This window comes from Apium graveolens, chromosome 7 (genome assembly GCF_009905375.1).
Source record: "Apium graveolens cultivar Ventura chromosome 7, ASM990537v1, whole genome shotgun sequence".
Taxonomy (NCBI): Eukaryota; Viridiplantae; Streptophyta; class Magnoliopsida; order Apiales; family Apiaceae; genus Apium; species Apium graveolens.
In genome coordinates this window covers 171,229,842-171,518,199 of record NC_133653.1, presented here as the reverse complement: position 1 = coordinate 171,518,199, position 288,358 = coordinate 171,229,842, and the positions used below count along the sequence as shown (strand labels likewise).

At 36.4% G+C, this 288,358-nt stretch overlaps 1 non-coding gene across 1 annotated transcript; it reads left to right on the top strand.

The window, feature by feature from the left end:
- Nucleotides 1-235,922: 235,922 nt before the first annotated feature.
- On the top strand, nt 235,923-236,029 carry LOC141676114 (small nucleolar RNA R71). The gene has a single exon (XR_012556721.1). It is a non-coding gene; the product is annotated as a small nucleolar RNA R71 (small nucleolar RNA).
- Nucleotides 236,030-288,358: the final 52,329 nt, after the last annotated feature.

Sequence of the window (288,358 nt, the reverse complement as noted above, 5' to 3'; positions counted from 1 at the left end):
GTTTTTGACATGTCGGTGAAGGATGTGATCCAGGATACGGATGTCGTGGCAGGTACGCTTAATGTGAACTCTTTATGTGCCAAAGTGTTAATAGATTCAGGCGCAACTCGATCGTTTGTTTCACAAGATTTTGTTAGTAAATTAAATTGTCCAGTTGAGTGCTTAAATGAAATAATGACTGTGGAGTTAGCAAATCAAGAACGTGTAGCTGTGAATCAAGTTTGTGAGAATTGTGAGGTTGAGATTTTTGGTAGTCTACAGAATCACATTGACTTGAGGTTCTATATTCTTATGAGAAAGAAAGTAGTAAAAGAAATCTGTATCTAGATGGTCCCTCTACATTTTTATCCATTCTCTATCCAATTTTAATATGATATTTAAGATTAAATAATGGTAAAACCTTTTGGTTACATTCATAATAACAGAACTGTCTCACTATCTTAATATCTTTGTTCCAACCCCTTGTTATAGCGTATAGGGTGGTATCAAACAATAAGCAAACTAATCTGTATTGTAGCGTAAATCCAGTTCTACGCTTCCGGCATAGATTAAGTTCTCAAACATAATCTCAACTACATACAGAATATTCAAAACTAGTAATTTTAATGCTAGTTATATGTCCTGTATCCCCACTTTTTTTCCGTCTTCCCCCTTTCCTCGCACTTTCAATTTACTGTCTCAATATTACAGTTTTTTACTAATAAAATAACATAATGTTTAAATTTTTTATAGTCACTTTTTCCCGATTGAACCGTGTCAGATAGTCACGTAGTGGTTCCTGTGACATTGTATAGGTCGCTTATGGTCGTCTCAAATACCTTACTGCTTACAAACTGCAGATTCAACGCATCTTTCAAATTAACAAAAGTCTTTATGCTCCTATTAGGCAAATTGACAAACCATTGTAGTGTTGGGCCTCACAGTGTCAACCAAACCCCTTTCACATGCCGACTTCTTTCAAGTCTCGTGTAATGGGCACTGTGAACATTCTTTATTTATACGGTGCTCTGTGTTCCAATGGATCATTGGTTCCGTCATATGGCTTCATTTAGGGCACAGTGAAGCATTTTGGTATTGTTAGGCACAAAATACGCGCTAATATTCACGCAAGTATACGCGTTCGCAAGTAATATATAATACTTTCTAGTTCATTCCCACAGAAACTCAGACTAATTATGTTCAATTAACACTTACTCACCAATGTATGATTACTTCTCAATGTCAAGACAATAACACTTAGATTGATTAACTAATTATTAACTATAATTAACTACGAGAATTAAACACTTAATTGACTCTTGAATTAACAATATTAAACACACATGAGATCATAACTTCATTACTACTTTCTTCAATAGTTATTGTTATTACCCTTAGCATGTAACGGTGATGATATTAATCGAACAACACGAAACTGATAAAAGCCAACTTTCGTTGTACTAATACCATTCTACCAAACATCCGCAATTAAGATAGAAGTTGAATAGGCATCAATTATGTTGAGACCCTATATGTCTACAGAATTTGACAACATAATGATTTAAGCACAAGTTATTCCTTTTGATTACAGGGCAAGTAAAACGGTTAGAGTTACCCACTAATCATGCATACACATACATGAACCTATGCTAGCAGGGCAAGTTCTAAACCTCAAGATCCACTGTCGCTTCACAAGAGATTAACAACCTATCTTATATGTCCGCGACGCACATAAGACTAATAAGCGCAACCTATGCTAGATATCATACAATCATCACACACTAAGGTATTAAACAACTAACTAAAGAATTCCATAGTAAATCCGTTACGACCCCATATTCACGATTAGCCCATGATAGAACTCATCGTCACCATGGGTTCATATAAAAACATGATAATAACACACAAGAATAACTAATAAAAATACTTATTAAAACCAGAGTACGTCACAAGAGTAATAAGGTTCAAAGTAAAGAAAACTAGAATCCACTGATACAACGAATAAAAGAATCACAAGAAAACTATGCTTCCTCTTCTTCGTTGCGATGTGCTAAAACGGTTTTCTTCCTTCTCTCCTTACTCCTTGATTGATACCACGATTCATCTGTGAAACGTCTTTGAAAACTACTTATATAGGACCCCCACAAGACCCGGCCATCTCAGAAGTCAGAAGTCCAACAGAAATAGAACTCTAAAAATTAGTGTTAGTCCCTTAACAATATAGCAAGAATTACAGAAGGGGGGTTGAATGGAATTCTTTATCTTTTTCTTGAAATAAAAATGTTCAACTCGATTATAGATATATCTGTTTTGATTAGCACAATGCGGAATATAAACTTTAATGAATCAAAACAAGAGTAATTAAAAACAAGAGTCTTTAAAAACTTTCTGGTGAATTTTGAACAATTCCACCAGAGATATATATTAATATATCGAGAGAACTCTGTGTGCAGAAATGCTCACAACTGCTTTTACAAGATAGAACAACTAAGAACACAGGAAATGCTAAAGATAGTGCTTACAAAGATTTCTCTGTGTTTGTTTCTAAGCTCACTTAGTTTTATTAGTTATTTTATATCTGCTACTCTCTTGGTTTATATATATTACCAAGATTACAAAGTCAAAAGAACTGAATAAATATAAAATCTAACAGTCTTGATCTTTGCTGCTTTTCATCCTCTATGACCCAGTTAATAGGCTTCCACAGTGTTTGTATCCAATCTCGACGGCTGTGTGTCAGCTTTCACTGTTCAACTGATGTTTGAATCTTGATATTATCATCCGTCGACTTTTAGATCATCCGTCGATGACTTAATTGATCATCCGTCGACTGCTATTTTAAACATCCGTTGAAAGTCATTTGATCATCCGTCGAAGCTTTGTTAAGCATCCGTTGATAGCTATTTTGGCACTTGACTTCATTTCACTTATACAGAATTACAAGACATTGCTTATGTACAGTTAATCAACCTATTCTGCATATCTAGTTAAAGTCAACATGACTTATATGCTACTACAGATTCTATACAAAGGTGCATACAACACTGTGCTACAAACTTATCATCATATAAGCTACTCACTCGATGGATAATAAATTACTCATCCGTCGGTACTCAAACTGAGTTATCCGTCGGGACTATAATACTTATCCGTCGAGTGCTACATTATTTCACTAAGTAAAATCTACTTAGATGTTTTGTTTAGCTAATCATCAAGTGCACAACATATTCACAACAATCTCCCCCAATTTATGTCTACTGGAATTGTAGCCATAAATTAAGAGACACTTGATGATAACAAAACATCCTAAACATATATCTTTAAGAATAAGTAGATAAAACTGAAAGTGCTTCAATTTAAACAAGGTATACAAGGTTTGGCTCACAGTCAATTCAAGATGCTCCTCTAGCCTGAGCAGATTTTTCTAGTTTCTTGAAGGTCTGGATCTTCTTCCAAGCTTTCTGTTATTTTCTTCAATTTGATTCTGGAGCTGTCTGTGGAATTCTAATTCATCAGATTCTGAGAGATCTAATATTTCTTGCATTTCCAAAAGAGTCTCATTGCTAGAGATACTCAATTGGTCTTCTAGTCTGAAGAATCTTCTCACACCCTTGTCATCCATGAATTCCATCAGCCAGTAGGGCCTTAGATGCACTCTTCTCCCTGTGTATGGGATGATAAGAGTTTTGGGTAGTGCATCTTTGGCTCTAACACTCCTTAGCTCTTCAATCTTCTTCAATACTAATCTTCTTGCAGTTACATTAAACCCAAAGTTTTTCTTGAAGGATGAATAGACTTTGATCAACACAGCTTGGCTTTCTTGAAGTATCCTGTGAAGAGGCCACTGAATCTCCCTTCCTCCTTTGTACTTGAATACCAACCTTTCAGGTAGGTTTCTGCATGCATCAATTGCCCTTACCTCATCCAACTCCTCCAGATAAAGGTTTAGGTCTGAAAATTCCTTGATGTCACACAAGTACAAGTAGTCTCCCTTGTTGATCTTGGGTTGAGCTTTGACTACTGCCTTGGATTTGAGAGGTGACAGCTTCACTTTCCTGACTGCCCTTGATTTTGTCCTTCTTGGCTTGGTGAGAATTGGCAAGTTGAAGTCAGGAATTGGTAATTTATCCCACTCTATTGGCTCATCCTTTGGCACAATAGGCTCTCCATGTATGTTCCTGTAGGGGTCTACCACCCTTATGTCTTCAAATACCACAGAGGGCTTTGATGCTTGAGTTTCAGCTTTAGTGGATTCCATTGGAAATTGATCTTCCAATTCCTTGTTAACAATATCCAACTTTCTTTTTGTTCTTTTAGCCAATTCTTTCTTTCTTGGAGATTTTTTCTGTTCTTCAATCTTCTTCTTTGATCCAGTAGCTTGAGTTGGTTGAGAGGGAATTTGTTGAGAAGAGTTCACAGCCTGTAGCTTGGTCAAGATAGCAAACTGTTCTTTCTTTTGTTTAGACTTCTTTGCATCTATAGCAGCTTGCCTCTTTTCCTACTTCAATCTGGCTTTTTCTTCTTCCTTTGCTTGAGCAAATTATGGATGTCCAGCTACCACACAAATTTCCTTCCCATTTCTGAATATCTTTGCAATTCTCTCTTTTGAGGCTGAATCAGCTGGATCTTTGTAGAGAAAAATAGATCTTGACAGAAGCTTCTTTTCATCAGGCTTGGGTGTCTCATACACAGTATCCATAGGGTTCTTCAAAGATGACTTTGTATAGTTTGCCCTTGGTTTAAGAATTATCTCAGCCTTTGTAGTCTTGATGCAGGAAGATTGTCCTTTCTCCAAATAGTTCATGCTCATCTCATTCACATTGATTGGCTTGACATGAGAGTGATGGATTGCTGACTGATCTGGTTCCTTGACTAATTGAAACTTTCTCTGTATTTCCTCATCAATCTTTTTCCAGTTGATCAGAGTCAACTCTTCTTTATCAGCATCTTTCAAACTTGCTGCTGCTGCATTTATAAGATCTATACCATCTGCAATTGGTGGCTTGGAGATAGTAATTGAATGTACAATTACTTTGCTGATTTGAACTACAATGTTCTCCCCCTTTGTTGGTCCTTTCTCCCCCTTACTTGATTCTCTCTCCCCCTTTTTGTTATCATCAAGTGAAGGAGTTAGGCCTTGTGCTTTAGCCAGTTGCATGAGAAGATTTGTCTGAGTCTGTTGATTTTGAAGAAGTAGGGCCACTGAATTCTCAATAACTTGAACTCTGGTCTCCAGCTTGGCTATCTTCTTTTCAGAATCTGATTCTCTTCTCAACCTTTGTAATAAATCATGCATGGTACCATATAGCATTAGTGAATCCAGTTTCTCAGAGTTGTATGTCTTTAAGTCAGCTATCTCCTTTTTTAATTCATCCACACTGATATTCTGTCTGGAGTATTGGATCTTCATTAAGTGCAAGGAGTCTAGATGAGCTTTAAGAATAGCCTTGGTACCAGCATCTGAAACTTCCTGAAGGGCTTGCTGAATAGCTGTTACTTGTCTTACCAAAGACACCTCAAATTGTCCTGGTGTGAAGTCCTTTGCCCATGCCCATTCAGGTAAACTTAAAGCAGAACTTTGGCCTTCAGCTCCCCCTAAGTTCATGCTTCCATTCAAAGAACTAGAGTCATCATCATCAGAATTTACTCTAAATTCTTCAGATGGCTCTCCAGCTTGAGGAGGCATCCTGTTGACAACAGCTTTATCTCTTTGAAGAGATTCTGTGGTGTGCACTAAGTGTAAAGTCTGCTCTGCCTCCACATTGCCCTGAGCAGCCAACAATTGATAGGCTGAAACAGGGTGAGTAAAAGTGTCAGCATCCAAGGAAATGTTATCAATTACAGCTTTGTAATGTTGCTGAATTGTCTTTCCTTTTCAGCATCATCCACAATCATTGACTCACTAGCAATGGCTGGCTCCATCCTTATTGCTCTAGTACCTGCTTTTCTCTCATGTTCTCTCTTTTGTTGCATCAGGGTCTCACCCTGGCTCCCAACCCTCACACCCTCACCTTCACCTACTAAGGTGGGACTCCTCTCACTCACTTTTGCCAATCCTGAATGAATGGATTGCTGAGATTCACTCTTTTCCTCTCCTTTTGCCTGGGAGCAACCCAGCCTCTCACTCAATACACTCTCCTCTCTCAGTCCTAAGAGTGATTGTATTACCACCAAATTTTCTGCACTTGAAATTATTGAAGTTTGAAGTTGTGCAAAGACACTCGACGGATAAATGATATCCATCGGGTGAGTGGTAAAGCTATCCGACGGATGACTGCTGTTAAGCTTATCCGTCGGGATATAATCACTACTCGACGGATGAGAAATATCCATCGAGGGAGTAGAAATGAATGAGGTGGGAAGAGAAACTATTGTTGACTCTGTGTTAATTGAAGTTATTTGAGGCACAGATGTCACAATAGAATCAGAAAGAATTGGCAAGTGAGCCAACAAATCATCTAAAAGATGATGCTCACTTGCACTAGATTTTGGCTTCCCCAACAGAGTTAAAGAAGGGGAATCAGGAATTGAAGTGTTTATCATGTCCACTTCCAGTGAGTTGGTTGGTGAGTATTGTATTTCAGTGGCTTCTATCAAGAGAGATTTTGGCTGTGACTCCACATTTATTGGAGCCACATCAATCTGAATTTGAGAAGGTGCAGGGACTGTGTCTTTAGCACCAGTTTGCACTAAGTGTGTGTCCTGTGCATCCCCAGTTGTTTTGGATTTCTTCTTTCTAGTGTAAGTTTGGTGTAGGCTTGTGTCCCTAACCCTCTTGGCCTGTGCTCTTGGATGAGAGCCTTGTTCAATAGCCACATCCTTTTGGGAGGATGTAGCTAGAAGTGAGCTTCTATCCTTTTTAAGCACTGCAGTTTGTTGGGAAACTGCAGTGTGGCTAGGCTGGGATTCACTTATCTCTCCAACCTTATCCTTGGGGTTTCTTTGATGTTCACCCCTTCCCTCACCTATCTTACCCTCCTTCACACTCCCCTCTTTGTGTTTGGTAGAATTTTCAACTGGTACTTTTTGAGAGATACCAGAGGGGGTTTTCTTTGATTTGGATTTAAGAATTGCAATTGTTTTGGCAGCTTTGGTAGGCAACTGTTTGGTCATTGTCACAGTTGCCATAGCTATGCCTGAAGTCAAAGAAATAGAAGGGATTGGAATAGTTGAGAGTGTAGATGAACTTACCTCACTTACCTGAGGTGCTAGCATTACAGGAAAATAGAACATTGGCACATCCTTGTGATGGTTGGCTCTGTTCAAATCTGCAATGATTCTTCTCTCTTGAACCCAACATGCTAATTTGTTGGTTGGGTTTTCAAGTACAATCTCTTCACAAAGATGGTTAGCCAAAAGCATAAAAAATCTAGCATAGTAAATATTCTTTCCTCTTTTGGCTAAGTTACCTAGTTTGTAACCTAACTCATACACAACCAGATCACTTAAGTTGTAATATTTGTCTGTAACTAGCATGTATAGCATGTTAAGCATGGAAATGTTCACAGAATCAAAATTACTGATTTTTCCAGAAAAGACCTTAGTTACTACATCACACAAGTAACTCCATTCCTTCCTAAGACCTAGTCTTCTAATTTCACTTAGTTTTGCAGTAGGAAGTGCATAATGAATGGAATTTAGCATATTGACAATATCAGTGTCAGTGTGTGGTGCAGTAACATTGTCATCAGGAATCTTGAGACATGCTTTTATGACATCACTATTGATACAGAAAACATTACCTTTGATGGTCAGAGTGATGGTTTTGTCAGTAGAGTTGTAGATTGCTGTTGTCCACATCTCCTCAACAACTTCACAATGAATTATGGGTGATTCCAGCATAGCAAAACTTAACTTGCAGTTCTTCACGAAGTCCATCATCTTATGATAATCTTCAGATTGCTGAATCCCCTTATTGACCAAGGCAGTGAAGTTGTTCTTCTCATAGATGAACCCAGTCTGTGACATGATCTTTACTACGGGTGCCATTGTTAGGGAAGAAAAGCTTTGAAGAGAAAGAGGATTTTTGCTTGAGAGAGAATGAAATAAGACTGTTGAATTTGAGAATGATAAAAGAAAATGATTAGAATGAAATAGGCTTTTATACTTTGCTCAAACTCAACGGATAAAAATAATAAAGAGAAATAAATTACCCAATAGAAAACTGCCTAAAATTACCGTTTTTAAAATAAACTTTAAAAATTCCACCCATTATCCGTCGTGTAATGCTTATAAACTGTAAGTATACTCGATGGATAATGTTCAGGGAATTAACGATTAAGATTTAGACACTTCGACGGATGAGGATAAAATGTTATCCGTCGAGCTTTAAAATATTCCAGAAAAGTAATTGATTTTTATTTACAATTTGTATATCGACGGATGACTCAACCCGATGGATAATGGTCATCCGTCGAGAGACAAATTTTGACTTAGCCAAAATTTCATCCAAGACTAAAAATCAACTAAATTTCTGGCTTCTTTTCAACTTCCAAGAATAATTCAGATAAATTCAAGAGTAATTAAGCATACCTAACTCACTTACCAACTTAGAAAAGGTGGATTCATCCAGTGGCTTGGTAAAAATATCTACAAGTTGCTTCTCACTTGGAACAAAATGTAACTCTACAGTACCATTCATTACATGTTCCCTTATGAAATGGTACTTGATGTCTATATGCTTTGTCCTTGAATGTTGCACTGGATTTTCAGTGATGGCAATTGCACTTGTGTTGTCACAGAAAATAGGAATCCTTTCAACTTGCAAACCATAGTCTAGCAATTGATTTTTCATCCATAAAATCTGTGCACAGCAACTGCCAGCAGCAATATATTCAGCTTTAGCTGTAGAAGTGGAAACTGAATTTTGCTTATTACTGAACCAGGACACAAGCTTGTTTCCTAAAAATTGACAGGTTCCTGTTGTGCTTTTTCTATCAATTCTGTAACCTGCATAATCTGCATCTGAATAACCAGTTAGATCAAAACCAGAATCTCTAGGGTACCAAATGCCAAGGTTTGGTGTTCCTTTGAGATATCTGAAAATTCTTTTAATAGCTATCAAATGAGACTCTCTAGGATCAGCCTGAAATCTAGCACACAAACATGTAGCAAACATTATATCTGGCCTACTGGCTGTTAAGTACAGAAGTGAGCCAACCATGCCTCTATAACTTGAAATATCCACAGACTTTTCAGTAGTGTTTAGTTCAAGCTTAGTTGCAGTGGCCATGAGAGTTTTTGCAGATGTGCAATCCATCAGATCAAACTTCTTTAAAAGATCAAAAATATATTTAGTTTGACTAATGAATATTCCATCACTAACTTGCTTAACTTGTAAACCAAGAAAGTAAGTTAGTTCTCCCATCATACTCATTTCATACTTGCTTTGCATCAGTTTGGCAAACTTTTTACAAAGTTTTTATCTGTAGAGCCAAAAATAATATCATCTACATAAATTTGAACAAGTATGCTAGAGCCATTCACATTTCTGAAAAATAAAGTTTTATCTACAATACCTCTTGTGAAGTGATTTTCCAAAAGGAACTTTGATAAAGTGTCATACCAGGCTCTAGGTGCTTGCTTCAGTCCATAAAGTGCTTTCAATAGATAGTAGACATACTCTGGGAAATTTGGATCTACAAAGCCAGGAGGTTGACTTACATACACTTCTTCCTCCAAATTTCCATTCAGAAAGGCACTTTTGACATCTATTTGATAGACCTTGAAATTGGCATGGACTGCATAGGCTAAGAAGATTCTGATGGCTTCAAGTCTTGCAATAGGAGCAAATGTTTCATCAAAATCTATCCCTTCTTGCTGATAATAGCCTTTAGCAACCAATCTTGCTTTGTTCCTTACTACTATGCCATTTTCATCCATCTTGTTTCTGAATACCCATTTGGTGTCTATTGGATTCTTTCCTTTAGGCTTGGGTACCAGCTTCCATACTTTATTCCTTTCAAATTGGTTTAGCTCCTCCTGCATAGCTAAAATCCAATCAGGATCTAATAAGGCTTCTTCTACCTTCTTTGGTTCTTCCTTAGACAGGAAGCTGCTGTATAGACATTTTTCTTGAGTTGCTCTCTTGGTTTGAACTCTGGAAGAAACATTACCAATAATCAGTTCAAAGGGGTGATCTTTTGTCCATTTTCTTGGTTGAGGTAGATTAGCCCTAGATGAAGAGACCTCAATGTTGTCTTGATGTGTGATTGAGTTTTGATTGCTAGAAACTCCCCCTGAGTTTGTGGATCTTTGATTTGAAATTGGGGTGCTTTCTATGGGTGATCTTCCTTGACTTTCTGCTCCTTTTGATAACCCGATGGATGGTGAATTTTGAGTACCGACGGATGAGGCAGGTTGTCTTCCGACGGATAATACAGATTGCCTTCCGACGGATGAAGCATTATGTAACTCGACGGATGTTGAGTTTTGTGCTTCATTTATAGTAAATTTGTCTGCATTATCCTTAGACACTGTTTCTTGATCACTTTCATCATCACTTTCTTCACTGACCATCTCAACATTGTCGAATTTGAGGCTCTCATGGTAATCTCCATCTTTTAGTCCTTCAATCTTTTTATCATCAAACACAACATGTATAGATTCAACAATAATGTTGGTTCTTAGATTGTAGACTCTATATGCTTTACCAACAGCATATCCAACAAAAATTCCTTCATCTGCTTTAGTATCAAACTTCCCATTTTGATCAGTTTGATTTCTCAGAATATAGCATTTACAGCCAAAGACATGAAGAAAGTTCAGAGTTGGCTTCTTGTTCTTGAACAATTGATAAGGTGTCTTGCATTTTGCTTGATTAATCAGAGAGATGTTCTGAGTGTAGCATGCAGTGTTGACAGCTTCAGCCCATAAATATGTTGGTAATTTTGATTCTTCAAGTATTGTCCTTGCAGCTTCAATAAGAGATCTATTCTTTCTTTCCACTACTCCATTCTGTTATGGAGTCCTTGCTGCTGAAAACTCATGCAGGATCCCATTTTCCTCACAGAATGCTCTCAAGACATAGTTCTTGAACTCAGTTCCATTGTCACTCCTGATTCTTCTAACTTTGAAATCAGGATGATTGTTAACTTGCCTTATGTGATTGATGATGATTTCACTAGCTTCATCTTTGGACTTTAGGAAATAGGTCCAAGAGAACTTTGAGAAATCATCGACAATTACTAGGCAAAATCTTTTCTTTGAGATTGACAATACATTGACTGGTCCAAACAAATCCATGTGAAGCAGTTGCAGAGGTTCTTCAATTGCTGAATCAAGTTTCTTCCTGAATGATGCTTTAATTTGCTTCCCTTTTTGGCAGGCATCACACAGTCCATCCTTTGTAAACTCCACCAGAGGAATGCCTCTAACTAGCTCTTTCTTTACCAGCTCATTCATGGTCTTGAAGTTCAAATGGGATAGCTTCTTGTGCCATAGCCAACTTTCATCTTGACTTGCTTTACTGAGAAGACAAGTTACAGATTCTGCTTTATTTGAGTTGAAGTCGGCTAGATACACATTTCCTCTTCTCACACCAGTGAGAACCACTTTGTTGTTTTGATTATTAATCACAACACAGGTTTCTTTGTTGAAGGTTACTGAGTTGCCTTTATCACAAAGCTGGCTGATACTCAACAGATTGTGTTTGAGACCATCCACTAAGGCAACCTCTTCAATGATGACATTGTCCTTTGAAATCAAGCCATATCCCACAGTATAACCTTTGCTGTCATCTCCAAAAGTGATACTTGGGCCAGCTCTCTCTTCAAACTCTATGAGCAGGGTAGAATCACCAGTCATGTGTCTTGAACAACCACTATCCAAGTACCAAAGATTCCTTCTGTTTCCCTGCACACATCAAAATCAAATCAAGTTGATTTTGGTACCCAAGTTTCCTTGGGTCCTGCCTTGTTAGCTTTCTTCTTCTGTTTCTTAGGTTTTAACTCATTTGACTTAGGAATTTCAGATTCTTCCTTAGTCATTTGGGTTGAGCCTTTGAAACCACTAGATGCTACAGAATTATTATGCATGTTATGGCTAACAGGAAATGGCATGCTTGGTGCAAACATGTTATTTCAGTAAGGCATGCTAAATGGCATTTGAGGCATATTGTATGCAGCATAATATGGATTAGGTGCAAATGGCATATTAGTAAACTGTGCATTCATGTTCTGTGTAGGCATAGCATTAACAGGCATGGGAGGCATGGCATTCATGTTAGAGAATTGAGGCTGAACAGACATGGGAGTAGGCATGGCAGATTTGCAATTAACAGACAAATGATTTACACTACCACATTTGACACAGATTTTTCTAGGAGCATATTTGTCAGGTGTGTAGTTGTTATGTTTGTTAATCCCTACTTTACCATTTCTATTGTTTTTCCTTTTAATTTCTGTTTTTACCTCTATCTTCTCAAGTCTGTCACTCAACTGTTTGACAGTCATGTGACCAACATTAGCCTTCTTCCCTTTCTTGGCTTGACTTGACTCCCCTAAAACAAAGTTCTTGGAAACAGACCCATACTTTTCATTTAGCTTGGTTAATTTAGCTTTACTAATGGGTTTGTTCACAGCCGACGGATGAGGATTTTTATCATTCGACGGATAACACATTTTGTTATCCGACGGATAGTCCTCATCATCCGTCGAGTCTACATCTGTCAGCAATCCATCTACCAAAATAGGTTCTAGTTTCTCCTTATTCTTTTTCCAGGCTTCATCACAAAAGGACTCAATTCCTTGAACCTTGGTGATTTGAGCATGAACATCTCTGGATGTTTTCCATGCTTTAATCACCTCCTGTTCACGATCGAGCTGCTTCTTTAAAATTTCTTCCTTTTTCAAGGACTCAGTTAATTCCTCCTTAGCAATTCTACACTCAATTTTTAGTTTCTCAAACTCAACAAACTGAGACTCAAGCACATTATTCCTCTCACTCAAAAATAAGTTGTTTTCTTTGATTTTAGCATTTTCTTTAGTGAGGGACTTAAGTGTAACACGCAAATGATACAATTCTGTAGACATGTCATTTATTGCATCATTACACCCAGCTTTAGATAAATGTGCAAGGTTTGTAGTAATTACCTTATTGCTTGAGGAACTTGTCTCTGTTTCATCAGACTTAGCCATAAGGGCTAGATTGATATAGCTGATCTCCTCATCTTCATCCAAACCATCAACTGCCCAGTCATTCTCTTATGTAATAAAAGCCCTTTCCTTCTGTTTGAGTAGATCAAAGTATTTTTGCTTATAATCCACAGACTCAAATCTCTTCTTACTAGAATCTGACTTTCTACACTCATTTGCAAAATGCCCTGCCAAGCCACATTTGAAACACTTGAATTTTGACTTATCCACCATGTTTCTATTTGGCTTGGCAGCTCCAAAGTTCTTCTTGAACTTGAGCTTGGCAAATCTTCTTGAAAGGAATGCTAGGTGCTCATCAATGTCCTCCATGTCATCTTGACTCAAAGAATCTTCACTTTCTGCAGCTAGCCCTTTACCCTTGCTTTCACAGGCCTTTGAAGTTGATTCCACAGCTTCCATCTTCACTTCCTTCTCCTTTTCCAGTTCAGCAACTAGTGCAATGGATCCTCCTTTCTTCTTTCCTCTCTCCATTCTTTCATCCTGCTCTATTTCAAGCTCATAGGTCTTCAGAATGCCATACAGTCTCTCCAAAGTAAACTCCTTATAATCTTGTGAGTTCCTCAATGAGACTGTCATTGGTTTCCATTCCTTTGGAAGAGATCTGAGAAATTTCAGATTGGAGTCTTTAGTCTCATAGACTCTTCCATGCAATTTAAGAGCATTTAGTAGCTTTTGGAATCTACTAAAAATGTCAGTGAGTGACTCACTTTCTTCATTGTTAAAATGCTCATATTGCTGAATCTGGAGCTACATTTTATTTTCTCTTACTTGCTCAGTACCATCACAGATTTCTAGTATTGTGTCCCAAACTTCCTTGGCAGTCTTGCAGTTGATGATGTTATCAAACATATCTGCATCAACACCATTGAACAGAATGTTTATGGCCTTTTTATCTTTCCTGACTTGTTCAAGATCAGGATCAGACCATTCATGCCTTGGCTTTGGAACTGATGGTTCATTTCCTGTTGCAGCTCTCATTGGAACATGAGGGCCTCTTTCTATGCAGTCCACATAGGCCTCATCTTGAGAAAGCATATGAAGATGCATCTTTACCTTCCAATGATGGTAATTATCTTTATCCAGAAAATGAATCTTGACTCCAACATCTTTCTTGTTCATCTTGCTGAATTGTTTTGATCTTTAAACTCTTTGTAGATTAAGAGCTTGCTCTGATACCAATTGTTAGTCCCTTAACAATATAACAAGAATTACACAAGGGGGGTTGAATGGAATTCTTTATCTTTTTCTTGAAATAAAAATGTTCAACTCGATTATAGATATATCTGTTTTGATTAGCACAATACAGAATATAAACTTTAATGAATCAAAACAAGAGTAATTAAAAACAAGAGTCTTTAAAAACTTTCTGGTGGATTTTAAACAATTCCACCAGAGATATATATTAATATATCGAGAGAACTCTGTGTGCAGAAATGCTCACAGCTGCTTTTACAAGATAGAACAACTAAGAACACAGGAAATGCTAAAGATAATGCTTACAAAGATTTCTCTGTGTTTGTTTCTAAGCTCACTTAGTTTTCTTAGTTATTTTATATCTGCTACTCTCTTGGTTTATATATATTACCAAGATTACAAAGTCAAAAGAACTGAATAAATATAAAATCTAACAGTCTTGATCTTTGCTGCTTTTCGTCCTCTATGACCCAGTTAATAGGCTTCCACAGTGTTTGTATCCAATCTCGACGGCTGTGTGTCAGCTTTCACTGTTCAACTGATGTTTGAATCTTGATATTATCATCCGTCGACTTTCAGATCATCCGTCGATGACTTAATTGATCATCCGTCGACTGCTATTTTGAACATCCGTTGAAAGTCATTTGATCATCCGTCGAAGCTTTGTTAAGCATCCGTTGATAGCTATTTTGGCACTTGACTTCATTTCACTTATACAGAATTACAAGACATTGCTTATGTACAGTTAATCAACCTATTCTGCATATCTAGTTAAAGTCAAAATGACTTATATGCTACTACAGATTCTATACAAAGGTGCATACAACACTGTGCTACAAACTTATCATCATATAAGCTACTCACTCGATGGATAATAAATTACTCATCCGTCGGTACTCAAACTGAGTTATCCGTCGGGACTATAATACTTATCCGTCGAGTGCTACATTATTTCACCAAGTAAAATCTACTTAGATGTTTTGTTTAGGTAATCATCAAGTGCACAACATATTCACAACAATTAGTATTTAATTTTACGCCCCTGAGCGGCCGCCCAGCAATCCTGAGCTGGCGCCCAGTTTCCCGAGCGGGCGCCCAGCAAGGCTGAGCGGGCGCCCAGCACCTTACTGGAAAAATGCTTATTTTGCTCCCGCTTTCTGCTGTGTTCTGCTCCTAACTTCCCGCTTGCAATGCCAAGCACTCCCTTAGGCTTATTCCTGATAAAATCTCCCCTCAAACACAAGTAATACCCTGAAATGCACAAACACTAGAAAAATGTATCAAATACACAAAATACTTGATTTCAAGACATCAATTCAAGCCACTATAAGACGTTCTAAGTGGTATAAAATGCCACTTATCAGGTATTTCCACCACAAAAATGTTGTTGTCAAAAGGTGAGTCTGCATAACTTGTTGGGGTTGCTTTCTCCAGAGGTTTGGGGGCACCAGGGATCTTTTCGATCAATTCCCTTACCTCTTTTAATTCCCTTTTAAATTCCTTTGGGACGTGATTACAAGACCTTAAACTCCTATGTCGCGATCTCCTCCTGTCACATTCCGCATCTCGTTCCTCATAGTCATCATAATATTGTTCATCATGTCGTCACTCTGTATCATCATTATTATTGGTTGAATTCTCAGTCTCCTATATTACGATCACATCATTAGTATCTTTACTTGGCTCTTCATGCTGATCCCATTCTTTTACGTCATCCATGTTTAAACGTCTGACCACACTTGGAATTATCTTCTCCGTGGCAGTTTTTGTCTTAAATTTGGTCGTAGTGATCTCTTTCTTTAGTGCTTCATTTTCCAGAACGCATTTTCTCCATATCCTCTTATAGTTCTTCAATAATGCAACTATTTCCTGGTTGATCTCTATCTCAGCTCCCTGGTTTGTGGTTTCTCCCTCTGGTTTGTTGCTTGTCATTATAGTAAATCAATCTAATCCTTATGAAGTTTTCCACAAATGGCGTCAATTGTTGTTAGGTCACACAACACTATAGAAGGGGGTTGAATATAGTATTTATACAATCAAATCGATTTAACACAAGTATGTAACAAATATCAAGTATATTCAATAAACTCTGTTACAATATGAACTGTTGTTCTCTCTCAGTGATGAACAAATATCACTAAGAGCTGCTAGGTTACAATGTATAATCTTCTCGATAATGATAACACATATAGTGTAAACTCTAAGTCTGTGTTTATATAGTATACAGTTACAAGATATATTCTAATTGATATGGAATACAATTCTGTCTCCTAAAATATATCAATCAGATATCTTCTACAAGTCTTCTAGTCCTCTAACTCTTTCCATGCCTATCTTCTATTATTTTAGTCTCGATCTTCTCTTGTAAATCAGCTTCATTCCTTAACAGAAAGTCTTCCCGCACATAAGTTCTGATATACATCTTCTGACAACTTAAGTTCTGATATTAAGCTCTGACTTCAGTAAGTCCTAATTTCAGTAAGTCCTGATTTGTCCTGTTGTTAAGTTTTGAAAACTAAACACAAATCATATTAGACATGACATCTTAAATATATCTAACAATCTCCCCCAACTTATAAATTATGCAAAATATACAAGTTAATAGATTTGATGATGTCAAAAACTTTTAAGTACAAATGCAATAAGAGTTTAACTAGATAACTAACTACAACTTACAGTCCTTGTAGCTTTTACCAATCGCACTGAGTCAATCTGAATCCAAAGTGATTCTTGACAAAGTTTGATATCAGCTTTTCTTCTTTATTCCTCAGGACTTGAGCTATTGTAGTCTTGACTTGCTTCATCTCTTCATTCTGACTTCCAATCTGGTAGATTGTAGTCCTTAAAGCTGAGATATGGTTTCTTTCTAAACCATCATTCAGTCTTATTACCCTTGGATGAGAAGAATCTTCATTGTAGCATAGACATTTATCTTTCAGTATCACTTCAAGTTTAGCAGAATCCTTCTTCATTGGAATTTCACTTCCATCATCTTCAACTATGTTTGGAATGAATTCTGTAACCCTTGAACCAGAAATTCTAGCTTTATCTCTTATAGTCTTCAATATGAAATTTGACCATCTCCTGGTAATATCAGACTTTACCTCTAAAAGGTAATGAAAGAATTGAAGTTCTTTCAGTGATTTGTTTAGCACATCTGGTTCTGACATCTGATATGTCCTTCCATCTTCAAGAAATAGAATCAGATTTTCCTTGACATTGTTCTTGTCATGAGCATCCAGTACCACTTGAACAGAGATAACCTTATCAAGGTGTTTCTGTGTAACATCTTCAAGAGGTTTGTTAGTTAACAAAAATGGATCTCTTGTAAGCACTCCAACTCCTATTTTGATCTTAGCTTTATCAGAACCTAGCCCTGATCTGTCTCTCGCTTCTCTGGCTTTCAATCAAACAGTCATGAAATCAGATAATAATTGGCTTTTCTTTGGATCTGATGGTTTGACATTCTTCCATAGGAGTTTCTTTTTTTCAGCTACTTTCATCTTGTCTAAATTAACTTGAGCTATGTCAGAGGTTGATGTCTTGATGACTTTGTCAGAACTTGCTGTTTCTGTTGTAGCTTGCAGTTCTTCACTTTGAACAACTTGAGCTTTGTCAGAGGTTGCCTTGGATTCTTCAGTAATCTTCCTTCTTTTCAGAGTTTGAACATCTTCATCTTCAACAAGAGTATCATCAGTAACTTGAACCATTTTACACACTGGTTTCATCAGGATTTGAGGAATTTTCATCTCCAGTGGCTTGGTTGGTTCATCAACTTTTTCCTTCCATTTGTCTTTGGGATCAATCTCAATCTGTGATCTTGTTTTGGGCTTTGATGCCTCAGTATTTGACTTCTCCTTGATCACAATGCCTTTTTCCTTAGGCCTTGGAGGTTTCTTTGTAACAGAAGCTTTTGACATTAGATTTGTCTTTTTAGCTTTAAATCTAGCTTCTTCCTCCTTGAGATTTTTTAAATCCTTTTTAGGATTATGCTTCAGAAATAATCTTCTAGCAATTTCTTCATCAAGTGTATGAATCTTGGGATCCTTGTAGTAGACTGTAGTCTGCTTCCCCTTTAGCTTCAGAGTTTGCAAATACTTCTGAGAGTCTTGACTTCCACATTGTATCAGAACATCAGACTTTGTCATCAGACTTTTTTTATCATAACTTGATATCAGATTTTGAGTTTGAGCAGCTTCAGAACTTGTCTTCTTTTGAATAGAAGATTTGCTTGCATCAGTATTTAGTTTCCTAGAAGAAACCTTGCTGCTCTGCCCTTTACCTTGACCTTTACTCTTATCAGAGTTTCCCTGGACATCACCTTTGTCATCCTTCTTCTTCAGTATCTGAGTATTAGAGCATTTGGACTTAACTACCTTCTCCCCTTTTGGCATCATCAGGTAGTAGGAGGGAGAGAAGAAGTTTAACTGAACATTGGATTTCATCCAATTGAGCATTTTGAGAGGCTTGATTTTGCAGAACCTCAGCAATTTGGGTGTGTTGCTTCTCTTGTATCTTCTCAATGGCTTCAACTTTTTCTGAAATAGGTCTGATAAACCTCTTTTTATCAAGCTTGGTCTCTATATCTAGCTTTTCAGCTCTTTCAAGAAGTTTGTCAACCTTTTCATGAGTAGCAGAGTGTAGACCTTGAAGATTTTTGGTAGACAGAGCTGTGACTTTGAGTTGTGTCTTGAAATCAGAATTTGTGAGCAACTCATCAGGTTTTCCAATATGTTCTGTCAGTACTTTGGAGCTTGGAATGAAATTAGTTTCATTCCACTTCTTGGTCCACTCCACACCTCTGTGAGTATCTTCCCAAGGAATAGGAGCAGCTTGCTCAACAAATTTCTCAATAAGTGCTTCCTTTCCCAGAATGGGAGCTGGAGTATCAACAGAAACAGTGTCTTCAGAACTTGAAGAAGACTCATTATCTTCTGATAGTACTAGTGTGTGTTGCTGTTGGTGATTCTGGAACAACTTCATCTAAATTTTGATCATCAGAATTTATCTCCAGAATGGGAGTTGTTGGTATCTCAGCCTGTATAATAGGAGAATTGACTATAGATGGCTGAGCTGCTGTAGGAGCTTCAAGATAGAGAACAGTTGGTATATTCAGATTATGAATATCTATTTCAGAACTTGCAGCTTGTTCTTCAACATTATCTGTAGCTTTGTCATGAATAGGAGAGACAGGAGGTGTGAGCACAGTATCTTGAGCAGTGTCTTGAGCTTGAGTTGGAGATGGCAAAGCTTCAAGTACAATTGGCTGTGAGATCAGAGATTCCTGATCCCCTTCCTCAGCTTCTTCAGTATTCTCTGATGGAGGCTTAGCCATGTTCCTTCTTGCTCTCATTTTCTTTAATCTCCTTGATAGTGAAGGAGTTGCTTTATCATCAGAATTTACAGTTCTTTTCCTCTTCAAAATATCAGAAATTTGAGCTGCAGTTTCTTTTTGAGAATTAACATTTTCAGCTTTAACAGTCACAGGTTTTAATGCATGAACCTCTGTTTCTTCATCATCTAACTCATCTTAGAATCATCTTCCTTCTCTTTGGTGGAGGTTGAGAAACAGACTTTGCCCTCTTAGGTCTGGAAGATGAAGGTCTAATGGTAGGTGCTAATGGCTGTTGTTGTGAGGATTGAGATGGTTGGAGGTATGTTCTGATGGTAGGTTTAGCTGGTTGAGGTTGAGAGGTGGTTGGTTGTGTAGTGGTTGGAGGTGCTGATGGAGGTTGAGTTGGTTGGATATCAGGATATTGAGCAGTGTATGTGGCTGGGTCAGAGTTTACTAAAAATTGTTTCACTGATTGTGGAATTTGGAGGGGTCTTAGAACAGTTTTCTTATTATCAGTAGATAATAAGTCAGTAAATGCTCTCTTAGAAAGTTTAAATGGTGAGATCAACTCACTTGCTAGTTGGGGTGCATCAGAGATACAAAAGCTGTAAATAAGTTGACGGAATCTAGCAAAATATACAGTATTTCTATCTTCTGTCATCCTATCCCCTATGAATCCTAGTATAACAGTAGCATAATCAAAATGAGATTGAGTAATCAGAGCATACCCAATTTGCTGACTAAGGATAGGAATTGCATCAAAGTTTGAACACTTGTTTGCAAAGGTTCTTATGATGCAGTCAAAGAAGAAACTCCACTCCCTCCTGATGTGGGGTCTCTTTAGTTGTCCAAGCTTTGCCAACATTTTCTCATAGCCCAGATTGGCCATTAGCTGTTGAAGAGATGGCTCCTCAATTGTTGAATAAGTGCGGTTTTCTGGCAATTGGAGTGTTTGTCGAACTGTGGCCAAAGTTACCACATGTGCATCCTCCCTAGTTGTAAATATGATGCTAGGGGACCCATTAACACCACCATCATCATAAACTCCTGACCTTCAGAACTCCAGCACCTGAGTCCCTGAGATTGTGTCTGGTTGGGTCAAAACATAGCCTATTTCACTTCGAGACAAAAAGTCTTGGATGAAGTGAAGTTCTGATGGAGCTTCATCCTTGCTAAGAATAACTGAGTAATCGTTAGGAACAAACTTAGCTCCATTGAAAATGATGTCTTTGGGTGCCATTTCTGTAAGAAATAAGTGAGAAAATAGAGTGTACACAAGGTGTTTGATAAAAGGCCTGTAAGAAAATAGCTTCAGAGAATATTAGTGGGAGAGAGAATAAGAGAGATTAGAGAAAGAAAAGTAGGTAAAAGGTTATAAAATCTTTTAACTCCCATATATATACTCTCTTTTTGGCAACTGTTATGATTGAAGCAGAACAGACTTTAGACACCTGGAAAGGTATCATTAGTCAAAACATTATTAGTGGGCACGGGTATTAAGCAGTAATAAATGTGCATATGTAGTGTTTCAAGGAAAACACGCTTCCAACTTACTAAATGATTATGAATATTTTTATCTCACCTAATTATATTCTGATAAAATATGACTGTTACAGTATTTACCACAAATAAGTCAAGTAAATAAATAATGCCACGTAAGCATCAGAGTTTCCATCAGAATTTAATATCAGAACTTGACTATTATCAGATTTTAACAGTCATCAGAACATATCTTATGTACTCAAAAAGTGAATGTTTGTATATGTGATTCTTCTTAAAAACACTGACTTGTTTCTTTAGAGTTTAATCATCAGAACTTCCATCAGAACTTGTCCTCAGAATTTATGCAAATGACACTTAACTGTTTATCTAAAATAACTTAATCACCACAGTAATTTTCATTATTCATATGGAGTGAGAGTGTGTGCATTTAGCAAAATATCAGATAGAGATTAAAGTCTGATAAACTTCAGTACATCTTAGAAATAAGGCAAAATTAAGAAAAGTGCTTAAATTATGTCATTAATAATGAAGTCTACTATAGAATAAATTTATGCAATAATCCATCTCAACTGTTTGTGCTCATTTTATGCATCTTTTTTAATTCCTTTTTACAGTGGCTTCTCAGTGTAAGTGAGTCACAACTGCTATCGGAATTTATACTATTATAAGAGTATTTCTCCAGTAATCAGAGAATGTGAAAAGTCACCATGAAAAATTTATTTGCTTTTCTAATGCATATAACTTAATACCAGCAATGCACTTGGGTCTTCCCTTCCATATATTTACTCTAGATCTCAAAGGAGTACCTGACTTCAATTTTCTTTTCTTTTCTTTTCTTCAGAGAAGTGAGGCTTATCAAGCAAGTGGTTCATCCTTAAGATTTACTGACATCAAAATTTGACAGATAAGAAGCAAGAATCTAGTTCGTGACTTAATAATAAGATACACAAAGTAAATTTGACTAAGCTCAACATCAGAATTTGCTTGTGTTAATGAATTTCCACATAACAACTAATTCAAACATGGGATTTCTAGTGTGTTAAAGACTACTAGGTCAGCATCTAGCACAGTAATCCTCATTGGATTAAATAGTCACAGAACATTCAAAACACTATCAGAGTATATAGAATCACATAAGATAACAATCAGTATTTAATATATTACAATTTAAGCACATATTACATAAAGATAAGACAATCTGTAAACACTGATCATAAAGTCTGATGCATGAGAACAAAAACTAAGCAGATTTTGAGAAAGAACCCGAAACCATTCCAAGTTCATTTACCAGTCTTGTAAAAGTAGCTTCACATAGTGGTTTAGTGAAGATATCTGCTAGTTGTTGATCTGTTAGAACAAAATGCAATTCCACTGTACCTTCCATCACATGTTCCCTTATGAAATGCTACCTAATGCTGATGCGCTTTGTCATTGAGTGTTGAATTGGATTATCTGTCATAGCAATAGCACTTTGATTATCACAGTAAATAGGTATTTTAGAAAAATCTAACCCATAGTCCAGTAACTGATTCTTCATCCAAAGAATTTGTGCACAACAACTTCCTGCAGCAATATATTCTGCTTCTGCAGTTGATGTGGAAATTGATTTCTGTTTCTTGCTAAACCAAGAAACCAATCTGCCTCCAAGAAATTGGCAGCTTCCACTAGTGCTTTTCCTGTCTATTTTGCATCCTGCAAAATCTGCATCTAAGTAACCTATTAGCTTAAAATCTGATTCTCTAGGATACTATAATCCTAGATCAGCTGTACCCTTGAGGTACTTGAAAATTCTTTTCACAGCTATTAGATGAGGTTCTCTTGGATCAACCTGAAATCTTGCACAAAGACAGGTAGCATACATGATATCAAGTCTAATTGCAGTTAAATAGATTAAAGAACCAATCATACCTCTGTAGTTAGTAATATCTACTGATGAACCAGTATCTTTATCTAACTTGGTTGCAATGGCCATGGGAGTGGATGTAGTTGAACAATCTTGTATTCCAAATTTCTGCAATAAATTTCTGGTGTACTTGGATTGATTTATAAAATTACCTTCTTCATTTTTCTTAACTTGAAGTCCCAGAAAATAGGTAAGTTCTCCCATCATACTCATTTGATATCTTGACTGCATTAGTTTTGCAAACATTTCACAGAGTTTGGCATTTGTAGAACCAAATATGATATCATCAACATATATCTGTACCAAAAGTAAGTCCTTTCCATGGTTGAGATAGAACAGTGTTTTATCAATTGTGCCTCTGTTAAATCCACTTTCCAGAAGTAATTGAGCTAAAGTCTCATACCATGCTCTTGGAGCTTGCTTAAGGCCATAAAGTGCTTTATCAAGCCTGTAGACATGATTTGGAAATTTTGAATCTACAAAGCCTGAAAATTGTTCAACATATACCTCTTCTTCCAATTCTCCATTGAGAAAAGCACTTTTCACATCCATTTGAAAGACTTTAAACTTCTTGTGAGCAACATAAGCCAAAAAGATTCTTATGGCTTCCAATCTAGCAACTGGTGCAAATGTTTCATCATAATCAATACCCTCATGTTGAGAGTAGCCTTTAGCAACCAACCTTGCTTTGTTTATTGTAATTATGCCATCACTGTCAGTTTTTTTTCTGAACACCCATTTTGTGCCAACAATTGATCTGTTCTTTGGTCTTGGCACTAGGGTCCAGACTTTATTTCTTTCAAATTCATTTAACTCTTCCTGTATTACTTGCACCCAATCAGCATCTTGAAGAGCTTCTTCCACTTTCTTTGGTTCAGTCTGAGATAGAAAGAAATAAGAGAGATATTTATTTGATGTTGCAGTTCTAGTTCTGACACCTGCTTCAGGATCTCCAATTATTACGTCAGGTGTATGTGATTTGGTCCACTTCCTTGCAGATGGAAGTTGTTTTCTAGAACTGGATCCTCTACCATGATCCATGCTTTTTCCATCAGCATTTTCTGATGCCCCCCCTGTAGTTATGCTCTCTGAGACTTCAGAATTTAAGTTAGATCCTTCAGGATTTGAAGAATCAGAGTTTTCAGAATTATCAGAATTTGGCTCATCAGAACTTGATGAATCAGAACTTGAAGAGCCAGTGACAGGTTCTGATGCTTCTTGAGAGTCTTGAGTTGTGGTAGGATCTTCAGCTTGCTCCCCCTGGACATATGCATTTTCCCTTGGAGTAGTTACCACAGTTTCAATGACATCAGAACTTAACCCGTCAGAACTTACATGATCAGGATTTAAGTCATCAGAATTTATAGATCAGAATTTAATTCTTCATTTTCAAATCTCAGCTGATCATGATCATTGAAATCTTCAAGTCCAGTAATCTTCTTATCATCAAAAGATACATTGATAGATTCCATGACAACCATTGTTCTTAAATTGTAGACTCTGAAGGCTTTTGTGGAAAGTGGATATCCAACAAAAATTCCTTTATCAGCTTTTAGATCAAATTTTGACAGCTGTTCAGGATGAGTCTTAAGAACAAAATACTTACATCCAAATACATGAAAGTATTTCAAATTTGGCTTCTTTTTCTTCACCATCTCATATGGTGTTTTTCCATGCTTGTTTATAAGTGTAACATTCTGTGTAAAACAAGCAGTCTGCACAGCTTCAGCCCAAAAGTAGGTTGGCAGCTTTGCTTCATCAAGCATAGTCCGGGCAGCTTCAATGAGAGTCCTGTTCTTTTTTTCTACAACTCCATTTTGCTGTGGAGTTCCAGGTGCAGAAATTCCTGCTTTATTCCATGCTCTTTACAGAACTCTTCCATGATTGAATTCTTGAACTCAGTGCCATTATCACTTCTTATAATTTTGACAGAATCTTTGACCAATTTATCCAGCTGTCTGACATGATCAGTTAGAGTAGATGTATTTTGATTCTTCTTGTGCAAGAAATACACCCAAGTGTATTTTGTGAACTCATCCACTATAACCATAGCATATTTCTTCTTTGCAATAGACATGACATTGACTGGACCAAATAGATCAACATGTAGTAGGTGATAAGGCTCAAGAATTGAAGATTCAGTTTTGCTCTTGAATGAAGATTTTCTTTGTTTTGCCTTTTGACATGAATCACAAAGGCCATCAGGAGCAAATACTGATTTTGGCAGTCCTCTCACAAGATCTTTCTTTACTAGCTCATTTATGTTGTTGAAGTTTAAATGAGAGAGTCTCTTGTGCCAATTCCAGCTTTCTTCAATTGATGCTCTACTCAACAGACAGATTGTAGAACCATCAGAACTTGTTGAAAGTCTGGCTTCAATTGATGCTATGTTAAGCTAGAAGGAGCAGTTGAATAGCTTAATTACCAATTTAAAATTTATTATGGCATTTTAAAATAATTTTATCCCTTTTTAAAACTTTTCCGAGTGGTTATGCAGTTTATACATGCGGAAAATAAAGTGCAAGGAAAGAAAATACCACACGGTGATTTTATCCTGGTTCTTGATGGCGCAACCTCTAATAGATCCGCTCACCCCTACTCCAGTCCCCGAGCTCCTCTCCCGGACTCGGGATTTTCCCTTAATATAAACTCGCTCCTTTAGTAGGCGGAGAAGCCTTTACACCCTTACAAATACTTATCTTGGTGCGTAACACAAGGGTCACCACCTCAAAATAAATGTAATTCCTACATAACTTATCTTAGACAATAACTCCCCGCTATCTCTTCAAAGTTGATGTAGATCCCTTGTGTGGACTTGGCTTCCTTAGCTTTCACTGGTCTCGGATCTTAGTATCCGGTCTTGGGTCTTTCCTCTTCTTCACGGTGTAAATACGACTAACTCCCCGCTAGTGCGTATGAGACTTGGGTCTTAGAACGAAGATCACCTCACGTCACCTCACCTCACTGCGAAACTAATAAGACAATCCACAAAACACAAAGTATATAGAAGATATGTGTTGAACTAGTATGTTACGGTACTAGCCCAAAAGATAGTAAAATATTCAAATAAGAATATTAATACTCTATATGTATACTTGACTTGAGATATAAAATGTTATATCAAGTATACTTTTGATTACTTCGTCTCTATAGATTATATGTTAATCGAAGTAATATAAGAAGTCCTTTATATGTATAATCAATATGGATTATGACTTCTTTGATCTTTAAGCTCAATACATATACTTAACTCGGAATATATATTTATATGTCAAGTACCTCATGATTACTCCGTCTTTGTAAAATATATGTTTATCGGAGTAATAAGAAGTCTTGTATATATATGTATAAGCACTATGGCTTATGACTTCTTTTGTATTCTTCTTCTTTCGATTATATATTTATGGATCGAAGAATACTTTGGTTATAATCTCGGAATTGTACCTATCCTTTTAAGCTCTTAGGCTTATGGATTTAGTATACTTATGATTTGACGATTATGTGGTCAAAGTATACTTTTAACTTCAAGCAACTTTATAGGTTCTATGATTCTTAGCCAAGGTCCAAATAATAGAAGTGCAATTAATTGGCTTTGAATTTGTGCTTTTGAAGTTTAGGTGGATGATTACGAAGTTTACTATTGATCGACTTATAATCCCTCGGAACACTGAAGATGCTAGAAGGGGTTATAAGTGATACATTTTGTAATGATACTATATACATGAACTATGCGTTGACCAAGATCGAGATAAATGAAATGCAAAGTAATTGGTTAACTCGTGTGATTAAATCCACCTTTGAAGCTTAGACGGATGATTACGAAGTTTATATATATCGAATAAAAACCCCACGGAACACTAAGGTGCTAGAAGGGGATTATACGATATCTTTCGTAATTGGACTATATACACGAACTATGCGTTGGCCAAGATCCAAATAATAGAATTGCGAGTAATTGGCCAACTCGTGTGATTTAATCCATCTCTTATATTTGACGACATTACGAAGATCACTATTGATCAATTTATAATCTCTCAGAACACTAGATATGTTAGCGAGATTATAAAACGATACCTTTCGTAATTATACTATATTCACGAAATATGTTGGTCAAGGTCGAGATAAATAAATTAAAAGTAATTGACCAACTCGCGATGTCAAATATGAAATCTCACTCGTGAGGAGTTATTTAGAGATTTATGAAATCTCACTCGTGAGAAGTTATTTAGAGATTTAAGTACTTGTATATTATGGATCTTCTTCGTTTAGAGCTTCGGTTTGAAGATCAAGTACTTATTCGAATTCCGAGTTCGAATCTTCGTTCTCTTTTCTTAAAGAACCTTCTTTATAGGAGATCTTGTATTAGAGCTTGAGCTGAAGTAGAGAAATTAAGTACAAAGCTCAAAATAAAGAAAACCAAAGAAAAAGCTAAAAACTCACCACTTTTGGAAAACAGTCGGAAAAGTTCGCCGGAAAAATTTGTTGGAGGTTCGGCCGGATTTTGGCGCTATGAACGAACTTGGGAAGCCCTTCGGGAGGCCGGAAAGTGGTGGTGAATGAGCTCACTTGGTGGGAACAAGCTTGGTTGGGTGAAGCTAAGCTTGGATATCAAAAACCTTAAGTATATGTGTATATATTTAAGAGAGAGAAGGTTTTTGAGAAGAAGTGTGTGTATAGAATTTGAAAGAGATGAAGAGAGGCACTTCTTGAAAAATTCCCAGCAAGTATTTGGCTCTTTAGCTTCGTTAAAATGGGTTGGGGTGGGGGTTTATTTATAGAGGAAGTTGGGTGGATTGAATTGTTGAGATTTGAGAAGGAATGAATGGTGGATTGAGTGTATCACATGGATTGATGACATGGCAAGTAGGTTGTATTTCTTTGCAAGTGGGAAGGAATCACAAGCTAGTATTCATTCAAATCTCAGCTGATATATATATATATATATATATATTAAATATATATTTTCCTTTTCTTTTAATCCTTCTTTAATTACTTTAATTAAGGATTAAGCACCATTAATTATGACACCCCAAAAACTCTTAAATAAATATCATAAAAAATATGATAATTACCTAAATATTATAAAATGATGTCCTACAAAGTTTGGTCAATAATGGTCAATGGTAGCTAGGTCAAACGTGGTCAACTGTGGGACCAACTGCCTCAAAATTCGTGCCCGGACAAAAATTCTCGAAACACTACAATTTTTTTTACCATGCATATAAAATACCATTTAAGTGATCCATACCAAATTTCAAGTCATTATAGTATGTGGAAGTATTTATTTAGATTTAAAGCGGTTTTGTTAGCCTTTACTTCCGAGTAAAAATACTATTGGTCTTGGAATGAAAGAGATGGATATTTTGACCAAGTTTTGACTTGTATAGATACTTAAAATATATTTCCTATTATATAAAATGTATTTGAGTGATGGGAAATATTTTTGAGTATTTTTGAATAATTTTCTTCGAGAAATACTAATTTTATGAAACGGGAAAAAATTACTTTACAAACACACAGATGGGTGTAAAAATTGATATTAATACTTCAATCATGAATATTAATAACTTTGAATAAAAAATATTTTGAAGGATGTAAAATATATTTAGGAGCGAAGAGTAAAACATTTTTGATTTAGCACGAGATCTCTAAAGAATATTTCTGATCTATTCCTTACTCGAGCTTGTTGCCTTATTGATGTTGCAACTGTGATCTAAAAAATATCATAACTTGATATTTCTTATTTGATCAACTTTCCTTAGAGATATATTCCATAAAATATAATTTTGATGTTTTTAGAATAATGGAATATCTCTTTTATAAATAGTCTTGAAAATAATTTAGCTGGTTTGACTATTTGACTTTGATCTGGATCAATTAAAATCATGTCCTAATGGAGAGGATCTACGTGTACTTAAATTTTATGTTTAATCGTACAAATACCAAAATAAATAATATATCGAAGATATCCTTTCAATCTTCCCCTTTTTGATATTTGCCAAACAAACATAAAATTTAAAATTTTCAAGTGTGTGCTTCCCTTTGGTGTATGCATGAGTTTTAAAATATTTTTGCACATACAGTTTATGGGACTCAGTTTGATTCCTCTCTTAGGATAAATCCTGGAAAACCTTGTTAGATATTTCAAAAATATTGAAGCATAGTGATTATATAGCAAATTAGTCATTTGAAAAATTGAGGGGTTTAAATTCTCTTCCCCTTTTGTTTAGAAGATAAAAAAAGTAGGTGAATCCCAATTTAGAAACTGTATGATCATGTTAAGACATGGAATATGTGAAGAAGTGCAAGTAGTTTCTTATTGGCTTTCAGTTTCATTCATGTAGTCTAATTTCTGATTAAGCATGGGAATTTTTTGGTTAAGTATACATAGCTTGAAGCAAACAATGATAGTTTTATAGTCCTTATAGTAAGAAAAACATGTTAAGTGTAATTCATTTATGCACGTTTTATTTGGCCTTGTTGCATGCACAATTTCGAATTTTAAGACTTTGCTAAAACATGTTAATTGCAGTTTAAAGATATAATTTCTTTTTATAAGAAAACATTTACTTACTTATACCTTTTAAACTAGTCTTGTGATTCAAGTTTTTTTTCATGCATAACTTTTCAATTTAAAGAATTATCAAGTATATATATCGAACTTTGTAGGCCTTAACTAAGTTCAATTGCATGTAATTTTGTGATTTTAGACCTTGATTAAATCATATTATGAAATTTAAAAAAAAACATAGTTTCATTTTAAGCAATCATAAAAAGAGTTTTACTGAAAATACAAACTTATTTTACGTAAGTCTTTTAAACTTGAACTAACATATATAACTGTTTATCCTTGATTTTAGTTCAGTTGCATGCATGATGTTTTAGTAGAAGTACGTATGACCCTGTCAAGTTGTACATATTTAATAATACAAAGTACAGTCTTACAATAGATATTGTTACACATGTGAGAGCCTAATACATTCTATGTCTTGTATTGTTACATTTCCAGAAGACTAATACATGCTACTTCAGTGCTTTTTATCTAAACTCATAACCGTTCTTGCAATTTATATGGGATAAACACTACTACATTTTAAGGAACCAACTGTTTACATTCAAATTGTTCTAAACTAATTCTAACTTATCATGTTATAAGTTAAATAAACAATTATTACAATATAGTTTGAATAAGTCCAACAGTGTGTACCTTTCATACCTGAGTGGTGTGTGTGAGTGTGTAAATATCAAATACACTTCTTTTGCATTTTATTTGTGCACTGTGTGAGTTTTTGAGAAATGAACTTTTTAATCTGCAAAATGATTATTATACACAATTTCTAATCCATATATATATTCTTTGAACTAGTGGACTGAATATAACCGGTTAGTAGACTAGTCAGATTTAAACAAAGCTGTTGTAGTTCTAGGATATCAAACTGTTTAACTATCTCAATTATCAGCAAACTGAAATCATTTCCTTAGTTTATCAGTACAACCGTTTAGTATATTGACAATAGTACCTGTAGATGCATATTAGTGATTCATAAAGGCATAAATACAGTAATGCAAGGGAATGTAACAGAATGCAAATTTTATATTCATAAGAAGCCAAAAATGTTCCTTTTCAATCAGTGTGGTTCACCGATTGAAGAAAACAAACATTTGCACATGTCTTAACATTACAAAGCAAAAGGAGTGCATACACTCCAGAGAATTACAAGTTCAACATCTAGTTGCTGTTGGATTTTTAACGCAGCGGGGGCATGGCAAAATACTTTTACACATACAAAATCCAAATAAAAGCATATAAATCGTGAATAAAAATTCGAGGGATCGAATCTAACCTTTTAAAATAATTCGGAGACAACGATCAGAGATCCTTAGCAGTTGCTCCTCAAGTGTGAAGCACTCCACCGGTATCCACCAAGAAAACGATGTTAAGGAGGAGGAAGGAGGTGGAGAGAATTGGGTTTTCCAAACCTTTTGGGTTTTGGGGTTCGATGTGGGTTAGAATAAAATAGGGTCTATAATAGTGTATTTATAGGCAAAATTTTCAGCTGAAATTTTCCCATAAATATTATTATTATTATCCCATTTATTATTCTTATTAATAATTAAAACACCTTTTAATTATTAATCCTTTTTCTAAACACTTTAGAAATAATTCTCTCTCTTGATTTAATTTCCAAAAATTAAATCCTTTAATTAATAATATTAAGAACTTTTCTTAATTAATTTATAATCAATTAAATCTCATTTAATCAATTATTAAATTTGCCAATTAATTATTTATTTCATAAATAAATAATTATCAGCCATTATTAATTAATTCCTCCACCATTAAATCATTCTCCTTTTATGGTGTGACCCTGTAGGTTCAATATTAAGCCGGTAGTAGAAATAAATAATAATAAAAGTATTTTATCATTATTTATATAAATTCTCTAATTTATTAAATATGATTAATTAATTAATCACATTTATTCTACATCGTGAGGGATACTTTTCAGCATATCGCGACTATCCGGATAATATGAATTCACTGCTTAGAATACCAAGAACCTATTCAGTGAATAGTTACCGTACAATAAACTCCTTCTACCTTACAATGTCCCGATTAAATACAAGGCATGGATCTCATGTCAAGCCTATCTAATTTAATCACTTGCTTACCATTTACTATGCGTAGTTCTATGCAAATTAGAAACTCCTTTCTAATTTCATTCACTCTGGCCAGAGATTCCTGAACTAGCATAAGTGGATCAGCCTTGAACATTCGCTTCCTTCACTGGAAGGGGTAGATCCTTTATTGATCATACACTATCTTCGTGTACATTTTCCTATACCCAGAAGAGCCCTAATAATTGTCCCTGGAGACTAAGAACTAAACCAAAGCATAGTTCAGTGTACACAAGATGACAATGATGACCTCAAGTCTAAGGATACTTGTACAACTATCACTATGTGAACAACTGCTGACACTTGAGTGAACTCCATCAGTTGTTCAGCTGGGCGAGTCATGTTCAGTGAACTTATTCTATAATAAGCACCTACATACTAGCTATAGTGTCACCACACAAATGTCTATGAGAACAGACATCCTTCATAATGAAGCAAGCATAGTATGTACCGATCTTTGCGGATTATTAATTACCAGTTAGTAATCCTATGACCAGGAACTATTTAAGTTTAGAGTTATCATCTTTTTAGGTCTCACTATTATGATCTCATCATAATCCATAAAAAGCTTTACTCTAAACTATGGTATATCTTATTTAAACTCTTAAATAGATAAAGCCCGTAATAAAAACAAAACAAGTCTTTTATTAATATCAATGAAATCAAAACAGATTACATAAAAGTTATTCCTAAATCCTCATACATGATTGGACTTAGGACATATTCCTTTCAATCTCCGACTTGTACTAAAGCCAATCACTCTGGTATCTAATACCCATCTTGTCTTTATGACGATCAAAGTGACTTTCATAAAGTAGCTTTGTGAGTGGGTCTGCTATATTGTTATGTGTGTCAACTCTAATTCAATACAATACAAGAAATGTTACCGCGCTCCCACTAACCCTTTTGTAGACGCATGGTTCATCTTCGTTTTTGATAAAATTAAACTCTTTGATTGTCTCATCAAAACGTATGTTCCATCTACGAGAAGCTTGCTTTAAACCACTTATGGTTCGTAGTAGCATACACACTAGGTTTTCATTTCTCTTGGAAAGAAAACCATCTGGCTAATTGCCAGATCTCATAGTCGTAGTAAGCAGCAATCGCAAGCAAAATCCGAACTGATTTTAACAGGGCTACAGGTAAAAGGTTTCATCAAAGTCAATTCATTGCCTTTGTTTGAATCCTTTTGCCACAAGCATGGGCTTATAGGTCTCCACCTGGCCATCTGCTATAATCTATCTTTTGTATCCCGTATACATAGATTTCATTCCGGATTTCATGGAACTATGCCATTTCTCTGAGTCAACACTACTCATAGCCTCATTATAGGTCACAGGGTCATCATCATCAATGATCGACAACTCATTGTCATTCTCAATGACAAGGCCATAATACCTCTCAGGTTGGCGAGACACTCTCCCTGATCTATGAATGGGCTGTTCCACAAAAGGTTGTTCAGTCAGAACAGGTGTTTCCACTTGATTCGTAGTAGTTTGTGCTTCTTGAACTTCATCAAGTTCAATTTTGCTCCCACTGTTTCCTTCAAGGATAAACTCCTTTTCCAAGAAGGTAGCATGTCTGGATACAAACACCTGATGATCGGTGCAAAAGTAATACCCTAAAGTCTCTTTAGGATATCCCACAAAACTACATTTTACGGATCGATATTCCAGCTTATCTGGGTCAACTTTCTTGACATAAGCTGGACATCCCCAAATCTTAACGTGTTTAAGACTCGGTTTCCTTTCTTTCCATATCTCATACGAAGTTTGAGGAACAGATTTTGGAAGGCACCTTATTCAGTAAATATGCTGAGGTTTCCAATGCATAACCCCATAGGAATACTGGAAGATTTGCATAACTCATCATGGACTGAACTATGTCTAACAAAGTTCGATTTCTCCTTTCAGATACCAATCTGGAGGCGTCCACTAGGAGACTATACCATTTACTTTGAGATAATCTAGAAACACTCCATTAAAATATTCACCACCACGATCTGATCGAAGAGTTATAATACTATGTTTGGTTGTTTCTCCACTTCATACTTATATTCTTTGAACTTTTCAAAGGCCTCAGACTTGTGTTTCATCAAACACATATCCGAATCCATATCTATCATCTATGAAAGTAATGAAGTATGAAAATCCACCCATGGCTTGCGTAGACATTGGTCCACATACATCTGTGTGTACCATTCCTAGCAAATCTGTAGCCCTCTCTCCATGTCCACTAAATGGAGACTACAGTGCCACTATGAAGTGAGATTTTCATCATCCCTTTTCTTTTATTAGTTTGTTCAATCTGAAGTAAATTATGTCACATTTATACAGACCATTATTTAAAGTACCACATCCATAAAGAATATTATCTCTAAGAATAGAACATTCATTATTCTCAATAATAAATGAAAATCCAGCCAAGTCTAACATTGGAATAATATTCCTCACAATCGAGGGAACAAAATAACAATTATTTCAAACAATAGTCTTGCCCGTAGGCCTATGTAAATGAAATGATTCTACATCTTCAGTAGCAACTCTTGCTCCAATTCCCATCAGTAGAATTACCTCCTCTTCCTCAAGAGTCCTACTTCTCCTTGGTCCCTGCAACAAATTGCAGATTTGAGAACCACAGGCGGTATCTAATACCCAAGTAGAAATTTGATTTAATGACATATTCACTTCTATCATGAACATACCTGAATCAGAAGCGGTAGTCTCACTACCCTTCTTCTTCTTCAATTCTGCAAGGTAAACCTTGCAGTTCCTCTTCCAGTGCCCCACCTTGTTACAGTGAAAGCAAACAACTTTGCTCTTGGGGTCTTCAGCTTTTGGTGGAACCGGATTTTCTTCACCTACTTTCTTCTTCTTGGAAGAGTTCCTCTTCCTTTTCTTAGGATTGGAACCTTCACCAATTAGAAGAACAGAACTCTTCTTAGGGGAAAATTCGATTCCGCAGTCTTCAACATGTTGTGGAGTTCAGGCAGGCTGACATCCAACTTATTCATGTGAAAGTTCACAACAAACTGCGAGAATGAACTCGGAAGCGATTGCAAGACCAAGTCTTGGCTCAGCTCCCCATCCATGGCAAAACCAAGTTGTCCAAGACGTTCAATCAAATTGATCATCTTAAGTACATGGTCATTCACAGATGATCCCTCAGACATCCTACAACCGAACAGCTCCTTCGATATCTCATATCGAGCTGTCCTCCCTGCCACATCATACAACTCTTGTAGATGCATTAGGATAGTGTGAGCATCCATATGCTCATGTTGCTTCTGTAGCTCAATGTTCATGGAAGCTAGCATGATTCATTGAGCAACATTAGCATCATCTATCCACCTACGATACACAACATGTTCATCATTATGTGCATCACTAGCAGGTTCAGTAGGCTTAGGTGAGTCAATCACGTATTCCAGCTTCCCAATCCTGAGAACAATTCTCAAGTTTCGAAGCCAATCAGCATAATTAGGACCAGTCAACTTGTGAGCATCTAGTATGCTCCTGAGTGATAGTGCAGAAGACATAACGTACAAAGTAAATCTGTAAATGATAAACACATAACAACACTTAGCAAATATTCGATTTCATTTCATAACACTATATGAGTCGGGTCTTTATTCATAAGTGGCTCCCACTAGTTTTCCTAATTTATTCAACCCCCTACGTGAAAAATTAAGCATTCATAATGCTAGTGGGAATAGGGATCATACATTCCATTACACAACCCCGGCTGTGGCACGAAACGCCATGTAATGTTCAATAGGCAGACAACTCTTGTCAATTACATCTAATGTTATTCCCTAATCAAACTTTAGCCTCTTGAATAATTGAGTCACGGCTGTGGCACGACAAACTCAATATTCTAAGTCAAGTCTAACCCAACATTCCGTACAATTGAATCAGTCCCCAAAGGCCCACGGCTGTGGCACGTAACGACCTTTAGATTCTTATTCAATGTACACATCTCTATGTAATAGACAAGTATTTCTTATTTCGAAATCAAAGCCCTCGGCTGTGGCACGAAACGACAATGATTCAAAAATAAGAACTACTTTCTACCATGTTGGAAGGCTATGACCGACACAAGCTCGTTGTGTCATTGGCCAATTACTACTTAATATTATTTAATTTTAGAGGGATTATATTACGTTACAATCATAATCATATTATAAAGAGATTATTCCTTTTAAATTAAATATTTCAAATCAATAATCTATAATCAGATGATTCCCAGATCGGGTGGACCATTGTCAAGAGGCGTCACTTAATAACCCTTTCTTACAGATAGAAATCTGTTGTTGACAGAATCATCCTTTCTCTCATATCGAAAATTCATATTCAATTACGTTTTTCATAAACACAAGAATCTCATGATTGTATTCATAATATTGTTATTAAGGTTATGAAACAATTTCACTATACTAGGTTGTCTAACAAACGCCTTATGTTTATTTAAGTTCACCTAAATCTATCATCGCATGATAAACTAAGCATATATCACATATATTAACATGAATAAACATCAAGGTAGGCATGTTACATCATCTAGCACATTAGTCTAAGCATTATACATCACTTTGTATCACATGAAGCATTTAAAATCAATTAAAACAGTCAAAAACAACTTTAAAACACTTCATGGAAATATAAATAGTTCAAAACTTTTATATAAACTAAAATTGATCACTCCATTAGATCCGTCTCGAAAAAATGAATCCAACGGTATATTGCACGCTTAAAACGGAGTTACGAAACTCCCAGAAAAACAATTTTAAAATCAACAGAAGGGCTGTAACCAATTACAGGAACGCGTTACAGGACCTGTAACGCATTCCGGTGATGCGTTACACCCATTTTCAGCCATTAAAGGGTGTAACGCATTCCGTGAATGCGCCACAGGTGTGTAACGCATTCCCAGAATGCGTTACACCCCTATTTTTTTTTTCTTTTCAGCAGCCGCCGCCGCCTGACAGTCTTTTTCGATTTGCGCGCCTGACATCACCTGTCTGCTTACTGTTCTTCTCCGTAAAGCAGATGCACAGATAACAGTACAGATATATACAAACATATATATATATATACTTTATATACATATATTTATACTAATTTAATTACGAATTTAATTGTAAGAACTTCAAAAATTCATAATAAAAAATCTATACAACATAAAATTATGAAAAAAATACCCACACGATCTACAATACTTGTAGAACCCAGATCAACATTCAAAATTATTCTGAGAAATGATTTTTTATCAGACAAAATTAATCCATGATATAACTTGTAAAAATCATAATTAATTCATACAAGCACATAAAATTCTGAAATTTTTACCACAGATCTATATGCATACAACCTATGCTCTGATATCATTGTTGGATTTTTAACGCAGCAGGGGCATGGCAAAACACTTTTACACATACAAAATCCAAATAAAAGCATATAAATCGTGAATAAAAATTCGAGGGATCGAATCTAACCTTTTAAAATAATTCGGAGACAACGATCAGAGATCCTTAGCAGTTGCTCCTCAAGTGTGAAGCACTCCACCGGTATCCACCAAGAAAACGATGTTAAGGAGGAGGAAGGAGGTGGAGAGAATTGGGTTTTCCAAACCTTTTGGGTTTTGGGGTTCGATGTGGGTTAGAATAAAATAGGGTCTATAATAGTGTATTTATAGGCAAAATTTTCAGCTGAAATTTTCCCATAAATATTATTATTATTATCCCATTTATTATTCTTATTAATAATTAAAACACCTTTTAATTATTAATCCTTTTTCTAAACACTTTAGAAATAATTCTCTCTCTTGATTTAATTTCCAAAAATTAAATCCTTTAATTAATAATATTAAGAACTTTTCTTAATTAATTTATAATCAATTAAATCTCATTTAATCAATTATAAAATTTGCCAATTAATTATTTATTTCATAAATAAATAATTATCAGCCATTATTAATTAATTCCTCCACCATTAAATCATTCTCCTTTTATGGTGTGACCCTATAGGTTCAATATTAAGCCGGTAGTAGAAATAAATAATAATAAAACTATTTTATCATTATTTATATAAATTCTCTAATTTATTAAATATGATTAATTAATTAATCACATTTATTCTACATCGTGAGGGATACTTCTCAGCATATCGCGACTATCCGGATAATATGAATTCACTGCTTAGAATACCAAGAACCTATTCAGTGAATAGTTACCGTACAATAAACTCATTCTACCCTACAATGTCCCGATTAAATACAAGGCATGGATCTCGTGTCAAGCCTATCTAATTTAATCACTTGCTTACCATTTACTATGCGTAGTTCTATGCAAATCAGAAACTCCTTTCTAATTTCATTCACTCTGGCCAGAGATTCCTGAACTAGCATAAGTGGATCAGCCTTGAACATTCGCTTCCTTCACTGGAAGGGGTAGATCCTTTATTGATCATACACTATCTTCGTGTACAAATTCCTATACCCAGAAGAGCCCTAATAATTGTCCCTGGAGACTAACAACTAAACCAAAGCATAGTTCAGTGTACACAAGATGACTATGATGACCTCAAGTCTAAGGATACTTGTACAACTATCACTATGTGAACAACTGCTAACACGTGTTAGTGAACTCCATCAGTTGTTCAGCTGGGCGAGTCATGTTCAGTGAACTTATTCTATAATAAACACCTACATACTAGCTATAGTGTCACCACACAAATGTCTATGAGAACAGACATCCTTCATAATGAAGCAAGCATAGTATGTACCGATCTTTGCGGATTATTAATTACCAGTTAGTAATCCTATGACCATGAACTATTTAAGTTTAGAGTTATCATCTTTTTAGGTCTCACTATTATGATCTCATCATAATCCATAAAAAGCTTTACTCTAAACTATGGTATATCTTATTTAAACACTTAAATAGATAAAGCCCGTAATAAAAACAAAACAAGTCTTTTATTAATATCAATGAAATCAAAACATATTACATAAAAGTTATTCCTAAATCCTCATACATGATTGGACTTAGGACATATTCCTTTCAGTTGCATCATTACAAATAAATTTAAAGATACAAAAGTTAATCATCAGATCAGCAGATTTAAGTAGCACAGAATCAAACACCACTTCAAGTTCAGCAAACACAGATCATCCAACCATATTTCCATCCATATCAAAAACATGAATCATATCAGGTAATAGTTCAATGGGGGGTCCTCTAGCATCCAATCCTATATCCTCTAATTCCTGAACCATATCTAAGTCATTAGATACTGGAACTTGGAATGAGTTCACAATCTCTAGGTCAGTCAAACTAGGTTCCCCTAGGTTTGATCCAACTAGGTTCTCTAAATAGGAAATCCTATTCTTACAGGATATAGTTACACTTTCTAGGTAAGCCACCTTGTCCTTAATCTCTTTATTTTCTATTTTAACCTTTTTAAGTTCAGTTTTAAGCTCACTAATCATGACTCTCACAGACTCATAATTTGAGAGGAAGATGTCTTCTTCTCTAAGTACTGGAGGAAGTACAGTAGGTTCAACCTCTTGAGGTTCACAGGTTGTAAGGGAGATCTGAGGTCTTATATGGTCTTTGGTGATATGAGAATCACCCAAGTTAGCAAATTTTTCAGAAAGGTGAACATTATACATCAGAAAGAAACATGTAATAAGAAGACCATAGGGCATGTATCCTACCAGATTAGCATTTATCATGTTTAACAAGATTACATAGGATATACTGAAGTTTATCTTGTTATTATAAATGAGGTAAATGAGTTTTACATCATAAAAGTTAAAATACTTGCTTTGATTAGGCTTAAGTAACACATTGGCCCTAATTATTAAAGTTAAGTGTTGAAATACCCCTTTAAAAATGCTTAAAATGGATACCACAGTTAACATCACACAACCCCAAAGGCACATCAGACTCACAGAGGACACCCAACATTAACTCATAATCAGCTTTGTTAAACACAAACAAGGAATAAATATCATGACAAGGAAGTTCACACAAGTGTAAAGGTAAATGCAAAGCTCTATATAGACTCTTGTTATCAATGCAAATAACCTTCTTGTTCACAGTGGTAGTAAAATGCAGCACACCGTCTACTCCCTTTATGATATTCATGTTGTAATAGAATTCACCCATCAAATGTATGAAGTACTGTCTGCACAAATGAAAGACTAACCCATCCCATTTAGCAGTTCTGATTACCTTCTCAACTTCACCAGTCAGATTCACACAAATGCCAGGCTGGACATTTTTTATAAGGTCTAGGTATTTCTTTGAGTTGGAAGGGTTTTCAAGGTCTGGAGGAGGGGGTTTGGAATTGTTTGTGTTTGTGTTTGTGTTTGATTCATTTCTGAGGTTTGATTTCCTAGTGTATACCCTAGCTTGAAAAGTCTTAGAGGGTCTAGGGTTTTGAGCATTTGGGATTTGGAATTTTCTGCTTTGATAGAATGGAATGGTGTGATTTCTAAATCCTTTTCTAAGGTTTTTGTACAAGGCTCTTTGGTTAGGGTTTCTGGACTCGGAAGTGTTTACAGTTTTGAAGGCAGAATTTTTGTGGTGGATAAACTGTTTCTTTTCCATATCTTAAAGTAGATATGGATTGGTTATGGCTGGTCTTGGTCTAGGGTAATATGGCATTGCATTTGGATTCATGACTTGTAAAGTAGAGAAGATAAGCTTTTTCTAATTATGTGTGAATGCAGCAAGTAACAAGTATATATGCATGCACATTGCACAAAATCCAAGATCAGTTTAGAAAATAATTTCATTTTAAAGTCACTTTTACTGTTCATTATTAGTGTTTATCATTAAGTGCAGTTTTCCGTAGCATGTTGTGTCACATAAGTCCAAATCCTAGGTATTTACTTAGTTATTCTGGGGCATGATATATTTATAGCAGTTATAGGTAAATAGTGACATGAAGTGCCTAATTATAATATTTTAAAACTGTTTTAAGTATATAGTACACATATTTTGGGAAACTGTGTGACATAAAGGTGAAGTGCAGCATACCCTAACACATAGACTCTAATAAGATGAAAAATTGTGCATTTAAGAATATTTAGTTTGCTGTCTTGAATATGCAGAAAGAGTAACACCTTTTCAAAGATATTAATAGAATAACCTTTTTGTTTTTAACACAGAATAATGCATTTATATCTATAGGTAGCTTATGTTAAATGATAAGGAATGAATGAGAATAATATCACATTTAACACAACTGATGCATTTATATAACATGTGCAATTCCATTTAATTCAGATAGCAATTAATATCACACAATCACATAGAATAAACAATAAGTCAGATTTAAACACAATTTCTTCATGGCATTTTAGAGTTTTTCTCCTAAGATCTCTAAGTGGCCATTAATCACAACAGTGATCCAGATACAGAGGTGCTCATGGCTCCCCTGCCAGGTCTTTCTGTGAGGGCAGTGTGTGCTTGTGTTTCAATTACTTGCTTTAAGCCTTTGAATTCATATATTAACTCTATATTAAATCATCACTGTATAATCAATCATAGTGTACAAGAGTACATATATCACAGGTAAAGATAAAGATTGAAGTACACGGAAGTTCAATGAATCAAGAAGTATATCACATTTTAAATTCAAATAAATCTGACAAAGCAAACAAGTGCACATATTTCAAAAGATCACAAGCACATGATACATTGTAGATTGATTCAAGTAGATACTGATAAGATACAATGAGTCCAGATACATGATACACTGTTAAGCACATAATTCTCATAAACATTAACACAGCCATGGATCAGTATGCATTTCTAAATAACTTACACACTTTTGTACTTATTTGAAGATACACAGGTGATTAAAGCAGTGTTTAGTGATTAAGTTACTCTAATCAATTTCAGTTTGTAGTTACATTCAAGAGATTCTACACATATAATTGATTTAACCATGGATTATAATTTATATCTTGCTAAGTAGTTATGGCTGAGAGCAAATTATAGTTAATTACAAGTTGATCAGTTAACATAACTTTATCAAATTATTGAGTATAACCAAGCCTGAGTTATATTTGATTAAGTGAACTAAGGAGCAGTTTTAATAAAAGCACATAGATTCTTTAGATCATACAATATTAAGTATTATCTATGCATCTTACACACTGAGTTAGATTATGTCAAGAAAAGTTCACACTTAATCAGTTTATACCAAATTAGTTCATATCTAAAGGCGGTTCATATTTTGAATTGAATCAATTATATATATGTCTACCTAATCACAGAGCACTTGGTTATATCAAATTAACATGATTATCTTAATTAAGATATAATTGCATTTAAAACAATGTTTACAGATTACAAGTATTCAGATTAACCACAGATTATCATTATCCATTTGTTTTCAATTTATTCAGATAAATCAATCATACCATTGAGTTCAAATTCTGGATTTCATTCAAGTGATAGTGCTCAACTACTAAATATAGTCACTCAGCATACATGCCAAACATATAAACCACAGAAATTGACTTAATCTTAGTTTATTTTGATTTATTCAAGACTGTTATACCCAGAATAGCAGTTAACTCAAGTCAAGATACATTTTGCACAAGAATTGACTAACAATTCACACATATATATATATCAATTTTGATCACAACTAGCGCATAATCAACTATAGTCTTGATTTTACCTAATAAATTACACCTGGAGTTTTATTTTAATCAAATCAGTGACACATACCAAGAATATAATTACACACATCACATGTCTATATCAAGTTATGATCACATATGTTTAAACACTTACACTCAACTTGATTTTCCCAGATAACACAAAAAAAAACAGAGTCAATTTTTGGATCAAAATAAAGTTGTATCTCAATCAAAAGTTCACATACAAGTTACATATATCAATTTTGATCAATCAGTCATGTTTGACTTAATTTTATCAAAAATTATCACACATAAAGTTTTGTTCATATCACTCCAGAGACATATTTCAAGAAATTCCTCAACTAACATATATATATATATATATATCTCAATTTATGATCTCGTATAAGCAATTAATTATATTTGAATTCGATTTTTTCAACTATTTCATAAACCAAGTCTATTTTGAAAAGAAATAAACATATCTTTCAAGTAGTCTCCACAAATAGCACATATAATTCAATAATTTTCAATCTCAGATGCTTCAAATCTTCAGTTTCACAAAAACTAAATCAGTAACACACATTTAGGGTTAGATCTGTTCATACCTGAGCCAGTAGCCTGGCCTAGCTTACAGGTCTTACCTGGTTGACTCAGTTGCGGACTGAGTCAACTTCCAAAACTCTGCATGCATCCATTTTTCTTTATCTCTGATTGATTTTAGCCTTTATTCCGTTCTTCTCCTGTATATTATCTCAATAAAATGGTTAGGGTTTTATCAAATCAGTTATAATCGAATCAAATCGAAAGTATATATGTATATAAACATGATTCGAATGTTCGATTTGATGATTCTCGATGGATTCATATAAGAATCATTGATTTTTATCATCGAAATCATTCGTTTTTCCAACCCAAACATGATTAACCTTCAATCGTATGTTACAAACGATGAGATATGAGTAATATGCATAGTATTTGTGTATATTCATCGAGTTTTTGAAAGAAAACGATGAAATTGATCTAGGGTTTATAGAGAGAAGGAAGAGGCGGAAAAAATGAGAGAAGAGGTTAGGGTTAGGAATGAAAATGAGTGCACTGTGCAAACAGTGTATTCAGTTTTATATTAACCGAAATGGATGGCTTAGATTGATCTAAACAAATGATCAATGGCCTAGATTAAAACGTTTAATTTTCTGGTTTTTTAAAAAATGGGCTGATATAGAATGATTTTGGGCTGGGTTATATATATATATGTATATATATTGATATGTTTTTGGGTCTTATATTGACTTTTGGCCTTGACTATTATTTGGGCGGGATTTAAAAAGAATAATATTTAATCCAAAAATTATTTATTTGTATATACTTCGAAAATAGATTTTTGATAAACCCAAATAATCATATATATATATATATATATATAATTACTAATAATAAGATATAATTTTTATCTTAAAAATAGTATATATATATATATATATGTATTTAGCCTTTATAAATCTCAATTGTAATTTAAATAATTACTTGAACAGTTTATTTTCCCGTTTAATCAAAGCTATATAAGATCTCACTAAATCCGATCAATAAATTTCTTTATTGACAAATCTGAATTTACGAGACTTAATAACTCGATCGAGAAAATATCCTTTTCATGAGATAGGCTTAAATATCCCAAAAGATATATAAGAATTCCATTGTCTATCTATTTTATTAATTCCAACATTCCTAAATCCAAGCGGAGTTTAGTGAATCTTTCGGAATTCAATGGTTTTGTGAATATGTTAGGGAGATTGAACTCAGTATCTATATGAGTCATTTTAATGTCGCCTTTATTGACATGATCACGTAAGAAGTGATGTCTCACATCTATATGTTTGGATCTTGAGTGTAATACAGGATTTTTGCTAAGATCAATAGCACTCGTATTATCATATAATATTGAGATCACTTCAAATTTTATATTATAGTCAGCAAGTGTTTGCTTCATCCATAATATTTGAGCACAACACTTTGCAGCTGCTATATATTGAGCTTCTGTAGTCGAGATGGATACGGAGTTTTATTTCTTTGAAAACCAAGAAACTAGGCATCCACCGAGAAACTACACGTACCACTAGTACTTTTTATGTCAACTAAATGCCCGACATAGTCCGAATCAGAAAAACATACTAAGTCAAATGGTATACCCTTAGGATACCAAAGACCAACATCAGTGGTTCCTTTAAGATATCTCAATATCCTTTTTACCACTGATAAATGAGATTCTTTTGGTGCGACTTGAAATCTAGCACACTTACAAACACTATATTGAATATCGGGACGACTTGCAGTGATATAGAGCAAGCTACCTATCATTCCTCGATATTTCTTTGTATCTACAGGAATTCCTTTTGGATCTTCCGTTAATTTATCGGATGTAGACATAAGAGTAGAGATGGGTTTGGCATTTTCCATTTTAAACTTTTTCAACATCTCTTTATAATATTTTGATTGAGAGATATGGATGCCTTCATCTGATTGCCTTATTTGCAATCCTAAAAAGAAGTTTAATTCTCCCATCATACTCATTTAAAATTCTTTACTCATATTTTTTGAGAATTCTTTACATAGTGCATCATTTGTTGAACCAAAGATGATGTCATCTATGTATATTTGTATGAGCAATATATCATCATTTTCTTGCCTCGTATATAAGGTTCTATCAGCCGTTCCCATTCTAAATTTATTTTCTAAGAGGAACTTGCTCAACCTTTCATACCAAGCTCTTGGAGCTTGTTTTAACCCATATAGGGCCTTATATAATTTATAGACGTAATTTGGATGGTTTGCATCTTCAAAACCGGGAGGTTGTTTGATATATACTTCTTCTTTTAATATCCCGTTTAAGAATGAAAATTTCACATCCATTTAGTATACTTTAATATTTTTATGACATGCATAGGCTAGTAGCATTCTTATTGCTTCTATTCTTGCTACCGGCGCATATGTTTCATCAAAGTCTATACCTTCCATTTGGGTATATCCTTGTGCGACTAATCTCGCTTTATTTCGAACTACCATTCCATTTTCATCTAATTTATTTCGAAATACCCATTTGGTGCCAATTATAGAGGTATCACGAGGCTTTGGGACAAGTTCCCAAACTTTACTTTGAGTAAATTGGAGTAGTTCCTCTTGCTTGCAGAGATCCAATCCTCGTCTAATAAAGCCTCTTTAGCGGTCTTAGGTTCTATTTGAGATAAAAAGCTAAGATGATTTACAACGTTTTGAACTTGTGACCGCGTTTGAACTCCCTTCCTTAGGTCTCCAAGAACATTTTCAAGTGGATGACTTATTATAGTAATGGCTTTGGGTAGTTCATCCTCTTTTTCGTCTATTTCTAATGGATTCTTATTGACGGGACTCCCGAGATCCATATTTTCAAATTGTCGAATGATAATTTCAATATCATCTTTATCAACATTTTCTTGATCAACAAGATCTTTATATTTCGCATGTGGTTTACTTTCATCAAATGCTACATTCATTGATTCTTCCACCACAAGCGACTTTTGATTAAACACTCGGTAAGATTTACTATTATTCGAGTATCCAAGAAATATACCTTCGTCCGACTTAGGATCAAATTTTGTAAGGTATTCTTTTGAATTTAATATGAAGCATTTGCTTTCGAATACTCGAAAGTAGCTTAACTTTAGAGTTTTGCCAAAGTAGAGCTCGTAAGGAGTCTTTTGTTTTATAGGTCGTAGTAAAATTCGATTAAGAATATGGCAAGCCGTCGACATGGCCTCGGCCCAAAAATATTTTGGTCGACGATATTCATTTAGCATTGTGCTAGCCATTTCTTGGAGTGTTCTATTTTTCCTTTCAACGACTCCATTTGATTGTGGGGTATATGGAGCGGAAAAAATATGTGTGATGCCACGTTCATCACAAAAGTTGGTAAAACTGGAATTCTCAAATTATTTACCATGATCGGTTCTTATATAGACTATGGTCGTATTTTGTTAATTTTGAATCCTTTTGCATAGAGAGGAAAAGGATTTAAAAGCATCACTTTTGGCTTTGAGAAATTCCGTCCACATAAATCGTGAATAATCATCTACGATTACTAACGTATATGTACAACCTCCGAGACTTTGTATAGGAACTGGACCAATAAGATCCATATGTAATAACTCGAGAGGTCGTGAGGTAGATACCATAAATTTTGCTTTGTGAGAGGCTCGAATTTGTTTCCCTATTTCGCAAGCTTCACAAGTATGATCTTTTTGATAGTTTAACTTTGGTATACCTCGTACATGGTCTTTAATTGATAAATTTTTCATCAACTTCATGTTGGCATGTCCTAATCTTCGATGCCATAGCCATGGATCATCATTTATAGTGATTAGGCATACGATCACTTGCTTGCTCATATCGCATATATAAACATTTTTATTTCTGGGGAAAGTGAGGACCAACTTTCCGGATTTATCTAAAATTGAACATTGAACAATGAGTAGTGTAGAAGATTACCTTGTATTCATTGTCTCATAGTTGACTAATGGAGAGAAGATTGTACCTTAATCCGGTGACTAGTTGTACGTCAGAAATTCTAACCTTTCCATTTTCGATATCCCCGATGCCGACAATGTTTCCTTTGCCATTATCTCCAAATGTTACGCTCCCCGCGGTAACCTTTTTAATGTTGTTCAAGAGTGACTTGTTGCCGGTCATGTATCTTGAACACCCACTATCAAGGTACCATATGTCTTATTTCATGGAAAGACAAACCTACAAAACAAATTAATTAAATTTATAGGTACCCCTTTGTCTTGAGGATCCTGGGGTTAGTACATCATAAAGAGCATTTGAATGTTTATAAGCATATCTAGGCATGTTATTATCTTCCTTAAGAACATGAACCTTTCTAAGTACATAATTCCTAGTTGGGTAATTTCTAGATGTACCATAGAATCTAGATTGAGCATGATAAACATTATGTCTATTATTATCATGATGATATGCATATCTAAGAAATTGTTGTCTTTTAAGTGCATAATCATTATGTTTGACATGATGTTGGTTGCTTCTATTTGGAAATGTAGTAGGTTGATGAGACCTTTGTTGCCTTTGATCTTTATATTCCATATTTTTGTAAGGCACACACTTATCATCTTTTTTGTATGATTCCTTGCGAATCCATACATGTTTCCCCTTAATTTCACCATTCTTGAATTTACAATATTGAACAGTGTGTCCAATCTTGTTACAATAAGAACATTTATACGATGGTGATTCGGGTGAAGTCTTAGTTGGTGATACAAATCTCCGAATATTATTTTTAGGAGGAGAATTCTTATTATATCCTAAACCTTCATGATTGTATGAGGTTTTTGTATGCACCATTTGATCCAACATCTTATTGCCTTTTGTAAATCTTTGAAGAACATTTTCAAGACTTTCATTATCTTTTTGTAAGGCATCAATCTTGTTGTTAAGGATTATTTCTTGATCCTTAACTTGAGCTATGAGCTTATGATTTTCTTCTTTCAACTTTTGAGCTTCAATTGTAAGCTCGTTGATCTTTATTAGCTCATTTTCTTTATCAAGATTGTCTTTAGAAGATGTTTCTTTATTTTGAACACTTGATTCCATTTGAATCTTTAGGTTCAATAGATCAACGTGAAGTTCACATATATTTTCATTCAATTGAACCTTTTCACGTACCATCTCTTCCTCTTTGAGGATTAGTGATATATTCTCTGTTTCAAGGTTGATTATATCTTCTTGAAGTTTATTTACTTCAACCTTTATGAGATGGTTTTGATCTTTTAGAGATGTCTTTTTCATCTTGGACTCTTGAGTCCATCATCCAAGTATACTCTTTATTTCGAGTATGATGTATTTCTTCTATTTTCATTTTCTCGGACCATACTAAGTGAAGCCTTTGATCAATATCTTTGTATTTAATTTTATATTCTACCACAAGTCCAATTAAATCATGCTTATTCATGTCCATAAGTGATAAATTAGATTCATCCAATAATGACTTAATTGAGACGTAGTTAAATGTTACCTCTTCATTTGTAGAGGAGACTTCCCTAGATGTAGTTTCTTCTCCGAGAGCCATCAAGCATAGATTTTTCACTAGCTTCCGGAGCTTCTTCATCTTCACTCAAATTCCAACCATTTTCAGCCACGAGACTTCGTCCCTTTGAAAGTTTAGGACATTCTCTTTTATAGTGACCGGGTTGTTTACACTCTACACACACATCTTGTGTTTCCTCCGGAGATGCATCTTTTGGTTTTGGAGGAGTGTAAACGGGATGAGTAGTAGAGACATTAGCATTACTATAGGTATTCATATTTTGATTGCCTTTTCCTTTGTTGTAGCTCGTTGATGGAAAATTATTCTTATAGTTAGAAGAATAATTTTGGGAGTAATTAGGCCTTCCGTTAGAGTTAAAAACTCTTTGTTGATTATTTGATTTTAAGAAACCTTTTCTGTATCTTTGAGCTTTGCTTTGAAGCACACGACGAAGTTATTTTATGAGAAGAGCAATTTCACTCTCATTGAGATTTTGAAGTTCCTCGTTAAACTCCTCGTCGCTTTCATCTTCATCTGTTAATATGGCCTTTAGTGCCATATTTTTCTTTTTGTCCTCCACTTTTGGAGCAACCTTTTCCGGAATATTATCTTCTTCGTAAGCACGAAGATTTCCGAAGAGGTTATCAATCTTATACTCTTTTAGATTGTGCATCTCTTTTATAGTAGTAACTTTGACTTTCCAACTTGGAGGTAGAGATTTAAGCACTCTTCTATTCTTTTCATTTTGAGTATAATTCTTTCCAAGTTGAGATAATTCATCGATTATACGAGTAAATCTTGTTTCCATATCGATGATATTTTCTCCTTCTTGGAGTTTAAAGTTCTCATAATCTTGGATCAATGTTTCCATCCGAGAATCTTTTATATCAGTGGTTCCTTCATAGGTTACCACTAATTTGTTCCACATCTCTTGTACCGACTTGCAATTATTTACTCTTTTGTATTCTTTTTCCGCAAGTGCACTTGTGAGAACCATTTCTGCCTTGGCGGCTATATTCATTGTGGCTACTTCCTCGAGATTGTATTCACTAACCTTCTTTTTGATGAGGATGTCATCAATAATTTTGGTACATATACGAACACCGTCTTCGATCTTCGATAGCCATCCAAACTTTGACTCCTTGAGATCTTGCATAAATGCGAAATCTAGTTTTCCATGTTTCAAAGTTGGTGACATCGAACAGAGGAGGTCGTGAGCTTGACAATCCTTCACCACAACCAACGGGATTAATATACGCCATTTGGAACACTTTTTGTTGTGCCTGTAAATCTGCAAATCACTTAACAAACACGTTAAAAAGCACTGCTCTGATACCAATTGTTAGGTCCCGTATGAGGGCTATGTTAAGCTAGAAGGGGGGGGGGGTTGAATAGCTTAATTACCAATTTAAAATTTATTATGGCACTTTAAAATAATTTTATCCCTTTTTAAAACTTTACCGAGTGGTTATGCAGTTTATATGTGCGGAAAATAAAGTGCAAGGAAAGAAAATACCATACGGTGATTTTATCCTGGTTCGCGATGGCGCAACCTCTAATAGATCCGCTCACCCCTACTCCAGTCCCCGAGCTCCTCTCCCGGACTCGGGATTTTCCCTTAATATAAACTCGCTCCTTTAGTAGGCGGAGAAGCCTTTACACCATTACAAATATTTATCTTGGTGCGTAACACAATGGTCACCACCTCAAAATAAATGTAATTCCTACATAACTTATCTTAGACAATAACTCCCCGCTATCTCTTCAAAGTTAATGTAGATCCCTTATTTGGACTTGGCTTCCTTAGCTTTCACCGGTCTCGGATCTTAGTATCCGGTCTTGGGTCTTTCCTCTTCTTCACGGTGCAAATACGACTAACTCCCCGCTAGTGCGTATGAGACTTGGGTCTTAGAACGAAGATCACCTCACGTCACCTAACCTCACTGCGAAACTAATAAGACAATCCATAAAACATAAAGTATAGAGAAGATATGTGTTGAACTAGTATGTTACGGTACTAACCCAAAAGATAGCATAATATTCAAATAAGAATATTAATACTCTATATGTATACTTGACTTGAGATATAAAATGTTATATCAAGTATACTTTTGATTACTCCGTCTCTATGGATTATATGTTAATCGGAGTAATATAAGAAGTCCTTTATATGTATAATAAATATGGATTATGACTCCCTTGATCTTCAAGCTCAATACGTATACTTAACTCGGAATATATATTTATATGTCAAGTATACTCATGATTACTCCGTCTTTGTAAAATATATGTTTATCGGAGTAATAAGAAGTCTTGTATATATGTATAAGCACTATGGCTTATGACTTCTTTTGTATTCTTCTTCTTTCGATTATATATTTATGGATCGAAGAATACTTTGGTTATAATCTCGGAATTGTACCTATCCTTTTAAGCTCTTAGGCTTATGGATTTAGTATACTTATGATTTGACGATTATGTGGTCAAAGTATACTTTTAACTTCAAGCAACTTTATAGGTTCTATGATTCTTAGCCAAGGTCCAAATAATAGAAGTGCAATTAATTGGCTTTGAATTTGTGCTTTTGAAGTTTAGGTGGATGATTACGAAGTTTACTATTGATCGACTTAAAATCCCCCGGAACACTGAAGATGCTAGAAGGGGTTATAAGTGATACCTTTCGTAATGATACTATATACACGAACTATGCGTTGACCAAGATCGAGATAAATGAAATGCAAAGTAATTGGTCAACTCGTGTGATTAAATACACCTTTGAAGCTTAGACGGATGATTACGAAGTTTATATATATCGAATAAGAACCCCACGGAACACTAAGGTGCTAGAAGGGGATTATACAATATCTTTCGTAATTGGACTATATACACGAACTATGCGTTGGCCAAGATCCAAATAATAGAAGTGCGAGTAATTGGCCAACTCGTGTGAATTAATCTGTCTCTTATATTTGATGAAATGATGAAGATCACTATTGATCGATTTATAATCTCTCGGAACACTAGAGATGTTAGCGAGATTATAAAATGATACCTTTCGTAGTTATACTATTTCACGAAATATGTTGGTCAAGGTCGAGATAAATAAAATGCAAGTAATTGACCAACTCGTGATGTCAAATATGAAATCTCGCTCGTGAGGAGTTATTTAGAGATTTATGAAATCTCACTTGTGAGGAGTTATTTAGAGATTTAAGTACTTGTATATTATGGATCTTCTTCGTTTAGAGCTTCGGTTTGAAGATCAAGTACTTATTCGAATTCTGAGTTCGAATCTTTGTTCTCTTTTCTTAGAGAACCTTATTTATAGGAGATCTTGTATTAGAGCTTGAGATTAAGTAGATAATTTAAGTACAAAGCTCAAAATAAAGAAAACCAAAGAAGAAGCTAAAAACTCACCACTTTTGGAAAAAAGTCGGAAAAGTTCGCCGGAAAAATGCGCCGGAGGTTCGGCCGGATTTTGGCACTATGAAAGAACTTGGGCAGCCCTTGAGGAGGCCGGAAAGTGGTGGTGGATGAACTCACTTGGTGGGAACAAGCTTGGTTGGGTGAAGCTAAGCTTGGATATCAAAAACCTTAAGTATATGTGTATATATTTAAGAGAGAGAAGGTTTTTGAGAAGAAGTGTGTGTATAGAATTTGAAAGAGATGAAGAGAGGCAGTTCTTGAAAAATTTCCAGCAATTATTTGGCTCTTTAGCTTCGTTAAAATGGGTTGGGGTGGGGGTTTATTTATAGAGGAAGTTGGGTGGATTGAATGGTTGAGATTTGAGAAGGAATGAATGGTGGATGGAGTGTATCACATGGATTGATGATATGGCAAGTAGGTTGTGTTTCTTTGAAAGTGGGAAGGAAGAACAATCTTGTATTCATTAAAATCTCAGCTGATATATATATATATATTAAATATATATTTTCTTTTTCTTTTAATAATTCTTTAATTACTTTAATTAAGGATTAAGCACCATTAATTATGACCACCCCAAAAACTCTTAAATAAATATCATAAAAATATGATAATTACCTAAATATTATAAAATGATGTCCTGCAAAGTTTGGTCAATAATGGTCAGTGGTAGCTAGGTCAAACGTGGTCAACTGTGGGACCAACTGCCTCGAAATTTGTGCCCGGACAAAAATTCTCGAAATGCTACGAAATTTTTATATGCATATAAAATACCATTTAAGTGATCAATACCAAATTTCAAGTCATTCTAGTATGTGGAAGTATTTATTTAGATTTAAAGCGAGTCTGTCAGCCTTTACTTCCGAGTAAAAATACTATTGGTCTTGGAATGAATGAGATGGATATTTTGACCAAAGTTTTGACTTGTATAGATACTTAAAATATATTTCCTAATATATAAAATGTATTTGAGTAATGGAAAATATTTTTGAGTATTTTTAAATAATTTTCTCCGAGAAATACTGATTTTATGAAACGGGAGAAAATTACTTTACAAACACACAGATGGGTGTGAAAATGGATATTAATGCTTCAATCATGAATATTAATAAAATTTGAATAAAATCTCTTCTGAAGGATGTAAAATATATTTAGGAGTGAAGAGTAAAACATTTTTGATTTAGCACGAGATCTCTAAAGAATATTTCTGATATATTCCTTATTCGAGCTTGTTGCCTTATTGATGTTGCAACTGTGATCTAAAAAATATCATAACTTGATATTTCTTATCTGATCAACTTGCCTTAGAGATATATTCCATAAAATATAATTTTGATATTTTTAGAATAATGGAATATCTCTTTTATAAATAGTCTTGAAAATAATTTAGCTAGTTTGACTATTTGACTTTATTCTGGATCAATTAAAATCATGTCCTAATGGAGAGGATCTAAGTGTACTTAAATTTTATGTTTAATCGTACAAATACCAAAATAAGTAATATATCAAAGATATCTTTTCAAATTGCTCACAACTTCACAGTGTTCTTCAAAGAAATCCACATGATAACCTCTGTCACAGATTTGAGTATAAGTCCAGAGACAAGAGCTACTGATTCAATGATGACATTCCCAAGATTGATATTGCCATATCCCAGAGTTTTTCCCATGTTGCCATCTCCATAAGAAACTTCTGGGTCAGCTTTCTCCACAAAGTCTGATAGCAGGGCTTTATTTCCAGTCATATGTCCTGAACATCCACTGTCCAAAAGTAGGATGTTTTTCATGTTGCCCTGCAATCACAAAGAGCACTATTGGTTAGTTTTAAGGACCCAGACTTGCTTAGATCCTTTGGCCTTTTTAAGTTTGTTAGCATTTGCAGCGGATTTAATTTCAGAGTTTATGCTAACATGCTGTTTATTAGAATTTATATCAGACTTTGCTTTAGACTTTACACTAGAAGGAATAATAATAACTTTCTTCAAAGAAGGTTTTATTTGATAATAATCATAGTACAAACTATGATATTCCTTACAAGTATAAATGGAATGCCATAAACTACCACAATGAAAACAAAGATTTTATGGTTTAAACCTAACAGACTGACTCTTAACTCCTGATTTAGGAGGTAAAGAGTTTATATCTTTATTTTTCCTGCAAAAAGAAGCAAGATGGTTAGAGTTTCCACATTTATAACATTTCTTTCTAGGAGCATTAGGAACATGCATATAATTATTGTTTTTATTCACACCTTCCTTTCCATTCCTATTTTTCCTAGGTTCCTTTACCTTGTTCACATTTCTAATCTCTTTCAGCTTATGCTTAAGCTGCTTCTTCATTAAGCCAATGTTAACTTCAACTGGTTTATCCTGTTTTGATTTGTCAGAAGTTGACTTTTCTTTCACTTCTGTCCTAGACTTTCTCATCTTTTCAGAATCAGACTTTACAGTTTTTGCTACAAACTTAACAGGATTTACCTTTGGCTTAGCAGTCTGTTTAACAACAATTGGCTCAATTTGCTCATTTCCTTTCTCACTTTTATCATCTCCATAACCTAAGCCCTCTTTCCAGTTTCCACTACTTAGTAAATTCCGAGTTGTTCTGCCAGAGTTAGTCCAAGTTCTGATAATCTCTCATTCCTTTTCTAAGTCAGCTTTTAGAGATTCATTCAATTTTAACACTTCATCTCTAACATACAAAACATCATCTTTTTCTTTCTTAGTTTGATGAAGAAAAACTAACTCCTTTTCTAAATAGTCATTTCTCTTTTTAAAAGCAAGATTTTCAGATGTTAATCTTTCACATGTTAAAGTCTGATCTCTATAACTAATGAATATGGTTTTAAGATATAATCTCAACTCAGTAATATCATCAGTATGAAAAGCATAAGTTGTTTGAGGTACCTTTAATTCAGCAGTTTCAGTCCTGCTATCAGCATTTGCCATCAAGGCATAGTTCACCTCATGTTCAGAATCTGAAATGTTTGTCCAGCTTTTCTTCTTTGTGACAAGTGCCTTGCCTTTGTCACTTTTTCCTTTCTTGCAGTCAGGAGATATGTGGCCTGTTTCACCACAATTGTAGCATTTGACATTTGAGTTGTCTCCTCTGTCAGACTTTCCTCCTTTGCCTTCAGACTTTCTGAACCCTTTCTTATCAGAACTTCCACTTTTCCTGGAAAACTTCTTGCCTTTTCTGAATTTCCTATAGGCTATCTTTGTGATACCCTTCACCATAAGAGCACACAGTTGTATCATCTCTGCATCAACATCCATTTCAGGTAAACTTTCAGTTTCTGAATCATCCTCATCAGAATATGATGACTCTGAATCAGACTTTATGATGAGAGCCTTTCCTTTGCCCCCTTTTGAGGCAACCACTTTAGGAGATTCCTCCTCAGCTTTAAGAGCAAATGTCCTTGACTTTCTTCCATGCCTCTTGCTCCTTTGATCCATGTCAAGTTCATAAGTCTTGAGCATACCATAAATTTCATCAAGAGTAGTTTCAGTAAGGTCATAGTTGTCTCTTATGGTAGTAGACTTCAAATCCCAATTTTCAGGAAGAGCTAAAAGGAATTTTAGATTTGAATCTTCAAGATCATATTCCTTTTCCACCAGTGACAGATCATTCAAGAGTTTGACAAACCTGCCATATAAGTCAGTTAATGACTCATCAGCTTTTGAGTCAAAGTGCTCATACTCTTGAGTGAGTATAGTCCTCCTTTTTTTTATTACATCAGTTCCCTGGCATCTTGTCTCCAAAGCATCCCATATCTCCTTTGCAGTCTTGCAATTAATTACCCTGTTTGACATGACATTATCAATGGCACTATGCAGAAAATGCCTTACCCTTGCATCCTTGGCAATAGATGAGATGTCTTCAACTTTGTAATGACCTTTCTTCTTTGGTATGGACTTTGCTGGTTGATTACCAACTGCAACAGAGAGCTTGGTAGGCTTATATGGTCTATGACGATTGAGAATTTTGTGACGTAATTAAGTAAATAAAAGTATGATTTATGTGATGTGATTATAAATTATGAGATTAAGTGTTTAATGTCTTTATTATATATTAGTATCTGGGAGCGTAGATAGAAGCGTTCCAATTTAAAGAGTCAGCTTAGGAGTTAAGCTGTCTTGTCGGGCCGTCAAGTAGAACGAAACCCGTCCTAAAATGGGATTAAAGTATTTAAAATGTGAATTATGTGTTATTATGTGAAATGAATGTATAAGTAAAGTATTGCGTTCTAGTGACGTGTCGGTCGGTAATGATATTGTGAAGCGTAATTGAAACGCAGAGCGTCGGGCCGTAAGGCAGAACGTGACCCAATACGCGTAAAGAAGAATAATATTAAAAAGGAATTTTTTTTATGATCAGACATGAGTTGTGATGTGTGAGTATATGTGCTTGCTTGTCTGTATGCGTGATTACGTGATCTGTTAATATTTTTATGGATTTAAGGGGATTATTTGATTTAAATAAGGTTTATTTAACCTTTACACATTTTTATAAAATTATCTGAGTAAGGTAAAGGCATGAGATTTGTTTTGTTATCTTCGAAATAGTCCTAGAGACTTTCTAAAAATGATAGACGGATTTATTTCATGATCGTTGCATTTTAAAATGATTTTTATGTATTAAAATTCTATTTTTAGCATAAACTTATAAAAATCATATAAAATCAACCGTACGCTCAAAAGTTTATTATGAGTAATGGTTGGAAAGCTAATTTCGAGATCTACGTCTTAAAATTGTCATTCGTAATAATTTTTAAATTTCTGAGAGATATATATTTAATATTCAATTTCTATTTTATTAGAGTAAAAAGAGAAAGGAAATCAAATAAAGAAAAGGGATTAGTAAATTACTAAACTACCCTTGCCCCTATTAAAAATACTAGCTCATCTCCCCCTCTTCTTTCTCTCCTTTCCCGTGAACACTCTTCTCTCTCTCTCTCTCTCTCTCTCTCTCTCTCTCTCTCTCTCTCTCTCTCTCTCTCTCTCTCTCTCTCTCTCTCTCTCTCTCTCTCTTTCTCACTCTCTCTCGATCACTCTCTCTCGGCTCTCTCCCTATCTCTCTTCTCTCTCTTGCGTGCAACAACAAAAACTCATCCAAATTCAAAGATTTTACCATCCATAATTTCTATTTTCGATATACTACTCAAACAACATTTGCATGTAAGTGTTTATGTAGATTTCATAATTCAATCTCCATGATTGTGTTCAAGGAAATATGATTTCTTGATATATGATCATAAGAGAAGTTTAAAGTGATTTTGTGGTTTAAAACTCAAGAGGAGACCTGTTATGGGCACTCTTAAGTTCGACCACCACCGACCATGATCCAAGGAAAGCCGGTGGATTTTCAAAGTGTGATTTTCCAAGTGCTATAGTATGATTTTGCTAAGATACTAATTGCATGTTTGATATTTGATGATTTCTTGAAGTGTTGTTGGTAATGAAGTGTTATGCTTAGAAGATTGTATGTAAGGTTTATTAGTAAGTGATCTTGGTATTTAGATGATTAAAATGGTATGCATGTCATAAGAATCCATATGCATGTCCCTAAAAGTTATTGCATGTCAATGTTTTAGGCTTCTTTTGGTTTTGAACCTTTGCTAGGTTCAAAATTTTTTATAAAAATTAAGGGGGAAGGATTATTTTTATTGTGTGATAGTATGAATGGTAGCATTAAGTTGGTTGTAAGTGACTTGATTGGTTTTGTGCTAGAGTTGGTTCGAATTTTTGAGTAAAAAGGATAGGAGTAGTCATTTGCTTAAGGTGTTTAAGATTTAAGAATAAAAGAATCTTTGGTTTTGATTAAAAGAGTTTTTAGTTCGAATTTTTACTTTAGAAAATGGGTTTTTAATTTCGATTCAAGCTTATAAAGAGTTTTAGTTTGAGGGATTAATTTTGCTTTGATTTTCTTTGAAAAAGGTTTTAAAGGATGAATTTTGGTATACACTAAAGAGTATAAATGATCTCTATACTTGCATGTCAAATTGTGGTGTTGCATGTGATGACTTTTGAGAACTTCGAATGGTATAAGTTGGATATATAGAAATATAGATGGATTATATGCTTAAAGTATTGCTTGTGTGTTTCTATGATAAATTGGAGTTAGATATGAAAGAAATAATAATTTCATGTTAAGCTATAGGTTGTAATTGACAAGATTAGAGTTTAAAAGGATCATTGGATCTTTTGTTTGTGTTTTGTAATAAAGCCGAATGGTTTATGACTATAAAAATGATTGATTTGATGCTAAAGTGAATGCATGTGAGATTTCTAAGAATAATGTGGTTTATTTGCTTGTTTGGTTCGAATTAAGTGATGTAAAAAGAAGGTTTTTGAGTCGTTTTGATACGAGATTATGTATTGATATGATAACTCGAGTATAAAGTTTAATATACAAGGATTAAATGTTATATGTCATGTTTATATTACAATACGTGATATGACGTCTATTTAGTTTGGATATGCGAGTGATAGTATATGCGTATATGTGTTTATGGTGAGTGTATATATATATGCATACCCTTAGGGTATTGAGTTTAAGGGGAAAGTTAAGCGTTCCGGGAACGTGAGTTAAGAAACTAATTAAGGTTTTGGTTTTGGATTGTAGATTCGGAGCGTGAGGGCATTCAGGCTAGGAAAGGGAAAGGTATACTAGGTGGTAGTAGTTCAACCTTCAGGAAAGCGAATTCAGGCAAGTAACTCTAATTACTTGTGTAAATGGTTATAGAGAGGATATTGTTCATGCCATGTAGAGTATTGAACTGTTAAAGTAAAGTACCCCTGTCATTGATCTTGTGAACTTGTTATTGATAAGCTTATTGATCCAACCTTTGGTAACCTTCTTTTTCTTATTCACTTATTATACTATGAACTGTTATAAACCCTATAAGTACCTTTACAAACCCCTTGTAATGATGCTTCATTCCTTGTTTACCTTATCCTCTATTGATCCTTGAAACAATTTTGATTTCCCTAACTTGAGTACTATGTTATCATTGATCAAGATCTCTAGAAGTGAACTTTGCTTATCCCTGATTCATTCCCTTAACTTTGAATTCTTGAAATTGATCTTAAGAATGAGTTTCGACTTGAAAGAGTCCGAATGATTTCATATTCTTGGTAATGATAAAATGAATTTAGTAAACCTACCTTTTTCCAACTCAAGGTTTTCCAAATGAATTCCTGATGGATTAGATTGGGACGTAAGAGGCTAGTGGGACTAGTCCAGTCATAATAAGAGGCTAGCGGGGCTAGTCCAGTTTAAGGCAGAAATTATGCCATTGGTACCTTAAAGATCGGATGGAGGTCGGTACGGGCTGATCACCCGTATTATTATTGTTAGATATATTTGATAATGTCATGGCTAATATGTTTTATGTTTAGCTTTCAGATCTTGTGTGAACAGGATAGATCAGTACTTATACTGGAAGTCAGGACTTAAGGATATCAGTACTTATATTATCAGGAGATAATCATTAGAAGATAGATATCAGAACTTAAGTGCTGAAGGACAATTAGATAAGGACAGTAGCTGATTAAAGGAAAGAAGATAGAGATAAAACATAAGAAGAGTTATGCATGAAGAAGGAATTTCGTGAAAAATGGAATACTTGGAATAGAAGATATCTGATTGATATATTTTAGGAAGCAGAATTATATTCCATATCAATTAGCGATTATCTTGTAACTGTGTAGTATATAAACACAGGCATAGGGTTTACACTATAAGTGTTATCATTATCGAAGTTATTATTCTATATAACCCTAGCAGCTCTCATGATATTTGTTCATCACTGAGAGGTAACAGTTCTATATTGTAACAGAGTTTATTGTTTCAATAAAGTTTGTTTTCTGTTACTCAAGTTCTTTAAGTTCGATTTAAGTGTGTGTGACCTAAGAATTGGTATCAGAGCCTATCTGTTAACTTACATACAGTTAAAGATCCAAACACAATCATGTCGGACATAGAAACTCCAACTAAGCCTACCACAACTGAGGAACCACCAAAGACACAAATTCAGAGTCGGTATGAGACCATCAGAGTCCCCATACTGAGACCATCTGAATATCCCATATGGAAGGTAAGGATGACCATGTTCCTAGAAGCAACAGATCCAGAATACCTGGATAGAATCAAGGAAGGTCCTCACAAACCAACCAAACTCGTTGTTGCAGTTGCAGGTGAAGCAGCAACGACCGTACCAAAGGAGAAGAGTGATTATACTGCTGAGGACATAGCATCAATTGCTAAGGATGCTAAGGTACGACACTTACTGCATAGTGCCATTGATAATGTAATGTCAAACAGGGTAATCAACTGCAAGACTGCTAAGGAGATATGGGATGCTCTGGAAACAAGATGTCAGGGAACTGACACAATTAAGAAGAACAGGAAGACAATACTCACTCAAGAGTATGAACACTTTGACTCAAAGATTAATGAGTCATTGAATAATTTATATGATAGATTTGTCAAACTTTTGAATGATTTGTCATTGGTTGATAAAGAGTATGATCTTGAAGATTCAAACCTTAGAGTATGATCTAAAAACTGAGTTAGAAAAGGAAAGAGAGATAATCAGGACTTGGACTAACTCTGGCAGAACAACTCAAAATTTGCTAAGTAGTGAAAATTGGAAAGAGGGCTTAGGTTATGGAGAAAATAAGAATGATAAAGGAACTGAAGAAATTAAGCCTGTTGTTAAGCAAAAGCCAAAGTTAAAACCTGTTAAGTTTGTAACTGTAAAGTCTGATAATGAGAAATCAGAAGTTAAAGAGGAATTAACTTCTGACAAACTAAAACAGGAAAAGACAGCTGAAGTAAACATAGGCTTAATGACAAAGAAGCAGCTTAAGCATAAGCTGAAAGATGTCAAGAATGCAAACAAGGTAAAATCACCTAGGAAAAATAGGAATGGAAAGGAAGGTGTGAATAAAAGCAATGATTATAAACCTGTTCCTGATGCACCTAGGAAAACATGTCATAACTGTGGAAGTTCTAACCATCTGGCTTCTTTTTGCAGGAAAAATAAGAATATTAACTCCTTACCTTCGAAATCAGGAGTTAAGAGTCAGTTAGTTAGATACAAACCACAAAATCCTTGTTTTCATTGTGGTAGTTTATGGCATTCCATTTATACTTGTAAGGAATATCATAGTCTGTACTATGATTATTATCAAATAAAACCTTCTTTGAAGAAAGTTTCCATTGTTTCTTCTAGTATAAATTCTGATTCAAAGTCTGATAATGTAAATTCTGATAAGAAAAATGTTAACATAAACTCTGATGCTAAATCCGCTGCAAATGTTAACAAACTTAATAAGACTAAAGGATCCAAGAAAGTCTGGGTCCTTAAAACTAATAATTAGTGGTCTTTATGATTGCAGGGCAACAGGAAAAATATTTTAGTTCTGGACAGTGGATGTTCAGGTCATATGACTGGAAATAAGGCCCTGCTATCAGACTTTATGGAGAAAGCTGGCCCAAGTGTTTCTTATGGAGATGGCAACATTGGAAAAACATTGGGATATGGCAATATTAATCTTGGGAATGTCATCATTAAAGAAGTAGCTCTGGTCTCAGGACTTAAACACAACCTTCTGAGTATAAGTCAAATCTGTGACAGAGGTTATCATGTTGATTTCTTTGAAGAACACTGTGAAATTGTGAGTAAATCTAAAGGCAAAGTTGTTCTGAAAGGATATAGACGTGGTAACATTTATGAAGCCAAGCTTTCAACAAGTACTGATGGCTCTGCAATCTGTCTGTTAAGTAGAGCATCAATTGAAGAAAGCTGGAATTGGCATAAAAAATTCTCTCATTTAAATTTCAACAATATAAATGAACTGGTCAAGAAAGATCTTGTGAGAGGATTGCCAAACACAGTATTTGCTCCTGATGGTCTTTATGATTCATGTCAGAAAGCCAAACAAAGAAAATCTTCATTCAAGAGCAAGACTGGATCATCAATTCTTGAGCCTTATCATCTTATACATGTTGATCTATTTGGTCCAGTAAATGTCATGTCTATTGCAAAGAAGAAGTATGCGTTGGTCATAGTGGATGAGTTCACCAGATACACATGGGTGTATTTCTTGCACACAAAAAGTGAAACGGCATCTATCTTGATTAATCATGTCAAACAGCTGGATAAAATGGTCAAAGATTCTGTGAAAATTTTAAGGAGTGATAATGGCACTGAATTCAAGAATTTGATAATGGAAAAGTTCTGCAAAAGCCATGGAATAAAGCAGGAATTTTCTGCTCCTGGAACTCCACAGCAAAATGGAGTTGTTGAAAGGAAGAATAGAACTCTCATTGAAGCTGCACGTACAATGCTTGAAGAAGCAAAGCTTCCAACCTATTTCTGGGCTGAAGCTGTGCAGACTGCTTGTTTTACTCAAAATGCAACACTCATTAACAAGCATGGAAAAACACCATATGAGATGGTGAAGAAAAAGAAGCCAAATCTGAAATATTTTCATGTATTTGGATGCAAGTGTTTTGTTCTCAAGACTCATCCTGAACAACTATCAAAGTTTGATCTAAAAGCTGATGAAGGAATCTTTGTTGGATATCCACTTTCCACAAAAGCCTTCAGAGTCTATAATTTGAGAACAAAAGTGGTCATGGAATCTATCAATGTCTCTTTTGATGACAAGAAGATCACTGGTCTTAAAGATTTCATTGACCATGATCAGCTGAGATTTGAAAATGAAGACTCATATTCTGATACTGAAAAACCTGACAGTCTAAGTCCTGATACTACAAACTCTGACGGATTAAACTCTGATGTTATTGAAACTGTGGTGACTACGTTAAAGGAAGATGCACCTATGCAGGGGGAGCATACTCAAGATTCTACCACATCTCAAGAAACATCAGAACATGCATCTGGCTCTTTAAGTTCTGATTCGTCAAGTTCTGATAAGCCAAGTTCTGATAGTGCTGAAAATCTAAATACTGAAGAATCCAACTCAGAGAGCATAGTTTCAGGGGGAGCATCAGAAAATGAAAATGAAGATAGCATGGATCATGGGGGAGCATCCAGTTCTAGAGAAAACATTCCATCTGCAAGGAAGTGGACAAAATCACATACACCTGATTTGATAATTGGAAATCCTGATGCATGTGTCAGAACTAGAACAGGTACTTCAAATGAGTGTCTATACAATTCTTTTTTCTCTCAGACTGAGCCAAAGAAAGTAGAAGAAGCTCTTCAAGATGCTGATTGGGTGCAAGCAATGCAGGAAGAGTTGAATGAATTTGAAAGAAACAAAGTCTGGACCCTAGTGCCAAGACCAAATAATAGATCTGTTGTTGGTACAAAGTGGGTATTCAGAAACAAAACTGACAGTGATGGCATAATTACAAGGAATAAGGCAAGGCTGGTTGCAAAAGGATATTCTCAACAGGAGGGAATTGATTATGATGAAACATTTGCACCAGTTGCTAGGTTAGAAGCCATAAGGATATTTTTGGCTTATGCTGCTCACAAAAAGTTTACTGTCTTTCAAATGGATGTGAAAAGTGCTTTTCTCAATGGAGAATTGGAGGAAGAGGTATATGTTGAACAACCTCCAGGTTTTGTAGATACCAAACATTCAGATTATGTCTACAGGCTTGATAAAGCACTTTATAGACTTAAGCAAGCTCCTAGAGCATGGTATGAGACTTTAGCTCAGTTTCTTCTGGAAAGTGGATTCAACAGAGGGACAATAGACAAAACACTGTTCTACCTCAACCATGGAAAGGACTTACTTCTGGTCCAGATTTATGTTGATGATATCATTTTTGGATCTACAAATGACAAACTTTGCAAGAAGTTTGCCAAACTAATGCAGTCAAGATATCAGATGAGTATGATGGGGGAACTTAGCTATTTTCTGGGCCTTCAAGTCAAGCAGAATGAGGAAGGCACTTTTATTTGTCAAACCAAGTACACCAGAAACTTGCTAAAGAAATTTGGAATGCAAGATTGTTCAAGTGCATCTACTCCAATGGCCACTGCAACAAAACTGGATAAGGATACCGGTAAATCAGTAGATATTACTGACTACAGAGGTATGATTGGCTCTCTACTCTATCTAACTGCTAGTAGACCTGATATCATGTATGCTACCTGTCTTTGTGCAAGATTTCAAGCAGATCCAAGAGAACCTCACTTAACAGCTGTAAAAAGAATCTTTAAGTATCTTAAAGGAACAGCTGCTCTGGAATTATGGTATCCTAGAGAATCAGATTTTAAACTAATAGGTTACTCAGATGCAGATTTTGCAGGTTGCAAAATTGACAGGAAAAGCACAAGTGGAAGCTACCAATTTCTTGGAGGCAGATTGGTTTCTTGGTACAGCAAGAAACAAAAGTCAATTTCCACATCAACTGCAGAAGCAGAGTATATTGCTGCAGGAAGCTTTTGTGCACAGATTCTTTGGATGAAGAATCAGTTACTGGATTATGGGTTAACATATTTCAAAATCCCTATTTACTGTGATAATCAAAGTGCTATTGCTATGACAGGTAATCCAGTTCAACACTCAATGACAAAGCACATCAGCATCAGGTACCACTTCATCAGGGAACATGTGGATGAAGGTACAGTGGAATTGCATTTTGTTCCCACAGATCAACAGTTGGCAGATATCTTCACAAAACCATTATGTGAAGCTACTTTTACAAGATTGGTAAATGAACTTGGAATGGTTTCAGGTTCTTTCTCTAAATCTGCTTAGACTTGTTCTGTGTTATCAGACTTTATGCTCAGTATTAACAGAATTAATCTCATTGTGTATTCTGTGCTTAATTGATAAATATCTTTTAGTACTGACTGTTGTCTGATATATATTTCTAAACTCTGATAAGTGATATGTCTGTTTCAGTAATTATTCAATCCTATGAGGATAACTGTGCTAGATACTGACCTAGTAATCTTCAATAAACAAATAATTCCATGGAAGAAGTAATTATTTCAGTGGAAATCTTATGACACTAGCAAATTCTGATAATTGAGCTTAGTTAAGTTTACTTTGTATATCTTATTACTAAGTCACAAATTAGAATAATGCTACTCATCTGTTAAGTTCTGATACTAGTAAAACTGCTAAATGTACTAAGTGCTGATAGACCTCTCTTATCAAAAGCAAAAGCAAAAAGATTAAAGAATAAAATCAGGTACTCCTTTGAGATCTAGAGTAAAAATGTGCAAGGGACGACCCAAGTGCATTGCTGGTATTAAGTAAATATGCATTAGAAAAGCAAAATATTTTCTTGGTGACTTTTCACACTCTATGATTACTGGAGAAATACTCTGATAATAGCATAAATTCTAATAAACAGTCGTGACTCACTTACACTGAGAAGCCACTGTAAAATAGAATTTCAAAAGATGCATAAAATGAGCACAAAACAGTTGAGGTGGACTCAATGTAACACCCCCAGATCCGGGGTCGGGGATCCGGGTCGTCACGGTCTTTCTTTCCACAATATCACTTCACTTAATTAATAATAAATAACCTTATGCTGTGACCCCACACTAACACACACCACAACCCGTTATAGTCTTAGAGATGAAATTTAAATAAGTACAAGTCTTTGAATCCACAATTTAAAAGTTATTACAACCCAAAATGATTACTTGATAAATTTACAGTTAATTGCCATTATCTGCCACAAGTTATAATTATACATAATTGATTCTCAAAAGTAGATGGTCTGATCTACAATAGATCTACCTCTGCAGCTATAGCAGCTACAACATCAACGGGAAGACGCGGGACGCTTCCCACGCGCTTGCGCTGGGTCTGCTGGAGTCTGGCCATCTTTCCTAACTGTTGTTGTGTGATGAAAGAAGAAAGCAAGGGTGAGCAGCAAGCCCACCAAAATAATATGTATAATGATTTACAATATATGAGCCTACTCATAATACTCATGAAAGTCTTGGTCAAAAGAAATGAACCAAGTTGATATCTTAATGCGATGAAGTCGGAAAATATTCAGTATATATATCTATATACATATATACCTTTCAAAATATTGGAAGTCCTCTTCCATGCATAATATACACAAAGTCCCAGTGTATAACTGTATATAAAAAATATCGTTGCAAGGTGATCTCATATATCTAACCTTGTCTCAACGTTTTTCTGAAAATCTTAGTCATTCATAAGACAATTATTAATTAGATATAAGTTTAAAAGATGAAGTTACAAGATACCCCAATATACTTATATCTTTCCCAAATACTACTTGAACTACCACCGTTCAAGTTATAATTAGTTTCAAAAGTTCATCCCACTGATGAGACCACAAGATAAGACTTGAATAGATTCAATCTTTGAAATATTATTGAATGAAAAAGTTATGAGATACTTTATTTAGTCCCGATATATATATATCCACATATATATATCTCTAAAACATTTCCTGGAACCTCTATTATGTAAAGTATGAACAGAGTTTGAAACATCCAATGAATTTTGGAAAGGAAAAGAATTTTGGCATAAACCAGATATCTTGCTGATCAGGCAAAGATACCCATTAGTAACCTTTTCTACTAGTAGATGGACGAATTCCCCACTGGTCATCACCCTGGCCGCATTAGGACCTATGCTGGACTGCCACTCAGCCACTTATGCATTTGATGGACTCCCACTGAGCCACTTACACTATCATGGACGCCCACTGAGCCCATGTTGCTTATGCCGACTCAATAGATGGACTTACTTCCCGAACGTTGGGTAAGTAATCAATTCATTTACCAAAACTGCAACCTTGTTGCGAATATAAAATACACCACAGAGCCGGATCCCTCAGGTTTTAAGCGAGTATTTAAATCCCCTTAAAAAGGAAGATCTTAAATATAAAAATGAGTTTTGGGATCCGCTCTAACTTTTAAAAATCATTTTGAAGACTCGAAAATACTTTATAGAGTGTTTGGAGTAAAGCTGATTTAATGAAGTAAATCAGTCCCCAAAATATTTAGAAAATGACTGAATATTATTATTCAAATAATATTCCCATAAAGAATAATCTTTATAAAAATAATTGAAGTAGAAGTATTAAAATTTATACTTGAAACGAGTATTAAATAACCAAAGATATACTTATATGAAAGTATTATCTTCATTTGAATAATCGAAAATAAGTTTGATTATTGACACCTTATTCTTTAATAAAATAAAGAATATATCTCAGCAAATAATCGGAGTCATAGATCCTCACATGAATATTCAAATAATATTCATTAAATAATATAAACTGAGTCATAAGCCCTCGAATGAATATTCAAATAATATTCAATAAATAATATAAAAGAGTCATAAGCCCTCGAATGAATATTCAAATAATATTCAGATAAATAAATAAAAGAGTCATAAGCCCTCGAATGAATATTCAAATAATATTCAGATAAATAAATAAAAGGAGTCATAAGTCCCCGAATGAATATTCAAAATAATATTCATTAAATATAAAGGAGTCATACGCCTTCGAATAATATTCAAAATAATATTCAATAATAAAATAAAGTTAAAGTTATCGAATAAACCTTATTCGATTAATAGTTTTAAAAACTATATCCATATATATATAGAAATAAATATATATATATATAATATACTCGGGAACATCGACTCCCGGTTTAGAAATATGTTCACCTTTTATCCCCTATACTAAGGGTATACGCAACTACTTGCTTATTTCTAGCATAGGTATTATGCAACTATAAGCATTGAAATCAACAGATAGATAACCAGATTACGAAACAGACATGCATATATACCATATTAGCATGCTCCAATATATCGCAAAATTTGCTAATAACAATCATGCAATATCACAAGATAATGCATATACATATATTTACATCACAACAACAGTATAACGGATAGAAAACTTGCCTGAGCGACTGGGGTTACGAATGGCTCGGGACGAGTCTGGTAACCTATAAACAACAAGTAAGTTGGAATTAAACCAAAGTCACTTGTAAATCTATACTTTAACTAACTTAGACTCTAACGCTTGTTTTGCGCTCACTGATTCGCTTAAGTCACTCGGGTACCCTCGGCTCCACCATTTTTAATAATTTAACCTTTACGAGTTTTAAAGCGATTCCTTCGCGAGTGTCTTACCAACTGCCTAACACACTTACCATAAATGTTTCATACATTAATTAACCCTTTTCGGTCTTTAACCTATGTTTCAAAGTAAGGCGAGGGGAAAAGTTTCGTTCGCGAAACGCCGTTACTTGAAACGGTCGTTTCTCCTAAACCGTGCATCGGAATCGAACGAACTACATATCAAAACGAAGCTCGTAACATGAGCTATCTAAACATGGCAGTGGTCATATTCTAGCAGGGGGTTCTCGGGTCCTAATGCTATGCACAAAAACAGTCCAAAGAAAATCGGACGTTACGACGGCTATGTTTACGCGATTTCCCAATTTTATACCATTCAATTCCATCACCAAACAACCCCAATCCCTTCATACAATCAAAGTCCATCCATATCACATCCTAACAGCCCCAAAACTCAATATTATGAACTTTATACTACCCTCAAACATGAACTAAAGCTATACTTAAGTTCATTAACCAATAATCAAGATTTCCAACTTCAAACTCATTACAAATCCAACCACACTCTAAGTATACAAGGATCATGCTCCTCATGAATTATAACAATCAAAACCATTCCTAATACTCAAAAGTAAAGCTAGGGTTTGAAGTTTTATACCTTCTTGAAGCTTTTAATCAATGAAAGATCCTTGGAAAGCCCATGGAAGCCTTGATCTATGCTTAAGCTACCTTGTCCTTACAAATAAAATCAAGAATCAAAAATTTGTTCTTGAAAGTTACTATTCACCCTAAACTTTTAGGAATTGATTAACTAGGTAAACCTTGGATTCTTGGATCCAAACTTATAGCATAACTAAGTTATGAATTATGGAAGCTAAAGAAACAAACCTTATAATTTTTGAAGGTGTGTAGCTTGAGTTTTTGAAAAACTCCTCCTTGTTTTTCTTCAAAAGGCCGAGAGCAAGATGAAGAAGAAAGAGAGATTTTTGTGGTTTTGCTTTGATTTGATTTTGGTTGGTTGTTTTTGTTGTTTGCTTTAGTGAATTACCTAGTTGCCCTTGGTTTTGTGTGGTTAAAAAGTCACCACATCTCCTTCCTTCCCATGTCATGCTTGTGTCATCCTCATGATGTCATCCTCCCTTCCTTGTCCTCTTTCTATTGGTTGGATGACATCATTCCCACTAATCCCTTTAATTAACTTCCTAATCGTTTGCCTAATGACCGCTGATCTGTTATACGGTTCGCTTAACTTTCGTTCTCGTTTATCGTTTGAGGGATCATACCCGGGATCTTATTACTTAGGTTCCCTTAACCTTTCTCAATATATTATATTCCTTTTATGATCCTCTCCTATAATCCTTTAATTTCAATCCTTTTTATCCTGTTACCTTATACTCAATTCTCTCCGTATCTTGTGGATTTCCGGGAAAAATCAAAGTGTTCGGAATTGGATTCTGACGATCTTTACATACACTTATATCCCATATAAAGTACTAATAAAATCTCAGAATATCCATATCAGAACCCCTATATAGTGTGGCATGAAAAGTTTTCTCATTCAGCAAAAACACTATTTATAAGGGTTTCAAAATTTCCCAAAAATTGGGGTTATTACAGTCTCCCCTCCTTAAAAGGATTCCGTCCCGGAATCAGATAGAAAATGAATTGGGATACTTTCTTAGCATTACACTTTCTAACTCTCAAATAAATTTTCCCACATTGTGGTTCTTCCATCAAACTCTGAATAGTTTGATAACCCTTCTCCTAAGCACTTGTTCCCTTTTCACTCTACAACCCTTCCTGGTTGCTCCATATAGGTTACGTCGGGTTGCATATCTATGCGCTCATATGCCCCTATTTATCTGGCATCTGAATTACACTTCCTTAACACTGATACGTGAGACACGTTACGACCTGCTACATGTTCGGGGTTAGGGCTAGCTCCTATGCTATCTTCCCAAAACGTCTTAATATATCCAAGGGTCCAACAATTGGTGGACTTAGCTTTCCTTTCTTTCCGAATCTCATTAATTCTTTTCAAGGGAATACTTTTAACAATACAAGGTTGCCTCCTTCCTATTCTTTGTCCTTTCGTATCAAATCGACATACTTCTTATGTCCTTCCTGGCTACTACCAGTCGTCCTCTGATTAGATCTATTATATCCCTGGTCCTTTGGACTACTGCGGGTCCAAGCATCTTGCGCTCTACAACTTCATCCTAACATAAGGGAGATCGACATTGTCTTCCCTCAAGGATCTCATAAGGCGATACCTCAATACTGACATATGATCTATTGTCGTAAGATAACTTAATCCGCGTTAAGTGATCATTCCAAATTCTTTCAAGTCTATTACACAGACTCTCATCATAGCTTCTAATCATTATAGCTTTTGCTTCTCACTACCCATCCTTTTTCCCAGTTCGTAGTCGCTACTACCTTCCGTTCCAAATATTATACTAGTTATACTTTTGCTCGCTAGCGTTCTATAACTATTTAATAACCACGTCAACCTTAGTATCACGAATGTGTTTCCATTCCGCATACTACCACCACTTTATTACTCCTTTTTCAGTTATTTTTATTCTCCAAAGTTTGATTAATCATATAGAAGTAAAGGAATTTGTTGAGAGATCACTATGATCATGAACACTTGTTATATCGCATAGTTAGTACAGAAGGTGGCCAGCCTTTAGTACTTGACAAGCAATTAAACAACATGTGGTATCCTACTAGGCTTCTATCACAAAGATAGATAGTCATTCGGCAATACCTCCCCTTCTGGAAGGGTTGTTCTTCTCAGCTTACATGAAATGAAAAGAAGAGAAAAGAACGAACTGAAGAGAATTGTATATATGAAAAAAATATACTGCCACAAAATATCTGGCTTGGAACCTACCTCTGAACTATAGAGGTTTGTCATAGGAGAACAAAACATATACGTATTTATATCAACATCAAGTATTATAGCATCGCATTTCACGTGCCTAAATATTTTCGCTATCCCGTCCATCATTCTATGGACCCATGCTCTTCCTCGAGCTTATACACAATTACCTTTGAAACTCCCTCGACATCGAAAATCGAATCTGGGATCTCATTCTAGACATCATCGTTACTTGAATTCTATGCTTGCACCACAACCTTCCTCGTATAATAATACGACTCTCACGGTTATAATCAGCTCAATACTCGCAGAATCATTGCTGCCTTACTATGGTCCACCACTGACCTACTGTCGTCATTCATTTTCCATGAAGTCTTTATAGCTAACCATACGGAGTCCATACATGTCGTATCAAATCCTTCTAAGGAGTTAACATAACCACCAATCACAATTCATGAAGAACACTCCAAACTCTGACGTACTTTCATGACATGAAGTAGATAAAATTGCAGAAGAGTTTCAATCAAAGCAACGATAGCAGGTTAATACCATTCTTAATCATATGCCTTAAATAGAAGACTTAACTCAAAGGTTCGTCTAGTCCTTTTTGAACTATGGTCCTGGCTTATCTCAAGATAGTATCTTCTGAGATAGATAGCCCGCTCATGGCGATTACACGAATTAAACCTTTACTAACTACTATTACGGTTGGGTATTGCACAGTCATCAGAAGGAATGTCAATCTTCCAACCCATAATACAACCTTCACAGTTTTAACCATCATCACTGTATTCCTTTGGCACAAGTGCCTATAATTATCCTCTTACCTTTAAAGTGTCGGCCACCGCTTTGGCCTTTCCTGATAGTACAATTTCCTTACAGTCAATGTCATTTTAACCACCTCCAAATAATTTTCTACCTCATTTCAATCACAGCTTATGTGAAGATGTTTTCCTTAAAATCTGATGAGAAAAAAAATCACCATTTTTTCCATAAGTTATTGCCTCAGTCTTTAGAGGTTAATCACTGTCATGACTGACTCTCAATCATAATTAGAACATCTTTTATCTTAAGTCCTAATTGCCCTGAACAATTTCGACCATTACTGGTTCGATCCATACTTTCTCGTGGTTTAACACGTGCCCCACTTGGCAACATTATAATTACGTCATATTTCCTTTATCAACATTTCTATTCTTGAGAATTTTGAATATTACCTTTCTCCTTGTAAAACCTCTAAGGTTATCCTTCAATCGTTCCTCCTGTATTCCCTAGATACATGGCATATCACAATACCATTTACTAATACTAGAACCATTGTTTATATTCTTCTGAAAAATTTCTCCACTGATTCTTAAAGGTTGTTGTTACTTTAACCCTTTCCCAATCATACTGTCAAAACTCATACTGTCCCTATTAAGGGTGACATGCCAACCTTTATGCAGTCCCCTAGGATTCATTTTAAGTTACCAATGTTCTATCCTTAATTCCACCTTTGAAAAGGTACATGCATCCATCCATGGATAAACCAAGTCATATATCCTTGATAGATTATCTTCTTCATCATTCCCACCTCGATAGTCTATACCTAACTTCATAATAGCATCCTTATTCAAATTGAGGTCAATCCATATGGCCTCCAAAAGATAACAATGGTCATCCGCTTTTCTTTCCTGATTTGGTAATGATAGCATGGATGTTCTGGAAGATATTGGTCATGTTCAACGTGAACTTCGTCTTAATAATTCCTTATTTACTTTTGTTGTTTATCTCAACAGTCATCTCAATGTTGGGATACCTCTCATACCCGGCGTCTCCCTTTCTGAGTATTGAGCCACCGGTCTTACATTTCACATTATTGGAGGTCACTTCCTTCATCCAATTTTCCTACTTTATCCTTCGAATTACCTCAAGGTTTCCTCGAATCCTCCCAACTTAAAGGGGGTACAATATATGTATCTCTTATGCCTTCAACCATAAATTTTAACTCATGGTGGATCATCATCATCTTGACGATTACATACTTTCCTATTTCTATTTCTACGAGTCTTTAGGGTTTCCTCATACCCAACTCCCTTATCATTCCTCAAACTCTATTGCCGTTATATTCCTTTCCTCTTCAATTTTTTTTTTTTTTTGCTCTTATCATTATTTCATGAACCAACACCACATAAGCATTGATTTCAAACATCCCGTCATTCTGGATTCGTGTCCTCAGAACGAATCTTGATAACTTTTACAACTTAGATTCATAATTCATCATACTCGTCCGCCTTTGTTCTGGCTCTAAAGCTTTTACACTATCTCCATAACCTTGGGAATTACTTTCCCGAAAACAATTGACTAAACTTTAATCAGTTTATTATAATCTCTGGCTCCATGCCTTTCTTGGTCTTTCACCAGCGGGTGGTCTCTCCCTTAGGAGGGTAAGTGACAAAAACAGTCTTTTGTGATTCGTCAATCATTTAGAATCTCCAATAATTCCTATATTTCCTTTAGCCAGGCTCTTGCCTCGGCTGGGTCAGCTTGTTCCATGGAACTCTGAGAGCTTAGCGACTTAAAGGTCCTGAAAGAATTTCTCACCGCACTGTCTCCTCAGGGTGGTGGTTGGGGATAATAGTCTAAGTTCTTTTTAGACAGGTCCATGAATTTCCGTATAGGAGTACCGTCTCGGGTCTCCTTTCCTTACTCGACTTTCTGTTTCCTTAGTATGAAATGTTTCATCCTACTCCCCATAATTGGGGTCATCTTTTAATTTAAAATCCTTATTTTCCACTCCATTATGTCATGGGTTCCTTCTATCTTGATGGTGACCTCCCTGACTATCACATTCAGGGTTTACTCTAAATCTTATTCCTCAAACTATGGCTTTCATCTAAGTTCTCATCCTTACGCTCTTGAACTTTCGGAACCCAAATTCTATAGGAATACCTCATTATTCCCTTATCATCTTTCTCGATATTAATCTTTTATCTAATTGTTGGCTCCCTGCCTTCATTCATAACTTTTTCTGGCACAATATGATCTTTTCCAATAATTCGGGCTGTATTGCAATCTCAAACAGCTTTTCGGTACCGGCTCCGGTTACCTTCACTACTATTCCATTTTCTCAAAATCTCTTATAAACTCTCCAAAAGACATCATCGTCTTGAGTCTCTCCTTTTTACTAAGGGCATCAGCCACCATATTGGCTTTCCCCGAATGATAAAGAATCTCCCAATCATTATTCTTGATTAGCTCTAACTGCCTCCTCTGGCATATGTTGAGCTCTTTCTACGTGAAAATGTACTAGAGCACTTATGGCTTAGGTAATTCTCGCACTTCTCTCCATACAAGTAGTGCCTCCAATCTTTAGGGTAAAACTATTGCCACGAGCCTAAGCTCATGGGCGGGGATATTGAATTTCATATTACCTTAATTGTCTTGACGCAGACGCGATTATCTTGCTGTGCTAAGAAGCACCCTAATTCCTTATGCGAAGCGTCACTTACAAATCACAAAATCTCCTTTTTCCATCCGGCAATGCCAGCATAGGGGCCATCACCAACCTCTGCTTCAGTTCTTGAAAGCTGTTCTCGCATTTCTCTGTCCATTCGAACTTCTCAGTCTTACGAGTAAGCCGCGTTAAAGGGGCTACTATCTTTACAACTTGAACGAACCTCCGGTAGTGACCGGCCAATCCTACCTCTGGTAGTCGACCAAAGCATGGTCATCAATTCATCAGTGGTCCTTTATCCAATCCTGTCAGGATCCTCCATGGGATCCTCCTCAACAACTATCCCTTCTAGGACAACATCCTCAACCGCTAAATCCTCAATATCAACATCATCCGGTCCTGCATTAGGACACTCTATCGGATCCAAAATCCGATCTCCAATTAGTAATAAAATATCCTCGCGATGTTGCTCCTCAACCTCAGGGTTCGGAGTCCCGCTACCATATACGATAACGAACTACGCTCCTATCACGTTATTTATAAGGGTTCCCATAAGGGTTTTAACTGTCAGTGCTACGTTAGGTAGCCCGACTATGAACTTGGCAAGAGTTCTTATTATCTTAGTTAACTTATTATCTTAACGTCCCATCATCTCTGAGGTTTATAACGCTTAGCTCTGATACCATTTCTGTAACACCCCCAGATCCGGGGTCGGGGATCCGGGTCGTCACGGTCTTTCTTTCCACAATATCACTTCACTTAATTAATAATAAATAACCTTATGCTGTGACCCCACACTAACACACACCACAACCCGTTATAGTCTCAGAGATGAAATTTAAATAAGTACAAGTCTTTGAATCCACAATTTAAAAGTTATTACAACCCAAAATGATTACTTGATAAATTTACAGTTAATTGCCATTATCTGCCACAAGTTATAATTATACATAATTGATTCTCAAAAGTAGATGGTCTGATCTACAATAGATCTACCTCTGCAGCTATAGCAGCTACAACATCAACGGGAAGACGCGGGACGCTTCCCACGCGCTTGCGCTGGGTCTGCTGGAGTCTGGCCATCTTTCCTAACTGTTGTTGTGTGATGAAAGAAGAAAGCAAGGGTGAGCAGCAAGCCCACCAAAATAATATGTATAATGATTTACAATATATGAGCCTACTCATAATACTCATGAAAGTCTTGGTCAAAAGAAATGAACCAAGTTGATATCTTAATGCGATGAAGTCGGAAAATATTCAGTATATATATCTATATACATATATACCTTTCAAAATATTGGAAGTCCTCTTCCATGCATAATATACACAAAGTCCCAGTGTATAACTGTATATAAAAAAATATCGTTGCAAGGTGATCTCATATATCTAACCTTGTCTCAACATTTTTCTGAAAATCTTAGTCATTCATAAGACAATTATTAATTAGATATAAGTTTAAAAGATGAAGTTACAAGATACCCCAATATACTTATATCTTTCCCAAATACTACTTGAACTACCACCGTTCAAGTTATAATTAGTTTCAAAAGTTCATCCCACTGATGAGACCACAAGATAAGACTTGAATAGATTCAATCTTTGAAATATTATTGAATGAAAAAGTTATGAGATACTTTATTTAGTCCCGATATATATATATCCACATATATATATCTCTAAAACATTTCCTGGAACCTCTGTTATGTAAAGTATGAACAGAGTTTGAAACATCCAATGAATTTTGGAAAGGAAAAGAATTTTGGCATAAACCAGATATCTTGCTGATCAGGCAAAGATACCCATTAGTAACCTTTTCTACTAGTAGATGGACGAATTCCCCACTGGTCATCACCCTGGCCGCATTAGGACCTATGCTGGACTGCCACTCAGCCACTTATGCATTTGATGGACTCCCACTGAGCCACTTACACTATCATGGACGCCCACTGAGCCCATGTTGCTTATGCCGACTCAATAGATGGACTTACTTCCCGAACGTTGGGTAAGTAATCAATTCATTTACCAAAACTGCAACCTTGTTGCGAATATAAAATACACCACAGAGCCGGATCCCTCAGGTTTTAAGCGAGTATTTAAATCCTCTTAAAAAGGAAGATCTTAAATATAAAAATGAGTTTTGGGATCCGCTCTAACTTTTAAAAATCATTTTGAAGACTCGAAAACACTTTATAGAGTGTTTGGAGTAAAGCTGATTTAATGAAGTAAATCAGTCCCCAGAATATTTAGAAAATGACTGAATATTATTATTCAAATAATATTCCCATAAAGAATAATCTTTATAAAAATAATTGAAGTAGAAGTATTAAAATTTATACTTGAAACGAGTATTAAATAACCAAAGATATACTTATATGAAAGTATTATCTTCATTTGAATAATCGAAAATAAGTTTGATTATTGACACCTTATTCTTTAATAAAATAAAGAATATATCTCAGCAAATAATCGGAGTCATAGATCCTCACATGAATATTCAAATAATATTCATTAAATAATATAAACTGAGTCATAAGCCCTCGAATGAATATTCAAATAATATTCAATAAATAATATAAAAGAGTCATAAGCCCTCGAATGAATATTCAAATAATATTCAGATAAATAAATAAAAGAGTCATAAGCCCTCGAATGAATATTCAAATAATATTCAGATAAATAAATAAAAGGAGTCATAAGTCCCCGAATGAATATTCAAAATAATATTCATTAAATATAAAGGAGTCATACGCCTTCGAATAATATTCAAAATAATATTCAATAATAAAATAAAGTTAAAGTTATCGAATAAACCTTATTCGATTAATAGTTTTAAAAACTATATCCATATATATATATATATATAAATAAATATATATATATATAATATACTCGGGAACATCGACTCCCGGTTTGGAAATATGTTCACCTTTTATCCCCTATACTAAGGGTATACGCAACTACTTGCTTATTTCTAGCATAGGTATTATGCAACTATAAGCATTGAAATCAACAGATAGATAACCAGATTACGAAACAGACATGCATATATACCATATTAGCATGCTCCAATATATCGCAAAATTTGCTAATAACAATCATGCAATATCACAAGATAATGCATATACATATATTTACATCACAACAACAGTATAACGGATAGAAAACTTGCCTGAGCGACTGGGGTTACGAATGGCTCGGGACGAGTCTGGTAACCTATAAACAACAAGTAAGTTGGAATTAAACCAAAGTCACTTGTAAATCTATACTTTAACTAACTTAGACTCTAACGCTTGTTTTGCGCTCACTGATTCGCTTAAGTCACTCGGGTACCCTCGGCTCCACCATTTTTAATAATTTAACCTTTACGAGTTTTAAAGCGATTCCTTCGCGAGTGTCTTACCAACTGCCTAACACACTTACCATAAATGTTTCATACATTAATTAACCCTTTTCGGTCTTTAACCTATGTTTCAAAGTAAGGCGAGGGGAAAAGTTTCGTTCGCGAAACGCCGTTACTTGAAACGGTCGTTTCTCCTAAACCGTGCATCGGAATCGAACGAACTACATATCAAAACGAAGCTCGTAACATGAGCTATCTAAACATGGCAGTGGTCATATTCTAGCAGGGGGTTCTCGGGTCCTAATGCTATGCACAAAAACAGTCCAAAGAAAATCGGACGTTACGACGGCTATGTTTACGCGATTTCCCAATTTTATACCATTCAATTCCATCACCAAACAACCCCAATCCCTTCATACAATCAAAGTCCATCCATATCACATCCTAACAGCCCCAAAACTCAATATTATGAACTTTATACTACCCTCAAACATGAACTAAAAGCTATACTTAAGTTCATTAACCAATAATCAAGATTTCCAACTTCAAACTCATTACAAATCCAACCACACTCTAAGTATACAAGGATCATGCTCCTCATGAATTATAACAATCAAAACCATTCCTAATACTCAAAAGTAAAGCTAGGGTTTGAAGTTTTATACCTTCTTGAAGCTTTTAATCAATGAAAGATCCTTGGAAAGCCCATGGAAGCCTTGATCTATGCTTAAGCTACCTTGTCCTTACAAATAAAATCAAGAATCAAAAATTTGTTCTTGAAAGTTACTATTCACCCTAAACTTTTAGGAATTGATTAACTAGGTAAACCTTGGATTCTTGGATCCAAACTTATAGCATAACTAATTTATGAATTATGGAAGCTAAAGAAACAAACCTTATAATTTTTGAAGGTGTGTAGCTTGAGTTTTTGAAAAACTCCTCCTTGTTTTTCTTCAAAAGGCCGAGAGCAAGATGAAGAAGAAAGAGAGATTTTTGTGGTTTTGCTTTGATTTGATTTTTGGTTGGTTGTTTTTGTTGTTTGCTTTAGTGAATTACCTAGTTGCCCTTGGTTTTGTGGGGTTAAAAAGTCACCACATCTCCTTCCTTCCCATGTCATGCTTGTGTCATCCTCATGATGTCATCCTCCCTTCCTTGTCCTCTTTCTATTGGTTGGATGACATCATTCCCACTAATCCCTTTGATTAACTTCCTAATCGTTTGCCTAATGACCACTGATCTGTTATACGGTTCGCTTAACTTTCGTTCTCGTTTATCGTTTGAGGGATCATACCCGGGATCTTATTACTTAGGTTCCCTTAACCTTTCTCAATATATTATATTCCTTTTATGATCCTCTCCTATAATCCTTTAATTTCAATCCTTTTTATCCTGTTACCTTATACTCAATTCTCTCCGTATCTTGTGGATTTCCGGGAAAAATCAAAGTGTTCGGAATTGGATTCTGACGATCTTTACATACACTTATATCCCATATAAAGTACTAATAAAATCTCAGAATATCCATATCAGAACCCCTATATAGTGTGGCATGAAAAGTTTTCTCATTCAGCAAAAACACTATTCATAAGGGTTTCAAAATTTTCCAAAAATTGGGGTTATTACACTCAAGCATGAACTCATTCATCAGTAGGTTTCAGGACAATGACAGATCTTTAGCAAAATTTTAGTTTTGCCTTATTTCTAAGATATACTGAAGTGAATCAGACTTTACTCTTTGTCTGTTTTTAGCTTAATGCACACACTAATCACTCCATCTGAATGATGAAAATTTCTGTGGTGGTCTATGCTATTGTAGATAAACAGTCATTGTGTCATTTTTGCACAAATTCTGAGGACAAGTTCTAGTTACACGATTAAGTTCTGACGTTCATAACTAAGAACTTGTATGAGGATTTACTAAGATGAGCATTTGTTTTTCGAGTTAAGAAATTATGTTCTGATGACTGTTAAGTTCTGGTATAGGTCTAAGTTCTGATTTCTCAGTCTAATCCTTTACTTGGCTTATCTTTGAATGAAATTTAATAACAGTCTCAGTTTGTACTCAAATATGTTGAAGTGGAAGATTAATAGTCACTATGCTTAGGATTAATGGTTTTGTACTTGAACAGTCCACTGTTTCTTGTGTCTTGTGCTGTCTAGACCATGATTCCTCTTTCCAATGACTGTTATTCTTTTTCAAAGTCTAGGGAGACGAGGTAGAATTAATTCTATCTGTCAGCATTAAATATCTTTGCGTCTCTTGGCATTCTTTTGCCTATATAAACAACCACTTCACATCAGTCTTTCCATCACATTCTTCTCACACACTTATCCTCCTTCTTCTGTCAAAAATAAAATGGTTCGATACAACATGTTTTTGAACACACAAACCTTCACCATGGAGCTCAGTTGTGCCGAGTGGCAGCAGGAGTGGCATATAACAGCCATTCCTGAGGAGATCTGGGACTCTGTCCCACATGAGGTGCTGGCTCACCTTCTATTCTTCGAGATGGATTATCATCGCCATCTGGAGCGCCTGGAGGAGGAAAGGCGGGAAGCTATCCGTCAGCAAGAGCGAATCATACGACTCGCCATCTTGTTCGTCGAAGATAGGAAGAGGAAGATGACTTAATCTCGTCTTCTTCCTGTTCTTCTTCATCCTCAGCTTTGTCAGGCTTCTTAGCTAGGACTAAAGCTGTTGACGTTAGGATTAGAAGCTTAGGGCAAATCTTGTATTGATGTAATTTCTATTTCATATATGTATTGACTTGATATATTAATGAAAACTGTTTTTACTTCAAGATTTTGTCTCTGAGTTATTTTATCTTGTGTTGATTAAATCCTGCTTGATACTCTGATGACCATTTAAATTTTGTCTTCATTTAAGTTCTGATTCTCTGTCAGCACTTAATCATCGAAATTATCTCGGTCATTTTTAACATGATTCATTTTCAGAATATTAATGTTGCAGTGAAAAATAATTCAATCAGTGCTAACGGTTTAAATTTTGAATTAAAACTGTGTCTCTTAATAAATGGAACGGTTTTTCCTTGAAACAAGGCAACTGGGTAAGTAATCATTCCTGTTTTCTCGAGCCCAGTAACTATCCGTTATTACTGCATGTCTGACAGGTGTCCAATGGTAACATTTTTTTTTCAGAGTATAAGAACAACAGAGAGAAGATTTCTTTAATCTTTTCTTTTCTTTATACTTTATCTCTCTTCTTACTTTTACTCTCTTTCTCATTCTTTCTCACGTTGGTTTTTCATACAGATATTATCTCAAACATCTAACAGGCATACTTGAATCTCAATATTTTTTCACATGGCACCAAAGGATTTAATCATTGATGGAGCAAAGTTTGTTCCAAACAACTATTCTGCAATTCTTGATCATGCTGAAGCTCCATCTGAATTGCACTTTGTGCAAGATCTTCTTGCACATAGTGAGGTTGGGTACGCCTTAACTCAGCCTGGATTATTTTCAAGTCAACAAGTTCTGCGGTTCTGGAGGACTGGAGTTTTTGATGATGGTGGTAAACGAGGCACTCCCAGTATTATCTTTCAAGTGGGTGATTCATCCTATGTAGTCACTCCTGGTACAGTACGAAGAGCATTACATCTTCCAGAAGATTGTACCTTCTCTATCCCAGAGGAATCAGAACTTCGGGGGTTAATGACTGATTTGGGATATGAAAAGAGTCTGTCGAAACTTGGACAGTTGAAACGGGCTAATATCAGAAGAGAATGGAGTTTCTTCTTCGATTGCATCACCAAGGCTTTTGGCAACAAGTGTTCAAATTTTGATGCTATTCCCATTATGAGTCAGCACATCGGGTATGCAATTATCAATCAAACTCATTTTGATTTTGTAACTGCTTTAATTGGTTTTATTGGGGATAGGATGACAGAGGATCGAGATGTTGTTTATTTTGCTAGATTCTGTCAACTTATTTACACTTATTGTACTGATGAACCTCAGTTAGTCAGCACTCAAACCCCACCTTTTAAGGTTGCAAAAAGGTACTTTAACGACCTGATAAATGCTGACACAAAGAAATCAATGGTGAGACAATTACAGATTCCTCAGTCTGTGAAACAGATTCTGGTAAATGCTGATCCTGCTACTTACAAATCTGTTTACTCAAATGTTCAACCAACTCACCATAACCAAAATCCATCAACCTCAGTACCTACCTCTCATTCTACTCAACCTACCCTCAGAACTTATCTCAAATCCTATCTCTCCACTTCACAGACTGCTCAACCTTCTCCTTCAGCACCTACTGTGAAGCCTACATCCTCTAAGCCAAAGAGAACAAAGTTTGTTCCTCAAACACCTCAAAAGAGGAGGAGAATTACTTTGAGAGATGAATCAGATTCTGAGGATCAGATTCCTTCTTCAGAACCTGTGGTAGATGAAGCTGAGAAGGCAACTTCTCAGAAGGATTCTGCAATTGGGGGTTCTAGGCTTCTCAAGAGGCTTAGACGTATGACGGTTCCTGAAACTCCCAAGGAATCCAAATCAACAAGGAAGTACAAGAAACAGAGGGCACAAAGGCCAGTTTCAGATGATGAGGAGGAAGCAGCTAAGGAAGGGGATCAGGAATCTCTGATCTCACAAGACAAGGAATTTGCTCCAGTCACTTCTTCTCCATCAACTCCATCTCAGGAACCTATATCTGACAAGGGTAATTCACCTTCTGTGTCTCTTGTTGATCCAGGCACAAGTGCTGAAATTGATATTCAGAACCTGGTTGTGCCTGAAATACTTTTCTTAGAAGCTCCAACAGCAAATAATCCTTCCACAACACCTGTTACTGATGCTGTTCAAACTCCTGAGTTATCACTAACACCTTCTCTGCATCAAGATGCTGATGATCAGATTTTAGGTGAGCATCAGGATATGGCTGTTGATCAGAACTTAGTATCAGATCAGCAATTAGAGGATGCTGAAGCCTCCATTGCTACTCACACTGTTGTCTTATCAGAAGATACTGATTCTCTAAGTTCTGATGCTGCAAATATTGGAGATACTGGTGAGGCTGCTACAAATGTAGATGCTGATGAAGCAGGTCCTTCAGGACATACTCCTCCACTGACTCTTCCTAAGTCTGAACTGGTAAAGGAGTTTATTATCAGGGATGCACCAGTACCTTGGAGTGAAACTCCTGCAGGTCAGGAGTGGACTAAGGAATGGAACTCAGTTTCATGTGTTCCAAATGCTTTACATCTTGCTGAGCACTTGACTAAAGCTGATGAAATGTTACATTCTGATGATTTTAAAACTCAGCTTAGAGTCACTGCATTGAGTACTAAACATCTACAAGGTCTTCATTCCAATACTCATGCAGAGCTACACAAGATTCAGGAGAACTTTATCAAACAGGAACAAGTTTGGAAAATTGATAAGAAAAAGTTCTTCCAACCTACCATTGACAGGGTTGCTTATATTGAGAAAACTCAAGAGAAGCAACAAGCTCAGATTGATCAAATTCTGACAAATCAAGCTTCTCAGCAATCGCAACTTACTGAAATCCAGACCTCAGTGGAACTACTTATCTCTCTTTTATTACCTGCTGATGCCAAAAAGGGGGAGAAGGTAATTAAGTCCAAATGCAAAACCAACAAGACACTACAAGGAAAGGATGATGGAAAAGATGACCAAGGAAACTCTGGAATGGGTAGTGGTCATAGTCAAGGTAGAAGGTTTACATCAAGACAAGCTAGTCACAGAACAAGTTCTGATACTGGGAAAAGAATAAGTTCTGCTGCTGATAAAAGGATAAGTTCTGATGAACTTCTAGATCTTGATGAGGAAATGTCAAGACAGTTATTTCTTCAAGAAAATCCAGGGATGGACTTGGAAAGTTTAAAGGAAGAAGAAGCCAGACTTAAATCAGAGAAAGTCACATCTAAATCTGAAGCTTCTGGTAAAAAGTTACTTCCAAAACCTAAAGGCATTGTGATCAAAGAAAGGATACATACTGAAGAAACTTTGACTAGATCACAACCACAGATAGATCCAAGATCCAAGGGTAAAGAAAAGGTTGGTGAACCTATCAAGCCTTATGTACCTCCTGAGGAAGAAGAAATTACTGATGGAAAAGATGATCTTGCTCTGACTTCAAGAAAAGTTCTTAAAACAACCTCTGACATGGCTCAAGTTGTTCAGAGTCAAGAAATTGTAAGTTCTGATATTCAGAAGAAGCAAGTAACCTCTGACAGTGCTCAAGTTAACTTGATATCAGAAAATAGATCTAAAACACTCCTACCAGGATTCACTAAAGCAAAACAGACTCAATCTTTGAAGACTACTCCAAGTGGTTTTGAAGCAAGAGTAGTTACTGGAAAGGAAGCTAGAGATAAAACTGGATTGGGAAGTGCTGATGAAAGAAGAGTACACAACACTACCGATGATCCAACTTCCTTAAGTGAACCAGGTATTGGAGCAACTCCTGAGAGATTGAATCAACTAGAATCTGTATAGATGGTTTACCATACCTACTTGAAAGAATACATCATGTTGTATTTCATGACAGATGGTAGGGTTTATCATATAAGACAAAATGCCATTCCTTTGAAGTATTTTGAAGAATTGGAGCATGTACTTTTCTTACTTCAAGTGGATGACAGAATAACAGAGACTGCTGCAAACTACTTAAAAGAACAGATTCAGAGACAGAAAAGGCTTTATTCTGTTAAGTCTGACAGCAGATATGTTCCAAAGTACAGAGATCACAATGGGGATATTGTTGATATGAAGCCTAATACTGCACAGATCAGAACGTATCTTGGTATTAAGGGACTTGAATTCAATCTTGAATCTGACAAAGCTTATGTCATAAGACTAGACCAGGAGTTAAGGAAAGCAAAGATTAATGATCTCAGAGCTGTAATCTTTCAAACTGGTGAAGATACTGCAGAGCTTAAAGGTGTTAAAAGGAGAATGATTGATGAACTAAGATATGCTGAGAAATGTTTGTTGAAGAACTATCTCAGAACAACTCCTGACATCAGAGAGATCAGAAGTTAATGAAGCCAAGTCGAAGATCTACAACTGCTTAAATTCTGATATTTATACAGATTGAAGTTGTTATCAGAAGTTGAAAGTGGTAAAACTTTAAGGGCTGTAAGTTGTAGTTATCTAGTCTATTTCTCATGCATTTGTACTTAATGTTTTTGACTTCATCAAATATCTGTTTAACTTGTATATTTTGTTAATTTACAAGTTGGGGGAGATTGTTAGATATATTTGATAATGTCATGGCTAATATGTCTTATGTTTAGCTTTCAGATCTTGTGTGAACATGATAGATCAGTACTTATACTGGAAGTCAGGACTTAAGGATATCAATACTTATATTATCAGGAGATAATCATCAGAAGATAGATATCAGAACTTAAGTGCTGAAGGAAAATCAGATAAGGACAGTAGCTGATTAAAGGAAAGAAGATAGAGATAAAACATAAGAAGAGTTATGCATGAAGAAGGAATTCCGTGAAGAATGGAATACTTGGAATAGAAGATATCTGATTGATATATTTTAGGAAGCAGAATTATATTCCATATCAATTAGCGATTATCTTGTAACTGTGTAGTATATAAACACAGGCATAGGGTTTACACTATAAGTGTTATCATTATCGAAGTTATTATTCTATATAACCCTAGCAGCTCTCATGATATTTGTTCATCACTGAGAGGTAACAGTTCTATATTATAACAGAGTTTATTGTTTCAATAAAGTTTGTTTTCTGTTACTCAAGTTCTTTAAGTTCGATTTGAGTGTGTGTGACCTAACAATTATTATTATGAAATGAAGGATAAAGTGGTCCAATCAAGGGTTCCTGTAACGTCCGGGAAATATTATGTAATTATTTTTATCAATAAATAATTATTATATGATTTTTATGTGAATTTGGTGAATTATTTGATGATTGATATTAATATTTGGGTGTTTATTTCTGATAAAATTAGGATATTTTAATCTTTAATTATCCAGAATAAAATATAGATAGTTTTGGTATTTTCTGGTAATTTTTGGAGTGTTATGTGATTTTATAAGGATTTATAGAATCAATAATGATTATTTTACGTGATTATAAAATTACTTTTTAGAATCCAAAATCGTATTACTTCAACCGTTTTTGCATTTTTACAACCCGAAACTCTTCCGAAAACTCCTTCCTGACCTAATCTGATAATTCTGAACACTTTCCGTGTTTTGACTTTTCCGATCCGGGGTACGGTTTGACCTGTACGAGTCCCGGGGTATTTTCTGATAATTCTAAACAATTTCATAGCTCCGATTCTTGCATGTATACACCTATATCTATATGTGTGTATGTGTTTACAGTGTTCGTGTGTGTGCATTTTTGTGTGCGTGAGTCATGTGTGTGCGTGTGTGAATCCTGTGTGTGTATGCGTGTTTACGACTACTGTTGTTATAATTTTCCCAGCCACCAATGAATTTTCCGCCGACCCTGCCTGAGTCCTGTTTGGCTTCGATGATGTTACTTGATACAGTGTTGTTCAAATTGATTAAATTTTATAATTTTAATTCTGCAGGAATTAATTGATTAATGTTTTGTGATTTAAGTAAATTCCTGCGGGATTATAATAATTAATCAGTGGAATTCATATGAAAACCCGATTTTATCGGGCACCGACAAATTTTACTGCCGTTGGCGATGAGCCTCGGCGAGCCGACGGTGGATGATGATGATTTTTATCTGAAACCTACATTTATTAATTAAATAAAATTGGTTCGGTAAAAATTAATTGCGAAACAAAAAATACAAACAAAAATATAAAAGTACGGATAATAATAATAAATAATTGAAGTTGCACTGGTGTTTGGGATTGTAAGTTGGATTGGATGTTATTGTTGATTGTGATTGATTTGACGTCGGGATGTTCGACGGGTAGGCCGATAAACAAAGGAGACGCTGCCCGATTTTCAAAAAATTAATTTCGAAAAATACGGGGACGTACCCTGTAATTATCAGAGACATCGAACGAGGAAATATAATTACATTATACGAACCCGAATTATGTGTCGTGACAAAAATATTTTATGAATAATTGATCACCCTATTTTCCAAAACGACGAGTGTATGTACTTTCCGAAAACAAACACCGAACCAAGTTTCAAAGATGTGAACCATAATTGTTATGTGTATTTAAATAATACATATAAATATAAGTTGGATTTTGAAATTGTACGGGTAGAATATGATAGTGATGTGATGTTAAGCGAAGCGATTATCTGAATTAGGGTATTTTAACCCTGTAGGTCCTAGTCGGAAGATCCGGGATTTGACGTTCGACTAGGATTGATCTAGCGATTAGATGTTGAGATTAACGAAGTTCCAATCGAAGGGCCTGAGTGTTGGGATCGTATCCAGAATGGGATAATAGTTTGACGATAAGGCCGAACGTTCAAGTCGAACCAAAGTCAACTAGTAATAGCGATTAAAGCTTATTGAGGCAAGTATTCCTGAACTTTCTTTTAAAATCCTGCAATTATTTATTTATTCCCATTCTAAGTTCAGAATAGTTAACTGTTTTATATTTTGCCGTAATTACTCTGATTATGCATGATCCTTTTATTCATGTTCCTATAATTCGATTGTTCTCTTGAGCAAATACCCATTCTTTCGGGTTATTTGCGAACCCTATTTTGAATTCAAAACACTCTACGGGCTGGATGGTTATTGTGAGGACCAGTGATGAGCTGGATCCTATGGGCCGGGAATGGACCGGGCCCTTGGGCGAGGATGCCTAGGTACCTGAATGGATCTATACGGTTGGGTATATGTCTACACTGTATCCTGACTGATCAGCAGGGTATGAGTGTTAACTAGTGTCCAGTCTAATTTGTTGTTGATCTCCATTAACGGCATTCTCTCTCGAAAGATTTTATGATTCCAAAACCGGACAAAACCCTGATTTAGGAGATGAATCGGGGAATCGCTTGTCATTTTTGGATTTATAGTTAAAGGTTGGGGATAACCAACATTTATTCGCTCAACTCACTCAAATAAATAGAATTGTTTAAAATTGTTTTTAGATTTTGTCCGAAAGTTTTTCCTTTGGTATTAATGCATGAAACTCAAATTATATACTTGCTGGGCATTTTTGGCTCACTCTTGCTTTGTAAATTCTTATTTCTGCCAGAAACAGATAAGGATAAAAGTGAATAGCGTTGATAGACAACAGAAGTTAGAAAAATCTCCGTGGCGAGAGGTTGAAGATGTTAGAAGAATATGACAAGAGAATTAGTACAGAGGTATTTACGCTTGTATTTTAGTTGTTGTGAGTTGTAGAAGGTTAGTTTCTTGTTTTATACCATAACCTGTAAACGATCCGGATTCAAGGGGTTAATTGTTTATTATTTTATTTTATGTAAAGATTGTTTCGGGACACCAAATCTTGACCCCGAATTTCGGTTGTTACAAGTTGGTATCAGAGCTGCAGGTTATTGGTTAGTGAAATAAGAGTAAGTGCGAGTAAGATAGGGATGATAGGTCGTACAGGATATAAAAGACCCTAGACATGCTCATGTTAAGTTGAGTTGAGTGCGAATTAGGGTTAGCGGGTCCGATATGGAATTGGTAAACCAGGATTGTTGAGGGAAGTGTAAGGAAAATATCGCAACGTTATAAGTATATTGATCCTACAATAATGAGGAATCGACGGATCAACGGAGACTGGGTATGATACCCTACTTTTCATGTGGTTTTTAAGAAAATGCGATCGATTCTTGTGAGAATTTGTGTAGGAGAAGCTATGATTTAACTTAGAATTAGGTATTAGGACGAGTCACACGTCGGAGGCAACCAGTTGATGGAAGCTAATAAAGAACCAACGTTGCACGTTTCGAAGGCACCCCCATTGTGAGAAGATTCTTATTACTTATCAGGAGCCGCACGAAGAATGATGTCTACCTTACTAGGTGTAGATAAGACTTGCAAGAAGGTGCGACCTTACCTATAGAAGGAACGTCAATTGCATGGGTGGTTGCAGGTACAACGTCAAGGACGGCGACGAGAATATCAAAAATGGCACTAAATGTCATCGTTGCAGTAGAATTGCGAATAAAATAATATACGACGGTAAATGAAGTTTCGTCGACCAATAAATGCGAGCAGAATCCAAGGAAAAGTTGAAGAAGTACCAAAGTAGAGAGACCCTTATATGGGCATTCTTTTAATTAGACATTTCATTGGTAAATCATAAAAATAGCAAGTAACTTATATAGTAATGACGACCAAATATTTGATTTCCAAAACTTTAAAATGAGATTTTGGAAAAGATTTTCTTAATCAACTTTCAGAGGAGTTTTTGCATGAAATGAGTTTTACAATTTGGTTGTCGAATTACTATTTATGTTCTGTTATTATAAACAGAAAATGACCTGAAAAGAAGGATGGATATAGACTCAGTATTGTTAGTTCGAAGGACCAAGTAGACCCACCAACAGGAAGAATTTTTTTTCGTGAAAGATGAAAGTAAACTTTGTTTAATAATAATAATAATGATTGAATCAATATGTTAAAATATTATTTACCCAATTCATAGAAATTGTTAAAAATTTAACGAAATTCGTGATTCGAGCGGTTAGAGGGTAATTGAAAAAAGAGAGGAAAGAATCTTCCAGATGATTGGAGAAGAATCGTGTTTCTATCAACGAAATTGGGGCATTGTGTGATCGATGGTTTATTTACACGGCATGGATGAACTCGGAAGCTGTAATTATAAATTTCGTGAGAACGTGATTATAATCAAATCATTAAAACAATTATCATGGAGGTAATTTCAGACGATATTCCGAAGTCATAATGTGACCGAAGCTGTGAATCTTCCATTCGAATACTTATGGAGGGCATACGTAAATGAAGCATGGACGACAATCAACATTGACATTCTTTCCTCTAATACGATAGCATATGTTCTTCTTGATTCTTGAATACATATGAGCTTCTTTTCTTGATAATCATATGAGGCGAAAATGAAAGAAAATTTATTGTATTCCTTTTGAATTGTTTCTCTTCTCAAATTATTGATTCCTGATTGAGACCAACAGTGTTGTGGTATGACGCTTTGTCGAAATGACGAAGAGTCAGGTGGGACACCACCTAATCATGTGCTATATGCCATATAGTATGAAAGACTGGCCATCTTTAGTACGAATATGGTTGTCTCATTCTTCACTCATTTTTCTTCCTTTAATTTTCTGATTTACAAATTCTTCCAATCGTTTGTTGCATTGTTATTCCTTATTCCGTTTTTCGATCAAAATCATATTCACAAACTCTCCTCTTGCATCGAGTCTATTTTCTGATGATTACAAAAGAAATAGAATAGTCCCATGCGACAAGTAGAATTACGTGTCGAGAGAGGATATGATTGCAAGCCGATAAATGATGGACATTTGCGAGCAAGGAAGAATGGACACACCGACAACGCGGTCGTGGCAAAGACATAAAATCTGACAGTTGTTTGTGTTATGAGGATCTCATCAGTATGGTAGATTACGTTAACGCGATGCACTTCAAATCAGAAGATTTCGACAAGAAATAAATCGTTAGTGAATCGTAACGAATAAATTAGTTATAAAATAAGGAAGTCAGGTGGTATGCATCAGACAAAGCGAACGAGTGTCAGAACGATAATCAAAGATTAAGGGAATTCTGAACAATGATTTAGATAGGCGGTTAATACGTGAAGCATCCCTTCATCGCGGAAAGATATTTGTCGTGAAGATCCCAGATAGAAGAAATCTTAATTGCAACCAAATTTCGAACGTGTTCTTCAAGAAATTGTGAGGTTCTCTAATCTGAGTAAATAAGTTATGATAAATTTAGCACCATAGCCAAGCCAGTGACGAAAGTTTGATACGGAAATATAAGTGAAGATGAAACAATGGTGACTCGATTGTGAAATCTTTTAAGAAATAATGATATAACGATTAAGTTTCCATCAGATTACGATGATAATAATGAAAACCATGTGTGGTTATTAACAGATAAATATATTAGTTAATGAAAGTGAATGTGTATCATCCAAGATAGATGATTGTTGTGACTGGTTGAAGGATGCGGCATAATTCTTAAAAGTAACTGTACACTACTGGTAATGACAAGAAATAAGTTAAAAGAATCGCGAAATAAAATCCTTGAAAAACAACGGGATAAATTCATTAATGACATTTTGTAAATATTATGAAAGAACTGAGAAAAGTATATTAATCCTTGTTGGTTCAAGACCTTAGTTTAATTCAAAAGATAGATGCTATGCCAGTTAATAGTACATGTGTGCTGATTAAAATGTTAAAGTTTGAGCTACGGTGAATGGATGAATTTGGTTGATAAAAGTGGATGGTTATGCATGTGGATGCTTTGATTGATTGATGGTGTCGGCTTGAGTCCGACTGGTAGTCGATGATATAGGGGAAGCGCTGCCCAAATTTTCAGAAATTACCCTACATTTAAGGAGAAAGAAGTATATTATCGTTCTCGTCAATAATCCAAATGATTACGATATTGGTTCTTGGGAAAGCCAAAGATGCGATCAATGATGATTTAAGCAAGGTTAAGAAAATCGCAATCGATGAATTTTAATAATTTTGTTAGTAAAAATTTAAATATTATAAATAAAAGTCTTCATTCCAGTGTGAACTCCAGAAATGATCTATCCAATAATAAACATATTAATATTACTAAGAAAAAGAAATTAGTTATGTTTAAAAGAGATAATGAATAATGAGAATGAAGAAATAATGAAGAAAAGAAGTGGAATCAAAAGGATGATAAAGAAATTTTATAAAATAATTTAGGAAAGATGCAAGTTGGGAACGTTGGTTGTGCCAGAACTGTTAAGAGAATGAGGTGAAATGCCGATAATTAAAGATAGGAATTCATTCCAAAAATGCGTGTAAATATGAAAGATTAAACGAAGATATTAATGGCGAACTGTTAGAGAAGAACGTTACAATGAATCTCATGTCGGAATTCTTTAAAAATTAAAGTGAAGTCCCGGAGGTTCGAACAAATGATTTACTAAGGTTACCTCGGGGAATGAGTTAAGAATTTCTCGTCGGTTACTGCATAGAGTCAAGCTGGTGTCAAAAGCCCTGTATCGTATGACTCAATAGGGATGAAATAATGAGTGTAGGAAAACTTCAGAAATGTGGAATGAAAGAATAATGAAATTAAGAGTGTTTTGCGCTGTGCACAAAAGTGATCATAGGGAAAAGAAGAATGGAAGTATGAAGGTACACAGCGATTATCAGAAATTGTAAGTCTGAAGATTGAATGAATATAATGTACTAGGAGTATTTGGATAGTGTAATTGTATTTATTGATAACATCCTCACTAATTCAAGGACTAAGGAAGACCAAGTTGAACGTCTGATGATATGCCTGCAAAGAATTGAAAAATAGCAACTGCATTCTCAACTTCAAAGGTATGAATTTTGGTTATAATTGATTATGAGCTATGATTGCTTGGTTAACTACCAACCAAGAAAGGTCCATTTAGGGACAGATGTTTTAAATAGAAAGATAAGAGTGAATACCATTAAGATTGTTGGGAAATGGTTAAAAGAATTGGGAAAGTTAGAAATTGAAGAACAGGTATTGATCTGGCTTCTGGATTATACTGATACTTACTTTGTTGTTAGATATCAAATATGGTATTAATATAGATGATTGATGTTGACTTCAGTATAAAATGTGGTGAACATCAAAGTTCATATTAATTTCTAATTTGTTATGACAACAAAATGAGTACTAGTACTAAGAGTTCGGGTTTGAATGAAGTTCTGATTCATTCTGTTCCAAACTAATGTATTTTCCTTCAGATAGTAAAAGATTCTTTCTTGATGAATATACTTGATGGTGATGGAAAAGAAATTGAGATATACTACAAAGTGGTGAGTTAAACGTGATTGCCGAGATTTTCCTTTAAATTTTAGTTTTTGAATAGATTTAGAATATTTTGAGGCATCAGACGCCATAAGCTCAGTATACTGAGCGCATATGGATAGAAAATGCAAGAGACCGATTAAAGATTCTCGAATACGATTGAAAATGATCATGGGTCAGGCTAATCGAATAGAAAGAGGCCTGAAACGTAAAGTAGAATAGTCAGTGGAAATAGGAAATTCATGAACACAAATTATTAGAGTTAGAGAGAAAAGCAAATTAGTATTAATTAAGTTAGTCCCTTGAGACAATGAGATAGATAAAACGATTGCGAATGAGTTGGTCTTGTTGTCACAGGTATAACGAGTTCATAAGACATTCATTTGTATATGACTATGAAGAATAATTTAGCTCCAAATGTATGAAGTAAAGATTGAGTTAGGGGTTGCATGAGCAACTGATAAATTTGATGACGGTAGAGGACCGTTGAAATGTGATTAAGGTGATAAGTTCCGAGAAATTTTAAGTAAGATACTCGAAAAATAGCTCGGTCTGTTCCTTAGCATAATTCCGAGGACATAATCCTTTTAAGGGGGGAAGGATGTAACGTCTGGGAAATATTATGTAATTATTTTTATCAATAAATAATTATTATATGATTTTTATGTGAATTTTGGTGAATTATTTGATGATTGATATTAATATTTGGGTGTTTATTTATGATAAAATTAGGATATTTTAATCTTTAATTATCCAGAATAAAATATAGATAGTTTTGGTATTTTTCTGGTAATTTTTGGAGTGTTATGTGATTTTATAAGGATTTATAGAATCAATAATGATTATTTTACGTGATTATAAAATTACTTTTTGGAATTTGAAATCGTCCAACTTCAACCGTTTTTGCGTTTTTACAACCCGAAACTCTTCCGAAAACTCCTTCCTAACTTAATCTGATAATTCTGAACTCTTTTCGTGTTTTGACTTTTCCAATCCGGGGTACGGTTTGACTTGTACGAGTCCCGGCGTGAAATTTTCGATACACTAATAATTTTATATATCGATAAAAATTCATATTCTCAAAAGGCGAGACATTATTACCTTATTTTCTTATAAGTATTTTATAAGAAGCTCTGTTTTGATAATTATCCAAATTTGGTATTAAAATCGTATCGTCTTTTTAGTTACATAGCGGCTAAGTAACCTATTTTCAGATCCGATATATAAATATAATTATCGAATTATTAAATGAATAAAATATGTGATGGTTCCGTCAGCTATGTGTTGCTGTATTATTAATTGTTTGTGATTTATTGGATGCGGAGATTAATTTTGTAATTAATTATTGAGCTGTATGAACTTAATTCATTTTTAAAAGTGATTTTATTGAATATTTATTTTTGTAAATGCTAAAATTGTTTCTAAAATTATTTTGGTTGTCCTATAATTTTATCTATTATTTTTAGGAATTTATAAAATTTAGAAATCAATATTTTATTGAATAATTGTAATAACCCCCAAAATTTTCAACTTTTTGTAACCCTTGTGAATAGTGTTTTTGCTAAATGAGAAAACTTTTCATCGCACACTATGTAGGGGTTCTGTTATGGATATTCTGAGATTTTATTAGTACTCTATATGGTATATAAGTGTATGTAAAAATCGCCAGAATCCAATTCCGAACACTTTTATTTCTCCCGGAAATCCACTAGATACGGAAAGAATTGAGTATAAGGAAATAGGATAAAAATGATTTAAATTAAAGGATTATAAGAGAGGATCATAAAAGGAATATAATATATTGAGAAAGGTTAAGGGAACCTAAGTAATAAGATCCCGGGTATGATCCCTCAAACGATAAATGAAAACGAAAGTTAAGCGAACCGTATAACAGATCAGCGGTCATTAGGCAAACAATTAAGGAAGTTAATCAAAGGGATTAGAGAGGATGATGTCACCCAACCAATGAGAAGAGGACAAGGAGGGGAAGATGACATCATAGCATGACATAAGCATGACATAAGAAGGAAGGAAATGTGGTGGATTGTTAACCACACAAAACCAAGGTTAAATTGGTAATTAACCTAAAATAAAACAAATATAATTCAATCAACCAAGCCAAACAAATCATTTCTCATCAAAACAAACTTTTATTCTTCATCACCAAGGCTTGCTCTCGGCTTTTGCCATTTCCAAGAGAAACAAATTTTAAAACTCAAGATCAAGGCTTCCTAAATTGGTAAGATAATTCCCTAGTCATCCTTATGCATAGTTATGGCTATATTATGAGTTTAAGCCTTCAATTCTTTCTCAATCTTCTTCAAGAAATCAATGAAGAAGACAATGAATAGTGATTTCAAAGTTTTTAACTTGATTTTTTCTTGTTTTCCTTTAAGATCCAAGCATCCCTAAGACTTCTCAAGGCTTCTTAAGGCTTCTTAGCTACTCCCACCACTTCAAGGAAGGTATATCATCTCCAAACCCTAGATTCCTTTGTATAATAAGATGATTTTGATTATTATGGTGATATAGTAGCTTAATGCTTGTGGTTTAGAGTTTGGGTTGGAGTGGTAGTGAAATGGAAAGGTGAATCTTGTTGTTTTGGTTAAAAGAACTTAAGTATAGTTAAATTCAAGCTTAGGCATAAGTATAAATGTTAATATTGAATTGATTGGGGCTGTTATGATGTGATAAGGATGGACTTTGGTTATATGAATGGGTTGAGGTTGAATTGTGATGGTTTTTGAATGGTTTAAATTTGGGAAATCGCGTAAACATAGTCGTCGTAATGTCCGATTTACTTAGACTGCTTTTGTTCATAACATTTGGACCCGAAAACTCCCTGCTAGATTATGACCATTGCCATGTTTAGATAGCTCATGTTACGAGCTTCGTTTTGATATGTAGTTCGTTTAATTCCGATATACGGTTTAGGAGAAACGACCGTTTCAAGTAACGGCGTTTCGCGAACGAAACTTTTCCCCTCGCCTTACTTTGAAACATAGGTTAAAGACCAAAAAGGGTTAATTAATGTATGAAACAATTATGGTAAGTGTGTTAGGCAGTTGGTAAGACACCCGCGAAAGAATCTCCTTGAAACTCGTAATGGTTAAATTATTAAGAATGGTGGAGCCGAGGGTACTCGAGTGACTTAAGAGAATCAGTAAGCGCAAAACAAGCGTTAGAGTCTAAGTTAGTTAAAGTATAGATTTACAAGTGACTTTGGTTTAATTCCAACTTACTTGTTGTTTATAGGTTACCAGACTCGGTCCGAGCCTTTTATCACCCCCAGTCGCTCAGACAAGTTTTCTACCCGTTATAACTGTTGTTGTGATGTATATGTGTATATGCATGATCTTGCGATAAATGCATATTTGTTATTAACAAATTCTTGCGATATATTGTAGCATGTGATATGGTACATATGCATGCCTGTTTCGTATTCTTGCCATATATATCTGTTGGTTCAGTTGATAATACCTATACTAGAGAATAGCGGTAATTTGCATATACCCTTAGTATAGGGACCCAAAGGTGAAAACATTTTCTAAAACCGGGAGTCGAGGATCCCGAGTAGATTTTATATATATAGATATTTATATATATGGTTATAGTTTTCCAAACTATTAATCGAATAAGGTTTATTCGATAACTTTATTTTATTTAATGAATATTATTTGAATATTCATTCGAGGACTTATGACTCTGTTTATTATATTTAATGATTATTAATTGGATATTCATTGGAGGATGTATGACTCCGTTTATTTTATTTAATGAATATTATTTATAGTATTCATTCGAGGTATTATGACTCCGCTTATTATTTAATAATATTCTTTATTTTATTAAAGAATAATGTTTCGATAATCAAACTTATTTTCGATTATTCAAATAAAGATAGTACTTTCATATAAGTATATCTTTGGTTATTTAATATCCATTTCAAGTATAAGTTTTAAAACTTCTACTTCGATTATTTTTATAAGGATTATCTTTATGAGAATATTATTTAAATAATAATATTCAGATATTTTCTAATATATCGGGACTGATTTATTTTAATAAATCAGCAGTACTCCAAACATTCTTAAAAATGTTTTCGAGTCTTCAAAATGATTTTTAAAGTTAGAGTGGACCCCAAAACTCATTTTTTTTATATTTAAGATCTTCCTTTCAAAGGGGATTTAAATACTCGCTCAAAACCTGGGGGATCCAGCTCTGTGGTGCATTTTACATTCACAACGTGGTTGCTGTTTTGAGAAAACAAATGTATTGATTACTTACCCAACGTTCGGGAAGTAAGCCCATCTAATTGAGTCGGCATAAGCGACAGGCCGGGGTACGGTCTATCATAGTGTAAGTGGCTGGGTGGCTGTCCATCAACACGTAAGAGGCCGGGTGGCAGTCCAGCACAAGGTCCTTATGTGGCCAGGGTGATGACCGGTGGGGGATTCATCCATCTACTAGTAGAAAAGGTTACTTATTGGTATCTTTGCCTGATCAGCAAGATATCGAGTTTATGCCAAAATCTTTTCCTTTCCAAAATTCATTGGATGTTACCAACTCTGTTCATACTTTACATAACAGAGGTTCCAGGAAATTTTTAAGAGATATATATGTGGATATATATCGGGACTAAATAAAGTATCTCGTAACTTGATTTCATTCAATAATATTTCAAAGATTGAATCTATTCAAGTCTTAACTTGTGGTCTCATCTATGGGATGACTTTTTTTTTAAACCTATAATACTTTGAACAGGGGTAGTTCAAGTAGCCTTATAAATGATATAAGTATAGTGAAGTATTTGGTAACTTCACCTTCCTTTAAGCTTATATCCAGTAAGTAATTATCTTACTTTTGATAAAGGTTTTCAGTAAGTTATCTATTAGATACTTGCATTATTGATTACACTATATATTATCTTGCGAGCTGTAAGGCTCACTCTTGCTTTATTTCTTCATCACACAACAACAGTTAGGAAGGATGGCCAGACTCAAGCAGACCCAGCGCAAGCGCGTGGGAAGCGTCCCGCGTCTTCCCGTTGATGTTGTAGCTGCTATAGCTGCAGAGGTAGATCTATTGTAAATCAGACCATCTACTTTTGAGAATCAATTATGTATAATTATAACTTGTGGCAGATAATGGCAATTAATTGTAAACTTATTAAGTAATCATTTTGGGTTGTAATAACTTTTAAATTGTGGATTCAAAGACTTGTACTTATTTCAATTTCATTTCTGAGACTATAACGGGTTGTGGTGTGTGTTAGTGTGGGGTCACAGCATAAGGTTATTTATTAATTAAGTGAAGTGATATTGTGGAAAGAAAGACCGTGACGACCCGGATCCCCGACCCCGGATCTGGGGGTGTTACAGAAATGGTATCAGAGCTAAGCGTTATAAACCTCAGAGATGATGCGACGATATAATAACAAACTCACAAAGATAATAAGAACTCTTGCCAAGTTCATGGTCCGACTACTTAAAGTAGTGCTGACAGTTAAAACCCTTACGGGAACCCTTATAAGTATCATGATAGTAACTTAGCTCGTTTAATGTGTAGGCGCCTGAGATAGAGGACCCTGAGATGTTCGAGCGTGAGCATGATAAGGCACTGCTAGATGTTGAGGATCAGGAGGAGCCTGAGATGGAGGAGGATGAGGAGGACCCCTCAGAGGTGTCAGAGACGGAGGTCATTGCTATTTCAGATGAGGAGGACCCCTCAGAGGAGTCAGAGACAGAGGTCATTGCTATTCCAGAGGAGGAGGACCCGGATGAGGTCCCAGTAGCTGAGGAGCGTGTCGGACCTATGGTAGTGTTTGCTGGTACCCCTTTACCCACACTTCCGGTGGTCAGAGCTCCTACCCCTCCGCTACTATCTTGGATCCCTTATGATGACAGCTCAGAGACCCATACTTCCGAGCCTAGGCAGGCTGAGGAGGCACCCCCAGCGGCTCCGGATTCACCACCTCTTGACCCTGCCCACAGGCAGTCTTCGTTAGCCCACAGCTATGTTCAGGATGTACTAAGGACCCGATTGGCTGTTGCTGAGGCCCGACTGGATGAGGCCAGGAGGGAGTTGGATGCGGAGAGGGCGGGTAGGCGTACCCGACCTTATGAGACTAGGGCTGCTATACCCCGATCCTTGAGGAGGGAGCTGACGGGGATAGAGCTCACGTCCTGAGCGAGACTCAGATCTCTCCAGGGGGACAGGCATGGTAGGATATCCAGGCGGCAGGCCGACTATATCTTCCGTCGTGCGATGGAAAGGGTATGGGAGCTGACCCGCTCCGGTGTGTGATTCAGGACCGATGATGGGATAGTCTAGTTGTCTAGTTAGCCGAGGCCTTAGTAAGAGCCAATTTTCCGGGATAGTTGACTTGTATATAGCATCCCTTTTTCTGACTAGACAGATAGACTCTTGTGTATCACTTTTGGGACAGATGGCTGTAGCACTGTTGTACTTTTGACCAGATCAAACTATGTATTTCTCGCATTATGTATATATTTGTTTCCTTTCGGTTCAGTTCCTTAGTGACGAGGTCACTGTTTTTATCATTATTATTACTGCACTTCGTATTAGAACTGTCATAAAATAATAGAATTGCGATATACGTTCTCCCCATTATAGAGCTGTGCAAGGCACAATGTTGTATATGATTGTGACCTAATGTTGAATTTCCCAATAATTTTTTTTATTATCAGTATCATGCCGCCAAGAAAGATTGGAACTAAGGCGAACCCTGGATCTGAGGACCAGGGAAGCCATAATCAGGACAATAGAAACCAGGAAGACAGTGAAGAGGAAGACGAGGATTATGTGGAACAGGATGACTCCCTGTATGAAGAGGAAGAGGAAACATATGATGTTGAGGGATTTGAGATAGAGGCTGAAGAAGGAGGAACTGAGGTTGAACAACCAGTACCAAACCCAGGCATGGATCCCATGGGCCAGTTCATGCAACTCCTAAGGCAGAACTTGGAACGTCAACCCAACCCACCCCCTCAAGGAAATAACAATGCTGTGGCAAACTCTTTCAGGGCTTTTAAGTCCCTTAAGCCCCCTGAGTTCCACGGATCAGCCGACCCAGTTGAGGCAAGGGCATGGTTAAAGGAAATGGAGAAATCCTTTGAGATTCTGAGTACTGATGAGGCACAGAAGACTGTATTTGCTACCTACCTTCTGAAAGGAGAGGCTAACTACTGGTGGGAGGCTAAAAAAAACATGGAGACAGATGCTATTATAACCTGGGAGAGATTCAGTCAGTTGTTTCTAGGAAAGTATTTCCCGAGGTTTATGGAAAACCAGATGGAGCTCAAGTTCTTAGAGCTAAAGCAGAATAACTTGTCTGTAGCAGAGTACGAAGCGAAATTTACTGAGTTATCAAGGTTTGTGCCGGAGTTTGTGAGCACCGAGGAAAAGAAAGTTAGGAGGTTTCAGCAGGGACTGAAACCGTGGATTCAGAATAGGGTGACAATCCTTGAGCTTACGGATTATGCCACTCTGGTGCAAAAGGCAACGATTGTAGAAGCCGGAAGTGAACAGATGCAGAAGAAAAGGGAGAAGAAGGGAATAAAGAGGAAAAGTATGAGCATGGGTGGAGGTTCCGCAGGAAGGAGCTTCCCAACTAGATTTAATCGAGGAGCAGTGTCCCTACCGGGAAGGAACACTGGGTTTAAGCGGCCCATGAGCGTGAATGTGAGCCAGAGTGGCCAGAAGTCAAGAATGTCCTATTCCAACCAGTCTCGACCCCCATTGCTAGCCTGTAACACTTGTGGAAGGATGCATTCTGGGGAGTGTAAAGGAAAGCCGGTAATCTGCTTCAAGTGTGGTCGAGAGGGTCACTATTCGGACAAGTGCACTTCGCCAACCCCCATTACCCGCCCAACCACCACTTGTCATCAGTGTGGACGCCCGGGTCATTGGAAGAGGGAATGCCCAATGAACAAACCAGCAGCTTCGGGAGCAAGCAGGGCTGCTTCCAATAAGCCACCTACTGCAAGAACTTTCAACATGACAGTCCAGGATGCTATGAAAGATTCAGATGTGATAGCAGGTACCCTTTCTCTAAATTCAGTCAGTGCAAACGTTTTATTTGATTCAGGAGCAACTAAATCTTTTATATCAAGGGACTTTGCGCGTAAATTAAGACTTAAAGCTGAACCCTTGATAGAACCCTTACAAGTAGAAATAGCCAATCATGAAATTATTCCTGTTAACCAGATTCACCCCGCCTGTGAGATAGGCATAGGGGAGCAATCTTTTAGTGTTGATCTAATTCCTTTTAAATTAGGGGAGTTTGATGTAATTTTGGGAATGGACTGGCTATCTAGCAATGATGCTCAGATAGACTGTAAAGGGAAGAAAGTTAAGCTAAATATCCCAGGGAAGAAAGAAGTTATATTTAGAGGAAAGAGGCAGACGCAGAAATTTTTGACTATGGCCCATGCCAGAAGGATGCTACGAAAAGGAAATGAGGCCTACCTAGCCTATGTGGTGGACACGCAGAAGGAGGTGCCCAACTTATAAGATATTCCGGTAAACGAATTTGAAGACGTATTCCCACAAGACCTTCCGGGATTACCACCCGATAGAGTGATTGAATTTGCTATTGAGTTGGCCCCAGGGACGGCGCCAGTTTCAAAAGCACCTTACCGATTAGCCCCATTAGAAATGAAGGAATTAGCTATCCAATTGCAGGAACTCTTGGATAAGGGTATGATAAGACCCAGTGTGTCTCCGTGGGGAGCACCAGTTTTATTTGTTAAGAAGAAAGATGGGAGCATGAGGCTGTGCATAGACTATCGAGTGTTGAACAAGCTAACCATAAAGAACAGGTACCCATTACCTAGAATAGACGATCTGTTCGACCAGCTAAAGGATGCTGTTTATTTTTCCAAGATTGACATGAGAACTGGATATCACCAACTAAAGATTAAACCCGAAGATATTTCCAAGACAGCATTCCGTACCAGGTATGGGCATTATGAGTTTTTGGTAATGTCCTTTGGATTAACCAACACCCCAGCGGCTTTCATGGATTTAATGAATAGAGTATTTAAGAAGTACTTGGACAAGTGTGTGATAGTTTTTATCGATGATATTTTGATCTACTCAAGGACTGAGGCAAAACATGCAGAGCATTTGAGGATAGCTCTAGGAATACTCAGAGAGGAGCAGTTGTATGCCAAATTCTCGAAGTGTGAATTCTGGCGGAATGAAGTACAGTTTTTAGGACATGTGATCAATAAAGAAGGAGTATTGGTCGACCCCTCCAAGATAGAGGCGGTCTCAAATTGGGAAAGGCCAACCACACCCACAGAGGTAAGGAGTTTCATAGGATTGGCCGACTACTATCGTAGGTTTGTGCAGGACTTTGCAAAGATCGCAGCCCCTTTGACACGACTTACTCGTAAGACAGAGAAGTTTGAATGGACGGAGAAATGTGAGAACAGTTTTCAAGAATTAAAGAAAAGGTTGGTAACGGCCCCGGTGTTGGCATTGCCGGACGGAAAAGGAGATTTTGTGATATATAGTGACGTGTCGCACAAAGGATTAGGGTGTGTGCTTATGCAGCACGGTAAAGTGATTGCGTATGCATCGAGACAACTGAAGGAATACGAGATTAGATATCCTACTCATGACCTTGAGCTCGCGGCAATAGTATTTGCCTTAAAAATTTGGAGGCACTACTTGTATGGAGAGAAGTGCGAGATTTTCACAGACCATAAGAGCCTCAAGTACATATTTACGCAGAAAGAGCTCAACATGCGCCAGAGGAGATGGTTAGAACTAATCAAGGACTATGATTGTGAGATTCTCTATCATTCGGGGAAAGCCAATGTGGTGGCTGACGCCCTTAGTAGAAAGGAAAGACTCAGAATGATAACGACTTCAGAAGAATTGATAAGGGATTTTGAGAGAATGGAAATAGAAGTAAAGGTAACCGGAACCAGAATTGAAAAGCTTTTTGAGATCTCAATGCAGCCAGAGTTATTGGAAAAGATCAGATTGTGCCAAGATAAAATAATGAATGAAGGCAGAAAGTCAATGACTGGAGAGGAGATCCATACTGAGAAAGATGATAAAGGGATAATGAGGTACTCCTACCGGATTTGGGTTCCGAATGTTCAAGAACTTAAAGATGAGATTTTGGATGAAAGCCATAGTTCAAGGTATTCCATTCACCCGGGAAGTACCAAGATGTATAGGGATTTGAAGGAATATTACTGGTGGCCCAACATGAAGAGGGACGTAGCAAAATGGGTAAACAAATGTTTGACTTGCCAAAGAGTAAAGGCAGAGCACCAGAGACCCAGTGGACTTTTACGACCCCTGGAGATTCCCGAGTGGAAATGGGAACAGATAGCGATGGATTTTGTTGTAGGCTTGCCAAGGACGAAAGCCAATCATGACGCCATATGGGTAATTATAGACCGACTGACAAAGTCAGCCCATTTCATTCCTATCAATGAGAGATACACAGTCGATAGACTGGTGGACATTTACCTTAAGGAAATAGTGACGCGACATGGAGTCCCAGCGTCCATTGTCTCAGACCGAGACCCAAGGTTCAACTCCAGATTTTGGAAGAGCTTTCAGGAATGTGCGGGGACCAAGTTAAATATGAGTACCGCGTACCATCCCCAGACGGATGGGCAGAGTGAAAGGACCATCCAGACACTAGAGGATATGTTGAGAGTCTGTGCAATAGACCTTAAAGGAAGTTGGGATGATCACTTGCCGTTGATCGAGTTTTCTTATAACAATAGCTTTCATGCTAGCATCGGAATGCCGCCTTATGAGGCCCTGTACGGAAGAAGGTGTCGATCTCCCTTATACTGGGATGAAGTAGGAGAGCGGAAGATGCTCGGACCCGAAGTGGTCCAAAGGACCAAAGACATAGTGGATCTTATCAGAGGACGGCTTGTAGTAGCCCAAGACAGACAGAAGAAATATCCCGAAAGGACAAGGAATATGAAGTCGGGGACTTAGTACTGCTAAAGGAATCCCCTTGGAAGGGATTAATGAGGTTCGGAAAGAAAGGAAAACTAAGCCCAAGATACATTGGACCTTTTGAGATATTAAGACGGATTGGAAAGTTAGCTTACGAGCTAGCCTTACCCCCTAACTTGCAACAAGTTCATAATGTGTTCCATGTGTCAATGCTAAGGAAGTATCATCGGGATGCCAGACACATAGTGGAGTACGGGCAGGTGGATATGCAACCAGATCTGACTTACGTGGAGAAGCCAGTAAGGATTATCGATAAGAAGGAGCAGGTGCTTCAGAACAAAGTAATCAAGCTAGTCAGAGTGCTATGGCAGAATCATAATATGGAAGAATCAACTTGGGAACTAGAGAGTGCGATGCTAGAAAAGTACCTCCATTTGTTTTCTATTTGATTCCGGGACGGAATCCTTTTAAGGAGGGGAGACTGTAATAACCCCCAAAATTTTCAACTTTTTGTAACCCTTATGAATAGTGTTTTTGCTAAATGAGAAAACTTTTCATGCCACACTATGTAGGGTTCTGTTATGGATATTCTGAGATTTTATTAGTACTCTATATGGTATATAAGTGTATGTAAAGATCGCCAGAATCCAATTCCGAACACTTTGATTTTTCCCGGAAATCCACTAGATACGGAAAGAATTGAGTATAAGGTAATAGGATAAAAAGGATTTAAATTAAAGGATTATAAGAGAGGATCATAAAAGGAATATAATATATTGAGAAAGGTTAAGAGAACCTAAGTAATAAGATCCCGGGTATGATCCCTCAAACGATAAACGAAAACGAAAGTTAAGCGAACCGTATAACAGATCAGCGGTCATTAGGCAAACAATTAAGGAAGTTAATCAAAGGGATTAGAGAGGATGATGTCACCCAACCAATGAGAAGAGGACAAGGAGGGGAAGATGACATCATAGCATGACATAAGCATGACATAAGAAGGAAGGAAATGTGGTGGATTGTTAACCACACAAAACCAAGGTTAAATTGGTAATTAACCTAAAATAAAACAAATCTAATTCAATCAACCAAGACAAACAAATCATTTCTCATCAAAACAAACTTTTATTCTTCATCACCAAGGCTTGCTCTCGGCTTTTGCCATTTCCAAGAGAAACAAATTTCAAAACTCAAGATCAAGGCTTCCTAAATTGGTAAGATAATTCCCTAGTCATCCTTATGCATAGTTATGGCTATATTATGAGTTTAAGCCTTCAATTCTTTCTCAATCTTCTTCAAGAAATCAATGAAGAAGACAATGAATAGTGATTTCAAAGTTTTTAACTTGATTTTTTCTTGTTTTCCTTTAAGATCCAAGCATCCCTAAGACTTCTCAAGGCTTCTTAAGGCTTCCTAGCTACTCCCACCACTTCAACGAAGGTATATCATCTCCAAACCATAGATTCCTTTGTATAATAAGATGATTTTGATTATTATGGTGATATAGTAGCTTAATGCTTGTGGTTTAGAGTTTGGGTTGGAGTGGTAGTGAAATGGAAAGGTGAATCTTGTTGTTTTGGTTAAAAGAACTTAAGTATAGTTAAATTCAAGCTTAGGCATAAGTATAAATGTTAATATTGAATTTATTGGGGCTGTTATGATGTGATAAGGATGGACTTTGGTTATATGAATGGGTTGAGGTTGAATTGTGATGGTTTTTGAATGGTTTAAATTTGGGAAATCGCGTAAACATAGCCGTCGTAATGTCCGATTTACTTCGACTACTTTTGTTCATAACATTTGGACCCGAGAACTCCCTGCTAGATTATGACCATTGCCATGTTTAGATAGCTCATGTTACGATCTTCGTTTTGATATGTAGTTCGTTTAATTCCGATATACGGTTTAGGAGAAACGACCGTTTCAAGTAACGGCGTTTCGCGAACGAAACTTTTCCCCTCGCCTTACTTTGAAACATAGGTTAAAGACCAAAAAGGGTTAATTAATGTATGAAACAATTATGGAAAGTGTGTTAGGCAGTTGGTAAGACACCCGCGAAAGAATCGCCTTGAAACTCGTAATGGTTAAATTATTAAAAATGGTGGAGCCGAGGGTACTCGAGTGACTTAAGAGAATCAGTAAGCGCAAAACAAGCGTTAAAGTCTAAGTTAGTTAAAGTATAGATTTACAAGTGACTTTGGTTTAATTCCAACTTACTTGTTGTTTATAGGTTACCAGACTCGTCCCGAGCCTTTTATCACCCCCAGTCGCTCAGGCAAGTTTTCTACCCGTTATAACTGTTGACATGATGTATATGTGTATATGCATGATCTTGCGATAAATGCATATTTGTTATTAGCAAATTCTTGCGATATATTGTAGCATGTGATATGGTACATATGCATGCCTGTTTCGTATTCTTGCCATATATATCTATTGGTTCAGTTGATAATACCTATGCTAGAGAATAGCGGTAATTTGCAAATACCCTTAGTATAGGGACCCAAAGGTGAAAATATTTTCTAAAACCGGGAGTCGAGGATCCGAGTAGATTTTATATATATAGATATTTATATATATATGGTTATAGTTTTCCAAACTATTAATCGAATAAGGTTTATTCGATAACTTTATTTTATTTAATGAATATTATTTGAATATTCATTCGAGGACTTATGACTCTGTTTATTATATTTAATAATTATTAATTGGATATTCATTGGAGGATGTATGACTCCATTTATTTTATTTAATGAATATTATTTATAGTATTCATTCGAGGTATTATGACTCCGCTTATTATTTAATAATATTCTTTATTTTATTAAAGAATAATGTTTCGATAATCAAACTTATTTTCGATTATTCAAATAAAGATAGTACTTTCATATAAGTATATCTTTGGTTATTTAATATCCATTTCAAGTATAAGTTTTAAAACTTCTACTTCGATTATTTTTATAAGGATTATCTTTTTGAGAATATTATTTAAATAATAATATTCAGATATTTTCTAATATATCGGGACTGATTTATTTTAATAAATCAGCAGTACTCCAAACATTCTTAAAAATGTTTTCAAGTCTTCAAAATAATTTTTAAAGTTAGAGTGAACCCCAAAACTCATTTTTTTTATATTTAAGATCTTCCTTTCAAAGGGGATTTAAATACTCACTCAAAACCTGGGGGATCCAGCTCTGTAGTGCATTTTACATTCGCAACGTGGTTGCTGTTTTGAGAAAACAAATGAATTGATTACTTACCCAACGTTCGGGAAGTAAGCCCATCTAATTGAGTCGGCATAAGCGACAGGCCGGGGTACGGTCTATCAAAGTGTAAGTGGCTGGGTGGCAGTCCATCAACGCGTAAGAGGCCGGGTGGCGGTCCAGCACAAGGTCCTTATGTGGCCAGGGTGATGACCGGTGGGGGATTCATCCATCTACTAGTAGGAAAGGTTACTTATTGGTATCTTTGCCTGATCAGCAAGATATCGGGTTTATGCCAAAATTCTTTTCCTTTCCAAAATTCATTGGATGTTACCAACTCTGTTCATACTTTACATAACAGAGGTTCCAGGAAATGTTTAAGAGATATATATGTGGATATATATCGGGACTAAATAAAGTATCTCGTAACTTTATTTCATTCAATAATATTTCAAAGATTGAATCTATTCAAGTCTTAACTTGTGGTCTCATCTATGGGATGACTTTTTTTTTAAACCTATAATACTTTGAACAGGGGTAGTTCAAGTAGCCTTATAAATGATATAAGTATAGTGAAGTATTTGGTAACTTTATCTTCCTTAAAGCTTATATCCAGTAAGTAATTATCTTACTTTTGATAAAGGTTTTCAGTAAGTTATCTATCAGATACTTGCATTATTGATTACACTATATATTATCTTGCGAGCTGTAAGGCTCACTCTTGCTTTATTTCTTCATCACACAACAACAGTTAGGAAGGATGGCCAGACTCAAGCAGACCCAGTGCAAGCGCGTGGGAAGCGTCCCGCGTCTTCCCGTTGATGTTGTAGCTGCTATAGCTGCAGAGGTAGATCCATTGTAGATCAGACCATCTACTTTTGAGAATCAATTATGTATAATTATAACTTGTGGCAGATAATGGCAATTAATTGTAAACTTATTAAGTAATCATTTTGGGTTGTAATAACTTTTAAATTGTGGATTCAAAGACTTGTACTTATTTCAATTTCATCTCTGAGACTATAAAGGGTTGTGGTGTGTGTTAATGTGGGGTCACAGCATAAGGTTATTTATTAATTAAGTGAAGTGATATTGTGGAAAGAAAGACCGTGACGACCCGGATCCCCGACCCCAGATCTGGGGGTGTTACAATAATTATCGTTAAATGATTTTCTCATTTCATTTAATTGTAAAATCAATATTTAATTTCAGAATGCTTCAAAAATTATGAAAATTTTATTTTATTAAGTTTGAAATATTTCGAGAATTTTAAAATTATTTCGGAAATATTCTGGATTTTATTAAATCGCACGTGTAATTGTTAAACTGTAAAATACAGGTCTAATGTGCGATTTTTTCAAAATGTTATTTTATTAATTATAAATATTTGAATATTTTAAGATATATTTAGAATTATTTTAGAATTATTTTATATTTCCGATAAATCTCTGCACATGATATGTAATGATAAATTCGCGATTGGTGTTCGAAACGGGATATAACGAAAATAAAATAAGAAAACAAAGAAAGAAAGAAAAATATATAGAATAAAATCCCTAACCCCCGTTTTCCCCACCCCCATTTCAGTCGTCTCTCTTTCAATTCTCACGCTCTCTCTCTCATTCTCTCAAATCTCTCCGGACTCTCTCTCTATTTTCTCTCTGTCATCTCTCTCTCCTAACTCTCTTTTCTCTTTTCTTTCTTATTTCTTTTCTTCTCTTTCTCTGATGGTTCCTCTGCCCCGTTGCTTTGTTCCGCCGCGGTGGTTTATTCCGGCTGGTTTCAGGCCGCCGCCTTGCCTTTCAGGTGAGTTGCCGCCTCTTTGGGGCTGGTAGCTCCGATTCTTGCATGTATACACCTATATCTATATGTGTGTATGTGTTTACAGTGTTCGTGTGTGTGCGTTTTTGTGTGTGTGAGTCGTGTGTGTGCGTGTGTGAATCCCGTGTGTGTGTGCGTGTTTACGGCTGCTGTTGTTGCAATTTTCCCGGCCACCGGTGAATTTTCCGGTGACCCTGCCTGAGTCCTGTTTGGCTTCGATGATATTGCTTGATACAGTGTTGTTCGAATTGATTAAATTTTATAATTTTAATTCTGTAGGAATTAATTGATTAATGTTTCATGATTTAAGTAAATTCGTGCAGGATTATAATAATTAATCGGTGGAATTCGTATTGAAACCCGATTTTATCGGACACCGACAAATTTTACCGTCGTCGACGATGAGCCTCGGCGAGCCGACGGTGGGCGATGATGATTTTTATCTGAGACCTACATTTATTAATTAAATAAAATTAGTTCGGTAAAAATTAATTGTGAAACAAAAAATACAATAAAAAATATAAAAGTACGGATAATAATAAATAATTGAAGTTGCACTGGTGTTTGGGATTGTAAGTTGGATTGGATATTGTTGTTGATTGTGATTGATTTGACGTCGGGATGTTCGACGGGTAGGCCGATAAACAAAGGAGACGCTGCCCAATTTTTGGGAAATTAATTCCGAAAAATACGGGGACGTACCCTGTAATTATCGGAGACATCGAACGAGGTAATATAATTACATTATATGAACCCAAATTACGTGTCGTGATAAAAATATTTTATGAATAATTGATCACCCTATTTTCCAAAATGACGAGTGTATGTACTTTCCGAAATTAAACACCGAACCAAGTTTCAAAGATGTGAACCATAATTGATATGTGTATTTAAATAATACATATAAATATAAGTTGGATTATGAAATCGTACATGCAGAATATGATAGTGATGTGATGTTAAGCGAAGCGATTATCTGAATTAGGGTATTTTAACCCTGTAGGTCCTAGTCGGAAGACCCGGGATTTGACGTTGGACTAGGAGTGATCTAGCGATTAGATGTTGAGATTAAGGAAGTTCCAATCGAAGGGCCTGAGTGTTCGGATCGTATCCAGAATGGGATAATAGTTTGACGATAAGGCCGAACGTTCAAGTCGAACCAAAGTCAACTAGTAATAGCGATTAAAGCTTATTGAGGCAAGTATTCCTGAACTATCTTTTAAAATCCTGTAATTATTTATTCATTCCTATTCTAAGTTCAGAATAATTAACTGTTTTATATTTTGCCGTAATTACTCTGATTATGCATGATCCTTTTATTCATGTTCCTATAATTCGATTGCTCTCTTGAGCAAATACCCATCCTTTCGGGTTAGTTGCGAACCCTTAATTGGGATGTTTTGAATTCAAAATGATTTGACATCAAAACACTCTACGGGCTGGATGGTTATTGTGAGGAATAGTGATGAGCTGGATCCTATGGGCCGGGAATGGACCGGACCTTTGGGCGAGGATGCCTAGGTACCTGAATGGATCTATACGGTTGGGTATAGATCTACACTGTATTCTGACTGATCAGCAGGGTATGAGTATGAACTAGTGTCCAGTCTAATTTGTTGTTGATCGCAATTAACGGCATTCTCTCTCGAAAGATTTTATGATTCCAAAACCGGACAAAGCCCTGATTCAGGAGATGAATCGGGGAATTGCTTATCATTTTTGGATTTATAGTTAAAGGTTGGGGACAGCCAACATTTATTCGCTCAACTCACTCAAATAAATAGAATTATTTAAAATTGTTTTTAGATTTTCTCCGAAAGTTTTTCCTTTGGTATTAATGCGTGAAACTCAAATTATATACTTGCGGGGCATTTTTGGCTCACTCTTGCTTTGTAAATTCTTATTTCTGCCAGAAACAGATAAGGATAAAAGTGAATAGCGTTGATAGACAACAGAAGTTAGAGAAATCTCCGCTGCGAGAGGTTGAAGATGTTAGAAGAATATGACAAGAGAATTAGTACAAAGGTATTTACGCTTGTATTTTAGTTGTTGTGAGTTGTAGAAGGTTAGTTTCTTGTTTCATACCATAACCTGTAAACGATCCGAATTCAAGGGGTTTTTTGTTTATTATTTTATTTTATGTAAAGATTGTTTCAGGACACCACATCTTGACCCCGGATTTGGGTTGTTACAGTTCTATAATGATTTAAAAAGGAATTGAAATTTCCTATTCAGTAATTGATTCTTTGAAATTTTATAAAGGTTTATATTGCTTTGAAAAGAGTTGATTGTGATATTATGAAGCTTACAGCTTGTAACCTTGATTTTGATTCTGTTGATCATATAATTGATTCCTTATAATGAAAAGATTGTCACTTTCCATTCGAAAGATCATTTGTGATTCTGTTAATGATTTGTGATGAATGTCGGTTTTCACCCTGCCTTGAGCCTTGTTCCTTGAAAGCCCGAAATTTTTGTTCATAACCCCTTTCATAGCCTAAAAGATAGAAATCTGCCACCTAGAACTGATAAAGTAGAATGCCCTGAGATCAGTAAAGTATATTGTGGATTTTATATTGTGGAACTACTGTTTAGTTACTTGCTGAGTTTTATACTCATATGTTTTGTTTTAATTTAACCATGGCAGTTAAGCAAGAAGATGGCCAGGCTTAGGCGCACTGCTCGTAAGAGCGTACCTGGTGGTCCCTATCGTGTTGAGGGCTTCCGGTTGCCAGAGCAGGTAGTACAGTTTGTGAGTGAGTAAGTGCTTAGCCAGAGAATGTTGTAAGATATAATGGGTTATCTGTCGGTTCCAAGCCGGGATCGATAATGTGTATTTGGTTTTATTTTGGGTTGTAAGTTATATTTTATGTTTGGTAGTCATAATCTTGTCTCATACTTTATCCTGTTTGATCCTATTAATAGCTAATCAGGGTTTATGCTTATTTAATTAGTTGATTAAAGGTGTGTGGGTCCTCATTTCCTAACCCCGAGATTGACGACATCACAAGTTTGGTATCAGAGCTACAGGATCTAGTTCCTGAGACAAGTTGGGATTAAAAAATGGTATTTTGGGTAAATATTTATATCACGAGAGAGTTCGACTCATATAGAGTTGAGTTAGACTATTAGGTATATTCTAAGGAAAAGTGTGTATTAGCTAAAGTGGTGACTAGAGTTAGGGTGTGAGTTAGAAAGAAGCTTTATTTAACCCTAACGTTGTTTCTTGGTTGCTGTTTTGTGTTTTCTCTCAGGATCCCAATAGTGGTAGTGATTCTGATTCAGAGATTAGTTTGACTGGAACCTAGTGGACCCCATTCCACCCTCTTCAGAGGAGCCTGTGTATGTTAGTTCAGATCCAGAGGAGGATCCTTCTGAGAGTAGTGAGATCCCTATGCAGATTTAACCCCTGAGGCCAGATTGAGAGACCCCTGCCCCTAAGCCAGAATCTGAGATACCTAAGATTGTGCCTGTCAGTGTTGGTGGCAAGTTAGCCCAGGATCGAGACTTTGTTTACTCCCGTATTCCTGAGTTGGGAGCTTTGGTGGATAGGTTGATTCGAGACTCTAGGCATAGGACTTCAGTAGTGATGGAGGAGTGGAGAGCTAGGATTCAGTTGGTGGAGTAGGTTGCCCGGGGGAGATTGAATGAGGGACCATCCACTAGTAATGCTGACGCTGAGGCTCGAAGGCTGCATAAGATCATTCGCTGGATGTTGGTTATGTTGAGAGAGATTCTGGATGAATAGGTTTTAGGCGGGACTTTTGGTTGAGCCCGTAGTTGTTGTTTCTCAGCGCTGGTAGGCTTTGGGATACTTGGTCAGATGCCGAGATCCCTATTTTATTTGTTGTATTGTATTTCAGAACTTTGTAGTAGTTGTTAGAAGTTAGGGGTATATAGGGGATATTTTCCAGTTTTTCCTCTGTTAACCCTGTTATATTATTGTACCTTATTCCTGAACTTGTGATAACCAGACTTTTATTTATGTACCCTTGGTGTGATGAATCCATTATACATCTTGTTTCCTATTGTGCACCCTAAAAATCTATATAAGTTGTTCTAATACCATAATTTCATACAACCATGTTTAAAATCCCGTAATATCATACCCTGTGCCATGAGAAAGCAACACTGATATGAGAATTATGTAGTAATGGGATTGCATGTGCAAAATTGGGTAAAGCTTAAACCCCGCAAAAAAAAGAGATTTCGTAATAAATGTTGATATATATGCCATGCTATCGTATTGCTAAATAATTGCTCAATCAGGTTTGTAAGAAATGGCCAACTCACCAGAACACCAAGAAGAAGAAATTCGAACCCAAGACCTAGAAGTGAATCCAGAAACCACCATGATGAGCAGACCTGCTCAGCTTTTGCAACAACCCGTGGCCCCTAAAGTTGGAAACTTCAAACACTTTCAATCTGTTCATCCCCCAAAATTCTTAGGTTTACCAGATACGATTAAAGCACAGTCGTGGTTAAGAGAAATTGAAAAAGCATTTGAGTTAGCAGAAGTTAAGGATGAGAAGAAATCCCAGTATGCGAGTTATTACCTTAAAGATGAAGCGAGTTTCTGGTGGGAATCTTTAAAGGCGTTGCTGGAAGGAAAGGACTTAACATGGGAGAAGTTTACTGAAATGTTTCTGGAGAAATATTTGCCAAGTTATATGCAGGATCATTTGGTGATGAAATTTCTGGACCTTCGACAAGAAGATATGTCGGTAGCAGAGTATGAAGTGAAATTTTCGGAGCTGTCTAGATTTGTACATGAGTATGTAAATACGGAGGCAAAGAAGGCTAAGAGGTTCCAACAGGGACTTAAGCCATGGATTAGAAGTCAAGTGGCATTGTTGGAGATCAAGAATTATGCCGCCTTGGTGCAGAAGGAAATGATAGTAGAAGGAGAGCGTGAAGTTGTGAAGAGAGAAAATGAAGGAAGGAAAAGGAAGTTTGAAAGCTCGGAGCAAGAACAAGGAAGTTTAAAGTTTAGAGGGAAATTTGGTAAGAATGGTGGAGGTCAGAACCAAAAATTTCAGAAGTTTAAACCCGGTAACGGAGCCCAGAAGAACCGTTTCCAGAAAGCAGGACAACCGGGAAAGGATAACAGACCTCAGATTCAAGAATGCAAGGTTTGTGGAAAGAGACACCCGAGAAGGTGTAATAAGTTGGACATGACCTGTTTCAAGTGTAACCAGAAAGGGCATTACTCATCAGAGTGTCCAAATGGAGCAAAGAATCCTGACTTGGTCTATTTCAAATGTGGAAAGGTGGGCCATATGGCCAGAAACTTCAAGGAGCCTGTTCAGAAGGCCAATGTTCTTAGGATTGCTGGACCGCCGCCTCTCCCCGCACCGTCAGCTCAACCCAGAGCTAGGACCTTTAATATGATAATGAAAGATGTTGTGCAAGATGTGGACGTGGTGGCTGGTATGCTTGTTATTAACTCAGTAGAAGTAAAAGTATTGATGGATTCTGGAGCTACTAGATCTTTTATCTCTGAAAGTATTCTTGATAAGCTAAATTGTGTTGCATACCCTCTGGAACCTAATTTGATTATAGAGGTAGCAAATTAAGAGAAAGTTATTGTTAATAAGGTTTGTCCCGATTGTGTTATAGAAGGTTGGCACTTTTCTGCTAACTTAATTCCTTTTAAGTTAGGAGAATTCGAGGTTATATTAGGAATGGATTGGTTGTCAAACCACAAGGCACAAATAGAGTGTAAAAGTAAAAAGGTGAAGTTAAGAACCAAGGATGGTGATGAAGTGATATTCAAAGGGAAAAGACAAGAGAAGGAATTTCTAACGGCTATCCAGACAAGGAGATTATTACGATAAGGATGCGAAGTTTATTTGGCTCATGTTAAGGACGTGGAAAAAGAATCTGTGAGGATTGAAGATATTCCAATAGTAAGAGATTTTCCTGATGTGTTTCCTGATGAATTGCCTGGACTACCTTCAGATAGAGAGATCGAGTTTACGATTGATTTGGCTCCTGGAACGGAACCAGTATCGAAAGCTCCATATCGTATGGCGCCAGTCGAGATGAAGGAATTGGCAGCGCAGTTGCAAGAATTGTTGGATAAAAGAGTAATTCGTCCGAGTATATCCCCGTGGGGTGCACCGGTTTTGTTTGTAAAGAAAAAGGATGTAAGTATGAGGTTATGCATTGATTATCACGAATTAAATAAGTTGACGATTAAGAATAAGTACCCTCTACCGCGAATCGATTACTTGTTTGATCAGGTAAATGAGCTTTGTGTTTCTCCAAGATTGATTTAAGATCTGGGTATCATCAATTAAAGATTAAAGCGGAAGATATACCCAAGACAACGTTTCGAACGAGATATGGGCACTGCGAGTTTTTGGTAATGGCATTTGGTTTAACGAACGTGCCAGCCGCATTTATGGATCTTATGAAAAGAGTGTTCAAGCAATATTTGGATAAGTTCATTATTGTGTTTATTGACGACATATTGATATATTCCAAGACGGAAGAAGATCATAAGGAGCATTTGAGGATTTCTTTAGAAATTCTGAGAAAAGAAAGATTGTATGCCAAGTTTTCGAAGTGTGAATTTTGGCTAAAGGAAGTACAATTTCTTGGTCATGTAGTTAATAAAGAGGGAATCAAAGTAGACCCAGCCAAGATAGAAGCTGTAATGAATTGGGAAAGACCCAAGACTCCTATGAAAATCCGAATTTTTCTTGGATTAGCCGGATACTATAGGGGGTTTGTGTAAGATTTCTCTAAGATTGCTGTTCCATTAACGAAGTTGACAAGGAAGAACGAGAAGTTTGTGTGGCTGGAAAAGTGCGAGGAAAGCTTTCAAGAGTTAAAGAAGAGGTTGGTAACCGCCCTAGTGTTGGTGTTACCTGATAAAAAAGGAGAATTTGTGATATTCAGTGATGCTTCGTATAAAGGACTTGGATGTGTGTTAATGCAACACGGGAATGTAATAGCATATGCGTCAAGGCAACTCAAGCCGCACGAACAAAAGTATCCCACACATGATTTGGAATTGGCAGCAATTGTGTTTGCTCTTAAGATTTGGAGAGATTATTTATACGGGGAAAAGTGCGATATTTATACAGATCATAAGAGTTTAAAGTATATTTTCACTCAAAAGGAGTTGAATATGAGACAAAGAAGATGGTTAGAATTGATCAAAGATTATGATTGTGCGATAAACTATCATCCTGGAAAGGCAAATGTGGTAGTAGACACTCTAAGTCACAAGGAAAGATTGAATATGTTAACATCGTCAGAGGAATTGATCAGGATTTCGAAAGGATGGAAATAGAAGTGCAGACTCTATAATTTGGAGGTGTAGCAATGTATATGATTTCATTTCAACTTGAAATTTTGGAAAAGGTTCGATGTTGTCAAGAGCAAGTAATGAATCACGAAAAGGATAAGTTGTCAGGAGAATAAATCAAAGCTCAAAAGGATGAAATAGGAATATATCGTGTTAATTCACATATTTGGATACCTAATGTTGTGGAGCTAAAGCACGAGATTTTGCAAGTAGCGCATAACTCGAGATTTTCAATTCACCCTGGAAGTACGAAAATGTACAAGGATTTAAAAGAGAGTTATTGGTGGCCAAATATGAAAAAGGAAATTGCGGAATGGATAAGTAAGTGTTATACGTGTCAAAGGGTAAAAGATGAACATCAAAGACCAAGTGGATTGCTTCAACCACTAGATATACTAGAATGGAAATGGGAGCATATCGCGATGGATTTCATGGTAGGATTACCTAAAATCAAGTGTAATCATGATGCAATTTGGGTAGTAATCGATCGATTGATGAAATCAACACATTTCTTGCCGATAAATGAAAAGTTTTTGTTGGAAAAATTGGTCAAATTATATTTGGATGAGATTGTGATACGTCACGGAGTTCCTGTATCTATCGTGTCTGATAGAGATCCAAGGTTTAACTCAAGATTTTGGCGACAATTTCATGATCATTTGGGAACTAAGGTGAAAATAAGTACATCATATCATCCGCAGACTGATGGACAAAGTGAAAGGATAATACAGACAATTGAGGATATGTTATAAACTTGTGCAATAGATTTCAAAGGAAATTGGGACGATCATTTGCCGTTAATTGAGTTTTCCTACAACAACAGTTATCACGCGAGTATTGGCATGCCGCCTTATGAAGCGTTGTATGGAAGAAAATGTAGATCCCCTACGTATCGGGACGAAGTTGGTAAGTGCAAATTAATTGGCCCCGAACTAGTGTAACAAACGAAAGGAAAGGTTGAAATGATTCGAAAAAGATTAATTGCTGCTCAAGATCGACAAACGAAGTATGCAAATCGAGAACGAAAAGATGTGCAATTCGAACCTGGAGACAAAGTCTTGTTAAAGATATCTCCTTGGAAAGGTTTAACCAGATTCGGAAAAAAAGGGAAGTTGAGTCCTAGGTATATTGGACCATTCGAAGTATTGCGACGAGTTGGGAAGGCGGCATATGAATTAGCGCTACCTCCGCAAATGCAACATCTTCACAATGTATTTCATGTATCTCTTCTAAAGAAGTATAATGCTGATGCGAGCCATGTGATCGAATTGGAACCAGTGAAAATTCAACCAGATTTGTCTTATGTGGAACAACCAGTTTGAATCTTAGACCGAAAGGAGAGGACACTTAGAAATGAAGTTGTACCTCTAGTTAGAGTATTGTGGAGAAATCCAATAGTGGAAGAATCAACTTGGGAATTAGAAAGTGAAGTGCAAGAAAAGTATCCCTATCTATTTGCTTAGACTAGATTCTGGGGACATAATCCTTTTAAGGAGGGTAGATTGTGACGACTGAGAATTTTGTGACGTAATTAAGTAAATAAAAGTATGATTTATGTGATGTGATTATAAATTATGAGATTAAGTGTTGAATGTATTTATTGTATATTAGTATCTGGGAGCGTAGATAGAAGCGTTCCAATTTAAAGAGTCAGCTTATGAGTTAAGCTGTGTTGTCGGGCCGTCAAGTAGAACAGAACCCGTCTTAAAAAGGGATTAAAGTATTTAAAATGTGAATTATGTGTTATTATGTGAAATGAATGTTTAAGTAAAGTATTGCGTTCTAGTGACGTGTCGGTCGGTAATGATATTGTGAAGCATAATTGAAACGCAGAGCGTCGGGCCGTCAGGCAGAACGTGACCCGGTATGCGTAAAGAGGAATAATATTAAAAAGGAAAAAAAAATTATGATCAAACATGAGTTGTGATGTGTGAGTATATGTACTTGCTTGTCTGTATGCGTGATTACGTGATCTGTTAATATTTTTATGGATTTAAGGGGATTATTTGATATAAATAAGGTTTATTTATCCTTTGCACATTTTTATAAAATTATCTGAGTAAGGTAAAGGCATGAGATTTGTTTTGTTATCTTCGAAATAGTCCTAGAGACTTTCTAAAAATGATAGACGGGTTTATTTCATGATCGTTGGATTTTTATGTATTAAAATGCTATTTTTAGCATAAACTTGTAAAAATCAAATAAAATCAACCGTACGCTCAAAAGTTTATTATGAGTAATGGTTGGAAAGCTAATTTTGAGATCTACGTCTTAAAATTGTCATTCGCAATAATTTTCAACTTTCTGAGAGAGATATATTTAATATTCAATTTCTATTTTATTAGAGTAAAAAGAGAAAGGAAATCAAACAAAGAAAATGGATTAGTAAATTACTAAACTACCTTTGACCCCTATTACAAATACTAGCTCATCTCCCCCATTCTTTCTCTCCTTTCCCGTGAACACTCTTCTCTCTCTCTCTCTCTCTCTCTCTCTCTCTCTCTCTCTCTCTCTCTCTCGATCACTCTCTCTCGGCTCTCTCCCCATCTCTCTTCTCTCTCTTGTATGCAACAACAAAAACTCATCCAAATTCAAAGATTTTACCATCCATAGTTTCTATTTTTGATATACTACTCAAACACCATTTGCATGTAAGTGTTTATGTAGATTTCATAATTTAATCTCCAAGATTGTGTTCAAGGAAATATGATTTCTTGATATATGATCATAAGAGAAGTTTAAAGTGATTTTGTGGTTTAAAACTCAAGAGGAGACCCGTTATGGGCACTCTTAAGTTCGACCACCACCGACCATGATCCAAGGAGAGCCGGTGGATTTTCAAAGTGTGATTTTCCAATTGCTATAGTATGATTTTGCTAAGATACTAATTGCATGTCTGATATTTGATGATTTCTTGAAGTGTTGTTGGTAAATGAAGTGTTATGCTTAGAAGATTGTATGTAAGGTTTATTAGTAAGTGATCTTGGTGTTTAGATGATTAAAATGGTATGCATGTCATAAGAATCCATATGCATGTCCCTAAAAGTTATTGCATGTCAATGTTTTAGGCTTCTTTTGGTTTTGAACCTTTGCTAGCTTCAAATTTTTTTATAAAAATTAAGGGGAAGGATGATTTTTATTGTGTGATAGTATGAATGGTAGCATTAAGTTGGTTGCAAGTGACTTGATTGGTTTTGTGCTAGAGTTGGTTCGAATTTTTGAGTAAAAAGGAGAGGAGTAGTCATTTTCTTAAGGTGTTTAAGATTTAAGAATCAAAGAATCTTTGGTTTTGATTAAAAGAGTTTTTATTTCGAATTTTTACTTTTAGAAAATGGGTTTTTGATTTCGATTCAAGCTTATAAAGAGTTTTGGTTTGAGGGATTAATTTTGCTTCGATTTTCTTTGAAAAAGGTTTTAAAGGATGAATTTTGGTATAAACTAAAGAGTATAAATGATCTCTATACTTGCATGTCAAATTGTTGTGTTGCATGTGATGACTTTTGAGAAATTCGAATGGTATAAGTTGGATTTATAGAAATTTAGATGGATTATATGCTTAAAGTGTTGCTTGTGTGTTTCTATGATAAATTGGAGTTAGATATGAAAGAAATAATAATTTCATGTTAAGATATAGGTTGTAATTGACAAGATAAGAGTTTAAAAGGATCATTGGATCTTTTGTTTGTGTTTTGTAATAAAGCCGAATGGTTTATGGCTATAAAAATGATTGATTTGATGCTAAAGTGAATGCATGTGAGATTTCTAAGAATAATGTGGTTTATTTGCTTGTTTGGTTCGAATTAAGTGATGTAAAAAGAAGGTTTTTGAGTCATTTTTCTTAGATATATTTGATAATGTAATGTGTAATATGATTTGTGTTTAGTTTTCAGATCTTACCTAACAGGACAAATCAGTACTTAACTGGAAATCAACACTTATACTGAAGACAGAACTTAAGATATCAGAACTTAAGGTTCAGAAGATATTTATCAGGAGATAATATCAGGACTTAAGATGACTTTCAGATAAGGCATGCGGCTGATTAAAAGGAAAGAAGATCGAGACTAAGATAGAAAGAATTGTGCATGAAGAAGGAATTCTATGAAGAATAGAATACTTGGAAGAAAAGATAACTAGTTGATATATTTTAGGAAGCAGAATTATATTCCATATCAATTAGAAGATTATCTTGTAACTGTGTAGTATATAAATACAGGCATAGAGTTTACACTATAAGTGTTACGATTATCGAAGTTATTATTCTTTGTAACTCTAGCAGCTCTCGTGATAATTTGTTCATCACTGAGAGAGGACAGTTCCATATTGTAACAGAGTTTATTGCGTTGAATAAAATCTGTTTTCTGTTACTTGAGTTCTTATATTCGATTTGATTGTGCTAAATACTGTATTCAACCCCCTTCTAATGTGTGTGACCTAACAAATGGTATCAGAGCCTTCTGTTAACACACAAACAGTTGAAGATCCAAAATCAATCATGTCTGAAGGAGAAACTCCAACCAAGCCCACCAAAACTGAAGAACCTCCAAAAACCGTAACTCATAGTCGATATGAGACTATAAGAGTTCCCATGTTGAAACCTTCTGAGTATTCCATATGGAAAGTGAAGATGGCTATGTTTCTGGAGGCTACAGCTCCAGAATATCTCGACAGGATTTATGAAGGACCACATATGTCAACCAAACTCTCTATGGAAGTTGCAGGTCAGCCAGCAAAGTCTGTACCAAAGGAGAAAAGTGATTACACTGCTGAAGATATCTCATCGATTACAAAGGATGCAAAGGTAAGACACTTGCTACATAGTGTCATTGATAATGTCATGTCAAACAGGGTAATTAACTGCAAGACTGTAAAAGAGATATGGGATGCTTTGGAAACAAGGTGTCAGGGAACTGATTCAATCAATAAGAACATGAAGACGATACTCACTCAAGAGTATGAGCACTTTGACTCAAAGCCTGATGAGTCATTAACTGACTTATATGATAGATTTGTCAAACTCTTGAATGATTTGTCACTAGTTGACAAAGAGTATGATATTGAAGATTCAAATATTAAATTCCTGTTAGCTCTTCCTGAAAGATGGGATTTGAAGGGCACAATAATAAGAGACAACTATAATCTTGATGAAATAACTCTTAATGAAATTTATGGGATGCTCAAGACTCATGAACTTGAGATGGAACAAAAAAACAAGAGGAATGGAAGAAAGTCAAGGACAGTTGCCTTTGTGGCTGAGGAGGAAAGTCCCAAAGAAGCTGCCTCAAGGAAAGACAAGGAAAAGGCTCTCATCACAAAGTCTGATTCTGAGTCATCAAGTTCTGATAGTGATGATGACTCAGAAACTGAAAGTATACCTGAGATGCACCCTGATGAAGAGATGATGAAGCTATGTGCTCTTATGGTGAAAGGGATCACAAAGATTGCATATAGAAAATTCAGGAGAGGAAAGAAGTTTTCCAGGAAAGGTGCAAATTCTGATAAGAAAGGTTTCAGAAAATATGAAGGCAAAGGAGGAAAATCTGACAGAGGAGATTACTCAAATGTTAAATGCTACAACTGTGGTGAGAAAGGCCACATATCTCCAGATTGCAGAAAAGGGAAAAGTGACAAAGGCAAGGCTCTTGTCACAAAGAAGAAAAGCTGGTCAGATGCTTCAGATTCTGAGGATGAGGAAAACTATGCCTTGATGGCAAATGTTGATAGCAGTTCTGATACTGCTGACTTAAAGGTACCTCAAACTACTTATGCCTTTCATACTGATGATATTACTGAGTTGAGAAGATATCTTAAGACCATGTTCATTAGTTATAAAGATCAAACTTTAACATGTGAAAGATTAACTTCTGAAAATCTTGCTTATAAAAAGAGGAATGATTATTTAGAAAAAGAGTTAGTCATGTTCCATCAAACTCAGAAAGATAGAGATGAGCCTTTTATGTTAAGGATGAAGTGTTAAAAATGAATGAATCTCTAAAAACTAAGTTAGAAAACGAAAGAGAGATTATCAAGACTTGGACTAACTCTGGTAAAGCAACTCAGGATATTCTTAGTAGTGGAAACTAGAAAGAGGGCTTAGGTTATGGAGATGGTAAGAACAGTAAGGGAACTGTAGAAACTGAGCCTATAGTTGTTAAACAAAAACCAAAGGTAAATCCTATTAAGTTTGTAACTGCAAGGTCTGATATTGATAAATCAGAAGTTAAGGAGAAAGTAACTTCTGACAAACCTAAACAGGATAAGCCAACTGAAGTTAACATAGGCTTAATGACTAAGAAGCAGCTTAAGCATAAGCTGAAAGATGTTAAGAATGTAAACAAGGTAAAGCCACATAGGAAAAATAGGAATGGAAAGGAAGGTGTGAACAAAAGTAACAATTATAAGCCTGTTCCTAATGCTCCAAGAAAAACATGTCAGAACCGTGGAAATTCTAACCATCTGGCTTCTTTTTGCAGGAAGAATAAGAATATAAACTCCTTACCTTCAAAATCAGGAGTTAAGAGTTAGTCTATTAGATATAAGCCACAAAATCCTTATTTTCATTATGGTAGTTTATGGCATTCCATTTATACTTGTAAGGAATATCATAGTCTGTACTATGATTATTATCAAATAAAACTTTCTATAAAGAAAGTTAGCATTATTCCTTCTAGTATAAGTTCTGATGCAAAGTCTGATATTACAAATTCTGATAATAAAACTGTTAACATAAACTCTGATGCTAAATCCACTGTAAATGTTAACAAACTCAAAAAGGCTAAAGGATCCAAGCAAGTTTGGGTCCTTAAAACTAATCATTAGAGGTCTTTGTGATTGCAGGGCAACAAGAAAAACATCCTAGTTCTGGACAGTGGATGTTCACGACATATGACTGGAAATAAAGCCCTGCTACCAGACTTTGTGGAGAAGGCTGGCCCAGGTGTTTCTTATGGAGATGGCAACATTGGAAAAACTCTGGGATATGGCAATATCAATCTTGGGAATGTCATCATTGAAAAAGTAGCTCTGGTCTCAGGACTTAAACACAATCTGCTGAGTGTGAGTCAAATTTGTGACAGAGGTTATCATGTAGATTTCTTTGAAGAACACTGTGAAGTTGTAAGCAAATCTACATGCAAAGTTGTTCTGAAAGGATACAGGCATGGTAACATTTATGAAGCCAAGCTTTCAACAAGTACTGATGGTTCTGCAATCTGTCTGTTGAGCAGAGCATCAATTGAAGAAAGTTGGGATTGGCATAAGAAACTCTCTCATTTAAATTTTAACAATATAAATGAACTAGTCAAGATAGATCTTGTGAGAGGACTGCCAAAATCAGTATTTGCTCCTGATGGCTTTTGTGATTCATGTCAAAAGGCAAAACAAAGAAAATCTTCATTCAAGAGCAAGACTGAATCATCAATTCTTGAGCCTTATCACCTACTACATGTTGATCTATTTGGTCCAGTTAATGTCATGTCTATTGCAAAGAAGAATATGCTATGGTCATAGTGGATGAGTTCACCAGATATACATGGGTGTATTTCTTGCACACAAAAATTGAAACTACATCTATCTTGATTGATCATGTCAAGCAACTGGATAAATTGGTCAAAGATTATGTGTAGATCATAAGGAGGGATAATGACACTGAGTTCAAGAATTTGATTATGGAAGAGTTCTACAAAGACCATGGAATAAAGCAGGAATTTTATGCTCCTGGAACTCCACAACAAAATGGAGTTGTTGAAAGAAAGAATAGAACTCTTATTGAAGCTGCACGAACTATGCTTGATGAAGCAAAGTTTCCAACCTACTTTTGGGCTGAAGCTGTGCAGACTGCTTGTTTTACTCAGAATGCAACACTCATTAAGAAGCATGGAAAAATACCATATGTGGTGAAAAAAAGAAGCCAAATCTGAAGTATTTTCATGTATTTGGATGCAAGTGTTTTGTTCTTAAGACTCATCCCGAACAGCTATCCAAATTTGATCTAAAAGCTGATGAAGGAATTTTTGTTGGATATCCACTTTCTACAAAAGCCTTCACAGTCTACAATTTAAGAACAAGGGTTGTCATGGAATCTATCAATGTCTCTTTTGATGATAAGAAGATTACCGGACTTGAAGATTTCAATGATCATGATCAGCTGAGATTCGAAAATGAAGTTTTAAATTCTGATTCTGTAAATCTTGATATTGTAAACTCTGATGGATTAAACTCTGATGTTATTGAAACTTTGGTGACTACACCTAAGGAAAATGCACCTGTGCAGGGAGAGCATACTGAAGATCCAACCACATCTCAAAAAGCATCAAAACCTACAACAGGCTCTTCAAGTTCTGATGGGCCAAGTTCTGATAATTCTGGAAACTCATGTTCTGATATTTCTGGAAACTTAAATAATGATCCAACTCAAAGTGCATAAGTTCAGGGGGAGCATCAGAAAATGTTGATGGAGACAGCATGGATCATGGGGGAGCATCCAGTTCTAGAGAAAATCTTCCATCTGCAAGGAAGTGGACTAAAGCACATAGACCTGACTTAATTATTAGAAATCCTGATGTAAGTGTCAGAACTAGAATAGCTACATCAAATGAATGTCTTTATCATTCTTTTCTTTCTCAGACTGAACCAAAGAAAGTGGAAGAAGCTCATCAAGATGCTGATTGGGTGCAAGCAATGCAAAAAGAGTTAAATGAATTTGAAAGAAATAAAGTCTGGACCCTAGTGCCAAGACCAAGGAACAGATCAGTTGTTGGTACAAAATGGGTATTCAGAAACAAAACTGACGGTGACGATATAATTACAAAGAATAAAGAAAGGCTGGTTGCAAAAGAATACTCTCAACATGAGGGAATTGATTATGATGAAACATTTGCACGAGTTGCTAGATTGGAAGCCATAAGGATATTTTTGTCTTATGCTGCTCACAAGAAGTTTAAAGTCTTTCAAATGGATGTGAAAAGTGCTTTTCTTAATGGAGAATTGGGAGAGGAAGTATATGTTGAACAACCTCTAGGCTTTGTAGATCCCAAATTTCCAAATCATGTCTATAGGCTTGATAAAGCACTTTATGGCCTTAAGCAAGCTCCAAGAGCATGGTATGAGACTTTAGCTCAATTTCTTCTAGAAAGTGGATTTAACAGAGGAACTATTGACAAAACACTATTATACCTCAACCATGGAAATGACTTACTTTTGGTGCAAATATATGTTGATGATATCATTTTTGGTTCTACAAATGACAAACTTTGTAAAAAGTTTGCCAAACTGATACAATCAAGATATCAAATGAGTATGATGGGAGAACTTAACTATTTACTGGGCCTTCAAGTTAAGCAGAATGAAGAAGGAACTTTTATTTGTCAATCTAAGTACACCAGAAATTTGTTGAAGAAATTTGGAATGCAGGATTGTTCAAGTGCATCCACTCCTATGGCCACTGCAACTAAGTTGGATAAGGATACTGGTAAATCAGTAGATATTACTGATTACAGAGGTATGATTGGCTCACTACTCTATCTAACTGCAAGTAGACCTGATATCATGTATGTTACCAGTCCTTGTGCAAGATTTTAAGCAGATCCAAGAGAACCTCACTTAACAGCTGTGAAAAGAATTTTCAAGTACCTTAAGGGTACAACTGATCTGGGATTGTGGTATCCTAGAGAATCAGATTTTAAGCTAATAGGTTACTCAGATGCAGATTTTGCAGGATGCAAAATTGACAGGAAAAGCACAAGTGGAAGCTGCCAATTTCTTGGAGGCAGATTGGTTTCTTGGTTTAGCAAAAAACAGAAGTCAATTTCCACATCAACTGCAGAAGCAGAATACATTGCTGCAAGAAGCTGTTGTGCACATATTCTTTGGATGAAGAATCAGTTACTGGATTATGGGTTAGAATTTTCTAAAATTCTTATTTACTGTGATAATCAAAGTGCTATTGCTATGAAAGGTAATCCAGTTCAGCACTCAATGACAAAGCACATCAGCATTAGGTACCACTTCATAAGGGAACATGTGGATGAATATATAGTGGAATTGCATTTTGTTCCCACAGATCAACAACTATCAGATATCTTCACAAAACTACTGTGTGAAGCTACTTTTATAAGATTGGTAAATGAACTTGGAATGGTTTCAGGTTCTTTCTCTAAATATGCTTAGTTTATGTTCTGATACATCAGACTTTATGAACAGTATTTACAGATATTACTATCTTTGTGTATTCTATGCTTTAATTGAAAATTACTTAAGTGCTGATTGTTGTCTAATGTGAATTTCTAAACTCTGATAGTGATTGAATATTTCTGTAACTATTCAATCCAATGAGGATAACTGTGCTAGATGCTGACCTAGTAATCTTTAATATACTAAAGATCCCATGTTTGAAGTAATTATTTATGTGGAAATCTTTTAACACAAGCAAATTCTGATATTGAGCTTAGTTCAGTTTACTTTGTGTATCTTATTACTAAGTCAAAAGCTAGAATAGTGCTTCTTATCTGTTAAGTTCTGATGTTAGTAAATCTGGTGAATGTACTAAGTTTTGATAAGCCTCACTTATCAAAAGAAAAAGAAAAGAAATATCAGGTACTCCTTTGAGATCTAGAGTAAAAATGTGGAAGGGAAGACCCAAGTGTATTGCTGGTATTAAGTAATATGCATTAGAGAAGCAAAATTAAATTTTCTTGGTGACTTTTCACACTCTATGATTACTGGAGAAATACTCTGATAACAACATAAATTCTGATAAATAGTCGTGACTCACTTACACTGAGAAGCCACTGTAAAATAGAATTTCAAAAGATGCATAAAATGAGCACAAAACAGTTGAGGTGGACTCATGCATGAACTCATTCAATAGTAGGCTTCAGAATAATGACAGATTGTGAGCAAAGTTCTTAGTTATGCATTATTTCTAAGATGTACTGAAGTGAATCAGACTTTACTCTTTGTCTGCTATTTAGCTTAATGCACACATATACACTCCATATGAATGATGAAAATTACTGTGGTGATAAATGTTTTTTTAGATGAACAGTTTATGTGTCAGATTGCATAACTTCTGAGGACAAGTTTTGATGGAAGTTCTGATGATTAAGTTCTGATAAAACCATATCAGTATTTGTGTGATGAATTACATGAATACACATTCACTTTTCGAGTTAAGGAGCCATATTCTGATGACTTTTAAATCCTGATAATAATCAAGTTTTGATGCTGACGTGACATTATTTATTTACTTGGTTTATTTTTGGTCATTACTTGAACGATAATATTTTACAGAATATTGGTTAATGTGTGATAAAAGAGTCATAATCATTATGGGTTAGTGGTTAGCGTGTATGTCTTGAAAAAATGCATGCACACAGTAATTATTATTATATCCCGTGCCCATTAACTCTGGCTTTAGATCTTTTACTGAATGTTATTATTACACATCAGTCTAGGGAGTCGATGGGTCATTATTTTACTTGTAATTTTTAACCAGTCCTCGCGTCCCTTGGTTTTCTATTGGCTATTTAAACCAACCATTCATTCCAGCCAAAACATCTTTCATTTTCTCACAAACTCACTCTCTTTTTATTCATACCAACAAAAATGGTCCATTTCAACATGTTCCTGAACTATGAAACTTTTCACATCGAGTTGAGTTGTGATGAATGGCAATAGGAGTGGCATGTCACCGCCATTCCTAACAAGCTCTGGAACTCAGTTCCACAAGAGGTTCACACAGAACTCTTGTTCTTATCAATGGAGTGTCACCTCCATATTGATAGGTTGGAAGAGGAAAGGAGAGAAGCTCTCCGTCAGCAAGAACGGATTATCCGTCTTGCAGTGCTCTTCGTCAGCAGCAGAAGGAGTTAGTCGTTAGGTCTTCTTAGCTTAGGACTAAGGCTGTTGATGTTAGGAATCGTAGAATAGGACTATTTTGTAGTTTTTGCATGTAATTGATAAATTTCATCGAATGTAATCATCTGATATATTAATGAAATTTTCTTTAAATTGCAAGATTTGTTCTTTGTTTCTCAAATTATGTGACTGTGCATGTTTAATTGCAATTTATTAATCTTTACGTCATCGACTTTTAATTTTATGTTGTGATGAATATTTTGATTAAATTATGTTGATTTGAGAAAACAACTGAGGAATAGGTTCCAATTTCAGAACCTGTTATTGTAGAAGCTGAGAAGGTTTCTTCTCAGAAAGATACTGTAACTGGGAGTTCTAGGCCCCTTAAAAGGCTTAGAAAATTAAATTCTGATGATAAAGCTCCTACAGTGTCTCCACCTTTGAGGAAATTAAAGAAACAGAGAGCTTATAGGGACATAGTTGAGTCAGATTCAGATGTAGTGGAAGTAGCTAAGGAAGGGGATCAGGAATCTCTGATCTCAACAGAACCAGTTGTTATTGAATTACGTCCTTCTGCACAACATGAAACTGCTCAAGCTAAAATACCTACACCTCATATGTCACCTATAGTTGATCCAATACATACTGAAGAACCAGGTACAAGTGCTGAAATTGATATTCATAACTTGATTGTGCCTGAGGTGTTGTACTTGGAAGCTCCACCAATTCAACTCACTCCACCAACAACATCACTTTTGAATGTTGATCAGAACCTGGATGCAGATCAGAATTTAGAGGAAAATGTTGAAGCCTCTATAGCCTCACATACTGCTATTTTATCAGAGGATGCTGATACTGCAGGATCTACAAGTTCTGATGCTGCTAATGAAGAAACTACTGGTGAAGCTGCTGCTAATTTAGATGCTGATGCAGCTGGTCCATCATGACATGCACCTCAACAAACTGTTCATAAAGCTGATTTAGTCAAGAAGTTTGTTATAGGGGAAGCACCAGTACCTTGGAGTGAAACTCCTAGAGGAAAGGAGTGGACTAAAGAATGGAACTCAGTTAGTTTTGTTCCTTCTAAAAAGATTCTTGCTGAGCATCTTGCAAAAGCTGATGAAATGCTGATAAATGATGATTTCAAGGCACAGCTGAGAGTTACTGCATTGAGTACAAGGCACCTTCAAGGTCAACACTAAATAACTCATGACAAGGTGAATAAAATTCAAGAAAACTTGATCCAGCAAGATATGAATGTGAAACTTGAAAAGAACAGATTTTTCAAGCCAGCCTTTGACATAATTGCCTATATTGAGAAAACTCAGGAGAAGCAACAATCTCAAATTGAAGAAATTCTGAAGAATCAAGCTTCTCACCAAAATCAACTCAATGAGATCCAATCCTCAGTGGAATTTCTTGTCTCTCTTCTATTACCTGCTGATGCCAAAAAGGGGGAGAAAGTGATTAAGTCCAAATGCAAATCTATTCAGACACTGAAAGGAAATGATGATGGAAATGATGACCAGAGAAACTCTGATAAGGGTAGAGGTCAAGGTCAAGGCAAAGGACTTTCGTCAAGTAAAGCTAGAATTACAAGTCAAGGAACAAGTTCTGATACTGGGAGAAGAATAAGTTCTGATACTGGTAAAAGGATAAGTTCTGGTGAATATCTAGAACTTGATGAAGAAATTTCAAAGCAGTTATTTCTTGAAGAAAATCCAGGAATGGACTTGGAGAGTCTAAAGGAAGAAGAAGATAGACTCAAAGAAGAAGGTGTCAAGACAAAATCTGAAGCTTCTGTTGTTGAAAAGAAATTTCCAAAGCCTAAGGGTATTGTGATAAAGGGAAAAAAAAGTTTTGAGGCAACCAAGGCCAAATCACAAATGAAAATTGATCCAAGGTCCAAGAGCAAAGAAAAAGTTGATGAACATGTAAAGGTTTATATTCCATTCATGGATGAAGAAATAATTGATGATGAAGCAGATGCTAATCTTACTCTGATGCATAAGAAGATTTTTCAAACAACCTCTGACATGGCTCATGTTGTTCAGAGTCAAGATATAATAAGTTCTGATATGACAGAGAAGCAAGCAACCTCTGACATAGCTCAAGTTGGCTTGATATCAGAAGATAAGGAAAAGGAAACCTCTGACATTGCTCATGTTAAACCTTCAAAGATACTCCTACCAGGATTCACCAAAGCTAAACAGACTCAACCTTTGAAGACTGCAACAAGTGGTTTTGAAACAAGAGTTGTTACAGGAAAGGAAACAAGAGATAAATATGGGTTGGGTAGTTCTGATGAAAGAAGAGTACATAACACTACCAATGATCCAACTTCCTTAAGTGAACCAGGTGTTGGAGCAACTCCTGAAAGATTGAATCGACTTGAATCTGTACAAATGGTTTACCATACCTTCTTGAAAGAACATATCTTGTTATATTTTATGACAGATGGAAGGGTATACCAGATTAAGAAAAATACTATACCACTGAAGTATTTTGAAGAACTGGAACATGTTCTATTCCTACTTCAAGTGAAAGACAAATTAACAGAGAGTGTTGCAGGATATTTAAAGTCTCAAATTCAAAGAAAGAAGAAGCTTTATTCTGTAAAGTCTGACAGCACATACTGTCCCAAGTACAGAGATCACAAAGGTGATATTGTTGATATGAAGCCTAACTCTGCTAGGATTATAACTACTTTTCTGGGTTATAAGGCTGTGGAATTCAATCTAGAGTCTGACAAGGCATATCTGATTAGACTAGATCAGGAGATAAGAAAAGCTAAGATAAATGATCTCAAAGCAGCTATTTTTCAAACTGGAGGAGATACAGCTGAATTGATAAATGCTAAAAGGAGGATGGTCAATGAACTTGAATATGCAGAGAAATGTTTGTTGAAGAACTATCTCAGGACAACTCCTGATATCAAAGAGATCAGAAGAAATTGAAAGTTGAAGCGAAGTCAAAGATCTACAACTACTTAAATTCTGAATTTTATATAGACTGAAGCTGTTATTAAAAGTTAAAGATGGTAAAGCTGAAAGGACTGTAAGTTGTAGTTATCTAGTCAAATTCTCATGCATTTGTACTTAATATTTTTGACATCATCAAATATCTGTTGAACTTGTATATTATGCTAATTTACAAGTTGGGGGAGATTGTTAGATATATTTGATAATGTCATGTGTAATATGATTTGTGTTTAGTTTTCAGATCTTACCTAACAGGACAAATCAGTACTTAACTGGAAATCAACACTTATACTGAAGACAAAACTTAAGATATCAGAACTTAAGTTATCAAAACTTAAGGTTCAGATAATATTTATCAGGAGATAATATCAGGACTTAAGATGACTTCTAGATAAGGCAGGCGGCTGATTGAAAGGAAAGAAGATCGAGACTATGACAGAAAGAATTGTGCATGAAGAAGGAATTCTATGAAGAATAGAATACTTGGAAGAAAAGATAACTAGTTGATATATTTTAGGAAGCAGAATTAATATTCCATATCAATTAGAAGATTATCTTGTAACTGTGTAGTATATAAACACAGGCATAGAGTTTACACTATAAGTGTTACGATTATCGAAATTATTATTCTTTGTAACTCTAGCAGCTCTCGTGATAATTTGTTCATCACTGAGAGAGGACATTTCCATATTGTAACAGAGTTTATTGCGTTGAATAAAATCTGTTTACTGTTACTTGAGTTCTTATATTCGATTTGATTGTGCTAAATACTGTATTCAACCCCCTTCTACAGTGTGTGTGACCTAACAATTTTGATACGAGATTATGTATTGATATGATAACTCAAGTATAGAGTTTAATATACAAGGATTACATGTTATATGTCATGTTTGTATTGCAATACGTGATCCGACGTCTATTTAGTTTGGATATGCGAGTGATAGTATATGCGTATGTGTGTTTATGGTGAGTGTATATATATATATGCACACCCTTAGGGTATTGCGTTTAAGGGGAAAGTTAAGCATTCCGGGAACGTGAGTTAAAAAACTAATTAAGGTTTTAGTTTTGGATTGTAGATTCAGAGCGTGAGGGAATTCAGTCTAAGAAAGGGAAAGGTATACTAGGTGGCAGTAGTTCAACGTTCAGGAAAGCGAATTCAGGAAAATAACTCTAATTACTTGTGTAAATGGTTATAGAGAGGATATTGTTCATGCCATGTAGAGTATTGAACTGTTAAAGTAAAGTACCCCTGTCATTGATCTTGTGAACTTGTTATTGATAAGCTTATTGATCCAACCTTTGGTAACATTCTTTTTCTTATTCACTTGTTATACCATGAACTGTTATAAACCCTATAAGTACCTTTACGAACCCCTTGTAATGATGCTTCATTCCTTGTTTACCTTATCCTCTATTGATCCTTTAAACATTTTTGATTTCCCTAACTTGAGTACCCTGTTATCATTGATCAAGATCCCTAGAAGTGAACTTTTGTAATATCCCATATATTTTTAAATATTATTATTATCATTCGGAATTGTTTATGTGATTTTATGTAAATTTTGGTGAATTATCTAAAGTGGAATTGATGTTTGGATGTTTATATGTGACATTATTTGAATATTTGAGTTTTTATATGTCCAGAATAAAATATAGATAATTGTGGTATTTTTCTGGTAATTTTTGGAGTGTTATATGAATTTATAATGATTTATGAATTATTAATTATTTTCAGAATAATTATAAAATTATTTTATAAAACGGGAATCTTCCAACTTCAACCGTTTTTGCGTTTTTACAACCCGAAACTCTTCCAAAAACTCCTTCCTAACCTAATCTGGTAATTCCGGACATTTTCCGTGTTTTGACTTTTTCGATCCGGATTACGGTTTGACCCGTGTACGGCCTGACGCAATATTTTCAATACGATAATCATTTCGGTAATCAACAAAACCCGTATTCTTAAAAGACGGGATATTTTTATGTTATTTTCGTATATGGTGTTTTATAAAAAGCTCGGTTTTGATAATTATCCAATTCTTGTATTGAATTGTATCATTTTTACAGTTACTTAGCGGCTAAGCAACTAATTTAACGATCCAAAACTATCCAGAACGATCCAATATTTCATAAATATAAATAGCCTATTTATTATTTCGTTTATTCCGTTTATTCATTTGCAACCAGTTAAAATACCGTAAATACAGAGAAAAACCCTAGAAAATCGATACGTTCCCGAGAATCAAACATACGAACGAAAGCATTATCGAACTCCGATTCGGGCGTGCAGCATATCAAAACGAAGCACTCGAAATCTTCTTTCTGAATCAATCATCAGTTTCTGCCCAGAAATCACAAATTAAGTAGCAAGGAGTGTAGTCAAGTGTTAGACGGAGATAGTAGCCATCAGCTATAAGTAGAGTTATAGTAAAAGGTTATTGAGCATACCAGGCAAGTACCCCTAACTTCACTTATTGTTCAAGTGACGTTTATTTCGAATCATATTATGCAAGTACCTATATCTTTATTCATCATTCAATTGATATTGACTCTGAACTTTATTCTTTCAATTTCCATACTATTCTAAGTTCAGAATAGTTAAACGTTTTATATTTTGCTATAAATTACTCCATACAGTAGAACATTGAATTGAGATTAGCAAATAACTAATTGTTCTAGTTATTTTGCCATCGATTGTTGAGATAACTCTGGACCATGAGAAATGGGGAGTTATATGGTTAAGGATGTCCTTTGATTCGGCTCCTTTGATCAAAATGTTTTATGGATTGGATGAATGCGTAAGTGACCGGGACGGACGGTCCAACGGAGGGCTATTTCTATGTGTTGTATGAAATATTATGACACCATTTTTGCCACAGGCAGGTATATTGCCTTTTTATTTGAGTACTCATAATTTGGGGACATGTTTCTATGAATCATGACCTTGTGCTATCACACGGGCTGATCAGCATGTGATAGTACGTCCGTCGGAGTTAGATTCCAATCTAAAAATTATCATTTATTGTTGATAGCTTGTGAAGCTTTATTATTGATCAAATATTACTGCTTTCATCCCTTTTGTTCAGTTATTATCAGAATGTGGTTTATCATTTCAAGTACATTTTATATTGCTTGCTGAGCATTTCTTTCGCTCATACTTGTTTATCAATCTAATCTTTCAGCTAAGCCAGAGCAGGCTTGAGATCCAGGTTTGGTCAGAAGTCAAGTGCTTGTAAATAGTGGTGTGTATTCTAGGTAGACTGTTTTGGGACGCTTGGATAGTCTAGAGGTTTGTAATAAAATTTGAATAATTTGTAAAACTAATTAGACTTACGGTCTGTAATAACAGTTGGTTTGTATTAGTGCCTGTTCCATACTATAACCTGTGATCGATCCAGTGCAGGTAAAGGGGTCGTATTTATTATATTATTCCGCTGTGATTATTTTATTACAGTTTAGTGGCAAGTGACCCCCAAATCTAGACCCCGGGTTTGGAGGGCGTCACAGGTTGGTATCAGAGCTACAAGTTATGGTCACTGAAACAGGCTTAGGATTGTCATAAATGAGTCATAGGAAGATTACATAAGATAGGCGCGTGTAGTTTAGCTTTTATTGGATTAAATTTAGGTTATTGGGTTAGGTTATAGTCAAGTTATTTAAGTTCCCTGTTTTGCGTTTAGCTTTAGGCCTTGTGTCATTGCCCTGCTATTTTGTTGGTTTAGTTAAGATTTTAAGCAAGGATTTAAAAAGTTTGGATAATTCGGAGTAATTTTCTTTGTGTTATTATTCTTGAGATAATAAGCAGGATTATGTGATAATCATGTCGCTTGTGTTAATATGGTAGCAAGTTCATGATATTTTGGGAAGAGATACTGTTTGCAAATTTTGATATGCTAAGGAATTGCTACATATTTGACACAATGCTTGACAGATTATTATATATGTTGCTTGTTTCTTACCAGAGTAATGGCACCAAAGAGAATGAATAATTCAGGAGAGGATAGTACCGAGAGCCGTACAGATCCAGCGATTATCCAGATGTTGGGACTAATGCAGCAGCAGATGTTACATCTTACGCAGCAGCAACAACAGCATCAGCAACAGCAGCAGCAAGCCGCAGCACCACCTGCAGTGACTTTTAAGCAGTTTCAAGCTGTGAAGCCACCTGAGTTCAAGGGAAGTGCTGATCCTATGGAAGCCAATGCATGGCTCAAGGAGATGGAAAAGGCCTTTGAATTAGTCGGAGCAGGAGCTGAGCAGAAGACCAAGTTTGCAAGCTACTTTCTAAAAGGAGAGGCGAACTATTGGTGGGAATCTACGCGAGCATTGGAAGGAGGTGAGTTCATAACATGGGAGCGATTCACAGAGCTGTTTCTGGAAAAATATTTCCCGAGGTATATGAAGAACCAAATGGAGATCAAATTTTTGAATCTGACCCAGGGTGATCTTACTGTGGCTGAGTACGAGGCTAAGTTTACTGAATTGGCAAGGTTTGTGCCAGACCAGGTTGATACAGATGAAAAGAAAGCAAGAAGGTTTGAGCAAGGATTGAAATTTTGGATTCAGAACAGAGTGGCCATGTTTGAGTTGACTTCATATGTGGCAGTGGTTCAGAAAGCAATGGTGATCGAAAGTAAGAGTGACATGTCTCAGAAAGGAAAAGATGGGAAGAAAAGAAAGATAGAAACCTTAGAAGGAGGTCAGCAACTAAGTAATTTCCAGAGCCGTTTTAACAGAAGGCCAGAATTTCAGGGTAATAGGAATATGGGATTCAGAAGACCACAATCAGGAAATGGAGGACAAGGCAACCGTTTTCAGAATTCAAATCAGCAGAGGCCCAATCGTCCACCAATACCAGATTGTCAGTTTTGTGGTAGGAAGCACTTTGGGAATTATAATGCTAATGTGACGTGTTTCAAGTGCGGCAGGAAGGGACACTTTGCTAATGTGTGTCAGAATCAGACTCAAGGTCAGAATGTGGGAACTGGATGTTATAAGTGTGGAAAGCCAGGACATATCGCCAGGAATTGCCCAACACAAGGTACGACGAGTAACACCCCAAGGCTTACAGGTGCTCCATATCAGAATGTGCCAAGGATTGAAGGACCACTAGCAAAGAACCAGCCAAAGGCCAGAACATTCAACATGACTATGAAAGATGCTGTTCAGAGTTCAGACGTGGTTGCAGGTACGCTTCCAGTCAACTCCGTAGATGCTAAAGTTTTATTTGATTCTGGAGCTACAAGGTCATTTATTTCTCAAGATTTTATCGATAAACTGCATTGTGAAGTTAAATTGTTAGAACAAGCATTAATGATAGAGTTAGCTAATAAGGACCAAGTTTTTGTTGACCGAGTATGCCCGAGGTGTGATGTTGAGATAGGAGGACATCATTTCTATGCCAACTTGATACCTTTTAAGTTGGGAGAATTTGATGTTATTTTAGGAATGGATTGGTTGTCAGAAAATAACGCCCAGATTGATTGTAAGAATAGGAAAGTAAGACTTCAGACCTTGGGTAGTAAGAAGAAGGTGATATTTCAAGGAAATAGGCAAGAGAAGAAGTTCTTAACGATCGCTCAAGTGAAGAGGTTATTACGTCAGAATTGCGAAGCATATTTGGCCCATGTGGTAGACACCAGCAAAGAAGTTCCAGCACTAGAAGCGATTCCAGTTGTTAACGAATTTTCAGATGTCTTTCCAGACGATCTACCAGGATTACCTCCCGACAGAGAAATTGAATTTGCGATTGGCCTAGCACCTGGAACAGAACCAGTCTCTAAAGCTCCGTACCGGATGACACCAGTGGAGATGAAGGAATTGGCAACTCAGCTGCAAGATCTTTTGGAGAAAGGAGTTATAAGACCCAGTGTATCCCCATGGGGCGCACCAGTACTGTTTGTCAAGAAGAAGGATGGGAGTATGCAATTGTGTATCGACTATCGAGAACTAAATAAGCTGACCATTAAGAACAAATATCCGTTGCCAAGGATCGATGATTTGTTTGACCAATTGCGAGGCGCTGTATGGTTTTCTAAAATAGATTTAAGATCCGGATATCATCAACTGAAGATCAAGCCTGAAGACATTCCGAAGACCGCATTTAGAACCAGATATGGGCATTATGAGTTTCTAGTGATGGCATTTGGATTAACCAACGCACCAGCAGCTTTCATGGATCTGATGAATCGAGTATTTAAGAAATATTTGGATAAATTTGTGATTGTGTTCATAGACGATATTCTGATCTATTCCAAAACAGAAGAGGAGCATGCAGAGCATTTGAAGATAGTTTTGGAGATACTACGACAGGAGAAATTGTACGCAAAATTTTCTAAGTGTGAATTTTGGTTAAAAGAAGTATGATTTCTTGGGCACGTGATTAGCAATAAAGGAGTGGAAGTGGATCCAGCAATGATTGAAGCCATAATCAACTGGGAGAGGCCAAAAACACCAACGGAAGTAAGAAGTTTCATGGGATTGGCAGGTTACTACAGAAGATTTGTACAAGATTTTGCAAAGATAGCTACGCCATTGACAAAGCTTACCAGGAAGAACCAGAAATTTGAATGGGATGAGAAATGCGAAGAGAGTTTCCAGGAATTAAAGAATAGATTAGTATCTTCTCCAGTGTTAGTCTTGCAAGATGATCAAGGAAATTTTGTGATTTATAGTGACGCGTTGTACAAAGGATTGGGATGTGTTTTGATGCAGCATGACAAGGTGATAGCTTATGCTTCAAGACAGTTGAAACCACATGAAGAGAAGTATCCAACTCATGATCTTGAATTGGCAGCTATAGTATTTGCATTGAAGATTTGGAGGCATTATCTTTATGGGGAAAAGTGCGAGATCTACACGGACCACAAGAGTTTGAAATATATTTTTACCCAGAAGGAATTAAACATGAGACAACGAAGATGGTTAGAACTAATCAAGGATTACGACTGTACTATTAACTATCATCCAGGTAAAGCAAATGTGGTGGCCGATGCTCTGAGCAGAAAAGAAAGGTTAAATATGATAACTTCATAAGAGGAGTTGATCAAGGAATTTGAGAAGCTAGAAATAGAGGTTAGTATCCCAAGTTTGTCTATAGAGGTATTGTGTGCAATGTCTTTTCAACCAGAATTATTGGAGAAGATAAGAAGATGTCAGGAGGAAGTAATGAGCCATGAACGAGACAGTTTGACAGGAGAAGAGATAGGGAGTCAAAAGGATGATAAAGGGATATTAAGATTTTCTTCTAGAATATGGATACCCAACGTAGCCGAGCTGAAAGATGAAATTCTTCGAGACGCTCACAACTCCAAATATTCTATTCATCCCGGAAGTACGAAGATGTACCGAGATTTAAGAGAAAACTATTGGTGGCCAAGCATGAAGAAGGAAATTGCAGAATGGGTAAGTAAATGTTATACTTGCCAGCGAGTTAAAGCGAAACATCAAAGGCCCAGTGGACTGATACAACCGTTGGACATTCCAGAATGGAAGTGGGAACATATCGCGATGGATTTCGTAGTTGGATTACCGAGAACCAGGGCAAATCATGATGCTATTTGGGTTATTATCGACAGATTGACGAAGTCAGCGCATTTTCTTCCTATCAACGAAAGATTCTCAATGGATAAATTGGTTCGATTCTATCTTAAGGAAATTGTGACACGACATAGAGTTCCAGTATCCATAGTTTCAGATAGAGATCCTCGATTTAATTCAAGATTTTGGAGAAGTTTTCAAGATTGTCTCGGAACGAAGCTGAATATGAGTACCGCGTATCATCCACAGACGGATGGTCAAGGTGAAAGGACGATTCAGACTATTGAGGATATGCTAAGGGTATGTGCGCTAGATTTTGAAGGAAGTTGGGACGAACATTTGTCATTGGTTGAATTCTCCTACAACAACAGTTATCATGCCAGTATTGGAATGCCGCCTTATGAAGCTTCGTAGGGGAGAAGATGCAGATCTCCAATATGTTGGGAGGAAGTTGGTGAGAGAAAGATTTTGGGTCCAGAATTGATCCAGCAGACGAAGGAGAAGATAGAACTCATTCGGAAAAGATTAACAGCAGCTCAAGACCGTCAACGTAAATATGCTGATCCTACCGGAAAAGATATGGAATTTGAAATTGGAGAAGCAGTGTTATTGAAGGTTTCACCTTGGAAGGGTTTATCAAGATTTGGAAAGAAAGGAAAGCTGAGTCTGCGTTATGTTGGTCCTTTTGAGATTTTAAAGCGTGTGGGAAAAGTTGCTTACGAGTTGGCGTTACCACCTCACATGCATCATATTCACAATGTGTTTCATGTGTCGATGTTGAAGCGTTATTTGCCTGATTCGAACCATGTGATAGAATACGAGCCGATCGAGATCCAGCCAGATTTGTCTTTTATAGAGCAACCAGTGAAGATTTTAGATAAGAAAGAAAGAGTGCTTAGGAATAAGTCTGTATCCTTAGTGCGAGTCTTGTGGAGGAATCCCAAGGTTGAAGAGTCGACATGGGAGTTGGAAAGCGAAATGCGATCCAAGTATCCTCATTTATTTTCCTAGGCTGATTCTGAGGACAGAATCCTGTTAAGGGGGGTAGATTGTAATATCACATATATTTTTAAATATTATTATTATCATTCAGAATTGTTTATGTGATTTTATGTGAATTTTGGTGAATTATCTAAAGTGGAATTGATGTCTGGATATTTATATGTGACATTATTTGAATATTTGAATTTTTATATGTCCAGAATAAAATATAGATAATTGTGGTATTTTTCTGGTAATTTTTGGAGTGTTATATGAATTTATAATGATTTATGAATTATTAATTATTTTCAGAATAATTATAAAATTATTTTATAAAACCGGGAATCTTCCAACTTCAACCGTTTTTGCGTTTTTACAACCCGAAACTCTTCCGAAAACTCCTTCCTAACCTAATCTGGTAATTCCGGACATTTTCCGTGTTTTGACTTTTTCGATCCGGATTACGGTTTGACCCGTGTACGGCCCGGCGCAATATTTTCAATACGATAATCATTTCGGTAATCAACAAAACCCGTATTTTTAAAAGACGGGATATTTTTACGTTATTTTCGTATATGGTGTTTTATAAAAAGCTCGGTTTTGATAATTATCCAATTCTGGTATTGAATTGTATCATTTTTACAATTACTTAGCGGCTAAGCAACTAATTTAACGATCCAAAACGATCCAGAACGATCCAATATTTCATAAATATAAATAGCCTATTTATTATTTCGTTTATTCCGTTTATTCATTTGCAACCAGTTAAAATACCGTAAATACAGAGAAAAACCCTAGAAAACCGATACGTTCCCGAGAATCAAACATACGAACGAAAGCGTTATCGAACTCCGATTCGGGCGTGCAGCATATGAAAACGAAGCTCTCGAAATCTTCTTTCTGAATCAATCATCAGTTTCTGCCCAGAAATCACAAATCAAGTAGCAAGGAGTGCATTCAAGTGTTAGACGGAGATAGTAGCCAGCAACCATAAGCAGAGTTATAGTAAGAGGTTATTGAGCATACCAGGCAAGTACTCCTAACTTCACTTATTGTTCAAGTGACGTTTATTTCGAATCATATTATGCAAGTACCTATATCTTTATTCATCATTCAATTGATATTGACTCTGAACTTTATTCTTTCAATTTCCATACTATTCTAAGTTCAGAATAGTTAAACATTTTATATTTCACTATAAATTACTCCATACAGTAGAACATTGAATTGAGATTAGCAAATAACTAATTGTTCTAGTTATTTTGCCATCGATTGTTGAGATAACTCTGGACCATGAGAAATGGGGAGTTATATGGTTAAGGATGTCCTTTGATTCGGCTCCTTTGATCAAAATGTTTTATGGATTGGATGAATGCGTAAGTGACCGGGACGGACGGTCCAGCGGAGGGCTATTTCTATGTATTGTATGAAATATTATGACACCATTTTTGCCACAGGCAGGTATATTGCCTTTTTATTTGAGTACTCATATTTTTGGGACATGTTTCTATGAATCATGACCTTGTGCTATCACACGGGCTGATCAGCATGTGATAGTACGTCCGTCGGAGTTAGATTCCAATCTAAAAATTATCATTTATTGTTGATAGCTTGTGAAGCTTTATTATTGATCAAATATTACTGCTTTCATCCCTTTTGTTCAGTTATTATCAGAATGTGGTTTATCATTTCAAGTACATTTTATATTGCTTGCGGAGCATTTCTTTCGCTCATACTTGTTTATCAATCTAATCTTTCAGCTAAGCCAGAGCAGGCTTGAGATCCAGGTTTGGTCAGAAGTCGAGTGCTTGTAAATAGTGGTGTGTATTCCAGGTAGACTGTTTTGGGATGCTTGGATAGTCTAGAGGTTTGTAATAAAATTTGAATAATTTGTAAAACTAATTAGACTTACGGTCTGTAATAACAGTTGGTTTATATTAGTGCCTGTTCCATACTATAACCTGTGATCGATCCAGTGCAGGTAAAGGGGTCGTATTTATTATATTATTCCGCTGTGATTATTTTATTACAGTTTAGTGGCAAGTGACCCCCAAATCTAGACCCCGGGTTTGGAGGGCGTCACAACTTTGCTTATCCCTGATTCATTCCCTTAACTTTGAATTCTTGAAATTGAACTTAAGAATGAGTTTTGACTTGAAAGAGTCCGAATGATTTCATATTCTTGGTAATGATAAAATGAATTTAGTAAACCTACCTTTTTCCAACTCAAGGTTTTCCAAATGAATTCCTGATGGATTGGATTGGGACGTAAGAGGCTAGTGGGACTAGTCCAGTCATAGTAAGAGGCTAGCGGGGCTAGTCCAGTTTAAGGCTGAAATTATTCCATTGGTACCTTAAAGACCGGATGGAGCTGGGTACGGGCTAATCACCGGTATTATTATTATTAATAAATGAAAGTTAAAGTGGTCTAATAAAGAGTTCCATAATGATTTAAAAAGGAATTGAAATTTCCTATTCAGTAATTGATTCTTTGAAATTTTAAAAAGGTTTATATTGCTTTGAAAAGAGTTGATTGTGATATTGTGAATGTTACAGCTTGTGAACCCTGATTTTGATTCTGATGATCATATAATTGATTCCTTATAATGAAAAGATTGTCGCTTTCCATTTAAAAGATCATTTGTGATCCTGTTAATGCTTTGTGATGAATGTCGGTTTTCACCTTGCCTTGAGCCTTGTTCCTTGAAAGCCCGAAATTTTTCTTCAAAACCCCTTTCATAGCCTAAAAGATAGAAATCTGCCACCTAGAACTGACAAAGTAGAATGCCCCAAGATCAGTAAAGTATATTGTGGAATTGCTGTTTAGTTACTTGCTGAGTTTTATACTCATATGTTTTGTTTTAATCTAACCATGGCAGTTAAGCAAGAAGATGGCCAGGCTTAGGTGCACTGCTCATAAGAGCGTACCTGGTGGTCCCTATCGTGTTGAGGGCTTCCGGTTGCCAGAGCAGGTAGTACAGTTTATGAGTGAGTAAGCGCTTAGCCAGAGAGTGTTGTATGATACAATGGGTTATCTGTCGGTTCCAAGCCGGGATCGACTATGTGTATTTGGTTTTATTTTGGGTTGTAAGTTATATTTTATGATTGGTAGTTGTAATCTTGTCTCATACTTTATCCTGTTTGATCCTGTAGTAGCTAATCGGGGTTTATGCTTATTTAATTAGTTGATTAAAAGTAATAACCCCAATTTTTGGAATTTTTGAAACCCTTATGAATATTGTTTTGCTGATTATGCTGAATAAGAAAACTTTTCATGCCACACTATGTAGGGGTTCTTTTATTGATCTTCTGGGATATTATTAGTACTCTATGTGGTATATAAGTGTATGTAAAGATCATCAGAATCCAAATCCGAACACTTTGATTTTTCCCGGAAATCTACCAGATACAGAAAGAATTGAGTATAAGGTAACAGAATAAAAAGGATTTAAATTCAAGGATTATAAGAGAGGATCATAAAAGGAATATAATGTATTGAGAAAGGTTAAGGAAACCTAAGTAATAAGATCCCGGGCATGATCCCTCAAACGATAAGCGAAAACGAAAGTTAAGCTAACCGCACAACAGATTAGCGGTCATTAGGCAAGCAATTAAGAGTTAATCAAGGACGTTAGGGATGATGATGTCATCAAACCAATAAGAGGAGGACAAGTGGGGGAGGGTGACATAACAAGGTGACATAAGCATGACAAACAAAGGTGTGTTGTTGGTTGATTAAGAACCACACAAAAGTTACCATGGTAAAAGGTAATAAATCAAAACAAAACAAATCAACCAAGCCAACCAACAATTCATTTCACCAAAAACACAAAGTTATTTCCCTTTCTTCATCAAAAGCTCTCGGCTTTCTTCTTCTTCAAAGAAAGAAAAAGTCAAAATCCTAGATCCAAGCTTTGTTAATTAGCAAGGTAATTATCTAAGACTCCTTATGCATAGATATAGCTATCCTATAAGTTTGAGTTTCTAATTCATTCACAATCTCTTCCTAAAAATCATGGAAGAAGAGGGTGAATAGTGTTTTTCAAGAACTAAAATTTTTGTTCTTGAGTTTTTGTTTAGATTAAGCTTGGATAAGGACTTTTAAGGGTGATTCCAAGCTAATTACTTGATTCTCCACTCTCCAAGGAAGGTATAACCCCTCCAAACCCTAAATTTACTTTGAGTATTAGGTTTAGTTTTGTTGTTATAGTTCATGAGAGGCTTGATTGTTGTGTATGTAGAGGTTAGTTGGTTTTGTGATGTTTTTGGAGTTGTAATTCTTGGATTATTGATTAATGAACTTAAGTATAGTTTAAATTCATGTTTGAGAATAGTATAAATTGATAATATTGAGTTGTTGGGGCTGTTATGGTGAAGTATGGATGGAGTTTGGTTGGGATGTTGATTGTGGGATGATTGTGGGTTGATTTGGAGTGGTATAAATTTGGGTAATCGCGTAAACATAGCCGTCGTAATGCCCAATTTACTTTAGACTGTTTTTGTTCTTAACATTAGGACCCGTGAACTCACTGCTAGTGTAACACCCCCAAATCCGGGGTCGGGGATCCGAGTTGTCACGAGTTCCATTTCCCTTAATAACACCCAATCTTAATAATTAATCAACTACTCTGTACTGTGACCCCACAATAAACACACACACCACAAGTTATAGTCTCAGAGATGAACATCCAAAAATAATCACAGTAATTTTATTCCACAATTATCTGCAATACACCTTAAAAGGTTTTCTGAATAAATTTACATTTCTTTGCCATTATTACAATTCATAAATATACATAATCTGGTACATCAAAAGTTGAAAGCCTAGCCTATTGGTAGTTCCTACCTCAGCTACAACGACATCAACGCCTATAGGAAACTGCGGAACGTTTCCTATCCGCTCGTGAATTGGGAGCTTGGTCCTGTTCATCTTGTCTATCTGATGTTGTGTGATGAAAGAAGAAAGCAAGGGTGAGCAGCAAGCCCACCAAAATAATATTTATAATGATTAACAATATATGAGCCTTCTCATAGTACTCAGGAAAGTCTTGGTCAAAAGAAATGAACCAAGTTTGATATCTTTAATGCGATGAAGTCGCAAAATATTCATTATATATACATATATACTTTTCAAAATCTTGGAAGTCCTCTTCCATGTATAATATACACAAAGTTCCAGTTTATAATTGTATAAAAATATCGTTGCAAGGTGATCTCATATATCTAACCTTGTCTCAACGTTTTTCTAAAAATCTTTGTCATTCATAAGACAATTATTAACTAGATATAAGTTTAAAAGATGAAGTTACAAGATACTCCAATATACTTATATCTTTTCCAAATACTACTTGAACTACCACCGTTCAAGATATAATAGTTTCAAAAGTTCATCACATAGATGAGACTACAAGACAAGTTTTGAATAGATTCAATCTTTAAATATCTTTATAAATAATGAAGTTACGAGATACTTCATTAAGTCCCGATATATATATATTCATATATATCTCCCATACATTTCCTGAAAACCTCTGTCATGTAAAGTATGAACAGAGTTGCAATATCTAATGAATTTGGAAGGAAAAGAATTTTGGCATAAACCCGATATCTTGCTGATCAGGCAAAGATACCAATAAGTAACCTTTTCTACTAGTAGATGGACGAATTCCCCACTGGTCATCACCCTGGTCGCAATAGAACCTTATGCTGGACTGCCACTCAGCCACTTACGCATTTGATGGACTCCCACTGAGCCACTTACACTATCATGGACGCCCACTGAGCCCATGTTGCTTATGCCGACTCGATAGATGGACTTACTTCCCGAACGTTGGGTAAGTAATCAATTTATTTACCAAAACTGCAACCTTGTTGCGAATATAAAATACACCATAGAGCCGGATCCCTCAGGTTTTGAGCGAGTATTTAAATCCCCTTTTTAAAAGGAAGATCTTAAATATAAAAATGAGTTTTGGGATCCGCTCTAACTTTTAAAAATCATTTTGAAGACTCGAAAACATTTTTAAGAATGTTTGGAGTAATGCTGATTTAATAAAATAAATCAGTCCCAATATATTAGAAGATATCTGAATATTATTATTTAAATAATATTCCCATAAAGAATAATTGAGGTAGAAGTTGGAAAACTTACTTGAAATGAATAGTAAATAATCAAAGATATACTTATACGAAAGTAATATCTTTACTTGAATATCAAAAGTAAGTTTGATTATCGAACATTACTCTTTAATAAAATAAAGAATATTAATAAATAGTAAGCAGAGTCATAATACCTCGAAAGAATATTATAAACAATATTCATTAAATAAAATAAAGGAGTCATACATCCTCAAATGAATATCCAATTAATAATCATTAATAATATAAACTGAGTCATAAGCCCTCGAATGAATATTCGAAATAATATTCAATTAATACAATAAAAGGAGTAATAAGTCCTCGGATGAATATTCAAAATAATATTCAATAATAAAATAAAGGAGTCATAAGTCCTCGGATGAATATTCGAAATAATATTTAATAATAAAATAAAGGAGTCATAAGTCCTCAGATGAATATTCAAAATAATATTCAATAATAAAATAAAGTTAAAGTTATCGAATAAACCTTATTTGATTAATAGTTTTGAAAACTATAACCATATATATATATATATATATAAATATATATATTATACTCGGGAACATCGACTCCCGGTTTAGAAATATGTTCACTTTTTATCCCCTATACTAAGGGTAAACTCAAATACCGCTTATCTCTAGCATAGGTATTATGCAACTATAAGCATTTGAACCAACAGATATATAAACCAAGAATATAAATCAGGCATGCATATATACCATATCACATGCTACAATATATCGCAAGAATTTGCTAATAACAAATATGCATTTATCGCAAGATCATGCATATACACATATACATCACCACAACAGTATAACAGGTAGAAAACTTGCCTGAGCGACTGGGGGTTACAAATGGCTCGGGACGAGTCTGGTAACCTATAAACAACATGTGAGTTGGAATTAAACCAAAGTCACTTGTAAATCTATACTTTAACCAAATTAGACTCTAACGCTCGCTTTGCGCTTACTGATTCTCTTAAGTCACTCGAGTACCCTCGGCTCCACCATTTTTAATAATTTAACCATTACGAGTTTTAAGGCGATTCTTTCGCGAGTGTCTTATCAACTGCCTAACACACTCTACATAAATGTTTCATGCTCCAATTAGTCATTTAAGGGCCTTAACCAAGGTTTCAAAGTAAGGCGAGGGGTAAAGGTTCGTTCGCGAAACACCGTTACTTAAAACGGTCGTTTCTCCTAAACCGTACATCGGATTCAAGCAAACCACATATCAAAACGAAGCTTGAAACATAACCTATCTAAGCATGGGAGTGGTTAGTTTTAGAAGTGGGTGTTCGGGTCGAACAGTTAATCACAAAACAGTTTATAGAAAATCAGGTATTACGACGGCTATAACCTAACGATTTCCAAAGTTTAAACTACACCAAATCATCACCAATTCAACAACAATCCAACATCCACCAACATCAAACTAAACCCATTCATCTAAGCACTATTATCATCCAAACAAACCAAACTTAAAACTAAGGGTTCAAGAGTTTATACCTTCCTTGGAGAGTGGGTAGTCACTAACAAGCCTCTAGGAACCTTGATCTATGCTTAATCAACCTTAAGCTTTCATGAAAATCAAGAAAATCAAAGTAAGTTACTATTCACTACTATTCATCATCATCTTTGATGAGTGGATTAGCTATGCAAACCATGGAATCTTGATCTTAAACTCATGGTATAACTAAGTTATGAAATATAGGATCTAAGAAAACAAACCTTGTAATTTTCCATGGCCTAGAACTTGAGTTTTGAAAATCTATTTCTTCATTTCTTGAAAAGGCCGAATGGAAGAAGAAAGAAATGGGGGAGAGCTTTTGCTTGCTTGTCTTGCCTTGATATTTGTGCAAAGAATGCATGGTTGTGGTTAATTATTGGCTAAATATCTTGTTTTCACTTGCTTATGTCATTGCTTGCATCACTACTTTGCCACATGTCTCATTCTTGTGGTGTGATGATGTCACCTTGCTTCTAACCACATGTTTTAGCTTATATTAGAAGCTTCCTTCTCATGTTACTTGCATGTGCTTGCCCCTTGGACGTTTATTTGTTTTACGGTTCGCTTAACTCTCTTTCTCGTTGATCGTTTGGGGGATCATACCCGGGATCTTATTACTTGGGTTCCCTTAACCTTTCTCAATACATTATATTCCTTTTTATAATCCTCTCTTATAATCCTTAAATTTAAATCCCTTTAATCATGTTACCTTATACTCAATTCTTTCGGTATCTGGTGGATTTTCGAGAAAAATCAAAGTGTTCGGAATTGGATTCTGACGATCTTTACATACACTTATTTACTTTATGGAATACTAATACGATCTTAGAATTTCCATAACAGTACTCCTATATAGCGTGGTCTGATAATTTTTCTTAATCAGCATCATCAGCAAAAGTTACTATTCATCCGTGTTTCAAAAATTCCAAAAATTGGGGTTATTACAGTCTCCCCTCCTTAAAAGGATTCCATCCCGGAATCAGATAAAAATGAATAGGGATACTTTCTTAGCATTGCACTTTCTAACTCTCAAGTAAATTTTCCCACGTTGTGGTTCTACCATCAAACTCTGACTAGTTTGATAACCCTTCTCCTAAGCACTTGTTCCTTTTCAATCTATAACCCTTCCTGGTTGCTCCATATAGGTTACTTCTGGTTGCATGTCTATGCGCTCATAATGCCCCTATTTGTCAGACATCCAAATTACATTTCCTTAATATTGATACGTGGAACACGTTATGAACTTGCTACATGTACGGGGGTAGGGCTAGCTCATATGCTAACTTCCCAATATGTCTTAATATATCCAAGGGTCCAACAATTCGTGGACTTAGCTTTCATTTCTTTCCGAACCTCATCCTTCCTTTCCAAGGGAATACCTATAACAAAACTAGGTCCCCTACTTCCTATTCTTTGTCCTTTCGTGTCAATTCAACATACATCTTATGTCCATCTTGGGCTACTACCAGCCGTCCTCTGATTAGATCTATTATATCCTTGGTCCTTTGGACTACTGCGGGTCCGAGCATCTTACGCTCTACAACTTCATCCTAACATAAGGGAGATCGACATTATCTTCCCTCAAGGATCTCATAAGGCGATACCTCGATACTAACATACGATCGATTATCGTGAGATAACTTAATCTGCGTTAAGTGATCATTCCAGATTCTTTCAAGTCTATTGCACCGGCTCTCATCATAGCTTCTAGCATTATATCTTTTGCTTCTCACTACCCATCCTTTTCCAGTTCGTAGTCGTTACTCTCTTCCGTACATAATATTATACTGGTTACACTTTTGCTCGTTAGCGTTCTATAACCTTTTAATAACCACGTCAACCTTAGTATCACGAACGTGTTTCCATTCTGAATACCACCATAACTTTACTACTCCTTTTTCAGCTGCTTCTATCTTTGGAAGCTTGACCAGTCATATAGAAGTAAAGGAATTTGTTGAGAGATCACTATGATCATGAACACTTGTTATATCACATAGTTAGTACATAAGGTGGCCAACCTTTAGTACTTGACAAGCAATTAAACAATAGATGGTATCCTACTAGGCTTCTATCACACAGATAGATCGTCATTCGGCAATACCTCCCCTTCTGGAAGGGTTGTTCTTCTCAGCTTACATGAAATGAAAAGAAGAGAAAAGAACGAACTGAAGAGAATTGTATATTCATAAAAAATTTTCTTGCCATAAAATATTTGGCTTGGAATCTACCTTTGAACTATAGAGGTTTGTCATAGGAGAACAAAACATATACGTATTTATATCGACATCAAGTATTATAGCATCGTATTTCACATGCCTAAATATTTTTGATATTCCGTCCATCATTCTATGGACCCATGCTCTTCCTCGAGCTTATACACAATCACCTTTGAAACTCCCTCGATTTCGAAAATCGAACCTGGGATCTCATTCTAGACATCATCGTTACTAGAGTTCTATGCTTGCACCGCAACCTTCCTCATATAGTAATACGACTCTCTTTTCATAAGAGGGAATAAATATTCAATAGGTAGATACTCTACTTAATTTGTCTATCAATGATAACTTATACACTTCCACGACTCGATTAGTGGTACTCAATCTCAACATCCATTCCAATACAACTCTCACGGTTGTAATCAGCTCATTACTCGCAGAATCATTGCTGCATTACTATGGTCCACTACTGACCTACTGTCGTCATTCACGTTCCATGAAATCTTAATATCTAACCATACGGAGTCTATACATGTCGTATCAAATCCTTCTAAGGAGGTAACATAATCACCATTCATGATTCATGAGGAACACTCCTGATCCTGACATACATACATGACATGAAGCAGATAAAATTGCGGAAGAGTTTCCATCAAAGCAACGATAGCAGGTTAAGACCATTCTTAATCATATGCCTCAATTAGAAGACTTAACTAAAAGGTTCGTCTAGTCCTTTTTGAAACATGATCCTGGCTTATCTCAAGATAGTACCTTCTGAGATAGATAGCCCGCTCATGGCGATTACACGAGTTAAACCTTTACCAACTACTATTACGGTTGGGTATTTGCACAGTCATCAGAAGGAATGTCAATCTCTCAAACCATAAAACAACCTTTACGGCTTCAACCATTATTACTGTATTCCTCTGGCACGAGCGCCTGTAATTGTCCTCTTACATTTAAAGTGTCGGCCACCTCTTTGGCCTTTCCTGATAGTAATATTTCCTTACAATCAATGTCGTCTTAACCACTTTCACTAATTTTCTACCCTATTTCCGATCACTGCTTGAGTGAAGATGTTTTCCTTAAAATCAGATGAGTAAAAAAAAAATCACCATTTTTCCATAAGTTATTGCCTCAGTCTTTAGAGGCTAATCACTGTCAAGACTGACTCTCAATCATACTTAGAACATCTTTTATCCTAGGCCCTAATTGCCCTGAACAATTTCGACCTTTACTGGTTCGATTCATACTTTCTCGTGGTTTAACACGTGCCCCACTTGGCATCATTATAATTACGTCATATTTCCTTTATCCACATTTCTATTCTTGAGAATTTTGAATATTACCTTTTTCCTTGTAAAACCTCTAAGGTTATCTTTCATTCGTTCCTTCTGCATTCCCTAGATACAGGGCATATCGAATTACCATTTACTATTACTAGAACCATTGTCTATATACTTCTGAAAAATTTCTCCACTGATTCTTAAAGGTTGTTATTACCTTAATCCTTTCCAATTCATACTGTCAAAACTCATACTATCCCTATTAAGGGTGAAATGCCAACCTTCATGCATTCCCCTAGGATTCATTTTAAGTTACCGATGTTCTATCCTTAATTCCACCTTTAAAAGGTACCTGCATCCTTCCATGGATAATTCAAGTCATATATCCCTGATAAGGGTGTCTTATTCAATCATTCCCACCTCGATAGTATATGCCTAATTTCACAATAACATCTGTATTCAAAATGGGGTCAATCAATATGGCCTCCAATAGATAACAACGGTTATCCGCTTGTCTTGCCTAATTTGGTAACGATAACAAGGATGTTCTGGAAGATATTGGTCTTGTTCAACGTGAACTTCTTCTTAATAATTCCTCATTTACTTTTGTTATTTATCTCAACAGTCATCTCAATGCTGGGATGTCTTTCATACCTGGCGTCTCCCTTTCTGGGTATCATGCCACCGGTCTTACACTTCACATTCTTGAAGGTCACTTCCTTCATCCAATTTTCTTAATTTCTTACTTTCTTGTCTCCTCAGTCTATCCGCGTCTCATTATTTATCCTTCGAACTATCTCAAGGTTTCCCCGAATCCTTCCAACTTGAAGGGGTACAACATATATATCTCTTATGCCTTCAACCATCAACTTTAACTCATGGTGAATCATCCTCATCCTGACGATCATATACTTTTATATTTCTATTACTATGATTCTTTAGGGTTTCCTCATACCCAACTCCCTTATCATTCCTCAAACTCTATTGCCTTAATATTCCTTTCCACTTCAGTTTTTTTTTCCTTTTTTTTAAAATTATTTCATGAACCAACACAACATAAGCATTGATTTCAAATATCCCGTCATTCTGGATTCGTGTCCTCAGAACGAATCTTGACAACTTTTACAATCTTAGATTCATAATTCATCATACTCATCCGCCTTTGTTCTGGCTCTAAAGCTTTTACACTATCTCCATAACCTTGGGAAGTACTTTCCTGAAAATAATTGACTGAACTTAAATCAGTTTATTATAATCTCTTGCTTCGTGCCTTCCTTGGCCTTTCACCAGCGGGTGGTCTCTCTCTTAGGAGGGTAAGTGACAAAAACATTCTTTTGTGGTTCATCAATCATTTTGAATCTCAAACGATTCCTATATTTCCTTTAGCCAGGCTCTTGCCTCGACTGGGTCAGCTTGTTCCTTGGAACTCTAAGAGCTTAGCGACTTAAAGGTCCTGAAAGAATTTCTCACCGCATTGTTTCCTCAAGGTGGTGGTTGGGGATAATAGTCTAATTTCTGTCTAGAAAGGTCCATAAATTATCATATAGGAGTACCGTCTCGGGTCTCCTTTCCTTACTCGACTTCTGTTTCTTAAGTCTGAACATTCCTTCCTCCTCCCCATAATCGGGGTCGTCCTCCATTTTTTTTTTAAATCCTCATTTTCCACTTCATTATGTTATGGGTTCCTTCTATCTTGATGGCGACCTCCCTGACTATCAGGTTCAGGGTTTGCTCTAAATCTTATTCCTCAAACTAGCTTTCATCTAAGATCTCATCTTTAAGCTCTTAAACATTTGGAACCCAAATTCTGTAGGAATACCTCATTATTCCCTTCTCATCTTTCTCGGTATTAACCTCTTATCTATTTGTTGGCTCTCTGCCTTCATTCATCACTTTTTCTGTCACAATATGTTCTTTTCCAATAATTCGGTCTGTATTGCAATCTCAAATAGCTTTTCGGTACCGGCTCCGATTACCTTCACTTCTATTTCCATTTTCTAAAAATCTCTTATAAACTCTCCCAAAGACATTATTATCTTGAGTCTCTCCTTTTTACTAAGGGCATCAGCCACCACATTGGCTTTCCCCGAATGATAAAGAATCTCCCAATCATAATTCTGGATTAGCTCTAACCGCCTCCTCTGGCGTATGCTGAGCTCTTTCTACGTGAAAATGTACTAGAGCTCCTATGGTTTGTGTAAATCTCGCACTTCTATCCATACCAGTAGTGCCTCCAATATTTAGGGCAAAATTATTGCCACGAGCCCAAGCTCATGGGAGGGGATATCGAATTTTATATTCCCTTAATTGTCTTGACGCGTACGCGATTACCTTGTTGTGCTGTATAAAAAGCACCTTAATTCCTTATGCGAAGCGTCATTACAAATCACAAATCTCCTTTTTCCATCCGGCAACGCCAACATAGGGGCCGTCACCAACCTTTGCTTCAGTTCTTAAAAGCTGTTCTCGCATTTCTCTGTCTATTCGAACTTCTCAGTCTTATGAGTAAGCCGCGTTAAAGGGCTACTATCTTTACAAACTTGAACGCACCTCCGGTAGTGACCGGCCAATCCTACTTCTGGTAGTCGCCCTAACCATAGTCATCAATTCCTCAATGGTCCTTTATTCATTCTTGTCAGGATCCTCCACGGGATTCTTCTCAGCAACAATCCTTTCTAGGACAACATCCTCAACCGCTACATCCTCAATATGAACATCATCCGGTCCCGCGTTAGGACGCTCTATCGGATCCATAATCCGATCTCCAATTAGTAATAAAACATCATCGCGCTGTTGCTCCTCAACCTTAGGGTTCGGAGTCCCGCTACCATCTACGATAACGAACTACGCTTTTATCACGATATTTATAAGGGTTCCCATAAGGGTTTTAATTGTCAGTACTACGTTAGGTAGCCCGACTATGAACTTGGCAAGAGTTCTTAGTATCTTAATGAACTTATTATCTTATCGTCACATCATCTCTGAGGTTTATAACGCTTAGCTCTGATACCACTTCTGTAACACCCCCAAATCCGGGGTCGGGGATCCGAGTTGTCACGAGTTCCATTTCCCTTAATAACACCCAATCTTAATAATTAATCAACTACTCTGTACTGTGACCCCACAATAAACACACACACCACAAGTTATAGTCTCAGAGATGAACATCCAAAAATAATCACAGTAATTTTATTCCACAATTATCTGCCAATACACCTTAAAAGGTTTTTTGAATAAATTTACATTTCTTTGCCATTATTACAATTCATAAATATACATAATCTGGTACATCAAAAGTTGAAAGCCTAGCCTATTGGTAGTTCCTACCTCAGCTACATCGACATCAACGCCTATAGGAAACTGCGGAACGTTTCCTATCCGCTCACGAATTGGGAGCTTGGTCCTGTTCATCTTGTCTATCTGATGTTGTGTGATGAAAGAAGAAAGCAAGGGTGAGCAGCAAGCCCACGAAAATAATATTTATAATGATTAACAATATATGAGCCTTCTCATAGTACTCAGAAAAGTCTTGGTCAAAAGAAATGAACCAAGTTTGATATCTTTAATGCGATGAAGTCGCAAAATATTCAGTATATATATATACTTTTCAAAATCTTGGAAGTCATCTTCCATGTATAATATACACAAAGTTCCAGTTTATAATTGTATAAAAATATCGTTGCAAGGTGATCTCATATATCTAACCTTGTCTCAACATTTTTCTGAAAATCTTTGTCATTCATAAGACAATTATTAACTAGATATAAGTTTAAAAGATGAAGTTACAAGATACTCCAATATACTTATATCTTTTCCAAATACTACTTGAACTACCACCGTTCAAGATATAATAGTTTCAAAAGTTCATCACATAAATGAGACTACAAGATAAGTTTTGAATATATTCAATCTTTGAATATCTTTATAAATAATGAAGTTACGAGATACTTCATTAAGTCCCGATATATATATATATATATATATATATATATTCATATATATCTCCCACACATTTCCTGAAAACCTCTGTCATGTAAAGTATGAACAGAGTTGCAATATCCAATGAATTTGGAAGGAAAAGAATTTTGGCATAAACCCAATATCTTGCTGATCAGGCAAAGATACCAATAAGTAACCTTTTCTACTAGTAGATGGACGAATTCCCCACTGGTCATCACCCTGGTCGCAATAGAACCTTATGCTGGACTGCCACTCAGCCACTTACGCATTTGATGGACTCCCACTGAGCCACTTACACTATTATGGACGCCCACTGAGCCCATGTTGCTTATGCCGACTCGATAGATGGACTTACTTCCCGAACGTTGGGTAAGTAATCAATTTATTTACCAAAATTGCAACCTTGTTGCGAATATAAAATACACCATAGAGCCGGATCCCTCAGGTTTTGAGCGAGTATTTAAATCCCCTTTTTAAAAGGAAGATCTTAAATATAAAAATGAGTTTTGGGATCCGCTCTAACTTTTAAAAATCATTTTGAAGACTCGAAAACATTTTTAAGAATGTTTGGAGTAATGCTGATTTAATAAAATAAATCAGTCCCAATATATTAGAAGATATCTGAATATTATTATTTAAATAATATTCCCATAAAGAATAATTGAGGTAGAAGTTGGAAAACTTACTTGAAATGAATAGTAAATAATCAAAGATATACTTATACGAAAGTAATATCTTTACTTGAATATCAAAAGTAAGTTTGATTATCGAACATTACTCTTTAATAAAATAAAGAATATTAATAAATAGTAAGCAGAGTCATAATACCTCGAAAGAATATTATAAACAATATTCATTAAATAAAATAAAGGAGTCATACATCCTCAAATGAATATCCAATTAATAATCATTAATAATATAAACTGAGTCATAAGCCCTCGAATGAATATTCGAAATAATATTCAATTAATACAATAAAAGGAGTAATAAGTCCTCGGATGAATATTCAAAATAATATTCAATAATAAAATAAAGGAGTCATAAGTCCTCGGATGAATATTCGAAATAATATTTAATAATAAAATAAAGGAGTCATAAGTCCTCAGATGAATATTCAAAATAATATTCAATAATAAAATAAAGTTAAAGTTATCGAATAAACCTTATTTGATTAATAGTTTTGAAAACTATAACCATATATATATATATATATATAAATATATATATTATACTCGGGAACATCGACTCCCGGTTTAGAAATATGTTCACTTTTTATCCCCTATACTAAGGGTAAACTCAAATACCGCTTATCTCTAGCATAGGTATTATGCAACTATAAGCATTTGAACCAACAGATATATAAACCAAGAATATAAATCAGGCATGCATATATACCATATCACATGCTACAATATATCGCAAGAATTTGCTAATAACAAATATGCATTTATCGCAAGATCATGCATATACACATATACATCACCACAACAGTATAACGGGTAGAAAACTTGCCTGAGCGACTGGGGGTTACAAATGGCCCGGGACGAGTCTGGTAACCTATAAACAACATGTGAGTTGGAATTAAACCAAAGTCACTTGTAAATCTATACTTTAACCAAATTAGACTCTGACGCTCGCTTTGCGCTTACTAATTCTCTTAAGTCACTCGAGTACCCTCGGCTCCACCATTTTTAATAATTTAACCATTACGAGTTTTAAGGCGATTCTTTCGCGAGTATCTTATCAACTGCCTAGCACACTCTACATAAATGTTTCATGCTCCAATTAGTCATTTAAGGGCCTTAACCAAGGTTTCAAAGTAAGGCAAGGGGTAAAGGTTCGTTCGCGAAACACCGTTACTTAAAACGGTCGTTTCTCCTAAACCGTACATCGGATTCAAGCAAACCACATATCAAAACGAAGCTTGAAACATAACCTATCTAAGCATGGAAGTGGTTAGTTTATAGAAGTGAGTGTTCGGGTCCAACAGTTAATCACAAAACAGTTTATAGAAAATTGGGCATTATGACGGCTATAACCTAACGATTTCCAAAGTTTAAACTACACCAAATCATCACCAATTCAACAACAATCCAACATCCACCAACATCAAACTAAACCCATTCATCTAAACACTATTATCATCCAAACAAACCAAACTTAAAACTAAGGGTTCAAGAGTTTATACCTTCCTTGGAGAGTGGGTAGTCACTAACAAGCCTCTAGGAACCTTGATCTATGCTTAATCAACCTTAAGCTTTCATGAAAATCAAGAAAATCAAAGTAAGTTACTATTCACTACTATTCATCATCATCTTTGATGAGTGGATTAGCTATGCAAACCATGGAATCTTGATCTTAAACTCATGGTATAACTAAGTTATGAAATATAGGATCCAAGGAAACAAACCTTGTAATTTTCCATGGCCTAGAACTTGAGTTTTGAAAATCTATTTCTTCATTTGTTGAAAAGGCCGAATGGAAGAAGAAAGAAATGGGGGAGAGCTTTTTCTTGCTTGTCTTGCCTTGATATTTGTGCAAAGAATGCATGGTTGTGGTTAATTATTGGCTAAATATCTTGTTTTCACTTGCTTATGTCATTGCTTGCATCACTACTTTGCCACATGTCTCATTCTTGTGGTGTGATGATGTCACCTTGCTTCTAACCACATGTTTTAGCTTATATTAGAAGCTTCCTTCTCATGTTACTTGCATGTGCTTGCCCCTTGGACGTTTATTTGTTTTACGGTTCGCTTAACTCTCTTTCTCGTTGATCGTTTGAGGGATCATACCCGGGATCTTATTACTTGGGTTCCCTTAACCTTTCTCAATACATTATATTCCTTTTTATAATCCTCTCTTATAATCCTTAAATTTAAATCCCTTTAATCATGTTACCTTATACTCAATTCTTTCGGTATCTGGTGGATTTTCGAGAAAAATCAAAGTGTTCGGAATTGGATTCTGACGATCTTTACATACACTTATTTACTTTATGGAATACTAATACGATCTTAGAATTTCCATAACAGTACTCCTATATAGCGTGGTCTGATAATTTTTCTTAATCAACATCATCAGCAAAAGTTACTATTCATCCGTGTTTCAAAAATTCCAAAAATTGGGGTTATTACAGCTAGGTTTTGACCATTGCCATGATTAGATAGTTCATGTTACGAGCTTCGTTTTGATATGTGGTTCGTTTGAATCCGATGTACGGTTTAGGAGAAACGACCGTTTTAAGTAATGGCGTCTCGCGAACGAACCATTACCCCTCGCCTTACTTTGAAACATAGGTTAAAGACCTAAAAGGACTAATTGGAATATGAAACATTTATGTAAAGTGTATTAGGCAGTTGGTAAGGCACTCGTGAAAGAATCTCCTTAAAACTCTTAATGATTAATTTATTAAAAATGGTGGAGCCGAGGGTACTCGAGCGACTTAAGAGAATCATTAAGCGCAAAGCGAGCGTTAGAGTCTAAATTGGTTAAAGTATAGATTTATAAGTGACTTTGGTTTAATTCCAACTTATATGTTGTTTATAGGTTATTAGACTCGTCCCAAGCCATTTATAACCCCCTCAGTCGCTCAGGCAAGTTTTCTACCCGTTATACTGTTGTTGTGATGTAAATATGTGTATATGCATTATCTTGTGATAAGTGCATGTTTGTTATTAGCAAATCTTGCGATATATTGGAGCATGTGATATGGTATATATGCATGTCTGTTTCGTAATCTTGTTATATATTGTTGATTCAATTGCTTATAAGCTGCATAATACCTATGCTAGAGATAAGCAGTAGTTGCGTATACCCTTAGTATAGGGGACCCAAAGGTGAACATATTTCTAAACCGGGAGTCGATGTTCCCGAGTATAATATATATATATATATATATATATTGATAAAGTTTTCAAAACTATTAATCGAATAAGGTTTATTTGATAACTTTATTTTATTTAATGAATATTATTCTGAATATTTATTCGAGGACTTATGACTCCGCTTACTTTATTTAATGAATATTATTTTGAATATTCATTCGAGGACTTATGACTCGCTTTATTTTATTTAATGAATATTATTTTGAATATTCATTTGAGGACTTATGACTCCGCTTTATTATTAAATAATATTCTTTATTTTATTAAAGAATAATATTTCGATAATCAAACTTATTTTCGATTATTCAAATAAAGATGGTACTTTCGTATAAGTATATCTTTGGTTATTTATTATTCATTTCAAGTATAAGTTTTAAAACTTTTACTTCAATTATTTTCATAAGGATTATCCTTATGGGAATATTATTTAAATAATAATATTCAGATATTTTCTAATATATCGGGACTGATTTATTTCATTAAATCAGCATTACTCCAAACATTCTTAAAAATGTTTTCGAGTCTTCAAAATGATTTTAAAGGTTAGAGCGGATCCCAAAACTCATTTTTATATTTAAGATCTTCCTTTCAAGGGGATTTAAATACTCGCTCAAAACCCGGGGGATCTGGCTCTGTGGTGTATTTTATATTCGCAACGTGGTTGCTGTTTTGAGACAACAATTTGATTACTTGCCCAATGTTCGGGAAGTAAGTCCATCTGATTGAGTCGGAATAAGCGACAGGCCGGGGTACGGTCTATGAAGGTGTAAGTGGCTGGGTAACAGTCCATCCACGCGTGAGTGGCTGGGTAACGGTCTAGCGCGAGGTCCGAATGTGACCAGGGTGATGACCGGCGAGGAATTCATCCATCTACAGTAGAAAAGGTTACTTATTAGTATCTTTGCCTGATCAGCAAGATATCAGGTTTATGCCAAAATTCTTTTCTTTCCAAATTCATTGGATATTACAACTCCGTTCATACTTTACATGACAGAGGTTTTCAGGAAATGTATGAGATATATATATATATATATGGATATATATATCGGGACTTAATGAAGTATCTCGTAACTTCATTTCTTTTGAATGATATTTCAAGGATTGAATCTATTCAAATCATATCTTGTAGTCTCATCTATGTGATGAATTTTTGACACAGATTATACCTTGTAGTATCTTGTAGTATTCGGAAAAGATATAAGTATATTGGAGTATCTTGTAACTTCATCTTTTAAACTTATATCTAGTAAATGATTATCTTGTGCATGTCAAAGATTTTCAGAAAAATGTTAAGACAAGGTTATATATATGAGATCACCTTGCAACGATATTTTTATACAGTTATAAACTAAAACTTTGTGTATATGATGCATGGAAGAGGATTTCCAAGATTTTGAAAAGTATATATACATATATACTGAATATTTTGGGACTTGGTCGCGTTAAGATATCAAACTTGGTTCATTTCTTCTTGACCAAGACTTTCATGAGTACGATGAGAATGCTCATACATTGTTAATTATTATATATATTATTTCGGTGGGCTTGTTGCTCACCCTTGCTTTCTTCTTTCATCACACAACAACAGATAGAAAAGATGAACAGGACCAAGCTTCCAATTCGCAAGCGGTTAGGAAACGTTCCGCAGTTTTCAGGAAGCGTTGATGCCGCTGTAGCTGAGGTAGAAATTACCAATAGGCTAGACTTTCAACTTCTGATGTACCAGACTTATGTATCTATATGAATTGTAATAATGGCAAAGAAATGTAAATTTATTAAGAAACCCTTTTAAGGTGTAACGGTTTATAATGGTGGAATAAAATGACTTGTGTTATTTTTGGTATTCATCTCTGAGACTATAACTTGTGGTGTGTGTGTGTGTATATTGTGGGGTCACAGTACTCAGTAGTTGGTTGACTGTTAGGATTAAGTATTGATAAGGGAAATGGAACTCGTGACAACCCTAAACCCCGACTCCGGATTTGGGGGTGTTACATAAATGGTATCAGAGCTAAGCGTTATAAACCTCAGAGATGATGTGACATTAAGATAATAAGTTCACAAAGATACTAAGAACTCTTGCCAAGTTCATAGTCGGGCTACCTAACATAGTACTGATAGTTAAAACCCTTACGGGAACCCTTATAAATATTATGATAGTAACATAGTTCGTTCTCGTATAGGGCAGCGGGGCACCGAACCCTAAGGTTCAGGAGCATCAGCATGAGGATGTTTTCTTACATGTTGGAGATCAAATTGTGAATCCGATAGAGTACCCTAACGAGGGACCGGATGAGATTCATATTGAGAATGTTGCTGTTGAGGATGTTATCCCAGAAGGGATTGTTGCTGAGGTGGATCTCGTGGAGGATCCTGACGAGAATGAAGAGAGGACCGCTGAGGAATTGATGACCGTAGTCAGGGCGACTACCAGATCAAGAATGGCCGTGAGGGTGGCACTAGAGGATGAAGAGTTACCAAGGGCACAAAGGTTAATGAGGGCAGAAGGAGTGGGGCCTTCCATGACACCAATTATACCAGTATCAGACCCTCTTCCCGAGGTTCCTGAAGACATCCATGAGGTTCCACCAATTTCTATTCCCTCCCCTGTACAGAGCCCAACACCTACTGAGGAAATGCCACCTTTATCTCCTGCACCATTGTCACCTGATACCGTGCTAGGTTATCCATTTGGATCTCCTGGGTCTGCACCACCTACACCCCATGGACTGCTAGATGCAACCACTCAGGATTCTCTTATCGCCGATTATTATATGACTTTGGGTGGCCTGTCTGAGGCCCGTAATGTTAGGAGTGATCTGTTGGGTCGACTTACTGCACCGAGGATTGAGGGCGGGGTACTTCCGACAGGATTAGCGTATAGCATGGAAAGGATTGAGGCTACCACCCGTGTTAAAACTAGAGGCCATCTTGAGGGTCAGATTGATCCAGCTCTACTTGCCACTATCTTAGACCTCATCACCTCTGTGATGGAGTAGGTTAGGGATGTCGTGCGTGCCCGCATTTCTTGATCCATGGTAGTGTGCAGAGCCAGAGCGATCAGACAAGGGTTTCATGTAGCACCGCTTTTGGAGGATTAGCCTAAGTTATGAATGATTAGTTTTAATGACGAGATGATTATCTATGGTAGTACTTTTGGGATAGAAGCGATCAGATCAAATGATGTAATTCTCTTTAATGTGTTCAGTAGTTGTACCCTCGAACAAATGGTTATGTATATATTCGTTAATTTCAGTTCAGATCAGTTTGTTTGTGATAAGTTCATATTGTTAATTGAACTATTAACACTTAAGAGAGTGTCATGAAGTTTATAGAACTTGAGAATTCATAATTTGCAATCATGCAAGGACAGAACGAGGGAAAGACTTAAGCAAAGTAAGTAAGACAAATATCCATAGATTCTCAAAATTTTTCCAAGCATTATGCCCCCATGAGGAATAAGATTAGGGGCAAACCTTGAATGTGATAATCAGGGAGGTCGTAATTAAGATATAAGGAACCCAGAATATAATGAAGTGGAAAATGAAGATTTTAAATTAAAAGATGACCCCAATTATGGGGAGTAGGAAGAAATATTTAGACTGAGAAAACAGAAGTCGAGCAAGATAGGAAGAACATGATGGTACTCCTATTGGGCAATCCATGGACCTGCCTAAAACAAAACTTATACTTTTACCCTAACCACCACCTTGAGGAAACAATGTGGTGTGAAATTCTTTCAGGACCTTTAAGTCGCTAAGCTCTCAGAGTTCCAAGGGAATAGCTGACCCAGCCGAGGCAAGAGCCTGGCTAAAGGAAATACAGGAATCATTTGAGATTTTAAATGATTGATGAATCACAAAAGAGTGTTTTTGTCACTTACCCTCCTAAGAGAGAGACCACCCACTGGTGAAAGACCAAGAAAGGCACGGAGCAAGAGGTTATGATAAACTGATTAACGTTCAGTCAAAATTTTTTAAGAAAGTAAATTCCAAAGTTATGGAGATAGTGTAAAAGCTTTAAGAGCCAGAACAAAGGCGGACGAATATGATGAATTATGAATCTAAGATTGTAAAAGTTGTCAAGATTCGTCTGGAGGACAAGAATCCCAGAATGACGTGATGTTGGAAGTCAATGATTAGTGGGTACGTGAAATGATTGTAAGAGAAAGGAAAATAAAAAGAAACTGAAGTGGAAAGGAGCATAAAGGCAATAGAGTTTGAGGAATGATAAGGGAGTCGGGTATGATGTTAGGTCACACACACTGTAGAGGGGGTGAATACAGTGTAAAATACAATCAAATCGAACTTTTAATATTTCAAGTAACAGAAAACAAACTTTATTGAAACAATAAACTCTGTTACAGTATGGAACTGTTACCTCTCAGTGATGAACAAATATCACGAGAGCTGCTAGGGTTACAATGAATAATCTCTTCGAATATGATAACACTTCTAGTGTAAACCCTATGTCTGTGTTTATATACTACACAGTTACAAGATAATCGCTAATTGATATGGAATATAATTCTGCTTCCTAAAATATATCAATCAGATATCTTTTCTTCCAAGTATTCCATTCTTCACGGAACTCCTTCTTCATGCATATCTCTTCTTATGTTTATCTCGATCTTCTTTCCTTTAATCAACTACTATCCTTATCTGAACATACTCCAGCACTTAAGTTCTGATATCCATCTTCTGATGATTATCTCCTGATAATATAAGTACTGATATCCTTAAGTCCTGACTTCCAGTAGTAAGATCTGAAAACTAAACATAAATCATATTAGCCATGACATTATCAAATATATCTAACAATCTCCCCCAACTTGTAAATTAGCATAATATACAAGTTTAACAGATATTTGATGATGTCAAAAACATTAAGTACAAGTGCATGAGAATTAGACTAGATAACTACAACTTACAGTCCTTAAAGCTTTACCAATTTTTAACTTCTGATAAAAACTTCAGTCTGTACAAATATCAGAATTTAAGCAGTTGTAGATCTTGACTTGGCTTCACTTTCTGATCTCTCTGATGTCAGGAGTTGTTCTGAGATAGTTCTTCAACAAACATCTCTCAGCATATCTAAGTTCATCAATCATTCTCCTTTTAGCATCTTTAAGCTCTGCATTATCTTCACCAATTTGAAAGATTGCAGCCCTGAGATCATTAATCTTTGCTTTTCTTATATCCTGATCCAGTCTGATCAAATAAGCTTTATCAGACTCAAGATTGAATTCCACAGCCCTGTAACCCAGAAAGGTAGTTATAATTTTAGCAGTGTTGGGCTTCATTTCAACTATATCACCCTTGTGATCTCTGTACTTTGGAACATATGTGTTGTCAGACTTAACAGAATAAAGTCTTTTCTGTCTCTGAATCTGATCCTTCAAATAGTTTGCAGCACTTCCTGTCAATCTGTCATCCACTTGAAGTAAGAATAGTACATGCTCCAGTTCTTCAAAATACTTCAATGTAATGGAATTTTGCCTTATATGATAAACCCTACCATCTGTCATAAAGTACAACAAGATGTGTTCTTTCAAGTAGGTATGGTAAACCATTTGTACAGATTCCAGTTGATTCAATCTCTCAGGAGTTGCTCCAATACCTGGTTCACTTAAGGAAGTTGGATCATTGGTAGTGTTCTGTATTCTTCTTTCATTAGCACTTCCCAATCCAGTTTTATCTCTTGCTTCCTTTCCAGTATCTACTCTTGCTTCAAAACCACTTGCAGCAGTCTTCAAAGGTTGAGTCTGTTTTGCTTTAGTGAATCCTGGTAGGAGTTTCTTTGGTCTATCTTCTGATATCAAGTTAACTTGAGCTATGTCAGAGGTTACTTGCTTCTTTGGAATATCAGAACTTACTGTCTCTTGACTCTGAACAACTTGAGCCATGTCAGAGGTTGTTTTAAGAATTTTTCTTGAAGTCAGAGCAAGATCATCCTTTTCATCAGTGATTTCTTCATTCTCAGGAGGCACATAAACCTTGATAGGTTCACCAACCTTTTCTTTACCCTTGGATCTTGGATCTATCTGCGGTTGTGATTTAGCCAATGTTGCTTCAGTATATGTCCTTTCTTTTATCACAATGCCTTTGAGTTTTGGAAGTGTCTTTTTACCAGAAGCTTCAGATTTAGATGTGACTTTTTCTGATTTAAGTCTGACTTCTTCTTCCATTAAACTCTCCAAGTCCATTCCTGGATTTTCCTGAAAAAATAACTGTCTTGACATTTCTTCATCAAGATCTAAAAGTTCATCAGAACTTATCCTTTTACCAGCATCAGAACTTGTCCCGTGACTTATAATTTCAGCTTTTCTTGATGAGAAACCTCTACCTTGACTATGACCTCTACCCATTCCAGGGTTTCCTTGATCATCCTTTTCATCATCCTTCCCTTTCAGTGTCTTGTCAGTCTTGCATTTGGACTTAATTACTTTCTCCCCCTTTTTGGCATCAGCAGGTAGTAGAAGAGAGACAAGCAATTCCACTGAGGCTTGGATTTCAGTAAGTTGAGATTGCTGAGCAGCTTGATTTTTCAGAATATCATCAATCTGAGCTTGTTGTGTTTCTTGAGTTTTCTCAATATAAGCAATCCTGTCAAAGGTAGGTTAGAAGAACTTTTTCTTATTAATCTTGTGAAATTGTTCTTGCTTCATTAGTTCTTCCCCTAAGAGATGTAACTCTGAATGAGTATTTGAATGAAGACCTTGTAAATGTTTAGTACTCAATGCAGTGACTCTAAGATGTGTTTTGAAATCATCAGTATTTAACATCTCATCAGCATTTGTCAATTGCTCAGCCAGATTCTGTGCAGAAGGAGCACAGGTGACTGAGTTCCATTCCTTAGTCCACTCTTGTCCTGCAGGAGTTTCACTCCAAGGTACTGGTGCTTCTCTTGTAACAAACTTCTTAACAAGTTCAGATTTAAGAACTATTTGTTGAGGAGCATGTTCTGAAGGACCTGCTTCATCATCATTTGCTTGTAGAGCAGCATCACCAGTATCTCCAGCATTTGCAACATCAGAACTTACAGAATCAGTATCTTCTGATAAAACAACAGTGTGAGTAGCAATGGAGGCTTCAGCATCCTCTAATTGCTGATCTGGTTCTAAGTTCTGATCAACAACCATATCCTGATGCTCACCAAAATTCTGATCATCAGCATCTAGATGCAGAGAAGGTGTAGTAGACAACTCTGGAATTTGAACAACATCAGTAACAGGTGTTGTTGAAGGATTAGTTGCTATTGGAGCTTCTAAGAGAATTACTTCAGGCACATTCAAGGTCTGAATATCAATACCAGCAATTGTGCCTGGATCAACAGGAGATACATATTTTTGAACAGGAGATATAGATGGTGTGGTTGCCTTTTCAGTAACAGCTTCCTGAGTTGGAGTTGATGGAGAAGTAGAGACTGGAGCAGATTCCTTTTCTTGTGAGATCAGAGATTCCTGATCCCCTTCCTTAGTTGCTGCTTCTTCATCATCTGAAACTGGCCTTTTTGCCCTCTGTTTCTTGTATCTCTTTGTAGATATGGATTCCGTGGGAGTTTCAGGAATAGTCATTCTTCTAAGCCTCTTGAGAAGCCTAGATCCCCCAATTCCAGAATCCTTCTGAGAAGTCACTTTCTCAGCTTCTTTAACAACAGGTTCTGAAGAAGGAACATGTTCCTCAGTATCAGATTCATCTCTCAAAGCAATCCTCCTTCTCTTTTGAGGTGTTTGAGGAACAGTCTTTGTCCTCTTAGGCTTAGAAGATGAAGGGTTCACAGGAGGTTCTGAGGATGAAGGTTGAACTGTCTGTGAAGTTGAGAGATATGATCTAAGATATTGCCTTAGTGTAAGTGCCTGTTAGGTGTTTGATAGAATGTCTATATGAAAAACCAACGTTAGATGAAGTAAGAGAGTAAAAGCAAATAGAGAGAAAAAGTGTGAAAGGAAATAAAAGATTAAAAAAAATCCTCTCTCTGTCTTACTTATACCTTAAAAAAAATGTAACTGTTGGACACCTGTCAGACATGCAGTAATAATGGATAGTTACTGGGCTCGAGAAAACAGTAATCATTACTTACCCACTTGCAGTTTTTCAAGGAAAAACCGTTCCACTTACCCAGTTATTCCATTAATCAAGGTGAAACAGTTTTAATTCAAAATTGAAACCATTCCCACTTATTTAATTATTTATCACTTCAACATCAATATTCTGAAAAAAAAATTCAAGTAAAAAGGACCATAATAAATCAGATGAGCAAGTACTGATAAAATAAAATCAGAACTTAAGTGAAAATAGAATTTATATGGTCATCAGAATATGAATATATATCAGGATTTATCAATGCATTACAAAATATCTCAGAGGCAAGATCTTGAAACAAAAACAAATTTCATTAATATATCAAGAGAATACAGTCATGAAATTTAAATTACATCAGAACTTGTACAAGATTTCCCTAAGCTGCTAAACCTCACGTCAACAGCCTTTGTCCTAGCTCAAGAAGCAGGGCAAGGCTGATGATGAAGAAAAACAGGAAGAAGAAAATAAATCATTTCTTCTTCCTACTCTCGACAAACAGAATAGCTAGTCGAATGATTCGCTCTTGCTGGCGAAGAGCTTCTAGCCTTTCCTCCTCCAATCGCTCCAGATGGCGATGGTAATCCATATAGAAGAACATGAGGTGGGTGAGAACCTCCTGTGGAACGGAGTCCCATATCTCATCAGGAATGGCAGTAACGTGCCATTCATGCTGCCAATCAGCACAACTCAGCTCCATGTTAAAAGTTTCGTAGTTCAAAAACATATTGTATCTGACCATGGTGTTTTTGATATAAAAAGTATGAAGGTGAGTTTGTGAGAAGAGATTTGATGGGAAGGCTGATGTGAAATGGTTGCTTATATAGGCAAGAGAATGCCAGGAGATGTAAAGAAATTTAATGCTTACAGGTGGAATTAATTCTACCTCGTCTCCCCAGACTTGGAAAAAGAAAAACATTCATTGGAAAGAGAAAACATAGTTTAATGCGCACAAGAAGCAAGTAAAAGTTGACTGTTCAAGTACGACTACCACTATCCCTAACCATAGTGACTATTAATCTTCCACTTCAACATATTCAGGTTTAAACTGAGACTGTTAGGTCAAATTTTATCCACAAATAAGTCAAGTAAAGAATCAGACGTGAATATCAGAACTTAGACTTATATCAGAACTTAACAGTCATCAGAACATAATCTCTTAACTCGAAAAATGAATGCCTATCTTAGTAAATCCTCACACAAATTCTGATTTATATTCTTCAGAACATAATCATCAGAACATGCAATCAAAACTTGTCCTCAGAATTTGTGCAATGTGACACAAACACTGTTCATCTAAAACAACATAGATCACCACAGTGATTTTCATCATTCATATGGATTGGTTAGTGTGTGCATTAAGCTAAATATCAGACAAAGAGTAAAGTCTGATTTACTTCAGTACATCTTAGAAATAAGGCATAACTAAAACTTTGCTAAAGAGCTATCATTATCCTGAAACCTACTGGTGAATGAGTTCATGCTTGAGTCCACTGAACTATTGCGTGCTAATTTTGTGCATCTTTTTAAATTCCTTTTTACAGTGGCTTCTCAGTGTAAGTGAGTCACAACTGCTTATCAGAATTTATGCTATTATCAGAGTATTTCTCCAATAATCATAGAGTGTGAAAAGTCACCAAGAAAATATTTTATTTGCTTTTCTGATGCATATTACTTAATACCAGCAATGCATTTGGGTCTTCCCTTCCATATTTTTACTCTAGATCTCAAAGGAGTACCTGATTTTTAATCCTTGTTTCATTTTTTTTTCTTTTGATAAGTGAGGTTTATCAGCACTTAGTTCATTCAACAGGTTTACTAGCATCAGAACTTAACAGATGAGTAGCATTATTCTAGTTTGTGACTTAGTAATAAGATAGACAAAGTAAACTCAACTAAGCTCAATTATCAGAATTTGCTTGTGTTAATAGATTTCCATAGAAATAATTACTTCTTACATGGGATCCCTTGTTTATTGAAGACTACTAGGTCAGCATCTAACAAAGTTATCCTCATAGGATTGAATAGTTACCTAAACAGATATATCACTATCAGAGTTTAGAAACATTGATCAGACAACAGTCAGTACTTAAACATATTTTTCATTTAAGCACAGAATACACAAAGAGATTGAATTCTGTAAATACTGATCATAAAGTCTGATGTAACAGAACAAAACTAAGCAGATTTAGAGAAAGAACCTAAAACCATTCCAAGTTCATTTACCAATCTTGTAAAAGTAGCTTCACACAATGGTTTTGTGAAGATATCTGCTAGTTGTTGATCTGTTGGAACAAAGTGCAATTCCAGTGTACCTTCATCTACATGTTCCCTGATGAAGTGGTACCTGATGCTGATGTGCTTTGTCATAGAGTGTTGAACTGGATTACCTGTCATAGCAATAACACTTTGATTATCACAATAAATAGGGATTTTGAAATATGTTAACCCATAATCCAGTAACTGATTCTTCATCCAAAGAATCTGTGCACAACAACTTCCTGCAACAATATATTCTGCTTCTGCAGTTGATGTGGAAATTGACTTTTGTTTCTTGCTAAACCAAGAAACCAATCTGCCTCCAAGAAATTGGCAGCTTCCACTTGTGCTTTTCCTGTCAATTTTGCAACCTGCAAAATCTGCATCTGAGTAACCTATTAGTTTAAAATCTGATTCTCTGGGATACCATAATCCCAGATCAGCTATTCCCTTAAGATATTTAAAAATTCTTTTCACAGCTGTTAAGTGAGGTTCTCTTGGATCTACTTGAAATCTTGCACAAAGATAGGTAGCATACATGATATCAGGTCTACTAGCAGTTAGATAGAGTAGAGAGCCAATCATACCTCTGTAATCAGTAATATCTACTGATTTACCAGTATCCTTATCCAGTTTTGTTGCAGTGGCCATGGTAGTGGATGCACTTGAACAATCTTGCATTCCAAATTTCTTTAGCAAGTTTCTGGTGTACTTAGTTTGACAAATAAAAGTGCCTTCTTCATTTTGCTTGACTTGAAGGCCCAGAAAATAGCTAAGTTCCCCCATCATACTCATCTGATACCTTGACTGCATCAGTTTGGCAAACTTCTTGCAAAATCTGTCATTTGTAGACCCAAAAATGATATCATCAACATAAATCTGGACCAGAAGTAAGTCCTTTCCATGGTTGAGGTAGAACAGTGTTTTGTCTATTGTTCCTCTGTTGAATCCACTTTCCAGAAGAAACTGAGTTAAAGTCTCATACCATGCTCTAGGAGCTTGCTTAAGTCCATAAAGTGCTTTATCAAGCCTGTAGACTTAATCTGGATGTTTGGAATCTACAAAGCCTGGAGGTTATTCAACATATACTTCCTCCTCCAATTCTCCATTGAGAAAATCACTTTTCACATCGATTTGAAAGACAGTAAACTTTTTGTGAGCAACATAAGCCAAAAATATCCTTATGGCTTCTAACCTAGCAACTGGTACAAATGTTTCATCATAATCAATTCCCTCTTGTTGAGAATATCCTTTTGCAACCAGCCTTGCCTTATTCCTTGTAATTATGTCATTACTGTCAGTTTTGTTTCTGAACACCCACTTTGTACCAACAAAAGATCTATTCTTTGGTCTTGGCACTAGGGTCCAGACTTTGTTTCTTTCAAATTCATTTAACTCTTCCTGCATTGCTTGCACCCAATCAGCATCTTGAAGAGCTTCTTCCACTTTCTTTGGCTCAGTCTGAGAGAGAAAAAAATTGTAAAGACATTCGTTTGAAGTACCTGTTCTAGTTCTGACACCTGCATCAGGATTTCCAATTATCAAATCAGGTGTATGTGATTTAGTCCACTTCCTTGTAGATGGAAGGTTTTCTCTAGAACTGGATGCTCCCCCATGATCCATGTTGTCTTCATTTTCATTTTCTGATGCTCCCCCTGAAAATATGCTCTCTGAGTTGGATTCTTCAGAATTTAGATTTTCAGAACTATCAGAACTTGGCTTGTCAGAACTTGACGAATCAGAACTTGAAGAGCCAGATGTGTGTTCTGATGCTTCTTGAGATGTGGTATGTTCTTGAGTATGCTCCCCCTGCATAGGTGCATCTTCCTTTGGCGTAGTCACCACAGTTTCAATAACATCAGAGTTTAATCCATCAGAGTTTACAATATCAGGACTTAGACTGTCAGGATTTTCAGTATCAGTACTTGAGTCTTCATTTTCAAATCTCAGCTGACCATGATCAATAAAATCTTCAAGACCAGTAATATCCTTGTCATCAAAAGAGACATTGATAGATTCCATGACAACTCTTGTTCTCAAATTATAGACTCTGAAGGCTTTTGTGGAAAGTGGATATCCAACAAAGATTCCTTCATCAGCTTTTAGATCAAATTTAAATAGCTGTTCAGGATGAGTCTTGAGAACAAAACACTTGCATCCAAATACATGAAAGTACTTCAGATTTGGCTTCTTTTTCTTCACCATCTCATATGGTGTTTTTCCTTGCTTGTTAATGAGTATTGCATTTTGAGTAAAACAAGCAGTCTACACAGCTTCAGCCCAGAAATAGGTTGGAAGTTTTGCTTCTTCAAGCATTGTATGTGCAGCTTCAATGAGAGTTCTATTCTTCCTTTCAACAACTCCATTTTGCTGTGGAGTTCCAGGAGCAGAAAATTCCTTCTTAACTCCATGATTTTTGCAGAACTCTTCCATTATCAAATTCTTGAACTCAGTGCCATTATCACTCCTTATGGTTTTCACAGAATCTTTGACCAATTTATCCAGATATTTGACATGATCAATCAAAATAGATGCAGTTTCACTTTTTGTGTGCAAGAAATACACCCATGTGTATCTGGTGAACTCATCCATTATGACCAACACATATTTCTTCTTTGCAATAGACATGACATTCACTGGACCAAACAGATCAACATGTAGTAGATGATAAGGCTCAAGAATTGATGATTCAGTCTTGCTCTTGAATGAAGATTTTCTTTGTTTGGCCTTCTGACAAGAATCACAAAGGCCATCAGGAGCAAATACTGACTTTGGCAGTCCTCTCACAAGATCTTTCTTGACTAGTTCATTTATATTGTTGAAATTTAAATGAGAGAGTTTCTTGTGCCAATTCCAGCTTTCTTCAATTGATGCTCTACTCATCAGACAGATTGCAGAACCATCAATACTTGTTGAAAGCTTAGCTTCATAAATGTTACCACGCCTGTATCCTTTTAGAACAACTTTTCCTTTCGATTTACTCACAACTTCACAATGTTCTTCAAAGAAATCAACATGATAACCTCTGTTACAGATTTGACTTATACTCAGCAGATTATGTTTAAGTCCTGAGACCAGAGCTACTTCTTTAATGATGACATTCCCAAGATTGATATTGCCATATCCCAATGTTTTTCCAATGTTGCCATCTCCATAAGAAACACTTGGGCCAGCTTTCTCCACAAAGTCTGATAGCAGGGCTTTATTTCCAGTCATATGTCCTGAACATCCACTGTCCAGAACTAGAATATTTTTCCTGTTGCCCTGCAATCACAAAGACCACTAATGATTAGTTTTAAGGACCCAGACTTGCTTGGATCCTTTGGCCTTATCAAGTTTGTTAACATTTGCAGCGGATTTAGTATCAGAGTTTATATTAACATTTTTCTTATCAGAACTTACACTATCAGACTTTGAATCAGAATTTACACTAGAAGGAACAATGGAAACTTTCTTCAAAGAAGGTTTTAATTGATAATAATCATAGTACAAACTATGATATTCCTTACAAGTATAAATGGAATGCCATAAACTACCACAATGAAAACAAGGATTTTGTGGTTTATATCTAACAGACAGACTCTTAACTCCTGATTTTGAAGGTAAGGAGTTTATGCTCTTATTCTTCCTGCAAAAAGAGGCCAGATGGTTAGAACTTCCACAGTTATGACATGTTTTCCTAGGAGCATCAGGAACAGGTTTATAATCATTGCTTTTATTCACACCTTCCTTTCCATTCCTATTTTTCCTAGGTGATTTTACCTTGTTTGCATTCTTAACATCTTTCAGCTTATGCTTAAGCTGCTTCTTAGTCATTAAGCCTAAGTTTACCTTAGCTGTCTTTTCCTGTTTTAGTTTGTCAGAAGTTAATCCCTCTCTAACTTCTGATTTATCATTATCAGACTTTATAGTTACAAACTTAACAGGTTTTAACTTTGGCTTTTGCTTAACAACAGGCTTAATTTCTACAGTTCCTTTATCATTCTTATCCTCTCCATAACCTAAGCCCTCTTTCTAATTTTCACTACTTAGCAAATTTTGAGTTGTTCTGCCAGAGTTAGTCCAAGTGCTGATTATCTCTCTTTCCTTTTCTAACTCAGTTTTTAGAGATTCATTCATTTTTAGCACTTCATCCCTAACATAAAAAGCATCATCTCTATCCTTCTGAGTTTGATGGAACATAAGTAACTCTTTTTCTAAGAAATCATTTCTTTTCTTAAAAGCAAGATTTTCAGAAGTTAATCTTTCACATGTTAAAGTTTAATCTCTATAACTAACAAACATGGTTTTAAGATATCTTCTCAACTCATTAATATCATCAATATGAAAAGCATAAGTAGTCTGAGGTACCTTTGTTTCAGCAGCTTCAGAACTGCTCACAGCACTTTCTTTATCAGCATTTGCCATCAAAGCACAGTTCTCCTCACTTTCAGAGTCTGAGGTGTCTGTCCAACTTTTCTTCTTTGTGACCAGAGCCTTGCCTTTGTCACCCTTCACTTTCTTGCAGTCAGGAGATATGTGGCCTTTCTCACCACAGTTATAGCATTTGACATTGGTATAATCTCCTCTATTAGACTTTCCTCCTCTGCCCTCAGATCTTCTGAAATTCTTTTTATCAGAACTTGTGCCTTTCCTGGAAAACTTCTTTCCCTTCCTGAACTTCCTGTATGCAATCTTTGTGATCCCTTTCACCATAAGAGCACACAGCTTCATCATCTCCTCATCAGCATCAGTCTCATGCAAGCTTTCAGAATCTGAGTCATCATCACTTTCAGAACTTGATGACTCGGTATCAGACTTTATGAAAAGAGCTTTACCCTTGTCTTTTCTTGAGGTAGCTTCCTTGGGGGATTCTTTTTCAGCCTTAAGAGCAACTGTCCTTGACTTTCCTCCTTTCCTCTTGCTTCTTTGTTCCATCTCAAGTTCATGAGTCTTGAGCATTCCATAAATTTCATCAAGAGTTGTTTCATCAAGACTGTAGTTGTCTCTTATTGTTGTTGCCTTCAAATCCCAACATTCAGGAAGAGCTAACAGGAATTTAAGGTTTGAATCTTCAAGATCATACTCCTTATTAACCAGTGACAGATCATTCAAGAGTTTGACAAATCTATCATATAAATCAGTCAATGACTCATTAGCCTTTGAGTCAAAGTGTTCATACTCTTGAGTGAGTATTGTCTTCCTGTTCTTCTTAATTGTATCAGTTCCCTGACACCTTGTTTCCAGAGCATCCCATATCTCCTTAGCAGTCTTGCAGTTTATTACCCTGTTTGACATTACATTATCAATGGCACTATGCAGTAAGTGTCGTACCTTAGCATCCTTAGCAATTGATGCGATATCTTCAGCAGTATAATCACTCTTCTCCTTTGGTACGGTCTTTGCTGCTTCACCTGCAACTGCAACAGCGAGCTTGGTTGGTTTGTGAGGCCCTTCCTTGATTCTATCAAGATATTCTGGATCTGTAGCTTCCAGAAACATGGTCATCCTCACCTTCCATATGGCATATTCAGATGGTCTCAGTATGGGAACTCTGATGGTTTCATACCGACTTTGAATTTGTGTCTTTGGAGGTTCTTCAGTTTTGGTAGGCTTAGTTGGAGTTTCTGTATCAGACATGATTGTGTTTGGATCTTTAACTGTATGTGTGTTAACATATAGGCTCTGATACCACTTGTTAGGTCACACACACTGTAGAGGGGGTGAATACATTGTAAAATACAATCAAATCGAACTTTAAATATTTCAAGTAACAGAAAACAAACTTTATTGAAACAATAAACTCTGTTACAGTATGGAACTGTTACCTCTCAGTGATGAACAAATATCACGAGAGCTGCTAGGGTTACAATGAATAATCTCTTCGAATATGATAACACTTCTAGTGTAAACCCTATGTCTGTGTTTATATACGACACAGTTACAAGATAATCGCTAATTGATATGGAATATAATTCTGCTTCCTAAAATATAACAATCAGATATCTTTTCTTCCAAGTATTCCATTCTTCACGGAACTCCTTCTTCATGCATATCTCTTCTTATGTTTATCTCGATCTTCTTTCCTTTAATCAGCTACTATCCTTATCTGAACATACTCCAGCACTTAAGTTCTGATATCCATCTTCTGATGATTATCTCCTGGTAATATAAGTACTGATATCCTTAAGTCCTTGTTACGACCGGCATTTTCGTGTAATATTAATTGTGGATTTGGTATAATATTAAAGCCGAATAAAAATATGTTCAATTATTGTACGATTGTGTAAGCGAGAATTTCTGCATTATAAAATTTTTATGTGTAATACATGATTTTTTTTTTTTTTCAAAGCAAAATTTTAATTATTTCCTTTACTTTTGATTTATAAGGAATATTCTAAGCCTTGGAGAAATTTTCTTTTAAAAGATATTTTGTTCACAAATTTTGAAAGTGACTTTATAAAATCTCTAAAAATCCAAGTTATTTTATGGTATAAATTTTATAATTTTTGAACTTGTGTTTTATTTTATAAAAATAATTCTTTATAAATATAATTAGCAAATTCCATAGTTATCCTTGCATGCAAATTCCTTCCATACATTCCAAAAGGGCTAAAGAGTCAATAACCACCCCACTAACTCTTATTTCCTAGCCAAATACCTTCTTTACCCTTGCATGCAAATTCAACCAAGTTCAAGTGGAAGGCTAATCATGTCAATTCCTAATTCCACTCACTTTTGCCAATACAAAAACCATAAGACAAGCAAAGTCATGATCATTTTTACTCATCACCCACACCACACTCACTCTTCTCTCCCTCCTCCTCCCTCACTCTCGGCTCTCTCTCTCTCACTCTCGGCCTTTAGCCGAGAACCACCCCTCCCCATTTTTTTTCATTTCTCCACCAAGCTTCTACTCTTTATACAAGTAAATGTTATCTCCCATACCATGATCATTCATATTTCAAAGAGTTTTGAGTAGAAAGTTTAAGTTTAAGGGTTGCATGTAAAGGTTTTAGTGAAACTCAAAATACAATCTTGATTCTTATGGATTTAAGGTTGTTTTTGAGAGGACTACAATGAATGGATAAGTGCCAAGTCTTGAGAAGGAAACTCTTGATGATTTAATGGCCATTTCCATCCATTTCATTCGGCCATGACCATATGGGAGCCGAATGAATGGTCCTTGAAATCATTCTTGTTGTTTTGTTCAATTTTTGCATGTTTATGTGATAATGACTTGAATTTTGTGGTGAAAATTTGATAAAACTCCTTGCATGCTAAGTGATCATCTAGGTATACCTTATGCTAGGCTTGCATGTCAATTTTAAGATGGAATATATGTAGAAAATATGTTGTTTGGTTTGAAAAACCCGAAGGCATGCATGCATGTGGAATTCTCTTAGTTTGTTGTAAGATTTTGATCATTTGGAAAAGATTTTGTTAGTGAGCCTTAATTTCAGTAGGAATAATGTGATAATATTGATTTATGCTTCTTGTTGCATGGTAATAAATTGTGGTTATCTTTTATAAAAATATATATCTTGTTGTTTCAAAAGCATGAAGATTTGCGATTTGTTAAGAGTAGTCTCTTTCGTTTTGCCATAGTTGCACCTTAGGTAAGGATGATCTCACCAAGGTTATTTTGAGAAAAAGGGAGTTAGTTCAGTAGAATACCAAGTATAGGTCTTGGTTTAAGTATTTAGTTGTTGTTAATTGGGTTTGTCAAGTCAAAACCTTGGAAAATGAGAGTTATAGTTTCTGCAGAAAAATCAGTTTAGTACCCTGAGGTTTAGAGTGAGTTTTGACCATGTCATTGATGTGCACTTTGAGGCCCAAGCCACCAGAAGTTAGTATGTGGAATATATAATAGGTTTTAGGAGTTGATTGGAGGTTTGCATGTCATTTGGTTAGGTGCACAAGTAGAATAACAAAATCTGTCCAGCAGGGGACAGTTTTGTTACAACTTAGAAATAGGGAGATTTGGCCATGTCATGGGTAGGCCCTCATTAGGCCCAATTGGGCCTTAGTTAGAGGGTGTGTCAGAGAAGTTTTTCCAACCATAGTTCATAGGATATGAGCTAGAACCACGTGTCACAAGTTAATTCAAGTCAGGGCATTTTCTGCCCAGAAAAAAAACAGGGGAACCTTGGACTTTTAGCTTAGGCCCAAGAAGGCCCAAGCCAGGCCTTTGAGCCACATCAAGCTTGTGAGATGCCCTTAGGTCAGGAAAGTCTTGTGTAAAAATTTTGAAGAAAAACTTGTAGTTTAAGAGTGTCTAATGCACTCAAGAAACCTTAGTTACCATTCTGAAATTTGCACCAGTGAGCACTTTCACTTATCGCATAGTTTTAGGACACTTAGAAGTGAGTATTAGGTCGACCACCATAGTTGTAAGATAGTATAAGGTCAGTAGAACAAAAGGCACAAGTGAGGGTCAATAGGTTTTGGATAATTTAGGAAAGGCACATTGAGTTAGGAAGCCCAAATTCGAAGACTTCGTTTAGTTAGCGACCAAGTAACTTGAGTGGTGAGTCGAGATCATCCAAGCCTAGTGTGGCATTATGGTGTATATGATGTTATTTGGTATTAATATACGATATGTGATTATGTGGTTACATGTGTACATTTGAAAATATAAAGGTGGATATGAATTAAGTGCGTATAGGCCTAAGTGCCATCCATGTTTAATTTCGGGTTGTAAATAGGTTAAGATGGAAAGAATATATTATAATGAGGATTATTATTATTATGTAGGATCTCGAGACGAGGGAAAACTTGCCATAAAAGTCGAGTGAAGCTCCAGTTGTTGCTCCTACCAGTCAGACCAGACCAGTCTATCTCAAGGCAAGTGATTCAACTTGACCTTCGCATTTACTGTAAACAGTTCATATATATATCGATGCAATTATCCTGAGTCATTTTGATATATTTAAATCAAGAGTATCTTTTGTTTATCTTTGAGTTATATAGAAATGCCATGAACCCTCGAGTACATATTGCAAGTAGTTCAAAAGTCTTTTATGATAGTTTAATGCCATGATAAATTAGAGATGCGTTATAATATCTTATTGATCCTTTTGTTTATCATGCTACTGATCCCTGAGAAATCTTGATGTTGCACCCTGATGCTTTGATTCAACTCTTGAAATAGCCTCGATAGAAACTTTATTTTGATACCTAAAAGCCAATCATTTCTTAAATACATTCATGATTGTTTGATAACCCTATCCTTACCCTAAAGCTTGACACCCTGTTATATACTGAGCTGATGATCGCCTTCTTTATATTTTAACACCTTTATCCTATTGGAACCAGTGATGCCTATCTTTTGATGTTCTAATACCTATATCTTGTCTACAACTGTTGCTTTAAGTCTAGTTTGGCATTACTCTTTCATCTTATCCAATAGCCTGGCTTAATTTCCTTGTCTAAGTTCTTGTTTATGGAAACCTCTCAACTACCCTAATATAGTAAAGTCTAGTAGATCATGGCCCTGAGATTTAGAGTCATATTTCCAGTGTTTCAAGTTGATCTATAATCCCTTGATAAAAATAATTACAGTCGAAAGAAATTTTGTCATAAATCGGCATCAGTTTTTAAAATGATTAAAACGTGGATTTTTCAGTCCCAAAGGGGGACAAATGTTTTCTTGAATGGTGGATCTGGACTGAGACGCGAGTCCTTTCCACACTTATATTAGGCTTAAAAGTTGCCTAGGGATTCCCAATAATGTTTTAGAACCCAGCGAGGTTCGGGATTACTTCGCGGCTGATCACCGGCTGTAATCCGTAGCGTCATAAAATGATTTTGATTAAGAATGGTTTTAAAATTTGTTTTGATGCAAGCAAATTGATGCCAACTCACATAAGATTTATCTCTCGATTATCATTGATTATGTCATTCCATTGTCATTCCTAAAGGTATATCTCGATTTATGCTTTGCGTTGTATTGTTAGCACTTGTTGAGCTTTTGGCTCACTTCTTGCTTTACCCTGATATTACAGCTAGCAGCCATGGTTAGATTCAAGCAGACTGCCCGTAAGACCTGTGATGCGGATGCTTATGTTCGAGCCCAGGTAGAATAAGTAATAATAGCTGTGTGAGGACTCGGTATTTGTAATCAGATGTAATAGTTGATAGTGTTGGGCTGTTCCAAACCCTAAACTGTAAGATCTTGGATTTTGGTTGTGTAGTACTCATTAAAATGATGTAATAACTATAACTATTTTGCTATTTAAGTTGGGGGTGTGACAGGTTTTGGTATCAGAGCTACGGTTTAGAGTCCCTGGACAGCCCAAATAGGTTATAGGACTTGTGAGTAGGTTATAGATACTATGCGAGAGAGTAGGTAAAGTAAATTATTATTAATACTCCTCTTATTGGTTGTCAGCAAAGGGCGCATTCCTCGTCATCCTCTGGGTCGGACGACACTATTGCTTTCTCCGTGTATGCTGAGTTGAGGCGCGAGTTCGACATGCTTCAGGGCAAGTACGACCGACTGATAGACCGACTGAAGAACGTGTATCCGGACAGTCGAAACTACGAAGGGAAGCCCAAGGAGCAGATGATTGCGAGACTTGAGACCTTGGTTGGGTACGTCAACACTAAGCTTGAAGAGATGCCAGCGCACCGGGACCGTACCAGCCAGTATGTCATTCAGATGGTGGCGGATGAGCTCCAGAGCATTGTGAAGACACTTCGAGAGGAAAAGTCTACCAAGCCCCGTTCAGATGGAGTGGAGCCTTAGTTCTTTCCATTTACCTTTCATGTTGTTGTACTATCAAACTCTAAGGAATCCCCAGTTGCTTCTGTCTTTCCTTTAAATAAGCCTGTTATTTCTAGAATCAGACTATGTCCCAATCCTATGTACTGTGACCTTTAAAATTTCAATAATTATGTGCTATTGTTCCATTTGCTCTCAACTGTTATTTTATGTTTTTATCATCATATCTGCTTAATTTGGAAACGTGACCCCATATGTAAACAAGAATGCCATGCGATACCCTCGAATCATTTTATCATTCATATTTGTTATAACACAACTCTTATTTCAGGATCATGCCTCCCAAAAAGAAGAATCCAACAACCACCTTCACCACAGACCCAAATATTCTTCAACTACTGGAAACCTTGCAACAGCAAACCAATGCTATAGCTCAACAACAATTAACTCTTCAACAACGAATTGAAAACCAAGATAACCGTGAGCCATATCAACCACCTGAACCACCAGTACCACCAAGACAAATTGTCACTTTCAAGGCTTTTCAGAATGTGAATCCACCTGTATTTCAGGATACCACTGATCCAGTGATAGCAAACACATGGATCAAGGAGATGGAAAGGGCTTTTGAGTTGGTACAGTTAGGGGACGATCAGAAGACGCTGTATGCCACTTACTTCTTGAAGGGAGAAGTCATTTATTGGTGGGAATCAGTAAAAGTTATGGAAGTCACTCAGCAGATTTCTTGGGAAAGATTTAAGAAGTTATTTCTGGACAAGTATTACCCTAAGTACATGCAGAATCAGATGGAGCTAAAATTTCTTGAGTTAAAACAAGGGAACATGACTGTACTGGAATATGAGAAGAAGTTCACTGAGTTGTCAAGGTTTGTGACAAAGTATACCAGCACTGAGGAAGAAAAAGCAAAGAAATTTCAACAAGGATTGGAGCCTTGGATCAGAGATAGGGTGGCTATGTTTGAACTTGAGACTTATGCGGGAGTAGTACAGAAAGCTGCTCTGATTGAGAATAATGGGATGCAGTCAAGGAAAGAGAGGGATAACAAGAAGAGGAAGGTTCCATTTTATGGAGAAAAGTCTGAAGCTGGAAGTTCGCAAGATCGGAATGTAAAGAGGATTGGTTTCCAGAAGGGCGGAAATTTTCAAAGGAAAGGAAATTTGGGCAAAAGGCAAGAATCAAAAGGGAACAATCAGGCAAACCAAGGGCAAGTTGGAGAAAACAGGTTCCAGAGGCCAGAATGCAAGCACTGTGGAAGAAGGCACCCCGGAGTATGCAATAAGCTGAGTATGACCTGTTATAGGTGCAATCAGAAGGGACATTTGGCAAATGAGTGCAAGATGCCGAAGCCAGGAGTTACGTGCTACAAATGTGGGAAGACTGGACACATGGCTAGGGAATGTAAGGCAACAGGACCAGTCAGAGCTCTGATGAACGTGGCAAGTACCAGTGCAAGCGTGCCAGCTGAGGTATTGGCATTACCTCCACCACCCGCACCAACCCCGCAAGCAACAGCAAGGACATTTGATCTAAAGATGAAAGATGCTGTTCAGAATTCTGAGGTGATAGCAGGTACACTTTTACTCAATAATGTCAAAGCCAAAGTATTGATTGATTCGGGAGCCACAAGATCCTTCATATCAGAATCTTTTGTTGATAAGATCCAATGTGATAAAACGGTTATGAGTGAGGTAGTAAATGTGGTAATTGCGAACCAAGAGAAGATTCCTGTGAATCGATTTTGTCCAAAATGTGAGATTGATATTTCAGGATATAAGTTCTCGGCCGACTTGATACTCTTCAAGCTGGGAGAATTTGATATAATCTTAGGAATGGATTGGTTAGGAGAGAATAGCGCGCAGATAAATTGTAAGACCAAGAGAGTGAATTTAAAGACGAAGAGTGGAGAGAAGGTAGTATTTAAGGGACAGAGGCAAGAGCGACTATTTCTTACAATTATTCAGGCTAAGAAGTTACTTAGAAAAGGTTGTGAGTCGTTCCTAGCATATGTAGTGGATTCAGAGAGAGGCAGCCCCAGCATGGAAGATATTCCTGTAGTTAATGAGTTCCCCGATGTGTTTCCCGACGAACTACCAGGCTTACCACCAGATCGACAAATTGAGTTCGAGATCAACCTTGCTCCAGGCACGGAACCAGTTTCAAAGGCTCCGTATAGGATGGCACCAGCAGAAATGAAAGAGTTGGCGAGCCAGCTACAAGAATTATTGGATAAGGGAGTGATACGACCAAGTACGTCGCCATGGGGAGCACCTGTTCTCTTTGTGAAGAAGAAAGATGGGAGTATGCGTCTATGCATAGATTACCGGGAGTTGAATAAAGTAACGATCAAGAACCGCTACCCGCTACCAAGGATAGATGACCTTTTTGATCAGTTAAAGGGAGCAAAATGTTTTTCGAAGATTGACTTGAGATCGGGATACCATCAATTAAAGATCAAGGAAGAAGATATTCCCAAGACCGCATTTAGGACCAGATATGGGCATTATGAATTCCTAGTAATGCCGTTTGGATTGACCAACGCCCCGGCCGCATTCATGGATCTGATGAATCGGGTATTTAAGAAGTATTTGGATAAATTTGTCGTGGTATTTATTGATGACATCCTTATTTATTCTAAATCGGAAGAAGAACATATGCAGCATCTCTGGATAGCCTTGGAGATACTCCGACAAGAGAAGTTGTATGCCAAGTTTACCAAATGTGAGTTTTGGTTAAAGGAAGTTCAATTTTTGGGGCATGTTATTGGAAATGATGGAATTAAAGTGGATCCGGCGAAGATTGATGCAGTTATGGGTTGGGAGAGGCCAAGGACTCCTACGGAAGTGCGAAGTTTTCTAGGATTGGCCGGATACTATAGAAGATTCGTCAAGGATTTCTCGAAGATCGCCACGCCATTGACCAAGTTAACCAGAAAGAATCAAAGGTTTGAATGGAGTGCAGAATGTGAAAGTAGCTTTCAAGAGTTAAAACAGAAGTTGGTAACAGCGCCGGTGTTAGTACTTCCAGATGATCAAGGGAATTTTGTAATATTCAGCGACGCTTCACATAAGGGTTTGGGTTGTGTGTTGATGCAACACAGTAAGGTAATAGCATATGCGTCAAGACAGTTGAAGCCGCACGAGTTAAAGTATCCGACGCATGACTTGGAACTAGCCGCCATAGTATTCGCACTCAAGATTTGGAGACACTATCTCTATGGAGAAAAGTGTGAAATCTACACGGATCACAAGAGTTTAAAATACATTTTTACTCAGAAAGAGCTCAATATGAGGCAGAGGAGATGGCTGGAATTGATTAAGGACTATGACTGTTCGATAAATTACCATCCTGGAAAGGCGAACGTAGTGGCCGATGCGCTGAGTCGGAAGGAAAGATTGAATGCAATGATAACATCAAAAGAGTTATCTGAAGAAATCGGAAAATTTGAATTGGAACTTTGTGCTTATGGGGAAGTCAAAGAAGTTTGTCATGCAATGACCTTTCAGCCAATACTACTGGAAAAGATAAAGAAGTATCAAGAGGAAGTAATGGAAAAAGAGAAAAATCAGTTATCTGGAGAAGAGATTAATACTAAAAGGGATGAGCAAGGAATACTAAGGTTTTCATCCAGAATATGGATTCCCCATGTATCTGAATTAAAGAATGAGATCCTCCATGAAGCCCACCATTCGAAATTCTCAATCCACCCGGGAAGCACCAAGATGTATCAAGACTTAAAGAAGAACTTTTGGTGGCCAAATATGAAGCGAGACGTGGCAGAATGGGTTGCGAAGTGCTATACTTGTCAGAAAGTAAAGGCAGAACATCAACGACCAAGCGGGTTAATTCAGCCCCTGAAGATTCCAGAATGGAAATGGGAAAATATCGCTATGGACTTTATAGTAGGACTACCGCGAACAAAATCCGGACATGACGCAATATGGGTTATAATTGATCGTCTTACGAAGTCGGCGCATTTCCTTCCAATAAATGAGAAGTCGTCACTGGACAAGTTGGTTCATCTGTATGTGCACGAAATCGTATTAAGGCATGGAGTACCTGTATCAATAGTTTCAGACAGAGATCCCCGATTTAACTCAAGATTCTGGAAGCAATTCCAGGAATGTCTTGGCACGAAGTTGAATATGAGCACGGCGTATCACCCGCAGACTGATGGCCAGAGTGAAAGAACAATTCAAACAATTGAAGACATGTTGCGCAGTTGTGCAATCGATTTTGCTGGAAGTTGGGACGACCACCTGCCATTAATTGAATTTTCATATAACAACAGCTATCATTCCAGTATCGGCATGCCACCATATGAAGCTTTGTACGGGCGAAAATGTAGATCACCAACAAGTTGGGATGAAGTAGGAGAAGGAAGAATTCTCGGCTCAGAATTGGTACAACAGTTGCATAACTCAGTCAAGTTAATTCAGAAAAGGTTGCTTGCTGCTCAAGATAGACAGAGGAAGTATGCGGATCCAGCGCGTAAGGATGTTCAATTCCAAATTGGCGAAGCTGTGTTGCTAAAAGTGTCACCTAGGAAAGGGTTGATAAGATTTGGCAAGAAAGGAAAGTTAGCACCTAGATACGTAGGTCCTTTTGAGATTTTGAGTCAAGTAGGAAAGGTGGCCTACGAGTTGGCCTTACCACCTCAGTATCAGCATGTGCATAATGTGTTCCATGTGTCGTTGCTTAAGAAGTACAATCCTGACGCTAGCCATGTGATAGAATATGAACCTGTAGAAATTCAGGCAGACCTGTCATTTGTGGAGCAACCGGTTAAAGTACTCGACTGGCAAGTAAAGAGTCTTAGAAATAAATCAGTAAAGTTAGTGAAAGTACTTTGGAGGAACCCTAAGGTCGAAGAGTCGACTTGGGAGTTAGAGTCTGATATGCGTTCCCGGTATCCTCATCTGTTCTCTTAGATTCTGGGGGCAGAATCCCTTAAGGGGGAGAGGATGTTACGACCGGCATTTTCGTGTAATATTAATTGTGGATTTGGTATAATATTAAAGCCGAATAAAAATATGTTCAATTATTGTACGATTGTGTAAGCGAGAATTTCTGCATTATAAAATTTTTATGTGTAATACATGATTTTTTTTTTTTCAAAGCAAAATTTTAATTATTTCCTTTACTTTTGATTTATAAGGAATATTCTAAGCCTTGGAGAAATTTTCTTTTAAAAGATATTTTGTTCACAAATTTTGAAAGTGACTTTATAAAATCTCTAAAAATCCAAGTTATTTTATGGTATAAATTTTATAATTTTTGAACTTGTGTTTTATTTTATAAAAATAAATCTTTATAAATATAATTAGCAAATTCCATAGTTATCCTTGCATGCAAATTCCTTCCATACATTCCAAAAGGGCTAAAGAGTCAATAACCACCCCACTAACTCTTATTTCCTAGCCAAATACCTTCTTTACCCTTGCATGCAAATTCAACCAAGTTCAAGTGGAAGGCTAATCATGTCAATTCCTAATTCCACTCACTTTTGCCAATACAAAAACCATAAGACAAGCAAAGTCATGATCATTTTTACTCATCACCCACACCACACTCACTCTTCTCTCCCTCCTCCTCCCTCACTCTCGGCTCTCTCTCTCTCTCACTCTCGGCCTTTAGCCGAGAACCACCCCTCCCCATTTTTTTTCATTTCTCCACCAAGCTTCTACTCTTTATACAAGTAAATGTTATCTCCCATACCATGATCATTCATATTTCAAAGAGTTTTGAGTAGAAAGTTTAAGTTTAAGGGTTGCATGTAAAGGTTTTAGTGAAACTCAAAATACAATCTTGATTCTTATGGATTTAAGGTTGTTTTTGAGAGGACTACAATGAATGGATAAGTGCCAAGTCTTGAGAAGGAAACTCTTGATGATTTAATGGCCATTTCCATCCATTTCATTCGGCCATGACCATATGGGAGCCGAATGAATGGTCCTTGAAATCATTCTTGTTGTTTTGTTCAATTTTTGCATGTTTATGTGATAATGACTTGAATTTTGTGGTGAAAATTTGATAAAACTCCTTGCATGCTAAGTGATCATCTAGGTATACCTTATGCTAGGCTTGCATGTCAATTTTAAGATGGAATATATGTAGAAAATATGTTGTTTGGTTTGAAAAACCCGAAGGCATGCATGCATGTGGAATTCTCTTAGTTTGTTGTAAGATTTTGATCATTTGGAAAAGATTTTGTTAGTGAGCCTTAATTTCAGTAGGAATAATGTGATAATATTGATTTATGCTTCTTGTTGCATGGTAATAAATTGTGGTTATCTTTTATAAAAATATATATCTTGTTGTTTCAAAAGCATGAAGATTTGCGATTTGTTAAGAGTAGTCTCTTTCGTTTTGCCATAGTTGCACCTTAGGTAAGGATGATCTCACCAAGGTTATTTTGAGAAAAAGGGAGTTAGTTCAGTAGAATACCAAGTATAGGTCTTGGTTTAAGTATTTAGTTGTTGTTAATTGGGTTTGTCAAGTCAAAACCTTGGAAAATGAGAGTTATAGTTTCTGCAGAAAAATCAGTTTAGTACCCTGAGGTTTAGAGTGAGTTTTGACCATGTCATTGATGTGCACTTTGAGGCCCAAGCCACCAGAAGTTAGTATGTGGAATATATAATAGGTTTTAGGAGTTGATTGGAGGTTTGCATGTCATTTGGTTAGGTGCACAAGTAGAATAACAAAATCTGTCCAGCAGGGGACAGTTTTGTTACAACTTAGAAATAGGGAGATTTGGCCATGTCATGGGTAGGCCCTCATTAGGCCCAATTGGGCCTTAGTTAGAGGGTGTGTCAGAGAAGTTTTTCCAACCATAGTTCATAGGATATGAGCTAGAACCACGTGTCACAAGTTAATTCAAGTCAGGGCATTTTCTGCCCAGAAAAAAAACAGGGGAACCTTGGACTTTTAGCTTAGGCCCAAGAAGGCCCAAGCCAGGCCTTTGAGCCACATCAAGCTTGTGAGATGCCCTTAGGTCAGGAAAGTCTTGTGTAAAAATTTTGAAGAAAAACTTGTAGTTTAAGAGTGTCTAATGCACTCAAGAAACCTTAGTTACCATTCTGAAATTTGCACCAGTGAGCACTTTCACTTATCGCATAGTTTTAGGACACTTAGAAGTGAGTATTAGGTCGACCACCATAGTTGTAAGATAGTATAAGGTCAGTAGAACAAAAGGCACAAGTGAGGGTCAATAGGTTTTGGATAATTTAGGAAAGGCACATTGAGTTAGGAAGCCCAAATTCGAAGACTTCGTTTAGTTAGCGACCAAGTAACTTGAGTGGTGAGTCGAGATCATCCAAGCCTAGTGTGGCATTATGGTGTATATGATGTTATTTGGTATTAATATACGATATGTGATTATGTGGTTACATGTGTACATTTGAAAATATAAAGGTGGATATGAATTAAGTGCGTATAGGCCTAAGTGCCATCCATGTTTAATTTCGGGTTGTAAATAGGTTAAGATGGAAAGAATATATTATAATGAGGATTATTATTATTATGTAGGATCTCGAGACGAGGGAAAACTTGCCATAAAAGTCGAGTGAAGCTCCAGTTGTTGCTCCTACCAGTCAGACCAGACCAGTCTATCTCAAGGCAAGTGATTCAACTTGACCTTCGCATTTACTGTAAACAGTTCATATATATATCGATGCAATTATCCTGAGTCATTTTGATATATTTAAATCAAGAGTATCTTTTGTTTATCTTTGAGTTACATAGAAATGCCATGAACCCTCGAGTACATATTGCAAGTAGTTCAAAAGTCTTTTATGATAGTTTAATGCCATGATAAATTAGAGATGCGTTATAATATCTTATTGATCCTTTTGTTTATCATGCTACTGATCCCTGAGAAATCTTGATGTTGCACCCTGATGCTTTGATTCAACTCTTGAAATAGCCTCGATAGAAACTTTATTTTGATACCTAAAAGCCAATCATTTCTTAAATACATTCATGATTGTTTGATAACCCTATCCTTACCCTAAAGCTTGACACCCTGTTATATACTGAGCTGATGATCGCCTTCTTTATATTTTAACACCTTTATCCTATTGGAACCAGTGATGCCTATCTTTTGATGTTCTAATACCTATATCTTGTCTACAACTGTTGCTTTAAGTCTAGTTTGGCATTACTCTTTCATCTTATCCAATAGCCTGGCTTAATTTCCTTGTCTAAGTTCTTGTTTATGGAAACCTCTCAACTACCCTAATATAGTAAAGTCTAGTAGATCATGGCCCTGAGATTTAGAGTCATATTTCCAGTGTTTCAAGTTGATCTATAATCCCTTGATAAAAATAATTACAGTCGAAAGAAATTTTGTCATAAATCGGCATCAGTTTTTAAAATGATTAAAACGTGGATTTTTCAGTCCCAAAGGGGGACAAATGTTTTCTTGAATGGTGGATCTGGACTGAGACGCGAGTCCTTTCCACACTTATATTAGGCTTAAAAGTTGCCTAGGGATTCCCAATAATGTTTTAGAACCCAGCGAGGTTCGGGATTACTTCGCGGCTGATCACCGGCTGTAATCCGTAGCGTCATAAAATGATTTTGATTAAGAATGGTTTTAAAATTTGTTTTGATGCAAGCAAATTGATGCCAACTCACATAAGATTTATCTCTCGATTATCATTGATTATGTCATTCCATTGTCATTCCTAAAGGTATATCTCGATTTATGCTTTGCGTTGTATTGTTAGCACTTGTTGAGCTTTTGGCTCACTTCTTGCTTTACCCTGATATTACAGCTAGCAGCCATGGTTAGATTCAAGCAGACTGCCCGTAAGACCTGTGATGCGGATGCTTATGTTCGAGCCCAGGTAGAATAAGTAATAATAGCTGTGTGAGGACTCGGTATTTGTAATCAGATGTAATAGTTGATAGTGTTGGGCTGTTCCAAACCCTAAACTGTAAGATCTTGGATTTTGGTTGTGTAGTACTCATTAAAATGATGTAATAACTATAACTATTTTGCTATTTAAGTTTGGGGTGTGACAGTCCTGACTTCCAGTAAGTACTGATTTATCCTGTTTAAGTAAGAATTGAAAATTAAACATAAATCATATTAGCCATGACATTATCAAATATATCTAACATATGAGGAATCCCTAAAGACTCGTAGTAATAGGAATAGAAAAGTATATGATCGTCAGGATGAGGATGATTCACCATGAGTTAAAGTTGATGGTTTAAGGCACAAGAGATATATATGTTGTACCCCCTTCAAGTTGGAAGGATTCGAGGAAACCTTGAGATAGTTCGAAGGATAAATAATGAGACGCGGATAGACTGTGAAGACAAGAAAGTAAGAAATTAGGAAAATTGGATGAAGGAAGTGACCTTCAAGAATGTGAAGTGTAAGACCGGTGGCATGATACCCAGAAAGAGAGACGCCAGGTATGAGAGATATCCAATATTGAGATGACTGTTGAGATAAACAACAAGAGTAACTAAGGAATTATTAAGAAGAAGTTCATGTTGAACACGACCAATATCTTCCAGAACATCCTTGTTATCGTTACCAAATTAGGCATATACTATCGAGGTGGGAATGATTGAATAAGACACCCTTATCAGGGATATATGACTTGATTTATCCATGGAAGGATGCATGTACCTTTTTAAAGGTGGAATTAAGGATAGAACATCGGTAACTTAAAATGAATCATAGGGGAATGCATAAAGGTTGGCATTTCACCCTTAATAGGGATGGTATGAGTTTTGACAGTATGAATTGGAAAGGATTAAGGTAATGACAACCTTTAAAGATCAGTAGAGAAATTTTTCAGAGGTACAAAGACAATGGTTCTAGTATTAGTAAATGATATTTTGATATGCCCTGTATCTAGGGAATACAGGAGGAATGATTCAAGGATAACCTTAGAAGTTTTACAAGGAGAATGGTAATATTCAAAGTTCTAAAGAGTAGAAATTTTGATAAAGGAATTGTGACGTAATTATAATAATGCCAAGTGAGGCACATGTTAAACCATGAGAAAGTACAGATTGAACCAACGGAGGTCGGAACGGTCAAAGTAAGAAGGACCCAAGACAAAAGACGTCCTAAGAATGATCGAGAGTCTGTCGTGGCAATGTTCACATCTAAAGACTAAGGCAAAGACTTATGGAAAAATGGTGATTTTTTTTTTCTCACCAGGACTTAAGAGAAGCATTTTCACATAAGCAGTGATTGAAGTGAGGTAGAAAATTTAGTTGGAGGTGGTTAAAAAGACATTGATTGTAAGGAAATTTTACAATCAGGAAAGGCCAAAGAGGTGGCCGACACTTTAAAGGTAAGAGGATAATTATAGGCGCTCGTGCCAGAGGAATACAGTGATGATGGTTGAAGCCGTAAAGGTTGTATTATGGTTTGGAAGATTGACATTCCTTCTGATGACTGTGCAATACCCAACCGTAATAGTACTTTGGTAAAGGTTTAATTCGTATAATCGCCATGAGCGGGCTATCTATCATAGAAGGAACTACCCTGAGGATAATCCAGGACCATGTTTCAAAAAGGACTAAACGAACCTTCGAGTTAAGTCTTCTATTGAAGTTATATGATTAAGAATGGTATTAACCTGCTATCATTGCTTTGATTGAAACTCTTCTGCAATTTTATCTGATTCATGTCATATATGTACATCAGGATCTAGAGTGTTCTTCATGAATCATGAATGGTAATTATGTTGCCTCCTTAGGAGAATTCTATACGACATGTATGGACTCCGTATGGTTAGATATTAAGATTTCATAGAAAGTGAATTACGACAGTAGGTCAGTGGTGGACCATAGTAATGCAGCAATGATTCTGCGAGTAATGAGTCGATTACAACCATGAGAGTTGTATTGGAATGGATGTTGAGATTGAGTATCACTAATCGGGTGGTGGTGGTGTATAAGTTATCACTGATAGACTAATTAAGTAGATTATCTACCTATTGAATACTTATTCCTTCTTATCAATAGAGAGTCGTATTACTATACGAGGAAGGTTGTGGTGCAAGCATAGAATTCTAGTAACGATGATGTATAAAATGAGATTCCAGATTCGATTTTCGATGTCGAGGGAGTTTCAAAGGTGATTGAGTATAAGCTCGAGGAAGAGCATAGGTCCATAGAATGATGGACGAAATAGCAAAAATATTTAAGCATGTGAAATGCGATGCGATAATACTTGATGTTGATATATATACACATATGTTTTGTTCTCCTATGACAAACTTCTATAGTTCAGAGGTAGGTTCCAAGCCAGATATTTTGTGGCGGTATTTTTTTTTCATATATACAATTCTCTTCAATTCGTTCTTTCTCTTCTTTTCATTTCATATAAGCTGAGAAGAACAACCCTTCCAGAAGGGGAGGTATTGCCGAATGACTATCTATCTGTGTGATAGAAGCCTAGTAGGATACCACATGTTGTTTAATTGCTTGTCAAGTACTAAAGGAGGCCACCTTCTGTACTAACTATGCAATAGAATAAGTGTTCATGATCATAGTGATCTCTCAACAAATTCCTTTACTTCTATATGATGGATCAAGCTTTCAAAGATGGACGCAGCTAAAGGAAGTAGTATCAGTACGATGTTATTCCGATTCTAACGCGTTAGTGATACTAAGGTTGACGTGGTTATTAAAAGGTTATAGAACGCTAACGAGCAAAAGTATAACCAGTATAATATTAGGAACAAAAGGTAGTAGCGATTACGAACTGGAAAAGAATGGGTATTGAGAAGCAAAAGCTCTAATGCTAAAAGCTATAATGAGAGTCTGTGCAATAGACTGGAAAGAATTTGGAATGATCACTTAACACGGATTGAGTTTTCTCACGATAATAGATCGTATGTCAGGTATCGAGATGTCGTCTTATGAAATCTTTGAGGGAAGAAAATGTCGATCTCCCTTATGTTTGGATGAAGTTGTAGAGCGCAAGATGCTCAGACCAGCAGTGGTCCAAAGGACCAAGGATATGATAGATCTAATCAGAGGACGGCTGGTAGTAGCCCAAGATGGACATGAGAAATATGTTGATTTGACACGAAAGGACAAAGAATAGGAAATAGGGGACCTAGTAATGTTAAAGGTATCCCTTGGAAAGGATTGATGAGGTTCAAAAAGAAAGGAATGCTAAGCCTACGAATTGTTGGACCCTTTGAGGTATTAAGACGTATTGGGAAGTTAGCATATGAGCTAGCCCTACCCCTGAACATGTAGTAAGTTCATAACGTGTTCCACATATCAATGTTAAGGAAGTGTAATTCGGATGCTAGACAAATAGGGGCATATGAGCGCATAGACATGCAACCAGACGTAACCTACATGGAGCAACCAGGAAGGGTTATAGATCAAAAATGGACAAATGCTTAGGAGAAGAGTTATCAAACTAGTCAGAGTTTGATGGTAGAACCACAATGTGGGAAAATTATGTAAGAGTTAGAAAGTGCAATGCTAAGAAAGTATCCTTACTCATTTTCTATCTGATTCCGGGACGGAATCCTTTTAAGGAGGGGAGACTGTAATAACCCCAATTTTTGGAATTTTTGAAACCCTTATGAATAGTGTTTTGCTGATTATGTTGAATAAGAAAACTTTTCATGCCACACTATGTAGGGGTTCTTTTATTGATCTTCTAGGATATTATTAGTACTCTATGTGGTATATAAGTGTATGTAAAGATCGTCAGAATCCAAATCCGAACACTTTGATTTTTCCCGGAAATCTACCAGATACAGAAAGAATTGAGTATAAGGTAACAGAATAAAAAGGATTTAAATTCAAGGATTATAAGAGTGTATCATAAAAGGAATATAATGTATTGAGAAAGGTTAAGGAAACCTAAGTAATAAGATCCCGGGTATGATCCCTCAAACGATAAGCGAAAACGAAAGTTAAGCTAACCGCACAACAGATCAACGGTCATTAGGCAAGCAATTAAGAGTTAATCAAGGAGGTTAGGGATGATGATGTCATCAAACCAATAAGAGGAGGACAAGTGGGGTAGGGTGACATAACAAGGTGACATAAGCATGACAAAGAAAGGTGTGTTATTGGTTGATTAAGAACCACACAAAAGTTACCATGGTAAAAGGTAATAAATCAAAACAAAACAAATCAACCAAGCCAACCAACAATTCATTTCACCAAAAACACAAAGTTATTTCCCTTTCTTCATCAAAAGCTCTCGGCTTTCTTCTTCTTCAAAGAAATAAAAAGTCAAAATCCTAGATCCAAGCTTTGTTAATTAGCAAGGTAATTATCTAAGACTCCTCATGCATAGATATAGCTATCCTATAAGTTTGAGCTTCTAATTCATTCACAATCTCTTCCTAAAAATCATGGAAGAAGAGGGTGAATAGTGTTTTTCAAGAACTAAAATTTTTGTTCTTGAGTTTTTGTTTAGATTAAGCTTGGATAAGGACTTTTAAGGGTGATTCCAAGCTAATTACTTGATTCTCCACTCTCCAAGGAAGGTATAACCCCTCCAAACCCTAAATTTACTTTGAGTATTAGGTTTAGTTTTGTTGTTATAGTTCATGAGAGGCTTGATTGTTGTGTATGTAGAGGTTAGTTGGTTTTGTGATGTTTTTGGAGTTGTAATTCTTGGATTATTGATTAATGAACTTAAGTATAGTTTAAATTCATGTTTGAGAATAGTATAAATTGATAATATTGAGTTGTTGGGGCTGTTATGGTGAAGTATGGATGGAGTTTGGTTGGGATGTTGATTGTGGGTTGATTTGGAGTGGTATAAATTTGGGTAATCGTGTAAACATAGCCGTCGTAATGCCCGATTTACTTTAGACTATTTTTGTTCTTAACATTAGGACCCGTGAACTCACTTCTAGGTTTTGACCATTGCCATGATTAGATAGTTCATGTTACGAGCTTCATTTTTATATATGGTTCGTTTGAATCCGATGTACGGTTTAGGAGAAACGACCGTTTTAAGTAACGGCGTTTCGCGAACGAACCATTACCCCTCGCCTTACTTTGAAACATAGGTTAAAGACCTAAAAGGACTAATTGTAATATGAAACATTTATGTAAAGTGTATTAGGCAGTTGGTAAGGCACTCGCGAAAGAATCGCCTTAAAACTCTTAATGGTTAATTTATTAAAAATGGTGGAGCCGAGGGTACTCGAGCGACTTAAGAGAATCATTAAGCGCAAAGCGAGCGTTAGAGTCTAAATTGGTTAAAGTATAGATTTATAAGTGGCTTTGGTTTAATTCCAACTTATATGTTGTTTATAGGTTACCAGACTCGTCCCAAGCCATTTATAACCCCCCCAGTCGCTCAGGCAAGTTTTCTACCCGTTATACTGTTGTTGTGATGTAAATATGTGTATATGCATTATCCTGTGATTAGTGCATGTTTGTTATTAGCAAATCTTGCAATATATTGGAGCAGGTGATATGGTATATATGCATGTCTGTTTCGTAATCTTGTTATATATTGTTGATTCAATTGCTTATAAGTTGCATAATACCTATGCTAGAGATAAGAAGTAGTTGCGTATACCCTTAGTATAGGGGACCCAAAGGTGAACATATTTCTAAACCAAGAGTCGATGTTCCCGAGTATAATATATATATATATATATATATTGATATAGTTTTCAAAACTATTAATCGAATAAGGTTTATTCGATAACTTTATTTTATTTAATGAATATATTCTGAATATTCATTCGAGGACTTATGACTCCGCTTACTTTATTTAATGAATATTATTTTGAATATTCATTCGAGGACTTATGACTCGCTTTATTTTATTTAATGAATATTATTTTAAATATTCATTTGAGGACTTATGACTCCGCTTAAATATTAAATAATATTCTTTATTTTATTAAAGAATAATGTTTCAAAAATCAAACTTATTTTCGATTATTCAAATAAAGATGGTACTTTCGTATAAGTATATCTTTGGTTATTTATTATTCATTTCAAGTATAAGTTTTAAAACTTTTACTTCAATTATTTTTATAAGGATTATCCTTATGGGAATATTATTTAAATAATAATATTCAGATATTTTCTAATATATCGGGACTGATTTATTTCATTAAATCAGCATTACTCCAAACATTCTTAAAAATGTTTTCGAGTCTTCAAAATGATTTTAAAGGTTAGAGCGGATCCCAAAACTCATTTTTATATTTAAGATCTTCCTTTCAAGGGGATTTAAATACTCGCTCAAAACCTGGGGGATCCGGCTCTGTGGTGTATTTTATATTCGCAACGTGGTTGCTGTTTTGAGACAACAATTTGATTACTTGCCCAATGTTCGGGAAGTAAGTCCATCTGATTGAGTCGGCATAAGCGACAAGATGGGGGTACGGTCTATGAAGGTGTAAGTGGCCGGGTAACGGTCTAGCGCGAGGTCCGAATGTGACTAGGGTGATGACCGGCGAGGAATTCATCCATCTACAGTAGAAAATGTTACTTATTGGTATCTTTGCCTGATCAACAAGATATCAGGTTTATGCCAAAATTCTTTTCTTTCCAAATTCATTGGATATTACAACTCTGTTCATACTTTACATGACAGATGTTTTCAGGAAATGTATGAGAGATATATATATGGATATATATATCGGGACTTAATGAAGTATCTCGTAACTTCATTTCTTTTGAATGATATTTCAAGGATTGAATCTATTCAAATCATATCTTGTAGTCTCATCTATGTAATGAACTTTTGACACAGATTATACCTTGAACGGTGGTAGTTCAAGTAGTATTCGGAAAAGATATAAGTATATTGGAGTATCTTGTCACTTCATCTTTTAAACTTATATCTAGTAAATGATTATCTTGTGCATGTTAAAGATTTTCAGAAAAACGTTGAGACAAGGTTAGATATATGAGATCACCTTACAACGATATTTTTATACAGTTATAAACTGGAACTTTGTGTATATGATGCATGGAAGAGGATTTCCAAGATTTTGAAAAGTATATATACATATATACTGAATATTTTGCGACTTGGTCGCGTTAAGATATCAAACTTGGTTCATTTCTTCTTGACCAAGACTTTCATGAGTACGATGAGAATGCTCATACATTGTTAATTATTATATATATTATTTCGGTGGGCTTGTTGCTCACCCTTGCTTTGTTCTTTCATCACACAACAACATATATAAAAGATAAACAGGACCAAGCTTCCAATTCGCAAGCGGTTAGGAAACGTTCCGCAGTTTTTCAGAAAGCGTTGATGCCGCTGTAGCTGAGGTAGAAATTACCAATAGGCTAGACTTTCAACTTCTGATGTACCAGACTTATGTATCTATATGAATTGTAATAATGGAAAAGAAATGTAAATTTATTAAGAAACCATTTTAAGGTGTAACGGTTTATAATGGTGGAATAAAATGACTTGTGTTATTTTTGGTATTCATCTCTGAGACTATAACTTGTGGTGTGTGTGTGTGTATATTGTGGGGTCACAGTACTCAGTAGTTGGTTGACTGTTAGGATTAAGTATTGATAAGGGAAATGAAACTCGTGACAACCCGAATCCCCGACCCCGGATTTGGGGGTGTTACATTAAAGGTGTGTGGGTCCTCATTTCCTAACGCTGAGACTGCGAGCGTCACATGGTCCTTCATCAATCCTATCAAGGTATTCTGGATCTTTAGCTTCCAGAAACATAGCCATCTTCACTTTTCATATGGGATACTCAGAAGGTTTCAGTATGGGAACCCTAATAGTCTCATATCGACTGTGGGTTTGAGTGATTTGAGTTTCTGGAGTTTTGGTGGGTTTAGTTGGGGTTTGTGTTTCTTCAGACATGATTGTTTGGATCTTTACTGTATGTGTGTTAACAGAAAATCTCTGATACCACTTGTTAGGTCACACAACACTGTAGAAGGGGGTTGAATACATTGTTTATACAATCAAATCGATTTAACACAAGTATGTAACAAAGATCAAGTATATTCAATAAACTCTGTTACAATATGAACTGTTGTTCTCTCTCAGTGAGGAACAAATATCACTAAGAGCTACTAGGTTACAAGTATAATCTTCTCGATAATGATAACACATATAGTGTAAACCCTAAGTCTGTGTTTATATAGTACACAGTTATAAGATATATTCTAATTGATATGGAATACAATTCTGTCTCCTAAAATATATCAATCAGATATCTTCTACAAGTCTTCTAGTCCTCTAACTCTTTCCATGCATATCTTCTATTGTTTTAGTCTCGATCTTCTCCTGTAAATCAGCTTCATTCCTTAACTGAAAGTCTTCCCGCACTTAAGTTTTGATATATATCTTCTGATAACTTAAGTTCTGATATTAAGCTCTGACTTCAGTAAGTCCTGATTTTAGTAAGTCCTGATTTATCCTGTTGTTAAGTTCTGAAAACTAAACACAAATCATATTAGACATGACATCTCAAATATATCTAACAATTGTTTTTACCAAAATTTGCGGGTTAAATATTAAGGATTACTCTTGATTGTAGTGAACTAATTGTAAGAAAAAGGTATAAACGGAAATGTAAATAACAAAGAATTGGTGACGCGAAAAACCTATGAAAAGGTAAAAATCGCGGGTGGGATTGTGTACCCAACCTGAAGTCCTTCACTATGATCTTAAATATGATTATAATGTAAATATGATTATATAAATATATTATCTAACTTGAAAATATAAGAGATACATTTGTGTGTATTTGTTCTTGTGTTTGAAGTGTCAATTATGTATATGTTGTATGCGTGTGTTTGTTGTTGTGTCTTTTTTCTTATCTTATTTGTTCCTCCTCTCTTGCTCAATTTAAATCCATGTTTATCATCTCCTCATTTTTCTCTCCAGTTCGTGCTCGTTGCGGTATAATAGGTTTAGATGTTTAACTCCAATTCCTAAAACCAGGGTCGTTATGAACTTGGTCTTCATTTTAATCTATCAACTTCTTCTTCTTTGATCACGTCCAAGTCATGTGCTACTCTTTCCCATCCGATCCCGTCACATGTAGTCCTGTCACCTGCATTCTAGATGTGATGCCCTCAATCTCGGGGTTAGGAAATGAGGACCCACACACCTTTAATCTAATAATTAAATAAGCATAAACCCCGATTAACTACTAACAGGATCAAACAGGATAAAGAGTGAGACAAGATTACTTACAACCTGAAAATAATATTAAATAAACATAATCGATTCCAGCTTAGAACCGATAGATAACCCATTGTATCTTTACAATTCTCTGGCTAAGCGCTTGCTCACTCAGAAATACCACTACCTGCTCTGGCAACCGGAATCCCTCAACACGATAGGGACCACCAGGTACGCTCTTACGAGCAGTGCCCCTAAGCCTGGCCACCTTCTTGCTTAACTGCCATGGTTAGATTGAAACAAAATATATGAGTATAAGACTTAGCAAGTAACTATAAAGCAGTTCTATGATATGAAATCCACAATATACTTTACCAATCTCAGGGCATTCTACTTTATTTGTTCTAGGTGGCAGATTTCCATCTTTTGGGTTAAGGAAGGGTATGAAAGAAAAATGTGGGGCTTTCAAGGAACAAGGCTCAAAGCAGGGTGAAAGCCGGCATTCATCACAAATCATTAAAGGATTAGAACAGATATTTCAGAAAGGAAAGCAAAAGTATTTCACTATATGAAACCAATTATATGATCAACAGATTAAGATCAGGGTTCACGAGCTTTAAGCTTCACAATATCACAATCAACTCTTTTCAAAGCGATATAAACCATTTTCATTTTTCAAGAATCAAATACTGAACAGGATGTTTCAGTTTCATTTTAAATAATCAATATAGAACCCTTGATTGGATCACTTTATCTTTCCATTTCATTATAATACGGGTGATCAGCCCGTACCGACCTCCATCCGGTCTTTAAGGTACCAATCGACATAATTTCAGCCTTAAATTGGACTAGCCCCGCTAGCCTCTTACCATGACTGGACTAGTCCCACTATCCTCTTACGTCCCAATCCAATCCATCAGGAATTCGTTTGAAAAACCTTTAGTTGGAAAAAGTAGGTTTTTCTAAATTTATTTTATCATTACCAAGAATATGAAATCATTCAGACTCTTTCGAGTCGAAACTCATTTTTAAGCCAAATTTCAAGAAAACAAAGTTAAGGAAGTGATTCAAAGATAAGCAAGGAACAACTCTAAGGATTCTGAATCAGGGATAACAAGGTACTTAAATCAGAAGGATCAATATATGTTTCAAGGATCAATAGGGTGATCAAGAAATAAGGTATCATTAAAAAGGGTTCGTAAAGGTAATTATAGGGATCACTACAATTCATGGCTTTACAAATAACTTGAACAGAAAGGACATGTTACCAAATGGTTGAATCAGTAAGCTTATCAATAACGGTTTATCAAGATCAAAAATAGGGTATCTCAAATCATTAACAGTTCCATACTCTACATGGTATGAACAATAACCTCTCTATAACTATTCTCACAAGTAATGAGAGTTACTTGCCTGAATTCGCTTTCCTGAAGGTTGAACTACTGCCACCTAGTATACCCTTTCCTTTCCTAGCCTGAATTCCCTCACACTCCGAATCTACAATAAAACCAAAATCTTAATCAATTTCTCAACTCTCGTTCCCGGAACGATTACTTAATACGATAGCTCGATTATACCCTTGACTCGAATATACGAGTACAACTTATACATATAAGCACATAGCACATCACACGTCATATACTTTACTCTTAACCTTTACACCTTTATATACTCGACAATCGACTTATAAACATCCTTATCTCAACTCGAAGTCAAATCATACTTTATATTAGTACACATAGCTCTTTATACTTGAAATTCTTATACGAATAAACAAACGACAAAACTTACAATAACGACCCTAAAGTCATCTTTAAACCAACACGACAACCATAGTTAACACAAATCAATCATCCCCTTTCTTTTATACTTTAATTCGAACCAAACATAGCAAATCAAGCAAAATCTTACATACAATCCTTAACTAATCTTCATGATCAATTCAAACACTTAAATTAGAATTTGACCCTTTTAACTACTATAAACCATTCGGCCATTCAACAAACATCACCCAAAATCAAGTAAATTTTCATACCAAATCCATATAACATATAATCAATCAAACATTCATTTAATCCAACTTAATATTCCCATAAAAATAACCATATCATTCGGATTTTCAAGAACAACCAACATGCATTCAATTTTTGATCTCATACATAGCATGCAAGCATCCTTCCATGGTTTAATCCTAAATTCCAATGAATCCAAGCAAGGACAACACACCAATTTAATTCTTCTTCCTTTATCAATAAAAATTCGAACCAAGGCACCCTATAATCTCATATTTATATTCGAATTTCTCATCCCTAATTCCGTTAAACACTCTATTTAACTTATCATTTTCAAACAATAATTAAACAATCATTTTTATCAACTATAATCAATCCCTTTTTGATAAACCAAAGCCCTATGCGGCTTTTACATGAAATAAACACATGCATGGTCTAATTTAGCTTTAAATTCATCTAATCATTCAAATTAAATCATAATTCATAGACTTAAACTTCGACAACTCATTCCTAATAAGCAATTATCAACTTAACTTTTAGAAATCAAAACCCTTTTTGAAATTCAAACAAACCAAACATCAAAACACCAAAAATCAAGTTTTGTGGAATTAAAGTTCAGTTTTACCATCGTAACTCGCCACCGGTTCACCAGAGTTCATCACCAGTGGCGGTGGTTTCTCGGTGGTGCCGCATTTCGAGGTTTCCAACCTTGAAACCTCCGATTTATGCACACACAAGGCACATGCAAGACTCATTTAGCTTTGAAAATCATTTTTCAATCATAAAATCACCTCCTTAAGCACATATTGGATCATATATACATACGTACACACGCATCAAGCATGAACACACACACACACACACACATCGAGCTTGCATGCAAGTGGATATACTCACATGCACACTCTAATACCTACTTATATGTGTTTATCAAGAGATTTTGAGAAGAATTGGTGAGATTTATCAAAGGAACAAGTAGTATACCAAGAGAGAAAAGATAGACGAGAGAGAGAGAGTAGCCGAGAGAGAGAGTGAGAAAGAAAGAGAGAAAAGAGAGAATGATGTGCACTGGGGAAAAAAGAAAAGGAAGGGGGGAGGATGAGTTTATAAATAATAAGGACAAGGGCAATTTAGTACTTCTCTAATTCCCTTTTTAAATTGATTTTCCTTTCTCTTTTTACTCCCATAGAATATTGGCGGACTAATAAATATATCTCTCTCAGAAAGTTGGAAATTATAGTGATTGACAATTTTAAAATGTAGATATCGAAATTAGCTTTCCAACCATTACTCATAAAAAGATTTTGAGCGTACGGTTGATTTTATATGATTTTCGCAAGTTTGCTTTAATAATACATTTTATCACATAAAAATCAATTTAAAATGCAATGACCACCAAATAAATCCGTTCATTATTTTTAAAAAGTCTCTAGGACTATTATGAAGATAACAGAATAAATCCCATGCTTTTATCTTACTCTGATAATTTTATAAAAATGCGCGAAGGTTAAATAAACCTTTATTTAAATCAAATAATTCCCTTAAATCCATAAAAATGTCAACAGTTCACGTAATCATGCATACAGACAAGTAAGCACACATAAGAACACATCTCTACTCATGTTTGATCATAGAAATTTATCCTTCTTTAATATTATTCCTTTTTACGCATTCCGGGTCACGTTCTACCTGACGGCCCGATGCTCAGCGTTTCGATTACGCTTCTCGATATCGACCGACACGTCACTAGGACGAAATACTTTACTTAAACATTTCATTTCATATAAAAACACATACTTCACATTTTAAATATCTTAACCCCTTTTTAGGATGGGTTCCGTTCTACCTGACGGCCCGACAACACAACTTAACTCCTAAGCTGACTCTTTAAATTGGAACGCTTTTTTTGCACTCCTAGACTCTAATATATAGAAAAGACAATTAATCAACACTTAATTACACAATTATAATCACTTCACATAATTCACACTTTATTGACTTAATTACATCGCAAAATTCTCAGTCATCACAATCTACCCTCCTTAAAAGGATTCTGTCCCCAGAATCTAGTCTAAGCAAATAGATGGGTATACTTTTCTTTCATTTCACTCTCTAATTCCCAAGTCTATTCTTCTACTAGTGGATTTCTCCACAACACTCTTACTAGAGGTACAACTTTATTTCTAAGTGTCCTCTCCTTTCGGTCCAAAACTCGAACTGGCTGCTCCATATAAGACAAATCTGGTTGGATTTCCACTGGTTCCAATTCAATCACATGGCTCACATCTGCATTATACTTCTTTAGAAGAGATACATGAAATACTTTGTGCAGATGTTGCATTTGCGGAGGTAGCGCCAATTCATATGCCACCTTCCCAACTCGTCGCAGTACTTCAAACGGTCCAATATACCTAGGACTCAACTTCCCTTTCTTTCCGAATCGGGTTAAACCTTTCCAAGGAGATATCATTAACAAGACTTTGTCTCCAGATTCGAATTACACATCTTTTCGTTCTTGATTTACGTACTTTGCTTGTCGATCTTGAGCTGCAATTAATCTTTTCCGAATCATTTCTACTTTTTCCTTCGTCTGTTGAACCAGCTCTGGGCCAATTAATTTGCGCTCACCAACCTCGTCCCAATATTTAGGGGACCTACATTTTCTTCCATACAACGCTTCATAAGGCGGCATGCCAATACTCGCGTGATAACTGTTGTTGTAGGAAAACTCAATTAACGACAAATGATCGTCCCAATTTCCTTTAAAATCTATTGCACAGGTTCGCAACATATCTTCAATTGTCTGAATTATCCTTTCACTTTGTCCGTCTGTCTGCGTATGATATGCCATGCTCATTTTCAGCTTAGTTCCCAAATGATCATGGAATTGTCTCCAAAATCTCGAGTTGAACATTGGATCTCTATCAGACACGATAGATACAGGGACTCCGTGACGCATCATAATCTCATCCAAATACAATTTGACCAACTTTTCCAACAAAAACCTTTCATTTATCGGCAAGAAATGTGCTGACTTTGTCAACCGATCGATTACCACCCAAATCGCATCATGATTAGACTTGGTTTTAGGTAATCCCACCACGAAATCCATCACAATATGTTCCCATTTCCATTCTGGTATATCTAGGGGCTGAAGCAATCCGCTTGGCCTATGATGTTTCTCTTTGACTCTTTGACACGTATAACACTTACTTATCCATTCCGCAATTTCCTTTTCCATGTTTGGCCACCAATAACTCTCTTTTAAATCCTGGTACATTTTCGTACTTCCAGGGTGAATTGAAAATCTCGAGTTATGTGCTTCTTGCAAAATCTCATGCTTTAGCTCCACAACATTAGGTATCCAAATACATGAGTTAACACGGTATATTCCTTTTCCATCCTTTTGAGCTTTAATTTCTTCTCCTGTCAACTTATCCTTTTCGCGATTCATCACTTGCTCTTGACAACATCGAATCTTTTCAAATATTTCAGGCTGTAACAACATCGCATATATAGCTTTACCTCCAAATTCTGGAGTCTGCACTTCTATTTCCATCTTTTCAAAATCCTTGATCAATTCTTCCGATGATGTTAGCATATTCAACCTTTCCTTGCGACTTAGAGCGTCTGCTACCACGTTTGCCTTTCCAGGATGATAGTTTATCGCACAATCATAATCTTGGATCAATTCTAACCACCTTCTTTGTCTCATATTCAATTCCTTTTGGGTGAAGATATATTTTAAACTCTTATGATCAGTATAAATCTCGCACTTTTCCCCGTATAAATAATGCCTCCAAATCTTAAGGGCAAACACAATTGCTGCCAATTCCAAATCATGCGTTGGATACTTTTGTTCGTGCAGCTTGAGTTTCCTTGATGCATATGCTATTACCTTCCCGTGTTGCATTAACACACATCCAAGTCCTTTATATGAAGCATTACTGAATATCACAAATTCCCCTTTTTCATCTGGTAATACCAATACTGGGGCGGTTACTAGCCTCTTCTTTAACTCTTGGAAACTTTCCTCGCACTTTTCCGTCCATACAAACTTCTCATTCTTTCTTGTCAATTTCGTTAATGGGACAATAATATTAGAGAAATCTTGCACAAACCTCCTGTAGTATCCGGCTAATCCCATAAAACTTCTGACTTCTGTAGGAGTCTTGGGTCTTTTCCAATTCATTATAGCTTCTATCTTGGCTGGGTCCACTTTGATTCCTTCTTTATTAACTACATGACCAAGAAATTGCACTTCCTTTAGCCAAAATTCACACTTCGAAAACTTAGCATACAGCTTTTCTTTCCTCAGAGTTTCTAAAGAAATCCTCAAATGCTCCTTATGATCTTCTTCCATCTTTGAGTAAATCAATATATCGTCAATAAACACAGTAACGAATTTATCCAAATATTGCTTGAACACTCTGTTCATAAGATCCATAAATGCGGCTGGCGCATTCGTCAAATCAAATGCCATTACCAAGAACTCATAGTGCCCATATCTCGTTCGAAACGCTGTCTTGGGTATGTCTTCCGCTTTAATCTTTAGTTGATGACACCCAGATCTTAAATCAATCTTGGAGAAACACGAAGCTCCTTTTAACTGATAAAACAAGTCATCAATTCGTGGTAGAGGGTACTTATTCTTAATTGTCAACTTATTTAATTCACGATAATCAATGCACAACCTCATACTTCCATCCTTCTTCTTTACAAAAAATACCGGTACGCCCCACGGGGATACACTCGGCCGAATTACTCCTTTATCCAAAAATTCTTGCAACTGAGCGGCCAATTCCTTTATCTTGACTGGTGCCATATGATAGGGAGCTTTCGATACTGGTTCCGTTCCAGGAGCCAAATCAATCGTAAACTCGATCTCTCTATCTGGAGGTAGTCCAGGCAATTCATCAGGAAACACATCCGGAAAATCTCTTACTATTGGAATATCCTCGATCCTTACGGACTCTTGCTCTACATCCATAATATGAGCCAAATAAAATTCACATCCTTGACGTATTAATCTCCTCGTCTCGATAGCCGTTAGGAATTTCTTCTCTTGCCTTTTTCCTTTGAATATCACTTCCTCACCATCCTTGGTTCTTAACTTCACCTTCTTACTTTTACATTCTATTTGCGCCTCATGGTTTGACAACCAATCCATTCCTAATATAACTTCAAATTATTCTAACTTAAAGGGAATTAAGTCAGCAGAAAAGTGCCGACCTTCTATGGCCACATCACAATCGGGACAGACTTTTCTAACAATAACTTTCTCTTGATTTGCTACCTCTATAATCAAATTAGGTTCCAGAGGGTACGCAACACAATTTAACTTATCAAGAATACTTTCAGAGATAAAAGATCTGAGTTAATAACAAGCATACCTACTACCACGTCCATATCTTGCACCGCATCTTTCATTGTCATATTAAAGGTTCTAACTCTGGGTTGAGCTGATGGTGCTGGGAGAGACGGCGGTCCAGCAATCCTAAGAATATTGGCCTTCTGAACAGGCTCTTTGCAATTCATGGCCATATGGCCACATTTCCGTACTTGAAACAACCCAAGTCAGGCTTCCTTGCTCCACTTAGGCATTCTGAAGAATAATGCCCTTTTCGGTTGCACTTGAAACATGTCACATCCAACTTATTATACCTTTTCGGGTGTCTCTTTCCACAATTCTTGCATTCCTGAATTTGAGGTATGTTATCCTTCCCCGGCTGTCCTGCTTTCTGGAAATGGTTCTTCTGAGCTCCATTACCGGTTTTAAACTTCTGAAACTTTTGGTTCTGACCTCCACCATTCTTTCCAAACTTTCCTCTAAACTTTGAACTCCCTTGCTCTTGCTCCGAGCTTTCAAATTTCCTTTTTCTTCCTTTATTTTCTCTCCTCGCAGCTTCACGCTCACCTTCCACTATCATTGCCTTCTGTACCAAGGCAACATAATTCTTGATCTCCAACAACGCTACTTGACTCCTAATCCATGGCTTAAATCCCTGTTGGAACCTCTTAGCCTTCTTTGCCTCCATGTCCACATACTCAGGTACGAATCTAGACAACTCCGAGAACTTCACTTCATACTCCGCTACCGACATATCCTCTTGCCTAAGGTCCAGAAATTTCATCTCCAACTGATCTTGCATATAGCTTGGAAAATACTTCTCCAGAAACATCTTAGTGAACTTCTCCCATGATAAGTCCTGTCCTTCCAATAACGCTTTCGAAGACTCCCACCAGAAACTTGCTTCATCTTTAAGGTAATAACTCGCATACTGAGCTTTCTTGTCGTCCTTAACTTCTGCTAACTCAAGTTTTTTCCATTTCTCTTAACCATGACTGAGCTTTAATCGGTTCTGGAAAACATAAGAATTCTGGGGGATGAACAGATTGAAAGTGTTTGAAGTTTCCAACTTTAGGGGCCACATGTTGTTGTAAAAGCTGAGCAAGTCTGCTCATCATGGTGGTTTCTGTGTTTACTTCTGGGTCTTGGGTTGGAATTTCTTCTTCTTGGTGATCTGGTGAGTTGGCCATTTCTTACAAACCTGATTGAGCAATTATTTAGCAATACGATAGCATGGCATATATACCAACATTTTACTATAAAATATCTTTTGCGGATTTTAAGCTTTACCCAATTTTACACATGCAATCCTATTATTACATAATTCTCATATCAATGTTGTTTTATCATGGCACATGATAGGGTATTACGAATGGTTGTACGAAAACATAATATTTAGAACAGTTTATGAGATGTTTAGGGTGCACAATGGAAAACAAGATAATAGATTTATTTAAACAAAGGGTACATAAAGAAAAGTCTACCTATCACAAATTCTGAAATAAGGTACAATAATATAGCAGGGTTAAACAGAGGAAAAACTAGAAAACATCCCCCTATCTACCCCTAACTTCTAACAACTACTACTACAATGATCCGAAATACAACATAACAATTGAAAAAGGGCTCCCGGCATCTGACCAAGTATCCCAAAGCCTACTGGCGCTAAAAAATAACAACTACGGGCTCAACCAACAGTCCCGTCTAATCATCCAGAATCTCTCTCAACACAACCAACATCCAGCGAATAATCTTATGCAGCCTCCGGGCCTCAGCATCAGCATCATTAGTGGATGGTCCATCATCTAATCTCTTCCGATGGTCCCTCATCCAATCTCTTCCGGGAAACCAGTTCCACCATCTTAACCCAAACTCGCCACTCATCATCCATAACTGAAGTGCTATGCCTAGACTCTCGGGCTAGTGTAATAACCCCATTTTTTGGAAATTTTTGAAACCCGGATGAATAGTAATGTTTGCTGACAATGCTGATTAAGAAAAATTATCAGACCACGATATATAGGAGTACTGTTATGGAAATTCTAAGATCGTATTAGTATTCCATAAAGAAAATAAGTGTATGTTAAAACCGTCGGATTTCGAAAACGAGCACTTTTATTTTTCCCCGAAGATTTCCACCAGACATTAAGGGATTTAAGAAATTAATATTAAGATGAAGGATTTTAAATTAAAGGATTATAAAGGAGAATTAATTTAGGTATTAAAAATACCAAGAAGATTTTATCAATAAAACCATTAAGGTATTTAACCAAATGATCAACGAGATTGAGTGATAACCGGACAAAGAAATGAATAACGACTTTTGTAAATACCTTTGCAAGTGGCAAGGCAAGTGGATGGTTGATCAAACAAGAAACCAAGTGATAGTTAGGAAGGAATGGCTAGTTAATTATATAGTTAACTAGGGATGATCTCATCTCACCACAAATCACCAACACATGGCAAATGGTGATATCATCTTCCACTAACTTCTTTGTTTATTATTAACCTAGCAAAATATCCAGACAACCCATCATTATCCACCACATTATTCCACCAACACAAGAAAGCAAAAGCATTTCCTCCCCCATTTCCATTGCTCTCGGCAAAAATAGAACCAGCACATTAAAACTGCTGTATCTCCTTCATTTCTCACTCAAATGTTGTGTTCTATAGCTCTTGGAAAGGTATTGAGATGGCCTACAACTTTTGTTCACAAGTCTTGTCCAGATAAGCAAGGTAAGATCCTCATTTTTACAGTTCTTTCAATCAGACTTTTAGAAACTTCAAAGCCTAACTTTGTGTTCTTGATTTCTTTGGAAAGATCAAGCTTGTAGGAGGCTCCCTAAGGCTTCCTAGAAACTTAACACCTCCCAAGGAAGGTATAAACTTTAAAACCTAGCCTTTAATTTATTTTTTATTAAGTTTAATGGTTGGTTTTGTGAAATGAGAAGCATGGATTGTGATTATTAGTAGTTTGGTTTGATTTGGAAGTGTTTTGGTAATTGAAGCTTGATTATAGTTTATAGGTCTTGATTGTGGTTGTTTGAGTTGAAAAACTTGGAGGTTATGGACTGATGTGGTATGGTTTAGGTGAAGTTTTGTTGTATTGATGGTTATGAGTTGGTTGGTGGTTAATTGGAGTAGTTTAAACATTGGTAATCGCGTAAACATAGCCGTCGTAATGCCCATTTTTATTCAACTGCTTGTTCTTAGTGTTCAGGAAAGAAAACTTAACAAACAATCTTCAACATTGCCATTTTTAGCTAGAGCGTGTCGTAAGCTTCGTTTTGATATGTGGATCGCTTGGTTCCGATGTACGGTTTAGGAGAAACGATCGTTTTAAGTAACGGCATTTCGCGAACGAATCTTTACCCCTCGCTTTACTTTGAGACCTTGTTTAAGTCCCCTAAAAGACTAATTGGATTACGAAACAATTATGTAAGGTAGATTAGGAAGTTGGTAGAGTACTCTCGAAATATTCGCCTTAAAATTCGTAACGATTAATTTATTAAAATTGGTGGAGCCGAGGGTGTGCGAACGATTAACGCAAATCGTTAAGCGTATAAGCGAACGTTAGGGTCTAAGTGGGTAAAGTCTAGTTTCTTAAGCGACCGTGGTTTAATTCTGGCTTATGTTGTTGTTCATAGGTTGCTGGACCCACTCTAAGCTTAAGTCTACCCCGGAGCACTCAGGAAAATTTTCTACCCGTTATACTGTTGTTGTGATGTATATATGTATATGCATTATCTTGTGATAAGTGCATGATTGTTATTAGCAAATCTTGCGATATGTCTGTTTCGTAATCTTGATATCTAATTGTTGATTCAATTGCTTATAAGTTGCATAATACCTATGCTAGAGATAAGCAGTAGTTGCGTATACCCTTAGTATAGGGGACCCAAAGGTGAACATATTTCTAAACCGGGAGTCGATGTTCCCGAGTATAATATATATATATATATACAGATATAGTTTTCAAAACTATTAATCGAATAAGGTTTATTCGATAACTTTATTTTATTTAATGAATATTATTTTGAATATTCATTCGAGGACTTATGACTCCGCTTATTTTATCTAATGAATATTATTTTGAATATTCATTTGAGGACTTATGACTCTGCTTATTTTATTTAATGAACATTATTTTCAATATTCATTCAGGACTTATGACTCCGCTTATTTTATTTAATGAATATTATTTTGAATATTCATTCGAGGACTTATGACTACACTCATTTTATTAAATAATATTCTTTATTTTATTAAAGAATAATGTTTCGATAATCAAACTTATTTTCGATTATTCAAATAAAGATCGTACTTTCGTATAAGTATATCTTTGGTTATTTATTATTCATTTCAAGTATGAGTTTTAAAACTTCTACTTCCATTATTTTTATAGAGATTATCCTTTATGGGAATACTATTTAAATAATAATATTCAGATATTTTCTAATATATCGGGACTGATTTATTTCATTAAATCAGCATTACTCCAAACATTCTTAAAAATGTTTTCGAGTCTTCAAAATGATTTTTAAAGGTTAGAGCGGATCCCAAAACTCGTTTTCAAATTTAAGATCTTCCTTTTTGAAGGGGACTTGAATACTCGCTCAAAAATCTAAGGGATCCGGCTCTGTGGTGTATTTTATATTCGCAACGAGGTTGCTGTTTTGATAAATGAATTGATTACTTACCCAACGTTCGGGAAGTAAGTCCCTCTATTTGAGTCGGCATAAGCAACATGGGCTCAGTGGGCGTCCATGAAAGTGTAAGTGGCTCAGTGGGAGTCCATCAATGTGTAAGTGGTGAGTGGCAGTCCAACATAGGTCCTAATGCGGCCAGGGTGATGACCAGTGGGAAATTCGTCCATCTACTAGTAGAAAAGGTTACTTATTGGTATCTTTGCCTGATCGGCAAGATATCAGGTTTATGCCAAGGTTTTCTTCTTTCCAAATTCATTGGATATTATAACTCTGTTTATATTTTTCATAACAGAGGTTTCCGAGGAAAGTATGAGATATATATATAGGTCTATATATATATATCAGGACTTAATGAAGTATCCCGTAACTTCATTTCTTTTGAATGATATTTTAAAGATTGAATCTATTCAAATCTTATCTTGTAGTCTCATCTATGTGATGAACTTTTGAACTGTTTATTTAGATTAAGTATTGATAAGGGAAATGGAACTCGTGACAACCCGAATCCCCGACCCTGGATTTGAGGGTGTTACAGAAATGGTATCAGAGTTAAGCGTTATAAACCTCAGAGATGATGTGACGTTAAAATAATAAGTTCACTAAGATAATAAGAACTGTTGCCAAGTTCATAGTCGGACTACCTAACGTAGTACTGACAGTTAAAACCCTTATGGAAACCCTTATAAATATCGTGATAAAAGCGTAGTTCGTTATCGTATATGGTAGCGGGACTCCGAACCCTGAGGTTGAGGAGCAACATCGCGATGATGTTTTACTACATATTGGGGATCAGATTGTGGATCCGATAGAGTGTCCTAACAAGGGACCTGATGATGTTCATATTGAGGATGTAGCGGTTGAGGATGTTATCTTAGAAGGGATTGTTGCTGAGGGGGATCCCGTGGGGGATCCTGACAAGAATGAATAAAGGACCACTGAGGAATTGATAACCATGGTTAGGGAAACTACTAGAGGTAGGATTGGTTGGTCACTATCGGAGGTTCGTTCAAGTTAGTAAAGATAGTAGCCCCTTTAACGCGGCTTACTCATAAGACTGAGAAGTTCGAATGGACAGAGAAATGCGAGAACAGCTTTCAAGAACTGAAGCAAAGGTTGGTGACGGCTCCTATGTTGGCGTTACCGGATGGAAAAGGAGATTTTGTGATTTGTATTGACGCTTCGCATAAGGAATTAGGGTGCTTCTTATACAACACAACAAGGTAATCGCATACGCGTCAAGATAATTAAGGGAATATGAAAATCCGATATCCTACCCATGAGCTTGGGCTCGTGGCAATAGTTTTGCCCTAAATATTGAAGGCACTACTTGTATGGAGAGAAGTGCGAGATTTACACAAGCCATAAGTGCTCTAGTACATTTTAACGCAGAAAGTGCTCAACATGCGCCAGAGGAGGTGGTTAGAGCTAATCAAGGATTACGATTATGAGATTCTTTATCATCCAGGGAAAGCCAAAATGGTGGCTAATGCCCTTAATAGAAAGGAGAGACTCAAGATGATAATGTCTTTGGGAGAGTTGATAAGAGATTTCGAGAAAATGGAAATAGAAGTAAAGGTAATCGGAGCAAGAATGAAAAGCTGTTTAAGATTGTAATACAGCCCGAATTATTGAAAAAGATCATATTGTGCCAAGAAAAAGTAATGAATGAAGGCAGAGAGTCAATGACTGGAGAAGAGATCCATATCAAGAAAGAAAGAACCCATAACATAATGAAATGGAAAACAAGGATTTTAACGTATAAGATAACCCTGATTATGGGGGAAGGATGAAACATTTCATATCGAGAAAACAGAATTCGAGCAAGATAGGGAAACCAGGACGGTACACCTATGGGGCAATTCATGGAGCTGCTTAAACAGAACTTATACTTTTACCCCCCAACCACCACCCTGAGGAAACAGTGTAGTGGGAAATTCTTTCAGGACCTTTAAGTCGCTAAGCTCTCAGTGTTCCAAGGAACAAGTTGACCCAATCGAGGCAAGAGCCTGCCTAAAGGAAATATAGGAATCATTTGAGATTCTAAATGATTGACGAAGCGAAAAAGACTGTTTTTTTCACTTACTTTCCTAAGAGAGAGGCCACCCGTTGGTGAAAGGCCAAGAAAGACACGGGGCCAGAGGTTATAGTAAACCGATTAAAGTTCAGTCAATTGTTTTCGGGAAAGTACTTCCCAAGATTATAGAGATAGTGTAAAAGCTTTAGAGCCAGAACCAAGGCGGACGAGTATGATGAATTATGAATCTAAGTGGTAAAAGTTGGCAAGATTCGTCCTGAGGACACGAATCCCAGAACAACGTGATGTTTGAAGTCAATTATTAATGGGTTCATGAAATGATTGTAATAAAAAAAAAGAAACTGAAGTGGAAAGGAATATAAAGGCAATAGAGTTTGAGGAATGATAAGGGAGTTGGGTATGAGGAAACCCTAAAGACTCGTAGCAATAGAAATAGAAAAGTATGCAATCGTCAGGATGAGCGTGATTCACCATGAGTTAAAGTTGATGGTTGAAGGCATAAGAGATACATTTATTTTATCCCCTTTAAGTTGGGAGGATTCGAGGAAACCTTGAGATAGTTCGAAGGATAAATAATGAGACGCAGATAGACTGAGGAGACAAGAAAGTAAGAAATTAGGAAATTGGATGAAGGAAGTGACCTACAAGAATATGAAGTGTAAGTAACGCATGTGAATTGATACCCAAAACAGGGACACCGGGTATAAAAGATATCCCAACATTGAGATGACTGTTGAGATAAATAAAAGAGGTAAATGAGTAGTTAGAACTAAAAAGTTCACGTTGAACACGACCAATATCTTCTAGAACATCCCTGTTATCATTACTGAATCAGGCAAGAAAAGCGGATAACCGTTGTTATCTTTTAGAGGCCATATTGATTGAATTCATTTTGAATACAGATATTGTTGTGAAATTAGGCATATACTATCGAGGTGGGAATGATTGAATAAGATACCCTTATCAGGGATATATGACTTGATTTATCCATGTAAGGATGCAAGTACCTTTTTAAAGGTGGAATTAAGGATATAACCTCAATAGCTTGAGATGAACCATGGGGGGATGCATAAAGGATGGCATTTCATCCTTAATAGGGACATTATGAGTTTGGGTAGTACGGAATGAAGGACTAAGGCAACAACAACCTTTAAAGATCAGTGGAGAAAGTTTTCAAAACTATATAGACAATGATTCTGGTATTAGTAAATGGTATCTTGATATGCCTTGTACCTAGGGTGTACCTGATGAAGGATTTAAGGATAACCTTAAAGGTTTTACAAGGAGAAAGGTAATATTTAAAGTTCTCAAGAATAGAAATTTTGATAAAGGAAATATGACGTAATTATAATAATGCCAGGTGGGGCACGTGTTGGACCATAAGAAAGTATAGATCGACCCAATGAGGGTCGAGATTGGTGAAAACGAGAAGGACCCAAGGTAAGAGACGTCCTAAGTATGATCGAGAGTCAGTCGTGACAATGTTCACATCTAAAGACTAAGGCAATGACTTATGGAAAAATGGTGATTTTTTTTCTCACTAGGACTTAAGAATAGCATTTTCACATAAGCAGTGATTGAAATGAGGTAGAAAATTTAGTTGGAGGTGGTTAAAATAACATTGATTGTAAGAAAATTTTACTATCAGGAAAGGCCAAAGAGGTGGCCGACACTCTAAGTGTAAGAGAGCAATTATAGGCGCTCGTGCCAGAGGAATACAGTGACGATGGTTAAAGCCGTGAAGGTTGTATTATGGTTTGAAAGATTGACATTCCTTCTGATGATTGTGCGATACTCAACCATAATAGTAGTTTAGTAAAGATTTAATTCATGTAATCACCGTGAGCGGGCTATCTATCTTAGCCTATCTTGAGATAAGCCAGGACCATGTTACGAAAGGACTAAATGGACCTTTGAGCTTCATGTCTCCCAATAAAGACATATGGTTAATAATGGTATTAACCTGGTATCATTGATTTCATTGAAACTCTTCTGCAATTTTATCTGCTTTATGTCATATGTACATCAAGTTCAGGAGTGTTCTTCATGAATCATGAACGGTGATCATGTTGACTCCTTAGAAGAATTGGATACGATAGCTATGGACTTTGTATGGTTAGATATTAAGATTTCATGGAAAACGAATGACTATAGTAGGTCGGTGGTGGACTATAGTAATGCATCAATGATTCTGCGAGTAATGAGCCGATTACAACCGTGAGAGTTGTATTGGAATGGTGTTGAGATTGAGTACAACTAATCGGGTCGTGGTGATGTATAAGTTATTAATGATAGACCGACTAAGCCGAACATTTACCTATGACATATTTATTCCTTCTTATCGATAAAGAGTAGTATTACCCATACGAAGAAGGTTGTGGTATAGAAATGGATTCTAGTAACGATGAGGTCTAGAATGAAATCCCAGATTCGATTTTCGTTCTCGAGGGAGTTTCAAGGGTGATTATGTATAAGCTAGAGCAAAAGCATGGGTCCATAGAATGATGGACGGAATAGCAAAAATATTTAAGCAGATGAAATGTGATGCTATAATACTTGATGTTGATATATATACGTATACGTTTTGTTCTCCTATGATAAACCTCTATAGTTCAGAGTTACATTCCAAGCCAGATATTTTATGGCAGTATTTTTTCATATATACAATTCTCTTCAGTTCGTTCTTTTCTCTTCTTTTCATTTCATGTAACTTGAGAAGAACAACCCTTCCAAAAGGGGAGGTATTGCCGAATGACTATCTATCTGTGTGATAGAAGCCTAGTAGGATACCACATGTTGTTTAATTGCTTGTCAAGTACTAAAGGCTGACCACCTTCTGTACTAACTATGCAATAGAATAAGTGTTCATGATCATAATGATCTCTCATTAAATTCTTTTACTTCTATACGAAGGACCAAGCTTTCGAAGATGGAGGCAACTAGAGATGAAGTGGTACCAAGTATGATGGTATTCCGATTCTAACGCGTTCGTGATACTAAAGTTGACGTGATTATTAAAAGGTTATAAAACTCTAGCGAGTAAAGGTATATCTAGAATAGTATTCTGTACGGAAGATAGTACCGATTACGAACTGGAAAAGAATGGGTATTGAGAAGCAAAAGCTATAATGCTAGAAGCTATAATGCTAGAAGCTATGATGAGAGTCTGTGAAATAGACTTGAAAGAATTTAGAATGATCACTTAACGCGGATTGAGTTTTCTTACGATAATAGATCATATGTCATTATCGAGATGTCGCCTTATGAGATCCTTGAGGGAACACAATGTCGATCTCCCTTATGTTAGGATGAAGTTGCGGAGCGCTAGATGCTCGGACCAGCAGTGGTCCAAAGGACCAGGGATATAATAGATCTAATCAGAGGGCGGCTGGTAGTAGCCCAAGATGGACATAAGAAGTATGTTGATTTGACACGAAAGGACAAAGAGTAGGAAGTAGGGGACCTAGTGCAGTTATAGGTATTCCCTTGGAAAGGATGGATGATGTTCGGAAAGAAAGGAAAGCTAAGCCCTCGAATTGTTGGACCCTTTGAGGTATTAAGACGTATTGGGAAGTTAGCATATGAGATAGCCCTACCCCCGAACCTGTAGCAAGTTCATAACGTGTTCCATGTATCAATGTTAAGGAAGTGTAATTCGGATGCCAGACAAATAGGGGCGTATGAGCGCATAGACATGCAACTAGACGTAACCTATATGGAGCAACCAGGAAGGGTTATAGATCGAAAAAGGACAAGTGCTTAGGAGAAGGGTTATCAAACTAGTCAGAGTTTGGTGGTAAAACCATAATGTGGAAAATTGACTTGAGAGTTAGAAGGCACAATGCTAGAAAATCATCCCCAACTGTTTTCTATCTGATTCCGGGACGAAATCCTTTTAAGGAGGGGAGACTGTAATAACCCCAATTTTTGGAAATTTTTGAAACCCGGATGAATAGTAACGTTTGCTGACAATGCTGATTAAGAAAAATTATCAGACCACGATATATAGGAGTACTGTTATAGAAATTCTAAGATCGTATTAGTATTCCATAAAGAAAATAAGTGTATGTAAAAGCCGTCAGATTTCGAAAACGAGCACTTTTATTTTTCCCCGAAGATTTCCACCAGACATTAAGGGATTTAAGAAATTAATATTAAGATGAAGGATTTTAAATTAAAGGATTATAAAGGAGAATTAATTTAGGTATTAAAAATACCAAGCAGATTTTATCAATAAAACCATTAAGGTATTTAACCAAATGATCAACGAGATTGAGTGATAACCGGACAAAGAAATGAATAACGACTCTTGTAAATACCTTTGCAAGTGGCAAGGCAAGTGGATGGTTGATCAAACAAGAAACCAAGTGATAGTTAGGAAGGAATGGCTAGTTAATTATATAGTTAACTAGGGATGATCTCATCTCACCACAAATCACCAACACATGGCAAATGGTGAGATCATCTTCCACTAACTTCTTTGTTTATTATTAACCTAGCAAAATATCAAGACAACCCATCATTATCCACCACATTATTCCACCAACACAAGAAAGCAAAAGCATTTCCTCCCCCATTTCCATTGCTCTCGGCAAAAACAGAACCAGCACACATTAAAACTGCTGTATCTCCTTCATTTCTCACTCAAATGTTGTGTTCTATAGCTCGTTGGAAAGGTATTGAGATGGCCTACAACTCTTGTTCACAAGTCTTGTACAGATAAGCAAGGTAAGATCCTCATGTTTACAGTTCTTTCAATCAGACTTTTAGAAACTTCAAAGCCTAACTTTGTGTTCTTGATTTCTTTGGAAATATCAAGCTTGTAGGAGGCTCCCTAAGGCTTCCTAGAAACTTAACACCTCACAAGGAAGGTATAAACTTCAAAACCTAGCCTTTAATTTATTTGTTATTAAGTTTAATGGTTGGTTTTGTGAAATGAGAAGCATGGATTGTGATTATTAGTAGTTTGGTTTGATTTGGAAGTGTTTTGGTAATTGAAGCTTGATTATAGTTCATAGGTCTTGATTGTGGTTGTTTGAGTTGAAAAACTTGGAGGTTATGGACTGATGTGGTATGGTTTAGGTTAAGTTTTATTGTATTGATGGTTATGAGTTGGTTGGTGGTTAATTGGAGTAGTTTAAACATTGGTAATCGCGTAAACATAGCCGTCGTAATGCCCATTTTTATTCAACTGCTTGTTCTTAGTGTTCAGGAAAGAAAACTTAACAAAAAATCTGTACCATTGCCATGTTTAGCTAGAACGTGTCGTAAGCTTCATTTTGATATATGGATCGCTTCGTTCCGATGTACGGTTTAGGAGAAACGACCGTTTTAAGTAACGGCGTTTTTCGAACGAATCTTTACCCCTCGCTTTACTTTGAGACCTTGTTTAAGTCCCCTAAAAGACTAATTGGATTACGAAACAATTATGTAAGGTAGATTAGGAAGTTGGTAGAGTACTCGCGAAAGATTTGCCTTAAAATTCATAACGATTAATTTATTAAAATTGGTGGAGCCGAGGGTGTGCGAACGATTAACGCAAATCGTTAAGCGTATAAGCGAACGTTAGGGTCTAAGTGGATAAAGTCTAGTTTCTTAAGCGACCGTGGTTTAATTATGGCTTATGTTGTTGTTCATAGGTTGCTGGACCCACTCTAAGCTTAAGTCTACCCCGGAGCACTCAGGCAAGTTTTCTACCCGTTATACTATTGTTGTGATGTATATATGTATATGCATTATCTTGTGATAAGTGCATGATTGTTATTAGCAAATCTTGCGATATATTGGAGCATGCTGATATGGTATATATGCATGTCTATTTCATAATCTTGATATCTAATTGTTGATTCAATTGCTTATAAGTTGCATAATATATATGCTAGAGATAAGCAGTAGTTGCGTATACCCTTAGTATAGGGGACCCAAAGGTGAACATATTTCTAAACCAGGAGTCGATGTTCCCGAGTATAATATATATATATATATACAGATATAGTTTTCAAAACTATTAATCGAATAAGGTTTATTCGATAACTTTATTTTATTTAATGAATATTATTTTGAATATTCATTCGAGGACTTATGACTCCGCTTATTTTATCTAATGAATATTATTTTGAATATTCATTTGAGGACTTATGACTCTGCTTATTTTATTTAATGAACATTATTTTGAATATTCATTCAGGACTTATGACTCCGCTTATATTATTTAATGAATATTATTTTGAATATTCATTCGAGGACTTATGACTACGCTCATTTTATTAAATAATATTCTTTATTTTATTAAAGAATAATGTTTCGATAATCAAACATATTTTCGATTATTCAAATAAAGATCGTACTTTCGTATAAGTAGATCTTTGGTTATTTATTATTCATTTCAAGTATGAGTTTTAAAACTTCTACTTCCATTATTTTTATAGAGATTATCCTTTATGGGAATACTATTTAAATAATAATATTCAGATATTTTCTAATATATCGGGACTGATTTATTTCATTAAATCAGCATTACTCCAAACATTCTTAAAAATGTTTTCGAGTCTTCAAAATGATTTTTAAAGGTTAGAGCGGATCCCAAAACTCGTTTTCAAATTTAAGATCTTCCTTTTTGAAGGGGACTTGAATAGTCGCTCAAAAATCTAAGGGATCCGGCTCTGTGGTGTATTTTATATTCGCAACGAGGTTGCTGTTTTGATAAATGAATTGATTACTTACCCAACGTTCAGGAAGTAAGTCCATCTATTTGAGTCGGCATAAGCAACATGGGCTCAGTGGGCGTCCATGAAAGTGTAAGTGGCTCAGTGGGAGTCCATCAATGTGTAAGTGGTGAGTGGCAGTCCAACATAGGTCCTAATGCGGCCAGGGTGATGACCAGTGGGAAATTCGTCCATCTACTAGTAGAAAAGGTTACTTATTGGTATCTTTGCCTGATCGGCAAGATATCAGGTTTATGCCAAGGTTTTCTTCTTTCCAAATTCATTGGATATTATAACTCTGTTTATATTTTTCATAACAGAGGTTTCCGAGGAAAGTATGAGATATATATATAGGTCTATATATATATATATCAGGACTTAATGAAGTATCCCGTAACTTCATTTCTTTTGAATGATATTTCAAAGATTGAATCTATTCAAATCTTATCTTGTAGTCTCATCTATGTGATGAACTTTTGAACTGGTTATACCTTGAACGGTGGTAGTTCAAGTAGTATTCGGAAAAGATATAAGTATACTGGAGTATCTTGTAACTTCATCTTTTCAACTTATATCTAGTAAATGATTATCTTATGCATGACAAAGATTTTCAGAAAAACGTTGAGACAAGGTTAGATATATGAGATCACCTTGTAACGATATTTTATATAGTTATACACTGGAACTCTGTGTGTATTATGCATGGAAGAGGACTTCCAAGATTTGGGAAGTATATATGTATATATATACTAAATATTTTTCGACTTTGTCACATTAAGATTTCAAACTTGGTTCATTTCTTCTTGACCAAGACTTTCATGAGTACTATGAGAATGCTCATATATTGTAAATTATTATACATATTATTTTGGTGGGCTTGTTGCTCACCCTTGCTTTCTTTTTTCATCACACAACAATAGATAGACAAGATGAGCAGGACCAAGCTCCCAATTCATGAGCGGATAGGAAACGTTCCGCAGTTTCCTGTAGGCGTTGATGCCGTTGTGGCTGAGGTAGGAGCTACCAATAGGCTAGGCTTTCAACTTTTGATGTACCAGACTTATGTATATTATGAATTGTAATAATGGCAAAGAATATGTAAATTTATTCAGAAACCCTTTTGAGGTGTAATGACTTATAATTGTGGAATAAAATGACTTGTGTTATTTTTGGTATTCATCTCTGAGACTATAACTTGTGGTGTGTGTGTGTATATTGTGGGGTCACAGTACTCAGTAGTTGGTTGACTATTAAGATTAAGTATTGATAAGGGAAATGGAACTCGTGATAACGCGAATCCCCGACCCCGGATTTGGGGGTGTTACAGCTAGCCTATCCACCAAAGCTCCCAACTCAGGAATACGGGAGTAAACAAAGTCTCGATCCTGGGCTAACTTGCCACCAACATTGACAGGTACAGTCTTAGGCATCTCAGACTCTAGCTCAGGGGCAGGGGTCTCTGAATCTGGCCTCAAGGGTGAAATCTGCATAGGGATCTCACTACTCTCAGAAGGGTCCTCCTCTGGGTCTGAACTAACATACACAAGCTCCTCCGGAGAGGGTGGAATGGGGTCCACTGGGGTACCGGTCAAACTAATCTTTGAATCTGAGTCAGTACCACTACTGGGATCCTAAGAGAAAACACAAAACAACAACCAAGAAACAATGTTAGGGTTAAATAAAGCTTCCGGCTAACTCACACCCTAACTCTAGTTTCCACTACACTATTACACACTTTCCTTAGACTATACCTAATAGTCTAACTCAACTCTATATGAGTCGAACTCTCTCGCGATATACATATATACCCAAAATGCCCCTTTTTATTCCTAACTTGTCTCAGGGACTAGATCCTGTAGCTCTGATACCAACTTGTGACGCCCTCAATCTCGGGGTTAGATAATGAGGACCCACACACCTTTAATCTAATAATTAAATAAGCATAAACCCCGATTAACTATTAACAGGATCAAATAGGATAAAGTATGAGACAAGATTACTTACAACCCCAAAATAATATTAAATAAACATAATCGATTCCGGCTTGGAACCGACAGATAACCCATTGTATCTTTACAATTCTCTGGCTAAGCGCTTGCTCACTCAAAAATACCACTACCTGCTCTGGCAACCGGAAGCCTTCAACACGATAGGGACCACCAGGTACGCTCTTACGAGCAATGCGCCTAAGCCTGGCCATCTTCTTGCTTAACTGCCATGGTTAGATTGAAATAAAACATATGAGTATAAAACTCAGCAAGTAACTATAAAGCAGTTCTACGATATGAAATCCACAATATACTTTACCAATCTCAGGGCATTCTACTTTATTTGTTCTAGGTGGCAGATTTCCATCTTTTGGGTTAAGGAAGGTTTATGAAGGAAAAATGTGGGGCTTTCAAGGAACAAGGCTCAAAGCAGGGTGAAAGCTGATATTCATCACAAATCATTAAAGGATCAGAATAGATCTTTCAGAAAGGAAAGCAACAGTATTTCACTATATGAAACAAATTATATGATCAACAGATTAAGATCAGGGTTCACGAGCTTTAAGCTTCACAATATCACAATCAACTCTTTTCAAAGCGATATAAACCATTTTTATTTTTCTAGAATCAATTACTGAACAGGATCTTTCAGTTCCATTTTAAATAATCAATATAGAACCCTTGATTGTATCACTTTATCCTTCCATTTCATTATAATACGGATGATCAGCCCGTACCGACCTCCATCCGGTCTTTAAGGTACCAATCAACATAATTTCAGCCTTAAATTGGACTAGCCCCGCTAGCCTCTTACCATGACTGGACTAGTCCCACTAGCCTCTTACGTCCCAATCCAATCCATCAGGAATTCGTTTGGAAAACCTTGAGTTGGAAAAAGTAGGTTTTTCAAAATTCATTTTATCATTACCAAGAATATGAAATCATTCAGACTCTTTCGAGTCAAAACTCATTTTTAAGCCAAATTTCAAGAAAACAAAGTTAAGGAAGTGATTCAAAGACAAGCAAAGAACAACTCTAAGGATTCTGAATCAGGGATAACAAGGTACTTAAATCAGAAGGATCAATATCTGTTTCAAGGATCAATAGGGTGATTAAGAAATAAGGTATCATTAAAAAGGGTTCGTAAAGGTAATTATAGGGTTCAATATAATTCATGGCTTAACAAATAACTTGAACAGAAAGGACAGGTTACCAAAGGGTTGAATCAGTAAGCTTATCAATAACGGTTTATCAAGATCAAAAACAGGGTATCTCAAATTATTAACAGTTCCATACTCTACATGGTATGAACAATAACCTCTCTATAACTATTCTCACAAGTAATGAGAGTTACTTGCCTGAATTCGCTTTCCTGAAGGTTGAACTACTGCCATCTAGTATACCCTTTCCTTTCCTAGCCTGAATACCCTCACGCTCCGAATCTACAATAAAAGCAAAATCTTAATCAATTTCTCAACTCTCGTTCTCGGATCGATTACTTAATATGATAGCTCGATTATACCCTTGACTCGAATATACGAGTACAACTTATACATATAAGCACATAGCATATCACACGTCATATACTTTACTCTTAACCTTTACACCTTTATATACTCGACAATCGACTTATAAACATCCTTATCTCAACTCGAAGTCAAATCATACTTTATATTAGTACACATAACTCTTTATACATGAAATTCTTATACGAATAAACAAACGACAAAACTTACAATAACGACCCTAAAGTCATCTTTAAACCAACACGACAACCATAGTTAACACAAATAAATCATCCACTTTCTTTTATACTTTAATTCGAACCAAATATAGCAAATCAATCAAAATCTTACATATAATCCTTAACTAATCTTCATGATCAATTCAAACACTTAAATTAGAATTTGACCCTTTTAACTACTATAAACCATTCGGCCGTTCTACAAACATCACCCAAAATCAAGTAAATTTTCATACCAAATCCATATAACATATAATCAATCAAACATTCATTTAATCCAACTTAATACTCCCATAAAAATAACCATATCATTTGGATTTTCAAGAACAACCAACGTGCATTCAATTTTTGATCTCATACATAGCATGCAAGCATCTTTCCATGGTTTAATCCTAAATTCTAATGAATCCAAGCGAGAACAACACACCAATTTAATTCTTCTTCCTTTATCAATAAAAATTCGAACCAAGGCAACCTATAATCTCATATTTATATTCGAATTTCTCATCCCTAATTCCATTAAACACTCTATTTAACTTATCATTTTCAAACAACCATCAAACAATCATTTTTATCAACTATAATCAATCCCTTTTTGATAAACCAAAGCCCTATGCGACTTTTCCATCAAATAAACAAATGCATGGTCTAATTTAGCTTTAAATTTATCTAATCATTCAAATCAAATCATAATTCATAGACTTAAACTTCAACAACTCATTCCTAATAAGCAATTATCAACTTAACTTTTAGAAATCAAAACCCTTTTTGAAATTCAAACAAACCAAGCATCAAAACACCAAAAATCAAGTTTTGTGGAATTAGAGTTCAGTTTTACCATCATAACTCACCACCGGTTCACCGGAGTTCATCACTGGTGGCGGTGGTTTCTCGGTGGTGCCCCATTTCAGGGTTTCCAACCTTGAAACCTCCGATTTATGCACACACAAGGCACATGCAAGACTCATTTAGCTTTGAAAATCATTTTTCAATCATAAAATCACCTCCTTAAGCACATATTGGATCATATATACATACGTACACATGCATCAAGCACACACACACACACACACATCGAGCTTGCATGCAAATGTATACACACATGCACACTCTAATACCTACTTATATCTGTTTATCAAGAGATTTTGAGAAGAATTGGTGAGATTTATCAAAGGAACAAGTAGTATACCAAGAGAGAAAAGAGGGTCGAGAGAGAGAGAGTAGCCGAGAGAGAAAGTGAGAAAGAAAGAGAGAAAAGAGAGAATGATGTGCACCGGGGAAAAAAGAAAAGGAAGGGGGGAGGATGAGTTTATAAATAATAAGGACAAGAGCAATTTATTACTTCTCTAAATCCCTTTTTAAATTGATTTTCCTTTCTCTTTTTACTCCCACAGAATATTGGTGAAATAAATATATCTCTCTCCGAAAGTTGAAAATTATAGCGATTGACAATTTTAAAACGTAGATCTCGAAATTAGATTTCCAACCATTACTCATAATAAGATTTTGAGCGTACGATTGATTTTATATAATTTTCGCAAGTTTGCTTTAATAATAACATTTTATCACATAAAAATTAATTTAAAATTCAATGACCACCAAATAAATCCGTTCATCATTTTTAAAAAGTCTCTAGGACTATTATGAAGATAACATAACAAATCCCATGCTTTTATCTTACTCAGATAATTTTATAAAAATGCGCGAAGGTTAAATAAACCTTTATTTAAATCAAATAATTCCCTTAAATCCATAAAAATGTCAACAGTTCACGTAATCATGCATACAGACAAGTAAGCACACATAAGAACACATCTCTACTCATGTATGATCATAGAAATTTATACTTCTTTAATATTATTCCTTTTTACGCGTTCCGGGTCACGTTCTACCCGACGGCCCGACGCTCAGCGTTTCGATTACGCTTCTCGATATCGACCGACACGTCACTAGGACGAAATACTTTACTTAAACATTTCATTTCACATAAAAACACATACTTCACATTTTAAATATCTTAACCCCTTTTTAGGACGGGGTCCGTTCTACCTGATGGCCCGACAACACAGCTTAACTCCTAAGCTGACTCTTTAAATTGGAACACTTTTATTTGTGCTCCTAGACTCTAATATATAGAAAAGACAATTAATCAACACTTAATCACACAATTATAATCACTTCACATAATTCACACTTTATTGACTTAATTACGTCGCAAAATTCTCAGTCGTCACACTAGTCATGTTCTGACGTGATGAAAATTAATACATAACAATGATGTAAATTATAAAGTTTATATTACAGGAAAGAGCACCGATCAAAGATTAATACATGTAAAAAAAGGAAAAATGAACAATTTAAATGATAAAATAAGCACGGGCTTTGACATTTCATAACAAGTTCCATACAGAACTTTGAAAATCCTTCTAATAATATCGTTCCAAGAAGAAATAAAGTAAAATGTCATCCACTAGTCTAGACCTTGAGTAACACGTATTTGCAACAAAGAAATGTGATATTCGAGCTATTCATTAGGTGCATACATGTTAATATCAGGATATGACTTTTCTTCTTCATGCACTTCTGAGCCATTATATTCTGCGTGTAAGTTGTACCTAAACATTCGATGGCAGAAATTGGTTAATATTGATTTTTGCTAATGTTTGTAAGTTTGATCTTATTGATGCCATATCTAGATTACCCTGGATCGGAGAAATAGTTGCTTCACATTGCTGCTTTTATTTATGCATTCTATATGCATCAGGGATAAAACGGAACCATGCACTGGATCAAAGAAAAGTGGTTGCAATAACCTAAAAATCTTCTTGATATTAGAAACTAGAAAGCACTTGTATTACACTGAGAAAACTTTATTTTTAATGCATTATTGTTAGTAATTACGTGGAACTTTACATGTCTCTCTGATCTCATTTCCTCTGTCTCTGTGATAAATATCATGTGTTTATTTGTAGTTAAGATGCAGAGGATATCTATTTACTTGCACACGCTGATAATACATGTAACACCCCCAAATCTGGGGTCATGGATTCGGGTCATCACGGTCTTTAATTCCATTCATAACACTTTTCATTAATTAAAGATTTTGCTAACAATACTCATGCAATTATCTTAAGATAACGCATATATATATAACATCACAATAACAGTAATATGGGTAGAAAACTTGCCTGAGTGTTATAGGGTAGACTTAAGTTTAAAGTGGGTCTGGTAACCTATGAACAACAACATAAGCCGGAATTAATCGTCAATCGCTTAAGAAACTAAACTTTACTCATGCATACCCTAACACTCGCTTCTACGCTTAAGGATTTACATTAGTCGCTCGAGTACCCTTGGCTCCACCATTTTTATAAAATTGACTGTTAAACATTTTAAGGCGAATCCTTCGCGAGGACTTTACTAACTACCTAATAAACTTCACATAAATATTTCGTATTCCGATAAGTCTTTCAGGGGTCTTAAATATGGTCTCAAAGTTACTCGAGGGTAGGGGTTCATTCACGAAACGCCGTTACTTTAAACAATCATTTCTCCTAAACAAAATGCCATTACTTAAAACGATCATTTCTCCTAAACCGTAAATCGGATCAAAGCGAACCACATATCAAAACAAATATTAAATCATAAACTATCTAAGCATGGAAGTGGTTAGTTCTTAGAACTGGGTGTTCGGGTCCAAAAATTATGCACAAAAAAGTTAAGGAAAATCGGGCATTATGACAGCTATAATATAACGATTTCCAAAATTGCAACACCATTCCACCACCATTCAACCACCATTCAACCACAATACTTCAACAATACAAGATCATTCAACCACCAACATTTTACCATGAATCTATGTCAAATCAAGCTGTTAGTCCCTTAACAATATAGCAAGAATTACAGAATGGGGGTTGAATGGAATTCTTGAACCTTTTTCTAGAAATAAAAATGTTCAACTCGATTATAGATATATTTGTTTTGATTAGCACAATGCGGAATGTAAACTTAATTGAATCAAAACATAAGTAATTAAAAACAAGAGTCTTTAAAAACTTTCTGGTGGATTTAAACAATTCCACCAGAGATATATATAATATATCGAGAGGACTCTGTGTGCAGGAATGCTCACAGCTGCTTACAAATTGAACTACTGAGAATACAGGAAATGCTAATAATTCTGCTTACAAAGATTTCTCTGTTTTTGTGTTTCTCAGCTATCTCAGTTATTATTCTATTTTCTACTCTCTTGGTTTATATAATACCAAGATTACAAAGTCAAAAAGACTAAACAAATATAAAAACTATCAGTCTTAAGCTTTGCTGCTTTTCGTCCTCTATTACCCAGTTAATGGGCTTCCACAGTGTGTTTGTATACATCTCGACGGCTATGTGTCAGCTTTCACTGTTCAACTGCTATTTGAATTCTTCATATGATCATCTGTCGACTTTCAAAACATCCGTTGATGATTTAATTGATCATCCGTCGACTGCTATATTAAACATCCGTTGATAGTCATTTAATCATCCGTCGATGGCTTTGTTAATCATCCGTCGGTAGCTATTTTGGCACTTGACTCTATTTCACTTATGCAGAATTACAAGACATCATTTATGTACAATTAATCAACCTATTCTGCATATCTAGTTAAAGTCAACATGACTTATATGCTACTACAGATTCTATGCAAAGGTGCATACATAACTGTGCTACAAACTTATTATTACATAAGCTACTCACTCGATGGATAATAAGTTAATCATCCATCGGGACTATAATGAGTTATCCGTCGGGACTATAATTCTTATCCTTCGAGTGCTACATAATTTCACTAAGTAAAATCTACTTAGATGTTTTATTTATGTAATCATCAAGTACACAACATAAGCCAAGAATCATCAAGAATAACAAGTATCACTGCTAACTCCAATAATCAACAAAATACTTAACAACAAAGATCTAAACATGCTTAAACAACTACTACACTTAACCCATGATCCAATCATCATAATAATTCAAACTAATCAACTTAATACTAAGGGATTGAAGGTTTATACCTTCCTTAGAGGTTTTAAATAATGCAAGAGCCTTGAAATGTCTATGGGAGCCTTGATCTACTCCTAAACAACCTTGATCTTTCCATTAAAATCAAAAAATCAAAATTATTTTCTTGAAAACACTATTCATCATCTTCTTGGATGAATTATTGAAAAAGATAGGAATGGAATTTGAAGCTAAGATTTTTAGGAAGCATGTAACTAATCAAGGAAAAGCTAAGATAATTACCTTGGAAATTAGAAAGATGTGGAGCTTGGACTTCCTAAAACTTAAGAAAGAGGCCAAAAGTTGAAGCATGGAAATGAGGGAGAGAAAATGAAATGCTTTTTTGTATTCCTTGGGAAATGAACTAACTCACTTGATTGTTAATTAACCTTGGTGATTAAGTGTTTAAAATACTTAAACGAGATTCATTCTTGAACAAATATCTACTTGATTTGCTTGAATCACCTTGCTTACATAATCTACAAGCCATATGTCTTCTCCTTATGGTGTGATGATGTCACTTATTTCTAATTAACTTGATTTATCTCTCTTGCTTCTTGTACAAGCTTGTTCCTTGACTGTTTATTTGTTTTACGATTCATTTAACTCTCGTTCTCATTAATAGTTCGAGGGATCATATCAGTGACCTTATCATTAGGGGTTTCCTAAGCTCTTCTTAATATCTTTTGTTTCTTTAACAATCCTCATTTATAATTATTAGGACGAAAACATGCGCTAATATTCACGTAAGTATACGCGTTCGCAAGTAATATAGAATTCTTTCTAGTTCGTTCCCACAAAGACTGGTTTAGGTTAATTTCAATGAATGTACTTATGCAACAATGGTATGGTTATTATTGAATACTAAGATGATAACAAGTTGAGATTGTTTATAACTACGATTAACTAAGAGATTATACTAAATAACATTAACTAAGAAAATTTAGGTTGTATTACTTATATGACACAAACATGGGATTCTAACTTCATTACTACTTCATTCAACAACCTTTTGTTCTTAACCTTAGCATGCAATGGTGATGATAACTAATCAGATAACACGAAACTAGTAAATGCCAACTTTCGTTGCACGAATACCCTACTACCAGACATCCACAAAAGAGATAAAATCTGAATAAACACCAATTATATTGAGACCCTATATGTCTATAGAATTTGACAAATAACGGTTTAATGTGCAAGTTATCTTTCATGATTATATAGGGCAAGTAAGATGGTTAAAATTACCTACGAATCATGTATATCAAATACATGAACTTATGCTAGCATGACAAGTTCTAAACCCCTATATTCACTTTCGCTTCAATAGAGATTAACATGCTACTTTACAAGTTCGCGACACTCATAAGACGAATAAGCACAACCAATACTAGGATATCATGTAATCACCACACACTAAGATATCGAAACAAATTAACTATTGAAATCCATAAGTAAATCCGCTAGAACCCCACGATAACGATTAGTTCATAACCGAACTCATCATCACCGTGGGTTCTGATGAAAGCATGGTATAATAAACTAAGTCTTTATAAAACTGAGTAATAAACCAAGTACGTTAAACAAGGGTAATAGGTTCAACAAACAAGAAAACTAGCATCCAAGAATACAACTTAAACAAAGAATCACAAGAATAAACTAGATCCTCTTCGCCTTGGTTGTATTTGTGTTCCTAGGTCTCTCGTTGTCTTCTCCTTAGTCTCTGTTATTAAATACGTCTTTAGAGAGTCATTATATAGTTGTAGAATAATCCTGGGCTTCAAACTCTTAAAATCCAAGTAAAAACAAAATTCTGAAAAATAGACCTGGCGCGGGCGCGCTCTCCTAGCGCGGGCGCGCGCTATCACAGCGCGGGCACGCTCACCTTCTGGAAAAAATGAATTACTTTGTTTTATTTGCTGGTTTCCGATGGCGATCAACACACGAACATCCAAGGCACCTTCCTAACACCAATTTAGCACCAAAACAATCCTAAACCTCATCCTTCCTCCAACTATGCCTGAAATGCAAAAACACTACAAAACACATCAAAAACACAAATAACTTGAGTACAAAACACCAATTCGAAGCTTTATGAAGCATTATAAGTGGAAATAAATGCCACTTAACATACCCCCAAACTTGAATCAATGCTTGTCCTCAAGCATAAACAGACTCAAAGAACAAAATAAAAATGCATGGATGCAACTACATGAATGCAACGATCCCCTCAGAATAACTAAACCAACTGATGAGCAACATCCCAACAAATATAGTTATTCGCACAAAGATCAATAAAAACCTACAAATCAACTTACAAGCCAAAAACGTGCGTGTGTGCAATTTCTTAACAGATATACTATCGCAACTAGACCAATAATCATGACTCACTACTCATAAAGGCAATCACAAGGTTATAAATAGAATAAACGATAGACTCAAAATGACTGACAACAATTCAATTTTTTTATCGAAGTTATACAGGGATTCATGCTTTTATTCATAACACAAATATGCTTATTTGACCGTGCAATGAGTGAGGTCCACAAAAGACTTATGCAATAATATCCATGTAGCGAGCGTTAGGTTAGTGGATCCCAGACTATAAAAGCCTTAGGTCACTAGGCACAAAGTACCCTAAGAACTTAATAACTTGAGTATTAAAGAGCCCACTCGTGATCAATTATGCATCAACACTTATTTTTTTATTTTCTTTTCTCTTTTTTTTTCAATTTCTGAGCGAGTGCGTTTCGCTCCATCTCGCACAACCCTAGACTACTCATATAAAATGAGCCGGCTACTAGCCATTTGACAACTAGCCACATAACTAGCAATACAATCCAATATTTTTCTCCAATTTTTAAATATCCATGTTATATTGCCATTAAGAGAATATCCTAATTTCTAAATATAAACAAGTGATTAAACCTTGACAAACGACAAACCATGACATATATTCCTTAACTAGCACCCCCAAACTTAAAATATTCATTATCCTCAGTGAAGGTAATAGTAAGGGATCATGCATACCTACTTGGAATCAGGATCATCACCTTCAACGGGTGGAGTATCAGGAGTGTCAGGAGGCGGGTACACAGACTCCTCACTGAAAACTTGCCACTGGATATCAACTCATGTGGCTCTGAATGCAGTCCCCAACGCCAGTGTAAGGTCCTGTGCAAACCTGCTATGGATGTCATGCATCACATCCATCCTCCTCATCAAGCACCTATACTGCGCTGAACCCAAACCAGCATCGCCCTCATCATCCTGCTGCTGCTGTTGTTATGATGAACTAGGCTCACCCCTCTAATATCTCCATACAACTCTACTAGCCTGAGTTGAACCACCAGCATATGTCTGATCAGCTGGACGACCACCTGGAAAGTGGTCATAGGAGTAACCGAGCCCCTTCTCATCATCCTTTCCCCCGTACCACTCCTGCATCACAGCTATCATTGAACTATCAATCGGTGTACTAGGCAACTGTAGTTGCTCGTGTGTGGACCAATGAACTCTAACGGCCATACACAGCTTCGTCACAATTGATGCATATAAAATAAAACCCGTAATGCTCCTTTGCAGAAACCTCAATATACCCTGATAAATCATAGACCCCAAGTCCACATAATCATCCGACAGAATACCCCACAACAGCTTTGCACGGTCCACCGTAACATCATGCACATGTGATGAAGGCATAATGTTAGCACAAATAAAAGAGTTCCATGCACGGGCATACTTGTTCATGCATGAGGCAGGGAAAGTGGCATACTCATTCGTGCCATTCTTGAACTTCCAATGAGTCTCAGGAACACACAACATTGCAACAATCAAGTCCAAGTTAAAATCCTCGCTGGTCTTCGTCACCCAATCATCCTGACCCGCTGTCTCTCGGGCTTATTTATCACCCGACGAATAGCCTCAGCACTGTAATCTACCGTCAACCCCCTCACCACAGTAAAACCATTCTTATCCGCCTTCCTATTCGTGTAAAACTCGCGAACCATACTCATGGGCACAACAGCGGGTTCCTCGTAAAAAGCGACCCAACTCATCTCCAGAATAATCTCACGCAACTTACCATCCCTCTCCGATGGTAGAAATCCTCTCTCCTTGGCTATCGGTTTTGACAACAACCTCTTATACTCTACTTCAGCCTCCAGAGTAGAAAACCTAGGTCTCATACCTCCAATACTTTAAGAATCGGTAGTGCTGCTGCCAACTTGAGTTCTTTGTCTCTTGGGTGCCATTGAATTCGAATAAGTTTGAGAAACGAGAAGTGTACAAGAGAGATTTAGGTTTAAGAATTGAGAAGTGATGGAGAAGATTGTGTATAAGTATGTGTATATATAAGGAATTAGGAATTAGTTTTGGAAAAGAAGTGGGATTTGATTATGGGAATAATGGGAGTAATGGGGGTAATGGAATTGATTTGGAGAGGGAAATATGGAAGTGGAGGGAGTAAAATTTGGTTGGGGTTTATTTTGTGTTTGAATTTTTCGTTTTTTCTGTTTTTTAGGTACAGGGAGCCAGCGCGGTCGCCCCGCCTAGCAGCGTGGGCGTGCCGTGCTTCTGGAAAAACAGCGCGGCTACCCCGTATACCAGCTCGGGCACGCGCAGCTACTGGACTTTCAGTGTGGCCACCTCGCTTCTCAGCGTGGGCGCGCCATGCTACTATAGTTGACACTGATTTTTTTTCATTTTTTTCATTTTTCTGATTTGTTTGTGTTTTCTTCTTCCTCTATCTACTAATGTATAACAAGCTTGGGTTACCTCCCAAGAAATGCTTGGTTTATGTCGCCAGCTTGACGTAGAATTTACGAGATCAAGTGGACAATAAAACGGCACTAACCACCTCCCGGTTTGCCGTATCTCCATAGTAATGCTTCAACCGCTGTCCATTCACCTTAAACGCTTGGCCTGGATGATTCTCAAAAATCTCCACCGCTCCATGTGGAAACACAGTTTTGATAACAAATGACCCTGACCATCTCGACTTCAATTTCCCAGGAAAAAGACAGAGATGAGAGTTGAACAAAAGAACTTCTTTCCCCGACACAAATGGTTTGAGTACTAGACCCCTATCGTGCCACCTCTTGACTTTCTCCTTATACATTTTATTGGTCTCATACGCTTGAAGCTGAAACTTATCGAGTTCATTTAATTGAAGCATCCTTTTCTTACCAGCTGCATCCTTATCAAGGTTCAATTTCTTCAAAGCCCAATTCGACTTGTGCTCGAGCTCCATATGCAAATGACATCCCTTACCATAAACTAACTGAAATGGAGACATGCCTAGTGGAGTCTTGTATGTTGTTCGATACGCCCACACAGCTTCATCTAGCTTCAAAGACCAATCCTTCCTTGATGGACATACAACTTTCTCTAGAATACGCTTGATGTCTCTATTAGATACCTCAGCTTGGCCATTAGTCTGAGGATGGTAGGCTGTAGCATTGGGATGATTTGCATTATATCGTTGCATCATAGCAGTGTACTTGAGATTGTAGAAATGCGATCCCTCGTCACTAATTATGACTCTTGGACTCCCAAATCTTGTGAATATCTGCTTATGAAGAAAATTAAGCACTACCTTTGTATCATTCGTCGGAAAAGACTTGACTTCAACCCATTTGACACATAATCAACCGCCAACAAGATATACTAATTATTGAAAGATGAGACAAATGGCCCCATGAAGTAAATTCCCCAAACATCGAATACCTCAACCTCGAGAAGCACATTAAGAGGCATCTCATCCCTCTTGGACATATTACCAACATGCTGGCAGTGATCACACTTCAAAACAAACTGATGCATATCCTTAAACAATATAGGCCAGAAGAATCCTGCTTGAAGGATACGAGCCGATGTCTTCTCTCCACCATAGTGGCCTCTATAAATAGTAGAATGACAATCTCGCAAGATACCCTCCGTCTCACTTTACGGAATACATCTCCTGATGATTTGGTCAGCTCCTTGCCTAAAAAAAATGGCTCATCCCATATTTACCACTTTACTTCATAAAGAAACTTCTTCCTTTGAGCAGAAGACAAATCTCGAGGCATAATATTGCTCACAAGGTAGTTCATAATGTCTACGAACCACGGTTCTTCATCTTGTACCCCAAACAATTGCTCATCGGGAAAAGACTCATTTATCAATGTCTTATCCTGTGAAGTCGTACTCAGATCTTCTAACCGAGAGAGATGATCAGTGACTTCATTCTCAGTACATTTCCTATCCTTGATCTCTAATTCAAACTCCTGAAGTAAAAGAACCCATCAAATCAATCTAGGCTTCGAGTCCTTCTTCGAGATGAGATAGCGAATCACAACATGATCAGTGAAAACTGTCACCTTCGTCCCAAGTAAATAAGAGACAATGGCTAAGAGTTCTTTCTCAGTAGTAGTATAGTTCAGTTGAGCGCCATTTAGGGTCTTATTAGCATAGTAGACCAAATGAAATATGTTGTTCTTCCTCTGCCCAAGAGCTGCCCCAACTTCATAGTCACTTGCATCGCACATCATCTCAAAAGGCTCATTCCAATCAGGTGCATTTATGACAGGTGCGTGATTAAACTTTTCTTTAAGATCTCAAGATTCTGCAAGCACTCATCGAAAGAATCCTCGAACATAGAAAAATCATCCATGAACACCTCCACATTCTGACCAATTATGTCAGAGAAGATAGCCATCATGTATCTCTGAAATGTGGCAGGTGCACCACACAACCTAAAAGAAACTCTTCTGAAGGCAAAAGTACCAAACAGATAAGTGAAGGTAGTCTTTTACCAATCCTCTGGAGCGATGCAAATCTGATTATAGCCCGAATATGCATCCAGAAGACAGTAGTACTCATACCCAGCCAACCTGTCAAACATCTAATCAATAAAAGGAAGAGGAAAGTGATCTTTCCTCGTGGCCTTGTTCAGCTTCCTGTAATCCATGTAAACTCTCCACCCAGCGACTGTTCGAGTAGGAATGAACTCATTCTTCTCATTAGCGACCACAGTGATACCCCCTTTCTTCGACATACACTGAATTGGACTCACCCAAGAACTATCAGAAATAGGATAGATGATCCCTGCATCTAGCCACTTAAGAATTTCCTTCTTCACAACTTCTTTCATTATCAGATTTAACCTCCTTTGTTGCTCAACAGTTTGCTTGCTTCCTTCCTCTAGCAGAATTTTATACATACAATAAGAAGGGCCGATTCCCTTGATATTTGCTAAAGTCCATCTAATTACCGATTTGAATTCTCTCAGAATTCTCAAGAGCTTTTCTTCATCACTACTTGAAAGGTTAGAAGCAATAATAACAGGCAAAGTAGATGAATCACCTAAAAAGGCATACCTTAAGTGTTCAGGCAATGGTTTAAGCTCGAGTTTAGGAGCTTCCTCAATAGAAGGCTTGAGACACCCCTCAGCATTTTTCAGTTCTGACATTCCAAGAGATTCAAAAGGCATATCCAGCCTTTGTTTCCAAGGAGAAGCATTCAAATACTGCAATTGCTCATCACCTTCATCATCTTCACTATCTGAATTCCCCAACAAGGCCTTCTCTACGGCATGAAACCTTAGCATTTGATCAAGTTCTGAAGTAACCAAAGAATCGACCAACTCCACTTTTAAGCACTCCTCATTATCAGTAGGGAATTTCATGGCATTAAAACATTAAAAGTTACATCCTGATCCAACACTCGCATATTGAGCTCTCCCTTTTGCATATCAATCAAGGTTCGGCTAGTAGCCAGGAACGGTCTTCCCAAGATTATGGGAATCTTCTTATCCTCCTCGAAATCAAGAATTACAAAATCAGCAGAAAGATAAGTTTGTCCACCTTGGCCAAGACATCCTCCACAATGCCTGGTGGATATGTAATAAAGCGATCGGCCAACTGCAAGGACATATAAGTAGGCTTTGGATCAGGTAAATCCAACTTCTTGAAGACATACAAAGGCATCAGATTGATGCTAGCTCCCAGATCATATAAACACTTATCGAACGACAAGTTTCCGATAGTACAAGAAATAATGAAGCTTCTAGGATCTTTAAGCTTTGAAGGCAACTTCTGTTGCAGCACAATACTGCATTCCTCCGTGAGAGCAACGGTCTCTAAGTCATCGAGCTTCACTTTTCGATAGAGAATACCCTTCATAAACTTTTCATAGCTAGGCATCTGTTCAAGAGCTTCAGCGAAAGGTATGTTGATATGAAGTTTCTTTAACACCTCCAGAAACTTCGCAAACTGCTTATCCAACTTCTGCTTCTGCAGCCTCTTAGGAAAAGGAGATGGAGGATAGATCCATTTCTCCCCTGTATTACCCTCAAGAGGAGTGTGTTTCACAGTTTTCTTCCTTGGTTCCACTTATGCTTCCTTCTGTACTTTTTCCTCAGCCACATCTTCAGATTCTTGAACTTGAGCTTTTTCTTGACTTGCAACCTTCCTAGACCTCAATGTAATTGCCTTAACTTGGTTAGGATTATTGCGGTTGTTGGGATGATAGGTGGCTGGAACTGGTTGATGTGACCTCTGAAAGTTGCTAATGAACTGAGCTGATTCACTAGAAATAGCACACTGCTCCGTCTCATGCGCACCAACACAAAGCTCACATATACTAGTGATCTGATGAACTCCAAAATTAGCCAAATAATCCACCTTCATCGTCAATACCTTAATCTGAGAAGCTATAGCAGTAGCTGCATCTACCCTCTAGAATTCCTGCTACCTTGCCTTGAGTTAGTCTCTGAGAATGGTTTTGGTATTCATTAGCAGCCATCAGTTCAATCAAATCATAAGCTTCATCGTAGCACTTAGCCCATAAGGCTCCACCTGATGCTGCATCAAGCATGGATCTAGAAGTCACACCCAAACCATTATAAATGATCATCCAATCAGGCATCCCATGATGAGGACACTTTCTAAGCATCTCCTTATAACGATCCCAAGCTTCACACAAAGATTCTCCCGATTGTTGCGCAAATTGAGTAAGAGCATTCCTGATTGCAGCTATCTTCGCCATAAGAAATAATTTAGTGAGAAACTTCTGAGCAAGATCATCCCACTTGGTGATAGAGCCTGGTGGTAGAGAATGCAACCAGCACTTGGCTTTATCCCTCAGAGAGAATGGGAAAAGCCTCAACTTAATAGCATCTTCAGAAACATTATTAAATTTGAAAGTGTCGCAGATCTCAATGAAATCTGTAATATGCATATTGGAATCTTTAGTCGGAGAACCCCAAACTGGACCGAGTTCTGCACCATATGAATCGTGCTAGCCTTGATTTCAAAAGTTTTATCCGCGATGGCTGGTCTGACAATGCTAGACTGAATATCATTGATCTTCAGCTGAGAGTAGTCCATCAAAGCCTTTGTATTTGCTTCTGGTTCACCCATTGCAACAAGAGCTTCTTCTTCACTTTGTCCTCTTCAACAAGAACTTCTTCCTCCGCTTTATCCAGTGTTCTCTTTCGAGATCGAGAACGCGTTATCATAAACGCTCTCTAGAGTACCTGAAAAAGCAACACGTAAAAAAGTAAGTAAAATATCTGAGTCAGTGAACTTTAATGACCACTAATGTCAAGCACATAAACTAAAAATTAACATCGAGTCCCCGGCATCGGTGCCAAAAACTTGCTAGGACAAAAACACGCGCTAATATTCATGCAGGTATACGCGTTCACAAGTAATATAGAATTCTTTCTATTTTGTTCCCACGGAGACTGGTTTAGGTTAATTTCAATTAATGTACTTATGCAACAATGGTATGGTTATTATTCAATGCTAAGATGACAACAAGTTGAGATTATTTATAACTACGATTAACTAAGAGATTATACTAAATAACATTAACTAAGAAAATTTAGGTTGTATTACTTATATAACACAAACATGGGATTCCAACTTCATTACTACTTCATTCAACAGCCTTTTGTTCTTAACCTTAACATGCAATGGTAATGACAACTAATCAGATAACACGAAACTAGTAAACGCCAACTTTCGTTGCACGAATACCCTACTACCAGACATCCACAAAAGAGATAGAAGCTGAATAAACACCAATTTTATTGAGACCCTATATGTCTATAGAATTTGATAACATAAAGGTTTAATATTCAAGTTATCTATCATGATTACATAGGGGAAATAACATGGTTAAATTTACCTACGAATCATGCATATCAAATACATGAACCTATGCTAGCATGGAAAATTCTAAACCCCTATATTCACTTTCGCTTCAATAGAGATTAACATGTTGTCTAACAAGTTCACGACGCTCATAAGACGAATAAGCACAACCAATACTAGGATATCAAATAATCATCACACACTAAGGTATCGAAACAAATTAACTATTAAAATCCATAAGTAAATCCGCTAGAACCCCATGATAATGATTAGTTCATAACCAAACTCATCATCACCGTGGGTCCCGATGAAAGCATGGTATAATAAACTAAGTCTTTATAAAACTGAATAATAAACCAAGTACGTTAAACCAGAGTAATAGGTTTAACAAACAAGAAAACTAGCATCCAAGATTACAACTTAAACAAAGAATCACAAGAATAAACTACACGTTCTTCAATCGGTCTAACAGGCGATCGTACTTGCCCTGAAGCATGTCGAACTCGCGCCTCGCGCCTCAACTCAGCATACACGGAGAAAACAATTGTGTCAGTCGACCCAGAGGATGATGAGGAATGCGCCCTTTGCTGACAAACAATATATATATATATAAGAGGAGTATTAATAAATTCACTTATCCTACTCACTCGCATAATATCCTATAACTTATACATATATCCTATAACCTATTTGGGCTGTCCAGGGACTCTAAACCGTAGCTCTGATACCAAAACCTGTCATGCCCCGACTTGACAATATATTATACAAATTAATACAATAGATAATAAAAGAAAGTAAATACAACTGAATCCAAGATCTTACAGTTTAGGGTTTGGAACAGCCCAACACTATTAACTATTTCAACCTGATTTCTAATATCGAGTCCTCACACAAAACGATCACTAATCTACCTGAACTCGAACATATGCATCGGCATCACAAGTCTTACGTGCTTTCTGCTTGAATCTAACCATATCTGCTAGCTGAAATATCAGGGTGAAAGCAAGTAGTGAGCCAAATGCTCAACAAGTGCTATACAATACAATACATAAATCGAGATAAAAGAATAACAATGTGAAGGTAGAGCTAATAATAGCAAGAGATAAACTTTTGAGTGATGGCATCATTTATTTGTAACAAAACAATTCAAAACCATTTTTTTATCAAATCCATTTTTTGACGCTACGAATTACAACCGGTAATCAGCCGCGAAGTAATCCCGAACCTTGTCGGGTTCTAGAACATTAATGAGATCCCTAGGCAACTTTTAAGCCTACAGATTAAGAGCGGAAAGGACTTTCGTCTCAGTCCAGATCCACTATTTAAAGAAATTTATTTGTCCCCCTTTGGGACTGAAAATCAAATTTTACCTTTTTATTTTAAAAACTTATGCCAATTGCTAATTAAGTACTTAAACAATAAAAAATTTCAACAAGGTTTTAGATTAACTTTGAAGCACTGGAAATAGATCCACTAAATTTTAAGGTCATGATCCATTAGACTATACTTTATCAAGAGAAATTGCAAGGTTTCTATATACAAGGATTTTGAAAAGGAGATTTAGCAAGCTTATCGGATAGTTTGAAGGAACAAGGTCAAACTAGGTTCTAGGTAATGTATCCAGATAAGGCATAGGTGTTAAAATATAGAAAAGATAAGCATCAATGGTTCCAAATGAGGTATAGGTATTAAAATATAGAGGAAGTGAACATCAACTCAGGGTATAACAACGTATCACGTTTTAGGGTAAGGATAGGGTTATCAAACAATCATGAACAATCATTAAGGAATAACTGACTTTTAGATATCAAGATAAGGTTATTGAGTATAAATTGTACATGGTTCAACATCACAATTACTTTGGTATACTAGCATGATAGGACTTTGGATTTACTTGCATAACAATCTTCAAGTAAAGTTAAACTACTTGAAATAAATACTAGAGGGTTCATGTCATTTTCATATAATACAAAGATAGATTTAAAACCACTTGGTTCCTGTAAATTAAGGTGAATTAGAATACTCGCATCATATATAAGAACTGGTTATCACACACTTGCAGTGTATATGAAAAGACAGGTTGAATCACTTGCCTTGAGAAATGCTGGACTTGACTGGCAGGTAGGAGCAACTGGGAGCTTTACTCGACCTTAACGGCAAGTTTACCCTCGTCTCGAGATCCTACACCAATAATAATAACCTCATTATAATATATTCTTACCAACTCAACTTATTTGTAAACCAAAATTTAACACAATGGCACTTATGCCTATATACACAAAATTTACAATCACCTTATAATCATAATAGTACACATATCCACATATGCTCACATACCATATTTAAGTACCAAATAATATCACACACACTATATTGCATCGCTAGGCTTGGATGATCTCACTCCACTTACTTAAATCACTTGGTCGCTAACTAGACAAAAACTCCAAATTTTGACCTCCTAACTCGAAGAGCCTTTACTGAACCATCCAATTCCTATTGACCCTGACTTGGGCCTTTCACTCTACTGACTTTATGCTATCTTGAAACTATGGTGGTCAACCAAAACTTCACTCCTAAGTGCTCTAAAACTATGTGGTAAGTGAATGTGCTCATTATAGTAAATTTCAGAATGACATCTATGGTTTCTTGGGTGCATTTGACACTCTTACGCTTCAATTTTACCTCCAAAACTTCTATACTAGACTCTCCTAATCATAAGCCAACTCCCAAACTTGTTGTGGCTCAAGGGCCTAGCTTGGGCCTCCCTAGGCCTAAGCTTATAGTCTACGCTTCCCCTGTTTTTCGGGGCTGAAAACGGTCCTGATTTGAACTAACTTATGACACATGATTCTAACTCATAACCTATGAACTATGGCTGGAAAAACTCCTCTGACACTCCCTCTAACTAAGTCCCAACAGGGCCTACTGAGGACCTACCTATGACATGGGCAAAACTTCCTATTTCTAAGTTACAACAAAACTGTCCCCTGCTGGACAGATTTTGTTATTCCACTCGTGCACCTAACCAAACATCTACAAACCTCTAACAAACACCTAAAACCTAATATATACTCCTAGTGCTAGCTTCTGGTGACTTGGGCCTCAAAGTGCACAACAATGACAAGGTCAAATCTCACTTTAAACCTCAGGGTACCATACTGATTTTCTGCAGAATCTAATACTCTCCTTTTACCAAGATTCTTACTCGACAAAATCAACCAAACATTAACCAAAAACCCAAACCAAACCTTAACCAAGGCGATCTATTGAAATAACTCTCCTATACTCAACATTGGCTTGGTGGAGATCATCTTTACTTAAGGTGCAACATAGCAAAACAAAAGTTAACATACTACACTAAATACAAATCATCAAGTTTTCGAAAACAACATTTTATATCCTCTTCATATATATATACGAATTAACATCACATACCAAGGAGCACAAATCAAGATCAATATCTTAACTGCACTGAAATTAAAGCCTATTATCAATTATCAATCCAAATGATCAAGAACTTTCGAAAATCATGAGTTGATTTCATGCATGCATGCCTTCGAATTTTACAAGCCAAAATCATATGATTTCCACAATAATTTTTATCATAAAATCAACATGCAAGCCTAAAAAAGACTAATACTAAATGATCACTTAACATACAAAGAGTTTCATCAAGTTTTCACTACAAAATTCATACTATTATCATAAAAACACACAAGGGTTGAACAAGGCAACAAAACACCACTAAGAACCATTCATTCGGCTCCCTTATGGTCATGGCCGAATGAAATGGAAGGGAAATGGCCATTAAGAACAAGAGCTTCACTCTCATGACGTGGCATTTCACCATTCCTTGTAGTTTCCTCAATAATGCAACATCCATGAGAATCAAGATTGTATTTTGAGTTCGAGTTAGACTATGACATGCAAGATTAAAACTCAAACTTTTCACTCTAAACTTTTTGGAATATATATGAACAACATGTAGGGAGTAAGATTACTTGAATATAAGATGGATGTTTGAGTGAAAGAATGAAGAAAGAAGGGGATGGGGGCTTCGACTATGGGAAGGGCCGAGAGGGGGGGTTGAGCCGAGAGGGAGGGGGAGGAGAAAGGAGTGGGTGGAATGGTAAAGTGAAAAATGAAGTGCTCATGGTACTTGTGTTTGTTTTTATGCCTTTGATTTGACTAAATGTGAGTGGATTTAGTAAATGACAAGAGTAACCTTCTAGCTAAAGTTGGGTAAATTTGCATGCAAGGACAAAGAGGTAAATTGGCTAGTAGAATGAGAGTGAATGGGGTTGGAATTGTCTTTTTAGCCCTTTAGTTGAATGGGAGGGTATTTGCATGCAAGGATATCATGTAATTTGCTAATTACTAAATAACTAATTTTCAAAGATCTATTTTTATAAAATAAAGTAAAAGCTCCAAAAATTATAAAAATTGTACCATAAAATAACTTGGATTTTTAGAAATTTTATGAGATCACTTTTGAAATTTGTGAATGAAATAATTTTTAAAATATAATTCTCCATAGTAAAGAATAATCTTTATAAATCAAAAATAGGAGCAATTAATAAAACTTTCACTTTGAAAAATTTATATTCTAAGTAAAGCAATTTATAATGCAGCAACTCCATTCACACAAGTGTATAATCAAATAGGTATATTTATAATCGATTCAAATATTATACAAAGTTCGCAAATAATATTACACAAAATACCGGTCATAACATCCTCTCCCCCTTAAAGGATTCTGTCCTCAGTATCTAATAGAACAGATGAGGATACCGGGAACGTATATCAGACTCTAACTCCCAGGTTGACTCTTCGACCTTGGGGTTCCTTCAAAGTACTTTTACTAACTTCACCGACTTATTTCTAAGACTCTTTGCTTGCCAGTCGAGTATTTTGACAGGTTGCTCCATAAATGACAGATCTGCATGAATTTCTATAGGCTCATATTCTATCATATGGTTGGCATCAGGATTGTACTTCTTAAGCAATGACACATGGAACATATTATGCACATGTTGATACTGAGGCGGTAAGGCTAACTCATAAGCCACCTTCCCCACTTGACTCAAAATTTCAAAAGGACCAATATATCTAGGCGCTAACTTCCCTTTCTTGCCAAATCTAGACAATCCTTTCTTCGGTGATACTTTCAGAAAAACGGCTTCACCCACTTGGAATCTGACATCCTTACGCGCTGGATCCGCATACTTTCTTTTCCTATCTTGAGCAGCAAGTAACCTCTTCTGAATTAATTTGACTATCTCATGCAATTGTTGTACTAATTCTGGGCCTAGAATCTTTCCTTCTCCCACTTCATCCCAACTAGTTGGTGATCTGCATTTCCGTCCGTATAAAGTTTCGTATGGTGGCATGCCAATACTGGAGTGATGACTGTTGTTATAAGAGAATTCTACCAATGGCAGGTGGTCGTCCCAACTTCCCGTAAAGTCAATTGCACAATTGCAAAACATGTCTTCGATTATTTGAATTGTCCTTTCGCTTTGACCATCAGTCTGCGGATGATATGCCGTACTCATGTTTAACTTCGTGCCAAGACTTTCTTGAAATTGCTTCCAAATTCTCGAGTTAAATCGGGGATCTCTGTCTGAAACTATCGATATGGGCACGCCGTGTCTTAATATGATTTCACGCACATACAGGCGGACCAATTTGTCCAAAGAAGACCTCTTGTTAATTGGAAGAAAATGCGCCGACTTTGTAAGGCGATCAATTATAACCCATATAGCGTCATGTCCGGATTTTGTTCGCGGTAATCCCACTATAAAGTCAATTGCAATGTTTTCCCATTTCCATTCTGGAATCTTTAGGGGCTGAATTAATCTGCTTGATCTTTGATGTTCTGCCTTCACTTTCTGACAAGTATAACACTTCGCAACCCATTCTGCCACTTCTCACTTCATGTTTGGCCACCAAAAGTTCTGCTTCAAGTCTCGATACATCTTGGTGCTTCCCGGATGGATTGAAAATCTTGAATTATAGGCTGCTTGCAAAATCTCATTCTTCAATTCAGGTATATGAGGAATCCAAATTCTTGAGGAGAACCTTAGTAAACCTTGCTTATCTCTTTGAGTCCCATTCTCTTCTCCTATTAGCTGATTATTCTCTTATTTCATTACTTCTTCCAGACATTTCTTTATCTTTTCCAATAATATGGCTGAAAAGTCATAGTACGACAAACCTCTTCAATTATTCCACAATCACAAAGTTCCAATTCAAATCTCTTAATCTCTTCAGACCATTCTTTTGGTATTGCTATCATATTCAACCTTTCCTTCCTACTCAAAGCATCGGCAACCACGTTCGCCATTACAGGATGATAATTTATCGAACAATCATAGTCCTTAATTAATTCCAACCATCTCCTTTGCCTCATGTTAAGCTCCTTCCGAGTGAAAATATACTTTAAACTCTTGTGATCCGTGTAGATCTCACACTTTTCTCCGTAAAGGTAATGTCTCCAAATCTTAAGTGCATATACTATGGCTGTTAGTTCCAAGTCATGCATATGATACTTTAATTCATGTGGTTTTAACTATCTTGACGCATACACAATCACCTTGTTATGTTGCATTAGCACACAACCCAGTCCTTTATGTGAAGCATCATTGAAAATCACAAAGTTTCCTTGATCGTCTGGTAGTACTAACACCGGAGCTGTAACCAACCTCTGCTTCAACTCTTGAAATCTATCCTCACATTTTGCATTCCATTCGAACTTTTGATTCTTCCTAGTTAACTTAGTCAATGGCGTGACAATTTTCGAGAAATCTTTTACAAATCTTCTATAATAACCCGCCAATCCTAGAAAACTTCGCATTTCCATAGGTGTCTTTGGCCTCTCCCAACTCATAATCGCCTCAATCTTTTCCGGATCTACTTTAACTCCTTCACTTCCAATAACATGTCCCAAAAATTGAACCTCCTTTAACCAAAACTCACACTTAGAAAACTTGGCATACAACTTCCCTTGTCGGAGTATCTCTAATACTATCCGTAGATGTTGCATGTGTTCTTCTTCCGTCTTTGAATAGATAAGATTTTATGTCACACACACTGTAGAAGGGGGTTGAATACAGTGTATAACACAATCAAATCGAATTCAAATAACACAAGTAACAGAAAACAGACTTTACTCAATGCAATAAACTCTGTTACAATATGGAACTGTCCTCTCTCAGTGATGAACAAATATCACGAGAGCTGCTAGGGTTACAATGAATAATATTCTCGATAATAATAACACTTATAGTGTAAACCCTATGTCTGTGTTTATATACTACACAGTTACAAGATACTCGCTAATTGATATGAAATATAATTCTGCTTCCTAAAATATATCAATCAGATATCTTTTCTTCCAAGTATTCCATTCTTCATAGAATTCCTTCTTCATGCATATCTCTTCTTACGTTTGTCTCGATCTTCTTTCCTTTCAATTAGCCGCCTTCCTTATCTAAAAGTATCCTTTAAGTTCTGATATTATCTCCTGATAAATATCTCCTGAACCTTAAGTACTGATCACTTAAGTTCTGACTTCAGTATAAGTGCTGATTTCAGTTAAGTACTAATTTGTCCTGTTTAAGTAAGATCTGAAAACAAAACATAAATCATATTAGTCATGACATTATCAAATATATCTAACAATCTCCCCCAACTTGTAAATTAGCATAATATACAAGTTTAACAGATATTTGATGATGTCGAAAACATTAAGTACAAATGCATGAGAAATTGACTAGATAACTACAACTTACAGTCCTTAAAGCTTTACCAACTTAACTTCTGATAGCAACTTTAGTCTGTATATATATATATTAGAATTTGAGCAGTTGTAGATCTTGACTTGGCATCACTTTCTGATCTCTCTGATGTCAGGAGTTGTTTTGAGATAGTTCTTTAACAAACATCTCTCAGCATATCTGAGTTCATCAATCATCCTCCTTTTAGCATCTTTGAGTTCTGCAGAATCTTCACTAGTTTGAAAGATAGCAGCCCTGAGATCATTTATTCTAGCTTTCCTTATGTCCTGATCCATTCTGATCAAATATGCCTTGTCAGACTCAAGATTGAATTCTACAACCTTATAACCCAGAAAGGTAGTTATAATCTTAGCAGAGTTAGGCTTCATCTCAACAATATCACCCTTGTAATCTCTGTACTTTGGAAGATATGTGCTGTCAGACTTTACAAAATAAAGCCTTTTCTGTCTCTGAATTTGAGTCTTCAAATAGTTTGCAGCACTTTCTGTTATTCTGTCATTCACTTGAAGTAAGAATAAAACATGTTCTAGTTCTTCAAAATACTTCAGTGGTATAACATTTTCCCTTATATGGTAAACCCTACCATCTGTCATGAAATATAACAAGATGTGTTCTTTCAAGTAGGTATGGTAGACCATGTGTATAGATTCTAGTTGATTCAATCTTTCAGGAGTTGCTCCAATACCTGGTTCACTTAAGGAAGTTAGATCATTGGTTGTGTTCTGCACTCTTCTTTCATCAGCACTACCCAATCCAGATTTATCTCTTGCTTCCTTTCCAGTAACCACTCTTGCTTCAAAACCACTTGTTGCAGTCTTCAAAGGTTGAGTCTGTTTGGCTTTAGTGAAACCTGGTAGGAGTAACCTTGAGGATTTAATATGAGCAATGTTAGAGGTTTCCTTTGATTTATCTTTTGATATCAAGTCAAGTTGAGCTATGTCAGAGGTTGCTTGCTTCATAGTTATATCAGAACTAACTATATCTTGACTCTGAACAACTTGATCCATGTCAAAGGTTATCTTAGAAATCTTCCTTGAAGTAAGAGTAAGATCAGCATCTTCAACAGAAATTTCTTCATCCATAGGAGGCACATAAACCTTTATAGGTTCACCAACTTTTTCTTTGCCCTTGGACCTTGGATCTATCTGCAAATGTGATTTGACCTTAGTTGCCACATGATTTGTCCTTTCTTTTATCACAATGCCTTTAGCCGTAGGAAGTTTCTTTTTACCAACAGAAGCTTCAGATTTGGAGTTGACTTTTTCTGACTTGAGTCTAGCTTCTTCTTCCATTAGACTCTCAAAGTCTATTCCTGGATTTTCTTTCAGAAGTAATTGCCTTGAAATTTCCTCATCAAGATCCAAAAGTTCATCAAAACTTATCCTTTTACCAGTATCAGAAGTTATTCTTCTCTTAGTATCAGAACTTGTTCTAAGACTTGTAGTTCCAGCTCTTCTTGATGAGAGACCTCTACTTTGACCATGACCTCCACCCATTCCAGAGTTTCCCTGGTCATCTTTTTCATCATCCTTCCCCTTCAGTGTCTTAACAGTTTTGCATTTGGACTTAATTACTTTCTCCCCCTTTTTGGCATCAGCAGGTAAAAGAAGAGAGACAAGCAACTCCACTGAGGATTGAATTTCATCGAGTTGAGATTGCTGAGAAGCTTGATTTTTCAAAATTTCATCAATCTGAGATTGTTGCTTCTCTTGGGTTTTCTCAATGTAAGCAACTCTGTCAAAGGTAGGTTGGAAAAAACTTTTCTTTTCAAGTTTCATAGTCATTTCTTGCTTGAGTAAAGCTTCCTGAATTTTATGCACCTCGGCATGAGTTGTTGAGTGTTGACCTTGAAGGTGTCTAGTACTCAATGCAGTAACTCTCAATTGTGTCTTGAAATCATCATTAACTAGCATCTCATCAACTTTTGCCAAGTGCTCAACAAGAATTCTTTCATTTGGAACAAAAGTAACTGTGTTTCACTCCTTAGTCCACTCCTGTCCTCTAGGAGTTTCAATCCAAGGTACTGGTGACTCTCCTCTAACAAACCTTTTAACTAGTTCAGCTTTTGAAGGAGCTTGTAGAGGTGCATGTCCAGAAGGACCAGCTTCATCAGCATCTATATTTGTAGTAGCATCACCAGTATCATCAGCATTTGCAGCATCAGAACTTACAGAGTCAACATCCTCTGATAAAAGAACAGTATGAGAGGCTATTGAGGCTTCAACATCATCCTCTAAGTGCTGATCTGCTTTCAAGTTCTGATCAACAGCCATATTCTGATGCTCACCTATAGTCTGATCTTCAATATCTAGATGCAGAGAAGGTGTTGTAGACAATTCTGGAGTTTCATTAGCATCAGGAATTGGTGTTGTTGATGGATTGATTGGAGCTGGTGGAGCTTCTAAGTAGAGAACCTCAGGCACAATTAGGTTGTGAATATCAATCTCAACACTTGTGCCTGGGTCTACAGTAGATACTGGTTCATTTATAGGAGACACAGGTGGTGTAGATACTTTATCTTGAGCAGTTTCCTGAGTTGGTGACAATGGAGGTGTAGATGTAGTAGCTTCAGCAAATTCTGGCTCTTTTGAGATCAGAGATTCCTGATCTCCTTCCTTAGCTGCTGCTTCCTCATCCTCTGAAACTGACTCAGCCCTGTATCTTTGTGCTCTCTGTTTTTTGTATCGCTTTGAAGGTGGAGATTCCTTAGGAGTTTCAGCAGAATACATCCTTCTAAGCCTTTTGAGAAGCTTAGAGCCCCCAATTCCAGTATCCTTCTGAGAAGAGACCTTCTCAGCTTCTTTGACAACAGGTTCTGACACAGGAACCTGTTCCTCACTGTCTGACTCATCTCTCAGAACAATCCTCCTTCTCTTCTATGGTGTCTGAGGTACAGTCTTTGTCCTCTTGGGCTTTGAAGATGAAGGCCTCACAGTATGTGCTGATGATGAAGGTTGAGATATCTGTGAAGGTTTGATATATGTTCGGATAGAGGGTTGAGTAGGTTGAGGTGTATATGTGGTATGTTCTGATGATTGTTTTGGTGTCTGGGATGTGTTGATGGGTTGAACATCAGGGTAAACAGATCTGTAGGTATGAGGATCAGCATTTACCAGGATCTGTTTTATAGACTGAGGTATCTGTAAGGGTCTAACCACCTTTTTTTTAAGGTCAGTATTTACCAAGTCATTAAAAGCCCGTTTTGCAAGCTTAAAGGGTGGAATTAAGTCAGTGGTAGGTTGGGGTTCATCAGCACAACAAAAGTTATATATAAGCTGACAGAATCTAGCAAAGTATACTACATTCCTATCTTCTTTCATCCTATCCCCTATAAAACCTAGCATAACTCTTGCAAAATCAAAATGAGTTTGGTGAATAATAGCATACCCGATGTGTTGACTCATAATTGGAATGGCATCAAAGTTGGAACACTTATTGGAGAATGCCTTAGTGATGCAGTCGAAGAAAAAGCTCCATTCCTTTCTGATATGTGCTCTTTTCAACTGTCCAAGCTTGGCCAAACTCTTCTCATACCCCAAATTGGCCATGAGCTGCTGTAGAACATGTTCCTCCGCTGTTGAGAAAATGCAGCCTTCTGGTAAGTGTAGAGCTTTACGAACTGCTCCAGGAGTTACCACATGCTCAACATCATTTACTTCAAAAATAATGCTTGGAGAACCAGTAGTACCACCATTATCAAAATGCCCAGTCCGCCAGAACGTCAGAACTTGTTGGCTTGAAATTACTTGAGGTTGGGTCAACGCATACCCAATCTCACTGTGTGCTAGAAGTTCTTGCACAAAGTTCAAATCATATGGAGCTTCAGCATGGTTCAAGATTGCAACATAATTGTTGGGTACAAACTTGGCTCCATCTATAATCAAATCCTTAGGTGCCATGAGAAAAATTGAGAAATAAGGTTGCCTGTAAGGTGTTTGATAAAATGTCTTTATGAAAAAAAACGTCAGGAGATGAGAGAGAATAGTAGTAAAAAGAGAGAGATAAAATGTGATAGTAAATAAAAGATTTTAGAATCTTTTCTCTCTTTTACTTATACACGGTAGAAAAAGTAACCGTTGGACACCTGTCAGACATGCAACAGTAAAGGATAATTAATGGGCACGGGAATACAGTAATCATTACTTATCACATGCAGTTTTTCAAGGAAAAACTGTTCCACTTATCAAGTAATCCTATTAATTAAGGTAGTTCAGTTTTATTTTAAAATTTAAAATTGTTCCCACTTAATAAATTATTTTCACTGCGAGACCAAAATTCTGTAAAAATATGACCAATGAAGGAATGACCATAAAGAAACCAAGTAAACAAATATAGACACGTCAGAATCAGAAGTTGATTTGTATCAGAGTTATTACGGTCATCAGAATATGGGTAAATCAGGATTTATAAATGCATCAGAATATCAAACGACTCAGAAACAAAATCTTGCATAAATATAAAATTTCATTAATATATTGAGCAAATACATTCCATGAAATTTAAATTACATCACAAAAGTACAAGATTGTCCTAAGCTACAAGTCCTAACATCAACAGCTTTTGTCCTAAGCTTTAGAAGCTAGACAAAGCTGACAGTGAAGAGAAATATGGAGCATAAACTATTTCTTCTTCCTACTCTCAACAAAAAGAACAGCGAGATGAATGATTCGCTCGTGCTGTCGGAGATTACGGAGATGTAGATCTCTTCGAACTGTCAACAGATCACGTTTAATGATCTCTGGAAATTGAATCCAGAGATTGTGAGGGATGTTGTTGATATGGTATGGAGTTGGAATTCCATTTAGAAAAACATGTACTGTCTCAGTACCATAATTGTAAAACCAGCCAAACGCAGCCATTTGTGGTGATAAGAATAAAACGAGAGTGAGTTTGTGAGAAAATGAGAGATGTGTTGGCTGGAAAGAAGTGTTGGTTTATATAGCCAATGGAATGTCAAGAGACGCAAGGAAAATTTAAAGATTATAGGTAGAAATAATTCCACCTCGTCTCCCTAGACTGATGAGAAGAAAAACAACCATTGGAAGTGTAAAACAGGATTTAATACGCACATGAAACAAGTAAAAATTACTGTGCATGGACGTGTGCCACCAACCCTAATTGTATTGACTGTCAATATCTCACCCAAACATATTCTGATTTTAAATAAGACTGTTTCAGATTTTAACCAGAAATAAGTCAAGTAAAGAATCAGAGCGATATATCAGAACTTGGACTCATATCAGAACTTAACAGTCATCAGAACATGATTTCTTAACTCAAAAAATGAATGCCTATTTCTGCAATTCTTTACACAAATTTTGATTTCATTTCTTCAGAACTTAATCATCAGAACTTCCATCAGAACTTGTCCTCAGAATTTATGCAATCTGACACATAAACTGTTCATCTAAAACATCATTTATCACCACATTAATTTTCATCATTCATATGGAGTGAATGTGTATGCAGTAAGCTAAATATCAGAGAAAGATTAAAGTCTGATTCACTTCAATACATCTTAAAAATAAAGAATAAGTAAGAACTTTGCTCTAAACCTGTCATAATTCTGAAGTCTACTTTAGAATGAGTTCATGCATGAGTCTACCTCAACTGTTTTATGCTCATTTTATGCATCTTTTGAAATTCCATTTTACTTGGCTTCTCAGTGTAAGTGAGTCACGAATGCTTATCAGAATTTATGCTATTATCGGAGTATTTCTCCAGTAATCATAGAGTGTGAAAAATCACCAAGAAAAATATATATTTTTGCTTTTCTGATGCATATTACTTAATACCAGCAATGCACTTGGGTCTTCCCTTCCACAGTTTTTACTCTAGATCTCAAAGGAGTACCAGATTTTTATTTCTATTTCTTTTCCTTTTCTTTTGATAAGTGAGGCTTATCCGCACTTAGTACATTCATCAGATTTACTAACATCCGAACTTAACAGATTAGAAGCATTATTCTAGTTTTTGACTTAGTAATAAGATAGACAAAGTAAACTTAACTAAGCTCAATATCAGAATTTGCTTGTGTCAATATATTTCCACATAAATAGTTACTTCTAACATGGGATTTGTTAGTATATTAAAGACTACTAGGTCAATATCTAGCATATTTATCCTCATTGGATTGAATAGTCACAGAAACATTTATATCACTATCAGAGTTTAAAAGATTCACATCAGACAACAATCAGTACTTAAGCACTTTTCAATTAAGCATAAAATACACAAAGATAGTAATATCTCTAAATACTGATCATAAAGTCTGATACATCAGAACAAAAGCTAAGCAGATTTAGAGAAAGAACCTGGAACCATTCCAAGTTCATTTACCAATCTTGTAAAAGTAGCTTCACATAGTGGTTTGGTGAAGATATCTGCTAGTTGTTGATCTGTTGGAACAAAATGCAATTCCACTGTACCTTCATCCACATGTTCCCTTATGAAGTGGTACCTAATGTTGATGTGCTTTGTCATTGAGTGTTGAACTGGATTACCTGTCATAGCAATAGCACTTTGATTATCACAGTAAATAGGGATTTTAAAATATGTTAACCCATAATCCAGTAACTGATTCTTCATCCAAAGAATCTGTGCACAACAGCTTCCTGCAACAATGTATTCTACTTCTGCAGTTGATGTGGAAATTGACTTTTGTTTCTTGCTAAACCAAGAAACCATTCTGCTTCCAAGAAATTGGCAGCTTCCACTTGTGCTTTTCCTGTCAATTTTACAACCTGCAAAATCTGGATCTGAGTAACCTATTAGTTTAAAGTCTGATTCTCTGGAATACCACAATCCCAGATCAGCTGTTCCCTTAAGATACTTGAAAATTCTTTTCACAGCTGTTAAGTGAGGTTCTCTTGGATCTGCTTAAAATCTTGCACAAAGACAGGTAACATACATGATATCAAGTCTACATGTAGTTAGATAGAGTAGAGAGCCAATCGTACCTCTGTAATCAGTAATATGTACTGATTTACCAATATCCTTATCCAGTTTTGTTGCAGTGGCCATGTGAGTGGATGCACTTGAACAATCTTGCATTCCAAATTTCTTCAACAAATTTCTGGTGTACTTGGTTTGACAAATAAAAGTGTCTTCTTCATTCTGCTTGACTTGAAGGCCCATAAAATAGCTAAGTTCCCCCATCATACTCATTTGATATCTTGACTGTATCAGTTTGGCAAACTTCTTGCAAAGTCTGTCATTTGTAGAACCAAAGATGATATCATCAACATATATCTGAACCAAAAGTAAGTCCTTTCCATGGTTGAGGTAGAACAGTGTTTTGTCAATAGTTCCTCTGTTAAATCCACTTTCCAGAAGAAACTGAGCTAAAGTCTCATACCATGCTCTTGGAGCTTGCTTAAGGCCATAAAGTGCTTTATCAATCCTATAGACATGATTTGGATATTTGGGATCTACAAAGCCTGGAGGTTGTTCAACATATACTTCCTCTTCTAATTCTCCATTGAGAAAAGCACTTTTTCACATCCATTTGAAAAACAATAAACTTTTTGTGAGCAGCATAAGGCAAAAATATCCTTATGGCTTCCAATCTAGCAATTGGTGCAAATGTTTCATCATAATCAATTCCCTCCTGTTGAGAATATCCTTTTGCAACCAACCTTGCTTTATTCCTTGTAATTATGCCATCACTATCAGTTTTTTTTCTCAACACCCACTTTGTACGAACAACAGATATGTTCTTTGGTCTTGGCACTAGGGTCCAGACTTTGTTTCTTTCAAATTCATTTAACTCTTCCTGCATTGCCTGCACCCAATCAGCATCTTGAAGAGCTTCTTCCACTTTTTTTGGTTCAGTATGAGAAAGAAAAGAATTATAAAGACATTCACTTGAAGTAGCTGTTCTAGTTCTGACACCTGCAACAGGATTTCCAATAATTAAGTCAGGTGTATGTGATTTAGTCCACTTCCTTGCAGATGGAAGGTTTTCTCTAGAACTGGATGCTCCCCCATGATCCATGCTATCTTCATCAACATTTTCTGATGCTCCCCCTGAAACTATGCTCTCTGAGTTGGATCCTTCAGAATTTAAGTTTTCAGAACTATCAGAACTTGGCTTATCAGAACTTGAGGAATCAGAACTTGAAGAGCCAGTTGTATGTTCTGATGCTTCTTGAGATGTGGTTGTATCTTCAGTATGCTCCCCCTACACAGGTGCATCTTCCTTTGACGTAGTCACCACAGTTTCAATAACATCAGAGTTTAATCCATCAGAGTTTGAGGTATCAGGATTTAGACTGTCAGGATTTTCAGTATCATAATTTAAGTCTTTATTTTTGAATCTCAGCTGGTCATGATCATTGAAATCTTCAAGTCCAGTAATCTTCTTATCATCAAAGGAAACATTGATAGATTCCATGACAACTCTTGTTCTTAAATTGTAGACTCTGAAGGCTTTTGTGGAAAGTGGATATCCAACAAAAATTCCTTCATCAACTTTTAAGTCAAATTTGGATAGCTGTTCAGGATGAGTCTTAAGAACAAAACACTTGCATCCAAATACATAAAAAATACTTCAGATTTGGCTTCTTTTTCTTCACCATCTCATATGGTGTCTTTCCTTGCTTGTTAATGAGTGTTGCATTCTGAGTAAAACAAGCAGTCTGCACAGCTTCAACCCAAAAATAGGTTGGTAGCTTTGCTTCATCAAGCATAGTTCGTGCAGCTTCAATAAGAGTTCTATTCTTTCTCTCAACAACTCCATTTTGCTGTGGAGTTCTAGGAGCAGAAAATTCCTACTTGATTCCATGGTCTTTTCAGAACTCTTCCATTGTCAAATTCTTGAATTCAGTGCCATTATCACTTTTTATTATCTTCACAGAATCTTTGACCAATTTATCCATTGCTTGACATGATCAATCAAGATAGATGCAGTTTTACTTTTTGTGTGCAAGAAATACACCCATGTGTATCTAGTGAACTCATCCACTATGACCATAGCATGTTTCTTCTTTGTAATAGACATGACATTCACTGGACCAAATAGATCAACATGTAGTAGGTGATAAGGCTCAAGAATTGATGATTCAGTCTTGCTCTTGAATGAAGATTTTCTTTGTTTAGCCTTCTGACAAGAATCACAAAGGCCATCAGGAGCAAATACTGACTTTGGCAGTCCTCTCACAAGATCTTTCTTGACCAGTTCATTTATATTGTTGAAATTTAAATGAGAAAGTTTCTTGTGCCAATTCCAGCTTTCTTCAATTGATGCTCTACTCACCAGACAGATTACAGACCCATCAGTACTTATTGAAAGCTTGGCTTCATAAATGTTACCATGCCTGTATCCTTTTAGAACAACTTTGCCTGTAGATTTGCTTACAATTTCACAGTGTTCTTCAAAGAAATCCACATGATAACCTCTGTCACAGATTCGACTAACACTCAGCAGATTGTGTTTAAGTCCTGAGACCAGAGCTACTTCTTTAATAATGGAATTCCCAAGATTGATATTGCCATATCCCAATGTTTTTCCAATGTTGCCATCTCCATAAGAAACACTTGGGCCAGCCTTCTTCACAAAGTCTGATAGCAGGGCTTTATTTCCAGTCATATGTCCTGAACATCCACTGTCCAGAACTAGGATGTTTTTCCTGTTGCCCTGCAATCACAAAGACCACTAATGATTAGTTTTAAGGACCCAGGCTTGCTTGGATCCTGTGGCCTTATTAAGTTTGTTAACATTTGTAGTGGATTTAGCATCAGAGTTTATGTTAACATTTTTCTTATCAGTATTTATACTATCAGACTTTGTATCAGAACTTACACTAGAAGGAACAATGCTAACTTTCTTTAAAGAAGGTTTTATTTGATAATAATCATAGTACAAACTATGATATTCCTTACAAGTATAAATGGAATGCCATAAACTACCACAATAAAAACAAGGATTTTGTGGCCTATATCTAACAGACTGACTCTTAACTCCTGACTTTAAAGGTAAGGAGTTTATGTTCTTATTCTTCCTGCAAAAAGAAGCCAGATGGTTAGAACTTCCAAAGTTATGACATGTTTTTCTAGGAGCATTAGGAACAAGCTTATAATTGTTATGGATTAAAACTACTATATATAATTGCTGTATTTAATACTAAGGAACGTGAGCTCCAAGGCTCGATTTGACTGCTCTTGTGTTTCGTGACTCAATCTGCCTTAACAAGATGCCTACGTACCTTGCTGATTGCCAAGGATCAAGTCAAAAAATGTAGTTCTGATTGGTGGGGGTGAGACCCCTTATATAGATGTTGGTGGTCCTTGAATTGGACTTGGTATAGGAGACTTGGTGGACAAGCCTCTGAATTAGGATAGACTTAGGAGTCCTAGGAAGTAGGAAGCTGATTCCTTATCCTTTTAGGTCCCCTTGAGGCTAATCTCTAAGGATTTATATCCTTATCGGGACTCTTTTCAACATCTGATTTCTCCCTTATTAATTAATTACGAAATTAATTAATAATCAGGGCTTTTGGGCCCTTTTCATTCCATTAGGCCTGATCTGGTCCATCAGGCTTAACCTTTCTGGTCTGAATATTATACATCTTATTATTGGGCCTATCAGCCCATTAATTACAAAATCAGGACTTATTTATCCCTATCATTTGCCCCCCAACTTTTGGGAAACATTGATTAGGTTTCGCAGAAGTTATTCGTTCCCTTTCAGGGTTTCGATTTTGCGTAAAGTGTGGAGCGACCTACACATTTACAATGAATCTTCCTTTTATTCAGAAATTATCTTAATTTCCAGGAATTTTTCCCTAATTTTCTGGGATTTTCCTTAATTTTCTGAGATTTATCCTTAATTTCTGGATTTTTTCCCTAATTTCTGGGATTTTTCCCTAATTTTCTGGGATTTATCCTTAATTTCTGGATTTTTTCCCTAATTTCTGGGATTTTTCCCTAATTTTCTGGGATTTATCCTTAATTTTCTGGGATTTATCCTTAATTTCTGGATTTTTCCCTCAATTTTCTGGGATTTATCCTTAATTTCTGGATTTTTTCCCTAATTTTCTGGATTTATCCTTAATTTCTGGATTTTTCCCTTAATTTCTGGGATTTATCCTTAATTTCTGGATTTTTCCCTTAATTTCTGGGATCTATCCTTAATTTCTGGATTTTTCCCTTAATTTCTGGGATTTATCCTAATTTTCTGGATTTTTCCTTAATTTTCTGAAAATATTAACATTTTTCAGAAATTATTTAAGGAATTTAAGGAATTTCCTTATTATTATTTTTTGTAATTTTCCAGGCTTTTTCTTCCCTTTTTCTTCCTTTTATTCCTCATCTTTTGGCTGACTTACAAATCAACCCGTGTCAGCTTCCTCCAAACGCCTGGAGGAATATTCTATGTTTTATGGTTTGTTGTCTTAGGGAGGGCTTTCCTCTTTCTGTAGCCGTTTTTAGGAAAGTCTTTCAATGTTACAATAGTTCTTCTAATATTTGTGGCTGGGTTTATGTCAAACAAAGGCCCAAAAGCAAACATATCTTTAATAGCGCCTCTATTCCTGATAATAATCCAAATTGGAGGAATAGTTTTGTTGGGTTACGTTGGGAGAATGGCGACTGGGGCACGCTCTTTCGATCTTCCTTCGGGAAGGTCAGTGATGGTAGCCTCAAATCCATTCACTTAACTCCTGAAGAAACTATCATTTACAATGGGCTCACTCAGGATGATGGCACCACCACCAGCTGGACTCTTTTAGAAGAGTTTTCCCTGATTCATGTGGGACTATCCTCTGTTTCTCAACAGGGTATTTCTCTTCCCTTCTCAATTTTTCTTTATTTCACGCATTATTAACATCACTTATTTTGTCTTTTGCTTTGTTTCAGCTGCTAAGGAGATTAACGAGGACAATGTCCCCTTGGTCGAGGAAACAGCTAGGATGAAGAAAGCTCGGTTAGCAGGCCTAGACACCCGAGGAAAGGCGACAGAGCCTATCTTCTTGAGAAAGCACAAGGAGCCTATGGGGGAGGCTTCAACTGAAGGAGCTGAGGGCCATAATGCTCCTATCACTGCTGCTGCCCCTGCTGCTGCTGCTACAGGCGCCTTTCAGCCTCTCTGGGGATTCCGCCGAGGGGATACCGTGGTTGGTTCCACGAAGCATGCTTGGGATTGGTCCTACCATAGCGTGACTCCAAAGGACTTTACTGATGTGGTGGCCACCCCTGACCTTGAGAGGATTAAGCTCATGGGAGCCCAATCTCTGGCTTCGGTATGCCTTCTCTTTTTTAAACTTATTTCTCGTTCTTGTAGCACTTTCTTGCCTTATACTTTGTTAATTGTTTTGTTTCATTCTAACGCCTACTTTCAAGGCGCTGTGAGGCAAGCCGAATCATGGAAGCGGGCTTCTGATAAGGCCGATAATGCCCTCAGGAGGCAGCAGAAGAAGTATGCTACCCTGGAGAAGAAGCTCAAGCGCAAGGAGGAAGAACTCGGAGAGTCTAACGCCGAGCTGGTGGTACTTCGGGCGGATAAGGATAAGGCTATAGACAACTATCTGGACTCGGAGGAGTTTGCCCAATCTATGAGGATTAGGGATGATTCAGTCTTTCCCGAGTTTTTTAGGACTGGTTGGGACACGGCCCTTGGGACCGTGAACGAGGCTTGTCCTGATATTAACCCGGCGGACTATATCTGTCCTGATGACGAGGCTTTGCTACAGAGGTTTCGTACCCGAGTAGTTGTCTCAGACCATGTTCCTCAGGATCCACTCCTTCCTCCTCCCGAGTCTTCTTCCAGACCTGCTGAGGACGACAGCTCTTCCTCCTCCTCCGAGACGACAGAGACATCCAGCGAGAGTGGAGAGGACGATGATATGGATGCCGAGGGTACTTCAGCTCCTTAGAGCTTTTTCAGCCCTGCGTGGCTTTTTTTATTTTCGAGACTTTATTTATCAAACTTTTGTAACATCTATCAGATCTATTTCATTTATCACCTTTTATGCTTGCATCCATGCATTTGATTTTTATTTGTTAGGCCACAAACATACTTTGAAGAACTTATGAATTTCATAAAATTGTCTGGGATTCGTCCCTTACACAAGTCTTAATAAATTTCGTAATAAAACTAAAACATATAAATCCTAAGCAAGCAAAGCTTCAAGGTGCTTTTCAACCTACTCGCCATCCTGACGAGTGAGAATCGTACTTCGACCATCTCACACGTAGTAAACCTTCAGGTTTTGTGCATGCCAGGTTCTCGGGACTTCAAAACCATCCATAGTCTCCAGCTTGTAGGTTCCTCTACCCTGAACGCTCTTGACTCTATACGGCCCTTCCCAATTTGGGGCAAGCTTTCCTTTCTGTCCGACACCAGAAGCCTCTATTTTTCTCAAGACTAGGTCACCTTGTTTGAAAAACCTCTCTTTAACCCTTAGGTTGTAGTAGAATGAAGCCTTTTTCTGATATTCTACTATCTTTGCGTGTGCTTTATCTCGCACTTCATCGATTAAATCTAGGGCTAACTTCTGCCCTTCCTCATTTTCTTTTTCATCAAAAGCCTGAATCCTTGGAGAAGAATGTGATATCTCCACGGGAACTACTGCTTCCGCCCCATTTGCCAACATGAAAGGAGTTGCATTTGTCGTGACTCTACAGGTAGTCCTATAGGCCCACAATATGGGAAGTATCTCGTCCACCCAATTATTTCTTGACTTCTCGATCCTCTTCTTTAATCCATCCAGGATTATCCGATTTGCTACCTCCGCTTGCCCATTGGCTTGCGGGTGAGCCACAGAGGTGAATCGTAACTCAATTTCATTTTCTTCACAATACTTCTTGAATTCCTCATTGTTGAATTGCGTTCCATTGTCAGTGACGAGGATACGGGGAATTCCATATCGGCACATAATGTTTTCCCACAGGAATTGTGCAACCTGCTTAGTTGTGATTTTGGCCAAAGGTTTGGCTTCGATCCACTTGGTGAAATAATCAATGGCTACAATCAGAAATTTCCTTTGTGCCGTGGCCATAGGAAAAGGCCCTAGAATATCCATCCCCCACATGGCAAAGGGAATAGGTGAGTTGATAGAGGTCAGCATCTCGGGGGGTTGTCTAACAATTGGTGCATGCTTTTGACAGCGGTCACACTTCTTCACATATTCTTTGGCATCAGCCATCATTTTTGGCCAATAAAAGCCTAAACGGGTTAACTTATGAGCCAAGGCCCTGCCCCCCAAGTGCTGCCCGCAAATGCCTTCATGCACTTCCTCAAGAGCCAAGCGTGCCTCATCGGGCCTGAGACACCTCAAGTAAGGAACCACGAAAGATCTTTTATATAGAATCCCATCTATCAAAGAGTACCTTAGTGCTCGAACAGTTAACTTCCGTGCCTCAATTGTATCGCTTGGCAACCAACCGGTCTGAATGTGAGCCTTGATGGGATCAATCCATGACGTCCCCAAGCCTACGGGAGCCACAAGCTTAACATCTATGCTTCGTGTCTTCAAAACACGGAAGTACACACTTCCTGAACTTTCTTCAATCTCAGATGAAGCAAACTTTGATAGCGCATCTGCTTTAGCATTTTCTTCCCTTGGAATGTGTTCAACATGGCATTCATTAAATTGGGTCATCACAGCCCTTACTAGGCGAACATACTTTGCCATCGTATCATCCCTTGCTTCAAATTCTCCCTTTACCTGGGATATGATCAACTTCGAGTCTCCACGGACCTTTAAGTTTTTGACTCTAAGTGTCCCAGCTAGACCAAGGCCAGCAATCAGGGCTTCATACTCTGCCTCATTGTTTGTGGTTGGGAAGTCTAGCTTCATGGCATACTCAATTAAGAATCCATCAGGGCTTTGCAAAACCAACCCTGCTCCACTGGAATTTGTTTTTGATGCTCCATCAAAATAGAGAACCCAATATTCTTTCTCCTTGTCCCCATTGTCGACTCCCTTGTCTTGAGGTGTGGTATCTTCCTGCCCCCCGACTTCTTGGTTGGGTATGGTACATTCCACCACGAAGTCAGCTAGTGCCTGGGCTTTTATGGCCATACGTGGCTTATACTTGAGATCGAACTCTCCCAACTCTATTGCCCACTTAATTAGTCTCCCACTTGCCTTGGGACTGTGAATGATATTTCTCAGTGGCTGATTTGTTAGCACTTCAATTTGGTGAGCTTGAAAATAAGGACGCAGCTTTCTTGAAGCCATTACCAAGGCTAAAGCGAATTTCTCAATGGCTGAATAATTCAACTCAGCACCATGCAAAATTTTGCTGACATAGTATACGGGTTTCTGGACTTTCAGTTCCTCCTTAACCAACACCGCGCTCAAGGCACTTTCTGAAACAGCCAAGTACAAGAATAAAACTTCACCCAGAACTGGCTTGGCCAACAACGGGGCCTGGCCCATATACTTCTTTAACTCTTCAAATGCCTTCTGATTTTCCTCACTCCATACAAAGTCTTTAATGTTCTTTAATGACTTGAAGAATGACAAGCACTTGTCTCCTGACTTGGAGATGAATCGTCCTAGCGCAGCAACCCTTCCTGTGAGTTTCTGAACATCCTTGACAGTTTTTGGGGGTTCCATGTCCAGGATTGCCTTTATTTTATCGGGGTTAGCCTCAATTCCCCTCTTTGAGACCATCAATCCCAAGAATTTTCCAGATCCTACTCCGAAAGCACACTTCGTGGGATTCAACATCATCTTGTGGTACCTCAGGACCTCAAAAGCTTCCCTCAAATGGGTTATATGATCAGTCTTTACTAGACTCTTGACTAGCATGTCATCAACATAGACTTCCATAGTCTTCCCAATAAGATCCTTAAAAATTTTATTCACCAACCTTTGATAGGTGGCTCCTGCATTCTTGAGACCAAACGCCATAACAAGATAACAATAAACACCAAAGTCAGTGATAAATGATACCTTTGGAATGTCATCCTTATGCATTTTGATCTGGTTGTATCCGCTAAACCCATCCATGAAACTCAGCATCTCATGTCCAGCGGTGGCATCAATCAAAGTATCAATTCTAGGCAGCGGAAAACAGTCTTTGGGGCATGCATCATTCAGATCGGTGAAGTCTATACACATCCTCCACTTTCCATTAGCCTTCTTCACCATTACAGGGTTTGCTAACCACTCCGGAAATTGAATCTCCTCAATGAAACCAGCCTCTAAGAGCTTTTCCACTTCCTGCTTTATAGCCTCTTGTCTTTCCGGGGCAAAATTTCTTTTCTTTTGTTTCACTGTCTTCCGGCTTGGATCCACGTTTAACTTGTGGGTAATTAACTCCGGGTCTATGCCTGGCATATCAGCTGCTGACCATGCAAACACATCACTATTTTCTTGCAAAAATTTCACTAACTTCCCTCTAAGGGGCTCCTCTAATGTAGCTCCAATGAAAGTCATCCTCTCAGGATTCTTGGGATCTAAAGGAACCGAAACCAATTCTTCTGCTGGCCTTCCTCTATTCTCATCATTTTCTCGAACATCCATATCTTCAATAGGAAGAACCTGCCCCCCGACTCCATCTGCCCTCAAAGAGGCCACATAACAGCTTCTAGCCATTTTTTGATCTCCTCTCTCTTCTCCAATCCCGTTTCGGGTGGGAAACTTTATGACTGAATGGTAGGAAGAGGGGACTGCCTTGAAGGCATGTATCCCTGTTCTCCCCATGATAGCATTATAAGTTGAACTAGCCTTTACCACCACAAAATCCAGCATCTGCGTTGCTTGCCTTGGCTCCGTACCTATGGTGGTTGGCAATTTAATTATCCCTTCCACAGGACATTCTACTCCAGCAAATCCATATATCGGCATGTCGGTTGGTGTCAACTGGGAGTCGTTATACCCCATCCTTAGAAAGGTGTCATGGAGCAAGATATCCACAGAAGCACCATTATCCACAAGGACCCTCTTAACCGGGCTATTTCCTATTATCGGCGTTATGACCAGCGGGTCGTCATGGGGAAACTTCACACCCTCTAGGTCGGAATCATCAAAAGCCAATGTTACTTCTGTCCTGGCCCTCTTCGGGGCTTCTCCAACAATATGCATAACCTCTCTAGTATATGCCTTTCTGGAATTTTTGGACAATCCAGCAGCAGTTGGACCTCCAAAGATCGTGTTTATCACAGGCCCTCGAGGTCTCGGCCCTCCATAAATGGTGTTTATAACTGGTCCTCTAGGTTGGGGATTCCGCCCCTGATCATCTTGGTCCCTCCTACGATCTTCAAAGTTCTTCCTTCCATTATTATTTCTGTCTCCTCCATCTCCAGTATACTTGTTCAATCTTCCTTTTCGAATCAAAAACTCAATTTCATCTTTCACCTGCCTACACTCATCGGTGTCATGGCCAACATCTTTGTGAAACCTGCAATACTTGCCCTTATCTAGCTTGGCGGGATCAGCCTTCAAGGGCTTAGGCCAGCGAATATCTCTGTCTTTCTCAATCTCCATCAAAATCTGACTTCTGGGAGCATTCAGCTTAGCGTATTCAGTGAACTTTTGCCCAGGTCCTCCCTTCTTGGGGGTTGAATCAGGGTTTTGTTCAGTTCTAGGATATTTATCCTTAGCGATATACTCCAAATCAGTTTTTCGTTTCTTGCCTCCAGTGGGCTCATTACTTACTACAGTCTTCCTCATACTTTCTTCAACCTTGATATACTTCCCTGCCCTCTCTTGGAGCTGCAACATGCTCTCAGGGGGTCGTTTAGCCAAAGACATCTTAAAAAACTCATCCCTAGTTCCTTGTTGTAGTGCTATCATGGCTACCTTATCATCAAGGTCTGGGACTTTTAAAGCCTCCTTTGTAAAACGATTTAGGTAATCTCTTAAGGATTCTTTAGCTCCCTGCACAAGACTCATAAGAGATGCTGAACTTTTCTCATGGACTCTTCCACTGATGAATTGCTTAATAAAAGCCTGACTTAATTCTCTGAATGATCCAATAGAATTTGGGGGTAGGCGACTGTACCATCTTTGAGCCATACCCGACAGGGTTTGAGGGAAGGCCCGACATTTTATAGCATCATTCACGGGTTGCAGCAGCAGTGCATTAGAGAATGTCCTAACATGATTAGCGGGGTCTCCCGTGCCATCATAGGCTTTGATAGTGGGCATCTTGAATTTTCTTGAGATATGGGCATTCATTATCTCTTCTGTGAAGGGTGGAGTTGGATCATCAGGATCTCCAAGGGGAAGGAGATTGCTTGGATCAGTTCTTGGGACAGCAGCCCTTCTTCTTACCGGACCATCCAGGTCTATGATAGGAAGAGGATTTCTCCCCCTAGGAGGTATGTGGGGTCTGGTGGCTTGGTGAGCCTCCAAATCACGCCTCAGCCTTTGGATTTCAGCCTCATGAGCCCTGATCTTTTCCTGTACTTCTTGGGGATTCGCCCCTGGGGTGCTTTGGGGGCGTTGCCTTCCATCGGCCATTGGCTCTTTTCCAGGACGCCTCCTTCTCGGGGCTACTTCATCATCCGAAGATTCGGAGTCTCTCTCAGTGTATGGACCAGAAAATTCCCGATCCTCAGGGATAGGATCCAAACCTCGTATATAGGGGGGCGACCGCCCTCGTGCTTCGCTTCGCCCAGCATATCCACTTCCTCCAACCTCAGGGTGAAGGGGCATCCCATAAGGGGGGTTAGTAGTAACAATAGTTGAATATTCATACCCGACGGGTCGAGAATTCACAGGTATATGTATTTGTTGAACTTGAGGATTCGTACCTTGATTAGTCGGGGGAGTTGTCCCTTGTGGCTGAGGATGAGTTGCCCCTGTCTGGGCTTCCCCCTGAGTAGATGCATAAGTTGAATGGGGAGGAACCTCCACGGTTGATGAAATCACCTGGGTTGTCCCTGATGGTGTTCCCTCCTCCAGAGTGCTGGTTGTTCTCCGTGTTCTCGCCATGGTTGTTGTTCAGTCTTTCCCACAGACGGCGCCAAATGTTAAAACTACTATATATAATTGCTGTATTTAATACTAAGGAACGTGAGCTCCAAGGCTCGATTTGACTGCTCTTGTGTTTCGTGACTCAATCTGCCTTAACAAGATGCCTACGTACCTTGCTGATTGCCAAGGATCAAGTCAAAAAACGTAGTTCTGATTGGTGGGGGTGAGACCCCTTATATAGATGTTGGTGGTCCTTGAATTGGACTTGGTATAGGAGACTTGGTGGACAAGCCTCTGAATTAGGATAGACTTAGGAGTCCTAGGAAGTAGGAAGCTGATTCCTTATCCTTTTAGGTCCCCTTGAGGCTAATCTCTAAGGATTTATATCCTTATCGGGACTCTTTTCAACATCTGATTTCTCCCTTATTAATTAATTACGAAATTAATTAATAATCAGGGCTTTTGGGCCTTTTTCATTCCATTAGGCCTGATCTGGTCCATCAGGCTTAACCTTTCTGGTCTGAATATTATACATCTTATTATTGGGCCTATCTGCCCATTAATTATAAAATCAGAACTTATTTATCCCTATCAATAATCTTTGCTTTTATTTACACCTTCCTTTCCATTCCTATTTTTCCTAGGTGACTTTACCTTGTTTATATTCTTAACTTCTTTCAGCTTATGTTTAAGCTGCTTCTTTGTCATTAAGCCCACGTTTACTTCAGTTGTCTTTTCCTGTTTTAGTTTGTCGGAAGTTAATTCCTCTTTAACTTCTGATTTTTCAGTTTCAGACTTTACAGCTACAAACTTAAAAGGTTTTAACTTTGGCTTTTTTTTAACAACTATAGGCTTAATTTCTACAGTTCCTTTATCATTCTTATCATCTCCATAACCTAAGCCCTCTTTCCAGTTTCCACTACTTAACAAATTCTGAGTTGTTCTGCGAGAGTTAGTCCAAGTCCTGATAATCTCTCTTTCCTTTTCTAGCTCAGTTTTTAGAGACTCATTCATTTTAAGTAATTCATCCCTAACATAGAAAACATCATCTCTATCTTTCTGAGTTTGATGAAACATGACTATCTCTTTTTCTAAATAATCATTCCTCTTTTTACAAGCAAGATTCTCAGAAGTTAATCTTTCACATGTTAAAGTTTGATCTCTATAACTAATAAACATGGTTTTAAGATATCTTCTCAACTCATTAATATCATCAGTATGAAAGGCATAAGTAGTTTGAGGTACCTTTAACTCAGCAGCTTTAGGACTGCTATCAGCATTTGCCATATCAGCATTTGCCATCAAGGCATAGTTCTCCTCACTTTCAAAATCTGAAGTGTCTGTCCAGCTTTTCTTCTTTGTGACAAGAGCCTTTCCTTTATCACTCTTCATTTTCTTGCAATCAGGAGATATGTGGCCTTTCTCACCACAGTTGTAGCATTTGACATTTGAGTGATCTCCTCTGTCAGACTTCCCTCCTTTGCCTTCATATTTTCTGAAATTCTTCTTATCAGAACTTGCACCTTTCCTGGAAAACCTCTTTCCCTTCCTGAACTTCCTGTATGCAATCCTTGTGATTCCTTTCACCATAAGAGCACACAGCTTCATCATCTCTTCATTAACATCCATCTCAGGCAAGCTTTCAGTTTTTGAGTCATCATCACTATCAGAACTTGATGACTCAGTATCAGACTTTGTGATGAGCACTTTTCCCTTGCCTTTCCTTGAGGTAGCTGCCTTGGGGGATTCTTCTTCAGCCTTAAGAGCAACTATCCTTGACTTTCCTCCTTTCCTCTTGCTTCTTTGTTCCATCTCAAGTTCATGAGTCTTGAGCATCCCATAAATTTCATCAAGAGTTGTTTCTTCAAGATTATAGTTGTCTATTATAATTGTTGCCTTCAAATCCCAACTTTCAGGAAGAGCTAACAGGAATTTAAGGTTTGAATCTTCAATATCATACTCCTTATCAACTAGTGACAAATCATTCAAGAGTTTGACAAATCTGTCATATAAATCAGTCAATGACTCATTAGGCTTTGAGTCAAAGTGTTCATACTCTTGAGTGAGTATTGTCTTCCTGTTCTTCTTAATCGAATCAGTTCCCTGGCACCTTGTCTCTAAGGCATCCCATATCTCCTTTGTAGTCTTGCAGTTAATTACCCTATTTGACATTACATTATCAATGGCACTATGCAGCAAGTGTCGTACCTTAGCATCCTTAGCAATTGAAGCAATATCTTCAGCAGTGTAATCACTCTTCTCCTTTGGTACAGACTTTGCTGCTTCACCTACAACTACAACAATGAGTTTTGTTGGCTTGTGAGGTCCTTCATGGATTCTGTCAAGATATTCTGGATCAATAGCTTCCAGAAACATAGTCATCCCCACCTTCTGTATGGGATATTCAGATGGCTTCAGTATGGGAACTCTAATAGCCTCATATCGACTATGGATTTGAGTCTTTGGTGGTTCTTCAGTTTTGGTGGGCTTGGTTGGAGTTTCTGCTTCAGACATGATTGTTTTTGGATCTTAAACTGTTTGTGTGTTAACAGATAGGCTCTGATACCACTTGTTAGGTCACACACACTGTAGAAGGGGGTTGAATACAGTGTATAGCACAATCAAATCGAATTCAAATAACACAAGTAACAGAAAACAGACTTTACTCAATGCAATAAACTCTGTTACAATATGGAACTGTCCTCTCTCAGTGATGAACAAATATCACAAGAGCTGCTAGGGTTACAATGAATAATATTCTCGATAATAATAACACTTATAGTGTAAACCCTATGTCTGTGTTTATATACTACACAGTTACAAGATAATCGCTAATTGATATAGAATATAATTCTGCTTCCTAAAATATATCAATCAGATATCTTTTCTTCCAAGTATTCCATTCTTCGTAAAATTCCTTCTTCATGCATATCTCTTCGTACATTTGTCTCGATCTTCTTTCCTTTCAATCAGCCGCCTTCCTTATCTAAAAGTTTCTTTTAAGTTCTGATATTATCTCCTGATAAATATCTCCTGAACCTTAAGTACTGATCACTTAAGTTCTGACTTCAGTATAAGTGCTGATTTCAGTTAAGTACTGATTTGTCCTGTTTAAGTAAGATCTGAAAACTAAACATAAATCATATTAGTCAAGACATTATCAAATATATCTAACATAAGAATGTCATCAATAAATACCACTACAAACTTGTCCAAATAATTTTTGAATACCCGGTTCATCAGATCCATAAATACTGCCGGAGCATTAGTCAACCCAAATGACATCACTAAGAATTCATAATGTCCGTATCTTGTCCTGAATGTTGTCTTCGAGATGTCTTCTTCTTTGATCTTTAGTTGATGGTATCCTGATCTTAAGTTAATCTTGGAAAAGCACTTTGCTCTCTTCAGCTAATCAAATAGGTTATCTATTCTAGGTAGCGGGTACCGGTTCTAAATCGTCACCTTATTCAACTCCCGATAATCTATACATAACCTCATGCTTCCATCTTTCTTCTTTTTGAACTGAACAGGTGCTCCCCATGGCGATGTACTTGGCCTTATCACTCCTTTGTCCAACAATTCTTGTAGCTGGCTTGCCAACTCTTTCATTTCTGCTGGTGCCATCCTATATGGGGCCTTCAAAACTAGTTCCGTGCCTGGAGCTAGGTTGATCTCAAACTCAATTTGTCGATCTAGTGGTAAACCTGGTAGTTCATCTAGAAACACTTCTGGAAATTCATTGACTACGGGAATATCTTCTATGCTGAGGCTGTCTCTTTCTGAATCTACTACATAAGCTAGGAACGACTCACAACCTTTCCTAAGCAACTTCTTAGCCTGAATGATTGTAAGAAACAGTCGCTCTTGCCTCTGTCCCTTAAATACTACTTTCTCTCCACTCTCCATCTTTAAGTACACCTTCTTGGACTTACTATTTATCTGAGCGTTATTCTTCCCTAACCAATCCATGCCTAAGATTATATCAAACTCCCCTAACTTGAAAAGTATCAAGTCGGCTGAAAATTTATATCCCGAGATATCAATCTCACACTTGGGATAAAGTTGACTCAGATGAATCTTCTTTTGATTCGCAATTACCACATTGAAGTCTATCAATAAAAGTTTCTGATATAAAAGATCTCGTCGCTCCAGAATCAATCAATACTTTAGCTTCGACATTATTTAATAAAAGTATACCTGATATCACCTCAGAACTCTGAACAGCATCCGTCATTTTTAAATTGAATGTCCTTGCCGTTGCTTGCGGAGTTGTTGGTGGTGGTGGAGGTAATGCCAATACCTCAGCTGGTATGCTTGCACTGGTGCTTGCCACATTTATCAGAGCTTAAACTGGTCCGGTTGACTTGAACTCCCTAGCTATGTGTCCAGTCTTTCGACACTTGTAGCATGTAACTCTCGGCTTCGATATCTTACACTCGTTAGCCAAATGTCCTTTCTGGTTACATCTATAACATGTCATGTTCAGCTAATTACACACTCCTGGGTGTCTCTTTCCATAATACTTGCACTCTGGTCTCTGAAATCTATTTTTTCTAACTTGCCCTTGCCTTGCCTGGTTATTCCCTTTTGATTCTTGTCTTTTATTCAAATTTCCCTTCTTCTGAAAATTTCCGTCTTTGTGGATTCCAATCCTTTTTACACTCCTGTCTTGTGAGATTCCAGCTTCAGACTTCTCTCCATAAAATGGAACCTTCCTCTTCTTGTTATCTCTTTCCTTCCTTGACTGCATCCCATTACTCTCAATCAGAGCAGCTTTCTATATTACTCCTGCATAAGTATCAAGCTCAAATATAGCCACTCTATCTCTGATCCAAGACTCTAATCCTTGTTGGAATCTCTTTGCTTTTTTCCTCCTCACTGTTGGTATACTTTGTCACAAACCTTGACAGCTCTGTAAACTTCTTCTCATACTCCAATACAGTCATACTCCCTTGCTTCAGTTCAAGAAATTTAAGCTCCATCTGATTTTGCATGTACTTAGGGTAATACTTTTCCAAAAATAACTTCTTAAACCTTTCCCAAGAAACTTGCTGATTTGCCTCCATAGCTTTCACTGAATCCCACCAATAGATGACCTCCCATTTCAGAAAATAAGTAGCATATGCCGTCTTCTGATCTTCTCCTAACTGAACCAATTCAAAAGTTCTTTCCGTTTCCTTAATCCATGTATTAGCTATTACTGGGTCAGTGGTATCATAAAATGCAGGTGGATTCACATTCTGAAAAGCTTTGAAAGTGACAACTTATCGAGGTGGTACTGGTGGATCAGGTGGTTGGTGTGGTTCACGGTTATCTTGGTTTTCAAATTATTATTGAAGAGTTCTTTGTTGTTGAGCTATATCATTTGTTTGCTGTTGTAAGGTTTCCAGTAATCGGAGAATATTAGGATCTGTGGTAGATGGGGTTGTTGGGTTCTTCTTTTTGGGTGGCATGATCCTGAAATAAAAGTTTTATCAAAACAGGTATGAACAATAAGATAATTCGAGGGTAGGGTGTCACATGGCATTATGTTCACATATGAGGTCTAGTTTTAAATTAAACAATAAGGGTGACGCATATAAAGGCATAAAAACAATTGAAAACAAATAGAATGATAATGCATAATAATTGAAATTTTAAGGTCAAGGTACATCGAGATTAGAATAAAGTCTGAATCTAGGAATAACATGCTTGTTTAAAGGAATCAACAGGGAATTCTACAAATTCCGATAATACAACAACATGAAAGGTAGATAATGGAAATAACTAAGGCTCCACTCCGTGAGAACGGGGTTTGGTAGTCTTATCCTCTCGAAGCGTCTTCACAATACACCAGAGCTCGTCCGCAATCATCTGGATGGTATACTGGCTCGTACGGTCTCTGTAATAACCCCAATTTTTGGAATTTTTGAAACATGGATGAATAGTAACTTTTGCTGATGATGCTGATTAAGGAAAATTATCAGACCATGCTATATAGGACTACTGTTATGGAAATTCTAAGATCGTATTAGTATTCCACAAAGTAAATAAGTGTATGTAAAGATCGTCAGAATCCAAATTCGAACACTTTGATTTTTCCCGAAAATCCACCAGATACCGAAAGAATTGAGTATAAGGTAACATGATTAAAATGATTTAATTCAAGGATTATAAGAGAGGATCATAAAAGGAATATAAAATATTGAGAAAGGTTTAGGGGAACCCAAGTAATAAGATCCCGGGTATGATCCCTCAAACAATAAACGAGAACGAAAGTTAAGCGAACCGTATAACAGATCAGCGGTCATTAGCCAAGTAATTAGGGGTTAATCAAAGAGGTTAATGGACGATGATGTCATCACACCAACAAGAGGAAGGCAAGTGTAACAAGATGACATAAGCAGATGACATAAGCATGACCAAAAAGGGAAGGAAGTGTTGGTTGATTATAAACCACACAAAATTTACCATGGTTAAAAGGTTAATTAATCAAAACAAAAACAAAACAACCAATCCAAGGCAAAACAAATCACAAAACACAAATTAGAAGTTGACTTTTGCTTTCCAAGAACAAAAGCTCTCGGCCAAAACCAGAACAACAACTTCAAACTACCATATCTCCTTCAATACTCACTCAAGTAGTATGTTCTATAGCTCTTTGGAAAGGTATTGAGATGGCCTACAATTCTTGTTCACAAGTCTCTTCCAAAACAGCAAGGTAAGACCCTCTTTTTTACAGTTCTTTCAATCTGACTTTTAGAAACTTCAAAACCTAATTTTGTGTTCTTGATTTCTTTGGAAAGATCAAGCTTGTAGGAGGTTAGATTAAGGCTCCCTAAGGCTTCCTAAAAACTTAACACCTACCAAGGAAGGTATCAACTTCAAACCCTAGCTTTGATTTTATGATTCCATTAAGTTTTATTGAGGCATTGTTAGTATTAAGGCTTGATCTTTGATTATAAGTAGTTTTGGCGGATTTGTATTGGTTTTGAATATTGGGTCTTTGATTGGTTGGATAAATTGGTAAAATTTGGAGTTGGGGACTGAGTTTGTAGTATGATGGTTGAATATTGTTGTATTGGTGGTTGTGAGTGAATTGATGATAATTTAGAGTGTTAATTAAATTGGAAATCGCGTAAACATAAATGTCATAATGCCCGATTTTCCTTAACTGTTCTGTTCTTAACATCAAGACCCGTGAACTCACTGTTAGGTTTTGACCATTGCCATGACTAGATATTTCATGTTACGAGCTTCGTTTTGATATGTGGTTCGCTTGAATCCGATGTACAGTTTAGGAGAAACGACCGTTTTAAGTAACGGCATTTCGCGACCGAACCATTACCCCTCACCTTACTTTGAAACCTTGGTTAAGGTCCTTAAATGACTAATTGGAGTATTAATCAATTATGTAAAGTGGATTAGGCAGTTGGTAGGGTACTCACAAAAGAATCGCCTTAAAATTCTTAATGGTTAATTTATTAAAAATGGTGGAGCCAAGGGTACTCGAATGACTTATGTGATTCGTTAAGCGTAGAAGTGACCATAAGCGAACGTTAAGGTTCAATTGGTTAAAGTCTAGTTTCTTAAGCGACCGGGGTTTAATTCCGACTTATGTTGTTGTTCATAGGTTATCGGACCCACTCTAACCTTAAGTCTATCCGGGAACACTCAGGCAAGTTTTCTACCCGTTATACTGTTGTGGTGATGTAAATATATGTATATGCATTATCTTGTGATAAGTGCATGATTGTTATTAGCAAATCTTGCGATATATTGGAGCATGTGATATGGTATATATGCATGTCTGTTTCGTAATCTTGATATCTAATTGTTGATTCAATTGCTTATAAGTTGCATAATACCTATGCTAGAGATAAGCAGTAGTTGCGTATACCCTTAGTATAAGGGACCCAAATGTGAACATTTTTCTAAACTGGGAGTCGATGTTACCGAGTATAATATATATATATATATATATATTGATATAGTTTTCAAAACTATTAATCGGATAAGGTTTATTAGATAACTTTATTTTATTCAATGAATATTATTTTGAATATATTCATTCGAGGACTTATGACTCCGCTTATTTATTTAATGAATATTATCTTAAATATTCATTCGAGGACTTATGACTCCGCTTATTTTATTTAATGAATATTATTTTGAATATTCATTCGAGTACTTATGACTCCGCTTCTTTTATTAAATAATATTCTTTATTTTATTAAAGAATAATGTTTCGATAATCAAACCTATTTTCGATTATTTAAATAAAGATCGTACTTTCGTATAAGTATATCTTTGGTTATTTATTATTCATTTCAAGTATGAGTTTTAAAACTTTTACTTCAATTATTTTTATAAGGATTATACTTATGGGAATATTATTTAAATAATAATATTCAGATATTTTCTAATATATCGGGACTGATTTATTTCATTAAATCAGCATTACTCCAAACATTCTTAAAAATGTTTTCGTGTCTTTAAAATGATTTTAAAAGTTAGAGCGGATCCCAAAAACTCGTTTCCAGATTTAAGATCTTCCTTTTGAAGGAGACTTGAATATTCGCTCAAAAATCTTAGGGATCCGGCTCTATGGTGTATTTTATATTCGCAACGAGGTTGCTGTTTTGAGAAAACAATTTGATTACTTGCCCAATGTTCGGGAAGTAAGTCCATCTAATTGAGTCAGCATAAGCGACAGGCCGGGGTACGGTCTATGAAGGTGTAAGAGGCTGGGTGACAGTCCATCCCGCGTGAGTAGCCTGGTAACGATCTAGCGCGAGGTCCTAATGTGGCCTGGGTGATGACCGGCGAGGAATTCATCCATCTACAGTAGAAAAGGTTACTTATTGGTATCTTTGCCTGATCAGCAAGATATCGGGTTTATGCCAAAATTCTTTTCCTTTCCAAAATTCATTGGATGTTACAAACTCTGTTCATACTTTACATGACAGAGGTTTTCAAGAAATGTATGAGAGATATATATGGATATATATATCGTGACTTAATGAAGTATCTCGTAACTTCATTTCTTTTGAATGATATTATAAAGATTGAATCTATTCAAATCTTGTCTTGTAGTCTCATCTATGTGATGAACTTTTGAAACTAATTATAACTTGAACGGTGGTAGTTCAAGTAGTATTCGGAAAAGATATAAGTATATTGGAGTATCTTTTAACTTCATCTTTTAAACTTATATCTAGTAAATGATTATCTTATGCATGTCAAAGATTTTCAGAAAAACATTGAGACAAGGTTAGATATATGAGATCACCTTGCAACGATATTTTTATACAGTTATAAAGTAGAACTCTGTGTTTATTATGCATGGAAAAGGACTTCCAAAATTTTGAAAAGTATATGTACATATATACTGAATATTTTGCGACTTGGTCACGTTAAGAGATCAAACTTGGTTCATTTCTTCTTGACCAAGACTTTCATGAGTACTATGAGAATGCTCATATATTGTTAATTATTATACATATTATTTCGGTGGGCGTGTTGCTCACCCTTGCTTTCTTCTTTCATCACACAACAACAGATAGACAAGATGAACAGGATCAAGCTCCCAATTCGCGAGCGAATAGGAAACGTTCCGCAGTTTCCTGTAGGCGTTGATGCCGTTGTAGCTGAGGTAGGATCTACCAAAAGGCTAGGCTTTCAACTTTTGATGTACCCGACTTATTTATATTTATGAATTGTAATAATGGCAAGGAAAATGTAAATTTATTCAGAAACCCATTTAAGGTGTAATGGCAAATAATAGTGGAATAAAATGACTCTTGTTATTTTTGGATATTCATCTCTGAGACTATAACTTGTGGTGTGTGTGTTTATTGTGGGGTCACAGTACAGAGTAGTTGATTGTTTATTAAGATTGGGTGTTATTAAGGGAAATGGAACTCGTGACAACCGGGATCCCCGACCCCGGATTTGGGGGTGTTACATAAATGGTATCAGAGCTAAGCGTTATAAACCTGAGAGATGATGTGACGTTAAAATAATAAGTTCACTAAGATAATAAGGACTCTTGCCAAGTTCATAGTCGGACTACCTAACGTAGTACTGACAGTTAAAACCCTTATGGGAACCCTTATAAATATCGTGATAGAAGCGTAGTTCATTATCGTATATGGTAGCGGGACTCCGAACCCTGAGGTTGAGGAGCAACAGGGCGATGATATTTTATTACTAATTGGAGATCGGATTGTGGATCCGATAGAGCTTCCTAAGGCAGGACCAGATGATGTTCATATTGAGGATGTAGCGGTTGAGGATGTTATCCTAGAAGGGATTGTTGCTGAGGAGGATCCCGTGGAGGATCCTGACAAGAATGAATAAAGGACCACAGAGGAATTGATGACCGTGGTTAGGGAAACTACCAGAGGTAGGATTGGCCGGTCACTACCGGAGGTTCGTTCAAGTTTGTAAAGATAGTAGCCCCTTTAACGCGGCTTACTCGTAAGACTGAGAAGTTTGAATGGACAGAGAAATGCGAGAAAAGCTTTTAAGAACTAAAGCAAAGGTTGGTGACGGCTCCTATGTTGGCATTGCCGGATGGAAAAAGGAGATTTTATGAATTGTATTGACGCTTCGCATAAGGAATTAGGGTGCTCTTATACAACACAACAAGGTAATCGCGTACGCGTCAAGATAATTAAGGGAATATAAAATTTGATATCCCCACCCATGAGCTTGGGCTTGTGGCAATAGTTTTACCCTAAAGATTGGAGGCACTACTTGTATGGAGAGAAGTGCGAGATTTACACAAGCCATAAGTGCTCTAGTGCATTTTCACGCATAAAGAGCTCAACATGTGCTAGAGGAGGTGGTTAGAGCTAATCAAGAATTATGATTGGGAGATTCTTTATCATTCGGGGAAAGCCAATGTGGTGGCTGATGCCCTTAGTAAAAAGGAGAGACTCAAGATGATAATGTCTTTGGGAGAGTTTATAAGAGATTTTGATAAAATGGAAATAGAAGTGAAGGTAACCGGAGCCGGTACCGAAAAGATGTTTGAGATTGCAATACAACCCGAATTATTGGAAAAGAACATATTGTGCCAGAAAAAGTGATGAATGAAGGCAGAGAGCCAACAAATAGATAAGAGATTAATACCGAGAAAGATGATAAGGGAATAATGAGGTATTCCTACAGAATTTGGGTTCCAAATGTTCAAGAGCTTAAAGATGAGATCTTAGATGAAAGCTAGTTTGAGGAATAAGATTTATAGCAAACCCTGAACGTGATAGTCAGGGAGGTCGCCATCAAGATAGAAGGAACCCATAACATAATGAAGTGGAATATGAGGATTTAAAATATGTAGGATGACCCCAATTATGGGGAGGAGGAGGGAACGTTCAGACTAAGGAAACAGAAGTCGAGTAAGGAAAGGAGACCCGAGACGGTACTCCTATACGACAATTTATGGACCTTTCTAGACCGAACTTAGACTATTATCCCCAACCACCACCCTGAGGAAACAGTGCGGTGGGAAATTCTTCCAGGACCTTTAAGTCGCTAAGCTCTCAGAGTTCCAAGGAACAGGTTGACCCAGTCGAGGCAAGATCCTGGCTAAAGGAAATATAGGAATCATTTGAGATTCTAAATGATGGACGAATCACAAAAGACTGTTTTTGTCACTTACCTTCCTAAGAGAGAGGCCACCCGCTGGTGAAAGACCAAGAAAGGCACGAAGCCAGAGGTTATGATAAACTGATTAAAGTTTAGTCAATTGTTTTTGAGAAATTAATTCCCAAGATTATGGAGATACTGTAAAAGCTTTAGAGCCAGAACAAAGGCGGACGAGAATGATGAATTATGAAGCTAAGTTGTAAAAGTTGTCAAGATTCGTTCTGATGACAATAATCCCAGAACGACATGATGTTTGAAGTCAATGAGTAGTGGGTACATGAAATGATTGTAATAGAAAATAAAATAAAAAGAAACCGAAGTGGAAAGGAATATAAAGGCAATAGAGTTGGAGGAATGATAAGGGAGTTAGATATGAGGAAACCCTAAAGACTCGTAGCAATAGAAATATAAAAGTATGTAATCGTCAGGATGAGAGTGATTCACCATGAGTTAAAGCTGATGGATGAAGGCATGAAAGATACATATATTTTATCCCCTTTAAGTTGGGAGGATTCGAGGAAACCTTGAGATAGTCCGAAGGATAAACAAGGAGACGCGGATAGACTGAGGAGGCAAGAAAGTAAGAAATTAGGAAAATTGGATGAAGGAAGTGACCTTCAAGAAAGTGAAGTGTAAGATCGGGGGCATGATACCCAGAAAGGGAGATGCCAGGTATGAAAGATATCCCAACATTGAGATGACTGTTGAGATAAACAACAAAAGTAAATAAGGATTTATTAAGAAGAAGTTCACGTTGAACATGACCAATATCTTCTAGAACATCCCTGTTATCATTACCAAATCAGGCAATAAAAGTGGATAACCGTTGTTATCTTTTGGAGGCCATATGGATTGAACTTATTTTGAATAAGGATGCTATCGTGAAATTGGTATAGACTATCGAGGTGGGAATGATTGAATAAGATAATCTATCAAGGATATATGACTTGATTTATCCATGGAAGGATGTAAGTACCTTTTTAAAGGTGGAATTAATGATATAACTTCGATAACTTGAGATGAACCCTAGGGGAATGCATAAAGATTGGCATTTCACCCTTAATAGGGACATTATGGGTTTGGGTAGTATGGAATGAAGGACTAAAGTAACAACAACCTTTAAAGATCAGTAGAGAAATTTTTCAGAAGTAAATAGACAATGGTTCTAGTATTAGTAAATGGTATTTTGATATGCCCTGTATCTAGGGAATACAGGAGGAACGATTCAAGGATAACCTTAGAGGTTTTATAAGGAGAAATGTATTATTCGAAGTTCTCAAGAATATAAATTTGATAAAGGAAAAATGGCATAATTATAATAATGCCAGGTGGGCACGTGTTAAACCATAAAAAGTATAGATCGACCCAATGAAGGTCGAGATTGGTGAAAACGAGAAGGACCCAAGATAAGAGACGTCCTAAGTATGATCGAGAGTCAGTTGTGACAATGTTCACATCTAAAGACTAAGGAAATGACTTATGGAAAAATGGTGATTTTTTTTCTTTTCTCACCAGGACTTAAGAAAAGCATTTTTACATAAGCAGTGATTGAAATGAGGTAGAAAATTTAGTTGGAGGTGGTTAAAATGACATTGATTGTAAGGAAATTTTACTATCAGGAAAGGCCAAAGAGGTGGCCGACACTTTAAATGTAAGAGGATAATTATAGGCGCTCGTGCCAGAGGAATACAGTGATGATGGTTGAAGCCGTGAAGGTTGTATTATGGTTTGGAAGATTGATATTCCTTCTGATGACTTTGCAATATCCAACCGTAATAGTAGTTTGGTAAAGGTTTAATTCGTGTAATCGCCATGAGCGGGCTATCTATCTTAGAAGGTACTATCTTGAGATAAGCCAGGACCATATTACGAAATGACTAAATGAACCTTTGAGATGCATGTCTCCCAATAAAGACATATGGTTAATAATGGTATTAACCTGCTATCATTGCTTTGATTGAAACTCTTCTGTAATTTTATCTGCTTCATGTCATGAAAGTACGTCAGAGCTGGAGTGTTCTTCATGAATTATGAATGGTGATTATGTTAACTCCTTAGAAGAATTCGATACGACAGGTATGGACTCCGTATGGTTAGCTATTAAGATTCCAAGGAAAACGAATGACTACCGTAGGTCCGTGGTGGACTATAGTAATGCATCAACGATTCTTTGAATAATGAGCCGATTACAACCGCGAGAGTTGTATGGTAATGAATGTTGAGATTAAGTACCACTAATCGAGTCGTGGTGGTGTATAAGTTATCATTGATAGGCTAATTAAGTCGATTATCTACCTATTGAATACTTATTCCTTCTTATCAATAGAGAGTCGTATTACTATACGAGGAAGGTTGCGGTGCAAGCATAGAATTCTAATAACGATGATGTCTAGAATGAAATCCCAGATTCGATTTCGATGTCGAGGGAGTTTCAAAGGTGATTGTGTATAAGCTCGTACAAGAGCATGGGTCCATAGAATGATGGACGGGATAGCAAAAATATTTAGGCATGTGAAATACGATGCTATAATACTTGATGTTGATATATATACGTATATGTTTTGTTCTCCTATGCCAAACCTCTATAGTTTAGAGGTAGATTCCAAGCCAGATATTTTGTGCCAGTATTTTTATATATATACGATTCTCTTCAATTAGTTCTTTTCTCTCCTTTTCATTTCATGTAAGCTGAGAAGAACAACCCTTCCAGAAGGGGAGGTATTGCCGAATGACTATCTATCTATGTGATAGAAGCCTAGTAGGATACCATATGTTGTTTAATTGCTTGTCAAGTACTAAAGGCTGGCCACCTTCTGTACTAACTATGCGATATAACAAGTGTTCAAGATCATAGTGATCTCTCAATAAATTCTTTTACTTCTATACGATGGATTAAGCTTTCAAAGATAGAAGCAGCTAGGAAGGAGTAGTATCAGTACGGTGGTATTCCGAATCTAACGCGTTCGTGATACTAAGGTTGACGCAATTATTAAAAGGTTATAGAATGCTAACGAGCAAAAGTGTAACCAGTATAGTATTATGTACGGAAGATAGTAATGACTACGAACTGGAAAAGAATGGTTATTGAGAAGCAAAAGCTATAATGCTAGAAGCAATGATGAGAGTCTGTGCAATAGACTTGAGAGAAATTGGAACGATCACTTAACACGGATTGAGTTTTCTTACGATAATAGATCATATGTCAGTATTGAGATATCGCCTTATGAGATCCTTGAGGGAAGACAATGTTGATCTCCCTTATGTTAGGATGAAGTTGTATAGCGCAAGATGCTCGGACCCGCAGTAGTCCAAAGCACCAAGGATATAATAGATCTAATCAGAGGACGGCTGGTAATAGCCCAAGATGGATATAAGAAGTATATTGATTTGACACGAAATGAAAAAGAGTAGGAAGTAGGGGACCTAGTGCTATTATAGGTATTCCCTTGGAAAGGAGAGATGTGGTCCGGAAAGAAAGGAAAGCTAGGCCCACGAATTGTTGGACCCTTGGACATATTAAGTCATATTGGGAAGTTAACATATGAGCGCATACGCATGCAACCAAACGTAACCTATATGGAGCAACCGGGAAAGGTTATAGATTGAAAAGGAACAAGTGCTTAGGAGACGGGTTATCAAACTAGTCAGAGTTTGATGGTAGAACCACAATGTGGGAAAATTGACTTGAGAGTTAGAAACTGCAATGCTAAGAAAGTATCCCTATTCATTTTTATCTGATTCCGGGACGGAATCCTTTTAAGGAGGGGAGACTGTAATAACCCCAATTTTTGGAATTTTTGAAACACGGATGAATAGTAACTTTTGCTGATGATGCTGATTAAGGAAAATTATCAGACCACGCTATATAGGAGTACTGTTATGGAAATTATAAGATCGTATTAGTATTCCATAAGGTAAATAAGTGTATGTAAAGATCGTCAGAATCCAAATTCGAACACTTGGATTTTTCCCGAAAATCCACCAGATACCAAAAGAATTGAGTATAAGGTAACATGATTAAAAGGATTTAATTCAAGGATTATAAGAGAGGATCATAAAAGGAATATAAAATATTGAGAAACGTTTAGGGGAACCCAAGTAATAAGATCCCGGGTATGATCCCTCAAACAATAAACGGGAATGAAAGTTAAGCGAACCGTATAACAGATCAGCGGTCATTAGCCAAGTAATTAGGGGTTAATCAAAGAGGTTAATGGACGATGATGTCATCACACCAACAAGAGGAAGACAAGTGTAACAAGATTACATAAGCAGATGACATAAGCATGACCAAAAAGGGAAGGAAGTGTTGGTTGATTATAAACCACACAAAATTTACCATGGTTAAAAGGTTAATTAATCAAAACAAAAACAAAACAACCAATCCAAGGCAAAACAAATCACAAAACACAAATTAGAAGTTGACTTTTGCTTTCCAAGAACAAAAGCTCTCGGCCAAAACCAGAGCAGAAACTTCAAACTACCATATCTCCTTCAATACTCACTCAAATAGTATGTTCTATATCTCTTTGGAAAGGTATTGAGATGGCCTACAACTCTTGTTCACAAGTCTCTTCCAAAACAGCATGTTAAGACCCTCTTTTTGACAGTTCTTTCAATCTGACTTTTAGAAACTTCAAAACCTAACTTTGTGTTCTTGATTTCTTTGGAAAGATCAAGCTTGTAGGAGGTTAGATTAAGGCTCCTTAAGGCTTCCTAGAAACATAACACCTACCAAGGAAGGTATCAACTTCAAAACCTAGCTTTGATTTTATGATTCCATTAAGTTTTATTGAAGCATTGTTAGTATTAAGGCTTGATCTTTGATTATAAGTAGTTTTGGTGGATTTGTATTGGTTTTGAATATTGGGTCTTTGATTGGTTGGATAAATTGGTAAAATTTGGAGTTGGGGACTGAGTTTGTAGTATGATGGTTGGTTGTGAGTGAATTGATGATAATTTAGAGTGTTAATTAAATTGGAAATCGCGTAAACATAAATGTCATAATGCCCGATTTTCCTTAACTGTTCTGTTCTTAACATCAGGACCCGTGAACTCACTGTTAGGTTTTGACCATTGCCATGATTAGATAGTTCATGTTACGAGCTTCGTTTTGATATTTGGTTCGCTTGAATCCGATGTACGGTTTAGGAGAAACGACCGTTTTAAGTAACGGCGTTTCGCGACCGAACCATTACCCCTCGCCTTACTTTGAAACCTTGGTTAAGGTCCTTAAATGACTAATTGGAGTATGAATCAATTATGTAAAGTGGATTAGGCAGTTGGTAGGGTACTCGCAAAGGAGTCACCTTAAAATTCTTAATGGTTAATTTATTAAAAATGGTGGAGCCAAGGGTACTCGAACGACTTATGTGATTCGTTAAGCGTAGAAGTGACCATAAGCGAACGTTAAGGTTCAATTGGTTAAAGTCAAGTTTCTTAAGAGACCGGGGTTTAATTCCGACTTATGTTGTTGTTCATAGGTTATCGGACCCACTCTAAGCTTAAGTCTATCTGGGAACACTCAGGCAAGTTTTCTACCCGTTATACTGTTGTGGTGATGTAAATATATGTATATGCATTATCTTGTGATAAGTGCTTGATTGTTATTAGCAAATCTTGCGATATATTGGAGCATGTCATATGGTATATATGCATTTCTGTTTCATAATCTTGATATCTAATTGTTGATTCAATTGCTTATAAGTTGCATAATACCTATGCTAGAGATAAGCAGTAGTTGCGTATACCCTTAGTATAAGGGACCCAAATGTGAACATTTTTCTAAACCGGAAGTCGATGTTCCCGAGTATAATATATATATATATATATTGATATAGTTTTCAAAACTATTAATCGGATAAGGTTTATTCGATAACTTTATTTTATTCAATGAATATTAGTTTGAATATTCATTCGAGGACTTATGACTTCGCTTATTTATTTAATGAATATTATCTTAAATATTCATTCGAGGACTTATGACTCCGCTTATTTTATTTAATGAATATTATTTTGAATATTCATTCGAGGACTTATGACTCCGCTTCTTTTATTAAATAATATTCTTTATTTTATTAAAGAATAATGTTTCGATAATCAAACTTATTTTCGATTATTCAAATAAAGATCGTACTTTCGTATAAGTATATCTTTGGTTATTTATTATTCATTTCAAGTATGAGTTTTAAAACTTTTACTTCAATTATTTTTATAAGGATTATCCTTATGGTAATATTATTTAAATAATAATATTCAGATATTTTCTAATATATTGGGACTGATTTATTTCATTAAATCAGCATTACTCCAAACATTCTTAAAAATATGTTCGAGTCTTCAAAATGATTTTAAAAGTTAGAGCGGATCCCAAAAACTCGTTTCCAGATTTAAGATCTTCCTTTCGAAGGAGACTTGAATATTCGCTCAAAAATCTTAGGGATCCGGCTCTGTGGTGTATTTTATATTCGCAACGAGGTTGCTGTTTTGAGAAAACAATTTGATTACTTGCCCAATGTTCGGGAAGTAAGTCCATCTAATTGAGTCGGCATAAGCGACAGGCCGGGGTACGGTCTATGAAGGTGTAAGAGGCTGGGTGACAGTCCATCCATGCATGAGTGGTCGGGTAACGGTCTAGCGCAAGGTCCTAATGTGGCCTGGGTGATGACCGGCGAGGAATTCATCCATCTACAGTAGAAAAGGTTACTTATTGGTATCTTTGCCTGATCAGCAAGATATCAGGTTTATGCCAAAATTCTTTTCCTTTCCAAAATTCATTGGATGTTACAAACTCTGTTCATACTTTACATGACAGAGGTTTTCAGGAAATGTATGAGAGATACATATATGGATATATATATCGTGACTTAATGAAGTATCTCGTAACTTCATTTCTTTTGAATGATATTATAAAGATTGAATCTATTCAAATCTTGTCTTGTAGTCTCATCTATGTGATGAACTTTTGAAACTAATTATGACTTGAACGGTGGTAGTTCAAGTAGTATTCGGAAAAGATATAAGTATATTGGAGTATCTTTTAACTTCATCTTTTAAACTTATATCTAGTAAATGATTATCTTATGCATGTCAAAGATTTTCAGAAAAACGTTGAGACAAGGTTAGATATATGAGATCACCTTGCAACGATATTTTTATACAGTTATAAACTAAAACTTTGTGTTTATTATGCATGGAAAAGGACTTCCAAAATTTTGAAAAGTATATGTACATATATACTAAATATTTTGCGACTTGGTCGCGTTAAGAGATCAAACTTGGTTCATTTCTTCTTGGCCAAGACTTTCATGAGTACTATGAGAATGCTCATATATTGTTAATTATTATACATATTATTTCGGTGGGCGTGTTGCTCACCCTTGCTTTCTTCTTTCATCACACAACAACAGATAGACAAGATGAACAGGATCAAGCTCCCAATTCGCGAGCGAATAGGAAACGTTCCGCAGTTTCCTGTAGGCGTTGATGCCATTGTAGCTGAGGTAGGATCTACCAGTAGGCTAGGCTTTCAACTTTTGATGTACCAGACTTAAGTATATTTATGAATTGTAATAATGGCAAGGAAAATGTAAATTTATTCAGAAACCCTTTTAAGGTGTAATGGCAAATAATAGTGGAATAAAATGACTCTTGTTATTTTTGGATATTCATCTCTGAGTCTATAACTTGTGGTGTGTGTGTTTATTGTGGGGTCACAGTACAAAGTAGTTGATTGTTTATTAAGATTGGGTGTTATTAAGGGAAATGGAACTCATGACAACCCGGATCCCTGACCCCGGATTTGGGGGTGTTACAGTCTCGGTGCGATGGCATCTCATCAATCTTAGTGTTGACGTACTGAACCAAAGTTTCAAGTCTCGCAGTCATCTACTTCTTATGCTTTCCTTCATAGTTTCGGCTGTCTGGATACAGGTTCTTCAATCGGTCTAACAGGCGATCGTACTTGCCCTGAAACATGTCGAACTCGCGCCTCAACTCAGCATACACGGAGAAAGCAATTGTGTCAGTCGACCCAGAGGATGATGAGGAATGCGCCCTTTGCTGATAAACAATACATAGATATATATAAGAGGAGTATTAATAAATTCGCTTATCCTACTCACTCGCATAATATCCTATAACTTATACATATATCCTATAACCTATTTGGGTTGTCCGGGGATTCTAAACCGTAGCTCTGATACCAAAATCTGTCACGCCCCGACTTGAAAATATATTATACAAATTAATACAATAGATAACAAAAGAAAGTAAATACAACTAAATCCAAGATCTTACAGTTTAGGGTTTGGAACAGCCCAACACTATTAACTATTTCAACCTGATTTCTAATATCGAGTCCTCACACAAAACGATCACTAATCTACCTGAGCTCGAACATATGCATCGGCATCACAAGTCTTACGCGCTTCCTGCTTGAATCTAACCATATCTGCTAGCTGAAATATCAGGGTGAAAGCAAGTAGTGAGCCAAATGCTCAACAACTGCTATACAATACAATACATAAATCGAGATAAAAGAATAACAATGTGAAGGTAGAGCTAATAATAGCAAGAGATAAACTTTTGAGTGATGGCATCATTTATTTGTAACAAAACAATTCAAAACCATCTCTTTATTAAATCCATTTTATGACGCTACGGATTACAGCCGGTGATCAGCCGAGAAGTAATCCCGAACCTCGTTGGGTTTTAGAACATTAATGGGATCCATAGGCAACTTTTAAGCCTACAAATTAAAAGCTGAAAGGACTTACGTCTCAGTCCAGATCCACTATTTAAAGAAAATTATTTGTCCCCCTTTGGGACTGAAAATCAAATTTTAACTTTTTATTTTAAAAACTGATGCCAATTGCTAATTAACTACTTAAACAGTAAACATTTTTAACAAGGTTTTAGATTAACTTTGAAGCACTGGAAATAGATCCACTAAATTTCAAGGTCATGATCCACTAGACTATACTTTATCAAGACAAATTGCAAGTTTTGTATATATAAGGATTTTGACAAGGAGATTTAGCAAGGTTATTAGATAGTTTGAAGGAACAAGGTCAAACTAGGTTCTAGGTAATGTTTCCAGATAAGGCATAGGTGTTAAAATATAGAGAAGGTAAGCATCAATGGTTCCAAATGAGGTACAAGTATTAAAATATAGAGGAAGTGAGCATCAGCTCAGGGTATGACAACGTATCATGTTTTAGGGTAAGGATAGGGTTATCAAACAATCATGAACAATCATTAAAGAATAACTGACTTTTAGGTATCAAGATAAGGTTACTGAGTATAAATTGCACATGGTTCAACATCACAATTACTTTGGTATACCAGCATGATAGGACTTTGGATTTACTTGCATAGCAATCTTCAAGTAAAGTTAAACTACTTGAAATAAATACTAGAGGGTTCATGTCATTTTCATATAATACAAAGATAGATTTGAAACCACTTGGTTCATGTATATTAAGGTGAATTAGAATACTCGTATCATATATAAGAACTGGTTATCACACACTTGCAGTGTATACGAAAAGACAGGTTGAATCACTTGCCTTGAGAAAGGCTGGACTTGACTGGTAGGTAGGAGCAACTGGGAGCTTTACTCGACCTTAATGGCAATTTTACCCTCATCTTGAGATCCTACACCAATAATAATAACCTCATTATAATATATTCTTACCAACTCAACCTATTTCTAAACCAAAATTTAACACAATGGCACTTAGGCCTATATACACACAATTTACAATCACCTTATAATCATAATAGTACACATAGCCACATATGCTCACATACCACATTTAATTACCAAATAATATCACACACACTATATTGCATCGCTAGGCTTGGATGATCTCACTCCACTTACTTAAGTCACTTGGTCGCTAAGTAGACAAAAACTCCAAATTTTGACTTCCTAACTCGAAGTGCCTTTACTAAACCATCCAATTCCTATTGACCTTGAATTGGGCCTTTCACTCTACTGACTTTATGCTATCTTGCAACTATAGTGGTCAACCAAAACTTCACTTCTAAGTGCTCTAAAACTATGTGGTAAGTGAATGTGCTCATTATAGTAAATTTCAGAATGACATCTATGGTTTCTTGGGTGCATTTGACACTCTTACACTTCAAGTTTACCTCCAAAAATTCTATACTAGACTCTCCTGATCATAAGGCAACTCCCAAACTTGGTGTGGCTCAAGGGCCTATCTTGGGCCTCCCTAGGCCTAAGCTTATAGTCTATGCTTCCCCTGTTTTTCTGGGAAGAAAAGGGTCCTGATTTAAACTAACTTATGACACATGATTCTAACTCATAACCTATGAACTATGGCTGGAAAAACTCCTCTGACACTCCCTCTAACTAAGGCCCAACAGGGCCTAATGAGGGCCTACCTATGACATGACAAAAACTTCCTATTTCTAAGTTGCAACAAAACTGTCCCCTGCTGGACATATTTTGTGTTTCCACTCGTGCACCTAACCAAACGTCTTACAAAACTCTAACAAACACCTAAAACCTAATGTATACTCCTAGTGCTAGCTTCTGGTGACTTGGGCCTCAAAGTTCACAACAATGACAAGGTCAAATCTCACTCTAAACCTCAGGGTACCAAACTGATTTTCTGCAGAATCTAATGCTCTCCTTTTGCCAAGATTCTTACTTGACAAACCCCACCAAACATTAACCAAAAACCCAAACCAAACCTCAATCAAGGTGATCTACTGAACTAACTCTCCTATACTCAACATTGGCTTGGTGGAGATTATCTTTACCTAAGGTGCGACATAGCAAAACAAAAGTTAACATACTACACTAAATACAAATCATCAAGTTTTCGAAAACAACAATTTATATCCTCTTCATATATATATATATACGAATTAACATCACATACCAAGGAGCCCAAATCAAGATCAATATCTTAACTCCACTGAAATTAAATCCTATTATCAATTATCAATCCAAATGATCAAGAACTTTCGAAAATCATGAGTTGATTTCATGCATGCATGCCTTCAAATTTTACAAGCCAAAATTATATGATTTCCACAATAATTTTTATCATAAAATCAACATGCAAGCCTAACATGTACTAATACTAAATGATCACTTAACATGCAAAGGGTTTCATCAAGTTTTCACTAAAAAAATCATACTATTATCACAAAAAAATACAAGTGTTGAACAAGGCAACAAAACACCACTAAGAACCATTCATTCGGCTCCCTTATGGTCATGGCCAAATGAAATGGAAGGGAAATGACCATTAAGAACAAGAGCTTCACTCTCATGACTTGGCATTTTACCATTCCTAGTAGTTCCCTCAATAATGCAACCTTAAATCCATGAGAATCAAGATTGTATTTTGAGTTCTAGTTAGACTATGACATGCAAGATTAAAACTCAAACTTTTCACTCTAAACTTTTTGGAATATATATGAACAATATGTAGGGAGTAATATTACTTGAATATAAGATGGATGTTTGAGTGAAAGAATGAAGAAAGAAGGGGATGGGGGGCTTCGGGTATGGGAAGGGCCGAGAGGGGGGGGTTGAGCTCATGGTACTTGTGTTTGTTTTTATGCCTTTGATTTGACTAAATGTGAGTGGATTTAGTAAATGACAAGAGTAAACTTCTAGCTAAAGTTGGGTAAATTTGCATGCAAGGACAAAGAAGTAAATTGGCTAGTAGAATGAGAGTGAGTGTGGTTCGAATTGTCTTTTTAGCCCTTTAGTTGAATGGGAGGGTATTTGCATGCAAGGATATTCATGTAATTTCCTATTTACTAAACAAATAATTTTCAAAGATCTATTTTTATAAAATAAAGTAAAAGCTCAAAAATTATAAAAATTGTACCATAAAATAACTTGGATTTTTAGAAATTTTATGAGATCACTTGATAGGGGTAAATAAATTGTGATAGTATAATTAAATACTGCAAGGTATGGGCTGCTAGGCCCAATAATAAGATGTATAATATTCAGACCAGAAAGGATAAGCCTGATGGACCAGATCAGGCCTGGTGGAATAAAAAAGGCCCAAAAGCCCTGATTATTAATTAATTTCGTAATTAATTAATAAGGGAAAAATCAGCTATTGAGAAGAGTCCCGATAAGGATATAAATCCTTATAGATTAGCCTCAAGGGGACCTAAAAGGATAAGGAATCAGCTTCCTACTTCCTAGGACTCCTAAGTCTATCCTAATTCAGAGGCTTGTCCACCAAGTCTCCTATACCAAGTCCAATTCAAGGACTCCCACATCTATATAAGGGGCCTCACCCCACAAATCAGAACTACATTTTTTGACTTGATCCTTGGCAATCAGCAAGGTACGTAGGCATCTTGTTAAGGCAGATTGAGTCACGAAACACAAGAGCAGTCAAATCGAGCCTTGAAGCTCACGTTCCTTAGTACTAAATATAGCAATTATATATATATTAGTTTTTTATCCATAACATTTGGCGCCGTCTGTGGGAATACAACAACAACCATGGCGAGAACACGGAGAACAACTGGAGCTATAGAGGAAGGAACACCATCAGAGACAACCCAGGTGATTTCATCAACCGTGGAGGTTCCTCCCCATTCAACTTATGCATCTACTCAGGAGGAAGCCCAGACAGGGGCAACTCAACCCCAGCTACAAGGGACAACTCCCCCGATTCAAGGTACGAATCCTCAAGTTCAACAAGTACATATACCTGTGAATTCTCGACCCGTCGGGTATGAATATTCAACTATTGTTACTACTAACCCCCCTTATGGGATGCCCCTTCACCCTGAGGTTGGAGGAAGCGGATATGCTGGGCGAAGCGAAGCACGAGGGCGGTCGCCCCCCTATATACGAGGTTTGGGTCCTATCCCTGAGGA